Source organism: Brienomyrus brachyistius, unplaced genomic scaffold (assembly GCF_023856365.1).
Source record: "Brienomyrus brachyistius isolate T26 unplaced genomic scaffold, BBRACH_0.4 scaffold34, whole genome shotgun sequence".
NCBI lineage: Eukaryota > Metazoa > Chordata > Actinopteri > Osteoglossiformes > Mormyridae > Brienomyrus > Brienomyrus brachyistius.
Genome location: NW_026042309.1, coordinates 2,738,364 through 2,987,960, shown reverse-complemented (window position 1 = coordinate 2,987,960; position 249,597 = coordinate 2,738,364). Strand labels below are relative to the sequence as shown.

Here is a 249,597-nt window from a genome sequence, read left to right as displayed (position 1 = left end):
TAATGTTCTGGTGATTGTATGAAAAGTTTTGAGAAAGCAACTTCAGTATTGCAGTATCTGTCTTAGCAATTGAAAAAAACTGTAAAATTCCCACTGCCTTTCCAAACTGATTGGTGTGAGGAGCAGTGACAGACATTCCAGACTGATGGGCCATTGACAGTATGCAAAGGTCTGGTGACTCCAAAGTCACTTCAAAGTTGTAACACTTTAGTAATCAAACCTCATACAATTCTTTGAATGTCTCATTCACCTTTGTGTAGCCAGTCCCTATGTCTATAAGCTTCAGAGCTCAAACGTCTTGGCTAGAAATTTGACTGTATTTTTTGACTTGGCCACTAGCACACCCCATACAGCTAGTCAATCTGTCACTGCCAGTGGAGTTACAATACCTGATTTCAGGTATCACACCTGATTTCACCAGGTGAATAGGAGCTGAATTTCGACGTCAAGGTACAAATGGGTCACAAAGAGGATTCTTTCTTTCCGTGAATCTGGATTAGCAGTTGCACAACATTTTACTGTAATATGCCTCTCATTTCTTTATTTTTTGGCTTTGTTCTTTACAGTAACTTTTCTGGAGTACTGAATACGGCAAACATGACTGATAACTAATATGTAACAACTGTACAGTATACAAATATTTTTGGTAGACGACCATACTTTTTTTTATTATAGTCTTACAGTTTCTGTTTTGCATGCCAACAACTATTTTGAGTGGTAGTGTTTTCATTTATTTGTGAGTTTAGCTAGAATTTTAGGGTTTGTGCTTAGTGGATTGATTAAAGGAGAGGAGATTTTATGAAATGTTTTAGCAATTCAGAAAAACTGTAAAATGTTAAGGCATGTCAGACTACTTTGAAAGTAGGTGAGAGGCCTCAGACTCCAAAGGGTTACAGTAAATACTTATTATGCTATGTTTCTTTTATGTTCCTCTTTTTGAGTCTGGTACTATGACAAAAAAATCCCAATCTATCTATCCAGTGCTACTTTATCATTCCATCCTCTTTGTGCAATGTAGTGATGTAAAGTGCTGTCAGCAAAACAGCATGATACTACTGTTCCACCACCCTGCTTGACCATTGGTTCAGTGTTCTTAGGTTAAGAAAGCAACCTCACCTTGATCCCCTGCAAACATATCTCTTTTCATTGTGGCCAAGCAGAGAAGTTAATGACACATTCACACGTCATTGTGACTGCCCCCCAGCCCCACCCTGTGAATATGCAGCCATCAGCAGCCATTCAGACTGTTAGCCAGACAGAAAGACAGAACACACTAAGGGATGTGTCTGTTTTATTCAAGCACAGTACAGAATCAAATGTTTTTTTATTTTTCATTTTCCACTCTGTCCACCTTTATTCTCCACAATCAACCGTATTACTTTGTTTAGGCCTGTAATTAGTCTGTTACACACATCTTGGGTCACTCTCCTCTCCCAACATAACTCTTGCTTGGACACGCTGCTGCTTTGTATCTGGCTTGGCCTCCTTGCAGATGAAGTATTTCATCATGTGCCAAACAAGCTTAAAATCTGTTTAATTTTCATATACCACACTGTCCCTCATTGCTTGACAATATCAATCTTATTACTTTGTTTAGGTCTGTAATTATTATACTGCACACATCGTGGGTCCACCTCATCTCCAAAAGGTGAAATAAAATACAAATTTTATCTAAATATGAGAAAACTATACTTGCTTAGATTTTCATTTTTTTGTAGTGAAGTTAAGATGTTCAGGTGTTCTACCTGATTTCAGGTAAGTCACTTCAGCTTTCATAATCACTGCTCCCCCTGGTGGATGGATAAATCATTGCAAGTACTTTACACACAGAGAGGTAAGGGGCGGATCATGCCAGCCCACTTGTTCATTACATCATAATGTATCTCATTACAGACAAGACCCCACCCAGAACCCAGCAGGGGCCAGCCAAGGACCAGCCAAGGACCAGCCAAGGTCCCATCATGGAAACTGGGGAAAATTCAAGCGGCTACATCTGTATACATCCTCTGGAAGGTGGACGCAGTCATGTGGTCCATCTTACTGGGCAGAGAAATGTGGGATGAAGCAGAGATAGAGTGGCGGTTTGGGTGGAGGTGGTAGACCAGTGAAGGCTCCACCGCTGGGGGTTTAGCCAGCCCCAGCTCCTCCATCCCCGGGATTTCCAGCTTAGAGTAGCCCTTAGTGGCAAGCTTGCTCTTAAAAGGGCTGGACCAGTAGTGACTCATCTCCTTCATGCAAGCCGGAACTGCAGGAAGGAGTTGGCGTGCTGAGGGCTGCACAGGTGGGAGCCTTTTCCCATCGTACAGGTCCCTCTCTGCACCCCTGGCATCCTGAGCTGCAGGCCAGGGTATATCCAGCTTAACTGCTGCCTGCTTGCAGACCTCATACAGGTTACAGTCTGCCTGGGAACCTGCATCTGTAGTGCTAGGGGGTCGAGACTGATGGGCAGGGAAGGTGGAGTCATCTTCCTCCTCTTCCTCTATATCACCCATATTGAGGAGGTCAGAGTTGATGCGGTTGCCAATCTGGCAATGCTGACCGAACAGCGAGAAGAACTTTCTCAACGTGGAAATTACTCGGCACAATTCAGCACTAGAGCCAAAATCGCGTTAGTCGACGGACTCCAACGACGGGCCGTCTGTGAACAGTTAAGCAAGATCAGCTTACTACCCTGGCTGAGGGAGCTTGTAGTTCCTCACGGGAAGAAAGTGCGAATGAGCCGTCAGGGAGGTGGACCGCATTGGTAGGGCAGGGGCGGAGCCCGGTCGCAGGTCGACCTGTCCATCACAGACGGACGTGGTGTCATTGGAGCTTCCGTAGTTGGTCACGCCCAAAGCGATTCCCATAGTGAAACACTGAGCGAAGTTAGAAAAAGAAACCACCCATTTTTTCCCTTTTTCCTGATCTGATTTAGAAACAAACACAATGTTAAAAACAGTGTTGTTGCATTTCCAGTTTGGTTTTGAAGCTGATATTTCAAAAAATGAATGATACACGGATTTAATAATAATTTTATAAAATAATTATTATTATTATTTAATTTAACTTATTAAATAAGTTATTAGTATTATTATTACCTTGATTACTGCTTTGATTTCATCACCGGAGTTTAATATCCCAAAGATAAGTGAATTCTGTAATGTGGAGTTTTAAATTCCAAAAACTTCACCAAAAAAATATTTAATTACAAGCTGGAATTCAGCGTTAATTTTATTTTCAGAAACAGAAATAATTATGTTTAGTAAGTAATGGACAAAAGTTCATTCACTGACATCTACTGTAATTCCTCACATTAAGCGATGCATACAGATATCTCTAATCCTTTGATAACACAAACTTCTCTATTCACAGACAAAGGAACTGTACAGAACTAATACCCCCTACTCAGACTAGCTGTGTTTCATGTGTGGGACAGCAGGACCAACCTGAGCTGGGAAATGGTGATGGAGAACTCATAAAAGAGGAAAACTATCATTTGTCAATTATGCAGCTTTGAACTGAACTGACTTCTGAGGCCTAGATTTAGGATAAAAGCAGAATCATAGTTTAAAATTACATCTGATCTATTTCTCTTATTATGAATGATTCTGGACTGAAATTCTTTCTTCTAAACTGTGTAACTAAACTGGGCATGATATTAATACAAAATCAATGCAGCTTGACTTGTGAACTTAAGAGCTGAAATGGTTTTGTGTTTTATCTCAGGGTGGGCAAAGGGCAAGTTGGGATGAGGTTGCAGCGGAAATGTACTGGTGTGAATCATGTGATAATCAGGTTTCAAATGTCAGGTTTAAAGTTCAGGTTTATTGTTTTATATCTGGCAACAATAACTCTACAGCAACTGGACTTTGATGTTAAAAATGTTCACCATTCGTCTGAGATGAGCTGATGAGCTCATTTCATGTTCCGAAGGCTTTGCCGCAGCCTCAGTATATTCCGAGTGCTGCTTTGCTGTCATTTTGTGCTTTGGGCTGACTAACTGGTTTCCGGATATCATACCTGCATGTCTTCAGACTGAACCACAGCAGTAGATTAAAAAATCCATGGATTTGGCTGGTAATTCACACTTCCAGATTGTGAATTATATTTTAACTCAGTCTATCTTATCCTATTTTAACTTACCCTATCTTATCATATTTCATCATAGCCTCTTATCGTATCTTATCCGATCCTATCTTATCTTAACCTATCTTATATCTATAATAATACTTAAACAGTATCTCTATTATCCCTCCCTCCCCGGCCATAACCCATAAGTCCGTGAATCCACTGCATGAGTTGCTGCTCCGCCGATTGCTGATGCTGCCCCTGGCCTCTCTCTGCTCGCAGGGCGCAGGAGCCGTTGCTGTCTGTCCGATGGAGGAACTTCAGCTGGGGCCTCTTCCTCGTTGCTCCTGCTTCCTCCAGGGTGGTGGCCTGTCCCTCCCGCTCCACGGACGAACCCTCTGGCCATGATGATTTTCTTCGGTTCCAGTCTGCGACAGCCGATTGTTAAAACAAGGAAAGATTATTGATATAACACATTTTATGCTCTAATTAAAGTGCTCTAATAAGGTCTCTTAAGCCAGTGCTTTACCTTCGGCATGTCAGACACCCTCCATGTAGATCGGGGCTTGTCCGTGTCATCCATCTTAATGACGCCTTCCTTCATTGTTATTTTTACTTTAATTGTAATTTTAATTTTAATTTTAACTATGTTTATTTCTTTGTTCTCCATTTTTTAGATGGCAAGACTCTTCAAAATACAACCAGTCGTTCAAATGCTTGAAAGAAGATAAGTACATGTGATTCAAAAGTAACCAAGCTGTTGTCACGGATGCCTATTCGTACCATAACAGACAATGTGATCCTCTGCAGCTCGTCGGTGACTTTCGGCCGCGCTCGGCTCCGACTGACCGGTCGTAGGTCCGATTCGGCCGTAAGCAGGTTGCCAACTCTGACGCATCTGGCGTGAGACTCGGGCTTTCAGACTCAAACGCTCACAGCAAGAAATCTTACGTCGAATCTCTATTAATCCGTTTTAAACCTAAAATTAGCTACATGAAATGTGCGCTCCTGATCATATGTATAGTATATTGTACAATAAATGCTATAGCATTTAAGTCGTATTGTTGGGTCTTTTTTAATCATAATTTTATTTGTTCGTTCCTGCCGACAGTTGGGGCAGAGCCTGCAGTGAAGACACATAACTACATGGTCACATGATCAGAATGTGTCACATGATCAGGTCTGAGGGACTCTTACCTTCTTTTTCTCCTCATAGGGCAAATGCAGAACAAAAATGCCATCGCTTAGGGAGCTGATGGAGATGCCAATGGAGGCAAACCCATCAGCCTGGCCTGTGTGGTCCCACCCCTCACTGCTGAACTCTGCTATCTGGTTATGGCCGGATCAGTGTGGCCCCACCCCTCACTGCTGATCTCTGCTGTCTGGTTATGGCCGGATCAGTGTGGCCCCGCCCCTCACTGCTGATCTCTGCTGTCTGGTTATGGCCGGAACAGTGTGGCCCCGCCCCTCACTGCTGATCTCTGCTGTCTGGTTATGGCCGGATCAGTGTGGCCCCGCCCCTCACTGCTGATCTCTGCTGTCTGGTTATGGCCGGATCAGTGTGGCCCCGCCGCTCACTGCTGAGCTCTGCTGTCTGGTTATGGCCGGATCAGTGTGGCCCCGCCCCTCACTGCTGAGCTCTGCTGTCTGGTTATGGCCGGATCAGTGTGGCCCCGCCCCTCACTGCTGAACTCTGCTATCTGGTTATGGCCGGATCAGTGTGGCCCCGCCCCTCACTGCTGAACTCTGCTATCTGGTTATGGTCGGATCAGTGTGGCCCCGCCCCTCACTGCTGATCTCTGCTGTATGGTTATGGCCGGATCAGTGTGGCCCGACCCCTCACTGCTGAACTCTGCTGTCTGGTTATGGCCGGATCAGTGTGGCCCCACGCCTCACTGCTGAACTCTGCTGTCTGTTTATGGCCGGATCAGTGTGGCCCCACCCCTCACTGCTGATCTCTGCTGTCTGGTTATGACCGGATCAGTGTGGCCCCACCCCTCACTGCTGAACTCTCCTGTCTGGTTATGGCCGGATCAGTGTGGCCCCGCCCCTCACTGCTGAACTCTGCTGTCTGGTTATGGCCGGATCAGTGTGGCCCCGCCCCTCACTGCTGATCTCTGCTGTCTGGTTATGGCCGGATCAGTGTGGCCCCGCCCCTCACTGCTGATCTCTGCTGTCTGGTTATGGCCGGATCAGTGTGGCCCCGCCCCTCACTGCTGATCTCTGCTGTCTGGTTATGGCCGGATCAGTGTGGCCCCGCCCCTCACTGCTGACCTCTGCTGTCTGGTTATGGCCGGATCAGTGTGGCCCCGCCGCTCACTGCTGAGCTCTGCTGTCTGGTTATGGCCGGATCAGTGTGGCCCCGCCCCTCACTGCTGAGCTCTGCTGTCTGGTTATGGCCGGATCAGTGTGCCCCCGCCCCTCACTGCTGATCTCTGCTGTCTGGTTATGGCCGGATCAGTGTGGGACCGCCCCTCACTGCTGATCTCTGCTGTCTGGTTATGGCCGGATCAGTGTGGCCCCGCCGCTCACTGCTGAGCTCTGCTGTCTGGTTATGGCCGGATCAGTGTGGCCCCGCCCCTCACTGCTGAGCTCTGCTGTCTGGTTATGGCCGGATCAGTGTGGCCCCGCCCCTGACTGCTGAACTCTGCTGTCTGGTTATGGCCGGATCAGTGTGGCCCCACCCCTCACTGCTGAACTCTGCTATCTGGTTATGGCCGGATCAGTGTGGCCCCGCCCCTCACTGCTGAACTCTGCTATCTGGTTATGGCCGGATCAGTGTGGCCCCACCCCTCACTGCTGATCTCTGCTGTCTGGTTATGGCCCGATCAGTGTGGCCCCACCCCTCACTGCTGAACTCTGCTATCTGGTTATGGCCGGATCAGTGTGGCCCCACCCCTCACTGCTGAACTCTGCTATCTGGTTATGGCCGGATCAGTGTGGCCCCACCCCTCACTGCTGAACTCTGCTATCTGGTTATGGCTGGATCAGTGTGGCCCCACCCCTCACTGCTTATCTTTGCTGTATGGTTGTGGCTAGATCAGTGTGGCCCCACCCCTCACTGCTGATCTCTGCTGTCTGGTTATGGCCGGATCAGTGTGGCCCCACCCCTCACTGCTGATCTCTGCTGTCTGGTTATGGCCGGATCAGTGTGGCCCCACCCCTCACTGCTGATCTCTGCTGTCTGGTTATGACCGGATCAGTGTGGCCCCACCCCTCACTGCTGATCTCTGCTTTATGGCTGTGGCCAGATCAGTGTGGCCCCACCCCTCACTGCTGAACTCTGCTGTCTGGCTGTGGCCGGATCAGTGTGGCTCCAGGGCCAAACAAGAGCTGGTGTTGGCATGGGCGGTAGCCTCTCCGGTCATACTTGGTCACAGCCACACCATACCGCAGGCCACGGGGGACAGGAGGGGATGACACACGCTGACAGGCTCACAAAGTGCATGGACACACTCTTGTTTTGTTTAATGTTCTGTCTGTAAAATATTACCTGTACTTGTTGAGCACTGAGCGAAACTGAGTTGAGCGAAACAACACGGTACAGCTGGTTATGATTGGGGAAGCACGCGTGCATAATCAGGGGGCGTGGCACACACGAGGATCTTACGAGCTGGGCATGACTCCGCTGAGTCTGTGTGCATTTTTTGCATGAAACGGTGCTGATCATTTCTTGCCTGTAAACGAAAGTGAAATGAAGTGTCGGGATTTTAAAGGCAGAGTCGCCATTTTATAAAGATTCTGGAATAATGTAAAGATATTCTATGTTTCAAGGTAAGATTATATTAATAAAATTAATATGTTTAACACAGCTTACATTTATAGCAGGATTTAAAAATTTTCCATGTAATTAAACATTAAATATACGTCCGTACAGCACAGTAGGTTACTGTACGTGTATCAGAAGAGTTTTCGAATTAACATCAATAATATTTAATTACTTACGCTCAGCCATGAGTTCACCTAATATACTGTGCTGCGTAAACATGGACCAGGACTTAGGCTGTAATATTTTGAAGCTATATTAAGTTTTTCTTTTTTAAGTGTTGGGGAGTAATGTTAGTGTGCCGAAAAATCCGGGTTAAACTCAAGGCTTAACATTTTATTAAATCAAAGGTTTTACCACGGATCTGTTCTGTGTTCTCCAATCTGAAAGATGTTGATTAATTGTAGTCATACTTTGCAGTCGTATTTAAACTGTTTAAATCAAATAATACGTAAGTCTGATTTTAATAATCGGCAAACATTAAGTCAAACTCAACCGACATCGCAACTGAATAACAGAAGGTGGTGTTTTAATTTTATATATCTAGCCATCCATCCATTTTCCAAACCGCTTATCCTACTGGGTCGTGGGGGGTCCGGAGCCTATCCCGGAAGCAATGGGCACGAGGCAGGGAACTACTCAGGATGGGGGGCCAGCCCATTGCAGGGCATAATTTTATATATATATATATATATATATATATATATATATATATATATATATATATATATATATATATATATATATATATATATATATATATATATATATATATAACACACACACACAACACAATTAACGCCATAAAGCGCCTTGGAATGACTCTGTTGTGAAATGCGCCATATAAAAATTTTAATATACATTTAATTTTTATATGGCGCCTTTCACAACAGAGTCATTCCAAGGCGCTTTATGGCGTTAATTGTGTTGTGTGTGTGTGTGTGTGCGTGTGTGTGTCTGTATAAATGTGAGCTCTTTATTATCAGTCCCGAAAAGGGCGCAGCAGAGCCAGCGAGCAGAAATGAATCACACATCGCGGACACCGAGCGGAGTAAATACGGAGGGGGGGAGTCACACATTTTACCGGAAAATAAACACACCGTGTGATTTTAGAGACACAAACTTGGGGGGGTCGCCCGTGGATTTGAGTCGCGCATGCGCTACCGATCCGAGTCAAACTGTTAAAGTATCAAACTATTCAGGTAATTAAGGACTGTTAGGGCGTCTTCTGAAGCTAAAAGAGCCATAGAAATAGGGCTTTGTTCAATCAACTTGGGCACTACTTTTTTCTTGTTTAATAAAAGGGGGGGCGGCGTGTGGGTTTGTGGGCTAAGCCTGTTTGCTTGTAATCAGAAGGTGAGGAGTTCAAACCCAGCATCTGTCTATCTATGGGGCCTTAAGAGGAGCAAGTTGAGGGAGGCATACAAAGGCTATTTCTGATAAAATTTAAATTGATCAATTACAAGGTCATAAGTTTATAAAGTTTTTAGGAAAAAAGTTAACCGTGCAGAAACCTGTAGTTTCTGAGGAAACGGGGTCTAAATTTGATTTTTAAAAAATGCTAATTTGGGGTCTACAGCATCTGCCTGTGAATCCCAGAGTATCAGCTCTAGACATGAATTAAGATTATTTCCATAATGATACCTGAGTAAGTGATTCCTCAGATCTTTTGTCTCCATTAATATATCATGCAATGTGCACAGCGGAGGTGTCCAGGTCCGGTCCTGCAGAGATACTATCCAGTAGCTTTCTGTCCTTCTTGGCTGATTTTATGTTTAATTTTGTTTTGCAAGAACAATAAAGTACAAAAAAGAAGAGAAGAACCAAACCCACCCAGGTGTCGCCTTGAGGGAAACAAAAAGCATTTAAACAATTAGTGTCTGCAGATTCTAAACAAGCAGAGGACCGAATTCTAGCGAAACTGTCCGACTGATGATTAAGATCATAACTCCTCTAATGGATGAAGAACTGATGGCTGATTTAGCCACATATCCTTGGGAGGCACTTTCAGAGAAGAACATTAAAGCAGAATCATTATTTTACAAGAAAAAACTAAATGTAAAGCAAGGACTTTGTGTCGCATCAAGCATCTCAGGTCTCATCCAGACCATTCAGTAAATAAACTTTGGAGACAATAGAAATTGTTTTCCAGTCATAGACTAAATAACAATGTGCAGATCTTTGCAGAATTTCTGTAAATTAACTGAAGACCTGAATACATGGAAAGTACCCATGTGCCCCTTGTGTTTGGGACAGAGGTTAGTGACATTAGGAGACATTTTCTGCAGCAGAACACAGTGAGAGAGACACTGTGGAAGATTTAAAAATTCTGTCAAGAGAAATACATTTAGGAAAAATGTCAGTACAGACAGACGACGGTACATCCTGCTCCAATGTTTCTTCTAAGTCACGTTCCTAGACTAATTTCAAGGCTTCCCAAGAAGAAGGGACCTTATTGGACAGTAGGGCATATAACTCTGACATTTTCCCTTAAGAGTGCTGCAGTTTAATAGCTGCTCCTCTATTACACACAGCGAAGGCTAATTTTATTCTCCCATAATGAAGTTTCCAGGAAATGTCTGACCTGTAGAAATGTAAAGAATTCTCTGTTTGAAAGACCACATGATAAGGAAATTTCTTCAAAAGATTTCAGGTTTTTGAACAAATAAATGTGAGAAATGAATGAGACCCTTAGACATCCAGCCTGTCAGCCAGTGACCTCTGACATGAGAGGGGAGATCTGGGTTCAGCAATCGGAGACATAATGGATTGTTAGAAACTGACCTAATGTGATTGAAATTGTCAATGAAGGAAAGAGATTTACGTAACCTTGGTATTATGGCTGAGGCCTCCAGATCGAGTCATAGAGAGGTTTGTCTGTCCATGAAGCAGCTTATCATGTTTATATCTCAGCTGACAGTGATAAAACAGCAGATTTGGCAAAGAGACAATGGCACGGTTTGTCGGTCTGCTGAGAACAGAATACTTAACCCTTGGCTTCTTATTATTCCAAATGTAATGAGAAATTTGAGTGTTCAAAGTCTTAAAAAAAGGAGGGAGCAAGATAACAGGGCAAATTTTGAAATAAAGTAAGCGAGGAAGAATGTTAATTTTAACCACATTAAATCTACCAAACAAAGAAGTAGACAAGGCTGAACATTTCTTCATGTCCTCTGAGAGTCTCTTAGTCAAAGGGGAATAAATAATATGACACAAATTATCAAAATCTGAAGTAACAAAAGCACCCAAGTACAGTATTTGAAAGCGGTATAAGATATATAGAATGTAAACTGTGTTATAATGTCTGGTGGAACGTTCAGAGGCAAAGCCAGAGATTTATCATAATTAATATTATAACCTGAGAGGCTGCTGAATGCAGCGATAGACTTCAGAGCAGCAGGCACAGAATGTTCAGGGTGTCGTAAATGTAGAAGAACATCATTAGCATGTACAGAAATGCAGTGAGAGACATTAGTGAGGGTAAAGCCTTGAATGTCCTGATTACATCGATCTGATTCGCCAGGTGTCAAATAAATAAAGAAAGAGCCCAGGAGATAAGGGGCAGCCCTGCCGGCAGCCTGCTCACTGACAGTATTACAGACAGTAACCGTCTGTACTGACAACTGCCATAGAATCTGCATACAGAGATTTTATAAAATTAATAACATGTGATCCCAGGAGATAAGGGGCAGCCCTGCCGGCAGCCTGCTCACTGACAGTATTACAGACAGTAACCGTCTGTACTGACAACTGCCATAGAATCTGCATACAGAGATTTTATAATATTAATAACATGTGATCCCAGGAGATAAGGGGCAGCCCTGCCGGCAGCCTGCTCACTGACAGCATTACAGACAGTAACCGTCTGTACTGACAACTGCCATAGAATCTGCATACAGAGATTTTATAATATTAATAACATATGATCCCAGGAGATAAGGGGCAGCCCTGCCGGCAGCCTGCTCACTGACAGTATTACAGACAGTAACCGTCTGTATGGACAACTGCCATAGAATCTGCATACAGGGATTTTATAATATTAATAACATGTGATCCCAGGAGATAAGGGGCAGCCCTGCCGGCAGCCTGCTCACTGACAGTATTACAGACAGTAACCGTCTGTACTGACAACTGCCATAGAACCTGCATACAGAGATTTTATAATATTAATAACATATGATCCCAGGAGATAAGGGGCAGCCCTGCCGGCAGCCTGCTCACTGACAGTATTAGAGACAGTAACCGTCTGTACTGACAACTGCCATAGAACCTGCATACAGAGATTTTATAATATTAATAACATATGATCCCAGGAGATAAGGGGCAGCCCTGCCGGCAGCCTGCACACTGACAGTATTACAGACAGTAACCGTCTGTATAGACAACTGCCATAGAATCTGAATACAGAGATTTTATAATATTAATAACATATGATCCCAGGAGATAAGGGGCAGCCCTGCCGGCAGCCTGCTCACTGACAGTATTAGAGACAGTAACCGTCTGTACTGACAACTGCCATAGAACCTGCATACAGAGATTTTATAATATTAATAACATGTGATCCCAGGAGATAAGGGGCAGCCCTGCCGGCAGCCTGCTCACTGACAGTATTACAGACAGTAACCGTCTGTATGGACAACTGCCATAGAATCTGCATACAGAGATTTTATAATATTAATAACATATGATCCCAGGAGATAAGGGGCAGCCCTGCCGGCAGCCTGCTCACTGACAGTATTACAGACAGTAACCGTCTGTATGGACAACTGCCATAGAATCTGCATACAGAGATTTTATAATATTAATAACATATGATCCCAGGAGATAAGGGGCAGCCCTGCCGGCAGCCTGCACACTGACAGTATTACAGACAGTAACCGTCTGTATCGACAACTGCCATAGAATCTGCATACAGAGATTTTATAATATTAATAACATGTGATCCCAGGAGATAAGAGGCAGCCCTGCCGGCAGCCTGCACACTGACAGTATTACAGACAGTAACCGTCTGTACTGACAGCTGCCATAGAATCTGCATACAGAGATTTTATAATATTAATAACATGTGATCCCAGGAGATAAGGGGCAGCCCTGCCGGCAGCCTGCACACTGACAGTATTACAGACAGTAACCGTCTGTACTGACAGCTGCCATAGAATCTGCATACAGAGATTTTATAATATTAATAACATGTGATCCCAGGAGATAAGGGGCAGCCCTGCCGGCAGCCTGCACACTGACAGTATTACAGACAGTAACCGTCTGTACTGACAGCTGCCATAGAATCTGCATACAGAGATTTTATAATATTAATAACATGTGATCCCAGGAGATAAGGGGCAGCCCTGCCGGCAGCCTGCTCACTGACAGTATTACAGACAGTAACCGTCTGTACTGACAACTGCCATAGAATCTGCATACAGAGATTTTATAATATTAATAACATACGATCCCAGGAGATAAGGGGCAGCCCTGCCGGCAGCCTGCTCACTGACAGTATTAGAGACAGTAACCGTCTGTACTGACAACTGCCATAGAACCTGCATACTGAGATTTTATAATATTAATAACATGTGATCCCAGGAGATAAGGGGCAGCCCTGCCGGCAGCCTGCTCACTGAGAGTATTACAGACAGTAACCGTCTGTACTGACAACTGCCATAGAATCTGCATACAGAGATTTTATAATATTAATAACATATGATCCCAGGAGATAAGGGGCAGCCCTGCCGGCAGCCTGCACACTGACAGTATTAGAGACAGTAACCGTCTGTATAGACAACTGGACCTTGAGAGAGACAGGTCCTGGATGGAGGGCAGGGGGGCACCGATGATCTTTCTGCTGTCTGTACGGTCCGCTGCAGTCTCTTCCTGTCCTGTTTGGTGGCTGCTCCATACCAGACTGTGATGGAGGAGCAGAGGACAGACTCAGTGACTGCAGTGTAGAACTGAATCAGCAGCTCCTGTGGAAGACTGTACTTCCTCAGTTGTCTCAGGAAGTACATCCTCTGCTGGGCCTTTTTGAGGATGGAGGAGATGTTGGTCTCCCACTTCAGGTTCTGGGAGATGGTGGTACCCAGGAACTTGAAGAACTCCACAGTAGACACCGGGCTGTCTGATATGCTGAGGGGGAGCAGTGATGACGGACGTCTCTTGAAGTCCACTGTCATCTCTACAGTCTTGTGCGTGTTCAGCTCCAGGTTGTGCTGACTGCACCAGAGTACCAGCTGCTCCACTTCCTGCCGGTATGCAGACTCATCACCATCCTGAATGAGTCCAATGATGGTGTCGTCTGCAAACTTCAAGAGTTTTACAGCTGAGTTCCTGGAGGTGCAGTCATTGGTGTAGAGGGAGAAGAGCAGTGGGGAGAGGACACATCCTTCAGGGGCACCAATACTGAGGGACCGTGTTTCAGAAGTGACCCCCCCAGCCTTACTTGCTGCTTCCTGTCTGTCAGGAAGCTGGTGATCCACTGGCAGGTAGCTGGTGACACGCTGAGCTGGGAGAGTTTGGAGGAGAGGAGATTAGGCACAATGGTGTCGAAAGCCGAACTAAAGTCCACAAACAGGATCCTGGCATAAGTTCCTGGACGGTTGAGATGTTGCAGGATATAATGCAGCCCCATATTCACTGCATCATCCACCGACCTGTTTGCCCGGTAGGCAAACTGCAGGGGGTCCAGCTGGTGTCCTGTAATGTCCTTCAGATGGGCTAAAACCAGGTGTTCAAAGGATCTCATGACCACAAACATCAAGGCGACAGGTGTGTAGTCATTCAGTCCTGTGATGGTGGGTTTCTTGGGGACCAGGATAATGGTGGAGTGTTTGAAGCAGGAGGGAACTTCACACAGCTCCAGGGATCTATTGACGATGCGGGTGAAGATGGGAGCCAGCTGATGAGCACAGGTTCTGAGGCAGGAGGGGGAGACACCGTCTGGTCTGGGGGCTTCTTGGATTTCTGTTTCTGGAACAGCCGGCTCACATCCGCTTCATGTATTCTGAGTTCCGGGGGGAGGGTGGGGGGGTGATAGGTGTGATGGAGGTCGTGGTTTTTGTACTGTACTGTGTAGATGGACTTTGTTTAAGTACATCTGCCCTCCCCTGGTCTGCTGGAATATCACTGCTGTATACATGCACCCACTGCAGTCACTGATCCGCCTGTCGATCACCCGCTCCATCCTTCCCTCACTCATGAACAAGACCTTGAGATACTTAAACTCCACTTGGGGAAAGACCCCCTCCCTGACCCGGAGAGAACACTCCACCCTTTTCCGGCTGAGGACCATGGTCTTGGATTTGGAGGTGCTGATGCTCATTCCAGTTGGTTCACACTCAGCTACGAACTGCCCCAGTGAGAGCCGAAGGTCACGTTCCGATGAAGCCAACAGAACCACATCATCTGCAAAAAGCAGAGACCTAATCCTGAGGTCACCAAACCGGACACCCTCAGCGCCCTGGCTGTGCCTAGAAATTCCATCCATAAAAGTCTAGTCCGAACCTCACAGCCTCACTCACCAGCTCAGGCTCCTTCCCCACCAGAGAGATGACATTCCATGTCCCTAGAGCCAACTTCTGCAGTTGAGGATCAGACGGCCAAGGTCTCTGCCTTTGCCCACCGCCCAACTCACACTGCACCCGACCCCTTTGGCCCCTCCTTCGGTTGATAAGCCCATTGGAGGGGGGGCCCGACCAGGGGGGGCAGTGACCCTCGTCCGGGGGAGGAAAAACGTGAATCCATGTTTTACTCATCATAAGGGGTCTAATGAGCCGCAGTTCGTCTGGTTCCTCACCCAGGACCTGTTTGCCTTGGGTGACCCTACCAGGGGCATAAAGCCCCGGGCAGCTTAGCTCCTGGGATCACTGGAACACGCAAACCCCTCCACCACCATAAGGTGTCATCTCCAGGAGACAATGTTTATACATATATTTATAAAAAATGTGGCAGTGAAATTTTGCACTAAACCTCTTTACTATGTGTAATGCTACACATGGAACATAACAGAATGGAGACACAATTCATCAGTTTGATGTAAAAATGCTGAGTACTCGATATTGTGTATTTATCTATGCATCTACTTACCCTTCATGTTCACAGAGGCCCCAGCAGGAATCATCTGGTCTGGATCAGCATAGAAATGGATGGATCTGCTTCTGAAATGCGCCCCCCTGTGGGGTGTAACAGAAAGAGCCCTGAGAGGTAACAGTGTTACAGCCCACTAGCATGCATGTCTCTCTGGGTCTATAGTCAGGCCAGAACATAAAAGTAAACTGGGCTCCTAGCTAGGGCTGGTCAGTGGGCAGCACTTTAATATGTGTAGCTTAATAAAAAGACCTCGCCATCTTCTGTCTTCACCGTCTTCTTCCACAATCAGCCAGTTCTTTTATACTAGAGGCGAGCAACAGACCATCCCTCCTATACAAAATGGCCACATAACAAAACTAAACAAACAAACAAAAACATATATAAACAGGTAAAAAGTAATATCATCCAAGTCTAGTTATGGAGGTTTTTAACGGTCATACTAAAAGTTTCATATAATATCTAAATTTTAGATGAGACAATTTCCTTAACAGCCGACTGTAAATAAGTCTGTTTACATCAAGAGCTTCACAGCATATCGAAGTACATGAAGGCAGAGCAGAAGGCTAAACAGCAGTGTGATGTCGTCCCCATTGTATGAATTATATTTATACCATGAGGGTTTGTTTCCTCTCGCTGCCCACAGTGTCCTGATGAAGAGAGCAGACTCCCCTGTACCCAGCTGTGTCTCCATGAAGAGTGACAGGTCAATGGAGCAACCAATCGTCTTCAGAGAGGGACCTTTTCCTACAGATCAAAGGTAAATGTGCATTTAAACAAACACTGTTAATGACATTCAGACTCTCAGTCAAATGGCACAGAGACTCATACAAGCTATGAGGAAATAACATATTTATAATGAATGCACCAATTTTGATCTTTAACAGATTCCATCACCTTGAGAATTTAAAAGTTTTGTCTGTATTCTATATAAATAACATCTGAGGTACATGGATGAGGATTACTGTAAAACCTGACTTTTTGTGAGCTGGAATTGGAAGTCATTTAATTGCAAAGTGGATTTTAAATTTCAGTCCTCAGCACAGAGCTGGAAAAAAACTGGTTTGCCTGTTTCCCCTCCGCATGTCCATTAAGGAATGACTCAACAACAGATTGTCGTCTCGTGAGACAGATGCTTCTGTTTTATTAAATCATTTCACTCTCATGAATCCATTAGATTATGCTCAGACGAAGGCTTCAGTTTAACATGTTTAATGGAACTATGTGGCTTAATAATGAACCAGTATCATCAGACAAAAAAGAGAAAGACTATTGGTTTGTTTGCCAAAGGTGACAATTAAATTTTGCTGATTCAGTACAAATATAAGTAAACATTTTTAGAAGTAAATGAAATTTCTGTAGGATAACAAGTTTAAAAAGTACACAGTACATAAAGAAAAAATCCTGAAAATGCCATACAGTACACAGTATACGGTAGACATTAAGGCTGGCTGTGGGGGCTGCACATCGACAGCAGGCATTGTGGTGTCTAACGGCAGCATGCAGGAAAGATCCCCAGTAGCGCTTCTTAGCTGACGGTGGGGGAATGAGCCGGTGGCTGAAGGTGCTCCAAGATAGCGCCCCCTGGAGCCTCGGCTGGGTTATGGACCAGGCCAGTGGGGCCAGTGCCCTGGGGCCTCAGGACATTAGTGGCTGTGTGTTGAAAAACATTTATAGTGCAAGCCATGAAATGCGCCCCCCTGTGGGGTGTAACAGAAAGAGCCCTGAGAGGTAACAGTGTTACAGCCCACTAGCATGCATGTCTCTCTGGGTCTTTAGTCCGGCCATAGGGCACTTGGCACCCGCCAGTCGCCTGGGGCACTTGGCACGGTTTTTCGAAACTCTTGCTGGATGTGTTGTCATAGCAGCACATCCAAATCCTCAAACCTGCTCAGAGCAGGTTTGTTCTGCGTAAACTAGGATTAGCTCACAGACTTAATAGTGTCCGTGCGTGGAAATGGGTTCAGTCATGGCCTCGCCTTTCATATACATAAAATCAACAAACACATACATACACACACACACACACACACACATACACACATACATACATACACACACAAACTCATACATACAAACATATATATATATATATGAATGAAATGTTGTGTTTGTACACTTTAACTTGTTCCCATATCCTGCATGATTGTGCTTGTATTTTATCTGTAATTATGACAATAAAAGAATGATGAAGCACTGGAGACATAATACTACATTCAAGTGATAAATACAATAACTAAAAACTACTTACACAATTAATTTGTCGGACACTTTTTGCCAGCCGTCTTTTCTGGTTTGGGTCGCTTTTGATGTGTTTCCTTTAGTAGATACTAAATCTTTGAATTCATCATACTCCTCTGTAGCATTCCCCTCGGATTGACGGCCGAAAGACTTGACTGATGGTTAACGATGTATTTAAAATAAATTAATTACCAAAAAAAAACGTAGCCAACGTAAGAGCTTGTGCATTTACCAGTGGGGGGTTTAAACCATTTACAAAATATCTTAAAGCAAAAGACAAACACGTTCTTCGCTTAGCTTAGCTTAACGATGTTCTGGTAGCCGAAAAAAAAGGTCCCTCAAAAAAAGGGGTCCCACTAAATAAAACTACACAAGTATAAATGAATGTATACAAATGAATACAGAATACAAACGTATATTAAAAATATGCAATACGCAACTCAGTATGTTTTGTAACATTAATTAGTCTCATGTCAAACCTTGGGGTTATTTACACTCCCACCAAAATTACGTGTGTTCCAAGCAATACCCACAAACACAAATAATTTGCAAATCTGTATCATTTGGAAAATAAAGCATAAACATCAGTGAAATGTACGTAAGTAGCTTCTAATAACAAGACTAACCTCTGCACTGGACGTTCTAGCACTGACAGCTTACCAAGGCGTTCCCCTTTCTCGCTAAGTCTCTTATCTCCTATACATATTTTACCCTTTCTTACCAGTCCATCTTCATCAGTCACAGTCTCTAAAATCCGTCCCAGTTTCCTTTCACATCTGGGTAACAAGTCATCCACAAGCATCACTGTATCTCCCGCTTGTACATTTCTCTTCGGTGTGTGCCAACGCTGTCTTGCAATAATAATGTGGAGATACTCCCTTTCCAGTGACTCCAAAATTGTTCCGCCAGATACTGTACTCTGCGCCATCTCCTTTGTCCGTAAAGGTCCTCCCTAACAAACTTCCCTGGTGGATGTAGAGCCATGTTGGACTTCATTGTAAGTAGATGATTGGCTGTGAGTGGTTCCATACTGTCAGGGTTGCACAGGTTGTCCACAGTAAGTGGTGTTGAGTATAGCCATGACTTCATAAAACAACGTTCGCAGAGAAGTATCGTTGAGTCTGCAAGAGGCCAATGATAATGTGGAGTTCAACACACTCCTGATGGTCCTTATCTGGCTCTCCCACACACCTCCGGCGTGACAGGAGTGAGGTGCGTTGAAAACAAAATCACAATGTTTTTCGGATAGAAAGGTGGTGAGTCTGGGAGTGTCAAGTTCTTGTAAAGCTTTGTTCAATTCGTTCTTTGCCCCCACAAAGTTGGTGCCTTGATCACATTGGATTTGTCTAACAGCACCACGAATTGCAATGAAACATCTCAGACCATTTATAAAGGCACCAGTGGACATATCCTCTAACATTTCACTATGGATCACTCGTGAGCAGAAGCAAGTGAAAAGCAAACCATATCTTTTATGCTGCTTTCTTCCCTCTCTAGTGGTAAAGGGACCAAACAGTCCATGCCACACTATGAGAAAGGTGGGGAGGGCTCTACACCTTCCTTTGGAAGGTCACTCATCCTTTGACCTTCTGCAGGTCTTCTGAGTCTCTGGCAAGTGACACACTGCCGGATAAAAGATGCAACTGCTCTGCTTATTCCAGGAGTCCAATAGCCATTGGATCTGATTTCATTGATGGTAAAGCCCTCGCCTTGATGTTTTACTCTTTCATGATAATGACTAATTATCAGCTTAGTCACATGATGGTTTTTTGATAAGATCACTGGGTGTCTGAGTAAGTTGGAGAAGGATGATCGACTGAGCCTTCCTCCCCCCCTGATCATGCCATCTGCATCTAAAAAGGCATCTACTGTAGGTGCTGCACCTTGGGATGATCTGGCAGCCGACTTCCCTTCTTCAGTAACTGTATTTCTTGTTTGTATACCTGCTTTTGGAGGTGTTTGACCATGACATGCCCTGCACTTTCCAATGCACTTACATTAGCGGGGCCATTTATTTTTCCTTTAACTCCTCGCAAAAGGCATGAAATGGCCTTAGTAGCCTGCAACCATGATGAGAACTCGGACAAGCGGTCAGCAACACTACACCCCTGTATGCAGTGTTCCAGTTCTTCTCACCTCTGGATCACCTATTAGAGGTCCCAATACTACATCTGTTATTATCGGTATTTCCTGTTTCCAGAGGAACACAGAACCACCAAACCAATTTGAGGAAACAACTCATTTATGGTTTTCCCTCTAGAGGCAGTGTCTGCTGGATTCTCTTCTGTTGAGACATAAAGCCATTGTTGAGGATTTGTACTGTGGCGAATTGTCTGAACCCTATTGGCTACAAACGTGTGAAAGCGTCGTCCATCATTATTTATGTTGCCCAGAACTACTTTTAAGTAGTTTGGAGTCTGCCACATTCGAATAGCTAAGCTCTTCTCTAAGCATATTGCTGACTGTAACTGAGACTACTGCCGCTGATAATGTTAACCTTGGTATGGTGGTCGCCTTTGTGGGAGCTACATATGAATTTGGCAAAGTCTTGGAAAGATGGGAATTCGCCACCTTCCATGAGGGCTACCGTAACCTGACGATTCCAGCGCAATGCTAACTAGTCAGGTAGCTTCTGAATTAATGTTTGATTTTCCTCACAGTCACTCAGTATGTCTAGGCCCTTTGCATGAGGCATAGCTTGCAAACAGGCATTTAAAAATCAGAAAATGTCTGTAACCCTTCGGCATCTTTGGACAGTATTTGTGGCCATTTTGAGAGCCTCTCCGGAAATGCCCTTTGGATGATGAATGGCTGACCGTAACGCTGACCGTATGGCTGACCGTATGGCTGACCTTATCACTGACCGTATCGCTGACCGTATGGCTGACCGTATGGCTGAAAGTAACACTGACCGTATGGCTGACCGTATCACTGACCGTATGGCTGACTGTATCACTGACCGTATCACTGACCGCATGGCTGACCGTATGGCTGACTGTATCACTGACCGTATCACTGACCGTATGGCTGACCGTATCACTGACCGTATGGCTGACTATATCACTGACCGTATCACTGACCGTATGGCTGACCGTATCGCTGACCGTATCACTGACCGTATGGCTGACCGTATCACTGACCGTATCGCTGACCGTATCACTGACCGTATGGCTGACTGTATCACTGACCGTATCACTGACCGTATGGCTGACCGTATCACTTACCGTATGGCTGACTATATCACTGACCGTATCACTGACCGTATCACTGACCGTATGGATGACCGTATGGCTGACCGTAACGCTGACCGTATGGCTGACCGTAACGCTGACCGTATGGCTGACCGTATGGCTGACCATATCACTGACCGTAACGCTGACCGTATGGCTGACCGTATCGCTGACCGTATGGCTGACCATAACGCTGACCGTATGGCTGACCGTATGGCTGACCATATCACTTACCGTATGGCTGACCATATCACTGACCGTAACGCTGACCGTATGGCTGACCGTATCACTGACCGTATCACTGACCGTATCGCTGACCATATCACTTACCGTATTCCTGACCATATGGCTGACCGTATCGCTGACCGTATGGCTGACCGTATCACTGACCGTATGGCTGACCGTATCACTTACCGTATGGCTGACCGTATGGCTGACCATATCACTGACCGTATGGCTGACCGTATCACTGACCGTATGGCTGACCATATCGCTGACCGTATGGCTGACCGTATCGCTGACCGTATGGCTGACCGTATCACTTACCGTATGGCTGACCGTATGGCTGACCGTATCACTGACCGTATGGCTGACCGTAACGCTGACCGTATGGCTGACCGTATCGCTGACCGTATGGCTGACCTTATCGCTGACCGTATGGCTGACTGTATGGCTGACCATATCACTGACCGTATGGCTGACCGTAACGCTGACCGTATGGCTGACCATATCACTTACCGTATCACTGACCGTATCGCTGACCGTATGGCTGACCATATGGCTGACCGTATCACTGACCATATCACTTACCGTATCACTGACCGTATGGCTGACCGTATCACTGACCGTATCACTTACCGTATCACTGACCATATCACTTACCGTATCACTGACCGTATGGCTGACCGTATGGCTGACCGTATGGCTGACCGTATGGCTGACTGTATGGCTGACCGCATGGCTGACCGTATCACTGACCGTATCGCTGACCGTATCACTGACCGTATGGCTGACCGTATCACTTACCGTATGGCTGACCATATCACTGACCGTATCACTGACCGTATCACTGACCGTATCACTGACCGTATGGATGACCGTATGGCTGACCGTAACGCTGACCGTATGGCTGACCGTAACGCTGACCGTATGACTGACCGTATGGCTGACCATATCACTGACCGTAACGCTGACCGTATGGCTGACCGTATCGCTGACCGTATGGCTGACCGTAACGCTGACCGTATGGCTGACCGTAACGCTGACCGTATGGCTGACCGTATGGCTGACCATATCACTTACCGTATGGCTGACCATATCACTGACCGTAACGCTGACCGTATGGCTGACCGTATCACTGACCGTATCGCTGACCATATCACTTACCGTATTCCTGACCATATGGCTGACCGTATGGCTGACCATATCACTGACCGTATGGCTGACCGTATCACTTACCGTATGGCTGACCGTATGGCTGACCATATCACTGACCGTATGGCTGACCGTATCACTGACCGTATGGCTGACCATATCGCTGACCGTATGGCTGACTGTATCGCTGACCATATCGCTGACCGTATGGCTGACCGTATCACTTACCGTATGGCTGACCGTATGGCTGACCGTATCACTGACTGTATGGCTGACCGTAACGCTGACCGTATGGCTGACCGTATCGCTGACCGTATGGCTGACCTTATCGCTGACCGTATGGCTGACTGTATGGCTGACCGTATCACTGACCGTATGGCTGACCGTAACGCTGACCGTATGGCTGACCATATCACTTACCGTATCACTGACCGTATCGCTGACCGTATGGCTGACCATATGGCTGACCGTATCACTGACCATATCACTTACCGTATCACTGACCGTATGGCTTACCGTATGGCTGACCGTATCACTGACCGTATCACTTACCGTATCACTGACCATATCACTTACCGTATCACTGACCGTATGGCTGACCGTATGGCTGACCGTATGGCTGACTGTATGGCTGACCGCATGGCTGACCGTATCACTGACCGTATCGCTGACCGTATGGCTGACCGCATGGCTGACCGTATCACTTACCGTATCACTGACCGTATCGCTGACCGTATCGCTGACCGTATGGCTGACCGTAACGCTGACCGTATGGCTGACCGTATCACTGACTGTATGGCTGACCGTATCGCTGACCGTATGGCTGACCGTATCACTTACCGTATCGCTGACCGTATGGCTGACCGTATCGCTGACCGTATCACTGACCGTATGGCTGACCGTAGTAGCTTATTCCAAGCATCTTTTTATGCCTCATCATCACTTCGGTAGAACGTGCCCTCAAGACATTTATGAGCAGAACCACTGATATATTTCTTAAGGTAATACAGCTTATCTGCTGAAGAGATACCTGTTCTCTGAATGAGTACATAAAGGATGCCTTCCATTCAATAAAATGAATTGGATCCCCGTTAAACACAGCAGGCTCTGGCATTGGGAGTCTGTTAACGGCTTTGCTGTTCTGAATAGCTTCAGCTTACCAAGACACATCAGTGAGGGATGGTGTTGTGACATCATGCGAAGGTTAACGTCTATTATAGGTGCTTTGTGTGTTGCAGTCAAACTTAAAGGTCTGGCCATACATTTCATGTTTAATTTCTCTGTCATAGGCTTGTAATCTGGCACGAGCAACCTCTATATGCCTTTCAGCCTGCAGATTTTCTAATTCAGTTCTCTGGCCTTCTAATTCTTTTCTGTGTTGCTCCTCTAGTATTCTTATCTTTTCTTATTGCTTTCTTTCTGCTTTGGCTATTTTATATCCTGCCTCCTTTGCTGCAAGCTCTGCAGCTGCTTCTGCCCTTTTCGCAGATATACTAGAGTACTCTGAGTGGTGACTGGCGACTGACTGGGAGGCAGCGCCATATACTGAGTGAGCATAGTCAGACACTGACAGTTGATGCAGACGACGACCTTCAAGATCGGCCTCAAAATCTCCATCTACTGCAGTCAACCTTTCGTACACAATTTTAATTATGTCATTAGCTACAGCTTCACATGCGTGAATCTTGATAATTCATTAGTCGGTGTGATACATTCCCTTATTTCTCCATAAACTTTCATAAGATCATTCTTTTCCCTTTCAAGGATATCTGCTATATTGGCCAGATTAGTTTCTGATATGTTTTCTTTTAATTCTTCCCTTGATTTACGTAACAGAATTTTCCAATGTTTATATAAGCTAAGCAACTTTTTTTTCTTTTTTACACAATTCCTCCCTTTGGTAAGCATGCATTTCCGCCATTAAAACCTTTGGACGTTCAGAATGCCGAGGCAATTCCTCAGCTTCCCTTTTTTTACACGTAAATTCAGCCATTATTTTCTCTTTACTTTTAATTCTTTTTATTAATTCCAGTCTTGCAGTACCTTCTACTTCCTTTTCGAGTAATAAGCTTTTACATTCCTGGATTTCCTTCCCTATATTTTGTATTTGTTCTTGAATATTTTCCATATTAATATGATTTTATTCCTTACCGAATTCTCTGACCATCACGCCGTCCGCATCTCACTGCTCCTTAAGCAGTCACCCCGTGAAATCCGTCAGCAGCGCACTGTGGCGGGCGAAGGGAAAGCTCTTACTGCAGCATTCCCCTCCGGATTGATGGCCGAAAGACGTGACTGATGGTTCACGATTTATTTAAAATAAATTAATTAACAAAAAAAAAACCGTAACCAACGTAAGAGCTTGTGCCTTTACCGGGGGGGGGGGGGGGGGGGGGGGGGGTGCTTAAACCATTTACAAAATATCATAAAGCAAAAGACAAACACGTTCTCCGCTTAGCTTAGCTTAACAATGTTCTGGTAACCAAAAAAAACGGAAGTCCCTCAAAAAAATGGGTTCCACTACATAAGCAAATGAATGTATACAAATGAATACAGAATACAAACGTATATAAAAAAAATATGCAATACGCACCTCAATATGTTTTGTAACATTAATTAGTCTTGTGTCAAACCTTGGGGTTATTTACATCCTCTAATAAAAGGTCCTGCTCGGATTGCATGAAAAATTGCGGCCTGTTTTTTGATGTTTTGCAGAACCCAATGAGAGACTTGCCGATAAAGGTGTCTATACTCGATGTATATGGGTTTTTCAAGCAGCGCAGGCGCGCAGAATCATCTCGGATGAATGGATCCAGCGAGACTAATCTACTACACAGCGTTTGAAAAACTGACTTATCCCAGATGAGTCTCACTGGCATTAACTCATCCAGGATGAGGCATCTGATCTCGGATGATTTAAGCGACGTACGGAAAATACCCCACGGGCCTCAAGGGGGTATTTCATGAAAGTAGCTAAATAAAGCCAGACTTTCCCGAAAAAGTCAGACTCAAACTAGCTCCATCTCTAAATGTAGCCTCATGTCGTTCCACTAACGCAGTTCAGCTTTAATTAATCAAAGCTCATACAAGACAGACTTGCATAGTCTCACTTAGTGCATATACCCGAGATATTTAAGAAACTGAATGAATGGATGAACCAATTCAGTTGGAAAGTGTGTAAAACGAGAGCGGTGTTTCTTTCTGCTGCAGAACAAACGCTGCTGATGGAGCTGTATGAAAAATACAAGGATGTAATCGCTAAAAAAGGCAATACTGTGGCCATAAACACAGCCAGGGAGTCGGCTTGGCAATGAATTGCAGACAGACTAAATGTGTAAGTTATGTAAATGTTACAAGTGTCCAGTACAGTGGCATGGTGGTACAGTGGTTTATCCTGTCGCCTTACTCCGCGAAAGTTCCTGGCTCGATCCCCATAGTCAACGGGGAACCTTCTGGGTTGAGTTCATGTGTCATTCTTACTTGATAATGTTATTCTGCATTTTTTAATCTCCATAAAATACTTTCAGTCGCATAAGTGTGAAATGTTGTGTACAAATAACCGTATATTGTCTTTGCTATTTTACTAATAAACTTTCAAATCAGACAGTGACTAAACAAAATATAAAAATATCTTCCTGTTCATATTATTTTAACATTTTTTTTCAGTTTGAGTTATTGCATTTCATGTTTGACCTTTCTAACATGGGTACGCTTTTACATGAATTATTTTGGAATTAATTGGAATGTTGAGTTTTGGAATGTGATTTTTTTAATAGGCTTTATTATATTTGTTACACAACATTAGTAGTGAGATCGCGGAATTTCGCCCGACGGTACAATGTTTTGGGAATCTGGTCCTACACGTTGGACATTCTTTGAGACAACGCTTAACTAAGCAGTCAGTTAACCTGGTCTGGATCAACCTTGTTCACTCACCTACTATAAGTTGCCATGGTAGCTCAGCAGGGATTAATTTAAGACACGTTGATGGAAAGGAATTCCCACTTAAATGAGCCAGACTTGTCGAAATAAGTCAGATTTTCCCTTAATCCTGCTTCGTGTGACACCCCCCAGAAGGCTTGGCCCACAGCGTTATGGCCAGGGAGAGTGACCCAGAGTGATCCCACTGAGGCTGTGCTGACGTTCACTAGCATCCGGTCTGATTAAGCAGATGGAGGGGGCTGCATGAGTCGGAACTCCTAAAGCGCGTAGCCCCACCAGGCCCTGTCAGCTCTCAAGCTGCCTGCCCTGCATGCACAGCTGGGCCAGTTAAGGTTTGAGGCAGCATCACCAGCACTTGAGTTCATGGACAGCTGGGTGGTGTAAGCTGAGAGGCCTGCCTCCGCTCATACTGCCCGCTCCCCTTCTCACCCGCTCTCACGCTTCCCCCTGTCCCCGGTCAGCACATCCCCATCACATCCTAATGGGATAAGAACGTTCTGAAGGTTTGAGGCAGAATCACCAGCATTTCAGTTCATGGACAGCTGTGTGTATGTTTTCCCTCACTGCTGCTGGCTGACAGACAAACGATGATCCCTGAAGCGGTTAGTATTCTGTAATACAGTAGGGCATTGTAAAGGGAGTGGCGCACGCTGATGACATCATTCACATTATGTCCACTGGGATGGAGAACAGATGCAGGATGATGATGTTTAATTTTTCATCATAATTAGGCAACAATATCGCCGCGGCTAGTGGGGATTCACTGTTTGCTGGTTGCATAGGAAGAAGTGTGCTCACTCTGGGGGGGGGGGGGGGGGGGGGTTCTAGCCTAGCTGAAGGACAGATTCGGCTCATTAGCCCTGTAGGTGCTGAATTTAACCGACAAGCTATTTAACCAGTTTTTTTACTGAGGATTGTGAATCATATGCTGGTATTTAGCTCTGCTAATCAGGTGAATCACTCTAAATGTCACTGGGTACAAAGGGCTGCATAGAAAACTGTCCTTCCTGCCTGCTGTGTCTCTGTGTGCTGGAGCCTGATGTCACTGGTTCTCTTCTGCTGTCATGAGAAAATTAGGAAGCCGCCCCAGTGAATAAAGCTTAATATGGCAGATACATCTTTCTAAACTACAACCCCAATTCCAAAGATGTTGGGATGTTCTGCTAATTGTAAATAAAAACAGAATGCAGTGATATGGAAATCTGATGAACCTGTATTTTATTCATAACAGAACAGAAAACATATCAAATGTTCAAACTGAGAAAATGCATCATCGTAAGGAAAAATTTTGAATGTCGCAGCAGCAACATATCTCACAAAAGTTGGGACAAGGCCATGTTTACCACAGTGTGGCATCTCCTCTTCTTTTAACAACAGTCTGTAAATGTCTGAGGACTGAGGAGATCAGTTGTCTGAGTTTTGGGAGAGGAATGTTGTCTCATTCTTGTCTGATATAGGATTCTAGTTGCTCAACTGTCCTAGATCTTCTGTGTCATATTTTTAGTTTTATGATGCACCAAATGTTCTCAGTGGCTGGAAGATCTGGACGGCTGGCAGGCCAGTTCAGTACCCGGACCCTTCTTCTACGAATCCATCATGTTGTAATTGATGCAGTGTGTGGTTTGGCATTGTCATGTGGGAAAATGCAAGGTCTTCACTGAAAGAGACGTCGTCTGGATGGGAGCATCTGTTGCTCTAGACCCTGGATATACCTTTCAGCATTGACGGTGCCTTTCCAGATATGCAGGCTGCCCCTGCCATATGTACTAATGCACCCCCACACCATCAGAGATGCTGGCTGCCCCTGCCATATGTACTAATGCACCCCCACACCATCAGAGATGCTGGCTTTTGAACTGAGTGCTGATAACACGCTGGGTGGTCCTTCTCCTCTTTAGTCCGGATGACATGGTGTCCCTGGTTTCCAAAAAGAATTTCAAATTTAGATTCGACTGACCACAGAACAGTTTTCCACTCAGCCGCAGTCCATTTTAAATGAGCTTTGGCCCAGAGACGACGTCGGTGATTCTGGATCATCTTCATATTCGGCTTCTTCTTTGGATGATAGAGTTTTAACTGGCATCTGTGCATGGCAGCGCGAATTGTGTTCACTGACAATGTTTGTGGGAAATATTCCTGAGCCTATTTAGTGATTCCATTACAGAATCATGCCTGTTTGTGATGCAGTGCTGCCTAAGGGCCAAAATATCACAGGCATCTAGTCTGGTTTTTCACAGAGATTTCTCCAGATTCTCAGAATCATTTGATTGCATTATGTGCTGTAGATGATGAAATATTCAACCTCTTTGCAGTTTTATACTGAGGAACTTCTTTCTGAAATTGCTCCACTATTTGTCAGTGCAGCATTAGGGGTATTGTGACCCTCTGCCCATCTTTACTTCAGAGAGACACTGCAACTCTAAGATGCTCTTTTTATACCCAGTCATGTTACTCACCTGTTGCCAATTGACCTAATTATTTGCAAATTGTTCCTCCAGCTGTTGGGTTTTTGTACCACAAACTTTTCCAGCCTCCTATTGCCTCCATCCCAACTTTTTTGAGATGTGTTGCTGTCATGAAATTCAAAATGAGCCAATATTTTTCATGAAATAGCAAAATGTCTCAGTTTAAACATCTGATATGTTTTCTATGCTTTGTTGTGAATATAATAAGAGTTTATGAGATTTCCATATCATTGCATTCTGTTTTTATTTACAATTTGCACAATGTCCAACTTTTTGGAATAGGTGTTGTAATATACCACAATGTTATTCTTTATCTGCAGTAACAGCAATTTTAATGGGGAACTTTTCAGGCTTTCTGTTACATTTGTGTAGATGAATTGAAGTCTTTATGTTTCTGCCTAATTCACAGAGACCAAATGGAAGATTGCAGTTCAGATCTACATGATAAATCGGGTTTATCATCCATATTGAAGGTTTGTATTTATTGCTGATATATATTTTCTTGGCTGTTATGTTAATTAGCTTATATTTTATACAGCTGTACAATAAGAAATTCATCATCTTAAAGAAAATATGTTTTAATCTATGATTCACAAGTGAAACTCTGAAAAGGTTTGGTGTAAGTAGCAATAATTAACTCTGACTGTTTATTTTAGTCACTAGAGGAAAAAGCCATGAAGTTCCTAAAGGAGGAACTGAAGACATTTGTGAGGTACCTAGATCAGAATTACCCAGAATGCTCTGAGCCTCAGCTGGAGGAGGACAATGACCTGGACAGTGATGGTCAGATGCAGAAGACCAGTGTTAGAGAGGTAGCTCTGAAGATAACACTGTACATCCTGAGGACCATGAAGCAAGATGATCTTGCTGACCTGCTGGACAAGAGTAAGAACTTTATAACATTATGTACATGTACAATATTGTCTAAAAGTCTTAGGCAGCCAAAGAAAAGGATGTTTAAATGGTCTTCATGTTGGTGTAGAACTACTATAATATGTATGTCAAAGTGTGTTTGCCATTTCAGAACCTCTCCCAACATCAGCCTAATATTTCATGCAGTATATCCATGTATTTTTTTACTTGACCACTAACACAGCTTATGTGGCTGATCAATATCTCCTTGAGTTTTAAATTAATTTAATTAATTCATGAAGTGAGCTGGTGGTGAAATTTAACAAATACATGGACTGGCTGTGGTGCCCCTGAGGAGAGGTTTGGGAAATGAAAAGGGGTTTTGTGTTTTTTTTTGGTTCTGAGCAGATGTACACTTACTACCCAGATAAATGGCTTTAAACATTTCCTTTGGCTGCCTAAGGCTTATTCACGGTCCTGTATGCGGTGTTCCAGTAAAATACGCATGATAAAACTTTCAGTTTCACATTCACAGTCACAGGGAAATATCTGGATATGTATGTGTGAAGAAGTGTGTTTTTGGAAAATATTCTTCCTCATACTGGTCAGGATCATGGTGAGAATTAGTGCATTTTCCTCTCATTTCTTTTCAGGAAAGCTCATGCTACAGGAAATCAAAGCTAAACTTAAGAAGCAATTTGAGTGTGTATTTGAAGGGAGAGCTAAGGAAGGACAGCCAACACTTCTCAATGAGATTTACACAGAACTCTACATAACTGAAGGTGGGACTGGAGCAGTCAATGATGAACATGAAGTGAGACAGATTGAAACAGCATCCAAGAAAAGGCGAACAGAAGATACTACAGTCAAGTGCAATGATATATTTAAACCCTTATGTGGGCGTGAGACACCTATCAGAACTGTACTCACTAAAGGGGTGGCAGGTATCGGGAAAACAGTCTCTGTGCAGAAATTCGTTCTCGACTGGGCAGAAGGAAAAGCAAACCAGGATGTTCACTTCATATTTGCTCTTCCTTTCCGGGACCTGAATTTGATTAAGGGTGAATACAGTCTGATTGAACTGCTTCACCACTTTGTCCCAGAACTGAAATCATTTCAATCCACTGACCTGTTTAGCTCCAAAGTCTTGTTCATCTTTGATGGTCTGGATGAGTGTCGCCTTCCTCTGGATTTTCAGAACAATGAGAGCTGGTTTGATGTAACAAAGAAAACGTCACTGGATGTGCTATTGACTAACCTCATTAAGGGGAATCTGCTCCCATCCGCTCTCCTCTGGATAACCTCCCGGCCAGCAGCAGCCAATCAGATACCTGCTAAGTGTGTCCACCAGGTGACAGAGATACGAGGGTTCAGTGATGCCCAGAAGGAGGAGTATTTCAAGAAGAGATTTGATGATCAGAGCCTGGCCAGCAGGATTATCACACATGTGAAATCATCAAGGAGCCTCTTCATCATGTGCCACATACCTGTGTTCTGCTGGATTTCAGCCACTGTGCTTAAGAGGCTTTTTAGTGAGATTGACAGGGGAGAAATTCCAAGGACTCTGACTGAAATGTACACACACTTCCTGATCTTTCAGACAAGTGTAAAAAATGACAAGTATATGAAAAACCATGAAACTAAGCTTAAAGAATACAGCAAGGAATTCCTTTTGACACTTAGTGAACTTGCTTTTGATAACCTTGAGAAAGGAAATCTCATATTTTATGAGCAAGATCTGACAGAGAATGGCATTGATGTCAGTGAAGCTTCAGTTTACTCTGGAGTGTGCACAGAAGTCTTTAAAGAGGAGTATGGGTTGTACCAGGAGAAGGTGTACTGCTTTGTGCATCTGAGCATCCAGGAGTATCTCGCTGCTTTATATGTGTTTCTGTCAAACTCATCAGCTGACCTGCTGAAGACTGCAGTGGATCAGGCATTAGAGAGCAAGAATGGACACTTGGACCTCTACCTCCGCTTCCTCCTGGGCCTCTCAACAGACTCCAGTAAGACTCTGTTACAAAAACTACTCAGACAGACAGGAAGCAGATCACATAACATTGAGGAAACATCCCAATACATCAAGGAGAAAATACAGGAGAATTTATCTCCAGAAAGGACCATCAACCTGTTCCACTGTCTGACTGAACTGGGTGACAATTCCCTAGTAGAGGAAGTACAAAGATACCTGAATTCAGGAAACATTTCAGCAGATGACCTCTCACCTGCACAGTACTCAGCTCTGGCCTTTGTAATGCTGATGTCAGATGAGGAGCTGGATGTGTTTGACCTGAAGAAATACATCAGATCAGATGAAGAGCACTGCAGGCTGCTGCCTGTGGTCAAGAACTCCAGGACGGCTCTGTAAGTGACGTGGGGATGGGAAATCATGTCTGGTCTGGCAGTAATGCATGAATATTGTTTGAAATGTGTAATATATATAATATATTTCTCCTCATGGATTAACTGGGTTTTACTTTGATAATCACAGCTATAGCTGTTTGTATAGCAGTAGCTAATCTTGACCACAGCCTTTATAATGACTGAAGGTAGTGATGTCACTTTTTGTTTGTTACTACGTTTCCATTCCCATCCAGTTTGCCTTCTGATCACAGCACAGCATCCTAACCTGCTATAGAAACAGTGAGGGCTCCTTATCCACAGGGTGTATCAGTGGTATGTGAGTGTTATTGTCAGCAGGCGTGTTCATGTGTTGGAGCCCAGAGCTGGGAGCTTCCGTATGACTGCTGTCTCTGGCTGCTCACTGGCGCCCTCTGCTGGCCTCAGCTGCACCTGGCTGAGGATGTGACGACACATCTAATCCGGCAGAAATAGATAAACATTGTCTAAAATATAAAATGAATATGTATACATATAATTTATTTCCCCTCTTTTATCATCAAGGTTCCTTTTTAATCTAGTTTATATTAACTGAAGGTAGTGATGTAGTAAAAACAAAAAAGACAAGATTTCCACGACCATCCTTTGTGTAACAAATAACCAAAAATACAGCATCATACAGAATGGTCCAGTTTTCATTAATAGTGGGAAAACCACTCATATTCGTTTCAGTTCTGAATGCTGTAGGAAGCATTTCTGTAAATACTGGGTGTGGTGCGTGACTCATTGGGTTTGGACTCTGTCCATGAGCGGAAGGTCGCTGGTTCAGATCTCTTGGCCGGCAGAGTGATGTCATCGCTGAGTCCTTGAGGTGCAGGGGTGCTGGATGCTGGCCGATCCTGCGCTGCGACCCCCAAACTTCCTCTCACCTGTATATGTGTCTGTGTGTCTCTTGGAGAGCAAGACGGGAGGGGCGAAAAGACAATTTCCCTATGGCGGTTTATTCATAAATCATTCAAACAAAAATTTTTTCTAAAAGCCTATTTCACCGGACTGATAGCTCTCCGATTAGTGTATTGTTGATTATGGCTGGGCGATAAGTAAAAAAATGTGTATGTGTCATTTAATTTAAAAATATCGCAATAAACAAACATTTTGAGTCCCCCCCCCCAAACACTGAATGCAATTTCAGTTCAGTTCAGATTTATTTGTATAGTGTATTTTCACAACATTACATCATCTCAAAGCACTTTACAGCATCCCTGCCCAAAGCCCCCAGTGAGCAAGTCAGAGGGGACAGTGGCAAGGAAAATTACCCTAGAAAGAAGAATCCTTGGGAGGAACCAGATTGAAAGGGGGAGCCCATCCTCCAGGGGGCAGCAGAGGAAGCCCTAACCCTAACCAGACTGAAAGGGGGAGCCCATCCTCCAGGGGGCAGCAGAGGAAGCCCTAACCCTAACCAGATACAAAGGGGGAGCCCATCCTCCAGGGGGCAGCAGAGGGAGCCATAACCCTAACCAGACCCAAAGGGGATCCCATCCTCCAGGGGTCAGCAGCAGGCCGGAAGGACGTCACAGGTAGTGGAGACATCGCAGGCAGCAGGGTAGGCAGGATATCTTGAAAATGTGGGGTCTCCAGGCAGCACAGCCCAGGGGGAGTAGGGGAAATAAAATGTGCAGTTAGCCAAAGTAGGGGAGACTAGAGGCAGTGCAAACAGCTAGGTGAGTGCAGTATGTAAGCTCCGGCAGATATGGCAATGGCAGCATAAGTAGGAGGGAGAGGCAGGTGGGAACGCAGGCATGGGGAGTCCCTGAATGTCAGCACTCCAATTCCACAAGGGGGTGTGAAGCTAAAGTGACAGACTGACAGTTCAGTTTATCCAAAGCCAATGGCACCGATCCCCACCCAGCTCTACACCTCACACTATAGGTCTGACTGGGAGTGAGCAGTTAGCTAGAGCTAGAACTAGAGTCCCTATAAGCTAAACTAAACAGGTGTGTTTTTAGTCTAGACTTGAATATTGAGAGTCAGCCTGAATCCCACACATCCGCTGGAAGACTATTCCACAGCTGAAGAGCTCTATAAGAGAAAGCTCTGCAGCCTGCCGTAGCTCTTTCTGCCCTGGGTACTAACAGATATCCTGCTCCTTGAGATGGAAGAAAGCGAGGAGGGTTGTATAAGGCCAGCAGGTTACTAAGGTATTCTGGTGCAAGGCCATTCAGTGTTTTACAAGTCAACAGCAGTATTTTGTAGTTAATCTGAGACTTAACTGGAAGCCAGTGAAGGGAGCATAGAACAGGGCTAATATAATCACATTTATTAGTGTTTGTAAGAACTCTGGCTGCTGCATTTTGTACCAGGTGAAGTTTATGTGAGGATCCAGATGGGCACCCAGAAAGGAAGGCATTACAGTATCCAGCCTGGAAGTTATAAAGGTGTTAGTGTTTCCGCTTCATGAAAGGAGAGCATCTTCCGAAGCTTGGCTAGGTTCCGTACATGATAGAACACAGCTTTAGTGATGCTTTTTATATGAGCATCGAAACAGAAATCTGAATCAACCAGAACACCAAGATCTCTGACCACTGTGTTAGGTTGGGTAGGAAGACCACCAAGGTTGAGGTTGTCAGACTTATTTTGAGCTGCCTTCGGACCAGTTAACAGTACTTCTGTTTTTCTGTCTTTAACATAAAGAAATTATTTACCATCCAGCACCGGATATCTAGTCGACAGTCTTCTAACCGAGAGCTGTGATGCATCATCCGGCGTAACAGATATATATATATAACTGTGTATCATCAGCAAAACAATGAAACCCAACATCATGATTTCTGATAATGTGACCAATATATACAGTGTACAGTAGTGGGCCCAGCACTGATCCCTGTGGGACACCATTGTAGGAATATTTAGCTCAGGCAAATTTTAATATCTATACCAATATGTTTTGAAATTAATTACATTTGAATTAATCCCCGTGAGTCTGTTAATGTGAGACTTACATGGGATTCACTAGTTACCAGTATCGCTTAGTAACCTGGCTTAGAAGGCTCGTCCAGCGAGTTGCATCACCAGGTAATGTAAACGGTCGGTAGCGAAGCTCCCCTCACGTCCAATGAGAGGGAGCCTCACGATATATCAGTCGAGTTTGAGGTTTTAGAGCTCAGTAGCCAAATCGCACAGAGGCAGGGACTATTGTGAGCACTCAGTGAACAGAGGCTGAAGTGTTGTAAAACTGGAGTGATTTTCCATCGGTTTGATACCAAACATGCCATACCAGCCTAGCGGTTCATACCGAATACCATCTGTAATGATTAATTAATGATTACTTATATTATGTCATTATGTTATATTACTCACACCAGTCCCTGGACTAAGTGGTCTAGGTTGCACCTCAATCAGAGGTTAACCTTTATACAGACATTATATGACATATTCTCATGTCAGCAGCACATCTTACCCTTAGATAGGCGTGGTAGAATACAAAGATCAGATAAGGGCTGCTGAGGAATGTGGAAAAGAAAAGGGGGGAAGGTTAGTCAGTCAAAGAAAAAGAGTCTTTGAAAGTTAGGACACATTACAAACATAACCGATCTGTATATTGAGACTAGTAGTCATGGGTAAATAAATATACAGATATACTGTACAACAGCCAAACTTAAAATAAACTTTCTTTAGGGTGTTGGGTGAGTGGTATGTAAGGCAGGATGTCTGGGGAGGGGGTTGTGTGCCAAGTCGAGGGACCCCTATCCTTGAGGTCCACTCTGCTGTCTATAGGTCGTTAAAACTTTGAGCAATAAAAGTTGGAGTGCTGGCCCCCCTTGTTATCTGTGTGTGTTTAAGTGTGTCTGTGTGTGTGGGGTCACTAACCCCCCTTTGATGCCTAGGCCAGCGAGTACCTCTCGTACCAGGGTAGGCCTTGTCTCAGGCCACCTGGAATTTAAGCTTTGTGATATGTGCATGTGTGATCCTACACCAGATTTAAAATGGGTAACCTTAAAAGGGAAAAACTGTTCTGCAAAGCAAGCACAGTTTCTGGAAACACGACAATGAAGTCATAAAGCAGGTTAACAGAACAGCTTAGGTTGTTAGAATGAAAGGAAGCTGGTTTACTTGTTTGCAGAGTGGAGGGGGTCTTGGCAGTAGGTTGCATAGGTGATGAGCTGAGGGAATGGTAGCACCCAAGGAGGCGCGGCGTCTGGAGCGGTTGTTGGAGTGGAGCCCCTTGGATTCTCTCTCCTTGTGAAGCTTTAAGGTGAAAGGCTCTGTCTTGGTTGCAGTTCTCTGTTGGGTAGCAGGCCTTCACCGGCAGGCTTCAGGAGGGCTTCTCGCGGGCTGCTCTTCTCCCGGGGCTTCTCTTCTCCTCCCTCTGCGGGGCTGATGTTCTCCTCTGCTCCTCTCTCTTCTTCCCCCTGCTCTGTTCTGAGGTGCCATGTTATATGGTTTAAAGTTCATGAATAGGGGTGACCAGGAATTCGACACCTGAAGCAATGGCTGATCATCTAGTTGACAGGTTTTCAGTCCTTTTGGTATTTATGACTAGACTGGTACCACTTTACCGATGATTTTCATTAAACTGGTGTAACCTTTTGATACATACAGTTTCATGGTAACCACTGACCAGATTTGGAATCAAGAGTGATTTTCCATCAGATTAACACCAAACATGCCATACCAGCCTGGGGGGGTCACACCTCATACAATCTGTATTAATTAACAATTTATGATATTATGCATGTTAATAAATCCCATCCATATACATCAACAGAGGTTGCTACTTTGGATCATTTGTACAGACATTACATTACATATTCACATTTAAATAGCACATTTTACCTTTAGATAGACGTGGCCGTTAGTTTGTGGTCATACCAATTTAAATTGCACATCTGGGAACAACATATTTTGGTTGGTGTGGCTTATCCTAATTATATACTCTCCAGAACTGATAATATGCACATTAATTCAGTCTTTTAATGCAGAATAGTAGAGGACAAAGAAGTGCTAACGGACCACAAAGATCAGATAAGGGCCACAGAGGAATGTGGGAAAGGGGGGTTTGTTAAGCAAAGAAAGAAAGAACCTCTGATAGTTAGGAGCCACACTAAGATACCTGGTTACATTATTTTAGTTTCAAGATTCCTCTGGGATAATCATGAGAGCATGTATGCAGGGGTAGCTAAACACCAAGATTGTCTAAGGACACACAAACAAAACCTATCTGGGTATCGAGTCTAGTAGTCATGAGTAAATCAATATATAGGGAATACAAAGGCCGAACTTAAAAAAAAAAACTTTCTTTAGGGTGTTGGGTGAATCTGTGGTATGTAAGGCAGGATGTCTGGGGAGGGGGTTGCGTGCCAAGTTGAGGGGCCCCTATCCTTGAGGTCCACTCTGCTGTCTGTAGGTCCCGAAATCTTTGTGCCATAAAAGATGGAATGTTGGCCTCCCTTGTTATCTGTGTGTTTGTGTGTGTGTGTGTGTGTGTGTGTGTGTGTGTGTGTGTGTGTGTAGGGTCACTGATCCCCCTTTTGTGCCCAGGCCAGCGAGTACCTCTCATACCAGACTAGGCCTTGTCTCAGGCAGCCTGGAATCTCAGCCCTGTCGTATGTTCATCTGTGATACTACACCATATTTGACTTTAGCGATCTTGGAAGATTCATTGATCACGTGGACAAACTGATAATGATCAGTTAAATAGGAGCCAAACCAAGAGAGGGCTGTCTCCTTAATGCCAACCACAGATTCTAGCCGCTCCAAGACAATATTATGGTCCACAGTATGGAATGCTGCAGTTAAGTCTAGTAATACCAACACAGATATACAGCCACTGTCAGAAGCCATAAGCAAATCATTCACTACTTTGACTGAAGCTGTTTCTGTGCTGTGGTTTGGTCTAAAGCCAGACTGATATAATTCATTAGCATTATTTTTCTGTAGGAAAGAAGACAGCTGGCGAGCAACAGCTTTTCCAGGAACTTTGAAATGAACAGAAGATTTGAGGTTGATTTATAATTTCCTAAATCACTAGGTTCAAGATTTTCAAGGTTTCTTTAGTTCAGGTCTAATAACAGCTAGTTTAAAAGGTTTTGGATCATATCCAAGCCTAAGAGACGAGTCTAACACATTTAACAGGGTGGTGCTAATCAGTGGTCGAATCTCCTTCAGGAATTTTGTAGGAATTAGCCTAATGCTGTAGCTTAATGTTGAAGATTTCTGTGTTAACCTTGACAGAGATTCAAATAGGAATTTAGGGCCCTGTTTAAAAGCCTGTTTAAGTTACACGTATGATCAGAGCACCAGGGGCAGGTTTCTTATCTCTATGCTTTATCTTCTTAAGTGCAGCTACAAGATCTAGGTGCTGCAAAGCGATTTCTCCATGTGCACAGTTACCCGTTCAAGTTCATTTTCACACGGGGCTTCAGATGTAAGGCTGAAGGACTGTGGAATTTGGTTGAGAAATGCTGTTGTAGTTAATGAGGCAATGGAACGTCTGATACTGTACTTTGGACCTGGAGCCGAAGGGAGGCTATACTGTATATCAAACGTTAACAAGTAATGATCTGAAAGCAGAGGATTCTGAGGTATAATAGATATGTGATCCACCAGGACACCATGGCTAAGAATCAAATCCAGGGTGTGGTTACAGGCATGAGTAGGCCGACTACATTCTGACAAACACCTACAGAGTCTAGGATAGCAGAAAACATTGTTGTTAACGGATCACTGTCATTCTCCATGTGAATATTAATTTCACGGTTTTGCCAATAGTGACCAACAGGATTTTTGAAAAATCTGCAAACTCCAGATACAAGGCGGTCTATACACAATAACAATGGTGATTGGAGGTTAGGGACCAGGCAGTCTATACAAAATAACAATGATGATTAGAGGTTAGGGACCAAGTGGTCTATACACAATAACAATGGTGATTAGAGGTTAAGGACCAAGTAGTCTATACACAATAACAATGGTGATTGTAGGTTATGGACCAGCCAGTCTATACACAATAACAATGGTGATTGGAGGTTAGGGACCAGGCAGTCTATACACAATAAGAATGGTGATTGGATGTGAATAACTACAAAGAGATCATCCCGCAAGACTAAGAAGAAGAATTTCAAATGTGCTAAAGCTATAAGCACTTTGCTCAGACACTCCTAGATCAGAGTTAAATATTGCAGCAGCACCAGCACCTTTGCCATCTGGTCGAGGGTTTTGCTGTAATCAGCTGGAGTAGATTCATTTAGTGCCATGAATTCATTCGGTCTAAGTCAGGTCTCTGTAAGGCATAAGGACCAAGACTAAAATTAGTAATCATTTCATTTATTAGTAGTGCCTTAGGAGCCAGTGATCTTACATTCAAAAGTCCAAGTTTTAGCTTTGCATTACACCTATTATCTAATAATGGATTTGGTTTAATTATTATTAAGTTATTATGACATACACTACGCTGGAATAGACCTCCACGATTAAAAGTGTGGGGAATAGACAGACACAGTCCCAGTAACATGAACCCTAGGTGACGATTCTAAGCGACTAGCAGGTGGTTGGTTATGCCGGTTTGCCTGCCGCCTGGACTTGGCTCTGGCTAGTCAGCGATTTGCCTGGAGACTATGAGCTATGCTTTTGGACAGGAGATCGGCACCAGCCCACGAGGGGTGAATACCGTCCCTATTCAAAAGCCCAGACCTACCCCCAAACATTTGCCAATTGTCTGTATAACCCACAGCATTTTTCGGGCACCATTCTGACAGCCAGCGATGCAGCGACGATAATCTGCTGTACATTTCATCACCACGTCTAGCAGGGATGGGGCCAGAGCGCGTTACTGACACACACATCTTCTTCACAAGGCTGCACACCTCTATGAAATTTGTCTATGTAACTATTGACTATGAATTGCAGAATCATGCATGATCAATAATTATAGCTCTACATTAATTTTATCATTCTTTTTTTTTTTTAAAGATGTGAACAGAACGTGCAGCCGTGTTGAGGGACCAGGCAGTCTATACACAATAACAATGGTGTTAATGGTTCCCTGACTATGAAACTTGAAAGGGGGGGTGACCTATAATATATTTTGCCGAGCTCAGGGGTAGGAATGGACAACGCACAAGCTTTTAAAACTAATTAATAGTCAGGCCGAGTTCATTTAAAAACTATTAATTGTTCTTTATATTTTAAGAACTCAGGCTGGGATTCATAGCTGTGACTGTCTGCAATTTTCTTACTTCGTACAGAAATTAACATTCATAAGTGCTTGTCTCGTTCGTCCCTCCACATAAGTTATGGGGTCTGCTGTCATATGCTGGCTGGGGAAAAATAATACCTGCTTTAGTTTCTAGTAGAATAGATTACTGTAATGCCCTCTTGTCTATTTCACATCTACAACGGGCCCAGAATGCCGCTGGCGGAGTGTTAACACGCACCAGTCACAGGGATCACATCTACAACCGGCCCAGAATGCCGCTGGCGGAGTGTTAACACGCACCAGTCACAGGGATCACATCTACAACGGGCCCAGAATGCCGCTGGCGGAGTGTTAACACGCACCAGTCACAGGGATCACATCTACAACGGGCCCAGAATGCCGCTGGCGGAGTGTTAACACGCAACAGTCACAGGGATCACATCTACAACGGGCCCAGAATGCCGCTGGCGGAGTGTTAACACGCACCAGTCACAGGGATCACATCTACAACGGGCCCAGAATGCCGCTGGCGGAGTGTTAACACGCACCAGTCACAGGGATCACATCTACAACGGGCCCAGAATGCCGCTGGCGGAGTGTTAACACGCAACAGTCACAGGGATCACATCTACAACGGGCCCAGAATGCCGCTGGCGGAGTGTTAACACGCACCGGTCACAGGGATCACATCTACGACGGGCCCAGAATGCCGCTAGGGGAGTGTTAACACGCACCAGTCACGGGGATCACATCTACAACGGGCCCAGAATGCCGCTGGCGGAGTGTTAACACGCACCGGTCACAGGGATCACATCTACAACAGGCCCAGAATGCCGCTAGGGGAGTGTTAACACGCACCAGTCACGGGGATCACATCTACAACGGGCCCAGAATGCCGCTGGCAGAGTGTTAACACGCACCGGTCACAGGGATCACATCTACAACGGGCCCAGAATGCCGCTGGCGGAGTGTTAACACGCACCGGTCACAGGGATCACATCTACGACGGGCCCAGAATGCCGCTGGCGGAGTGTTAACACGCACCAGTCACGGGGATCACATCTACAACGGGCCCAGAATGCCGCTGGCGGAGTGTTAACACGCACCAGGCACAGGGATCACATCTACAACGGGCCCAGAATGCCGCTGGCGGAGTGTTAACACGCACCGGTCACAGGGATCACATCTACAACGGGCCCAGAATGCCGCTGGCGGAGTGTTAACACGCACCGGTCACGGGGATCACATCTACGACGGGCCCAGAATGCCGCTGGCGGAGTGTTAACACGCACCAGTCACAGGGATCACATCTACAACGGGCCCAGAATGCCGCTGGCGGAGTGTTAACACGCACCGTTCACAGGGATCACATCTACGACGGGCCCAGGATGCCGCTGGCGGAGTGTTAACACGCACCGGTCACGGGGATCACATCTACGACGGGCCCAGAATGCCGCTGGCGGAGTGTTAACACGCACCAGTCACAGGGATCACATCTACAACGGGCCCAGAATGCCGCTGGCGGAGTGTTAACACGCACCAGTCACAGGGATCACATCTACAACGGGCCCAGAATGCCGCTAGGGGAGTGTTAACACGCACCAGTCACGGGGATCACATCTACGACGGGCCCAGAATGCCGCTGGCGGAGTGTTAACACGCACCGGTCACAGGGATCACATCTACAACGGGCCCAGAATGCCGCTAGGGGAGTGTTAACACGCACCAGTCACGGGGATCACATCTACGACGGGCCCAGAATGCCGCTGGCGGAGTGTTAACACGCACCAGTCAGAGGGATCACATCTACAACGGGCCCAGAATGCCGCTGGCGGAGTGTTAACACGCACCAGTCACAGGGATCACATCTACAACGGGCCCAGAATGCCGCTAGGGGAGTGTTAACACGCACCAGTCACGGGGATCACATCTACAACGGGCCCAGAATGCCGCTGGCGGAGTGTTAACACGCACCAGTCACGGGGATCACATCTACAACGGGCCCAGAATGCCGCTAGGGGAGTGTTAACACGCACCAGTCACGGGGATCACATCTACAACGGGCCCAGAATGCCGCTAGGGGAGTGTTAACACGCACCAGTCACGGGGATCACATCTACAACGGTCCCAGAATCCCGCTGGCGGAGTGTTAACACGCACCAGTCACGGGGATCACATCTACGACGGGCCCAGAATGCCGCTGGCGGAGTGTTAACACGCACCAGTCACAGGGATCACATCTACCACGGGCCCAGAATGCCGCTAGGGGAGTGTTAACACGCACCAGTCACGGGGATCACATCTACAACGGGCCCAGAATGCCGCTGGCGGAGTGTTAACACGCACCAGTCACAGGGATCACATCTACAACGGGCCCAGAATGCCGCTAGGGGAGTGTAAACACGCACCAGTCACGGGGATCACATCTACGACGGGCCCAGAATGCCGCTGGCGGAGTGTTAACACGCACCGGTCACAGGGATCACATCTACAACGGGCCCAGAATGCCGCTAGGGGAGTGTTAACACGCACCGGTCACAGGGATCACATCTACAACGGGCCCAGAATGCCGCTGGCGGAGTGTTAACACGCACCAGTCACAGGGATCACATCTACAACGGGCCCAGAATGCCGCTGGCGGAGTGTTAACACGCACCAGTCACAGGGATCACATCTACAACGGGCCCAGAATGCCGCTGGCGGAGTGTTAACACGCACCAGGCACAGGGATCACATCCACAACGGGCCCAGAATGCCGCTGGCGGAGTGTTAACACGCACCGGTCACAGGGATCACATCTACAACGGGCCCAGAATGCCGCCGGCGGAGTGTTAACACGCACCGGTCAGAGGGATCACATCTACAACGGGCCCAGAATGCCGCCGGCGGAGTGTTAACACGCACCAGTCACAGGGATCACATCTACAACGGGCCCAGAATGCCGCCGGCGGAGTGTTAACACGCACCAGTCACAGGGATCACATCTACGACGGGCCCGGATTGCCGCCGGCGGAGTGTTAACACGCACCAGTCACAGGGATCACATCTACGACGGGCCCGGATTGCCGCCGGCGGAGTGTTAACACGCACCAGTCAGAGGGATCACATCTACAACGGGCCCAGAATGTCGCCGGCGGAGTGTTAACACGCACCAGTCACAGGGATCACATCTACAACGGGTCCAGAATGCCGCCGGCGGAGTGTTAACACGCACCAGTCACAGCGATCACATCTACAACGGGCCCAGAATGCCGCCGGCGGAGTGTTAACACGCACCAATCAGAGGGATCACATCTACAACGGGTCCAGAATGCCGCCGGCGGAGTGTTAACACGCACCAGTCAGAGGGATCACATCTACAACGGGCCCAGAATGCCGCCGGCGGAGTGTTAACACGCACCAGTCACGGGGATCACATCTACAACGGGCCCAGGATGCCGCCGGCGGAGTGTTAACACGCACCAGTCACGGGGATCACATCTACAACGGGCCCAGAATGCCGCCGGCGGAGTGTTAACACGCACCAGTCACGGGGATCACATCTACAACGGGCCCAGGATGCCGCCGGCGGAGTGTTAACACGCACCAGTCACAGGGATCACATCTACAACGGGCCCAGAATGCCGCCGGCGGAGTGTTAACACGCACCAGTCACGGGGATCACATCTACGACGGGCCCAGAATGCCGCTGGCGGAGTGTTAACACGCACCAGTCACGGGGATCACATCTACGACGGGCCCAGAATGCCGCTGGCGGAGTGTTAACACGCACCAGTCACGGGGATCGCATCTACAACGGGTCCAGAATGCCGCTGGCGGAGTGTTAACACGCACCGGTCACAGGGATCACATCTACAACGGGCCCAGAATGCCGCTGGCGGAGTGTTAACACGCACCAGTCACAGGGATCGCATCTACAACGGGCCCAGAATGCCGCTGGCGGAGTGTTAATACGCACCAGTCACGGGGATCGCATCTACAACGGGTCCAGAATGCCGCTGGCGGAGTGTTAACACGCACCGGTCACAGGGATCACATCTACAACGGGCCCAGAATGCCGCTGGTGGAGTGTTAACACGCACCGGTCACAGGGATCACATCTACAACGGGCCCAGAATGCCGCTAGGGGAGTGTTAACACGCACCAGTCACAGGGATCGCATCTACAACGGGCCCAGAATGCCACTGGCGGAGTGTTAACACGCACCGGTCACAGGGATCACATCTACAACGGGCCCAGAATGCCGCTAGGGGAGTGTTAACACGCACCAGTCACAGGGATCGCATCTACAACGGGCCCAGAATGCCGCTGGCGGAGTGTTAATACGCACCAGTCACGGGGATCGCATCTACAACGGGTCCAGAATGCCGCTGGCGGAGTGTTAACACGCACCGGTCACAGGGATCACATCTACAACGGGCCCAGAATGCCGCTGGTGGAGTGTTAACACGCACCGGTCACAGGTATCACATCTACAACGGGTCCAGAATGCCGCTGGCGGAGTGTTAACACGCACCGGTCACAGGGATCACATCTACAACGGGCCCAGAATGCCGCTGGTGGAGTGTTAACACGCACCGGTCACAGGGATCACATCTACAACGGGCCCAGAATGCCGCTAGGGGAGTGTTAACACGCACCAGTCACGGGGATCACATCTACAACGGGCCCAGAATGCCGCTGGCGGAGTGTTAACACGCACCGTTCACAGGGATCACATCTACGACGGGCCCAGGATGCCGCTAGGGGAGTGTTAACACGCACCAGTCACGGGGATCACATCTACGACGGGCCCAGAATGCCGCTGGCGGAGTGTTAACACGCACCGGTCACAGGGATCACATCTACAACGGGCCCAGAATGCCGCTAGGGGAGTGTTAACACGCACCAGTCACAGGGATCACATCTACAACGGGCCCAGAATGCCGCCGGCGGAGTGTTAACACGCACCAGTCACAGGGATCACATCTACAACGGGCCCAGAATGCCGCCGGCTGAGTGTTAACACGCACCAGTCACAGGGATCACATCTACAACGGGCCCAGAATGCCGCCGGCGGAGTGTTAACACGCACCAGTCACAGGGATCACATCTACGACGGGCCCGGATTGCCGCCGGCGGAGTGTTAACACGCACCAGTCACAGGGATCACATCTACGACGGGCCCGGATTGCCGCCGGCGGAGTGTTAACACGCACCAGTCAGAGGGATCACATCTACAACGGGCCCAGAATGCCGCTGGCGGAGTGTTAACACGCACCGGTCACAGGGATCACATCTACGACGGGCCCAGAATGCCGCTGGCGGAGTGTTAACACGCACCAGTCACAGGGATCACATCTACAACGGGTCCAGAATGCCGCTGGCGGAGTGTTAACACGCACCAGTCACAGGGATCACATCTACAACGGGCCCAGAATGCCGCTGGCGGAGTGTTAACACGCACCAGGCACAGGGATCACATCTACAACGGGCCCAGAATGCCGCTGGCGGAGTGTTAACACGCACCGTTCACAGGGATCACATCTACGACGGGCCCAGGATGCCGCTGGCGGAGTGTTAACACGCACCGGTCACAGGGATCACATCTACAACGGGCCCAGAATGCCGCTAGGGGAGTGTTAACACGCACCAGTCACGGGGATCACATCTAAGACGGGCCCAGAATGCCGCTGGCGGAGTGTTAACACGCACCGGTCACAGGGATCACATCTACAACGGGCCCAGAATGCCGCTAGGGGAGTGTTAACACGCACCAGTCACGGGGATCACATCTACGACGGGCCCAGAATGCCGCTGGCGGAGTGTTAACACGCACCAGTCACAGGGATCACATCTACAACGGGCCCAGAATGCCGCTAGGGGAGTGTTAACACGCACCAGTCACGGGGATCACATCTACAACGGGCCCAGAATGCCGCTGGCGGAGTGTTAACACGCACCGTTCACAGGGATCACATCTACGACGGGCCCAGGATGCCGCTAGGGGAGTGTTAACACGCACCAGTCACGGGGATCACATCTACGACGGGCCCAGAATGCCGCTGGCGGAGTGTTAACACGCACCGGTCACTGGGATCACATCTACAACGGGCCCAGAATGCCGCTAGGGGAGTGTTAACACGCACCAGTCACGGGGATCACATCTACGACGGGCCCAGAATGCCGCTGGCGGAGTGTTAACACGCACCAGTCACAGGGATCACATCTACAACGGGCCCAGAATGCCGCTAGGGGAGTGTTAACACGCACCAGTCACGGGGATCACATCTACAACGGGCCCAGAATGCCGCTGGCGGAGTGTTAACACGCACCAGGCACAGGGATCACATCTACAACGGGCCCAGAATGCCGCTGGCGGAGTGTTAACACGCACCGGTCACAGGGATCACATCTACAACGGGCCCAGAATGCCGCTGGCGGAGTGTTAACACGCACCAGTCAGAGGGATCACATCTACAACGGGCCCAGAATGCCGCCGGCGGAGTGTTAACACGCACCAGTCAGAGGGATCACATCTACAACGGGCCCAGAATGCCGCCGGCGGAGTGTTAACACGCACCAGTCACAGGGATCACATCTACGACGGGCCCGGTTTGCCGCCGGCGGAGTGTTAACACGCACCAGTCACAGGGATCACATCTACGACGGGCCCGGATTGCCGCCGGCGGAGTGTTAACACGCACCAGTCACAGGGATCACATCTACGACGGGCCCGGATTGCCGCCGGCGGAGTGTTAACACGCACCAGTCACAGGGATCACATCTACGACGGGCCCGGATTGCCGCCGGCGGAGTGTTAACACGCACCAGTCACAGGGATCACATCTACGACGGGCCCGGATTGCCGCCGGCGGAGTGTTAACACGCACCAGTCACAGGGATCACATCTACGACGGGCCCGGATTTCCGCCGGCGGAGTGTTAACACGCACCAGTCACAGGGATCACATCTACGACGGGCCCAGAATGCCACTGGAGGAGTGTTAACACGCACCAGTCAGAGGGATCACATCTACAACGGCCCCAGAATGTCGCCGGCGGAGTGTTAACACGCACCAGTCACAGGGATCACATCTACAACGGGTCCAGAATGCCGCCGGCGGAGTGTTAACACGCACCAGTCACAGCGATCACATCTACAACGGGCCCAGAATGCCGCCGGCGGAGTGTTAACACGCACCAGTCAGAGGAATCACATCTACAACGGGTCCAGAATGCCGCCGGCGGAGTGTTAACACGCACCAGTCAGAGGGATCACATCTACAACGGGCCCAGAATGTCGCCGGCGGAGTGTTAACACGCACCAGTCACAGGGATCACATCTACAACGGGTCCAGAATGCCGCCGGCGGAGTGTTAACACGCACCAGTCACAGCGATCACATCTACAACGGGCCCAGAATGCCGCCGGCGGAGTGTTAACACGCACCAGTCAGAGGGATCACATCTACAACGGGCCCAGAATGCCGCCGGCGGAGTGTTAACACGCACCAGTCAGAGGGATCACATCTACAACGGGCCCAGAATGCCGCCGGCGGAGTGTTAACACGCACCAGTCACAGGGATCACATCTACAACGGGCCCAGAATGCCGCCGGCGGAGTGTTAACACGCACCAGTCACAGGGATCACATCTACAACGGGCCCAGAATGCCGCCGGCGGAGTGTTAACACGCACCAGTCACAGGGATCACATCTACAACGGGCCCAGAATGCCGCCGGCGGAGTGTTAACACGCACCGGTCACAGGGATCACATCTACAACGGGCCCAGAATGCCGCCGGCGGAGTGTTAACATCACCAGTCAGAGGGATCACATCTACGACGGGCCCAGAATGCCGCCGGCGGAGTGTTAACACGCACCAGTCACAGGGATCACATCTACGACGGGCCCAGAATGCCGCTGGCGGAGTGTTAACACGCACCAGTCACAGGGATCACATCTACGACGGGCCCGGATTGCCGCCGGCGGAGTGTTAACACGCACCAGTCACAGGGATCACATCTACGACGGGCCCGGATTGCCGCCGGCGGAGTGTTAACACGCACCAGTCACAGGGATCACATCTACGACGGGCCCGGATTGCCGCCGGCGGAGTGTTAACACGCACCAGTCACAGGGATCACATGTACGACGGGCCCGGATTGCCGCCGGCGGAGTGTTAACACGCACCAGTCACAGCGATCACATCTACGACGGGCCCAGAATGCCGCTGGCGGAGTGTTAACACGCACCAGTCAGAGGGATCACATCACACCTGCTCTCACATCCCTGCACTGGCTTCCTCTGGCTTCTAGGATTGATTTTAAAGTTCATTTGCTAATTTGTAAATATTTACGTTGTTTAGCTCTGTCCTGCCTCAGTAACACGACTGTATGGTATGTCCCAGGCAGATCAGTCGGATCATCCGGCAGTAATTTACTGATTATTCCTAAAACCCGGCTGGGGAGGGAGGGGGCAGCTTTTAGTCACTATGTTCCCAAACTCTGGAACTCTCTCCCAGAAAACCTGAGAGCTACTGAATGTCTCAGTACTTTCAAAACTAGGCTGAAAACGCATCCTTTCCCCACCGCATATAATAATCTATGATCTATAATCTATGATAATCAGTTTTATTATTTTACACATTTATTATTATCAGTAATTGTGTGTGGGGGGGTCACTGAAGGGAAGAACCTTCAAGTGCATGTAAAAGGTTCCCATGCAGCGTCACAGACCGGAACCCCACTTGGGTAGCAAGTGAGTCAGGTGACAAAAAGTGTCCAGACTCAGCATGTAAAGTATGTTTTACCCTTGTGACCCCCAACTCCACAAGTATCTTATCGACTGAATTTGTAAGTTTCAGCCGCGAGGAAACAAAGGAATCATTAAACAATGGTTCCTCGAGGCCATAGTGGTCATTCTCCATCCGTGCCACCCGGAACAAGCGCCAAGCGTTCAGCACCGCAGCATAAAAACCACTCACTCCAATAAGCTGAAGTGCATCTCCAGAAAGTAAAAACATTTGTTTATCATATGCAAGGCCTCCGCAGCTGCAGAGCAGGGCGAGGGCCACATGCATCCACGGCAGGTGTTCGGTGCTGTAAAGCAGTGTCTGTGCCCACTGGAGCCTCATCCCCCTGACCTCGCTCAGCAGATGAACCAGGCCCTGCCCTCCTTCAGACACTGGCAAATGAAGAATCCCCAAAGGAGCCAGTGGTGCCCATTCCAGAAGATATCAGTAAACCCCTTCTGGACCTGATGCAGCAGGTCCATCGGAGGATCCGGCACCATGAGTCGGTGCCACATCATGGAGGCGGCCAAACTGTTAATCACCAGCACTCTCCCTCGATATGAGAGCTGGGGCGGAATCCACCTCCAACGCTGAAGTCGTCCAGTAATCCTGTCAACCAATCCGCTCCAATTCTTTTCCATGAAGCGCTCAGTTCTCAGGTAAAGACCCAGTATTCTGATGCCATCCTTGCCCCATACGCACTGCTGTGGCAGCTGAGGAGGGCCCCGCCTGGACCACTGGCCCAGCAGGTACGTGGCGCTTTTGCTCCAGTTGACGCGAGCGGAAGAGGCACGCTGGAAATCACCAAGAAGTGCTGTAGGCACCTCCATATCCGTGTTGGACCTGATAAAAACAGTGACGTCATCTGCATAAGCAGTAAGTGTAACAGTCACTCCTCCCCCAAGGCTGATGCCAGGTACCGGTGCTCCCTGGAGACGCCTTCGAAAAGCCTGAAGCAGCGGCTCCACCGCCAGTGAGTACAGCAGCCCAGACAACCCACAGCCCTGCCGTATCCCCCTGGTGACAGGAAAAGGCCTGGTGAGAGAGCCATTAATGGTCAGGAGGCTCCACACATTGGGGTACAAGAGTCTAATGTAAGAAACAATCTTTGGACCAAAACCAAAAGCTTGAAGGGTCTTAAACAGAAAGGTGTGGTCCACTCTGTCAAATGCCTTTTCCTGATCTAAAGAGACCAGACCTGCGTCCAAACCTCGTTCTGACACAAAGGACAAAAGATCTCTAGCTAAAAAAAGGTTATCAAAAATTGAACGCCCTGGTACACAGTAAGACTGATCCCAGTGAATGATGGTTGAAACACATGTTTTCAGCCGGTTAGTCAGAGCTTTGGACAAGATCTTATAATCCACACCGAGAAGCGAGACCGGCCGCCAGTTCTTCAGAACTCCCAGATCCCCCTTCTTGGGCAGCAGCGTTAGAACAGCCCTCCGGCAGCTGGATGGAAGAAGGCCCATATCAACACTTTCTTGAAAAACACAGAACAAGTCTTCACCAATCAGGGGCCAGAAACATTTATAAAATTCCGCGGTCAGTCCGTCCAGGCCTGGTGCTTTCCTGACTGACTGCTCAGGGACAGCAGCAGTAAGTTCTGTCAGAGTCAAAGGCTCTTCCAGCTCATGTCTGTCTGCGACTGAGAGACTTGGTAAGTCCCAAAGAAACTGATCAGCCACTGACTGATCACAGGCCTCAGCACAGAACAGGGTCTCATAAAAGGCTATTGAGTGTTAAAATCTCATGCTTGTCAAACGTACTACGCCCATCGGGGAGGATCAAGTGCCGAAAGGTCTTTCTCTCTTCCCTGTGCGTCTCCAATCCAAAGAAATACGCGGTGGGGGCGTCCATATCAGTCTCCTTCGTATAGCGGCCCGGGCCAACGCTCCAGCCCCTCTCTCCACCAGAAGGTCTTTCAACAGGAGTCGGTTCCTCTGCAGGGCCTCAGCATCTCCCACCCTGCCAGGCTCTGCTCCTGTGCACAGCCGCAAGATCTCATCCTCCAGTCTTTTAAACCGGTTCTGTAGTTCAATCTGGAAATATGCAGCATAGTTCTGGCAGAAGAGCTTAATTTGCACTTTTCCGACATCCCACCATTGACTGAGGGACTTGAATTGTGATTTTTTTTCTCCCTCCACACCTCCCAGAAGAAAGAGAAAGATCGTACAAAGTTGTGGTCCTGAACTAATTTATTACTAAAACTCCAGTAACAATGTTGTGAGGAGAAATCAGTGCAAGAGAAAGTGACAGAAACAAAATGATGATCGGAGAGAGGGAAGGGAGCGATGCCACAGCTTAAAAACCTGCCCTTATTCCGATAGTTTATATAAAAGCTGTCCAGCCGAGCAGCAGACACCATGTTAGAGTTCACCTTCACCCAGGTACACTGTCTGCACTTTGGGAAATGGTCTCTCCACACATCAGTCAGACCATGGTGTTCAATAACAGATTGCAGAACAGAAGCTGAACCAGGGTGAGGATCCTCGCGATTCCTGTCGAGCACGTGCTCCAGAGTAGAATTAAAATCACCAGCCAGAACCACAACGCTCTCCTGTGACAGTGTCTCTAAGAACGTATGTAAATCTGTAAAAAAGGCCACCCGTTCTGAGCCTACATTTGGTTCATACACAACAGGTCATGCAGGTAAAACTGAACACGCAGGAGCCTCCCAGGTACAACTTCTGTAACCACCGGTCGCAGGACTGGGACCCTCTGTGAGAACAGCAGAGCGACTCCAGCACTGACAGAAGAGCCATGACTAAAAACAACCTGGCCGCCCCAGTCAGCCCGCCACTGAGCCTGGTTCCCCTCATCACTGTGTGTCTCTTGTAAAAACACAACATCTACCTTTTTTTACAGCAATATAATCAAACAACGCAGCTCTTTTAGTAGCATTGCGACACCCGTTAATATTTAGCGAGTCAAAAATCAACGAAGCCATAAAACTGGTAAAAAGAGCTGATAAAGGACAAGAAACATAGAACATAAACCCACTGTACTGCTAGCGGTGGCGTAACACTCCTAACAGTGCTCATCAGCTTCTTTAAGCTGCACCGATTTCTGTTTATCAAGCTCGTCCAAAGTACATTTCCTCATCGCCATCGTACATGAAGCTAAAAACAGTTTCAAATCAGGGAAATAGGACTCTATCTTAGGTTTTCTCTGGCCTTTAGTGCTGCCCAGAAAGAAACAGATCTGCTCAAAAGAGTAAACCTTGGTCCTACCTACAGGGGTGCTGGAGTCCATGGAGGCCTGTGAGTCTTCCAAGTCATCAGCCAAACTCTCTACGTCCTCATGATCTTTATCAGAATCCAGTAAGTGCAGGTCCAGCTCAGGCTCAGGATGTTCCACTGCGGTGTGTCTACAGATGGGTCAGTGCCGGGCTCAGCAGGTGCGGAGTCACTCACCGCGCTGCTGCCAGCAGGCCCTGCTGCGTCCGGGCCGGGATCCTCTGCCAGCCCGCTGTCTCAGCGGGAGCGGAGTCACTTACCGCGTCGCCGCCAGCGGGCCCTGCTGCGTCCGGGCCGGGCTCCTCTGCCAGCCCGCCGTCTCACCGGGAGCGGAGTCACTCACCGCGCTGCCCCCAGCAGGCCCTGCTGCGTCCGGGCCGGGCTCCTCTGTCAGCCCGCCGTCTCAGCGGGAGCGGAGTCACTCACCGCGCTGCCGCCAGCGGGCCCTGCTGTGTCCGGACCGGGCTCCTCTGTCAGCCCGCTGTCTCAGCGGGAGCGGAGTCACTCACCGCGCCTCCGCCAGCGGGCCCTGCTGCGTCCGGGCCGGGCTCCTCTGTCAGCCCGCTGTCTCAGCGGGAGCGGAGTCACTCACCACGCCGCCGCCAGCAGGCCCTGCTGTGTCCGGGCCGGGCTCCTCTGTCAGTCCGCCATCCCGGCGTGGCTCGGGAGCGGGGGTGGGGGCAGTGACTACGGGCAGGGGGGGCTCGTCCTCCCGGTCCCCACGGTCTGAGTCCAAGTCCGTTACTACAGTATCGGCGCCCCCGCGGTGCTCGGTGTCCCGCACCAGCGCCGGGGCCTCGCGCCCCTCCTCGCGCTCCCCCCGGGGGGGTCCCCTCACGGGCAGGCCTGCCACACATGCCCAAAACCACCGCACGCAAAACACTTCACACTCTCAGAGCTGTTAAAATTATATAAACTTTCCCCTCCACTGTGATCTTAACAGACACGTCCAGGACTTCCTGCGGCGCATTAAGAATCATAAATGTTTGCCGCCTAAAAGACAGGAATCATCCTAATCGGGGTCACCAACTTCCCGTAGCGCCCCTGAATGTTGGACAGTAGTTAATTTCTAATAAATGGGGGAACATTAGATAAACCAACTTTTTTTGACGGGCTTCATAAAGGCAATATCTGTACGAATTCATCTTTAATGTTGAGACCACTTTCTATGAGGTCATCAACCATGGAAACGTCTTTTAAAAAGATCACAATAGTTTTGTTCATTCGGGAAGCTGAAACAACATTAGCGGCTCCAACTACTTCACCGACCGCGAGCAGAGAGTCCTCCACCGAGACGGCGGGTCAGGGACACACTTATAGCCGTGCCTGAGACTCAGACACGAAATGGGAAGCTCAAAATTCCCACCAGAAAGCTGCACTTGAATGGCTGACATTCTGGCTGCTGACTCAAAGATAGAAGTTGGTGATGTGACAATACTGAACTTACAAGAATGGCGAACGCATGGTTACTGTAAGGGACAATGCTTGTGAAATTCTGCGCAATGTTTCTTTTTAACTGCTTCAGAATCTTTGGCTAGAAAGCTGAACTGAAAGCAAATCATGAATCCTTCTGTTATCTTGCTTTGTATGTAGCTCACAATTAGTGATCATATGACTGCAGCAGATTGTCAGACGCACAGAACACTCTGCAGACTATAATTCATTTTGAAGTGTAAGCTCTGCTGCTAATTATACTGAAAACAAATGCTTATTGTAATGCTTTGTATTTTACTAATGTGTAGGATGTGTATATGTGTCTTAAAGTGTTTTCTGTTTCAGGCTGAACAGCTGTGATCTCATAGATAAACACTGTGAAGTGCTGTCTTCAGCTCTAAGATCAAACTCTTCCCCCCTGAGAGAGCTGGACCTGAGTGATAATAACCTGAAGGATTCAGGAGTGAAGCTGCTCTCTACTGCACTGGGGGATTTACACTGTAAACTGGAGATATTGAGGTCAGTATTACTGGGTATTCTACACTCTAAACTGGAGATACTGAGGCCAGTATTACTGGATATTCTATACTGTAAACTGGGGATACTGAGGTCAGTATTGTGTGGTGGCTGCTCTCTGCTGTACTGTAGGATCTCAGCTGTAAACTGGAGAAGCTACAGTGAGTACAGAATATGCATTTTGCACAAAAGTAACTGGACACCAAGAAAACCCACAATGCCTTTCAGCAGTTACATAATAAACAAACACAAACAGCTTCTGTTTTCTTCTCCTACTTCCTTATATCCCACAATCTTATCAGCCCTCGATCCATGCTAGAAATAATTAAGCAGTGAAGCAGGAAATATCCATTCAACCATATAATCCATGCAAAACATTTGTGTTGGTTAGCAAAGTTAACGGCACTGTTACAGATAAACATGTTGACTTTAACGTGTTATGGACAAAAAAATAATGGACACCAAACAGAAGGAATGATTGTTAAAATGATTTTTAATAATTTAATTGTTTTCTGAAAATCCATTATGTCATGGCCCTTATTCTCCTCATTTGAATACAGTGCTGCAGTGTAAAAAGTGGATTTAAAAGTGTTTAATTTTTTTAAGGGTTGGCCGGTGTGAAATCACAGAGAAATGCTGTGAGGCACTGGCTTCAGCTCTCAGATCAAACTCTTCCCCCCTGAGAGAGCTGGACCTGAGTGACAATGACCTGCAGGACTCAGGAGTGAAGCTGCTCTCTGTTGGACTGGAGGACTTACACTGTAAACTGGAGATACTGAGGTCAGTCTGACTGGGTATTCCACACTGTAAACTGGAGATACTGAGGTCAGTCTGACTGGGTATTCCACACTGTAAACTGGAGTTACTGAGGTCAGTCTTACTGAGTATTCCACACTGTAAACTGGAGATACTGAGGTCAGTCTGACTGGGTATTCCACACTGTAAACTGGAGTTACTGAGGTCAGTCTTACTGGGTATTCCACACTGTAAACTGTGGGTAGTGAGGTGAGTATTACTGGGTATTTCACACTGTACGCTGGAGATAATAAGGCGGAACATAGCTAGTGATTTCAAAATAAAGCAGGAGTATCTAAGTCTACAGGTTGACTTAAAAAATAACATTAGACTCGCTACAGTAAGTGGAATGTCGAAAGTAAGATTGCATTGGAGGTTAAGGATGACATTAAAAGTTTCTTCCAATATTTTAACTCCAAAAGAGCTCTAAAAGCTGAAATCACTCATCTGCAGGATAGTAAGGGCCTTATAATTGAAAATTAAAATTTATATAGTAAATGAGTTTAATGATTATTTTACACGGGTGTTCACAGTAAAGGGCATGCTTAACTTACCACCATTTAGTACAAATACAGTGTCGTATTTGCTTTTAATACTCTTTACAGCCTCCCTTTGCCAGTATAACAGCACTGAGTCTCCTATAACATTTTATAAGGTTGGAGAATACAGAGCAGGGCATCTGAGACCATTCCTCTTTACAGAATCTCTCCAGATCACCCAGGGTCCTCGGCCCTCTCTTGTACACTCTCCTCTTCAGCTCAGCCCACAGGTTTTCAGTGGGGTTCAGGTCAGGGGACTGAGATGGCCATGGCAGAAGCTTGATTCTGCGGTCAGCTGACATTTTAATGTTGATTTGGACATGTGCTTAGGATCACCGTCCTGCTGGAAGATCCAATGAAGCCCCAGTTTTTGTTTCCTGGCAGCAGCAGCCAAATTTTGATATAAAATGTCCTGGTATTTCATGGACCCCATACTGCCATGTACCCTAACAAGGTTTCCAGGGTTTTTGGAGGAAAAACAGTTCCACAACATCACAGAACCTCCACCATATCTTACAGTTGGGATAAGGTTCATTTCATTATAGCCATCCTTCTTTTTACGCTAAACCCACTTTGAATGTTTATTGCCAAAAAGCATTTTTGTTTCATCATATAGTTGAATTTGATTCCAGTCAAAGTTGTATAATGTTTTGCAAACTCCTGCACTAACATTTTAAGTAACTGACAGAAAAAGCTTCTTTCTGTCATACCTTTCAAAACGTCCATACCTCAATCCCCTCATAAGTATGTCTGCTAGGTGGAGTCGAAGGTGCAGTATAATCCTGTTATAATGGACTCGCTTATAACGGAATATCGTCTATAACAGACGAGGACTGCCCGTTGTGCACCTTTAATTACATGCAGAAAAAGCATCGGATATAGCGGACTCGCATATAATGCAGTGTGTGTGAGAGTGTCTGTGGCAGGGTACGCGTGTGTGAGAGTGTCTGAGGCAGGGTACGCGTGTGTGAGAGTGTCTGCGACAGGGTACGCGTGTGTGAGAGTGTCTGCGGCAGGGTACGCGTGTGTGAGAGTGTCTGCAGGCAGGGTACGCGTCTGTGAGAGTGTCTGAGGCAGGGTACGCGTGTGTGAGAGTGTCTGCGACAGGGTACGCGTGTGTGAGAGTGTCTGCGGCAGGGTACGCGTGTGTGAGAGTGTCTGCGGCAGGGTACGCGTGTGTGAGAGTGTCTGCGACAGGGTACGCGTGTGTGAGAGTGTCTGCGGCAGGGTACGCGTGTGTGAGAGTGTCTGCGGCAGGGTACGCGTGTGTGAGAGTGTCTGCGGCAGGATACGTGTGTGTGAGAGTGTCTGTGGCAGGATACGTGTGTGTGAGAGTGTCTGAGGCAGGATACGTGTGTGTGAGAGTGTCTGAGGCAGGGTACGCGTGTGTGAGAGTGTCTGTGGCAGGGTACGCGTGTGTGAGAGTGTCTGTGGCAGGGTACGCGTGTGTGAGAGTGTCTGTGGCAGGGTACGCGTGTGTGAGAGTGTCTGTGGCAGGATACGTGTGTGTGAGAGTGTCTGTGGCAGGGTACGTGTGTGTGAGAGTGTCTGCGGCAGGGTACGCGTGTGTGAGAGTGTCTGCGACAGGGTACGCATGTGTGAGAGTGTCTGCGGCAGGGTACGCGTGTGTGAGAGTGTCTGTGGTAGGGTACGTGTGTGTGAGACTGTCTGTGGTAGGGTACGTGTGTGTGAGAGTGTCTGTGGGAGCGTACGTGTGTGTGAGAGTGTCTGTGGCAGGGTACGCGTGTGTGAGAGTGTCTGCGACAGGGTACGCGTGTGTGAGAGTGTCTGTGGCAGGGTACGTGTGTGTGAGAGTGTCTGTGGCTGGGTACGCGTGTGTGAGAGTGTCTGTGGCAGGGTACGTGTGTGTGAGAGTGTCTGTGGCAGGGTACGTGTGTGTGAGAGTGTCTGTGGCAGGGTACGCGTGTGTGAGAGTGTCTGCGACAGGGTACGCGTGTGTGAGAGTGTCTGTGGCAGGGTACGCGTGTGTGAGAGTGTCTGTGGCAGGGTACGTGTGTGTGAGAGTGTCTGTGGCTGGGTACGCGTGTGTGAGACTGTCTGTGGTAGGGTACGCGTGTGTGAGAGTGTCTGCGGCAGGGTACGCGTGTGTGAGAGTGTCTGGGACAGGGTACGCGTGTGTGAGAGTTTCTGTGACACCCCACCCCCAGTGCATTAGGTGACCTGCCCCACCCAGAGGCACAGGGGAAAAGAACCACTCCCCCAAACTAGAGGCTAGTGGAAGTGGCAGGACTGGGGGGCGAGTGAAGTCCGTATTTAATGTGAGGAGTCGTAGAGAGGAGAGGAAAAGAAAAGGAGATAAATGCAAAGACAGGATTGTATTTATATATGATGGTTGTGGATGATAGGAGCCGTAACTGAAAAAGCCGTAAAAAAAAATTTGTGAATAAAAAATTATCACACATATACACTGCTCAAAAAAATTAAAGGAACACTGAAAACACATCAGATATCAATGGGGAAAATATATATATATACTGAAGTAGACTGGGTAATGTGTTAGGAATGAAAGGATGCCACATCGTTTAATGGAAATGAAATTTCCATGAAAACCTACAGAGGGCTGAATTCAAAGACACCCCCGAAAATCAAAGTGAAAAATGATGCAGCAGGCTAGTCCATTTTGCTGAAATTTCATTACAGTAACAGTATCATACTCAGTAGTTTGTATGGCCCCCACATGGTTGTATGCATGCTTGACAATGTTGGGGCATGGTCCTAATGAGACCACAGATGGTGTCCTGGGGGATCTCCTCTCAGATCTGGACCAGGGTATCACTGAGCTTCTGGACAGTCTGAGGTGCAACCTGGTGGCATCGAATGGACGAAACATAATGTCCCAGAGGTGTTCTGTTGGATTTAGGTCAGGGGAGCGTGGGGGGCAGTCAATGGTATCAATTCCTTCATCCTCCAGGAACTGCCTACATGGTCTTGCCACATGAGGCCGGGCATTGTCGTGCACCAGGAGGAACCCAGGACCCACTGCACCAGCATAGGGTCTGACAATGGGTTCAAGGATTTTATCCTGATACCTAATGGCAGTCAAGGTGCCGTTGTCTAGCCTGTAGAGGTCTGTGCGTCCCTCCATGGATATGCCTCCCCAGACCATCACTGACCCACCACCAAACTGGTCATGCTGAACAATGCTGCAGCCAGCATAACGTTCTCCATGGCTTCTCCAGACCCTTTCATGTCTGTCACATGTGCTCAGGGTGAACCTGCTCTCATCTGTGAAAAGCACAGGGTGCCAGTGGCAGACCTGCAAATTCTGGTAATCTATGGCAAATGCCAATCGAGCTCCATGGTGCTGGGCAGTGAGCACAGGGTCCACTAGAGGACGTTGGGCCCTCAAGCCACCCTCATGAAGTCTGTCTCTGACCAAACAATCAGAAACATTCATACCAGTGGCCTGATGGAGGTCATTTTGTAGGGCTCCAGCAGTGTTCATCCTGTTCCTCCTTGCACAAAGGAGCAGATACCGGTCCTGCTGATGGGTTAAGGACCTTCTACGGCCCTGTTCAGCTCTCCTTGAATAACTGCCTGTCTCCTGGAATCTCCTCCATGCCCTTGAGATTGTGCTGGGAGACACAGCAAACCTTCTGGCAATGGCACGTATTGATGCGCCATCCTGGAGGAGTTGGACTACCTGTGCAACCTCTGTAGGGTCCAGGTATCACCTCATGCTACCAATAGTGACACTGACCGTCACCAAATGCAAAACTAGTGAAAAAAAGATGAGGAGGGAAAAATGCCAGTGGCCCCCACCTGTTAACCCATTCCTGGTTTGGGGGTCGTCTCATTGTTGCCCCTCTAGTTCACCTGTTGATAATTTCATTAATACTAAAGCGGCTGAAACTGATTAACAGCCCCCTCCGCTACTTAACTGACCTGATCAATATCCCAGAAGTTTAATAGACTTGATGCTATACTCTGATTAAAAAGTGTTCCTTCAATTTTTTTGAGCAGTGTATATTAATACATAGATATGAATGTCCATACATTCACGGACACACTTTCATACATATCTGTATGAAATGTATCCGGAGGAAACCCCACGACAACATGGGGAGAACATGCAAACTCCACACACATGTGACCCAGGCCGAGACTTGAACCCGGGTCCCAGAGGTGTTAGGCAACAGTGCCAACCACTGCACCACCTTGCCGCCACCAGCAAACATACAAACAACCAGAATTCTAGAAAAGTTCTTTAAATTTGAATTAAATAACAAATAAAACACTTTCAAATCACATGAGCCTATATTTTATTCACAACAGATCATAGATAATATAACAAATGTTCAAATTGGGAAATTGTACACCTTTATCCAGTAAATGAGCTCATTTCAAATTTGATACCTGCTACATGTCCCAAAAAAGTCGGTACAGGGACAACAAATGTCTGAAAAAGCAAGAAAGTTTAAAAAGATTCAGCTGGGAGAACATCTAGCAACTAATTAAGATAATTGATATCAGGTATGTAACCTGATTAGCATTAAAAGGGATGCCAGAGAGGCAGAGTCTCTCAGAAGTAAAGATGGGCAGAGGCTCTCCAATCTGTGAAAGAGTGTATAAAAAGATCGTGAGATATTTTAAAAACAATGTTCCTCAACATGAAATTGCAAAGGATTTGCAAATCTCATCATCTACAGTGCATAACATCATCAAAAGATTGAGAGAAACTGGAGATATCTCTCCAGTAGGGACAAGGGACAAGGCGTAAGGGACAAGGCCGAAGACCTGTATTGGATGCCCGTGGTCTTCGGGCCCTCAGACGACTCTGCATCACTCATCGGCATGATTGTGTCAATGACATTACTAAATGGGCCCAGGAATACTTCCAGAAAGCACAGTCGGTAAACACAATCCGCCGTGCCATCTGCAGATGCCAGCTAAAGCTCTATCATGCAAAAATGAAGCCATGTCTGAACATGGTCCAGAAGCGCCGTCGTGTCCTGTGGGCCAAGACTTATTTGAAATGGACTTTTTCAAAGTGGGAAAGTGTTCTATGGTCAGACGAGCCCAAATCCGACATTCTTGTTGGTAATGAAGGGTGTCGTGTCCTCCGGGCTAAAGAGGAGGGAGACCTTCCAGCGTGTTATCAGCATTCAGTTCAGAAGCCAGCATCTCTGATGGTATGGGGGTGCATAAGTGCATACGGTATGGGCAGCTTGCATGTTTTGGAAGGAACTATGAATGCTGAAAGGTATATAAAGGTTTTAGAGCAACACATGCTCCCCTCCAGAGGACGTCTGTTTCAGGGAAGGCCTTGTGTATTTCAGCAGGACAATGCAAAACCACATACTGCAGCTATTACAACAGCATGGCTTCGTGGGAGAAGAGTCCGGGTGCTGAATTGGCCTGTCTACAGTCCAGATCTTTCACCTATAGAGAACATACAGTAATTATCTGTGACACCCACGGTGCACTGTGAGCAGGTATACAGACCAACAGAGCATGCAGATAATTATCTGTGACACCCATGGTGCACTGTGAGCAGGTATACAGGCCAACAGAGCATGCAGATAATTATCTGTGACACCCATGGTGCACTGTGAGAAGGTATACAGGCCAACAGAGCATGCAGATAATTGTCTGTGATACCCATGGTGCACTGTGAGCAGGTATACAGGCCAACAGAGCATGCAGATAATTATCTGTGATACCCATGGTGCACTGTGAGCAGGTATACAGGCCCACAGAGCATGCAGATAATTATCTGTGACACCCATGGTGCACTGTGAGCAGGTATACAGGCCAACAGAGCATGCAGATAATTGTCTGTGATACCCATGGTGCACTGTGAGCAGGTATACAGGCCCACAGATCCTGTAGATAATTATCTGTGACACCCATGGTGCACTGTGAGCAGGTATACAGACCAACAGAGCATGCAGATAATTGTCTGTGATACCCATGGTGCACTGTGAGCAGGTATACAGGCCCACAGAGCATGCAGATAATTATCTGTGACACCCATGGTGCACTGTGAGCAGGTATACAGGCCAACAGAGCATGCAGATAATTATCTGTGACACCCCTTGTACACTGTGAGCAGGTATCAGTACTGACTACTTTTTATATTGAGTCACATGTTTTATGTGAATTACTTTGTACTGAACTGAAGTTGCAGAATGTTGTCTCATCTGAGAAGGATTCAGTGTATTATGTGTGAGGTCCATTTTGGTTTTGATGCTGGATTCAGTTAGTAAATATTAGAAAAATTGCATATTCTCAACTCGTATTTATGGATTAAGTCTTCGAATGTCGTGAAATGACTGTTACTGAAAAGGAGGTGGAGATGTGTAATCCCTTTCTGTCCCCGTGAGTGATAGTGAATAGTGATATTGTGAAGTAGGAAGTCCAGATTATTCCAGATTGGCGTGTATTTACAGGCTCTGAGATTACAGTTAGTGATTTTAATGGCTTTCCACTGGGCTGTCAGTGCTGTGGAAATGGCAGCACTGTGTTGTTAAAGCAGTTTTGTTTCTTTAATGACATTTTGAGTAAGTCTGCATGTCTGAGATTTTTACAGTACAGCTGCTCCTGCTGTAACCATGAGCTGCTGTTACTGCTGTAGTGTGACCATTTAGTTAAGTCTTGCAGTTGATTTGCTAAGTAATAATTAAGAAAAATGAGCTTGTAATCCACCTTGAGATTTACTTTTCTGTAATGTGGAATGTTTGATTTTGTGTTTTTGTTTTTCCAGCAAAAATGTGACATTAATGAGTTAAGAGTTTGAAAGAATTTTTCTGAAATTATTCTGGACGAGTAATTTTATTTTTATTGATTTAAGTGGGAGACTCATCTATTGTTTTGAATAAGGGGGTGTAGTTGAGGGTAACCAAGTCAGACAGCCTGTGGGAGATGTAGATACCCAAGTACCGGATATTTCCAGTGTGAAATGGAGCATCCTGATCGGCTGAATCCCAGGCATCTTCAGGCAGTGAGAATGTTAAGGGTTTTTTTCCAGTTTATTGTGTAGTTTGATAGATTTGAAAAGGTATTAATAAAATTAAAATTTCATATTTTGAGGGTTTCATAAAAACAGCAAGATATCATATGCATAGAGATTAATTTTGTGTTGTTATTAGTATGAATTCCATTTATTTCACTGTTCTGTCGTATTGCTGCCACAACTGTTTCTATGAAGATGGCAAACAGTGAAGGAGAGAGTGGGCATGCAGGCCGTCTTCCCCGTCGGAGTGTGAATGCAGGTGATGTGATCCCATCTGTGACACTGTAGCTTTGGCTGAGCTGTACAGTATTTTAACTGAGTGGGTGAACGATTCTCCGAAGCCAAATCTATGCAATGTATTAAGGAGGAATGTCCACCTGACTGTCAGATGCCGTTTCTGCATCTAATGATGTAATCATGGTTTTAGTATGGGTATGCTGAGCAGCATTGATTAAATTAAATAATCTATGGATGTTGTCAGAGGCATGTCTTGTCTTGATGAAACCTGTCTGATCAGGATGGATTATAGTAGGAATGACTGTCTGTAACTGAGTGGCGAGAGCCTTTGTAATGATTTTCAAGTTATTCATTAATGAGAGTGGCGGGTAACTGGAGGGTTGTGTTGGGTCTTTATCAGGTTTCAATAACACTGTAATGGCCTATAGATTTCTGCAGGGTAACCATCCAGTCTGGCGATTGGTTGTTAGGTATTTGGTTGAGGACCTTATGGAGTTCTTCTGATGTTAATGGTGCATCAAGCAGAGGTGGAGATTACAGGTCCAGGGAGTACAAATCCAGACCAAGATTTTGTTTCAACAAACCAGTTGAGTCTCTGTGACTGTGACTCTTTATATTCATCTGGTTGATTGAAACAAAATCTTGGTCTGGATTTGTACTCTCTGGACCTGAAATCTCCACCTCTGGCATCAAGGGCATCTGCTGTTTCATTGGTTAATATGGGTAAGTCTAGATTACTTTTAAATGATTCTATATCAACTGGATCTGGTTCTGAGAAGTATAAGTTCTTAGAAAATGTTCAAAAGATGTTAATTTTGCGTGATTATTGAAATATTTATTAGAGGAGTCACTTTTGCTTAAAAGTAATGCTTGTAATGGTCAGGTGATCTTATTTATTGTGGATTTTTTTTCCATCTTTCTGCAGACTGTCAGGCTGTAGAGTCACAGAAGAAGGCTGTTCTTCCCTGGCTTCAGCTCTGAGGTCAAAACCCTCACACCTGAGGGAGCTGGACCTGAGCTACAATCACCCAGGAGACTCAGGAGTGAAGCTGCTCTCTGCTGTACTGGAGGATCCCAGCTGTAAACTGGAGAAGCTGAAGTGAGTACAGAGTGTGTGTCTGACACGCTACAGATACTTATGCATGTATGTGAAGAAGAGGCACCAATAAATAAATGGATACAGCAGCACTATGTCATTCTGCTTCTCCTGTAGTGTGGATTACGGTGGAGAGTGCAGGACCAGACCAGGCTTACAGAAATGTAAGTGTCTTTGCATGTTTTTATTAATAATACCATGAATACTATGTTATGGTTGTATTCACACAATTGTTGTGATGAGTGTGGCTTTTTGCACTGTGTGTAGATGGATTTCCATGTTTGTGTTTAGGTGAGTTTCATGTCATTTTAGACAAACATCCAAACGCGAAACAAAAAATCAAAATCATCACCAAAACACTATCAATTAATTTAATCGGTTTTTAAAATATTTTTTACAAATGCTTTATAGCTGCTTGTATTATCTTCGTGTTTGTGTGGGAGTGTAGGATGGTTAAATATATTCTGAATTAGTTATACAAATTTAATTTCACAAAAAAAGAATCCTTTGCATTTGTTCTTTTTGCGGATGCCGTGAGTGTATGTGTTTTCTGTGTGAGATTCGTTAGTATTGTCCTAAGGAGGCACCTGTAGGCAGTGAGACCGGACTCTCTCCTCAAGTGCAAAATGTGAATTTGCATTTTTACAGGGTGGTTCTGTAACACTCCTTAATATTCATGAGAGAATATTACTGATTGGTCACTGAATCCCTTAAACCAGAGGAGCCCAAATCCTGTCCTGCACATTTTTGGGTTTCCCCTCATTTAACACACCTGATTCATCTCCTTGTGCTAATAACCACACAGCTCTTGAGCTGAATTATTTATGGTGGAACAGGGAAAGAACTTTGCTACACAGGGCACCGGCCCCCCAGGACTGGATTTGGACACCCCTGCTTTAGGTAGAAGAAACAGGCAGCGCAAATTGATGTTAACTGGCCAATGAGGTAGTGCCCCTCTCATAAATATTAATCAGCCAGCCAATCGTGTAGGGCTTCACTCGTGAATATTAAAAAGTTCTCCTGATCCGCGGTGCTAAAAGAAATTAGCGCCCGGGACACACTGGATGTGCGGCGGAAAATATCAAATTTCATTTCGGCGCCCATGTTAACAGATTAGAGCGGCCGCGTGCGCGAGATGCGGGGCTCACGCCTCGCGGCAGCGGTGCAGCATCTACAGTCACGCGCGCGGTAAGCGGTTCTCTGTGGAAGCGTATTGCATTCATCTGAGAAAAATTAACTCTGTCAATTAATGAGATAATAATCCCGTTTTTCAGAGCAATATTTTTCTGAATTAATGAGAACCTTCCTGTTTTTTATGATGCACGATCTGTGCCGGAATCATCGTTTATATCAGAATCCAGGTCCAAATGTTTATTAAATATCACTTTAAACATGTAATAATATTACTTAAATATTCTGTTATTGATGGCCATTTTCAAGCCGCAGGCGCCGGAATTAGCGGTTTGAAGGAAAGACACTGACTTTAGTATTGATCTCTGGTGCCGTTTTTTGGTAAATATGCTTGTGATGAATATGTCTGAGGAATGTCGCTGCTTTGTCATTTTTTTATTAAATTAATTAAGCTGTTTAGCACTAGAACTGCCAAATCTACGCGTATTTTCGTAAATTCCCTGGGCCTAACACCTACTAGCATCCCTGCTGAGAGTTTCTTGGGCCATTGTCCTCCTGCTTTTGTTGTGCAAACACACCCATTACCTGTGAGGCCTGGCACATTTGCATTTTTTTACTCAGAGCAGCTAAAATCCAAGGCAGGCTAAACCTCTGTGTGTGACATGGAAACCTTCATAAAAGTCTGCCATATCTATACCAGATATCCCACACACTGACTGACCTGCAAATATGAAAGACACACATTCACAAAATATATGGAAGCACAAGTCTGTTTTATTTATAAAAAAAATTGAGTGTTTCAAACTTTGCAGTGTTTGCAGACCCAGTGACCATCATCCCTGCATTTGGCGCAAGTGAATTTGTAACACTTTGCACTGGTAAACCTGCTGCAGTTTCTGTTGCAGTTCTCCTGTACCTGACACTGAGTTGTCCATACAAGTCCTGGCACAGCAGCAGCCTTCCTCTGTCCCCATAGCCTTTTGTGGCATAAATTGGCAATGGAGTTCCTTGGCTAGATGACTCAAAAATAATCTTCTTTTGCCTTCCCACCCTGTACATGCCTTGTACAGAACGTAGGAATTTGCCACCACCAGGTCCAGCATGTTGTAAAATATAGCTACTGGCCACCTGCATGTTGCTGCTCTTACGGAATACATGCGCGTCATTTGGTCCAACACATTTACACCACACTATAACAGCAGAGAGAGAGAGAGAGTCATGAGTGTATTTGCTTTTTTTCTACCTTCTTTCTATATAGGCCTGTATAGTACATATCAGAAAACATTGTAGCACTGATGTAAAATTATACACACATTCACATACCTTCATGTGGTTATAGTCTGTTATCGTGTTGGGTTTCCTCTTTCTGCCTTCACAGATCGCCACATCTTGGTCCAAGGAACTCAGAACACACACAATCTTGTTTTTTTAGGTGCATAAATTGTCAAGGAGACACTGCCACTTCTAAGCACTGACGCAGAGAATTCCTCTTGCTGTGCAGTGTCCTTTGAAATTGTAGGAAGTTCATACCAAACTTTATTCCCTGAGCTCAGTAGTGTTGTTTTGCGCTGAAGCAGTCTGTGTGACAGTGCCAGTGAGGTGAAGAAATTGTCCGTTGTGACATTTCTCCTGTCATCCAGAAATGGCTCCATCAGACTCATGACCATGTTCTCTGCCAGCCTCTCCCTTTTCTGGTGACTGGGGTCCTTTCCCAAGTTAGGGGACACGTTGCAGACGTATTTGGTCTCCAAATCCGTGGCCATCCAGAACTTGATCCCAAATTTGTCCAGCTTGGATGCGATATACTGCATGGACAATGAACCTTGGTCGAGAACAGCTGTACATCTATGTTCATGTGTTCTCCTGGAGTGAAACTTTCAGCACAGTTCTTGGTGAAGGCTGGCAGAGAACGTGGTCATGAGTCTGATGGAGTCATTTCTGGATGACGGGAGAAATGTCACAACGGACAATTTCTTCACCTCACTGTCACTGTCACACAGACTGCTTCACTTTACTGGGCATGGTGAATAACGTTTGCCGTGAACTTCCTCCATTGGCAAAGGACACTGCACAGGGAGAGGAATTCTCCACGTCAGTGTTTAGAATGGCGCGCATGTATTCAGTACGAGCAGCAACAAGCAAGTGGCCAGTAGCTGTGTTTTACAACATGCTGGACTTGGTGGCGGTGAATGCCTACGTTCTGTACAAAGCATCTACAGGGTGGAAAGGAAAAAGAAGATTGTTTCGATTCTTCTAGCCAAGGAACTCCATTGCCAAATACAGGGATGATGGTCAATGGGTTTTCAAACGCTGCAAACACAGACTTTGACAGATAGACAGACTGTGTGGGACAGTAACCACTGAGACAAAAGGCAGAAAGATGACGAAGAGATGAACCTGGAACTGAGGCACGGATACATCAATTTTTACATGAACAGCCAAACATGCAAAGCTGGAGAGATCACACAAAAATTCACTTTTGGTGTTATAATTCAGTGATGGCCAATGAAAATGAAATGACATTTTATTCTGTATGTGTATGAGCATGTCAAAAACCATGGACCATGACTTCACTCAGCTTATGACATTTATATACAAACATGCATTGGAGACTGAAGTGTTGGCATGTTTTCATTTTATTCATTTCATTCTATTAGCAACTTTTCATTCTATTTTCACTCAATTTGTTTTATAAATAACACAGACTTGTGTGTCCATATATTTTGTGAATGTGCGTCTTTCATATTTGCAGGTCAGTCAGCGTGTGGGATATTTGGTATAGATATGGCAGACTTTTGTGAAGGTTTCCATGTCACACACAGAGGTTTAGCCTGCCTTGGATTTGAGCTACTCTGAGTAAAAAATGCAAATGTGCCAGGCCTCACAGGTAATGGGTGTGTTTGCACAACAAAAGCAGGAGGAGGATGGGGCTGAAGACCTGCGAAAATCACAGCAGGGGTGACAAACACCTTGGGACTCTCAGCAGAGAATAAATACTCGGCAAATCTAGTGTTAGCTCGCGCCCCATTTTGGCGGCTCTTCCCGCCGCCGTCGCGCGCCCACTTTATGTTTCATAAACTTCAGTTCCCGCTTCGTTAGGGGAACCTGTGCTGTTTTTATATCGTACAGGCGGCCTGATGGGATTAATAATTCTTCCTCCTGCCTACAGACTCCTGCCAGCTGACGCTGGACCCCAACACAGCAAACAGATGCCTGTCTCTGTCAGGGGGGAACAGGAAGGTGACACGGGGGGGAGAGAAGCAGCCATATCCTGATCATCCAGAGAGATTTGACGGCTGGTACCAAGTTCTGTGCAGAGAGAGTCTGACTGGCCGCTGTTACTGGGAGGCTGAGTGGAGTGGAGATGGAGCTGAGATAGCAGTGACTTATAAAGGGATCAGGAGGAAAGGAGGGAGTGACTGTCTGTTTGGAGACAATGACAAGTCATGGAGTCTGAGCTGTTATACTGTTAGTTACTCTGTCCAGCACAATAATAAACAGACTCTCATACCCATACGGCCCTCAGGCTCCCATAGAGTAGGAGTGTATCTGGACTGGGGGGCTGGTGCTCTGTCCTTCTACAGAGTCTCCTCTGATGGACTGACCCCCCTGCACAGATTCACCTCCTCATTCACTGAGTCCCTCTATCCAGGGTTTCGGGTTTATAGTAACTCCTCAGTGTCACTGTGACATGTTGCTGGTTCTCCTGGCAAAAAGGTAAAATCTCTGCTTTTTAACCTTTATTATCCCTTTTACTCTGAAATGTGCAAAAGTCTTAGGCAGGCAAAGAAAATGATGTTTAGATTATCCTCCTGTTGGTGTAAAACTATGATATGGTGCCTGTCAAAGTGTGTCAGCTTCGCCATTTCAGAACCTCTGCTAAAATCATCCTAGTATTTGCAGTGACCGTCCAGTGCAGCCATGCATTTTTTGACTTGGCCACTAGCAGACCTCATACAGCTAGTCAATCTCTCACTGACTTTTTAAACCAATATATTTAATTATTTAATTGAGCTGTTCGGGAAATTTAACAAAATTGTGGAACAGCTGAGGTGCCCCTGAGGAGAAGTTTGGGAACTGAAGTGGTGTTCATCTAGCCATCCAACTAGATATCAGTAACTTTTTAGGAAACAGAAGAAATTATTACTAGTTTTTATTGTGTTACTCTTAATTTGCACGCGTTCTAATGTTAAATTGTGTTTTTTGTTCTAAGCCAAAGTACACTTGCTACCCAGATAAACAGCTTTAAACATTTCTTTGGACTGCCTAAGACTTTAGAACAGTACTGTGTGTTTGACAGAAAATAAATGACTGTCTTCAGTGAGCTGAATAACATGAAAAATATAATTTAATAGTTTTTTTCTTTGACTAAAATGTAATTAAATGTAATCCTGATTGGGGAGGGGGTATCCCCTTCTGCTGTATATGTACATTTTATATATTATATATTTATGTCCATTTACAGTATTTCCTCCCTGTACAATGACAATAAAGGCTTTCTGTTCTGTCCTATTAATGTCCTGCTTCAGCGTCACCCAAAGCATAACTGAGTAACATAATGAAACCACAGTCTGCTGGATTAAGTTAAATTCACTGTATTACTGCAGCTGAACATGACTGACATAATGACTGTCAATCAATGTGTATAATAATCATTTAACTAGAGATATAACGGACTGAAAAAAACTGGAAAATATAATTGTCCTGGTTCAGTGGATTAAAGTAAATAAAATTATTATTAATATATTTAAATGAATAAAGAAATTTGATTTGTTAAATAATTAACACCCTTGCCACTCCCACCCCCCAGTAATAGGTCTGGTTGCTCCCCCGTCATACAGAACGGGCAGGAGCCCAGACACCCTTGCCACCCCCACCCCACTGTGAAACGTCTGGCTACCCCCCCGTAGGATAGACGGGGCAGGTGCCCAGACACCCTTTCCACCCATACCCCACTGTAAAAGGTCTGGTTGTGCCCCCGTCAGACAGAACGGGCAGGTGCCCAGGCACCCTTGCCACCCCCACCCCACTGTAAAAGATCTGGTTATGCCCCCCTCAGACAGAACGGGCAGGTGCCCAGGCACCCATGCCACCCCCACCCCACTGTAAAAGATCTGGTTATGCCCCCTTCGGACACAACTGGGAGGTGCCCAGGCAGCCTTGTCACCCCCAGCACACTGTAAAAGGTCGGGTTAATACTTCGTCAGACAGAACGGGCAGTTTCCCAGGCAACCTTGCCGCCCCCACCCCATTATAAAAGGTCTGGTTATGCCCCCGTCAGACAGGACAGGCAGGTGCGCAGGCAGCCTTGCCACCCCCACCCACTGTATAAGGCCTGGTTATTCCCCCGTCAGTGAACGGGCAGGTGCCCAGGATGCCTTACCCCCCCCCCCCCCCCCACCACACTGTAAAAGTTCTGCGTGCTCCCCCGTCGGACAGAAGGGGCAGGTGCCCAGACACCCTTGCCACCCCCACCCCATTATAAAAGGTCTGGTTATGCACCGGTCGGACAAACCGGGTAGGAGGCCTGGCACCCTTGCCTCCCCAACACACTGTAAAAGGTCTGGTTATGCCCCCGTCAGACAGAAAAGGCATGTGCCCAGGCAACCTTGCCACCCCCACCCCACTGAAAAAGGTCTGGTTCTCCCCCATCGTACAAAAAGGGCAGCTACCCAGGCACCCTTGCCACCCCCATCTCACTGTAATAGGTCTGCTTACTCCGCCGTAGGACAGAATTGGCTGGTGCCCAGGCAGCCTTTCCACCCCCACCCCACTGAAAAAGGTCTGGTTCTCCCCCGTCAGACAAAAAGGGCAGCTACCCAGGCACCCTTGCCACCCCCATCTCACTGTAATAGGTCTGCTTACTCCGCCGTAGGACAGAATTGGCTGGTGCCCAGGCACCCTTGCCACCCCACCCCACTGTAAAAGGTCCGGTTATGCCCCCGTCAGATAACGGGCAGGTGCCCAGGTATCCTTGCCACCCCCACCCCACTGTAAAAGGTCTAGTTACTCCCCCATAGGACAGAAGGGGCAGGTGTCCATGCCGCATTGCCACCCCCACCCCACTGAAAAAGGTCTGGTTCTCCCCCGTCGTGCAAAAGGGGCAGCTACCCAGACACCCTTGCCACCCCCACCTCACTGTAATAGGTCTAGTTACTCCCCGGAAGGATCGAAGGGGCTGGTGCCCAGGCAGCCTTTCCACCCCCACCCCACTGGAAAAGATCTGGTTATGCCCCCGTCAGACAGAACGGGCAGGTGCCCAGGCACCCTTGCCACCCCCACCCCACTGAAAAAGGTCTGGTTCTCCCCCATCGTACAAAAAGGGCAGCTACCCAGGCACCCTTGCCACCCCCATCTCACTGTAATAGGTCTGCTTACTCCGCCGTAGGACAGAATTGGCTGGTGCCCAGACACCCTTGCCACCCCCACCCCACTGTAAAAGCTCTGGTTAAAGCCCTGTCAGACAAGACGGGCAGTTTCCCAGGCAACCTTGCCACCCCCTCCCCACTGAAAGATGTCTGGTTCTCCCCCGTCGTGCAAAAGAGGCAGCTACCCAGACACCCTTGCCACCCCCACCCCACTGTAAAAGCTCTGGTTACTCCCCCATAGGACAGTAGGGGCAGGTGTCCAGGCAGCATTGCCTTCCCCACGCCACTGTAAAAGGTCTGGTTATGCCCCCGTCAGACAAAAAAGGCATGTGCCCAGACACCCTTGCCACCCCCACCTCACTGTAATAGGTCTGCTTACTCCCCCGTACGACAGAATTGGCTGGTGCCCAGGCAGCCTTTCCACCCCACTGTAAAAGCTCTGGTTACTCCCCCATAGGACAGTAGGGGCAGGTGTCCAGGCAGCATTGCCTTCCCCACCCCACTGTAAAAGGTCTGGTTATGCCCCCGTCAGACAACGGGCAGGTGCCCAGGATCCCTTACCCCCCCCCACCACAATGTAAAAGAACTGGGAACTCCCCGTCAGACAAAAAAGGCTTGTGCCCAGGTACCCTTGCCACCCCCACCTCACTGTAATAGGTCTAGTTACTCCCCGGAAGGATCGAAGGGGCTGGTGCCCAGGCAGCATTGCCACCCTCACCCCCCTGCAAAAGATCTGTTTAAAGCCCAGTCAGACAGGACGGGCAGTTTCCCAGGCAACCTTGCCACCCCCACCCCACTGTGATAGGTCTGCTTACTCCCCCGTAGGACAGAATTGGCTGGTGCCCAGGCAGCCTTTCCACCCCCACCCCACTGGAAAAGATCTGGTTATGCCCCCGTCAGACAGAACGGGCAGGTGCCCAGGCACCCTTGCCACCCCCACCCCACTGTAAAAGGTCTGGTTATGCCCCCGTCAGACAGAACGGGCAGGTGCCCAGGCACCCTTGCCACCCCCAACCCCACTGAAAAAGGTCTGGTTCTCCCCCGTCGGACAAAAAGGGCAGCTACCCAGACACCCTTGCCACCCCCACCCCACTGTAAAAGGTCTGGTTATGCCCCCGACAGACAGAACGGGCAGGTGCCCAGGCACCCTTGCCACCCCCACCCCACTGTAAAAGGTCTGGTTACAACCCCATAGGACAGAAGGGGCAGGTGTCCAGGCAGAATTGCCACCCCCACCCCCCTGTAAAAGGTCTGGTTAAAGCCCCGTCAGACAAGACGGGCAGTTTCCCAGGCAACCTTGCCACCCCCCTCCCCACTGAAAAATGTCTGGTTCTCCCCCGTCGTGCAAAAGGGGCAGCTACCCAGACACCCTTGCCACCCGCACCCCTCTGTGAAAGGTCTGGTTATGCCCCCGTCAGAGAGAACGGATAGGAGCCCAGACAGCCTTACAACCCCCCCACCACACTGTAAAAGTTCTTCGTGCTCCTCCGTCGGACAGAAGGGGCAGGTGCCCAGACACCCTTGCCACCCCCACCCCACTGTGAAAGGTCTGGTTATGCCCCCGTCAGACAGAATGGGCAGATGCCCAGGCACCCTTGCCTCCCCAACACACTGTAAAAGGTCTGGTTATGCCCCCGTCAGACAGAATGGGCAGATGCCCAGGCACCCTTGCCTCCCCAACACACTGTAAAAGGTCTGGTTATGCCCCCGTCAGACAGAATGGGCAGGTGCCCAGTCACCCTTGCCTCCCCACCCCACTGTAAAAGGTCTGGTTATGCCCCCGACAGACAGAACGGGCAGGTGCCCAGGCACCCTTGCCACCCCCACCCCACTGTAAAAGGTCTGGTTACAACCCCATAGGACAGAAGGGGCAGGTGTCCAGGCAGAATTGCCACCCCCACCCCCCTGTAAAAGGTCTGGTTAAAGCCCCGTCAGACAAGACGGGCAGTTTCCCAGGCACCCTTGCTACACCCACCCCACTGTAAAAGGTCTAGTTACTCCCCGGAAGGATCGATGGGGCTGGTGGCCAGGCAGCATTGCCACCCCCACCCCTCTGCAAAAGGTCTGGTTAAAGACCCGTCAGACAGGACGGGCAGTTTTCCAGGCAACCTTGCCACCCCCACCAAACTGAAAAAGGTCTGGTTATGCCCCTGTTAGAGTGTATCTGTGTATTTTATCATATTATTATCCTCCTATATGTGTACGTGCAACCCTTAACAACTAACCCATGGCCCAGAAAGGGTTGCAGACAAGAGGTCCTCACAGGGGCCTACCAGAGTGTGAAGCAGAAATAAGAGACCTTGAGAAAGGAAACAGATTCTGTCAACATAGCAGGGGGCCCACCTTGAGAAATGTAATGCTTTGTATTAACCCTGTTTCACGGAGGCCTCACACAGCATTGACTAGTTAAAGACAAGACCCATGTAACCCCTCCCCTACCCTATAAATAAAGAAGCCAAGGGACTGTCCGGTGTGACACTCAACAGAGGCGCAGATACTGTCTGTTGCACCTGAAGTGGGCACCCTTGCGCAAGTAAAACAGAAAGACGTGTGCTGTCTCGATTATTCCTGGGTCCTAGAAGTGGAAGTGTGTGAGTAGTAAGCTGCGGCGCTTCCTCACACAGGAGATTGTAGGAGTGAAAGCTACGGCGCTTTCTCCAACATAACTAGATTGTAGGAGTGAAAGCTACGGCGCTTTCTCCTAACATAACTTGGTCCTTCGAGCCGGATCCGGAGAGAGATACCAGAGGGCGCCGACCAGTCCGCCGACGAACGACACCGAAAGCTGTCGACAGTCTCGCTCATAGGGAGTGAGTGAAAGACCTGCGACGTGAATTCGCCACAGGCCGGTGGTTAGAACCGTTCCCTGACGGCTGGGCTGGCGCCTGACGGGTCCCCGGACAAGAACTAGAACCACTTCGTCATAAAGGAAGGACCAGGTGAGAAGCACGACGCTGCAGCAGGGAAAGCGGGTGTGAGTGAGAGGGCATTAGCGGCCCCATACACCCGGCCTAGGTGCAACAACATACTGGTGACCAAGGGAAAAAGGACGGGTTTCACCCCTGAAAACTGACACCGCTGTCTCTTTAGAGGACAGTAGAAGGCCGTGCCAGTGTCCTCCCGAGGTCTCATGCCAGGGACTTGCACTTAGGGGTTATTATTTTTTGTATATACAATAATGGGACAGAGTCAAAGCAAGGTAGAATTGGCGGGTGATGAGAAATTCATGGAAAAATATAAGGAGGGGGCAGGAATAATAAGCAACCAAAAGTGGCGAAAAAAGCATGGGTTTTCAGGAACTCTGAATACAGAGGGTATTCTGAAATTACAAACAGAACTGAAATTAGAAATGATGTCGAGCCGCTGTACGGGCAAAGATAGAGTGCAGAAAAGACGAGAATATGTCTTATCCGATGTTTGGTTAGAACAAAGCAAACTCCGTGATATAGCCAGAAAAAAGAAACAGGAAAAGAAAAAGGAGACGCTGCAAGCGGCCCTTGTTAACATAGACGAGGAAACACCGCCGTCTGCTCCCCCGCAGACACCAGCGGACGGCCCACCAGTACTACAGCATCCCCCACCATAGCATAACATGCCAGACCCCCCACTTCCTGCTGTGCGGGGAGCTGAAGGAGGGAGTGCAAGGCCACACCAAACGAGAGCGACAGACCCGCATTTACGAATGCGAATAAATCCCGAGAATAAAAAAAACACAATGGTACCGTTCGGATTCCGAGGATGAATCTGAACTGCTTGCTCCCATGGTAGAAGTTGCAAACCCCCGTATAGCCCCTGGCGAAGGAGGCCAAGCCTCACCAGCAACAATATTAGTATACCGCCCCTGGACAGCGGAAGATAGGGCTGCTGCCCTAAAAGGCATTCCACCCATAGAGGATGGAGTACCTGAATTCTGGTCCGCCATGACTGAGTTGCAGGTCAGTTTTCACCTAAATGGAAGAGAGCTGTTCCGCTGTTTTAGACAATTACTTAATCATAAATGGGGCCGGGTGGCTGGAGACTTTACTGGACAAGGAGCAAACAATTTGCCCCTCGGTCACGATGACCCATAATTACAACTAGCATTGGGCGACTTGAGACAGAGACTAGAAACAACATTTACAAGACGAGTTGATTACGGGAGAATAGCCCAATGTAAGCAAAAGGAAGGCGAAGAGCCAGAGGATTTCTTGGACAGGGTACGCCCGTTGTTCAGGACAAACTCTGGGATTCCTCATGGGGAGGACGAGAACGGGGTGTACCAACAACAATTAAAACTGGCTTTCCTAGCAGGGTTAAAACCTGAAATAAAGAAGTATATTGATAAATACTGGGTCCATCAAAACACAGGTACAGTGCAGCAAGCCGTTGAGTATGCCCAACACGCTCAGAAAGCTAAAAAAAAACTAAACCAGAAGCAACATTCGTAGCCCGAGGAGATCAAATAGTGGCGTATGCAAAACAGAAATACAGGAACAGACAAAACCTCGCGCTGATATTGCACTAACTCCAATTCCAAGCGCCGTAACCTTATTTGTCGATGGCTCTGCAGCCAAAGACAGATACGGGAAAAATAAGGTTGGATACGCAGTTGTGACTAAAGACAAAGTAATAGAGGCAGGAGCCTTACCATCCACATGCTCAGCCCAAGCAGCAGAATTATATGCTGTAATCATAGCCTGTGAAATACATGAAGGACAGGAGATTACAATATATACGGACAGTCAATACGTGTTCTCTGCAGTGCACCACCACGCAGCAGTGTGGAAAAACAGAGGGTTTAAAAGTTCTCAAGGAACAACCTTGACACGCAGCACTTCTACTTCGATTGTTAGACGTTGTACAAAAACCAAAGACACTCGCGTTATGTAAATGCAAAGCACACCAGACTGATAATTCAGAGGAAACGAAAGGCAATGCGTTTGCTGACGAAGCCGCAAAGGCAGCAGCCCAGCAAACGCCAGAAAAAACAGAGAAGGGGTTATTCCTTATGGAACAAGATGTACTATATGATGCACAACAACAAGCTCCTACGTCAGAGAAAGACAAGTGGATTTCGCGAGGAGCCACACAAGAGAAAGACCTATTCAAGTTAGACGGAAAACCTATCTTACCCCGCAGCCTGTATAAAACCGCCGCGGTTGTGAGTCATGGGGTAACCCATGTCTCAACAGGAGGGATGATACATATAATACAACAACATTTTTACACTATAAATTTTTCCAATTTTGCAAAAAACTACTGTAGAGCATGCCTTATATGTTGTAAACATAATGCGCAGGGCAATCTAAGACCCAAACGAGGCCAATTCCCTAACCCTACACAACTGTTTCAGGCAATACATATGGACTTTGTGGAATTAACATGGTCACAGGGAGTGAAATACTGCCTAGTGATAATAGACACTTTTTCAAAGTGGGTGGAGATATACCCAGTAAAACATTGCGATGCAATCACAGTTGCCAAATGCCTGGTGTCCCACTGCTCATTCTGCCCTTACCAGACGCCTCATTCGCGGAGTAACAGTGGAAGTCCGCTACAAAGGCACGAAGAAACAATAGGTTTTCGTTGTCTCAACCCGGTGAAGAAAACAGCTGAACTGTACTCCTTTAGGATGGCTCTGGTAGGGTGTCCATGGTGGGTTAAGGGAATATTGGGAAGTCTTTTCTGTCTTATGGTAATGTTGATTCTATGGCTGGTACCAGACACTGAGGTGCAGGAGAAGAAAAGGTGGACTCCGGACGGAGTGCACCTCACTAGCATAAAAGGAGACGAAACCCATCCATTCCTACGGAACTATTGGTATCGATATGTATATGATGTGGTATCCAATAAGAATTTGACTAACTGCTACAAAGGCAAATGGTGATACAGAATCGCATGGCGCTAGATCTCCTCACTGCAGCGCAAGGAGGAGTGTGCGTGCTGTTCAACCAAACCTGTTGTACATACATTCCTGACAATGTGCATTCACCCAACATGACTAAGGCAATGCAAAGGCTGAAGGACTTGCAAATTGCTATGACCACCGACACAAGGACGCAGAACGACTATTGGATGTCCTGGTTCACTACCGGGGCTTGGTGGTCCATATTACTCAAATTGAGTATACCATTTTTTGCATTCTTTGTGATGTTCTTCTGTTGTTGTATCACAGTGATACCTTGTTTTCGTATAATGATTAATTCTGCCCTGAGCTCTGCTTTCCGAGCCCAGGAGAATATGTTTTTGTCCCTCACCCAAAACATGGAAACAGATGCAGATGAAGAGGAGCAGGGGTGGATGCATGACGCACCATGACGGACGGGCCGAAATCCTGAATCCCGAAGTTTAGAGATGCTACACCCTTGTCTCTTTTTATATCACAGCAAATGTATAATTAACATGATAAACAGGAGGGACTGTTAGAGTGTATCTGTGTATTTTATCATATTATTATCCTCCTATATGTGTACGTGCAACCCTTAACAACTAACCCATGGCCCAGAAAGGGTTGCAGACAAGATGTCCTCACAGGGGCCTACCAGATTGTGAAGCAGGAATAAGAGACCTTGAGAAAGGAAACAGATTCTGTCAACATAGCAGGGGGCCCACCTTGAGATATGTAATGCTTTGTATTAACCCTGTTTCACGGAGGCCTCACACAGCATTGACTAGTTAAAGACAAGACCCATGTAACCCCTCCCCTACCCTATAAATAAAGAAGCCAAGGGACTGTCCTGTGTGACACTCAACAGAGGCGCAGATACTGTCTGTTGCACCTGAAGTGGCCACCCTTGCGCAAGTAAAACAGAAAGACGTGTGCTGTCTCGATTATTCCTGGGTCCTAGAAGTGGAAGTGTGTGAGTGGTAAGCTGCGGCGCTTCCTCACACAGGAGATTGTAGGAGTGAAAGCTACGGCGCTTTCTCCTGACATAACTAGATTGTAGGAGTGAAAGCTACGGCGCTTTCTCCTAACACCATGACAGTATGGTATTGGATCAGTGGGTAATGCCTGAGTGAGGTTATCCATGACAGTATGGTATTGGATCAGTGGGTAACATTTGAGTGAGGTTATCCATGACAGTATGGTATTGGATCAGTGGGTAACATTTGAGTGAGGTTATCCATGTCAGTATGGTATTAGATCAGTGGGTAATGCCTGAGTGAGGTTATCCATGACAGTATGGTATTGGATCAGTGGGTAACATTTGAGTGAGGTTATCCATGACAGTATGGTATTGGATCAGTGGGTAACATTTGAGTGAGGTTATCCATGTCAGTATGGTAGTAGATCAGTGGGTAATACTTGAGGGAGGTTATCCTTGATAGTGTGGTATTGGATCAGTGGGTAACATTTGAGTGAGGTTATCCATGACAGTATGGTGTTGGATCAGTGGGTAACATTTGAGTGAGGTTATCCTTGTCAGTATGGTATTAGATCAGTAGGTAACGCTTGAGGGGTTTAGGTTTATGGGGCATTGGAGGACCTTCTGGAACAGGTGGGACCTGTTCAAGCCGGATGGGTTGCACCTGAACCAGAGGGGAACCAGTGTATTGGGGAGGCGTATGTGTAGAGTAGTTGAGGAATGTTTAAACTAGGGACTGGGGGGGCAGGGAGGTTAGTTAACTATGTCAGTGGGGGGAAACGGAAAGCCCCAAATAATCATATTGTAAGTGGGCACCGTAATAGGCCTACCCTTTGTTGTCTGTATTTAAACGCCAGAAGTATTAGGAATAAAATTCATGATTTAGAGGCTTTTATCTCATCAGACTCTTATGATATTATAGGAATAACTGAAACGTGGTTGAGTGAAAAGGATGGACAAGAATATAATATGGATGGTTACACGTTGTTCCGTAAGGATCTTATAGGAAAAAAGGGAGGTGGTGTTGCAGTATATGTAAAGGAAAACTTGCAGGCAAGGGAACTTACTGATATAAATAAAACTACGGAAGCAATATGGGTAAAATTAGATGCTAAAAACTCAAATAGCCTAATTGTCGGTGTTTGTTACAGAACACCTACTATAGCTGCTGAGGAAAGCAGATTGTTATACAGTGAGATTAGGACTATGAGCAATAAAAATGATGTGGTAGTTATGGGTGATTTTAATCTACCAGGAATGCAGTGGGACATTGTCACTGGCTCTTCAGAAAATGAACTGGAGATGGTGGAATTAGTACAGGATTGTTTTTTTACTCAGTTTGTTAACACCCCTACCAGGGGAGATGCCATTCTCGATCTTGTTCTCTCTAATAACCAGGACAGGATTGGTAAATTAGACGTTTTAGAACCACTTGACAGTAGCGATCATAACATGGTCAAATTTGAGGTTAAGTTTAGTGTTCGAAGAGCTAAGTCCAAATCAAAAATATATAATGTTAGGAAGGCTGACTTTAAGTGTATGAGACTAAAACTAGAAACTGTGAACTGGATGGAGTTAAATAACAAAACTGTTGAAGAGGCCTGGGAATTTTTTAAAAGCACATTATTGCAAGTGCAAGAGGACTTCATACCTGTTTCCAGCAAGAATAAATCTAGGAAATTGCAACCTAGGTGGTTTACTAGGGAAATAAAGCATAAAGTAAGGAGGAAAAGGGCTTTGTTCCAGCAATGGAAAATAACTGATGATGACAGAATTAAGCAGGAATATCTAAGTCTACAGGCTGAGTTAAAAAATGATATTAGACGAGCTAAAAGAAATGTCGAAAGGATGGTTGCATTGGAAGCTAAGGATGACGTTAAAAGTTTCTTCCAGTATTTTAACTCTAAAAGAGCTCTAAAACCTGAAATTACTAATCTGCAGGATAGTAAGGGTCTTATAATAGTAAACGACATTGATATAGCAAATGAGTTCAATGATAGTTTTGCACGGGTATTCACTGTTGAGGACCTTAGTAATTTACCAGTTATTACCTATCCAGCATTGTCTATAGCTAATATAAATATAACTGAAGCAGATGTTTTGCAAAGCCTAGCTAAGCTCAAAATAAATAAATCACAGGGCCCTGATGGCATCTTACCTATAGTGTTAAAAGAGATGAGGGATATTATTTGCCGACCCTTAACTTTACTGTTTCAAAAATCCTTATCTGAAGGTGTGGTACCTTCTGATTGGAAGCACGCCTTCATAACGCCTATTTTCAAAAAAGGGGATAGAAGTAATTTGTCTAACTATAGGCCAATCAGTCTAACTTGTATAACTGGTAAAGTTATGGAGGCTATAATCAAAGAGAAAATGGTAGATTACCTGGACTCCAATAACATTTTGCGGGATAGCCAGCATGGATTTAGAAGAGGTAGATCCTGTTTAACAAATCTGTTGGAGTTTTTTGAGGAAGCTACTCAGGAAGTTGATGATAAAAAGGCCTATGATGTCATCTACTTAGATTTCCAAAAGGCTTTTGATGTTGTCCCCCACAAGAGGCTCCTACTTAAACTCAAAGCGACAGGTATTTTAGGTACCGTAGCGACCTGGATTGATAACTGGTTAACAGATAGGAAACAGCGAGTAGTTATAAGAGGCACAATGTCACAGTGGGCTTGCGTTCATAGTGGGGTACCGCAGGGTTCGATTTTAGGACCACTATTGTTCCTAATTTACATAAATGATATGGATACCAATATATACAGTAAACTGGTGAAATTTGCAGATGACACCAAGGTGGGTGGTGTAGCAGATACTGAATTAGTGGCTCAGCAGCTACAGCGGGATCTTGATTTAATTGGTGACTGCGCCGATACCTGGCAGATGAAATTTAACGTCGATAAATGTAAGGTACTCCATCTAGGGAGCAGAAATATAAAGTACAGGTATTTCATGGGTGTCACTGAAATAAAGGTAGCTGATCATGAGAAAGACCTTGGTGTGTATGTTGATGCTTCCATGTCCCATTCTCGCCAGTGTGGGGAAGCAATAAAAAAGGCCAATAGGATGTTGGGGTATATCTCCAGGTGTGTGGAGTTTAAGTCAAGGGAGGTAATGCTAAGATTATACAATTCCTTGGTGAGACCTCACCTAGAATATTGTGTGCAGGTTTGGTCACCATATCTTAAAAAGGACATTGTGGCCTTAGAAAAGGTGCAGCGTAGGGCCACAAAAATGATTCCTGGTCTTAGAGGAATGCCATACGAGGAACGGTTACTTGAGCTAAATCTGTTCAGTCTCAAGCAAAGGAGATTGAGGGGGGACATGATCCAGGTATATAAGATTCTAACAGGTTTGGATGCTGTTCAACCAAATAGTTACTTCAGCATTAGTTTAAATACACGAACTCGTGGCCATAGGTGGAAATTAGCGGGAGAACATTTCAAGCTGGATTTAAGGAAGCACTTCTTTACGCAGCGTGTAGTCAGAGTATGGAATAGCCTTCCTGATAATGTAGTGCAAGCTGAATCCTTGGGTTCCTTTAAATCAGAGCTAGATAAGATTTTAACGACTCTGAGCTATTAGTTTAGTTCTCCCCAAGCGAGCTTGATGGGCCGAATGGCTTCCTCTCGTTTGTATAGTTCTTATGTTCTTATGTTCTTATGTTCTTGAGGGAGGTTATCCTTGTCAGTATGGTATTAGATCAGTGGGTAACTCTTGAGGGAGGTCAGCCAGGACAGTATGTTGGTAGATCGGGGGTGACGTTTGGGCCCTTCCATATATTGACACTATTGTGCTGGAAGGGTTCGTGTCCCTCTGTGAGGTTAGCAGCTATGTTGTCGGGGGAGCTGCCCCTGTTTGGGTCTCCCAAGGCAAATTGTTCCTGGGTGAGCAGCCAGACAAAGTGTGAGTCACTAACACTAAGGATCATGTGACCCTGCCCACATTGGGGAGACCGGGACCCTTCCCTGGAGCAGGTGAGCGCCTAATTTACATGGGCCCCCCCTCCTGTGTATCCACCATCTGCAGGGCGAGCCGTGGGGGTTGGGTGCAATGTGGATCAGGTGGCAGTGTATGCAGGGGCCTAGGCGGACCCATCATCGGCTACCAGTTCTGGTTCTAGGAACATGGAATGTAACCTCTCTGGTGGGAAAGGAACCTGAGCTGATTGGGGAGGTAGAGAGATACCGACTAAATATATGCACAGGTTGGGCTTGAGAGGGGCTGGACTCCCCTCTATTCCACTCTTGACTTGCCCCTGGTGAGAGGCGCTGGACTCCCCTCTATTCCACTCTTGACTTGCCCCTGGTGAGAGGCACTGGGCAGGTGTGGGTCTACTTATGTGCTGTTTTCACACGGCCGCCATTTTGAATGGAAAGCGAGGCAGAGGAGGGAGTCACCCCAAGTGGCAGCCTGGAAGTACAGTCACATAACAACGGCTTGGACTGTAAACTTTGAGCTGGTGCCACATTTTACCATAAACGATGCTGAAAAATGGGCTGAGGAGGGATGTTGAATATCAAGAGCAGTTCTGTTAAAAGGATACAGCGACTGAATAGAGGGGAACATTACTGATATTAAAGGTAAGTTAAGGATTTTGACAGGCGTAGCCTAAGTGTCAATGTACTAGCTAATCAGCAAACATCAAAATATTCTTTGCAGCGTGAATAACTAACGTTAGTCATTAACAAGCTTGATTTATTTTCTGAATTTACAATTTTCTGGACAACAAGCACAAGCACTGTTATCCTGAGAGAGGCTGAAAATGCTGGATACATATTACTAAACATATATGGTACATTACAGAGTTAATCAATGGGGTATGAATATATTTTAGGTCCAAGCAGAGTCAGGTACTTCACCTCCAAGGATCATGGGTTTTCACATAGAAAATAAAAATCTTCAGCCCCACTGTGAGGAATTATAGCAGGAGGCAGCTTGGTTATATGAAACATCCTCACTACTGTAAATCCATGATTCTGCAAAAGTGTGTTTTCTAACTTTGAGCTGAGCTTCTAAGTGTCCCGGTTACAAGGAAATCAAGAGAAAGACAAACCTTGATCACATTCTCGTCTTTGATAAGATGTACATCCTGGTTCACAAGAATATGCCACAGTAGCATCAACGAATTTTGTGGAATTCATCCCACCTCAGCCTTGTTTTCATTTTGAAAATGGTGACCTCTGCGAAATAAGCTAATAGCCCCCCAATTCAGTGCCAGAACGTTGGAGTTCTCCCCAGTGAGCGAGAGGGTTACCTCCCTTCCCCTTCGAGTTGGGGGAGGGGGTCTGACTGTTTATGCGTATGCACCGAACACCAGCTCAGAGTACCTGGCCTGCTTCGAGACCTGGGAGGGGGGCTGGGAGGTGCCCCCCGTGGGGACTGCAGTGTCCTGCTGGGAGACATTAACGCTGATGTGCGTAGCGACAGTGAAACCTGGAAGGGTGTGATTGGGAGGAACGGCCTGGCCGATCTGAATCCCTGTGCTGCCCACAGTGTGTCCATAACGAACAGCATGGTGGAACATAAGTGCTCCTGTGACCGGAGCACCCTGGGCCGCAGGTCGATGGCCGATGGCCGTCTGATGGGACTGGCAATTTGCTACTTTTAATATCTGTCCTTAAACGTTTCATGTTCTTTAAATTTTTTATTGTCATATTTAGTCCTACGATTTTACTTTGTGCATTAAGCATTTTATTTCTTATCTTTTCTGGAAAGCACTTTGAATGACCTTCTTGTATGAAAGATGTGCTATATAAATAAACTTGACTTAAACCGACATAAAATATTCATTCTCTACTCACTTCAGCTTCTCCAGTTTACAGCTGGGATCCTCCAGTACAGCAGAGAGCAGCTTCACTCCTGAGTCTCCTGGGTGATTGTAGCTCAGATTCAGCTTTCTAAGGTTTGACTTCAGAGCTGAAGTCAGAGATGAACAGCCTCTCTGTGACTCTACAGCCTGACAGCCTATAGAAAGGAAACCACAAAATTTCAGACAAAATACAGGCAGCAGTGACCTGTCAAATCACCAGTGCTGACGTTGCCAGTGACTGGCCTGGACCCACCAGAGCAAACAGCCCTTCAGCAACCCCCCCCCACCCTTTCCCCCATCCCAGATCTCCCTGTTGCTGCCATTCGGGGGTAATATTCTGCACTTGGGTTTGCCTGAGTGCCTCAGCTGCCATACACTGTTCACTGAAGCTCACCTTTTAGCGTCACTGACTGTAATAACAGACATAAATGATCAGCTTCTAAATTAGACCATCCAGTGAGAGCAACCCACTGCATGAAACAACTGGACTCTCTCATCCCCAGTCCTGCCAGAGGAAGAGAGGATGAGACCCTGGACTGACGTCAAGATCAAATGGTGTGACGTCATAGAAACCGCAAGATGCCCATGGTCGAGCACAGAACCAACCGTGAGGAATGCAAACAGGAAGCGGTTGGTATTAGATCAGTGGGTAATGCTGGTAGAATAACCAGTGCTCCCACCCACTCCTTATTTTCTACCTCCTCCTTTGAATTTTTGCCTGCTGTCGTGTCACAGAGACACAGAGTTTGGCCAAAACACAATGATGCCCTTTTTTGGGCAATGTAACAATGCTGCTGATATAAGACCCATACAGAGTATCAGACATTTACATTACATTTACATTTACAGGATTTGGCAGACGCCCTTAGCCAGAGCGACTTACATAAGTGCTTTGAGACTCTGCAATGAATTTCCGATGCTAGCTCAATAAGGACCCAAGCTATGAATACTATCTCTGAGAACTCCATTGAGTAGTGCAGAATTTTTTTTTAATTTATTTATTTATTTATTTATTTTTTAAACACACACCAGAAAAAGAATTGAGAAAGAATATAGAAGTTCTACGTCAGGTATTTCTGAAAAAGAAAAGTTTTGAGTCGTCGCTTGAAGACAGTCAAGGATTCAGCTGTTCGGACATCTAGGGGGAGTTCATTCCACCAATTAGGTGCCAGGACAGAGAAGAGCCGAGATGCGTGTCTTCCTTGTGCCTTGAGGGGAGGTGGGACCAGTCGAGCAGTGCTGGAGGATCGGAGAGATCGTGGTGCAGAGCGGGGTGTGATGAGGTCCTTTAGGTAGGATGGTGCCAGACTATTTTTGGCTTTGTATGCGAGCATCAGTGTTTTGAATCTGATGCGTGCAGCTACAGGAAGCCAGTGGAAACCAGACATACAGTTGTGGTCAAAAGTTTACATACACTTGTAAAGAACATAATATCATGGCTCTCTTGAGTTTCCCGTTATTTCTACAACTCTGATTTTTCTCTGATAGAGTGATTGGAACAGATACTTCTTTGTCACAAAAAACATTCATGAAGTTTGGTTCTTTCATGACTTTATTATGGGTTAACGGAAAAAAGTGATCATATCTGCTGGGTCAAAAATATACATACAACAATGCTAATATTTGGTTACATGTCCCTTATCCATTTTCACTTCAATTAGGCGCTTTTGGTAGCCATCCACAAGCTTCTGGCAAGCTTCTGGTTGAATCTTTGACCACTCCTCTTGACAGAATTGGTGCAGTTCAGTTAAATTTGATGGCTTTCTGACATGGACTTGTTTCTTCAGCATTGTCCACATGTTTTCAATGGGGTTTAAGTCAGGACCCTAATTCTAGCCTGATTTAGCCATTCCTTTACCACTTTTGATGTGTGTTTGGGGTCATTGTCCTGTTGGAACACCCAACTGCGCCCAAGACCCAACCTTCGGGCTGATGATTTTAGGTTATGTTGAAGAATTTGAAGGTAATCCTCCTTCTTCATTATCCCATTTACTCTCTGTAAAGCACCAGTTCCATTGGCAGCAAAACAGCCCCACAGCATAATACTACCACCACCGTGCTTGATTGTAGGCATGGTGTTCTTGGGGTTAAAGGCCTCACCTTTTCTCCTCCAAACATATTGCTGGGCATTGTGGCCAAAAAGCTCGATTTTTGTTTCGTCTGACCACAGAACTTTCCTCCAGAAGGTCTTATCTTTGTCCATGTGATCAGCAGCAAACTTCAGTCGAGCCTTAAGGTGCCGCTTTTGGAGCAAGGGCTTCCTTCTTGCACGGCAGCCTCTCAGTCCATGGAGATGCAAAACACGCTTGACTGTGGACAATGACACCTGTGTTCCAGCAGCTTCTAATTCTTGGCAGAGATGCTTTTTGGTGGTTCTCGGTTGACTCTTTACCCTCCTGACCAATTTTCTCTCAGCAGCAGGTGATAGCTTGCGTTTTCTTCCTGAACGTGGTAGTGATGAAATAGTGCCATGCACTTTATACTTACAAACAATTGTTTGCACTGTTGCTCTTGGGACCTGCAGCTGCTTTGAAATGGCTCCAAGTGACTTTCCTGACTTCTTCAAGTCAATAATTCGCTTTTTCAGATCCATACTGAGCTCCTTTGACTTTCCCATTGTAGCGTTTGTGGGCGTTTGTATCCAATGAGCCCTATTTAAATGGCCTCAGAGAAGTCACCAGCTGTAGTCACTCATAATCACTCACAAGAAGTTAAGAGGCCATGCTATGAAGCTCATTTCACTGACACAACTTTCTAAGTCACCAAAATTGCGAATTTATGTTGCTGTATGTATATTTTTGACCCAGCAGATATGATTACTTTTTTCTGTTAACCCATAATAAAGTCATGAAAGAACCAAACTTCATGAATGTTTTTGTGACAAAGAAGTATCTGTTCCAATCACTCTATCAGAGAAAAATCAGAGTTGTGGATATAACGGGAAACTCAAGAGAGCCATGATATTATGTTCTTTACAAGTGTATGAAAACTTTTGACCACAACTGTATGAGTGTCCCAGTTTACCTCTGTCCCACTTAACATTCACCCAGCTCAAAAGGTCTCTCAGTACATTCCATACCTGTTGGCAATATGAATACAATGAATGATTTCACTCATCAAATTCGCCTTGTACTGCAAAGGCAGAACTGCAATCAACTGCATTCCCTGGCACAACAACAACCCTGTGTATCAATCGACGCGTCTTGAAGGCTAAGAGCTGCCAGCCATCGCTGTGACCGGGTCCCTCTTCCTCCGACTGTACATTAAGCCGGTCAGTCCCCACAAGCTGTTGTGAGGAATTGTCTCTATGAAAAATGAGCCTTTTCTTTCCCGAGTGCTTGCAGCTCCCTCTGTGTTGTCCTGTGTGTGTGACGCAGCTCCTGATCCCCTGCCCAGTAAGCATGATCCCCAATCCCCATTTATCCCCAGTTATCACTTTGTGAGGCTGGAGAAGTCCTGCCATTTCCTGCAGACTTCAGTCCCAGATCACTGCTGGCCACAGTAGCCTTTCATCCCGGCAGTGATTCCCTCCATTGTTCCCCCACCTCCTCCATTAGTTGTATCGCTGCCTTGCAGAGCTGATGTTTCCTCTTTCTCTGGCTGCTGTCCATGGTTTCTTTGTACAAAGAGCCCCATCACGTTTTCAGCCTATTGGTATATTTGCAACTGATAATTTAATTTGTTATTCCGTCTGTGCGTTTTCACAAGTTTAGATTTGGATTGTATGTTATATTGTTCATGTTTACATGCATCATGTAGCAATGATTTGACTCGCATTTTGCTCTTTACATACTTGGAATCGATTTTCCTCTTATTGGCAGTTTGTGCTTTTCTCACGTGGAGGCTGGGAAGAGCCAACAAAGTGCTACTTAAAGTTTGTCTGTTAATTCTGGAATAATGAAGGCTTTTGGGAAACGCACATAGACCACACTCATTCTTTACTTACATTGTTCATTATTTTATTCATTATTCACTACGTAAGACTGATCGCCTTAGGGAAAGCCCTCCCTGACTAGTAACTCTGAAAGGAGGAGATGTGAACATCCTCAGCAACTACTGCAGGCCTGTCCGGCTTTATCCATCCATCCATTTCCCAAACCGCCTTTCCTATTGGGTCGCGGGGGGTCCGGAGCCTATCCCGGAAGCAATGGGCACGAAGCTGGGAACAACCCAGGATGGGGGGCCAGCGCATCACAGGGCACACTCACACAAACCCCACGATGACATGGGGAGAACATGCAAACTCCACACACATATGACCCAGGCGGAGATTCGAACCCGGGTCCCAGAGGTGTGAGGCAACAGTGCTAACCACTGCACCACCATGCCGAAATGTCAAAAGTCTGACCCCCCAAAACATCTGGTGTTAGTTTATTGTATAAATCATTACATGCAAAATGGTCGTCATAATCGCTCAAGCATGTTCTCTATACATCTGTATAACTGCGTGTGTGTATATATACAGTACTGTGCAAAAGTCTTAGGCAGTCCAAAGAAATGTTTGAAGCTGTTTATCTGGGTAGCAAGTGTATTTTGGCTTAGAACAAAAAACACAATTTAACATTAGAACGTCTGCAAATTAAGAGTAACACAATAAAAAACTAGTAATAATTTCTTCTGTTTTCTAAAAAGTTACTGATATCTAGTTGGATGGCTAGATAAACATTGCCTCAGTTCCCAAACTTCTCCCCAGGGGCACCTCAGATGATTTTGTTAAATTTTACCAACAGCTCAATTAAATAATTAAATGTATTGGCTTAAAATGTCAGTGACAGATTGACTAGCTGTATGAGGTCTGCTAGTGGTCAAGTCAAAAAATACATGGCTGCAAATACTAGGATGATTTTAGCAGAGGTTCTGAAATGGCGAAGCTGACACACTTTGACAGGCATCATATCATAGTTTTACACCAACAGGAGGATAATCTAAACATCATTTTCTTTGCCTGCCTAAGACATTTGCACAGTACTGTATATATATATTTAGGTCCTCAATCATGGCCTTACAATGGCTGAGGCTGGTTGGCTGAATGATGGGAGAACAACCATGTCCTCAACCATTCAAACATTTCATAGAGCCAACAGGTATGTAATCCAACAATGTGCCCTGTACTGTAATATTGTCCTCTTACTGCAGTGCTTCATATTACAGTATCCATTTGCATTTTATATTACACAGTGAGTAATAATGAACAGTGAGTGGGGGGGGGGGGGGGGGACATGCCCTACATACACACCTTTCCCACTGAATACACCCACATAGAATTAGCACTTGTCTCCCAAATTCCTGTGAAAATGTTACTGCGATTGAGCATGTACATGAGCGATTGACTACACACTAATACAATCCAAATCCAAAACACACATGGTAAATGTGCTTTTCTGTTTTTATGAGAACTGAAAGCACTTTACAATTCATGCCTCACATTCACCCATCCACACACCGGTGGGGGAGGCTGCCATGCAAGGCACCAACCTGCACGCCGGTAGCAATTTGGGGTTCAGTGTCTTGCTGAAGGACACTTTTGATGAGGTCAGGAGAAACCAGGGCTCGAACCTGCAACTCTCTAGTTGCTAAGCGATAGCACTACCTCCTGCGCCACCATCATCTCCAAATGTAAGGAGAAGGAGGTTCCTCGGAGCTCCGAGATGTGTTTGGCTGTAATAAATCTGGAATATAGCTAAATGACATAGTTTTTGATAACACCAGCATTTATTTTTTAAGCAAAAATGGCAAGCAGATCAGAACTGGCCGGATTTGATGTTGCAGCTTTTATTGAAATACAAAACAAAATTGAAAAGTGCTGAAGTTTGAATGACTTCAAACTTTGATTTATTTCAGTTATTTTATATTGGGCTCAAGGATTGGTTTCATCATACAAATACAGCACAGATAATGTTTACTTGAAATTACTGAAAAGTAAGTGATACCAGAATCAGGGGGTCAATAAGCTTTTAAGTAATAATGTGGATTGTGCTTGGGGTAGAAGCTGCACGTTGTGTTGAAGAAAAGTATAGATTTTCAAAATATGCAAATTAATTCTAATAATATTAATGACATTCATGTTTAGATGACATTAATTACATAACTAATAATACATTGAGAATCAATGTTTTGTTATTGTATAGATGGAAAGATATGAAAGTGATGTGGAAAATCTGGAACACTGAAACACATTGGGATGGGTGGTGCTAATAATGGTACTGCAGCCAGCCAGTAGGGGGCGCTTGTCATGTTTCATTTTCACCTTTTAGAGACATTATGGTCTCCATGTTTTTTGCAGTCAGTGCTTTGATCACAGATTTGAAAGCAGTATGCATAATGCATCAGGGCTCACGCTGAAATTCCCTATATGTGGATATATTATGCAACATGGTTCTGTAGGAATGTTGGTACCTTGGAAACACACATATACAAATATACCTTATATGTGAGTTTGGATATGGGTGTGGCTGCAACTGGAGAGGCTTGTAGTACATATTCTGCAAAGTCTTCATAACGGTTATTCCAAATATTATGTACAAACCATGACAGAGGCTTGATTGCATACATGGGTTTTGTTGGGAAAATATCAGTTCATGAAATACATTATTGAGGAAACTCTAGTTGCTTTTACTTCTATTTAATATTTTTAGGCACACACACATCACAAGGAAAATAAACTATTATTTATAATAAATAGCACGCAATGATTAAATATAAAAGACTATAGCATAGAAAAATAAAATGATACTATCGGACAAAATGGCCATGGAAATGTAACAGAGAGCAGTGAGCTGGAAACCAGAGTCTTGACCCTGAGGAGTTAAATAAAATATTTAATTTCTCTGTTGTGTCACTGTCGTGGTTTTTTCTCCTTCCCCGCCAAATCAGAGGTCAGAGAGCCGCTTGTGCAGTATCCAGAATTCAGTCTTTATTGCAACAATGGAGTTACAACCAAGGCTGGACACGTAAAGTGTGTCCAGTACTGTTTTACACCAATTTTTATATAAGTTCTTATCATTTAACAATATCTCGTCACTTAAGCATCATCATTCCTTCAGCCATTCACAATCATTGTTTTTTCCCTTAATCCACACCACTAGGTGATAAGTTTGTCCATCATTTCTTTTACCGTTTGGTCTCTCGGCTGAACATAATGGTGGCGCGAGCAGCTCCACTTGGTTTTTTAAAAATGCTCAGCCGTGAACTTCTGGTGAACTCAGGCGAATCCCTTCCTTCAGTAGTAAACCTAGGCAGTTTCAGCATTTTTCACATTGTCTAACTAAAAGGTTGATAATATATTTGTCCTTTAACATTGTGATAAAATATACGTTAATAAAAGTGAATATTCATAGATTCAGGACTAACATAAAGTAGCTAACAGAATCTCAGACTAATAAAAGGTGCAAATACATACTCAGTTGGTTACATTGTGTTGATTACATTATAATGTTTACATTGTAATGATTACATCATGGATATTTGGCATACTTTTTAATAATATCATAATACTTGTATTCTATGTTATATAGTGCTAAATAATATCCCATATATTTCCCCCCTTCGGGACTCCAAGGAGTCCCACACACAATCCTGTCCATCCAGCCTAGGAGGGAGGGCAAAAACCCTATGACCCAGGGAAATTCCACTCCCAGCCCGCCACAGGCGCGGCCCCCCTTCGGGGTCCATGGCAGGCATGGCTCACAAACTACTAACACGGAGAATCAACCAACAGCAGCACAGGGGGTACATCAGGAAAGGGAGGGGAGCATCGCCATACAATGACCTCCCCTGGATATATTGCATATATAGCAGGACTACAAAGCCTATTACAAACTCAATACAAAAACAGATATATCTAATACAAAGATAAGTAAAAGGTTAACTAATAACATTGCAGACTATTATAACGGACAGTCTGTCCTAATCAGAGAAAATCCCAGATGTCGTGGGAGGCAGGCATGCTGCAGGTCTCCTGCTCGGAGTATTCACACACGGAACGGCCGAACTTCAGCTATGGGCAGGACTGCATCCAAGGTGTCTATGTCGCCATCCGTTTCCGTGTTGGTCCAGGAGGATGCCGCTCCAAACGGTCCTCCCACCACTCTAGACATTGCAGCTATAGTCGCCTGCCGGGACAGTGCTCTCCCCACTAGGGAGCGAACAAGAGGAACTACACAACACAAGATTAGTAGCAGAGCAAACTTTCTCATAGCCTCAGGAAAGGAACCATCCGGGGCTGTATTATTAGGAATAAACGTACTGCACTGATCCCCGAACAGCACACACACTCCCCCTTTTTCTGCCAGGAGCCAATCCAGGGCCATCCTGTTCTGCCAGGCTATCAGACTGGTGGCCTGAAGCTGCTCCCCCAGAGATGCGAGTGCCTCCTGAGTATAGTTGGTAAACCTCTGCTGATTATAATACAAATAATTTATCCATTCCACATTTTTGTTAAGAGTAGGTCAAATAAATATTGATTCGAAACCAGCAGCTATCTCACTTCTCGCCTTATATTTCTCTGGAATGCTCCTCGGCTGGCCAATCTCATCTATATATATATATCTATATATATATATATATATATCTATATATATATATATATATATATATATATATATATATATATACACATTGGGATCAGTCTCGTAATTTGCAACAGATCTGCAGGACCTAGACGGTCGTCTTCTAGAATATATATCCACCTGGCTGGCTAACATTACCCTAGCGCAGAGGCCTCCCCAATTATAGGGAAGAGTAGGCCTCAATCCGCCCTCCTTACCACACAGACACCACACATCTGCCAGGGGCACACTCTGGTTTTCTAGCGCATCCAGCGGACATGTGATAGTTCTTCGTTCTGTGATCGGGGACCTTTCACATCCCAAACAGTTCCACAGGTTCCCCAGAAGATGCCTACCTCCTCTGGCCCATCATTTGTAAAACAGTTATAAATAGGTCCCTTGAAAAAACTCTTCATCATAATATCTTGCTGTCCCCCTTCCCAGGGCTTAAACTGCCCACAATGCTTTTCCACCCTGTGAGCATATTTAGTATTTCCCTGATATATCAGACACTGATAGGGGCAGTATGGTATGCGCTCTGACTGGTTAGATATGGGTCTGCAGTCTTTCTCAGGAGCCTGCCCCTCCTGACACAGACTCTTCCAGAATCTCATAATCCTCTCCATTTCCCATTCTTCACACCGTTTATTAGTGTATGGGAACGGAACTACCCTAACTGAAGGGTCAAGACCTGCACACAACACACAACCCTCCTGCCCTAATGAAGCGACGGTTTATTTAGCCCATTTATACCACCAATTTCCAAGCGTACGTTTTGCTAACCCATCCAGGTCTACTTCATCCTGGGTATATTCTACAATTTGCTCACTCTCCTCACTCCCATATCTCCTCCTTATTTCTCTCCGCTTTCGCTCATTGTTATCTGAGAGGTTATTCAACATTAAAGGACCACGCTGAGTGAGTGAAGTCAATTGTCCTGAACTCTCCTGACCTGTGGTCCTGCTGTGCCCCCAGACCTGAAGGGCCTGATATATCATTCTCATCACTAACATCGTCGCTGTCAGCCCTACCAGAACCCACAGCTTCGTGTCCTGTCTGGGGTGGCTGGCCTGCTTGCGATGCTCCCTCTTGACCCTCAGTCTGCTCTGAACCTGAAACTGGCTCCTCTCCAAGCTGTGGAGCTCCTCTGGGAGCTCCATCAGGGCCATCTGAGTCAAGGGCAGCTACATCCTCTGTGTAGTTTTCAGTGACTATCTGCCTTTCGTGCAGTACTCTAGTGCAGTGGTTCAAATGGTACCACGTATTACTCCCTTCTACCTGTACTGCTGTTGCTGTGGCTCGTGTCACCTTGAAGGGTCCCTCTCGTCGGGGCTCGTGCCACTTTCGCCGGAACACTCACAGGTAGACTTTATCTCCTGGAAAGATGACTGGCTCCTCCCGGTCTGTGTCTTCTTTCTGTGCTTTCTCCTTTTCCTGTTTGGAAATAACTTTGTGTATTTTGGTTAACGTCCTCATTTACAACTTTAATTCATCCCCCAGCTGATCTAGGCTGGGTCCCTTATACGCCCCCTCCAAGTCGATCCAGGCATTGGTCTCCCTGTCAGCATTTCATGCGGAGACAAATGCGTCACCCTGTGCATTTCCATTCGATACGCCATCAAGGCTGTTGGCAGTGCATCCACCCAGTTCATTTTCGTGGTGGCGCAAATCTTATTCAGCTTCTGCTTAAGTGTGCCATTCACTCTCTCCACCATGCCCTGCGACTGAGGGTGATACACACATCCCAACCTTTGTTTTATTCTCAGCTATTGAAGCACTAACTTAGTAACTTTCCCCACAAAGGCAGCTCCATTATCAGAGCTTATTTCAGTTGGTATCCCAAACCTCGGAATCACCTCTCTGATTAGGAATTTCACCACTGTCATCGCTCCCATGTCCTTGGACAGTATTGCCTCCACCCATCTGCTGAACCTGTCCACGATCACAAGCATATATCGCTTTCCATATGCTGTTTTTCCCATGTCCACATAGTCCATCACTAGGTGTCTGAACGGTCCCTCCGGCTCTGGAATGTGCCCTACTGGGGCTATGATTGCTTTGTGTACATTGTTCTTAATGCACACCTCACATTCTGACAACCTTGCATCCACCATTGCTTGCATCTGTGGTGCCCAGAAACCTTGTTGTGTCATTTTCCGTAACACCTCCCCCCTTGCACAATGGTCAAGACCATGCGCATCCATTATCAAAATGCTCACCAGAGACAGAGGTGCGGCCAAAAGTCCCTCATGATTGCGATACAGACCATTAGCATCCTTAGAGGCCCCCCTTTTTAGCCAGACAGAGGCCTCATAGGGGCCCACACGCTCCTGCAGGGCCACCAGATCAGAAACAGTAAGGTCCGGCTCTACAGTCACCATAGGCAAAAGATGAGCAGTCCTGACCTGCGCAGCCGCCCTGGCTGCTGCATCAGCGGCCGCATTGCCTCGAATAACAAAATCACGACCTTTGCGGTGGGCTTGACACTTATAATAGCCAAATGCTTAGGATGCATCATTGCATGTAGCAACTCCAAAATCTGATTATAATGCTGAATGGGGAAGCCGTCACTTTTGCGAAATCCCCTTTGCTTCCAGACTGCTCCAAACAGATGGCATCCATCATGTGCGTATGCAGAGTCTGTGTAGATTGTAACCGTCTTATGTTGTCCTCGCCGGCACGCTGCAGTCAAAGCCTTTAGCTCCGCTAATTGAGCGGAACACGGTTGTGCCGCTGGCTCTGAAACGAGAGTGTGAAAATCATCACCCTGTGCCTGAACTACAGCAAACCCAGCCTTTAAGGCATCCCCATCTCTCCAACATGAGCCATCCACAAACAACACCATCTCGCTATTTTCAATGGGAGAACTCTCCAAGTCTGGTCTCAGTTTAGTGTAAACCAAAGACTCTGCCACACACTCATGTGGCTGCCCTTATCCTCCAGGGGAATGCTGTCTGCAGGGTTTACTGTAGTGCAGCGCTTTATTGTCACATCCGGGTAAGTGAGAAATGCAAAGTACGCTGACTGCCTCGCTGGGGTCAACACAAATTTGCCTTTGTCAATAAGGTCCACCACCTTATGTGAAGTATAAATTGTCACTGGATAACCCATTGTGATGGCAGTGGCCTTTTCATAGCCTAAATAGGCAGCCACCACTCCCTGGAAACAGGGTGGGTATCCCTGAGCCACATTGTCCAGCTTCATGCTGTAGTATGTCAATGGCTGCTTTCGTCTGCCAGGACACAAGTCCTGAGTGAGCAGGGCTGTCCCAAAGCCGTCCTTCCTGTTCCCGACATACAGATAAAACGGCTTGGTGTAATCTGGGAGGCCCAGAGCAGGTGCATTCTGTAGCTCCTGCTTGATAGATTCAAATGCTACTGAGGCCTCATTTGTCCAAATTAAGGAGGTCTTCAAATTAGTGTGGCCCTCCTCCTTTATCAGTGCCCGCAACGATGCCACCTTCACAGCGTAGTCCTCAATCCAGTCCATGCTGAATCCTGTCATCCCCAAAAAAGTCAGCATCTGTGACACAGTCATGGGTTTCGGAGCCTTAGTGATCCCCTTTAGCTGTTCTGCTGCTATAGCTTTCCTCCCATGGCTGATCTCACGTCCCAAGTACGTAACCTGCTCTTGGCAGTACTGCAGCTTGGCCTTGGACACCTTATGGCCCCCTTTCGCCAAGACCTTCAGCAACTGCACTGAGTCCTGGTGGCAGTCTGCCAGCGTTTCAGCACACAACAATAGATCATCCACATACTGTATTACTGTACTGTACTGTACTCATTTTCTGCACGCAATCATGTACCAGCCTCCACTTTTCACCTCCTGCCTTTGGCACAGGCAAGAGGGGGGTGTTGCAGCAGCTAATGGTAGGCACCAACACCCTTGCATCCAGTAATCCCTCTATCGTTTCCCTTATACCTTCCTCGGCCTCAGGTTTCAAGGGGTACTGGTTTTTCCAGGGTGGTGTGCACCCTGGTTTAAGATAAATTTCCACTGGGCTAGCTGAATTTACTAGGCCTACATCTGTATCGTGAGCAGTCCACACCTCCTCAGGCACTTCTCTTTCCATTTCCTGCCAACATTCCTCTGTACTTTCTTTTGCATCACACTGTACTCCTATCATGCTCCACAGCCACGAATCTCTGTTGTCTAACTTCAAATCACCTACAACCTTTGCACTCCACTGAATCCTTAACATCTTCTCTCCTGCCACTGCCTGCACGCCTTCACGCACCGTCGGCATCCAAACCACCTGCTTTGCTCGCTGCATCATTTCTCCCAGATCCAGCATGGACTGATTAAAAGCCACCGCTATGTGGGGCTCCGTGTCTGGTATGTTGTACCATTCTCCCACTATTCCCGTCTTCCGTATCGGAATGGCTACTCCCTCAGGGCCTAATATTGTCCCGTCTGTTATCATGCACATCCTTTCTTTCTCCCGGCCAGGCAGAGACTCTATGAGCTGATCCCACTCACCCTTTATTTCAGGATCACTGAATTTTCCCCATCGCAACAAACAAATATGTTTGTCCTGTGTCCAATTTAACCTATTGCTATATTGTTCCTGTATAAATGGACCCCACTGTTCTAAAATTTCCCAAATTTTTCCAGTAACATCTTCAATCCCATATGAACTATACTGCCCTTTATGGAACAACAAATTTTGTCGCATGAGGCTGTACTGTCCACTGAGCACCTCTACACCCCCCTCTGTACATTTTATGTCTATCTGCAGCTGACACAAAGCATCTCTGCCTAACAAATTCACTGGGGTGTGCTCTGATATTAGTATGGGCATATTTACATTTTTGTCCCCTATCTTAATCTCCACTGGAGCAGATTTTGGAATATGCTGCACTTGTCCCGAGAATCCTATGGTCCTGACCTTCTCAGCGGACCGGGGGATATGACTGGCATCTTTTAGTCCTACACAAGTGTAGGTGGCTCCAGTGTCTATCATCATTGGAATTACTTGCCATTTATTTGAACCTGCAGCATCGGCTCAGCCTCAGACCCCTTACTCAACATTGGCATCTGAGATCCCCCTTTAGGATTCTCTGGGCACCCCTAGAATAAACGTCTCTGGGCCACGGGTTGATCGGACCCCGTGATCTGTTATTCTGCAATTGAGGATTTCCACCCCTGCCTCTATTTGGCATTGGACCTACAGGGCCTCCTGGATTAACCGGGCCCATAGGGCGTCTCAGGCTCACCTCCTGAAAGGGTAGATTTGGGCAGACTCTAGAGGTGTGTCCGGGCTGGTTACAATTCCAGCACACCAGCTGAAGTGGTCTGTTCCCCAGTCTTCCCATAGACTGGGATTGTCTAATTTGTGGGAAATCAGGTGCTCTCTGATCACCCCCCCACCTATCATATCTATTCTCTCTATTCCAATCATGGACCGAAGGCCAATTAGTGTTCTGAGGGGCCCCAGCGACAGGAGACTGTCGGCTGTCCACAGGCTGCCCCCGGGGGCTGGGGTCCGGAGAGACCACTGGTGCCTGGACTTTTTTCTTTTTAGCGGTCAGCTCCTCCAGCTGCATCTGATTCAGTTTCTTTGTCAGCTCCCTCTCACGCTCTTTAGCAGAGTCCTCCTCCTCTCTGTACAAGTCAATAGCGTGAATCAGCTGCTCACGGTACTGCTCCTCAGGCATAATAATAAGTCCCACAACTTGCCTTAGCCTGGTTCTCACTGGCTTAGGGAGCGCGTCCTGCAGTGCCCTCCGGTACAGACCTCTGAATGCCGGATTCTGCAGGTCCTGCTCTGTCTCAGTGCGCCACCGTTTTTCTTGAGCTTGCAGATAGGCAGCTGGGCTCTCCCCCTCCTTTATGGGCTCCACCTTCATTTCAACCACACTCAGCCGTGGAGGAAACATTAATCGCAGCTGGTGCCAGAGGTTAGGGACATGCATCATTCACAGGAGTCCCTGTCGCCGCTGCCAGGCCACTGCTCCGCAGCAGTCTCTCCATTGCGTCCACCCCCAAAGCGCGAGCGATAACTGCCTTTATGTCACCTATCGCCAGGAGCCGACCCATAGTTTCCTCCTCTAATGCTTTTATCCACTTTCCGGCCCCTTCTGCCAGAACTGGGAGTCTGAGAAGCAGGCCTTCCAGATCCTGTCCTGCCCACGGCACATACTGTGTCTGTGCTCCTTTCACCATTAACGGAAGCATCAGAGTGTACCTGGTGGGGGGCCTTACACCCCACCTTTTTAGCACTTCCCTTTTCCTCAGACCCACATACCTGGCCTTCTGTTATTAGCTCACTCCCTCGCAGTCCTTCCTCCACGGCCTGCCGCAGCAATGCACTCACTTCCCTGTATCCATCTAAACAACCTGCTGTTCCTTTCTGCTCCCTGCCTGCTTCATCCTTCTGTGTCACCTCACCTTTGAATTCTACCTTCCCCTCTATTACTGGAAACTGACCCTTGTATGAAGGAGGTGGGGCTTCCACTAACAGGTACTGACTTTGATAAGACGGTGGCCATATTTCTTCCTGCCTCATCTCTTCTTTCTCACTTAATGCCTTTCTCATTGCTTTCTGGTCCCTTCTCCAGGTCTCTCCCTTTACTTTAAACAACCTCAAAACTTCCAGTTCCTTACGCCTTTTCTTTTTACGCCTTTCTGTGTTCTTATTAGCCTTATGATACTTTATCAGAGTCTCCATCTCCCCACACACTGCTACATCCCATGTGCCCCCTTTAGGCCACTTAGTTACCAGAGCCTTTGTTCTATTCTCCCACTTTTTAGACATCTTTTCTATCTTTGTTTTAAGCAGGGGGGGCTCCCTCCCCAGCTGCTGTACTGGTGTGTCTGCTGCCTTTACTGGGCCCTTCATTTGACTGCTTTCCTCCACTCTACTGTCACTTGGGCTGTTTTCCTGTCTGATATAAAAATGACCAAATTTCCTCACAGCCAACCCGTGTTCTATTGTTTTCCTTTCTTTTCCTTAATAAGAATTCTCTCCCTGACTGAACCTACTTCACCTTAAAGTGTCACTGACTCTAAATTATTTTCTACTTACTCCTAATGTTGCACCCAATCATCTATGGGCACACATATACCAAAGCCTCCCTTCTCTCCTTTTTATCAGCCTGATTTTACGTTTGTCTGTCCACCGTGCACACGAGCCTCCTCACGCTTTCTCTGTTAAACTCCCTAATTCCATGGGAAGTCACGAAACCCCTTGTCTATGACCTGTTGTTCTCTCACAAAGATGTGCTTTAATACCCTTTATCTCTAAAATTAGTCTCTATATTCCATAGAATCTTCTAATCACATTCATATTCAAAAACATTATTTTAAGATTTGTCAAAATTCTAAACTCACCTACCCGCACTTCCACTACTATAATTGATTTTCTATAGAAATGCACAAATGCTCTATCCAGTCCCCCTGATAGATTTATCCCTTTTTAATTTTAGTCTCCTAAGCGGTTTTACCTCTGAGGTACTTATTTCTGCTTTATGCACCTTATCACTCAACTTATCCGTCAAAAATATATGTGCTTTTTCTCTGATTCAACCCAAAATTGCATATATGATCACTTTCCCCACTTCTGCATAACAAAACCAGTCTGATCCAGCAGACCTTTAAAATCCCCACAACTTCTAATACTTAGGCTCTCTCTGGCCTTATTACTTTACCAATATTTTTATTTGCAACACAACATAACCTTTGCTTAAAACAATTCCTTTGCAACTTAACAATATCTTTACATCATGACATAACAGCACTTTTCCCCCACAACTTAAAACACATGGGCCCCTCCCTTAGGGCAACCCAACCTTTACTTTATCAGAACAAGGAGACCCCCCTCTCTTAGGGCGATGTCTCTGACTCACACTAATCCAAGAACCTGCAGTACACACAATGGCCCTCTCTCAGGGCAGTACCTTTACATCACTTATTAAACCTTCAAGGCCTCTCCGCCTCGCAACAGTATATCAAGCCCTCAGGGTAAACTGTCCCCTCCTTCAAGGCGCTTATCTCTGAGGGAATATCCACACGTGACCCTTCCTTTAGGGATTTCTCTCTCATCACACACACACTGGGCCCACTGGACACTGCACAAACAGCTCTCTTATCTTTAGTTCTTTTAATCGGCAAGTGCCTTTACCGGGAGGCCCTGCCTGGCGGCATAATGCCTCTGTGTTACTTGAAAATCCATTGTCAAAGCATCTGTATGAGGTAATTTGCTCACTGGCACATTTTAGCAGAGAAATCGCTTCCAAATATTGATTCGACATTCCCCCGATTAGGCTAAATAACCCATAATAGGGTTAAACTATATATATTTATATACTATAGGGAAGATTTTTTATATTTACCCCGCATTTCGGCATACTGTTTAAAACCATACCCCACAAAAACAATTATGATTAACAGTTATACACTTAATATCTTTCTACCAAGATGTCCAGCACACCCTGCTACATGTGACATCGCCACTACCAATGACGTCCCTGCATCCAGCTCGTCGTTCAGCCTGTGTCATCTTCTACATCTTATGATTTGGACAGTGTGACTTGGCACTTAACCATCTCTCTATTCGACTCTCCCTGCCGGCCCCTGGAGGTTGGGCTCCCGCTTTGAGTCTGGTCCCTCCCAAGGTTTCTTCCTTCTAGGGAGTTTTTCCTTGCCACTGTCGCCTATGGCTGACTCACTGGGGGCTTTGGGTGGGGATGCTGTAAAGCACTTTGAGACGATGTAATGTCGTGATACTGCGCTATACAAAAATAAATTTGTTTGTTGTTTGTTTGTTTGTTAATATTGTAGCACTGGTGAGATATGCATATACTCACCGCCCATGTATATAGCCCCTGTGTGTAATAACTGTTATTATTGTAAATACTCATCCTCTCTCTTGTCATCTTAATTTTAAATAGTGTTCACTACTCAGGAATGTCTTGTCTTATAGGAATACTGTATTTAATATTATGCTTTGACTGAAAATGCAATGTGAAGTTTTTTTGACTTTGACTCTGACTTTGAGTTTGTGAAATTTTTCCTGCAAACCAAATTTCAACAGAAATATTTATTTTTATTTTTACTATATCAAAATCTTATTGAATAATTATTCACATAGAACAAAATACAACACAGCACACACCCTTCTTGCACCCCCACCCTGCCCTATATACCCTGAGACAGCGCCATAAAAGAAAAAAATGAAAGCAGCGGTAGAAAGCTGAAGGAAAGGAGAGAACTAAAATAATAATAATAATAAAGTAGAAGTCAGGAAAATAAAACATAATGTCAAATAGTTTAATACAAGAAATATGGCCTCGGGATATAACCTCCAACCAGCCCTTGACCAGCTGCACATGTTGAAGCCAACTTTGAATGGTTGAGCTACATGAATTATTAATCCGGACTGCAGACAGTTCAAGCAGTATCAAATTGAGGAAGGTGGACTTCCAGAAAGAGGGAATGGCACAGTCAGGAGATTTCCAGCAAGAGGCCAACAACAACTTAGCCGCCAATGAGGCGGACGTCAGGATCCTCTGCTGGGAGCGAGAGAGAGAGAGAGAGTAGAGAAGTCCAGAAGAAGAAGAACTGCAGGGAACAAAGGAATTGAACAGGAAAGAACTGAAGAGAGCGATCAGGCCAGATGATCCCAAAGAGCAGCAACAGGAGGACAGTCCCAGAACATATGAAGAAAGGTGCCAGACACAGAGACGACAAAGAGGGTCTGACTCTAGTCCCATGAGATGGTGTTTCCTGGTGGTGGGGTACAGTCTGTCACTCAGGAAATACTTATTCAGTTGAGAAAATGCATTTGATGAACATGATGACGTTATTTTTATTAATGTGATCAAAAACATTTTTATTTAATACTTAATTGCCATGAAATCAAGGACATAGTTAGGACTCTGCAATAGATTGCTTGTCAAATTTACATTATTGGAAAGTTCCTTAGTATTTAGGAACAGTTTGCACTTCGCAGCAACGTTTTGCCTTTGCATGCGAAGAATTCAAAACAATGACTATCTCCTACAGGGTCAATGAACAGCCACTTAAAAACAAAATAACTCTATTGCTTGGACACGCTGCTGCTTTGTATCTGGCTTGGCCTCCTTGCAGATGAAGTATTTCATCATGTGCCAAACAAGCTTAAAATCTGTTTAATTTTCATATACCACACTGGCCCTCATTGCTTGACAATATCAATCTTATTACTTTGTTTAGGTCTGTAATTATTACACTGCACACATCCTGGGTCTGCCTCATCTCCAAAAGGTGAAGTAAAATAAAAAATTCTAATTTCATCAATAAACTGACTAAAAATACATTTTGGTAGTTTTAGGCCATCTTTGCCTCACAACAGAAACAATTTCTTACATTTCACAGGCCATTTATTGCAGTGTAGTCAGTTTATTAATGAAACTGGAATTTTGTCTAAATATAAGAAAATTTTACTTGCTTAGATTATCATTTTTTGCAGTGGAGTTACGTTATCTGATACATTTGCCGGCAATTATGATGAATCATGTTAATTAACGGTAACCCATAAAAACCCTGTAATTGATAGTGATAACATGTACATCATGTACATGTACATCTGTATATACACTAAAGCTATTCTAGTAGTCCATTGTGTTTAAATAATGTTCTGTGAAAGACAATAGTCATAGAAGTTAATGGAAATAAGGGGACAATCATAAACTGCAAGATTCGCATACACTGGGATAACTGTCTAATAAAGTCTAGCTTAACAGGGGATGCATTCTGTTTTCTATCTATGTTCACAGTGTGCCTAGATATGAACACACTAACACTGTATGTCTTCATCAAAGATCCTTCCAGAAAGCGTGAGTGCTTTCAATACTTGAATTTTCAGATGGATTCCAGACCAGATCACTGGGCACAATTAACAGAGAGATGAGCCTTTAAATGAAATAAATTAAGCTCTATGAAGCAAAGCTTGGCATAGGTTTAAAAGGGCATGTACCATTTTTGTCTACACTGCATTATGGGAAAATGATGGTACATGGGTAGCAGTGCAGCAGCCCAGTGGGTTGTTTTCTCAGAGTCCTGCGGTTGCTGGTTCCAATGACCTTTTGTTTGTACAGTATGCCGCTCTTCTTATTGAGCAATACAATTTACTATAACGTGTTCTGGTGCATTTGTATGAATCTGCCACTCTTACTGCTCTCGTCAACACCATGGGGTAGAAGAAGCTTCCATGTGGTGAACCCACTGTTATGTCATAGCTGCCTGATTCTTCTGTCTCTAATATGCTCTTGATGAGCTGCACCTGTTGCTTTTTACTTCTCGTTAGTCTTTTGTGTTTAAGTAACTGTCAATCTCATCAGTCTGGTCATTGTTCATGTCCTTCCCTGTACTCACTTGTTTTGACACCTTGTGGTCTTCTTCATTTCTCTACTCCCATTCAATAAGCCCCTTTTTGTTCGCCAAACACCTGCCTCCGCGTCCTTCATCATGCATATCAAAACACAACCCCCTTGTCCTATCTTTAGGCTTGTGCATCCTGGCATAGGATCTCAGTTGACGTGATGCCGACCGGTTTGGGGGGATGCTGAAAATGGATGTGTGGACATTACACTGGCCTCACTTCCCCTGACAGAGGGAAGACCCAGGGTTTATAACACTGCAGCACAGGATACGAGTTTCACAAGTTCCCGATACATAAAGGATGCAGTAATTGAGTCTGCTGTTTTAGTGTCCAGCACAGCTCATATGTTATTCAAAGGGAAATCTTTTTTTTTCCCCTGGAGATCAGTCCAATTGTAGACAGTACTGAAATAATACTGTCACTTTAGCTTTCATCATCACTGCTCTCCCTGCTGGATGGATAAATCATTGCAAGTACTTTACACACAGAGAGGCAAGGGGCAGATCATGCCGGCCCCCTTGTTCATTACATCATCGTGGGGCATCTCATTACAGTCAAGGTCCCACCCAGGACCCAGCAGGGGCCAGCCAAGGACCAGCCAAGGCCCCATCATGGAAACTGGGGAAAATTCAAATGGCTACATCTGTACATTTACAGTTCTTTAATATTGGCAACTTTTTTTTGCCAATAATGTACTGTAAATTTTACATAATTTTTATAGGGTAGCTTTATAATTTTCATTTCCATCAAACAATGTGGCATCCTTTCATTCCTAAAACATTACCCAGTCAGTATAGATATCCAGCATGATTTTTTTCCCCCATTGAGATCTGATGTGTTTTAAAAGTGCCACTTTAATTTTTTGAGCAGTGCATTTCATTTAAACTTAATCTTGCTTGTGCTTTTGGATGACAGCCGCACAGTGTACAGTATGTGGAAGTGAATAGAGAAAAGAGATAAGGAGGTGAGTGGGTGTTTATTTCAATGGAGATTCAGTTAATATTTAGGATTTTGTCACGCATAGATAAAAACATGGCTGTGAAGTGCAAACTGTTCCTAAGTACGAAGGAGCTTTCCACTGCTGTAAATGTGACGTGGTCAAAACGTTTTTGGCGTAAATCTGCATTTTTACAGTAATGCATTTATAATTTCATTCACTGTTAAACTCTCTCAAAAATGAGAATTTTCAGAAATCTTATTTCTTTATTTGAACTTAAAGTTTAAATTGTTTTCACATTATGTTTTTCCCCTTTTGGAAGATCGTTTTGTAAGTGACTGGTGACGGAACAAAACCTTAGTAGAAATCTTTTGAGCAGATGTCAATCTGCTAATTTAACGTGATGTCATATCGAATACATTCCCGTCAGTCTCCGCAGCGCTATAGTACCAGCGATGTTTCCGCTTCTCTCCTGTCCCCATGTAAACCCTCACCAACTTGCCCCTTTGTATGTATCCCTCACTTCCCCCTTCTTTCACTGCACCGAGCACCTGCTTTTCTACTCTGTCACACACAATATCTTCAGTCGTTACGCATCTGCACGGCACGACCACGTACATACGCACTCAGCGTCAGCACAATCACTCCGACCTCATAGCGCACACAGACACATAGGACACACACACACACAAGCGCGTACAAGCTCGCTCAAACCTCATTCATTTGCATGTGCAACATTAGCTGCACACACCGGTCTATGGGCACACTAAGGTTTGTCTCATGGAATGTGCATGGAGCTGGCTCCAGAGAAAAGAGGTTAAAGATTTTTGGCCAGCTTAAAAAACTACAGGCAGACGTTGTTTTATTACAAGAGACTCATAGACCTGCCCAAGCTACTGATGAACTTAAAACACCTGAATTTCCTAATGTGTTCTCAGCCTGCTATAACTCTAGGCAAAGAGGGGTAGCAATTTTAATACATAAAAATGTCAATTTTACAGTACTCAACACAATTATAGATCCAGAGGGTAGATTTATAATTATTAAATTATCTATACTTAACAAAAAGTTATGTATTGTTAGTATATATGGTCCAAATGTTGATAACCCCTCATTCTTCCACATTTTCTTTACCGCACACTCTGAACACCTAGATTGCGCACTTGTTTCGGGGGGCGACCTCAACTTTGGACTAGATAAAGAAATGGACAGGCTCAGTACAGCTGCTCAGCGCAATTGGGAATCCCTAAATATAGTTAAACAGTACATGAGCGACTACGGACTTTGCGATGCATGGGGTTCTCTTCACCCCACCCGTAGGGAATATACTTTCTTCTCACATGTCCATCACTCTTACTCTTGTCTGGATTATTTCCTAGTCAGTAGCTCACTGCTGAGTGACATTTCAGACACAGAGATACACCCTATAGCTGTCAGCGATCATGCTCCTGTTTCTTTAACCCTAATAAATAGGAAGGCCACTCCACCAAGTAGAAACTGGAGATTTAATACATCGTTGCTTAAAGATGGAGACTTTATTAACTATTTTAATAAAGAGTGGGCTTTATATTTAGACTATAATGACCTGCCTGAAACATCAGCATCTGTTCTCTGGGAAGCAGGCAAAGCTGTGATGAGAGGTAAAATAATCTCATTCTCATCATATAAAAAGAAAAGAGAAAACAAGTGTATTCAAAAATTAGAAGAAACCATCAAATCCTTTGAAGAAGCCTACGTTTCATCCCAGGAACAGGAAATGCTGAATAAAATACGTAAAGCAAAACTAGAATTAAATGAAATTATTAATAAAAAAACTCAATTCTTAGCACAAAGACTTCGCTGGAAAAATTATGAACATGGTAATAAATCAGGTCAATTTTTAGCTAATCAGTTAAAAATAAATAAGGAAAAAACAACTATATGTGCTGTTAAAGACTGAAATGGGGATACAGTATATGACCCTCACAGAATAAACAACACTTTCAGGGACTTTTACAAATATTTATATTCACCACAGATAAACGCATCTAAAGACGAAATTGATCAGTTTCTTGATAGTATAACCCTTCCGAAATTATCAGACAATCAAGCGATGGCACTGGACTCTCCGCTGACACCAGGTGAACTCCAGGAAGCCCTGAACGGTATGCCCAATAAAAAGGCGCCAGGTCCAGATGGATTTCCAGCAGAATTCTATAAAGAATTCTGGACAACTCTGGCACCAACATTCCACAGAATGTTGCAAGAAACCAGGGAAAATGGTAGGCTACCACCAAATATGAATTCTGCTAACATTAGTCTCTTGCTAAAACCAGGCAAAGACCCTACATTGCCTACCAGCTATCATCCAATATCCCTTATTAACGTTGACCTTAAAATAATCTGCAAAGCTCTCTCAAAAAGAATAGAGAAGATAACCCCTCTCATAATTCATCCTGACTAAACTGGTTTCATAAAAGGGAGGCACTCATCAACAAATACACGCAGATTACTTAACCTGATAGACTATTCATGCAATAAAAAACTTCAAATTACAATATTGTCTCTAGATGCAGAAAAAGCATTCGATAGAGTTAACTTGAATTTTTTATTTGCAGCTTTACGCAAATTTGGTTTCGGAAACTCTTTCAAAAACTGGTTAAACATATTATATAGTTCCCCAACAGCATATGTCAGGACGAATGACCAAACATCCTCCAGTTTCTGTCTCAAGAGGGGCACCAGGCAGGGATGCCCTCTCTCCCCCTCACTATTTGCAACTTTTATTGAACCACTAGCAGCAGCAATTAGACAGGCTATAGTGATCAAAGGCATTAAATGCAGGAATATAGAACATAAGGTAAGTCTTTATGTGGATGATGTGTTACTTTTTCTCCAGCATTCACAAACCACTCTTTCTGAGGTAATTACACTAATAAACTCTTCGATAAATTGGTTAAAATCTACAGTTCTCCCAATTAATTGCTCCTTCCAGAATAATTCTCCCACTCCACTGCAGTCTGGAGATATTAAGTATTTAGGTATTAACGTTTCACCTAGGCTGGCAGATTTAACTAAACTAAACCATTTCCCACTTTTAAAGAAAGTAGAGGATGATCTGGTTAGGTGGAAATCCCTACCCATATCACTTATGGGAAGGGTCGCCTCAATAAAAATGATGGTTTTGCCAAGAATTAATTATTTATTTGCAATGATCCCGAGCAAACCACCACCTGACTGGTTTAGATCTCTGGACTCCGCCATCTCTAAATTCCTCTGGAAAGATAAACCCCCACGTATTAGCTTAAAAACACTGCAAAGGACTAAGGACAAAGGAGGACTAGATCTGCCTAACTTTCACCACTATTTCTTAGCCAACAGGCTCCAAAACATCTCAGGCTGGTTAAAACATACCCTCTTAGATGAGCCTTGGCTAGACGTAGAACAAGCACTATGCAATAATATAGAGATTTCGGATCTACCATTCATTAGCTCAAACATTAAACGACACGAATGCTTCAAAAGCATCAGGGTTGTGGGTTGGTGCGTGCACGGGGGCTCAGCCCCGGTTCGGGGGCCTTCAGTGCATCGGTGGAGCTGGGGGCCTCCTTAGCTGGCAGGGAGGTTCTTACCATCTGTCCGCAGGTGGTCCCTGCTTTTGGGGTATCCAATCTGCGGGGGGGGATCCAATAGAGGAGGAGGGACTCAACCTGGGTGTCTTTTATCTTATGCAGTATGGGAGTTGACTGAATGCTGGGGCGGGGGTAGTTTTTTTCTCTGTGGTGGGGTCCGGTGGGGCGCCTTGGGCTCTGTGGGGCCCGGTGGTGCCGCTGCCTTGGGCCCCGGTCTGGATGGGCCTGGGCCCCCCTACCTGGATGGATTTCGGGGAACGGGGGGTGCCTATGGGGGTCAGCGGGGGAGCTGGCTCCAGAGGGGGGGTACTTTGCCCCTCCCAATCCTTTCCTCCCCATCCCTAAATGCTTCCCTCCTCCCGCTCCATCACACCACCACACATGTAAGGCTTTGAGGTGTAGGTGCGTTGCTGGGATGCAGGGTAGGTATTCCTCCTCTGTCCCCTCGCGACCACCTGTACCTCATTCATACACTACAACGTAGACACTCTCATTACTTACTCTCTCATGACACATACATTTAGGGCGTTGGGGATGGGCACACAGAATGGCATCCAGAGGGCGGTCTGTTCATTTAGCCTTACCTCTGGTGCCAGGGCCCACCTCTCAATTTAAAATCGCACATAGACATTGAGGGTTCTGGGGCCCTCCAGCTGGCCGTCTGGTCAGGGTCTGGGCTCGTGGGCTTCTCGGCTGCTGCGGGGTCCGGGGTGGTCTCCACACCAGAGGAAAAAATAGGGGTCCACATATATATTATGTGTCCAGTATATATGGGGAGTGAGAGTATGTGTACGACGTTCATTTCTGTGTGTCTAAATGTTGGGTGAATGTGTAAATATTTGTTTATGTCTGCATGAGGGTGGGAACGTATGCTTGTATATGTGTGTGCCTGTTTGTCTATACACACGTGTCAGGTTGGGTCCTAGACTCCACCTGAAATAACATCTTGGGCCCCCCTGTCTCCCTCTCCTTCTCTTGAAAAAATAAATAAAAGTAAATAAATGAATAGAAATAAAGCAGTCCTCCGCAGAGGGGGGGTGGTGGAGGGAAAAAAGAAAGAAATGGTTGGCTGTTTCTTTACAAGGGGAAGCAGTCAATATTTTGCATAAATTGCATGCAAATATAAAAATATTTCCGTGAAGCTCAAACTGTTCCTAAGTACAAAGGAACTTTCTACTGCATTTATTATTTGTTTCACTTTTAAAATGTTCCCAATGATGTGGATTTTCAGAATGTTGAGAATCTATTTGATATTATAGTTAGATTTTTTTCATTACAAGTACATTGCATTACAAAAAATACATCTTGTTAAAACTTTATCTTGCTTTCACTTTTGTGTTACGATCTGCAACAGCTGAAATGCCTCAGGCTTCTGCGTGAGAGACAGATGCGCCGTGTTTGTGGGAGTGACTGGCGGAAACGGAAAATGAAGGGAGTGGCTGCTTCTTTAAATGGAAATATAATCCACCGCTATAAACTTAAAACAAGTAACCTATTCAAGCACCTAATGCGACAGCATGCTACATGGTAAATAATGCTTGCTGAACAGCAGTGCATTCATTGTTTGTTCCACTAATAAAAGCCCCTAAGAATGTGGATTTTCAGAAATATTTAGAAATTTGAGTGTGAGAAGTGTTTCCGATATGTTGTGAGTTTTCCCCTTTTAGAAAGACACATTGTAAAACTTCTGAATGGCGATTAAACTACGCAGTATAGCATGAAACATTTGAGTCATGATATTAAACGCTTTGAACATTTATCAGCAAAATGAGTTTTTGTCCAAAGAATGTTTCCGAAAATGCTAAATTATAACTTATAGACAGAATACCGATCTGGAAAGGAGCCGCTGGCAGTTGACACTTATGCCAGCTTTCATAAGCAGGGGGAAATCATTCATGTGAACGAATACAATCAGCATGCAGTGAATTCTGTCTCCATTCTACTAAACACCTTTGCTCTGGGGACCTATTTACATTAAACACAAGGGCATGTCGCTTTGCATGCTGGGAAATGCAACTTAAACTGGAGGAACAAGTTAGCTCTGGCACTACGATATAAACCTAGGGCTGGAGATCAGCTGCAGACACTTCAGCTACAAGCGTATCAGGAGACCTGAGGTGGTAAGTGGTCAGTGACTGTACGTTATTTGTGGATATTAATGATTTTATCTTTTTTTTAATAATTTATATCTGTGTCCTGTTAAACACAGTAATGGAGCTGTATAAACAATATATTTGGCAAATAACTGAAATTGACATGACTTGATTTTATTTCATTCAGAAACTTGATGGTAAATTCAGTCACATAGAAAATAAATTATCAGGGAATGAACATTTTAATTTATTTATTTGGTACTTTCATTTTTGGACTAAGGAGTTACACTACATATTTTATTACACTCCTATATTATTGTATAAATATATCCAGTCTGCTCACATTACTCTGTAAATTATACATTGTTTTATTGTAAATTGTATGTTTTTTTAACATAATACCTACAGCACAATTTGCAAAGAATTGTGATATACGTGAATCTCACCACAGTTATTACTAGATATTTGCTAACGTGAGAATCTGTGTGAATCAGCCCAAATTGTCCTATTTGTTCTCTGACTTTTTGTCTTAAACAGACCATAACATTCACGTTTATTCACTTGCAGTTATAGGCGCTCAGTGCAAAGCAGCTTCGGACACCAACCTATAGGAGAGCATGGCTGGTGAGTCAGTTACCACACTGGCTTTTCTGCTCTGCTGTCTGGGCCTCCCAGCTGTGCTCCGTCTGTCTCTCTCTGAAGCACGTAGACTGATGGTCAGAGATTCTGTAACTGGGGCATCAGCTACACTGACATCCAGTGAGCGGGACTCAGACCAGCTGATGAATCTCTGAGGTGGAGGTGTGACTGAGGGTCTTACTCTGATTGTCAGAGATTCTGTAACTGGGGCATCAGCTATATAGATGTACATCGAGTATTTATATGTGGATGGACAGTAAGATTCGCATTCACAGCTATTACATTGAGTATTTATATGTGAATGGACAGTAAGATTCACATTCACAGCTATTACATTGAGTATTTATATGTGAATGGACAGTAAGATTCACATTCACAGCTATTACATTGAGTATTTATATGTGAATGGACAGTAAGATTCGCATTCACAGCTATTACATTCAGTATTTATATGTGAATGGACAGTAAGATTCGCATTCACAGCTATTACATTGAGTATTTATATGTGAATGGACAGTAAGATTCGCATTCACAGCTATTACATTGAGTATTTATATGTCAATGGACAGTTAGATTCGCATTCACAGCTATTACACTGAGTATTTATATGTGAATGGACAGTAAGATTCGCATTCACAGCTATTACATTGAGTATTTATATGTGAATGGACAGTAAGATTCGCATTCACAGCTATTACATTGAGTATTTATATGTGAATGGACAGTAAGATTCGCATTCACAGCTATTACATTCAGTATTTATATGTGAATGGACAGTAAGATTCGCATTCACAGCTATTACATTGAGTATTTATATGTGAATGGACAGTAAGATTCGCATTCACAGCTATTACATTGAGTATTTATATGTCAATGGACAGTTAGATTCGCATTCACAGCTATTACACTGAGTATTTATATGTGAATGGACAGTAAGATTCGCATTCACAGCTATTACATTGAGTATTTATATGTGAATGGACAGTAAGATTCGCATTCACAGCTATTACATTGAGTATTTATATGTGAATGGACAGTAAGATTCGCATTCACAGCTATTACATTCAGTATTTATATGTGAATGGACAGTAAGATTCGCATTCACAGCTATTACACTGAGTATTTATATGTGAATGGACAGTAAGATTTGCATTCACAGCTATTACATTCAGTATTTATATGTGAAAGGACAGTAAGATTCGCATTCACAACTATTACATTGAGTATTTATATGTGAATGGACAGTAAGATTCGCATTCACAGCTATTCTGTCAGCTTGTACTTTAAAAGTTGTGCCGCAGTTGCTGACAGTTTAGTGGCGTCTCGGGAGATTATAAACATGGAAAGTCCTACAGCGCGCTGAATACGATAAAGACTGTTTTATCAAAGCAGCGGGACACCTTAACCTGTTCATTTAAAAAAGAAAACGATATTAATTAATAAAATGAGAGACATGGCATTTGGTCGGGAGTCCATGAAACATTGAAAATTACTTGTTTCTTTACACTTTATTGTTCGTGTCTATACAAATGTTGCTAAACTATTTAGAATAAATTCTGTGGCTTCAATGCTTTTCCGAAAAGTGGCTCTTCTCAATTCGGTTGCCGACCCCTGAGCTAGACTGACATCCACTGAGCTGGACAGACGCATCTTTCGTGAAATTGCTAAGTGTGGCTGCATGTCTAAGCTTTTCTGTTAGTGTTCGGGTTAACAAACTATGTATAGAAATGAGGTTTTCCTTTTGCTAAGCAAAAAGAGGAAATATCTGTGTCTAGTAATAAAATAAGTTGAATAAGTATCTGGGGGTGGCATGGTGGTGCAGTGGTTAGCACTGTCGCCTCACACCTCTAGGACCGGGGTTCGAATCTCCACCTGGGTCACATGTGTGTGGAGTTTGCATGTTCTCCCCATGTCGTCGTGGGTTTTCCTCCGGGTACTCCGGTTTCCCCCCACAGTCCAGATTTATTAAAATCTGTATCCATGTCATGCCCTGCTCGTTTGATTCTCCCGTGTGCCACGCCCTCTCATCTATCCTGTGTGGAATCCCTGTGTTAGAGTATGGAATAGTCTGTAGTTGTTGTTAACTGGAATAGCTGTCTGTACATTTTGTGTATTTAAGTCTGCGTTAAAGTATGTTTCCTCAGTCCGGTCATTAACGCCATTGCGTCTTTTCTGCCTGTTCCGTGTTCCTGTTTGTCTTCACTCTGAATTAAACCCTGTGATTCTCCGACTCCTTTCCTCCTGGTCCTGTTTCCCCATTCTGTGCCCCAGCATATGTGACAATCTAGCTCTGATTTAAAGGAACCCAAGGTTTTAGCTTGCACTACACTAACGGGAAGACTATTCCATACTCTAACTACACACTGAGTAAAGAAGTGCTTCCTCAAATCCAGTTTAAATGTTCCCCTGCTAATTTCCACCTATGGCCACGAGTTCTCATATTTTTTACTAATATTTAAGTAACTATTTAGCTGAACAGCATCCATACCTGTTAGAATCTTATATACCTGGATCATGTCCCCCCTCAGTCTCCTTTGCTGGAGGCTGAACAGATTCAGCTCAGCTAACCTCTCCTCGTAAGACATTCCTCTAAGAGCAGGAATCATTCAGGTTGATTTATGAAGGCGTTCCCATGTTTCATTCTGCAGTGATGTGTTCTGTAAAACAGAAACAAATAGAGATAATTTATTGAGGTCACAGAATCACAGAACTGTAAGAACATAAGAAATTTCCAAATGAGAGGAGGCCTTTCGGCCCATCAAGCTCATCCTTGTAGACTGAGACTGGTGCACTGAGACTATGATAAACAGTCTGTGTTTTCATCATGCGTAATGACACATGCATAGGCAAAGGAATCTGAGGTTGGCGATGTAGCACTGACACAGGTCCTGACATTAGTTCATGATGAGGGCTTAGATGTTCTATATCCTCCACACACTCAGTGATGAGAATAGAGAGAAGCTGAGCTGGAGTCGCAGTTAATCTATGTCACAGTCAGTCAGAGAATGAGCCAAACTGACAAATATGCCCAAAATGGCAACTGATTGTTTTTCTTCCATTTGTTTGTAATACATGCAGTTTGGAGGAGCAGGTCACACAGCTTTGGATCACGTCCCAACATGAGTGATGGTATGATCTTCTATATCCACCACAAAGCTGGGAGAGAGCTGATATTCTTTCAGCTGAGTCACTCTTATTCCAAATGTCTCTATAGGCAGGGTTGACATAACTGGTATGCAAGTATACATTCACCTTTAAAAGGGCTACGTGCGGCAATCGATTGTTGTAGCAATGCAAATGCGTACATATTTTATGTGCATTTGTGCTGATATGCCTCCCAGTTGTTCTTCATCTATCTCTCTCTGAAGCACGTAGACTGATGATCAGAGATTCTGTAACTGGGGCATCAGCTACACTGACATCCACTGAGCCGGACTCAGACCAGCTGATGAATCTCTGAGGTGGAGGTGTGACTGAGGGTCTTACTCTGATGGTCAGAGATTCTGTAACTGGGGCATCAGCTACACTGACATCCACTGAGCCGAACTCAGACCAGCTGATGAACCTCTGAGGTGGAGGTGTGACTGAGGGTCTTACTCTGAAAGGCTCTGCTGGCTGTAAAGGGCACATTTACAGTCATATAGGCCTTTGCTGTGTGCAGTTGCAGCACATCCTGTTTCTTTGTATCTGTGTGTTTGGCTGCTGGTGATATAGACATGCTGCTTACTGCTTAACTAACTGCCCTGCGGCAACAGAGCTGAATCCCGCCTGTTAATTTAAGTTATTTTAGCCCAGCTTCTGCTTAGAGTAAAGTTCAGGTAAAAACAAATAGAGAAATTAGGTTTATAATTGGCTAAGCAGAACGAGGAAACCTGTGTTCAGTGATGAAAGGAGTTATTGTAAAAAAAGTACCTCTCACTCTCAGTGTCTTCCTCATATGCTCATGCTTTGTGTGGCTCTGCACTGCCATCTGCTGACAGAATAAAGTAGCTGCACCCAAGACATGCTAAAGTCATACTGGAGAATTTCCACAGCAATATCACATGTTTCTGTTCATTATAACCACATTCACGGTGCCTCCTGTTGACAGGCTTGATTTTAGCAAATTGCTATGAGTCTTCAATCAAACTGACACAAATCTATAACATTCACGGTAACTGATATCGTGTTTCTCTCCCAAAGCACCTTCTGAAGTAAGAATTGTGCTTTTGGGAAACACAGGATCTAGGAAGAGCAGCACAGGAAAAGTTATCCTGGGGGAAGAGAACGAGTCAGTGAAGATGGTACTGAAGTGGTTTGGGGAGGAAGCCCTGAAACACACAGGTGTCCTCTTCACACAGGCTGATGAGCTTAAAGAAAACCAAACCACTGAGGAATATGTGAAGGAGAACAAGGATCTGAAGGAACTTGTTGATAAGTGTGGAGGCCGAGTCCATGTCATTCACTCTAAGCACTGGAACAGAAAAGATAAAAATGCTCAGTCTGCAGATCTCGTGGAACAACTACAGCAAGTGATGATAGAGAGGAGAGAAGCTGGGGAATCACAGGCTGTTCAGACACTGGAGGAAATGAAGAATTGGCTGCTAGAACAAAGATCATCACACCTGATCAGGAACCAGGCCAAGCGTCAGGAGGACCTTCAAGCTCTGATGGAAACCTGGATGAATCAGAGTACAGGAGTAACAGCCTTCAGATTAAACAGCTGCTGACAGCTATAGAGAACATGGTGACAAACAATGGCAGCAGTCATTACACAAATAAATCGCTCCAGGTAATAGCAGAAATGGAGGTGAAAAAGACAAAAGAAGAGATGGAGGAGAGAGGAGAGGAAGCAGGGGAGTCTGAGATCAGGAGAAGAGCAAGAGAGAGAGTGAGCTGGGGCAGTTGGGGCAGCAGGAGTTGCAGAAGCTGGGGCAGTTGGGCATTAGGAGCAGGAGCAGTAGTAGGAATAGTGGGTGTAACTGCGGGGGGTTTGGCTGCAGCAGGAGCCATAGGAGGGGGGGGGGGGGGGTTGAAAGAGGCAGAGCTGCAGCCAGAGCAGACAGTGCAGGAGAGACTGCAGACAATGCAGCTGAAGCTGTGGCAGAGATGGCAGGAAAAACTGCGAAAGAATCTTGGGAATTGGGGCAGAGACTGAGAACAGCAAAGGAAACACCTTATAAAACACTGTAGTAGGTCACATGCAGGGAAGCAGCCGCCTGAGTGATAGATGCAAGTAAATAGCTGCTGCATTAATTATATGCAAGGAAAGAGCCGCTTCATTGGTTAAGCTGCAGGCAGGCAGGACTGTCTACTGTGACAGAAGTGTGGGGAGCCACACAAAAGCCAGTGAGACCTGGAGAATAAGCTCACAGACAGCTTCAGCAGGACTCTGCTAAGACAGGATGACTCTGCCCAGCATGAATGGGGTCAACTGTGATCAAATGCTGCACGTGAATCGGGGGGTTTAACCGGCATCCTACCCACATATTTTACATACATGGGCACCGACTGGGGGCATCAAGAATAATTTACTGTAAGAAGCAATGATAATAGAAAATTATGACAAAACATTTCTTCTCAAAGTATTATTAGGTATGTAATTAATGTCATTTAAAGATGAATGTCACTAATATTATTATTGCATTTAATTTGCATATTTTGTCAAATGAAAATCTATACTTTTCTTCAACACAACATGCAGCTTCTATCCCAAGCACAATCCACATTATTACTTAAAAGCTTATTGACACCCTGATTCTGGTATCACTTACTTTTCAGTAATTTCAAGTAAACATTATCTGTGCTGTATTTGTATGATGAAACCAATCCTTGAGCCCAATATAAAATAACTGAAATAAACACACAGTCATTCAAACTCCAGCACTTTTAAATTTTGTTTTGTCTTTCAATAAAAGCTGCAGCATCAAATCTGGCCAGTTTTGATCTGCTTGCCATTTTTGCCTAAAAATAAATGCTGGTGTTATCAAAAACTATGTCATATAGCTATATTCCAGATTTATTACAGCCAAACACATCTCGGAGCTCCGAGGAACCTCCTTCTCTTTACATTTCCCTCCTTCTCACTCTTCCCTCAAATACTGTTACATTTGTCTTTTTTCCACACTCACACCCTGTCTTGATCATGCTCTGACTGCATGGCATCCTTATGCAGGGCAAGCTATTTTCAGTCTTATCTTGTATAATATGACATAAACATTGAATTTGATAGTCATCTTCTATTTTCACATCCGAACACAACGCACGAACATAAGGGGATCGTTTGCATTTGCAATCAACACCTCCGCAAACCCCCCAGCGGAATACTGGCCGCGGACAGGGGTGGGAATCCCCAAGCTGCAAGACTGTACTCCGTCACGTTAACATTAGCTAGTTAGTTAACATGGATACAGAGTGCACCGGACTAAAACTATAAATGACGTAAGGTGCGTGATACAGTAAAACACTTATTAACTGGTAATGTACGTTAGCATTACGTTAAATGACAACTTTACCTGTTACTTACCAGAATAGCCTCCTATACGTTCGCTGAATGAGAGGCAGAGGGCGGCGCGTTTTTCAGAAACACACCAGAGTTAAACTTACGCCGCGTTATTTACAGGCACTTCTAACACCAACATTTGCAGCCATTAACTCATAGGTGATAGTAACACTGAAATGTTTTTTTTCTGCGTCAAAATAAGATAACACTGTAATTTTGATAATTTATTGTTTTTCTTTACTTAACCGTACCTTCCTCCGTCTCTGCTTATTGACGTTGAGGAGAGTGTCGAATATAAATTAAAGATCCAAAATTATCAAAGACAGACACAACACTGAAGAGATTACAAAGACACAGTTTAAAAAATAAGTATATGTTTTATTGTAAATCTCCTATCTTAACTTAGCCTATCATATTTTAACTTAGCCTATCTAATGATATTTTAACTTAGCTTATCTTATCATATGTTAACTTAGCCTATCTTAACATATTTCATCTAAGCCTCTTATCCTATCTTATCTTATCCTATCTTATATATATAATAATACTTAAACAATGTCTCTATTATCCCTCCGTCCCCGGCCATAACCCACAAGTCCGTCACCAATAATGTCTCTGTCAGTCCTCTGTTTCCGTCCATAACCCATGAGTCCGTGCATTCGTTGCAGGAGTTGCTGCTCCGCGGATCGCTGACGCTGCCCCTGGCCTCTCTCTGGTTGTAGATCGCAGGAGCCGTTGCTGTCCGTACGATAAAGGTATTTCAGCTGGGGCCTCCTCCTCGTAGCTCCTTCTTCCTCCAGCGTGGGTAGCCTGTCCCTCCCGCTCCACGGACGAACCCTCTGGCCACGGTCGTTTTCTTCTCTTCCAGTCTGGGATAGCCAGTTGTTAAAACAAGGAAAGGTTATTGATATGACACATTTTATGCTCTAATTAAAGTGTTCTAATAAAGTCACTTAAGCCAGGGCTTTACCTTCGGCATGTCAGACACCCTCCGTGTCGATTGGGGCTGCTTGTCCGTGTCATCCATCTTCTTAATCATGCCTTCATTCATTGTTATTTTAACCTTGATTGTTATTTTAATTTTGATCTTAACAACGCTGATTTCTTTGTTCTCCATTTTTTTAGACGTCAAGTCCCTTCAAAATGCAACCAGTCGTTCAGATGCTCAAAAAGTTTGAGAAGATAAGTACATGTGATTCAAAAGTAACCAAGCTGTTGTCACGGACGCCTATTCGTACCATAACAGACGATGCGATCCTCTGCAGCTCGTCGGTGACTTTCGGCCGCGTTCGGCTCCGACTGACCGGTCGTAGGTCCGATTCGGCTGTAAGCAGGTTGCCAACTCTGACGCATCTGGCGCGAGACTCGGGCTTTCAGACTCAAACGCACACAGCAATAAATCTTATGGAGAATCTCTATTAATCCATTTAAAACCTAAAACTGGCTACATCAAAAGTGTTTGGGCAGTATGCAAATCCTGAAGACTATTTACAAGGTAATAAAACCGTTATATAAATGTGAATACGTGTGTAGACTTGTCTCGAATTGAAAATCTCACGCCAATCAGCTGACCAAAGTTGGCAACCCTGCGTAAGTCTGCCCTTTATTTTATATGCAAAAATGATCATATGCCGGGGGCACATAACTGGTATGAAAGTACTTATTCGCTGTTTAAACCGATACGCGCGGTAATGTCTTGTAGCAGCGCAAATGCTTGTTTATTTTATGTGCATTCGCGCTGTTAGGACAAGAAATCATTGTGTATTTTAGCCTTCATGTCGCAGAAGTAGTACAAATTAGCCACATAAATGTTAAGATGCACGGTAATTTCTTGTCATAGCGTGAATGCACATAAAATAAATACGCATTTGCGCTGCTACAACAAGGAATTGCCACGCGTGTACGGGGAATGCGTACTTGCGCACCATGCAGTTATGTGCGCTCCTGATCATATGTATAGTATATTGTACAATAAATGCTATAACATTTAAGTCGTATTGTTAGGTCTTTTTTAATCATAAATTTCTAAGTTCATTCCTGCCGACAGTTGGGGCAGAGACTGTCATACGCTCTGGGTCACACTCACAGCCAGACGCGGCGCAACAGTGAAAGATTTACAAATGTGACAAAAGGTCTTCTGTGTGTCAATTAATTCCTACATAGAGCTTTAATCCCGTTTACATGGAAAGCTGTAGTTATTGTGCCCCTGACAATTCCAAATTTCTATTTGCAGCAAACTGACAAACAGAATAAGTCCAGGACACTGGAAAATACTTGAAAAACATGGTAAAGTGGATTTCAGCATTTTCTGTCGTTACATTTGTATTAGAATTGTAACAAATGTCTTCGTTAGTACTATATTGTATTTCGCAGGATGTTCCTCATCAGATTGGTTCTGTGGACTGTGGTGTGTTCATGTTGATTGTTGTCACGTCACGAATCGGGGAAACAAAGGATTTATTGGGGAAACCAGCTAGGAACACGGGACAATAGAAGTAGCGACTTAAATGACATGATTGGGAAAACATATTTTGAAGCGGAGTTAAATACATAGGACTAATGAAAACAACTGGAAACAGCGAATGACATCGGGATTCCACACGAGGTTAACGAGGGGGCGTGGCACACGGGAGGAGCGGACGAGCGGCGCATGACAATTGTAAGACAGACCACCTTGAATTGTTGGACTTGTAATACAGAGAATGTATTGAAGTATTCCCCCCTCCCCTCCCTTTTATCAGTATGCACTCTGCATGGCCTTGGTGTGTCTTGAGTATTACAAAATGCCCCATGAACTGTCTATATTATATGTCTATATTATATTTTTATTTATGTCATAATATGTGAATTTGATCTGTTGTTTTTCAGTGAGTTGCAGGGATTTGACAAAAACAGCCTTTTAGAAATGCGTGAGGAAGTAAGTTCTTTTCTTTTTGACAAGTAGTGTATCTGTCAGGTTTGTGATGCAACAGAGAAATTAAATATTTTATTTCACTCCTCAGGGTCAAGACTCTGGTCTCCAGCTCACCGCTCTCTGTTATATTTCCATAGCCATGTTGTCCGATAGTAACATTGAATTTTTCTATGCTATAGTTTTTTATGTTTAATCATTGCATGCTATATAAATTATTATAAATAATAGTTTATTTTCCTTGTGACGTGTCTGTGCTTAATAGTATTAAATAAGAGTTAAAATAACCTCAGTTTCCTCAACTAATGTATTTCATGAACTGATATTTTCCCAACAAAACCCATGTTTGCATTCAAGTCTCTGTCATATTTTCTACATAATATTTGCAACAACCTTTATGAAAATTTTTGCAGAATACGTACTACAAGCCTCTCCAGTTGCAGCCACACCCATATCCAAACTGACATATAAGGTATATTTGTTTATATGTGTTTCCAAGGTACCAGCGTTCCTACAGAGCCATGTTGCATAATATATCCACATATAGGCAATTTCAGTGTGAGTCCTGATGCATTATGCATACTGCTTTCAAATCTGTGATCAAAGCACTGACTGCAAAAAACATGGAGACCATAACGTCTCTAAAAGGTGAAAACGCAACATGTCAAGCGCCCCCTACTGGCTGGCTGCAGTACTATTATTAGCACCACCTATGTGCTAATACCCCCAATGTGTTTCAGTGGTAAGAGGCGATTTTCCACATTACTTTCATGTCTTTCTATCTACACAATAACAAAACATTTCTTCTCAATGTATTATTAGTTATGTAATTAATGTCATCTAAAAATGAACGTCACTAATATTATTATTACAATTAATTTGAATATTTTGTAAAATGAAAATCTGTACTTTTCTTCAACACAACATGCAGCTTCTATCCCAAGCACAATCCACATTATTACTTAAAAGCTTATTGACCCCCTGATCCTGGTATCACTTTTCAGTCATTTCAAGTAAACATCATGTGTGTTGTATTTGTATGAGGAAACCAATCTTATCAACATCAACAACTGAAATAAACACACAATCATTCAAACTTCAGCACTTTTAAATTTTGTTTTGTCTTTCATTAAAAGCTGCAACATCAAATCTGGCCAGTTCTGATCTGCCTGCCATTTTTGCCTAAAAAATAAATGCTGGTGTTATCAAAAACTATGTCATATAGCTATATTACAGATTTATTACAGCCAAACACATCTCGGAGCTCCGAGGAACCTCCTTCTCCTTTCATTTGGGGAAGATGGTGGCGCAGGAGGTAGTGCTATCGTTTAGCAACCAGAGAGTTGCAGGTTCGAGCCCTGGTTTCTCGTGACCCCATCAAAGTGTCCTTGAGCAAGACACTGAACCCCAAATTGCTCCCGGCGTGCAGGTTGGCGCCTTGCATGGCAGCCTCCGCCCCCGGTGTGTGGATGGGTGAATGTGAGGCATGAATTGTAAAGTGCTTTCAGTTCTCATAAAAGTAGAAAAGCACATTTACCATGTGTGTTTTGGATTTGGATTGTATTAGTGTGTAGTTAATCGCCTATGTGTCACAGTAACATTTTCACAGGAATTTGGGAGATTGAAGTGTTATCCTCCTGTTGGTGTAAAACTATGATATGATGCCTGTCAAAGTGTGTCAGCTTCGCCATTTCAGAACCTCTGCTAAAATCATCCTAGTACTTGCAGCGACCGTCCAGTGCAGCCATGTATTTTTTGACTTGGCCACTAGCAGACCTCATACAGCTAGTCAATCTCTCACTGACTTTTTAAACCAATATATTTAATTATTTAATTGATAATGGTGAAATTTAACAAAATCATGGAACGGCTTACTAGTTTTTTATTGTGTTACTCTTAATTTGCAGACGTTCTAATGTTAAATTGTGTTTTTTGTTCTAAGCCAAAATACACTTGCTACCCAGATAAACAGCTTCAAACATTTCTTTGGACTGCCTAAGACTTTTGCACAGTACTGTATATATACACACACGCAGTTATACAGATGTATAGAGAACATGCTTGAGCAATTATGACGACCATTTTGCACCAGATGTTTTGGGGGATCAGACTTTTCAACAGAGAACCAGTATAATATGTGACCCATCACCACGAAATGAGTCTTATTCCCCACCCATAAGAGTCACCCATAAGACTCATTTCATGGTGATGAGTCACATATATTTTGACCAACATGTCATGAACAATTGAAAATGTAGGAATCAGCAGATGATTTTACATAATTATTCGCACTACTGAGCCAAAGCATTTGCAATTTGACCAAAAGAATGAGACTTTGCATGTATGATGTGCAAAAGGGACTCGATGATGTGGAGGTTGTACAAGTAGTTATGAGAATTTTATTTCTGATCTGAGAAATGTACCAAAGCGACTGAGAAAACCTTGTTCTGCTGTACACTAGAGTAAACGCATGGGCTGGACTATTCACAGTCCCATAGAAGAAGCAAAATCACATTTCCTCAAGTGGAATTACATCAAATAAAATACTCTGTTATTTTAGAAATCTGCTGCATGGCCACAAGTCTGTGTCACATCAGCCGTCTGTCAGCTATGAGAGATGAATCTCTCCTATAATCAGCTCTCACTGTACTGTACAGATCTGTGTGGACCACAGGCTTAAAAATGTTCATGTGCTAAGGGCTCTCAAACAGAATTTCAGAAAATACTGTTCCATCCATAAAGTTTTTTGCAATTAACTTCTTTATCTTTATAATTTGCATAATTTAAAGCCTGACAGGCCAGCAGTAGTTGCTGGGGATGTTCACATCTCCTTCTTTCAGAGTTAATAGTCAGGGATGGTGTCAACCGAGCTCTCGCAGGGAAGCACAGACCCAGAGGTGCAGAACCAATTGATCTTTATTAGATCACTCAGGCAACGGACTTTCAAGGGGCGAGATGGCTGGGATGGTCGTGGTCGGAAAAGGAGGTCAGCAGCCGAGGTGGTCAGTCCTACGGGCAGGCATGGGACACGAAGACACAGGGAAGGGGAGATGAGAGATCCTGGGACTGGTAGGGAAGGCAGGGCAGGAGGTTCAGGGTCGAGGGCTGGTCTGGGGAAGGAAGGTAAACAGGGTAAGGTGCACACAATGGGCAGACGGAAGCAGTAGGAAACTAGGGAAAGACAACGGACAAGAAATCGCTCTGTACTGCTATAGAACATAGGCAAATACTTCGCAACCCAAATTGCGTGTGTCACGCTTATGTAGTCTCCCGTTTTGGACTCTAATTGGACCTCTCCATCGGTCTACACCCGGGAGGCGTGACAGATGGCTTTCCCAAAGGCGAATTAGCGAATAATAAACAAAATAAACAATTTAAGTAAAGAATGAGTGTGGTCTATGTGTGTTTCCCAAAAGCCTTCATTATTCCAGAATTAACAGACAAACTTTAAGTAGGACTTTGTTGGCTCTTCCCAGCCTCCACGTGAGAAAAGCACAAACTGTCAATAAGAGGAAAATCGATTCCAAGTATGTCAATAGCAAAATGCGAGTCAAATCATTGCTACATGACACATGTAAACATGAACAATATAACATATAATCCAAATCTAAACGTCTGAAAACGCACAGACGGAATAACAAATTAAATTATCAGTTACCAATAGGTTGAAAACGTGATGGGGCTCTTTGTACAAAGAAACCATGGACAGCAGCCAGAGAAAGAGGAAACATCAGCTCTGCAAGGCGGCGATACAACTAATGGAGGAGGTGGGGGAACAATGGAGGGAAATCACTGCCGGGATGAAAGGCCACCGTGGCCAGCAGTGATCTGGGATTGAAGTCTGCAGGAAATGGCAGGACTTCTCCAGCCTCGCAAAGTGATAACTGGGGATAAATGGGGATTGGGGATCATGCTGACTGGGCAGGGGGTCAGGAGCTGCGTCACACACACAGGACAACACAGAGGGAGCTGCAAGCACTCGGGAAAGAAAAGGGTCATTTTTCATAGACACAATTCCTCACTATGGCTTGTGGGGACTGAGCGTCTTCATATACAGTCAGAGGATGAGGGACCTGGTCACAGCGATGGCTGGCAGCTCTTAGCCCTCCAGACGCGTTGATTGGTACACAGGGCGGTTGTTGTGCCAGGGAATGCAGTTGATTGCAGTTCTTCCTTTGCAGTACAAGGCGAATTTGATCAGTGAAATCATTCATTGTATTCATATTGCCAACAGGTATGGAATGTACTGTGAGACCTTTTGGACTGGGTGAATGTTAAGTGGGACAAAGGTAAACTGGGACACTCATATGTCTGATACTCTGTATGGGTTTTATATCAGCAGCATTGTTACACTGCCCAAAAAAGAGCATCAGTGTGTTTTGGCCAAACTCTGTGTCTCTGTGACACGACAGCAGGCAAAAATTCAAAGGAAGAAGGATGTAGAAAATAAGGAGTGGGGGGGAGCACTGGTTACTCTACCAGCATTACCCACTGATCTAATACCAACCGCCTCCTGTTGGCATTCCTCACTTCCTCACGGGTGGTTCTCTGCTCGACCGTGGGCATCTTACGGTTTCTATGATGTCACACCATTTGATCTTGACATCAGTCCGGGGTCTCATCCTCTCTGTCCTCAGTGCTCTTCTTCTGGCAGGACTGGGGGTGAGAGAGTCCAGTTGTTTGATGCAGTGGGTCGCTCTCACTGGATGGTCTAATTTAGAAGCTGATCATTTATGTCTGTTATTACAGACAGTGACGCTAAAAGGTGAGCTTCAGTGAACAGTGTGTGGCAGCTGCAGGAACAGAGGCACTCAGGCAAACCCAAGTGCAGAATATTACCCCCGAATGGCAGCTTTTTATCAGCAACACGGAGATCTGGGATGGGGGAAAGGTGGGGTGGGGGGGGGGGGGCTGAAGGGCTGTTTGCTCTGGTGGGTCCAGGCCAGTCACTGGCAACTTCAGCACTGGTGATTTGACAGGTCGCTGCTGCCTGTATTTTGTCTGAAATTTTGTGGTTTCCTTTCAATAAGCTGTCAGGCTGTAGAGTCACAGAGAGGCTGTTCTTCCCTGACTTCAGCTCTGAAGTCAAACCTCAGAAAGCTGGATCTGAGCTACAATCACCCAGGAGACTCAGGAGCGAAGCTGCTCTCTGCTGTACCGGAGGATCCCAGCTGTAAACTGGAGAAGCTGAAGTGAGTAGAGAATGAATATTTTATGTTGGTTTAAGTCAAGTTTATTTATATAGCACATCTTCATACAAGAAGGTCATTCAAAGTGCTTTCCAGAAAATATAAGAAATAAAATGCTTAATGCACAAAGTAAAATCGTAGGACTAAATATGACAATAAAAAATTAAAAGAACATGAAACGTTTAAGGAGAGATATTAGAAGTGACAAACTGCCAGTCCCATCAGACGGCCATCGACCTGCGGCCCAGGATGCTCCGGTCACAGGAGCACTTATGTTCCACCATGCTGTTCGTTATGGACACACTGTGGGCAGCACAGGGATTCAGATCGGCCAGGCCGTTCCTCCCAATCACACCCTTCCAGGCTTCACTGTCGCTACGCACATCAGCGTTAATGTCTCCCAGCAGGACAATGCAGTCCCCACGGGGGGCACCTCCCAGCCCCCCCTCCCAGGTCTCCAAGAAGGCCAGGTACTCTGAGCTGGTGTTCGGTGCATACGCATAAACAGTCAGACCCCCTCCGCCAACTCGAAGGGGAAGGGAGGTAAGCCTCTCGCTCACTGGGGTGAACTCCAACGTTCTGGCACTGAATTGGGGGGCTATTAGCTCATTTCGCAGAGGTCACCATTTTCAAAATGAAAACGAGGCTGAGGTGGGATGAATTCCACAAAATTTGTTGATGCTAGTATGGCATATTCTTGTGAACCAGGATGTACATCTTATCAAAGACGAGAATGTGATCAAGGTTTACCTTTCTCTTGATTTCCTTGTAACCGGGACACTTAGAAGCTAAGTTCAAATTTAGAAAACACACTTTTGCAGAATCATGGATTTACAGTAGTGAGGATGTTTCATATAACCAAGCTGCCTCCTGCTATAATTCCTCACAGTGGGGCTGAAGATTTTTATTTTCTATGTGAAAACCCATGATCCATTTGAGGTGAAGTACCTGACTCTGCTTGGACCTAAAATATATTCATACCCCATTGATTAACTCTGTAATGTACCATATATGTTTAGTAATATGTATCCAGCATTTTCAGCCTCTCAGGTTAATGCTTCTGCTTGTTGCCTCCTCTGCCTCGCTTTACATTCAAAATGGCGGCCGTGTGAAATCAGCACATAAGTAGACCCACACCTGCCCAGCACCTCTCACCAAGGGCAAGTCAAGAGTGGAATAGAGGGGAGTCCAGCCCCTCTCACCAGGGGCAAGTCAAGAGTGGAATAAAGGGGAGTCCAGCCCCTCTCAAGCCCAACCTGTGCAGATATTTAGTCGGTATCTCTCTACCTCCCCAACCAGCTCAGGTTCCTTTCCCACCAGAGAGGTTACATTCCATGTTCCTAGAACCAGAACTGGTAGCCGATGATGGGTCAGCCTAGGCCCCTGCATACACTGCCACCTGATCCACATTGCACCCAACCCCCACGGCTCGCCCTGCAGATGGTGGATACACAGGAGGGGGAGCCCATGTAAATTAGGCGCTCACCTGCCCCAGGGAAGGGTCCCGGTCTCCCCAATGTGGGCAGGGTCACATGATCCTTATTGTAAGTGACTCACACTTTCTCTGGCCGCTCACCCAGGAACAATTTGCCTTGGGAGACCCAATCAGGGGCAGCTCCCCCGACAACATAGCTGCTAACCTCAGAGGGACACGAACCCTTCCAGCACAATAGTGTCAATACATGGAAGGGCCCAAACGTCACCCCCGATCTACCAACATACTGTCCTGGCTGACCTCCCTCAAGAGTTACCCACTGATCTAATACCATACTGACATAGATAACCTCCCTCAAGCGTTACCTACTGATCTAATACCATACTGACAAGGATAACCTCCCTCAAGCGTTACCCACTGATCTAATACCATACTGTCATAGATAACCTCCATCGAGCGTTACCCACTGATCTAATACCATACTGACATGGATAACCACACTCAAATGTTACCCACTGATCCAATACCATACTGTCATGGATAACCTCACTCAAATGTTACCCACTGATCCAATACCACACTATCAAGGATAACCTCCCTCAAGTATTACCCACTGATCTAATACCATACTGTCATGGATAACCTCCCTCAAGTGTTACCCACTGATCTAATACCATACTGTCATGGATAACCTCCATAGAGCGTTACCCACTGATCTAATACCATACTGTCATGGATAACCTCCCACAAGCATTACCCACTGCTCCAATACCATACTGTCATGGATATCCTCCATCACATGTGACCCACTGATCTAATACCATACTGTCCTGGCTGACCTCCCTCAAGCGTTACCCACTGATCCAATACCATACTGTTATGGATAACCTCGCACAAGCATTACCCACTGATCTAATACCATACTGTCATGGATAACCTCACTCAGGCGTTACCCACTGATCCAATACCATACTGTCATGGATAACCTCCCACAAGCATTACCCACTGATCTAATACCATACAGTCATGGATAACCTCACTCAGGCGTTACACATTGATCTAATACTATACTGACATGGATAACCTCACTCATGCGTTACCCACTGCTCCAATACCATACTGTCATGGATAACCTCCCTCAAGCATTACCCACTGATCTAATACCATGCTGTCATGGTTAGCACTGTGTTGGTTAGCAGCTAATAGACAAAGAAAAGTGATGGTTGTGTTGCAATTTTAAATATGCTGAGTTTAACAAAATATAATGTTCCAGTCAAAACTGAGGTGAGTGTTAATGTGCCACTTAAAAGCTGTACAATAAATTCATTGTTTAAAAGAATCTCTTCTGTGATGAATGTAACGGCTCACTGTGATGTAATATACAGTGCACCAATGTAAAAAGTGGTTTTAAAATTTAATTATTCTAATGTTGCACAGTCAAAGAGCAGTTCAGGATACATTTCACTGCATGTTGTTCCTGTAAAACTATGCATGTCACAAATAAAGAATCTTGAATCTTAAAAGTCTTTCATTTTCCTAAAGGTGAACCGGTGTGAACTCACAGAGGAATGCTGTGAGGCGCTGGCTTCAGTTCTCAGATCAAACCACTCACATCTGAGAGAGCTGGACATGAGTGACAATGACCTACAGGATTCAGAAGTGAAGCTGCTCTCTGCTGGACTGGGTATTCCACACTGTAAACTGGAGAAACTGAGGTCAGTATTACTGAGTATTCCACACTGTAAACAGGGGATACTGAGGTCAGTATTACTGAGTATTCCAGACTGTAAACAGGGGATACTGAGGCCAGTATTACTGAGTATTCCTTCCACGTAGTAAACTGTATTTACTGAAAGGAAACACATTGTCAATAGGAAAGTAGTTACATTTACTTATAAGTAATACTTGTATTGGTGATGTGATCTTATTTATCAGAGTGTTTTTGTCTGTCTCTCTGCAGGCTGTAGAGTCACAGAAGAAGGCTGTTCTTCCCTGGCTTCAGCTCTAAGGTCAAACCCCTCACACCTGAGAGAGCTGAACCTGAGCTACAATCACCCAGGACACTCAGGAGTGAAGCTGCTCTTATGGAATATTATTTAGCACTATATAACATAGAATACAAGTATTATGATATTATTAAAATGTATGCCAAATATCCATGATGTAATCATTACAATGTAAACATAATGTAATCAACACAATGTAATTGTAAGAGAGGATCACTTTTCCCCAATGATGCAGGTTAATAACTCGACTAAACTGGGCACCAGCTATAAGAAACAGCTCACAACAGAAGTCTAGTAATAAGCCTTTATTACCAGGATTCCACAATTCAGTGTCGCTGCCTCAATAAGTGAATAGAGCACCCAGGCAGCACCACAACCCCCCACACAATGATCTCAGCACAGCAATCTCTAAAACACTTGGGAAAACACTTCACACTCAGCTAAAACACCCGGCTAAAGTTCACACGTGGACAATAAAAAGGCCTGGGCAGCTCACATCAACACAAGGGCCATGAACACCAAAATCACGTGCGGTTCCTCCTAAACACAAATACACAAGGAAAAAAAATCAATTTATATCAAACAATATTATTTAAAGTAACTAGTCGGGGGAAGACAGCCCAATCCCCCGAAAACAAAACCCACAACACAAACAATAATCCAACTCCTAGAAGGAACCACAAACCTTTCCTGTGGCGCCTGTGTTACACACGTTATGACAAAAGCATTTGGCTGGGGTGTAACAGGTCGGCTTTTATTCTGTAATCACAGAAAATAATAATCAAACATAAAGGCTGCGCCGTGCTGACTGCTGAACGTAGCTCGCGCTCGATCTGAGCTGCTTCTACCATACAAACGATCTAAAAGTATAATCGAAACCAACAAAAATAGTCATTAAACTTACAAATATTACCAAGAACACGTTCGATTTAATGCTTGTGCACTTAACTCACCTGTAATCACAGAAAATAATAATCAAACATAAAGGCTGCGCCGTACTGACTGCTGAACGTAGCTCGCGCTCGATCTGAGCTGCTTCTACGGTTCGCAGTCAGTCTCTCTGTCTCCCAGGCGCCATTACTGCCCCCTCTGGCGCAAAAAGGGTATAGCACCAGAGGTTACTGTTCATGCAAGCCAGTGTGAGGGTGTGCCACACAGCAAAAACAATGAAAACACAAAATACAACAAAATAATTAACTGAACCGTTGTTGAAGGGCTGCCTTTCTATAAACAAATACTCCTGGGTGCCACATGTACATAATTGCACAATTAGTTTAGTTCATGTGGAGGATTAAAAGCTAAGTGCAGCAGGGGGCTGTTTGAGAAGTTGTTATAGCAGTCTAAGGAACCAGCAGTTAGCACAAATAATTACAATTACTACATAATTGTTTAAATAAAACTACAAAAAGTTTTATTTCGTGCTTGGAATGAGACACTGCTGCCCACAATATTTGTTGGTAATGATGTCACACATCATGAATCATGTACATATCATGTTTTATATGGAGCAAGCAAGCATTGCAGAAATCAAATATAATCCAGCCTAGTAATCAGGTCAAAGAACGTGACCTGTTTTTTGGAACTTACATGCAGAAAATGACCAGTAGAACGTGGTCATATTAATGATCCTGGAACTGGACCAAGGAACTTAAACTCCTTTAAACTCAAGCTTTAACCTCAACAGTTCCATGTACTGGACAGCAGAAAATCCAAATCTTTTTTTATGGTACATGGAGTCAAGGAAAAATATCTCTCTCTGTGTCGGCTTCAAAACCTACACAAAGACATTCAGTAGGAGCTTAGACTGAATACATCAATTAATACTGAAAGACCCAGCAATTACAAAAATTATTCCCAATCTAGTGAAGAATAGTTAATGTTAACATAAACAATATTAAAATCTTGTTTTGACTGGAGATATTTTACTTACACAAAGTACAAAATGCCCAGGAATCCAGATGGGAATGAAAAGTATGTCCTTGGTACCAGAATCCCTCTAAGAAAAGTTTCACAAAGGTTTAATACAGGTGGAGAAGATAAATATAGTTTAATTTTCATTTATAAATGTTAGACTGGAATCTCGTATTAATCCTGTCCTTTTCAAGTATTTTGTAAAGGATAACTAACTGTATTTGATTTGTCTATTGTTAATAGCTGTTCTACGTCTGTAATAATAGTTTGTGATCTTCAAACTATACCAGTGCAGACCAACAGGATCCTACACCACACACAGAAAAATAGACTTACAGGTAAGGAGGCCATTGGGTCACAGCTTGTGGGAGGCAGCCATGTTGGGACAACATAGGAATCAACAATAAAAATATCCATCCATCCATCCATCCATTTTCCAAACCGCTTATCCGACTGGGTCGCGGGGGGTCCGGAGCCTATCCCGGAAGCAATGGGCACGAGGCAGGGAACAACCCAGGATGGGGGGCCAGCCCATCACAGGGCACACTCACACACCATTCACTCACACATGCACTCCTACGGGCAATTTAGCAACTCCAGTTAGCCTCAGCATGTTTTTGGACTGTGGGGGGAAACCCCACGACGACATGGGGAGAACATGCAAACTCCACACACATGTAACCCAGATGGAGACTCGAACCCGGGTCCCAGAGGCATGAGGCTACAGTGCTAACCACTGCACCACCATGCCACCCCCAATAAAAATATCCTTTCCCTAAATAAAGACATATGAATTAAAACGTTAATACTCAACAACTATTTTAAAGACAGTAATTCTATGTTGCAAATTCCTGCTATTCCTTCAATCAAATCAAAGCATCCATTTGCAATCTAGAAATAAAAAGCTTGTTATGCCTTTATAATAAATTACATTGTAATTCTGAGTACAGTAAATAGTTACTTACGGTTGATTCAATTTCTCTGTCTAGGCCCAAGGTTAAAAAGTCAGCCTGGCTCAGACACGCTCTTGCAGTTCTAACAATCAACTCCTGTTGAGGTCTTTCAATGTCCAAGACATAATCAAGCTGAGGAACATGTTGGAATGGTTAAAATACAAACATAGTATAAAAATAAACTATAACTTTGTTTTACTTGATTTATATTATAGTTCAATATTACCAGCAATTGTTGGCCAAGGTGATACTGCATCTCCCATGATGCAGAGGATGCTGATACATTTTCCAGTTTTGTTTGCTCTTCACAACGTGGTCCACACATGCCAAAGTCTAAATTAGAGTTGTATGACAGCAGTTAGAATTGTCATGTCAAAGCACTTAAATGCAAAGTATCTTAAAAGCATACCCATGTCACTAAAAGCCAGAAGTCTCTGTTCTTTAATTTGTGTAGACCGTAGACTTGTAGATTTTGTGTCCTGGCAGAGTCAGTACTAGCCAAAGATTCAGAACCTGTAAGTGGTGCAAGAGCACTGGATGTAAGTAACAAAGAATGCATACGTACAGCACATGTAATTTTACCATCAAGTAAGTTACCACACATCATGTTTACTGACCTATGACAGCTTGGCCAAGGTTAGACAGTGAAATGTTGCAGATATCTTGGGGTCTCTCACCACGATGTAACAACTGTTGTAAGAGTTTTGAATTTGTTGCGGTATTCCGGTGATGGATGATATTCCTCATTGCAAACACATGTGTGGACGGAGACATATTATTCAAGAAGTAGTTGTTTTTCCGCATAGCTGAAAACAACTGCTCTGCAACCTGACTGTTCAATGTCCAACGAAGTTCTGGAACCAGGTCAATTCTTCGCAGCACATCTTTTGAGTCCTTAGTGTTTTTCTCATGAAACTTGTCATAGAGTACATAGTGTTCTGAGGAACCAGTAACTGGGTGGCCATTAGGCTCAGGGTACTCAAGACTCTCTATAAGCCATGGAAGTGACACCTGAAGTTTTTTCATCTCAGCTGACTGAATGTTCTCCACAGTAGGCTGTGCCAGTCTTCCTTCAAATGGATGAAAAGGCAAGATGGCTGGTGCCCTCAAGTTAGTATGTGTAGCTAGCCCACGGGCAAAATCATATACACACACATTTGGAAAGTGCTTCCAGGAAAGAAGCAAATCTGCAAAGTCCCTTGGACTCTCTGCTCTAAGGTTGAATTTTAAGCTGTACACAATTCCATGTGGACACACAATGACTGACCATCCACCTGAAAACACAAAATGAAACATAATGTATGCAAAAACTGTCTATTAAAAATGACTTTCATAAACTGCCAACTCTACTCACCAGATGCGCCCCAGATCTTCTGAAATACTTTGTCATATGTCTGTCTCGTTTTCATCTCCTCCCTTAGTCTGATAACAAGGTCAGTACGGGACCCTTTGGAACAAACGTTACAGGCCTTGCACAATTTTCGGACAGTGCTCACCTGGAAGAATGATACATCATTACATTATTTAAGAATAGTAATATAAAATTACCAAATTAATAATAAATCATTAACATGTAAAAGATATATATATATATATATATATATATATATATATATATATATATATATATATATATATATATATATATATATATATATATATATATATATATATATATATATATATATATATATATATATATATATATTACATATTTTATATTTTACTGGGGGCGGCATGGTGGTACAGTGGTTAGCACTGTTGCCTCACACCTCTGGGACCCAAGTTTGAATCTCCACTGGGGTCACGTGTGTGGAGTTTGCATGTTCTCCCCATGTCGTCGTGGGGTTTCCTCCAGGTACTCTGGTTTCCCCCCACAGTCCAAAAACATGCTGAGGCTAATTGGACTTGCTAAATTGCCCATAGGTGTGCCTGTATGAATGTGCCCTGCGATGGGCTGGCCCCCCATCCTGGGTTGTTCCCTGCCTCGTGCCCATTGTTTCCGGGATAGGCTCCAGACCCCCCACGACCCAGTAGGATAAGCGGTTTGGAAAATGGATGGATGGATATATTTTACTGTTTTCCAGTAATTACTTACTTTTTGTTTCATCAATTCGTCAACCAGCCGATCTTCAGATACAAGTGTAAGTGCCACTTCAGTAGATGACTTGACACCTGACATTTTTTCATGTTCTGTGTTGAGTACTTTGTCACTTTTCCTGGTCATTGGCCCTATCCAAGGTGCCCAGAATTCATAATTTGGTTTAACAGCACAAGGGTTCTGTGCCTGACCTATTACAAAACAAGATACAAAGTCATCCAGCGCAAAAAAACACAGATTACCAGATTACAGGAAAATAGTGTCATATTGACTTACTGGGAACAAAGCCAGAAGAAATCATCTCTAGATTGATAGCATCCCAGAAATCCACAATGCTTTGCTCACCAGTATAGTTGACAGGTGGATCTTTGAGATCACTGACTGATAAAAGACAGACAAAGTGATAAGATACTGAAATTACTTTAAAAAAAGTATTTACTAAACCGTTGACTTAAACATAACTCAATTACCCGCCAAATTAAAAAAAGCCTTTTTATGCAGGTCCATCACCACAACAGAAGGCCAGTAGCCACACAGAACACAAGCATATGTGTAATCTGTGCTGGTTAGTGCCTCAAAGTGGCAGTAGGCATGCAAAATCCTGTCTGTCGGTGGAAACTGTTTTTTCCGCAAATTTTGCAGAGTATCGATAGCCCTTGAAACAGAAATGTGGTTCTGAAACGAAAAGAAAACAATGATGTGATATTTCAAAGCCACAGTGCAACAAAAAATCCTCTTCACACAGAAATACCTGAAGACTGTGTCTTAAATAAAGACATAGTTCAAGGCTCAACACAAGATGATCATCAAAGTTATGACGTCCATCTTGCCACTCCTGATAACGGTAAGTCATCTGACACTCAGGACATCTCTTAAAGTAGGTTGAAATATCTAAAAAAAAATAAAATAAAAAATTTTAAACAATATAGCTGTAAGAAACACAAAGTAAAACAGTATTTAAGAAGAATAGAATTAATTTCATACACTTACTTTCAGCAATTCCAAGGGTTGTTACTATTTTGGACATATTTGTAATATTCACTGGCATGTCAAACTTTGGACTGCTTGAGCAAAGGACACATGAAGTCTCCGCTGGAATTAAATCTGATGGGTAGTCTGATGGTGGTTTTGCAGGTGTTGTGTCCTCTGGAAGACTTTTTTTTTCTTTCATAAATGTATTTCACTGCCCTCTTCAAGTCCTCTGTTGCCTGTTCCTGTTTGGACTGTGAAGCTGTGTCAGGCTTTGAATCCTGTTCTGAACAAGTTCCTGTTAATTTGAAAGATGTGCCACTTTGCAATGTTCTTATGAGGGCATGACATATGTGGCTTAGCACATGGACAATGCCACGTGTTGTTCTTCATACTGAACGTAACCATCATTCTTCCAAGGCGACTGAAATATGTTGTGGAGTCATGGATGGATAAACAAATATAAGACTTTGACCCACCAAGATCAACAAGGACAGCAAAAGGTGCTCCAGCTTTCAATGCTAACCTTTGTCTCTTCAAGCACACTGCCTTCTTTGCTGCTGCAAAGAATTTGCATGCAACCATTTCATCCAAAACTCTTGCATGTAGAATCTCTTCCTCTGCTACTTCTGTGCAGTATTCCAGTGAACGTATGTGGTGGCATTCACTGAACACAAGACGACTCCTGCGTACTAATAGCTGATATTGCCAGCATTCCTCCAGTTCACACATTACCTCATGTTTGTTGCCCTTAATTTTTTTTTGAACATGAATAGGTGTTGAAAATCCATGCCCTGACTTTTGAACTGCAGCAATACCATTTTTTGTATCAACACAAACACGGGCAAAATGTGACTGCCTATTCACATCTCTTGGTTTACATAAATGCTTCCTAGTAATGTGAGTATGTAGATTCTTTTTATGTAACAGCAGTGAACAGTGTGGGCATTTCACCTTTACTGGTTTTCTGAATGAGGGCAGATGGGAAGGTTCTACTTCTTTCTTTAGTTGAGGGAAACATTGATCCCCTTCAGGCTGTGGAGAGGAAGATTTTGCTTGTTGAAGCAATGGAATGGGAGGTAAGGCTGTCTGAAGTAAGCATGAGGACTCAGTCTTTTTGGTCACACCGCTGCACTTTTCCAGGTGCTCCACAAAAGTGTTTTTTTTAATCACTGTCTCACTGCACCTAGGACAGTGGAAATGACCATCCTTTCTACAAGGTAGAGTGCATCTGCAAATTCTTAAGTCTGCAAGAACAAAAACACTGGTTTTAATTGTTTATGTTCAATATAATTTATCACTTCAAATAAAAAGAAAGAAAGTACATGAACTTACTTTGGAAAAACACTGCATTTTTTATATGCACATCCAGGTGGATCTTTAGTCTGTTCAGCTTCGCTGGCCTAAAGTTAGGACAAAGCGGGCAATGATACAGACGGCAGCATGTGCTGCATCTGATTATTTCTGGTAGGGCACCATGACTTAGAATTAAAGGATGCATCTGTAATATTAAAAACAACATAATTACTGAGCAATTATGAAAAAAAAAATACACAATTATAACCACATCTTTAAATTTGTTCACCATGATGAATTAGGTCAAAATGAGATCTTATTATCAGCTAGTGGTCCTTTGAGATACAGTTAGTCCTTTAAAATATACTATTACCTGTTGAAATATTGCACACATCACCAACCCCACTTTAGTGATACTCTAAATTGAGTTATATATAAAAATGTTGATATTGAACTCTACTGCTGGAATTCCGAAACTAATTATAAACTCTCCACGTGATTGCCTTAATACCCGAAACACGTGTAACTAATTTGCATCTTGTATTTATATCTATTTTTCCTCGTCTTGTTATTCTTTAAGTTTCTTTAGGTTAAAATTTGCGGTTTTTATATATTATTTATATGTATATTTTAAGTGCCTTTTCTTGTACTGTGTAAAGCTGGAGTCACGTCGTCTTGTCTCTCTATATACTTGTATATACAGTAGCTGATATGACTATAAAGTTTACTTGGTCTTTAGCTGACTTTTTTATGTGACCGAGCACTACTCTTAGGACTTTTTTAAGGTAAACATGAGTTGCCTGAGGTAAGGCGATGAGTTCGACACACGCGTATTTCGATGTGATAATTAATTTTTAAATAGTTAAGCCATACATTCCACGACTTCAGAATTATCCGCAAGCACAAGATTGATTCTTAAGGTACACACGTATTTCAATGTAATAATTAATTTTTAAATAGTTTAGCCATACATACCACGACTTCGGAATTATCCGCACGACAAGATGGATTCTTATAGCTCGCGACAAGTAGGAGTCTGTCGTTCGAAAAGAAATGACGTAGGGGCTTGAGAGTGGAAGGGGCCTGACAGAGGACACGCGCTGTCAGGCCCTTCTGCAGCCAGATGCCTCTCGTTATCCATGACAGTATGATACTGGATCAGTGGGTAATGCCTGAGTGAGGTTATCTATGACAGTATGGTATTAGATCAGTGGGTCACACGTCATGGAGAATATCCATGACAGTATGGTATTGGATCAGTGGGTAATGCCTGAGTGAGGTTATCTATGACAGTATGGTATTAGATCAGTGTGTAACGCCTGAGTGAGGTTATCCATGACTGTATGGTATTAGATCAATGGGTAATGCTTGTGCGAGGTTATCCATAACAATATGGTATTAGATCAGTGGGTAACGCTTGAGGGAGGTCAGCCAGGACAGTATGGTATTAGATCAGTGGGTCACATGTGACGGAGTATATCCATGACAATACGGTATTGGAACAGTGGGTAATGCTTGTGGGAGGTTATCCAGGACAGCATGGTATTAGATCAGTGGGTAATGCTTGTGCGAGGTTATCCAGGACAGCATGGTATTGGATCAGTGCGTAACGCCTGAGTGAGGTTATCCATGAGAGTATGGTATTAGATCAGTGGGTAATGGTTATGCGAGGTTATCCATGACAGTATGGTATTAGATCAGTGGGTAATGCCTGAGTGAGGTTATCTATGACAGTATGGTATTAGATCAGTGTGTAACGCCTGAGTGAGGTTATCCATGACTGTATGGCATTAGATCAGTGGGTAATGCTTGTGGGAGGTTATCCATGACAGTATGAAATTGGATCAGTGGGTAACGGCTGAGTGAGGATATCCATGATAGAATAGTATTAGATCAGTGGGTAATGCTTGTGCGAGGTTATCCATGACAGTATGGTACTGGATCAGTGGGTAATGCTTGTGCGAGGTTATCCATAACAATATGGTATTAGATCAGTGGGTAACGCTTGAGGGAGGTCAGCCAGGACAGTATGGTATTAGATCAGTGGTCACATGTAACGGAGTATATCCATGACAGTACGGTATTGGAGCAGTGGGTAATGCTTGTGGGAGGTTATCCATGACAGCATGGTATTGGATCAGTGGGTAATGCTTGAGTGAGGTTATCCATGACAGTATGGTATTAGATCAGTGGGTCACACGTCATGGAGGATATCCATGACAGTATGGTATTGGATCAGTGGGTAATGGTTATGCGAGGTTATCCATGACAGTATGGTATTAGATCAGTGGGTAACGCTTGAGTGAGGTTATCCATGACAGTATGGTATTAGATCAGTGGGTCACACGTCATGGAGGATATCCATGACAGTATGGTATTGGATCAGTGGGTAATGCCTGAGTGAGGTTATCCATGACAGTATGGTACTGGATCAGTGGGTAATGCTTGTGCGAGGTTATCCATAACAGTATGGTATTAGATCAGTGGGTAACGCTTGAGGGAGGTCAGCCAGGACAGTATGGTATTATATCAGTGGGTCACACATCATGGAGGATATCCATGACTGTATGGTATTAGATCATTGGGTAATGCTCGTGGGAGGTTATCCATGACAGTATGGTATTGGATCAGTGGGTAACACCTGAGTGAGGTTATCCATGACAGTATGGTACTGGATCAGTGGGTAACGCTTGAGGGAGGTCAGCCAGGACAGTATGGTATTAGATCAGTGGGTCACACGTCATGGAGGATATCCATGACTATATGGTATTAGATCATTGGGTAATGCTCGTGGGAGGTTATCCATGACAGTATGGTATTGGATCAGTGGGTAACGCCTGAGTGAGGTTATCCATGACAGTATGGTACTGGATCAGTGGGTAATGGTTATGCGAGGTTATCCATGACAGTATGGTATTAGATCAGTGGGTAATGCCTGAGTGAGGTTATCTATGACAGTATGGTATTAGATCAGTGTGTAACGCCTGAGTGAGGTTATCCATGACTGTATGGCATTAGATCAGTGGGTAATGCTTGTGGGAGGTTATCCATGACAGTATGAAATTGGATCAGTGGGTAACGGCTGAGTGAGGATATCCATGATAGTATAGTATTAGATCAGTGGGTAATGCTTGTGCGAGGTTATCCATGACAGTATGGTACTGGATCAGTGGGTAATGCTTGTGCGAGGGTATCCATAACAATATGGTATTAGATCAGTGGGTAACACTTGAGGGAGGTCAGCCAGGACAGTATGGTATTAGATCAGTGGTCACATGTAACGGAGTATATCCATGACAGTACGGTATTGGAGCAGTGGGTAATGCTTGTGGGAGGTTATCCATGACAGCATGGTATTGGATCAGTGGGTAATGCTTGAGTGAGGTTATCCATGACAGTATGGTATTAGATCAGTGGGTCACACGTCATGGAGGATATCCATGACAGTATGGTATTGGATCAGTGGGTAATGGTTATGCGAGGTTATCCATGACAGTATGGTATTAGATCAGTGGGTAACGCTTGAGTGAGGTTATCCATGACAGTATGGTATTAGATCAGTGGGTCACACGTCATGGAGGATATCCATGACAGTATGGTATTGGATCAGTGAGTAATGCCTGAGTGAGGTTATCCATGACAGTATGGTACTGGATCAGTGGGTAATGCTTGTGCGAGGTTATCCATAACAGTATGGTATTAGATCAGTGGGTAACGCTTGAGGGAGGTCAGCCAGGACAGTATGGTATTATATCAGTGGGTCACACATCATGGAGGATATCCATGACTGTATGGTATTAGATCATTGGGTAATGCTCGTGGGAGGTTATCCATGACAGTATGGTATTGGATCAGTGGGTAACGCCTGAGTGAGGTTATCCATGACAGTATGGTACTGGATCAGTGGGTAACGCTTGAGGGAGGTCAGCCAGGACAGTATGGTATTAGATCAATGGGTCACACGTCATGGAGGATATCCATGACTATATGGTATTAGATCATTGGGTAATGCTCGTGGGAGGTTATCCATGACAGTATGGTATTGGATCAGTGGGTAACGCCTGAGTGAAGTTATCCATGACAGTATGGTACTGGATCAGTGGGTAATGCTTGTGTGAGGTTATCCATAACAGTATGGTATTAGATTAGTGGGTCACATGTGATGGAGGATATCCATGAATGTATGGTATTAGATCACTGGGTAATGCTTGTGGGAGGTTATCCATGACAGCATGATATTAGATCAGTGGGTAATGCTTGTGCGAGGTTATCCATGACAGTGTGGTATTGGATCAGTAGGTAACGCCTGAGTGAGGTTATCCATGACTGTATAGTATTAGATCAGTGGGTAATGCCTGTGGGAGGTTATCCATGACTGTATGGTATTAGATCAGTGGGTAATGCTTATGGGAGGTGATCCATGACAGTTTGGTATTGGATCATTGGGTAACGCCTGAGTGAGTTTATTCATGACAGTATGGTATTAGGTCAGTGGGAAATGCTTGTGCGAGGTTATCCATGACGGTATGGTATTGGATCAGTGGGTAACGCCTGAGTGAGGCTATCCATAAAAGTATGGTATTAGATCAGTGGGTAATGCTTGTGCGAGGTTATCCAGGACAGAATGGTATTGGATCAGTGCGTAACGCCTGAGTGAGGTTTTCCATGAGAGTATGGTATTAGATCAGTTGGTAATGCTTATGCGAGGTTATCCATGACAATATGGTATTAGATCAGTGGGTAACGCTTGAGTGAGGTTATCCATGACAGTATGGTATTAGATCAGTGGGTCACACGTCATGGAGAATATCCATGACAGTATGGTATTGGATCAGTGGGTAATGCCTGAGTGAGGTTATCTATGACAGTATGGTATTAGATCAGTGTGTAACGCCTGAGTGAGGTTATCCATGACTGTATGGTATTAGATCAGTGGGTAATGCTTGTGGGAGGTTGTTCATGACAGTATGGTATTGGATCAGTGGGTACCGCCTGAGTGAGGTTATCCATGACTGTATGGTATTAGATCAGTGGGTAACGCTTGAGGGAGGTCAGCCAGGACAGTATGGTATTAGATCAGTGGGTAACGCCTGAGTGAGGTTATCCATGAAAGTATGGTATTAGATCAGTGGGTAACGCTCGATGGAGGTTATCCATGACAGTATGGTATTAGATCAGTGGGTAATGCTTGAGTGAGGTTATCCATGACAGTATAGTATTAGGTCAGTGGGTAACTCTTGAGGGAGGTCAGCCAGGACAGTATGTTGGTAGATCGGGGGTGACGTTTGGGCCCTTCCATGTATTGACACTATTGTGCTGGAAGGGTTCGTGTCCCTCTGTGAGGTTAGCAGCTATGTTGTTGGGGGAGCTGCCCCTGTTTGGGTCTCCCAAGGCAAATTGTTCCTGGGTGAGCAGCCAGACAAAGTGTGAGTCACTAACACTAAAGATCATGTGACCCTGCCCACATTGGGGAGACCGGAACCCTTCCCTGGAGCAGGTGAGCGCCTAATTTACATGGGCTCCCCCTCCTGTGTATCCACCATCTGCAGGGCGAGCCGTGGGGGTTGGGTGCAATGTGGATCAGGTGGCAGTGTATGCAGGGGCCTAGGCGGACCGATCATCGGCTACCAGTTCTGGTTCTAGGAACATGGAACGTAACCTCTCTGGTGGGAAAAGAACCTGAGCTGGTTGGGGAGGTAGAGAGATACCAACTAAATATATGCACAGGTTGGGCTTACATTTACATTTACATTTACATTTACAGGATTTGGCAGATCAGTGGGTTGGGCTTGAGAGGGGCTGGACTCCCCTCTATTCCACTCTTGACTTGCCCCTGGTGAGAGGTGCTGGGCAGGTGTGGGTCTACTTATGTGCTTTTTTCAAACGGCCGCCATTTTGAATGGAAAGCGAGGCAGAGGAGGGAGTCACCCCAAGTGGAAGCCTGGAAGTACAGTCACATAACAACGGCTTGGACTGTAAACTTTGAGCTGGTGCCACATTTTACCATAAACGATGCTGAAAAATGGGCTGAGGAGGGATGTTGAATATCAAGAGCAGTTCTGTTAAAAGGATACAGCGACTGAGGGGAACATTACCGATATTAAAGGTAAGTTAAGGATTTTGACAGGCGTAGCCTAAGTGTCAATGTACTAGCTAATCAGCAAACATCAAAATATTCTTTGCAGCGTGAATAACTAACGTTAGTCAACAAGTCAACAAGCTTGATTTATTTTCTGAGTTTACAATTTTCTGAGACAACAAGCACAAGCACTGTTATCCTGAGAGAGGCTGAAAACGCTGGATACATATTACTAAACATATATGGTACATTACAGAGTTAATCAATGGGGTATGAATATATTTTAGGTCCAAGCAGAGTCAGGTACTTCACCTCAAATGGATCATGGGTTTTCACATAGAAAATAAAAATCTTCAGCCCCACTGTGAGGAATTATAGCCGGAGGCAGCTTGGTTATATGAATCATCCTCACTACTGTAAATCCATGATTCTGCAAAAGTGTGTTTTCTAAATTTGAACTTAGCTTCTAAGTGTCCCGGTTACAAGGAAATCAAGAGAAAGGTAAACCTTGATCACATTCTCGTTTTTGATAAGATGTACATCCTGGTTCAGAAGAATATGCCATACTAGCATCAACAAATTTTGTGGAATTCATCCCACCTCAGCCTCATTTTCATTTTGACAATGGTGACCTCTGCAAAATGAGCTAATAGCCCCCCCAATTCAGTGCCAGAACGTTGGAGTTCACCCCAGTGAGCGAGAGTGTTACCTCCCTTCCACTTCGAGTTGGGGGAGGGGGTCTGACTGTTTATGCGTATGCACCGAACACCAGCTCAGAGTACCTGGCCTGCTTCGAGACCTGGGAGGGGGGGCTGGGAGGTGCCCCCCGTGGGGACTGCATCGTCCTGCTGGGAGACATTAACGCTGATGTGCGTAGCGACAGTGAAACCTGGAAGGGTGTGATTGGGAGGAACGGCCTGGCCGATCTGAATCCCTGTGCTGCCCACAGTGTGTCCATAACGAACAGCATGGTGGAACATAAGTGCTCCTGTCACCGGAGCACCCTGGGCTGCAGGGCGATGGCCGATGGCTGTCTGATGGGACTGGCAGTTTGTCACTTCTAATATCTGTCAACAATAACAATTCTCCAAAGTAGTACTCAGTAGTACAAGGACACAACTACACCACCTGGGGAATTTCACCACAGGAAAAATTACTCCAAATTAAGAACACACAAGTTCATTTACCGAATGGAGCTGGACGTGTTTGTACTATTGACAGGTTGTTGAAAATATAAAACCAAGAAACAAGACAAGCGCTTTAGCATCAACGACCTTAAAAAATTTACCAGCAACCAGCCTTTGGCCACTGGCTGACAAAACCCAAGCAAGAAACAGGTGTCCGGTGAAGTTGATCAAAAAGGGGAATGGAGTCCCCTAAACACACACACACACACACACACACACACACACACCTGTGCCCCACCACACTGATCCCCACACAACTATACTGCACAAGGTGAAAGTGTGAACATCACCACCCCAGACCAATCAAATCTTAGTCAGCCAGATCAATAGAGGCAGCCACTGGTATACAAATAAACGGAAAACAAAAAGAAAATACCCCAATCTAACCAATAATCTGAGTGTTGAAATCTATGAAGAGTGCAAACAATGAGTAACAGAATACAGGCCGTCACTCTGCAGCAGTCCCATACAGAAAGAAAGGGTGGCCTAAAGTCTGTTAAGTCGCAAAATTAGGGAATGAAACAGCTCCAAATGCAGGAAAAGGTGTGGTGATCCTTGTCCAAGGTTGCAGTGTTGATGTGCTGCCACCTTCTGGGAAAACGATGAACTGATTTTGAGATTAAATACATGTATGGTTTTCTGGTGGGTGGCATGGTGGTGCAGTGATTAGCACTGTTGCCTCACACCTCTGGGACCTAGGTTCGAGTCACCGCACACACACACACAAATAGATTATATGTTATATATTAGATAAGTGGCAGAAAAATCGATGGATGGATGGAACTGTATGAAAAATAATGCTGCTTATGAAAGTAGGTAAGTAAGAATTTCAGGTTAGAATTTCATTGTACCTTGTACGCATGACACTGCTTTCTTAGAAACTTATACTGCCATTAAATTTTGAAGACACTGTACAAAGAAGGACACAATAGTGTTCGGAATATTTTTTTCTTGTCTGTGAAAATATACAGCTCTTCTGGACACTCATTCTTAAAAAAAACAGATGCTACTTTAATACTATCTGTACCGTTAGTAAAGACAATGTTCCGTGACAAAACGTGACCATACTGCCACGCCAATTTCTGGTGGCACTGCACGTCGCGCATGCGTCTTGTTATCCTCATGTAAGTGCGCAGACGAAGCCGGAATCAACACAGAAAACACGTGGCGGCCAGACTGGTACCTCTCCGCGCACGTATAAGCGGACGTGTTTGTATAGACTTTTATGATGCATTTTACACCTCCGCGGACGACCGCCTGCCGCACTCCAAATTTGTCTTTAAACGCCAACATAGATGATTTTGAACTCCCCGTGAACTGCCGCTCTGAATTTGTAAAACGTAGGGAAACATACACAGACCTCGCGGCTGTGGTACGTATGCAGGGAATATCAGAATTACTACTAATAATACTTAAATAGGGCACGTGCGCATGTGTAAAGTACACAGCTTGACCAGAGAAATATGAACGTTTCCATGTACGCATACGCGGTGTAATACGCGAGTGCTGCGCTTTGCGGAGAACCAGCCTAGATGCGTCCGCGTTGGGAGCGTCGCGTCGGCGCGCTGCTGGAGAGGTGTGTGTCCAAAGTGGATTAAAAGACGTTCATATTGTGACCTAAAGACAAACTCACTTTTAGTGGTAATCTTTGTTGTGTAATTTTATGGTTAATAAAATGCTGAATGCTGTTTGTAATTTTATTTACCTGTAATTAAGCCTATTAGTTTAACACCCGCGTCATTTCGGCGCGTCTTCCCGCCGGCGTCGCGCGGGCGACCAACATTTCCTGAGGTTATTCACATATTTGACTTTTTATATTTTATGTATCGTACAGAATAATAGAGCGCAGGCTAAAGTGCAGTTCGGCCCCAGCGAGTCTCTCAGCGCGGCGTGTCTCACAGCGCAGGGGGCAGCCGGAGCGCCGCAGACTCGGGCGGCTACATGAGTATATTGGGAATAAAATGTGTGTATTGGAGCGAGTTCTGTGTGAGTGAGTGTGTGAGGTGTGACAGTGATAATGATGGAGATGCTGGGCTTCGTCATGGGATCAATCGCTCTTCCTCCTGCCTACAGGCTCCTGCCAGCTGACGCTGGACCCCAACACTGCAAACAGAGAAGTGTCTCTGTCAGGGGGGAACAGGAAGGTGACAGGGGGGGCAGAGCAGCCATATCCTGATCATCCAGAGAGATTTGACAGCTGGAGCCAAGTTCTGTGCAGAGAGAGTCTGACTGGTCGCTGTTACTGGGAGGCTGAGTGGGATGGAGATGGAGCCTGGATAGGAGTCACTTATAAAGGGATCAGGAGGAAAGGATGGAGTGACTGTGGGCTTGGATACAATGACAAGTCATGGATGCTGTGCTGCTCTCCTCACAGACACTCTGTCTGTCACAATAATAAACAGACTCTCATACCCATAGAGCCCTCAGGCCCCCGCAGAGTAGGAGTGTATCTGGACTGGGGGGCTGGTGCTCTGTCCTTCTACAGAGTCTCCTCTGATGGACTGACCCCCCTGTACAGCTTCACCTCCTCATTCACTGAGTCCTTCAATCCAGGGTTTGGGGTTTATCCAAACCCCCCCGTGTCGCTGTGCATGCTGGGATAGCTCACTGTGTGCTGGAGGAATCATTTTTACCGTATCAGAGTCTCACATGTCGCTGCTTCTCTGTGGCAAAAAGGTAAAATCTCTGCTTTATAACCAGTATAACCCTTTTTACTCTGTCTGAAGTGTGACGTATGTTAATAATTGGGTTCTGTAAGCTGAACAAACATGTAGAATGACTGTTTTTCTCTGACTTATGTTCTGTGTTGTCTGTAAATGCACCAAAACTGCCTAAACAAATTCATAGTACATGCAGTTGTACCAATGGAGTGAATTCTGATTCTGAATAAAATAAAATGTAATGAAATCTAAGCCTGATGAGTGGGGGGAGCTTTTCCCCTCCCCTCTATATGTATATTTTATATTTCGGTCTATATATTGTATTTGCTACCTGTACACTGACAATAAAGGCTTCCTATTCTATCCCATTAATGTCCCGGTTCCGCGCTGCCCAGAACGTAACTGAGTAACAGACTTAATCCGCGCTCTCTGCTCACTGAGCGCAGCAGCCTGATATCGCAGCGGCGACGCTTTGGCCAGCAGGGGGCGGCAGACGGCAGACAGTTTATTAACTCAAAACCTACAGCGGTCCTGAGGTAACTTAGTAAAGATAATAACATAATCAAATTAATCATATATTAACTAAGTAAACATAAATAACATAAAATCTTAATAAGTCACGTTAGTACAACAACAACAGAAAGGCACCTGATCATCAATGAAGTAGTGTAGGTGATTACCAATTACCAGAAAAAAAACACATAAATCCTGTTTCATTAGGAATCCTGAGATATATACAGTACTGTGCAAAAGTCTTAGGGAGTCATAGGAAATGTTTAAAGCTATTTATCTGGGTAGTAAATTTATATTTTCTCAGTATGAAAAAGAAAATGTAATATTAGAACATGTGCAAATTATGAGTAAAACAAAAAAACTAAAAGGAATTTCTTATGTTCTCCAAAAAGTTACTGATATCTTGTTGGATGGCTAGATGAACACCAATATGGTTCCTAAACCTCTCCTCAGGTTCACCTCGGCCATTTCATGTATTTGTTAAATTTCACGACCAGCTCAATTAATTAATTAATGAAACTAGTTTTATAAAGTCACTGAGGTACTGATTAGCTATATGAGGTGAGCTAGTGGTCATGTCAAAAAATACATGAGTATATTGAAAATACTGCCAATACTGGGATGACTTTAGGAGAGATTTTGAAACGGTTAAGGGCAAACAGTTTGACAGACATAATATCATAGGTTTAAATCAACATGGAGATCATTTTAAAAGTTTATGTGACTGCCTAATATATATATATATATATTATGTGTGCAGTTATATATATATATATATATAATGTGTGCAGTTATATATATATATATATATATTATGTGTGCAGTTATATATATATATACAGTGGGGCAAAAAAGTATTTGGTCAGCCACCGATTGTGCAAGTTCTCCCACTGAAAATGATGGCAGAGGTCAGTAATTTTCATCATAGGTACACTTCAACTGTGAGAGACAGAATGTGAAAAAAAAATCCATGAATTCACATGGTAGGATTTTTAAAGAATTTATTTGTAAATTAGGGTGGAAAATAAGTATTTGGTCAATAACAAAAATTCAACTCAATACTTTGTAACATAACCTTTGTTGGCAATAACAGAGGTCAAACGATTACTATAGGTCTTTACCAGGTTTGCACACACAGTAGCTGGTATTTTGGCCCATTCCTCCATGCAGATCTTCTCGAGAGCAGTGATGTTTTGGGGCTGTCGCCGAGCAACACGGACTTTCAACTCCCTCCACAGATTTTCTATGGGGTTGAGGTCTGGAGACTGGCTAGGCCACTGCAGGACTTTCAAATGCTTCTTACGGAGCCACTCCTTTGTTGCCCGGGCAGTGTGTTTGGGATCATTGTCATGTTGGAAGACCCAGCCACGTTTCATCTTCAAAGCTCTCACTGATGGAAGGAGGTTTTGGCTCAAGATCTCACGATACATGGCCCCATTCATTCTTTCCTTAACACGGATCAGTCGTCCTGTCCCCTTAGCAGAAAAACAGCCCCAAAGCATGATGTTTCCCCCCCCATGCTTCACAGTAGGTATGGTGTTCTTGGGATGCAACTCAGTATTCTTCTTCCTCCAAACACGACGAGTTGAGTTTAGACCAAAAAGTTCTACTTTGGTTTCATCTGCCCACATGACATTCTCCCAATCCTCTGCTGTATCATCCATGTGCTCTCTGGCAAACTTCAGACGGGCCTGGACATGCACTGGCTTCAGCAGCGGAACACGTCTGGCACTGCAGGATTTGATTCCCTGCCGTTGTAGTGTGTTACTGATGGTGACCTTTGTTACTTTGGTCCCAGCTCTCTGCAGGTCATTCACCAGGTCCCCCCGTGTGGTTCTGGGATTTTTGCTCACCGTTCTCATGATCATTTTGACCCCACGGGATGAGATCTTGCGTGGAGCCCCAGATCGTGGGAGATTATCAGTGGTCTTGTATGTCTTCCATTTTCTGATAATTGCTCCCACAGTTGATTTTTTCACACCAAGCTGCTTGCCTATTGTAGATTCACTCTTCCCAGTCTGGTGCAGGTCTACAATTCTTTTCCTGGTGTCCTTCGAAAGCTCTTTGGTCTTGGCCATAGTGGAGTTTGGAGTCTGACTGTTTGAGGCTGTGGACAGGTGTCTTTTATACAGATAATGAGTTCGAACAGGTGCCATTAAGACAGGTAACGAGTGGAGGACAGAAAAGCTTCTTAAAGAAGACGTTACAGGTCTGTGAGAGCCAGAGATTTTCCTTGTTTGAATTGACCAAATACTTATTTTCCACCCTAATTTACAAATAAATTCTTTAAAAATCCTACCATGTGAATTCATGGATTTTTTTTCACATTCTGTCTCTCACAGTTGAAGTGTACCTATGATGAAAATTACTGACCTCTGCCATCATTTTCAGTGGGAGAACTTGCACAATCGGTGGCTGACCAAATACTTTTTTGCCCCACTGTATATATACAGCCCACAGCTGTTTCTGCTCCCATTGCATTAATATGGAAGCTATCTGCTTGTGTTGATGTTTCGCCTGATATTTCAGGTGATATTTCAGGATGCAGGCGGGTGGACTGGGTGGTATTACTGTTATAGTGGGGTTTGCTGGATAGATGGGCGATTCACAGTTTATATTCCATGAAAGTCCACATATATCATTCCATTCACCCTATTCATGTTCACCATCACAGTGGCCGGCGTCCAGGCAGGATGTTCACCAGCACTTTTCAGTCTCTTAATGCATGTTACAGTGAGCAGCTGCCATTCTGGGAAAGTCTGGCTTCTTTTATGGGGACATTATCAACAGAACAACGTGTGAAAGACAGTGAACTAAAGCGATGTGTTTTGGGGCAACTCTCAGGGGGGAGGCTGATTTATCACTATTTGCCCAATTGTCAAAGTTAGAAAACAAAAGCCTTTGTCCTGTTTTGGGCTCCTGCGCCCAGATGGGGTGACTGGCCCTGCAGGCTGTTTGACTTCACTGGCTTGTTGTCAGACAGTTTAGCTGTATCTGTGGCTCAGATCACGTGGGGACTTGTGGAACCCATCAGCTGGGTCCAATAAATCTGACCGCCGTAGTCACAGTTAGCATTAGCACAACTTTTCTATCCATGGCCTTCTCACTTCATAAGTCAAAGTCAACTTTACTGTCATTGTGTATGAGCACAACGAAATGGGGTAGTAGGGCCAATAAAGGCAGTAGAATAGAATAAATAACAATAAAGGCAGTGCGACAATTAGCGTCCTGAATATATATATTATATATATATACACACATATATATATATATATATATATATATATATGAAATTGCTAATGGCCACATTCGGATTCAGATATAAAGTCAAAGTAATTAAAAATCTGGGGCCGAGTGCCTGAAAGACTACAAGTCCTGCTACAGGTTATTGTGTTTGTGTCACAGTCAAGTTTCCAGCAAATCCAAGTAACTCTGGGCAATGACATACAGTGGTTTGCAAAAGTATTCAGCCCCCTTGAACTTTTCCACATTTTGTCCTCTCTTCCATAAAGGCCAACTTTGTGCAGTGTACGACTAATAGTTGTCCTATGGACAGATTCCCCCACCTGAGCTGTAGATCTCTGCAGCTCGTCCAGAGTCACCATGGGCCTCTTGGCTGCATTTCTGATCAGCGCTCTCCTTGTTCGGCCTGTGAGTTCAGGTGGACGACCTTGTCTTGGTAGGTTTACAGTTGTGCCATACTCCTTCCATTTCTGAATGATCGCTTGAACAGTGCTCCGTGGGATGTTCAAGGCTTTGGAAATCTTTTTGTAGCCTAAGCCTGCTTTAAATTTCTCAATAACTTTATCCCTGGCCTGTCTGGTGTGTTCTTTGGACTTCATGGTGTTGTTGCTCCCAATATTCTCTTAGACAACCTCTGAGGCCGTCACAGAGCAGCTGTATTTGTACTGACATTAGATTACACACAGTTACACTCTATTTAGTCATTAGCACTCATCAGGCAATGTCTATGGGCAACTGACTGCACTCAGACCAAAGGGGGCTGAATAATTACGCACACCCCACTTTGCAGTTATTTATTTGTAAAAAATGTTTGGAATCATGTATGATTTTCGTTCCACTTCTCACGTGTACACCACTTTGTATTGGTCTTTCACGTGGAATTCCAATGAAATTGATTCATGTTTGTGGCTGTAATGTGACAAAATGTGGAAAAGTTCAAGGGGGCCGAATACTTTTGCAAGCCACTGTAAACCACAGGCATCACCCTAACGGTAAGAAGTGTGATCCGCTTACGACTGACATGCAGTAGAGACAGGATCCCATCCAACACGGGACCCACTATAGGCTCACACAGAAATAAAAGAGAAAAACACCAGCTGCCTTTTCCAAGCTGTTTACATTCCTGCGCTTCCTCATGGTGACAGTAACAGCCCGTGTCACATGACCACTGTCATGTCCTACCCATCACACCTGCCTGACCCTCCTGTCTCCTCACTAGCGTGACCCTGATGATTCATGCCTGTTGGTTGTTGCCCCTCGTTAGTCTTTGCATTTAATTATCTATTTGTCTCGTCAGCCCCAGTCCGGTCATTGATGTTAAACCTTCCTGCTGCCTGTGACCTTCCCGGTTGCCAGTCCTCCCATTTGTGATCCCTCACGATCCTCTTTGTTTCCAGTCTCAGCCCATCTAGTTCAGCAAACCCCCTTTTAGTTTCGCTGCCAAGGATACAGAGATGAGAGTCTTTTACCAAGCACACAGTGTCCAGAGTGGATGAGCATGACCACAGTGAGAAGAGGATGTGATGGATGGAGGACCTAAGTACCATAATCTTAGTAACGCATGAGCAGAATTGGACCATAAGAGGAACTGGCCGGCTCCATCTCACACATGGTACGTGGGTGTAGAAGTTACTCAAAACCATATGGCTGAAATCCTCCACATGTGCATTTTGAATGTATTGGGCATGTTGTCCTGTTTTAACCATGAGAATCCAGTGAGGGGCGGCTCAGTGGGTAACAGGGCTGCCTTGCAGCTGCAGTGTTGAATGTTTCCATCCTTCTCCTATGCTGTCTGTGTGGCGTTTGTTTGCTCTCTTTATCCCACATGGGTTTCTTCCTGCAGCGACTCTGACAGGCATCTGTAAATTGCCCAGAGTCTATGACTGTGAGTGTGCCTTGTGATTGAATGGCATTCTATCCATGGTGGACCCCAGCTTTGTACCCTGTGTTTCCTGTAATTGGCTCTGGGATACCCTTGTGATAAGTGTTTGGAAGATGGATGCATCACATCTTAGTACTTGTGACGATCTGTCCCGTCTCCTCCTGTTTGGGCCAGCAGAGGTCACTGCTGACACTCCGTAACTCTCCTAACCCTCCCCAGCTGTATCCCATCGCTGACGTTCTCCACCCTGGTCTGTTAGCCTCCTACACCTCTCTCCCGTCGGTGATTACTGTGTATAAATGTTCCTGCTCTCATGGTTCCTCAGCTCCGTCATCATTCTTCCAAGTGTTGTTTGCTGTATTCCCTTAATAAAGCCTGTGTCTTTCCCAGAGCTACTGCATCTGAGTCGTCCTTAACCCAGATTATATTACTCATCACATAGAATATCCATTTACATTTAACCCCATGGACACTAAGCTTTTCTCCCAGGGGTCTAAGGTAAGAGAGACCAATTGGACCAGTTCATCCAGATAAATACATTTGTAAAAGAAGTAGTGAATACGTTTCCAATCAATTCCTATTACACATTGATGTTATAATCAGAAGCCACATTATGAAATGGAATATATCCAAACAGCATTTTAATCTGACCAGTAGGGCATGCTGTTGTACCACTTGTAGAAACACTTTTGCATTTACCAGACTTGTTTACCCAAAGTGACTTACAGCAGTGGGAAGGGTTATGTTTTATGCATATTCTTGGGGGATTTGAACCCATTTATGCATCATAAATGCAACACTCTACTTGTTCAGCTAGAGAATCTCTATGAAAAAAGTCCTAATGACTTGAAGTAATCAGCTCCTAATGCCAGGTAGCTGAAAACACAATGAGGTTCTTCCTCAATGTGATGCTGCCCAACCCAGCAGACGGGAATCTGATGAATCAGACACGCCTGCAAGTGTCCAGTTTAACCTTTGGGGTCCGTGGACTCGACGGCCAATCAGAGATGGCAGACAGCTGTCCACATGGCCCCGATTGAATGGTACGTTTGCGTAACCTGCAGGCTGTAAAAGGAGACCATGTGTTTGAATGCTGCATCGCAGGCCTGACACATGAGAAAGACCAGATGCCAGCCACCTCAGACATGTGGATTTTATCTGTGTTCCACAGGCACTTTCATATAAGTGATTTACAGGAACTTCCAGTCTAGTGCAGGGCAGCGCAAACACCCTCATGCATATACTGGTTTTAGCACAGCTTCATTGTAAAGCATATCAGATGGCCTCAGAATCCTGCTCCCTGCTTAATACAAGGTGAATAGGGAGTAGGAACTAGGGGACTAAGGACTATGGGATTAGGGGCCACAGGACTAGGAGACTATGGGACTAAGGGAATAGGGGACCAGGGGAAAAGGGGCTACAGTGTTAGGGACTATGGGACTAAGAAACAAGGAGACTAGGGACTTGTGGATCATGGAAGTGGGGCAAAGGGGAATTGGGCACTATGGACTATGAGACTAAGGTATAGAGGGACCACAAAATTTGAGCACTTAAGACTAGAGGACTGTGGGACTGCAATGCATCATCTCCGGAAACCTGTTTACTCCTGCTGGGCAGCTTTCATGTGGCACCCCCTGCTGGACAGTGGAGACACTACAGAGGCTGTGTATTGTGTTCAGTCACCTTTTACTGTAAATCACACATGGGTTCGCGCTCATTTGTGTCTGCTCTGAATCCCCATGGGCCGAGGTGAAAACTCCATCCACTTTAGGTAATTCAGGGGCCTCTTGCCAAGTTATGTGAGCTTCGTGTCTGATTCTTTTGGCTTCCATACTGGAAGCAGTCCAGGGTAATTCTGGGAAAGTGTGGAGCTTAGACAAACCAAACTACAGCGTAACATGCAGCCAAGGGGGATTTTAAGATTTTGGTATATTGTGTGTCTATCTATTCTTGATATTGATTGATGTATGTAATTATGTAGTATTTCTAATATACGGATAGCGCACTATTGTATACAAAGCGACAAGCCAAGCTTGCAGTTTTGCAGTGTTCATGTGCTGCCACCTTCTGGGAAAACGAAGAACGGATTTTCAGATTAAGATCTAAAAAACTACACATTTACATTTTAGCCCATATTACACTGGGCTTTTCTCCCAGGGCCGTAAGGTCAGAGAGACCTACCAGAGAAAAATCTACCATAGTTACTGTTGTATATACATTTATACTGACTTACATTTTACTTATTTATCAGAAGCTTTTATCAAACCGACATACAAATGAGGAAGCAGATTGACACTGTATGGTGCTGGGCGTCGCCCCGGTATGCAAAGTGCTTGGAAAGATTAAAAGCGACAAAACATTGTATAAAAGATTGAGTCCAAGTGCAACAATTATTAAAAATAATACTTAAGAATATCAGTAACAGAGCTCAGCACCAGCATGTATGGGCCCTCAGGACCTGTGATGATGAGCACAAAAACACCAACGCAAATCCCCAAACTGCACAATATTGTGTTTGGAGTGAAACCTCAATGAGTCTTTAGGTCCATGATACTGTAACAATTTCGAGGAACTTTGGCGCTACATGCAATTCCCAAAGCGCACCACTAGATGGCGGCTTCCTACCGTGAGCTGAAACAGCCGCCGTAGGAGTGATGCGCGGCAAGTTTCCCCAGCCGCCAACCGGCGTGCACCGGGGCTGCGTCTGGGTCAGGCTTTTGCCTGCTGCTTTCCTCCAGCTTATTTTCTTGTGTAACTTGGTGCTGGGCTCCTCGCCATATAAACAAACTCAGCCTAGCAAACATTAAGAAATCTGGATGCTATGAAAGGATCGTCTACCATACTCCCATATTCCACTCTGCTTTCATCCAATTGTCTTTGGTTTGTGCTGCTGGGAACCATTATCACTGTCCTTTTATTTTGCTGCAAAGGTAATCGTATGATCACATTATATCGCGACGTCCCTTGTCCTCACCAACGTTTTGTTGAAACTGCATGAAGGTCAGACCCACTTTTGTACCGTTTAAAACACATGTTGATCATTTTTTCTCCTGCAAAAAAGAGCATTTACTTTTATTTTGGAGATATTTTTTTGCAAAGCGACTTACAATTGAGAAAGCGGCGAGTTGAGCAGCAAACTTAGGGCGGTGTGACTAAGCAGGTTTGGACCCACGAAGCTCAAATTCCACAGTCAAACAATTTAAATTTTTTCTTTGAGAAGGCAGACGCAGGCAGTCACCGGTGCGTTTGGGGTTAAGGGCCTTAGTCACAGGAGCATAGTGATATAAGCCACTGAGCCAAACGCCAACCCACAGCACTGACCTCTGGCAGAATTCACCTTTACAAGCATGTTTGGCAAATGCCACTAAGTACAAAACTGATGCACTTTTACATAAATAATTGTACTTATCATCAGGGTTCAAGTGTCAGAAGTGCTTCTGCTACTCTTTAGAAAGGTTGCAAATTCCATCTGTCCATCCATCCATCTTCTGTAGCCAGGTATACACAGACACACACACAGAGGCGCACACATGCACGCTAACACGCGCACACACACACAGACGCACACACGCACGCTAACGCGCACACACACACACATACATGCGCACACAAACACACACGCACACAAACACGCAAGCACACGCGCACACACACAGAGGTTTGTAATTATATCTTTGTGGGGACTCTACATTTGTTTCGATCGTGAAAACTCTAATCCCAACAATGACAGTCTACCCAGCCCCAACCTTAACCATAAGTAAGCAAACAAAATACATGATTTTAGGTTTTTTTTCAGTTTTGTGATTCTATTCACAGATTTTTTTATGAAATTGAGGTTATGTTTCTGGGGTGTGGGGAGTGAAAAACATGGCAAAAGGTTTTTATCTCATCCTGGGGGACATTTGGTTCCCACAATGTAATGCACTGTGTTCACAATTATTAGGCGAGTTGTGTTTTTGGGATTAATTTTAATAATAAACAAATATAGTGTCATCAGTCAGTCCAAAATGTTAATGAACCTGAAGCCTGAATGTTATGCAAAGGAAATGTGAGTGTGAACATTATCAGGGGAAAACACGTGTGTGCAGAATTATTACACAACTATTAGTGTGCACAATTATTATGCAACTAAATGGAACACCTACATTTTCCCATCTCCCTTGTTTATTATCATCTTTCAAAGTGCGAATAATAAACAAACATCACATGAAATATCAATTAGTGAGCAATATAGCCACCTCCTTACGGACGCAGCAGGAAGTGTGAGTGTCCTGCAGGCTGGAGAGCTTCTGATGACGCGCTCAGCGGTCCGGACCCTTCAGAAGACTGTGCAGACCGCTGAGTGCATCATCGGCAGCTCCCTCCCCAGCCTGCAGGACACTTACACTTCCCGCTGCATCCGTAAGGCCACCAGCATTGTGACTGACCGGTACCATCCAACCCACGAACTGTCTACTACCCCTCTTCCATCCGGAAGAAGATTCTGCAGCATCAGGAGCAGGTCTGCACGACTGTGCAATAGCTTCTTCCCCCAAGCAGTCCGGCTGCTGAACAGCAATAAGTCCTCCATTCATGGAATCTGGTATTTTCTTGTTCTGTTGAAGATTAACTTTTTTTGCAGCAGCAACCACAGCCTCCCAGACACTGTTCAGAGAGCTGTACTGCTTTCCTTCACTGTAAATCTCCCATATAAGCAGGGCCCACAAGTTCTCAATAGGGATTATGTCAGGTGAGGAAAGGAGGCATGTCATTATTTTGTCATCCTTAAGGCCTTTACTGGCTAGCCATGCAGTGGAGTACTTCAATGCATGCGATGGAGCATTGTCCTGCGTAAAAATCATGGTCCTCCTGAAAGATGCTGACTTCATCCTGTACCGCTGCTTGAAGAAAGTGTCTTCTAAAAACTGATAGTAGGTTTGGGAGTTGAATTTGAATCCATCTTGGCATTTTCTGGTAAAGTAGAGTGTACCCTTGGGGAGGTGGGCTCCGGCTGGGCTTAAGATATGGTTTCATTAATGAGACTCACATGGTCAGAAGGTTTGAGGTAAACGAGTTTCACTGGTTGTTTCTGAAGGTGGGACCCCCCCCCCCCCAATAAAAATCTCACATCTTCCCATTAAAATAATTATTGTAACTCTCCACTATGATTATTCATGTTACAAGGTCCAACTGACAGCACTACTTTGAGGAGAGTTCTTCATCTTCTACCTGTGTGTTGGTAGAATAGTGATTCAGAACATGGGCTTGTGATCTGAAGCAGGCGGGTGTTCGCCGTTGTACCTTTGAGGGAGGTTCCTCACTAAATTAGCCTAGTTGTGGGCATCTCCATCACTGCAGTGAGCGAGGGCTTGGTAATCTAGCCACTTGCAGTTGTTCCCGTTTTAAGGTTCCCTTTTAATACCGCTTGTAATCATTCAGTGGATGGCGATTTGGTGGAGTGTCCCGGACCGGCGTGAGCCAGGCAGCCGGCGGGATACTGAGCCACTACAATTGCTGCTGTTTTGTCCTGCTGTGTTTTCTGCTTTTGTTTCGTTTATTTTGTTTTCGGGTTTCCTGTTTAATTAGTATTAAGTATTTATGTGTTTTGTTTAGTTTGTTGTACGTAAACCGTGGGGCGCCGTTGGGGAGGCTTGGTGTTGGGTGGTGAGGATCTGGTTTGGGGGGGGGGTAGGTCCTGGCGATATAGCGCTGCGTGGTCGCTCTGCCTTCTTAGCCCACCCCCCTGGTGTGTGTATCTACGCCATGTGATGTGCTGACCCCGTGGAGTACCTTCTGACAGTGTCCCCCCCCCCACCCCTAGGTAATAGCTGCCGGGTTTGGGTTTCTTTGTGTGATTGGAGTGTTATTCTAACATGATCTGATTTGTACCATTTGTGGGTAATTTTTAAAGTAATTGCTTTGCTGTTTGGTTTTTCCTTTGGAGTGTTAACTGAACGCAGAATAATAAAGGCAGTGTTCATGGTCTTCGCGTCCCCAGGGCGGTGATTATGAATTTGTGTGCTTTTATATCGGAGTGGGTGTAGTCGGCAGGATTTCACCAGTACATGGTGCAGATGTGACTCCCTGATCGCTCCCTGGGGAGGTTAGGTGAGATTTTTTTTTAATTTTTTATTTTTTGGTGTTTAATTTGTCATAGTGGAAAGGCAAAGTAAAACAGCAGCATTAGTTTCCCAGGAGCCTCTGTCATGCCCGGCTCGTCCGCTCCTCGTGTGTGCCACGCCCCCTGATTACCCACGTGTATTTCCCTGATCGTCTCCAGCTTGGTCTAGTTACTTTGATTAGTCCTGTGTATTTAAGTCCTGGTCTCCCCGGTTTCCCTTGTCCGTCATTGATGTCGTTTGATGTCTGTTGCCGTCCAGTGTTCCCTGCCCCGGATATCCCTATAATAAACCCCGTTCGTCCCGAATCCTGCCTGCCTGCTTCCTGATTCCCCGCTTGCCCTCACGATCGCCACTCTGCCCGCGATCTCCTGTGACAGCCGCTACTATTTTGAGTAAATTTTGTTTGCCGGGCTTCGTTTGTGCCGTCTAGTTTTATTGTCCTATTGTCATTATGGACGACGAAGTGCAGCAGCTCAGGAACTTGTTGGGGCAGCTCCAGCCTGATAATGATCGTTTGCACCAGGAACGAGCAGAAGTTCCAGGTCCCTCTACTGCCACCCAGTCCTCCCCCGCACCTCCACCTGTTTCGGTCGAGCCTCATGTCTATACTGAACGTTTTACTTTTATTTCTAGAGACCGGAAGTGTCCAGTGTTTGGGGGCAGGTCTGGTGTGAGCTTTGAGGGGTGGGAGGAAGAGGTGCGAGTTCGTCTGCTGATCAAGCATTTTTTCTTTTTGACCATTTAGAAGCAGAAGCTAAGGAGGAGATTAAATATGGCCCTGCTGTTGAACGGGGTGACCCAAAAAGGAGATACTGGCACATGGAGAGTCACGTCACCGGTTACAGGGTGGTCCCACACGCAACTACAACCGGATCTTATATACGCACGCTGGCCACAACAATTAATCTATCAATTCAACAAAATCACGATACCTGAAAAGATCGCACATGGAACTCATGTTTTTTTTCCTTGGTACATGTCAGGGTCTTATGTTCACCAGAAATGGTTGTCAGTTCAACAAGACATGTATCAGGATGCACCAAGAGAGCTACAGAAAGTCAGTGATACCAGATGGGCATGCAGGTACTATGCATGTAAAAATCTCATGGACAGACTGCCAGCTGTATTGCGTGTACTACATGAGATAGATGGAGAGAGCAGTGCGGAGAGATCAGTGGATGCACGGGGCCTGCTTTCACAAGTAGACCTTACCTTTATTGGAATTCTAGCAGTTCTTAGGAAGATTCTTGGGGAAGCCAAATATCTGTCAGACATGCTTCAAGCACCTTCCCTTGATCTAGCTAGAGCTGTGGACCTAATCCAGGCCCTACAGGACACTTTATGGGAATACAGGGGTGAATCATGTTTTGATCAACCGTGACAAGATACTGTGTACAGCAAAAATGTATAATGTTGTAGTTGAGGCTGTTTTTTTTGTGATTATAATTTTATTGTCATTCCGTCAATTTATCAGAAGACACATACAGGACAGAGATACCACAAGAATAAATGACAAAAAAGCAGCAAGAGAAAGGAGAAAAAAGAAAAGAAAAAAAAAAAAGGAAACACAGAACAACTTTTCACACTTGACATGTTGGCAGCAAACTCATATAAACTAGACCATTCAAAGAAGCTCTTTAAGAGCAGCAGCCATATTCCTCCAGGTATTTACAGTGATTGCTTTGCCTTGTTAATCTTTGCAGTGGTATACTCTAAATAGACAATGTAATGGAATGAGACAATCCAGAATTGCTTCAGGTTTGTATCAGGGTGTATCCATCGCTGTAGTGTGGTTTTCTTAGCAGCTGTAAAGCCTGCCTTTAACAGTTTTTTATCACGTAATGAGAACTGGTACATCAAATCATCGTTAAGCAATAGTAAGCAAGGCTCCATGTCAAAGTATAGTCCAGTAAGATCACATTACACACGAGTGACAAGCTTCCATAAATGTTGGGTCACTGGACAGTCCCAGAACATGTAGAAACGTACCGGTAGTGTCAGTGTTGCAAATGCTGCAGTATGGATGGGGAGCAGGTTTGATGAGATACCGTTTGTAGGGTTACAATAGAAACGATGGATAGTTTTAAAGTGAATACGTACATGACTAAGGTTTTTGTAAGTAAGGCAAAGATTCGACCGCACTGTTTCCCAAACCGGGTGGAATCCTAACCTAGAAAGTTCTAAATCCCATTTTGGCAGAATCTTCAAAGGCTTATGCACGTTAAGGAGTAAATTGTTGTAAATGATTGTGACTGTGCCTTTAGATGCCTCGACAGGATCGATCCAGCTAAACATTGGGTGATCATCTAAGACAGAATTCCATGGCACAGCATAGGTCTTCATTGTGGATCGTAGCCTGAGGTCGAAGAAAAATGAGAAGCCAGGCAGACTGTATTCTTTTTGAATGTCCTGGAATGTGCGCACAACATTCGCATCAAACGTATTAGAAAATGTGAAAACCCCCTTGGATGACCAGGGGGGACAAACAAAAGCTTTATAGTCTGACAGAAAGTGGAAATTGTTCCATAAAGGAGATTGTTGACCTATTACTTTTTCGGCGTTGTACCATGCAGCTAAGGTGGATGAAAAGATACAACCAAGTTTGTGTCGTGATTTACGAAGACCTACCCCTGGGAAAGGTAAGTCCTGGAGTCCGTGGGGATGCACTATAGCCGATTCAATACCTCTCCACGACACTACACTGCCTGCGTCTGTCCAAGTGCGCATAGCCCTAATTTGAAATGCCCAATGCTAGAGCTTAAAATCAGGGAGGGCGAGGCCACCGTCTGATTTGGTGCGCTGTAAAACTGAGAAGCGTTTCCTGGGTTGTCTGCCGTTCCAAATTAATTTGGATACAATGAAATTCAAATCTTCAAAATAATTTGGAGGTGGTACACATGGAATCATAAAAGACCAAAAGATAAGTGAGTAAAATATTCATTTTGATTGAACGGCATCTTCAGCTAGAGAAAGACGTGGAGACAAAAGGCTGGAGGAGATAAAGACAGCGCAGAAAGAAGACGACGTATGCAGACAAGTGACAAACCACTGTTTCACAGAATGGCCAGAGAGATGTAAGTTAGATCCAGACATTAAACCATACTGGCAGCGCACAATGGATTTTCACCTTGCTCACGACCTTCTCATGAAGGGAGAAGGACTTGTGATACCTCCCCCCTTGAGAGCGGATGTTCTTCAGCGTCTGCATGAAGGCTATCAGGGAATTACAAAATGCCGAGCCAGAGCTACTGTTAGGAGAAAGCGCCGTAGCTTTCACTCCTACAATCTCCTGTGTGAGGAAGCGCCGCAGCTTACTACTCACACGCTTCCACTTCTAGGACCCAGGAATAATCGAGACTGTTTTACTTGCGCAAGGGTGCCCACTTCAGGTGCAACAGACAGTATCTGCGCCTCTGTTGAGTGTCACACAGGACAGTCCCTTGGCTTCTTTATTTATAGGGTAGGGGAGGGGTTACATGGGTCTTGTCTTTAACTAGTCAATGCTGTGTGAGGCCTCCGTGAAACAGGGTTAATACAAAGCATTACATATCTCAAGGTGGGCCCCCTGCTATGTTGACAGAATCTGTTTCCTTTCTCAAGGTCTCTTATTCCTGCGTCACAATCTGGTAGGCCCCTGTGAGGACATCTTGTCTGCAACCCTTTCTGGGCCATGGGTTAGTTGTTAAGGGTTGCACGTACACATATAGGAGGATAATAATATGATAAAATACACAGATACACTCTAACAGCTACACAGTCAGTATGGTGGCCCGGTATCACAGCACAGATTAGCCAGATGGTGGACAGCTGGGTCCTAAATGGCCAGATCTGCAAGTTTTTCGCAAGCAGGATGAGGAGAGAAGGCATCAGCAGGCAAAACACTACAACCGCAGACTCCGCTCCAGACCTCTCGCAGAACTGACATCTGGTCAGACAGTTTGGATTAGCACAGAAGGGACTGCTGGGAGTCGTCAGACCTGCAGATACTCCTAGACCATATGTAGTAGAGACTGATAAAGGTCATCTTTGGCCTACAGGGACTGTTACTAGGTCAAGTTGACTGGAAAACCACCTCACAGAATGGACTTGTGAACAAAGAGGGAAGTTCAGTAGAAGAGAGAGAGAGAAGGAGGTTGTTGATAGCAGTAATAGAAATTAATGTCAAAAGGTACACAGCACATTTGACTTAAGCTAAAAGGAGGAGGTGTAATAATAGAACTACTGTTCCCATAATGCTCTATTCCCCACAGTGCTTTTGTGCCTTGTATGCAGTATTCCAGTTGTTGTATTAAACACGATCTAACCATGTACTGACAGTCCCATCTGCTCATTATACAGTTTAGTCAGGGTGATGACTGACTGATGACTGATAACTGAGGGGGACAGTTAAGTTACTTTGGTTAGTCTTTATTTATTTATTATTTTTTTATTTTGGGTTATTTCTGTATTTTTTCCCCTTTTTTTAAATTTTCTTTAATTACATTTGGTTGTTTGGAGCCTATTGACACTTGATAGAGGGATTTAATGGACAATAAAGAGTGTGCATCCTATCCTATCCTGTAAGGCATTCAAGTTTGTCCATCAGCCCACAGGCCAGCAAGCAAAGGCAGTTTAAAGTTTATAAAAGTTTAGATGAATGCAAGTATTTTCTGGCTGATCATGTACACGGGACTGATTGCTTCCTAATCGTATAGTTTTTATTGTTTATCGTTTTATATGTTTTATCCTGATTAATTCTGCAAGGTTTTTGTGGTTTTTCGACCTCCCAAGAGCAACTTCGATTTCGTTTTGTTTTTAGTTCATACTTGGTTCAGGCAGAAGTTCTTTTGGTAAGTAGTAGTAAATTTATTGGATTTAAAATTTTAAATAAAAATAATAATTAAGTTCCGTTTCAACCCAAGTAACTTATTTTAGTGTACTCGGCACTTTATTGCATTTAACGGTACGCTAATTAATCTTTAAAGTTAAATACGCTATATAAATTTACTGGGCTGGGAGTACGGGGTCATAGTGAGTTAGTTAATTATGGGGCCGGCTCAGTGTTGCGTTTGCAACATGTTTGCCCTTCTGGACGTTAGTGTCCAGTCGGACTTCATCTGCGAGCGATGTAAGCTAGTGGACTCGCTCATGGTCAAGGTTCGCGACCTTGAGGAGCAACCGGCTCTCATCCAATGCAACAGTGAGTTAGAGGAGCAAGTTAATACGCCTTTTAGGGAGAAGGTGTGTACGCCACTAGCCGGGAGGGGGGAGAATGAAGAGCAGAGAGGTCGAGAGAGCTGGGTGACCGTAGGTCGTAGACGCAGGAAAGGGCGTACACACGTTGCAGAGGCGGCATCACCTGAGGTGACTGTGTCGAACAGGTTTCAGGTTCTTCCAGCTTTAGAGCCGGAACGGACTGGGGAGGCAGGTGGGCCCTTGGGCACTGAGGAGCCCCCTCCCCCCAGGAAGAGGGAGGTTGTGGTAGTGGGGGATTCCATTATTAGGGGAGTAGACAGTTATGTGTGCACGCGTGATAGAGGGTCCCGTACGGTGTCTTGCCTGCCTGGTGCCCAGGTAGGAGACCTTCCAGATCGTGTGGATAAGCTTTTGGCCCCAGCTGGGGTGGATCCAGTTGTCGTGGTGCATGTTGGCACCAACGACATAGGCAAGGGTAGAAGGGCTGTTCTGCAGGATAAATTTATAGAAGTCGCCAATAAGCTTAGAAGCAGAACGTCCACGGTGGTATTCTCCAAAATACTCCCCATGCCACGTGCAAGTCAAGCTAAGTTAGCTGAGATAAGGAAATTAAATGCGTGGCTAAAAGGATGGTGTAGGAAAGAGGGGTTTAGGTTTATGGGGCATTGGAGGACCTTCTGGAACAGGTGGGACTTGTTCAAGCCGGATGGGTTGCACCTGAACCAGAGGGGAACCAGTGTATTGGGGAGGCGTATGTGTAGAGTAGTTGAGGAATGTTTAAACTAGGGACTGGGGGGGCAGGGAGGTTAGTTAACTATGTCAGTGGGGGGAAACGGAAAGCCCCAAATAATCATATTGTAAGTGGGCACCGTAATAGGCCTACCCTTTGTTGTCTGTATTTAAACGCCAGAAGTATTAGGAATAAAATTCATGATTTAGAGGCTTTTATCTCATCGGACTCTTATGATATTATAGGAATAACTGAAACGTGGTTGAGTGAAAAGGATGGACAAGAATATAATATGGATGGTTACACGTTGTTCCGTTAGGATCGTATAGGAAAAAAGGGAGGTGGTGTTGCAATATATGTAAAGGAAAACTTGCAGGCAAGGGAACTTACTGATATAAATAAAACTACGGAAGCAATATGGGTAAAATTAGATGCTAAAAACTCAAATAGCCTAATTGTCGGTGTTTGTTACAGAACACCTAATATAGCTGCTGAGGAAAGCAGATTGTTATACAGTGATATTAGGACTATGAGCAATAAAAATGATGTGGTAGTTATGGGTGATTTTAATCTACCAGGAATGCAGTGGGACATTGTCACTGCCTCTTCAGAAAATGAACTGGAGATGGTGGAATTAGTACAGGATTGTTTTTTTACTCAGTTTGTTAACACCCCTACCAGGGGAGATGCCATTCTTGATCTTGTTCTCTCTAATAACCAGGACAGGATTGGTAAATTAGACGTTTTAGAACCACTTGACAGTAGCGATCATAACATGGTCAAATTTGAGGTTAAGTTTAGTGTTCGAAGAGCTAAGTCCAAATCAAAAATATATAATGTTAGGAAGGCTGACTTTAAGTGTATGAGACTAAAACTAGAAACTGTGAACTGGATGGAGTTAAATAACAAAACTGTTGAAGAGGCCTGGGAATTTTTTAAAAGCACATTATTGCAAGTGCAAGAGGACTTCATACCTGTTTCCAGCAAGAATAAATCTAGGAAATTGAAACCTAGGTGGTTTACTAGGGAAATAAAGTATAAAGTAAGGAGGAAAAGGGCTTTGTTCCAGCAATGGAAAATAACTGATGATGACAGAATTAAGCAGGAATATCTAAGTCTACAGGCTGAGTTAAAAAATGATATTAGACGAGCTAAAAGAAATGTCGAAAGGATGGTTGCATTGGAAGCTAAGGATGACGTTAAAAGTTTCTTCCAGTATTTTAACTCTAAAAGAGCTCTAAAACCTGAAATTACTAATCTGCAGGATAGTAAGGGTCTTATAATAGTAAACGACATTGATATAGTAAATTAGTTCAATGATAGTTTTGCACGGGTATTCACTGTTGAGGACCTTAGTAATTTACCAGTTATTACCTATCCAGCATTGTCTATAGCTAATATATATATATAACTGAAGCAGATGTTTTGCAAAGCCTAGCTAAGCTCAAAATAAATAAATCACAGGGCCCTGATGGCATCTTACCTATAGTGTTAAAAGAGATGAGGGATATTATTTGCCGACCCTTAACTTTACTGTTTCAAAAATCCTTATCTGAAGGTGTGGTACCTTCTGATTGGAAGCACGCCTTCATAACGCATATTTTCAAAAAAGGGGATAGAAGTAATTTGTCTAACTATAGGCCAATCAGTCTAACTTGTATAACTGGTAAAGTTATGGAGGCTATAATCAAAGAGAAAATGGTAGATTACCTGGACTCCAATAACATTTTGCGGGATAGCCAGCATGGATTTAGGAGAGGTAGATCCTGTTTAACAAATCTGTTGGAGTTTTTTGAGGAAGCTACTCAGGAAGTTGATGATAAGAAGGCCTATGATGTCATCTACTTAGATTTCCAAAAGGCTTTTGATGTTGTCCCCCACAAGAGGCTCCTACTTAAACTCAAAGCGACAGGTATTTTAGGTACCGTAGCGACCTGGATTGATAACTGGTTAACAGATAGGAAACAGCGAGTAGTTATAAGAGGCACAATGTCACAGTGGGCTTGCGTTCATAGTGGGGTACCGCAGGGTTCGATTTTAGGACCACTATTGTTCCTAATTTACATAAATGATATGGATACCAATATATACAGTAAACTGGTGAAATTTGCAGATGACACCAAGGTGGGTGGTGTAGCAGATAATGAATTAGTGGCTCAGCAGCTACAGCGGGATCTTGATTTAATTAGTGACTGGGCCGATACCTGGCAGATGAAATTTAACGTCGATAAATGTAAGGTACTCCATCTAGGGAGCAGAAATATAAAGTACAGGTATTTCATGGGTGTCACTGAAATAAAGGTAGCTGATCATGAGAAAGACCTTGGTGTGTATGTTGATGCTTCCATGTCCCATTCTCGCCAGTGTGGGGAAGCAATAAAAAAGGCCAATAGGATGTTGGGGTATATCTCCAGGTGTGTGGAGTTTAAGTCAAGGGAGGTAATGCTAAGATTATACAATTCCTTGGTGAGACCTCACCTAGAATATTGTGTGCAGGTTTGGTCACCATATCTTAAAAAGGACATTGTGGCCTTAGAAAAGGTGCAGCGTAGGGCCACAAAAATGATTCCTGGTCTTAGAGGAATGTCATACGAGGAACGGTTACTTGAGCTAAATCTGTTCAGTCTCAAGCAAAGGAGACTGAGGGGGGACATGATCCAGGTATATAAGATTCTAACAGGTTTGGATGCTGTTCAACCAAATAGTTACTTCAGCATTAGTTTAAATACACGAACTCGTGGCCATAGGTGGAAATTAGCGGGAGAACATTTCAAGCTGGATTTAAGGAAGCACTTCTTTACACAGTGTGTAGTCAGAGTATGGAATAGCCTTCCTGATAATGTAGTGCAAGCTGAATCCTTGGGTTCCTTTAAATCAGAGCTAGATAAGATTTTAACGACTCTGAGCTATTAGTTTAGTTCTCCCCAAGCGAGCTTGATGGGCCGAATGGCCTCCTCTCGTTTGTATAGTTCTTATGTTCTTATGTATAATGACAGACAGACAATATGTAAATCAATTTTGAAATCAGCCTATGGCTGGGCAATATTGTACAATAGTAAAGTTTTTTTCATAGGAAATGATATTGATAATTATCACGACATAATTTTATTCTACATTTTTACTTAAAATTCACATAATTGCGTTTAAAAAGGCAACGTGAAAATTGAGAAACGTGGAAATTGAATTGACTGCAAACTTAAATCTAAATTTAATAAATCATATATATGATATTTGAATGATGTGTGAATGTGCCCTGCGATGGGCTGGCCCCCCATCCTGGGTTGTTCCCTGCCTCGTGCCCATTGCTTCCGGGATAGGCTCCGGACCCCCCGCAACCCAGTAGGATAAGTGATTTGGAAAATGGATGGATGGATGGATGGATGGATATATATGATATTTGATGTATACACAGGCCTATAGTGGACTCAGACGTCAATCCCTCGCACAGGCCTATAGAGGACTCAGATGTCGGTCCCTCACACGGGCCTATAGAGGACTCAGACGTCAGCCCCTCACACAGGCCTATAGAGGACTCAGACGTCGGCCCCCCACACAGGCCTATAGAGGACTCAGATGTCGGCCCCTCACACAGGCCTATAGAGGACTCAGACGTCAGCCCCCCACACTGGCCTATAGAGGACTCAGACGTCGGCCCCTCACACGGGCCTATAGGGGATTCAGACGTCGGTCCCCTCACACAGGCCTATAGAGGACTCAGACTTCAGCCCCTCGCACAGGCCTATAAAGGACTCAGACGTCAGCCCCTCACACAGGCCTATAGAGGACTCAGACGTCAGCCCCTCACACGGGCCTATAGAGGACTCAGACGTCAGCCCCCCACACAGGCCTATAGAGGACTCAGACGTCAGCCCCTCACACAGGCCTATAGAGGACTCAGACGTCAGCTCCTCACACGGGCCTATAGAGGACTCAGACGTCAGCCCCCCACACAGGCCTATAGAGGACTCAGACGTCAGCCCCCCACACAGGCCTATAGAGGACTCAGACGTCAGCCCCTCACACGGGCCTATAGAGGACTCAGACGTCGGCCCCCCACACAGGCCTATAGAGGACTCAGACGTCAGCCCCCCACACAGGCCTATAGAGGACTCAGATGTCATTCCGCTGGATGCATTAGAGAACCAGAGCGTACCTCTGGCAGATACGTGGTGGCTGTGTGGTCAGGAGGGAGGATTGAGGCCTCCTCTCCCCAATAATTGTGGAGGCCTCTGCACTAGGGGGATGTTAGCTAGCCAGGTGGATATTTACTCTGACAAACAGCCCTCTAGGTCCCACAGGTTTGTTACGAGCTGCGAAGATGATCCCAGTGTGTATATAGATGCCATATGCCAGCCGAGGGGCATTCCAGAGAAATATAAGGTGAGAAGTGTGATAGCTGCAGGGTTTGAATCAATATTAATTTGGCCTACTGTTAACAAAAATGTGGAATGGAAAAATTATTTGTACTATAATCAGCAGAGGTTTATCAACTATACTCAGGAGGCACTCGCATCTCTGGGGGAGCAGCTTCAGGCCACCAGTCTGATGGCATGACAGAACAGGGTGGCCCTGGATTGGCTCCTGGCAGAAAAAGGGGGAGTGTGTGTGCTGTTTGGGGATCAGTGCTGTACATTTATTCCCAACAATACAGCCCCGGATGTTTCATTTACTGAGGGTATGAGAAACATGGGGTTACAGGATGAGATGGCGAGAAATTCGGGACAACATGACGGGTTGTTTCACTGGTGCTATAATATGTGGGGTAGTTGGCAGTAAGCCCTTATGAAAGCACTCTGTGTGCGTGCTGTGTTCATTCTTGCTTTGCTACTAATCTTTTTTTGTGTAGTTCCTCTTGTTCGCTCCCTAGTGGGAAGAGCGCTGTCTCAGCAGGCGACTATAGCTGCAATGTTTAGAGTGGTGGGAGGACCGTTTGGAGCGGCAACCTCCTGGACCAACACAGAAACGGATGGCGACATAGACACCTTGGATACGCTCCTGCCCATAGCTGAAGTTCGGCCGTACTGCCTGTGAATACTCCATGTTGGAAACGCTGCAGCCTGCCTGCCGCCCACGACACCTGGGACTTTCCTGCTCATGACAGAGTGCCTGTTATAGTAATCTACAGTGTTATCAGTTAACCTTTCAGTTATCTTTGCATTAGCCGTATATGTTTATGTAATGAGCTTGTGGTAGGTGATGTACTCCTGGTAGATTATGTATTCCTGATAATATATGCAATGTATCCTGGGGAGTTCATTGCTGTTGGTTGATTCTGAGTGTTGATAGTTTGTGAGCCATGTCAGCCATGGACCCCGAAGGGGGGCCGCGCCTGTGGCGGGCTGGGAGTGGAATTTCCCTAGATCTTAGGGTTTTAGCCCTCCCTCCTAGGCTGGATGGACAGAATTGTGTGTGGGACTCTTTAGAATCCCAAAGGGGGGAAATATATGGGATATTATTTAGCACTATACAATGTAGAATATAATCATTACGGTATTATTAAAAAGCATGCCAAATACCCGTGATGTAATCATTGCAATGTAATCATAATAATGTAATCAACACAATGTAATCAATTGAGTATGTATTTGCACCTTGTATTAGCCTCAAATGTTCTGTTAGCTACTTTATGTTAGCCCTGAATGTATGAATATCCACCTTTATTAGTGTTATGCCTTATCATTATGTTGAAGGACAAATATATTATCAACCCTCTAATTAGACAATGTGCAACAGGCTCACCAAAAGTTCACGGCTGAGCATTTTTAAAAAACCAAGTGGAGATGGTCGCACCACCATTACGTTCGGCTGAGGGACCAAACAGTAAAAGAATTGATGGACAAACTTATCACCTAGGGGTGTGGATTGATGTAAAAAACAATGATTGTGAATGGTTGAAGGAATGATGATGCTTAAGTGACGAGATATTGTTAAATGATAAGAACTTGTATAAAAATAGGTATAAAACAGTACTGGACACACTTTAAGTGTCCGGCCTTGGTTGTAACTTAATTGTTGCAATAAAGACTGAATTTGGATCTACACCAGCGGCTTCTGACTTCTGATTTAGCAGGGAATGAAAAACCACAAAACTAACATTTTGCCTTTTTCCCCATCTATAACTGTTATTATGTTATTATCATTTAGAACTGAATATCCATACTCCCTTTTAATCTCATGCATCTTTTTTATCATTCCCCAGACTTTACTAATGTCAGTTTCCCGTCCTACTGAATTACAGAAGGACCTCCAAAACTCCCTCTTTGCTCATTTAACTACCCTCCTTACGTTAGCCTGCAACTTTTTGTACTCAATCAAATTCTGAAAGTTGTGAGTACTTTTTAACATTGTAAAAGCTTTGTTCCGAGACTTAACTGCAGTATCACATTCCTTTGTTTACTATGAGATCTTTGGTTAGTCTGCTTTGCTGCCTCTAGAATTACTGCATCATGGTTAGATTTCTTTTGTCCGACATAAAGCCGGCCCTGCAAAACGTCACCTAACGTCACCAAGTCACATGGTACAAAAACCTACAAGACGATCGTGACAGATCGTGCAGCACGTGCAGAGAGCAAGTAAGATCGTGCAGCACCTTTCAGCCGGCGTAACTGTAAATGTCGCTACTATGTGCCCCTGGCTTATTTTGTAAATGTCTCGTAAATGTTCTTGTTTGTTTTGTTAATCTTAATGGTCACTGGTCAGCTATTACTTCTGTTGTAATTTAAAGCTTCAATAACAAAAATGATAAAAAAAAACCTCTCAGCCGGCTGCACAAACTGGAACTGCCTCCGTGACACTACTTTGCCCTTATTGGCTGAACAATTTTAGTCACACGCATGACGTTTGTATCTCTGGAAGTTCCGATACGTTATCTGCTATTTCTCCCGAAAAGCCTGTAAAGAAGTAAAGTTTCAATAAATGCTCTAATAGTACACATAAGTTAATCGTTTATTTATTGTTAGTTACTGTAATGTTGCGCTGCTTTATGTGTTTAATCGTCTAGTCTGTGAAGAAGGCATTCAAGAAAGAATTGCATTGTATTCTGTGCATGACAATAAAAACTTTGAATCCTTGAAATAAATGTATTTGATCTTTTTCCTGGCAGCTATCTTTTCACTGCTAGCACTTTGTATCAGGAGTTGTTTATTGTAGAAGAGGTAATGTGCATGCAGGTGATATTTGTATAGATGTATCTACACCCTTTTGGAAGTGCGGCCATCTCAGTCAGGTCTCGCACTACGAGGAGTAGAAGTTGTCTAGTTTGGCTGCTGTCAGTTTATATTACAAGTTTATATTACAGTTTATATTATTATATTACACTCCTGCAGCCGCCGGCAGATGGCGCTCCCCCTCACGTCAGCTGCAGTCAGACCTAAGTGAAGTCGAACGCACCCAATGGCTCCTCCCCATTCGCAATTATCAAAAAACCCACTAATTGAATGGGTCGCGTAATTATCGCTATGAATTCTGGGAGTCTGTGCAACTTCAAGACCGCAGCTCTCGTGTTAATTATAACAAGGAAGGAATATTATTCTATATTTTTAATGGCGACCGAATGATTGATTGATATAATGTAGTGTTTCATTCTATATCCTGTTTTGATAAGATATCGACATTTCGTAAACATTCGATATACAATTAAACCATAATTGGTCCGTCTTGTTTCTTTGTCACCCAGAAACTTTACAACTGTGTTGTGAGCGGATTTTCAGCGCTTATATGTTTTTAAACTTGTCTTAAAATTTTGTGGTACTTCTACGTTTCTGCGCTTTTGTAAATGTAGATCGTATGTTTCGTCATTTGATTAAAGCGTTTGAAGACTTTGCAGCGCGCTGACACCAATCGGCCACCGTAGCTTAGCAACCGAATCATAACAATTCTTTTCCGTTTAGAGTTTTCATTTGAACGTTTAAAGCAGCTCAGACTTGCAGTTTATCAGCAAGAGAGAAGACGCGAAAGATGTCCATCGTGAAAACCACCGTGAATCTCCAGAGGATTGACTGGCTGCTGCCGAAAGGTGCAGTCAGTGTGCGGATCGCCCCGGAATACATCCCCGGTCCAGTTGGCCGAGGTAAGGATGGCAAAATGATGCCCAGACTAACTCAGCACTTAAAGAGTTAAAGTCAGAATATGCTTGACTAGTCTTCTTGAATCTTCTGTTCTATTATCTTGTTTTAGAAGTACATGTCTAAATAATAAAGTAGTTCACCTTTAGCTTTAATATACGGGAGTCTTTTTGCATGTCTACTGCATTATATAATGAAATCAGTAAAATCTGTGGCTGTGCTGTGTTTAAACATCAGAGAAAATCATCATGAAGTGGTAAAGTAACAGCTGAATATGTCCTAATATACGGTGTTTCCCCGAAAATAAGACAGGGTCTTATATTAATTTTTGCTCCAAATGACGCGTTACGGCTTATATTAAGGTAGTATTTTCCCAAGTATAACATGCTACAGTATATTTACCGGTATTCATGAAAAAAATCCACATTTATTCAAACACAGACATCATGTCATCTTCTAACAGTATCTTTCCATGTAAACAATTTGACGGTGAATTTATTCATGAACAAAATTCTGCTGTATACTGCATATGTTTATTCAAATATAGTCGTAATGTCATGTTCTTCTGGAACATCATCGTAAATCTCCAAGTTCCAAATTCCGTCCTGAATATCTCGCAACTCAATTTCCTGTAGAACCAGTGTCCCCAATCTCTCATGTTTAGCAATAACTCTGTCCTTAAATGAGCGCCTCTTGTCCATCTAGCCTTCTCGTAGTATAACCGCATCTCATTCTAGTTACCGTACAATCCATGGGACAATAACTAGGGCTTATATTACGAGCTTCTTGAAAAATCATGTTAGGGCTCATTTGCGGGGAAACGCGGTAGTAATCAGAAAAAGCATAAATCTTAGTTTGGTACCTTGAGAGTGAATAAATAATGCAACTTATGGAAAGTGTAAGATATGTAAAGGATTTGACTTAATAGTCAGTTGTTGATGCCAAGCATTTGGATTGAGTGGGCTACTATGTTTGATGCACATGAACCTTTCCATTGTTGTTTTTCGCTGTTGTTCTGCGTATCAGGGAATCTGTGCACAAACTGGCTTGTTTTTATAGGTCAGGTTCCCCTGCTGAAACGCAGACGGCCCAAGTCAAGACCAGCGCATAAGTTTCCCAAGCGTGTGTTTCCTGTATCCAATAAAGACGGCAGAATTTTTCTTAGTGTGCAATACCGACTGCCAAGTGTGATATCTGTGATGGTTGTGATGTAGTGTTGTTGTACAGTGACATAATGTTTCATTTAAATTAAATATGCTGTCCCCTGTCTTTATAATCCCAAAGGACAAACCAGTTCCAGTGATGCTGGCCGTCGGAAGAAGTGCCGCACCAGGCCGCCGGCAGCCAGCTCCCTGACCACGTCTGCCTCTCCTGGATCTGCTGCCATCCCGGTGGCAACCAGCAGGGGTCAGCAGGGCACAGGCCGCCGTAGAAATACGGCGGGAGGCCGGTCAGGGCGAAGAAGGAGGTATGACCAACAGAAGGGGTTAGAGCCTAAGCCCAGCTCACCAACCTTCTCCTCCTCTTCATTTTTATTTCCGTCTTCAGCCCCCTCCCCTTTTGTTTCATCCCCATTTCTTTTTATGGGCTCCTCTGTTTTATCGCCACACTTACTCACACCTGTTAGCCCAGCTCCACATCCATATTCAGCTCCAGGCCTGGTTCATCTGACCCCTCTGCTTCAGGCTCCAGCACAGGCTGTAGCCGCCTCATCTCACCTGGAAAAATTCTATTGATTGTATAACTATTATGTAACAAAGTACTCTAAAATGACCTATGACGCCAAGTGCTTTACTGAGTACTGGTGTCAGGAGTTTTGGAACAGACATTTAAATGAAATTAACTTAGCGAAACAGGGGAAGAATGAGGATAATGAGGGTACTCATTCATCCAAGAGGCGTAGGATTGATGAAGATGAGTTCATCTTTCCTATTGATGCACTGGAGCAGCTAAGTACCATGCCCAGGGCTCAGGAGATGGGTGTGGAGATGGGCTATCAGTCAGATGCACATAGCTACATTTCCCTGTAGATTCAGCACATAATTACACGAGAGTTGTCATACATACTTAGGATAAGATAAAATTAGGATATGTTACCATGTAGTTCTATAACATAAGGTACTATAGGATAAGATTAAGATAGGATAAGGTTAAGATTGTATAGAATAAGATTAAGATAGTCTTAACTTGTATGCCATTTTATGTTTTACAAAGACATGATAAATTACCATAAGTTTAGGATAATATTATATAAGATAGGATTGCATAAGATAAGAAAGATAGGATAAGATAACATAGAATAAAATTAAGATAGGATAGGTTATGGTAAGCTTAAGATTGTACAACATAGGATTAGATTAATTATAAATAAAGCAGTCCTCCTTAGAGGGGGGGTGGTGGAGGGAATATTTAAGAAATAAAAATAGGATCAGTTAACATAAGGTAAAGATAAGATTGTACAACATAGGATTAGATTAATTATAAATAAAGCAGTCCTCCTTAGAGGGGGGGTGGTGGAGGGAATATTTAAGAAATAAAAATAGAATTAATTAAGATAAGGTTAAGATAAGCTTGTATAACATAGGATTAGATTAATTGTAAATAAAGCAGTCCTCCTTAGAGGGGGGGTGGTGGAGGGAATATTTAAGAAATAAAAATAGGATTAGTTAACATAAGGTTAAGATAAGATTGTATAACATAGGATTAGATTAATTGTAAATAAAGCAGTCCTCCTTAGAGGGGGGGTGGTGGAGGGAATATTTAAGAAATAAAAATAGGATTAGTTAACATAAGGTTAAGATAAGATTGTATAACATAGGATTAGATTAATTATAAATAAAGCAGTCCTCCTTAGAGGGGGGGTGGTGGAGGGAATATTTAAGAAATAAAAATAGGATTAGTTAACATAAGGTTAAGATAAGATTGTATAACATAGGATTAGATTAATTATAAATAAAGCAGTCCTCCTTAGAGGGGGGGTGGTGGAGGGAATATTTAAGAAATAAAAATAGGATTAGTTAACATAAGGTTAAGATAAGATTGTATAACATAGGATTAGATTAATTATAAATAAAGCAGTCCTCCTTAGAGGGGGGGTGGTGGAGGGAATATTTAAGAAATAAAAATAGGATCAGTTAACATAAGGTTAAGATTAGATTGTATAACATAGGGCTACAGTGAAGAAATCAAAAATTTCAAGGCAGCATGAAGGTAACGCACAATCAGGGATGTGCAATTTCTGAGGCATGTATTCAAAAAAAGTATTTTAATTGTGTTTTATGATTCATATTTGACTTAGTTCATGAAATAAAATGTTTTTTTCTACAGACTTTGATCAGTGTTTTTGTAATTTGTAAAATACGAGAAATACTGTATGCATGGTAATGTCAGGTGTGCAAAATGTTTGTGCTAACAAAGGACACAGAGCCCCTAGAAGGGCACAGAGCCAGGCTGAGCACCGCAGCGCTATCCAGCCCATGGCTGCCGATGGTCACATTCCACCAGAACCCCCCAACACTAACTCCCCAGGGAACTTCCAAGCAGCAGAGCAGATTCCAACAACCGAGGATCAAAGGAAAAGAAAAGATACTGGCAGGAAGAAGATGATCTTGTGGCCAAAGGTTAAAAATGTAGAAGTTTGGAGAACAAATGTGTTACAAATGAAATATTATTTGAAATGTGCTACAGCTTAATCATTCTATCATACATCTATCCATCCATTTTCCAAACCGCTAATCCTACTGCGTCGCGGGGGGTCCGGAGCCTATCCCGGAAGCAATGGGCACAAGGCAGGGAACAACCCAGGATGGGAGGGCCAGCCCATCGCAGGGCACACTCACACACCATTCACACCTACAGGCAATTTTTTAGCAACTCCAATTAGCCTCAGCATGTTTTTGGACTGTGGGGGGAAACCGGCGTACCCGGAGGAAACCCCACGACGACATGGGGAGAACATGCAAACTCCACGCACATGTAACCCAGGCGGAGACTCGAACCTGGGTCCCAGAGGTGTGAGGCAACAGTGCTAACCACTGCACCACCATGCCGGCCCAAAAATTTAAACAAATTCATTTTAAAAAACTTTAATCTCAGAGCCAATTGCCATTTGCCCACAAATATTTCAATTATTATTGTTTATGATTATAAATGCCGAATACATTCCTGGAGCCTTCGATTTAGCATACACAGTGCCCTCTACAGGATTCTGTCGAAACAGCATCTCTCAACCTCGTTCACAAGATTTGTGTCTTTTTCACAAAACGTTTTTCTTTGTAAATCCCAAAATCTTCCTATAAATGTATGTATGAATGCTTCTCGTCTTTTTCAGTCACACGAAGCCTTTATAAATGAGCTCCCCGATTAATCTGTTTACATGAAAACATCTTAATTGCGTTAAGGCATGTAAACGTAGCCACCTAACGAAAGGTAACCACGTGACTTAGCAGACTGCATGTTCCTCATCTCCTCTGTATGGACCATAGAGCTGTGTGTCGGAGAGTCTGACAACACGCTACGTTTCAAGATACAGGAATTACAATTCAGTGCGCTGCTCTATTTTGCCAACACATGGCATATAGAGAGCACACCACCAAATGGATGAAATCTGAGTAAAAACATTTGATTTTTAACGCAATCAGAATAAAGGGGTCTGCATTTATCACTGTCCCTGTAACAATCCAGCATCGTAGCACGAGAGCTATTTCGGATTCAGCCAACGAATAACGTTGCTAGTCAGCAGCCTTGTGCAAGCTACTGAAAATTACTAATTACCAATTACTGCATATAAAAGTAATTATAATAAGGGTGGGATTCGACCGTGTGTCTGCCTGGGGGGTCGCCGGCCAGGATCGCCAGCAGTTTGGACGTGTGGTTGGTGTGGCAACGCGCTGCATCAGCGTCTGCTCCATCTGCCTGACCTGCCCTGTATAATTACATAATCAAGGAAAATAACAGTGGGCTAAAGGTTGCATAGTGATCACATTAACATCGCGTCGATGTTGAAATACATGGTGCAAACAAAAGTAGTGGAATTACACTGACGAGTTACTACCAACACTGCTAGGCAGCTAGGTTTGCTAATGCTAACGTTAGCAGCGCACCCATATGCTACTTCCTCTCGCAAGATAAGGCAGCGTTACTGTCACTGTGTAAATACAATGAGATCTCTTTGGAGCAAGCCTGTCGATACCATGTTAAGTGTAAAACCACAAGTAAAATACCTAGAAAAATAATAGAAATATAGATGGTGCTGAACCATGGTGAACAGTGGAGTCATAACAGAGGCTGTGCGTTGTGTTCAGTCACCTTTCACTGTAAATCACACATGGGTTCACAATCTTTTGTGTCTGCTCTGAATCCCTCAGGGCTGGAGTGAAAACTCCATTCACACTAACATGGTGCCAAGGGGTATTGGGTAGTCATGATTCTATCCTTTTTGGATGCAATTTGTTTTACTGATTTAAATAAGTTTTAAAAAATTTCAAAATATAAGGATAGCTCATTGTATCCAAAGGGATGTGCCAAGCTTGCAGTGTTGATGTGCTGCCACCTTCTGGGAAAATGATGAACTGATTTTCAGATTAAGAACATGTATGGTTTTCTGGTATCAGGTGAGAACCGTTCATACTGCGAACCTATGCTTATGGGTTAGGGTTAAGCTTGGGTCTAGAGCTCAGGGTACTTCCAGGCTTGGAGGCCAAGGGTAAGGTCTCTCTTTCCCCATGTAAGCATTGAATGATGATCCAGCACCAGGGCTTGGGTAAGTCACCACGAGTTGGGAGCCTCATTCCCCAGGTAAAGGATGAACGATGTGCATCCAGCCCGGGGATTCTGGTGAACCTCTCCTTACGCTGGAAGCCTCCTCCCTCAGGTAAGGGTTTAAGAATCTCGCGGTACTTCCATTGAGCCTTGGGGTTCTGGAGAAAAATCCCAGGGCCATCTAACTGTAGCAGTGTGGAATTTTGCGGGTAGGACTTGTTGATTATTTCCGGTAAGTGTGTGTGGGGACCCCTAGTGTGTGGAGGCGTCATTGGCGTGTCCCGGTCCGGTAACTCCCCTTCCGCAACGCGGTGGTCTGCCGTGGTACGCTGGCATGCTGGCTGAGGTTCACACTTATTCTGTGTCTTGGTGGGAGGTTTTGCTGTTTTAATTAGCGTTAATCCTCTGCTTGATTTAAATGGCTAATGGTAATATTTTATATTGCAGTGTTTCTCTGGTGTCTGTGTTGCAGCTCCAGTGGTTGCAAGTTATTCTGGTGACTAGGCCTATAGCTACTTGTCAGTTGCTTTACTTGATGTGTTTTAATTGTAGTTACGGTTGTTGCCAGGATTACAGTTTCAGTTGCTCGTCAGCTTCAGTTTATGCCTCTTCCAGCAGATTTGTCAGACAATAATAGTTTGAACCTGCACTGTGGCTGCTGTGTTTCCTACGTCAGTTTTTCTTTTCCATCAGTCTTGTCTTGTCCTCAGTCGGTCCGATGTCGCCCAACAACTGCTGCTTGAAGCTCCTGATCCTCGGTGGGACATCGGCGATGTGCTGGGAGCCTTGGAACGCGCTAAGGATCGTCGCACCTTTTCCTGCATTTGGAGCTGTTTCATTCCCTAGTTCTGCGACTTAACAGACTTTAGGCCGCCCTTTCTTTCTGTATGGGACTGATACAGAGGGATAGCCTGTATTCTGCTACTCATTGTTTGCACTCTTCATAGTTTTCAACACTCAGATTCTTGTTTAGATTGGGGTATTTTCTGGGAGACTGTGAGCAGTGGCTGCCTCGATTGATCTGGCTGACTAAGATTTGATTGGTCTGGGGTGGTGGTGTTCACACTTTCACCTTGTGCAGTATATTTGTGTGGGGATCAGTGTGATGGAGCACAGGTGTGTGTGTGCGTGTGTGTGTGTGTGTGTGTGTATGTGTGTGTGTGTGTGTTAGTTTAAGGGACTCTATTCCCCATTTTGATCAACTTCCCCGGACACCTGTCTCCTGCTTGAGTTTAGTCAGCCAGTGGCCAAAGGCTGGTTGCTGGTTTATTTTTTACGGTTGTTGATGCTAAAGCGCTTGTCTTGTTTCTTTGTTTTATATTTTCAACAAACTGTTAATAGTACAAACACATCTCTAGCTCCATTCGGTAAATGAACTTGTGTGCTCTTAATTTAGAGTAATTTTTCCTGTGGTGAAATTCCCCAGGTGGTGTAGTCGTGTCCTTGTACTACTGACCGCTCTCTGCCACAAACACTTTACTCTAAACCTAAGCCTAATCCTAACCCTAACCATAGCCCTAAACGTCATGTCCTGCCACCTCCCTGACGTGGCTCTAATAAGCCATGCCTGCTGCTCGTTGGTCTCGCGTCTCGTTCCATCCCTCATGTTAAACACTCCCAGCTACTTCCAGTCTGTTCCCTTGTTATTCCTGTATAAGTGCTTCCTGGCCCTGTGTTCCCCATTGATGTGGTGCCCTCCATGTTGCTCGTTCCCTAGCCTCCCATCTTGATCCCAGTAAATCCCAGTTTATTGTCTGACAACACCTGCTCCCAGAGTCGTTCATCCTGGCACCCAACAGAATGACGGAACTCGACAAGCCCCAGTAGATTCCCCAGGTCCCTACAGCCGATCACTGCTGCTTGTGTCAAGCATACCTAATGTCGCTGGTTCAGGCCGCAGTACATCTTTCCCCAGAGAGAATGACCCATCTCTGACAGATGGCATAGCCGCTCTCTCCCCGGACTCCCAAGTGGAGGGTGTGACAGCTATAGCGGAGATCCTCAGGGCCCTCTGGAATGGAGTGAGTGTGCTGAACCCCGCAGAGGTGGGGTGCTCTGGAGAAAAGGAGCCCGCCGTCTCCATGTCGTTTGCCGTAGGGCGACCTGCCTCCTCATTGTCACTTGAAGTCTGACAACATGATGCTTCTCCGGGATTTACTGTGGTCCCCCTGTTCGCCAAAACATGCTCCCCAAAGCTCTCCAGCACAGAAGAACAGGCTTCACTCCTAGTTCTAGGTTGTCAGAGTGCTGGACCACAGTAGAGGTCGGACTTTGCTTCAACATGGTTTTATTGGAAGTCTGCACACAATACAGATGTTTCCTACCGTCCTTCGTTCCAATTAAATGTGGAAACGTTTTGTCAGCTGGCTGGACAAGACCCTACTGCCTCTTTTAATAGTACACATAGTAGTGAGCAGTGGTGACGTAATGGTTAGGGAAGCGCACTCGTGATTGAAAGACACTGCATCTACAGTATCTGGCCCAGGAGAGCCGGCCGTTGCAGTCGTTACATCCGCACATAAGGCTCCCGGCCCAGAGGGCCGCTCAGGCCGCACCCACAGTGTCCAACACAGGTGAGGCTTGGTTGCCTCTAGGCTTCTCATAGAATCTGACACGGTTCCCTGGTAACCAGCCGACACCTGCCACACTGCTCCATAATGTCAGGCCAGCGTCCACCTCTCTGTCCCCTGATGCCTGGCCAGCACCCACCTCAATGTCCCCAGACGTCCAGCCGGCGCCCACCTCATCTCCTGACGGCCTGCTGGTGCCCACTTTCTATCCTGACGTCCCACCGGCACATGCCTGCAGGCTGCCACCAGCCCAGAGAAGATGGATCCAGAGGATGTCCTGCTAGAGTGCCCTGGGTCCTGATACGTGGGTCCCTCCTTCATCCCAGACTCCAGTTACTCTGTCCCAGTTTCTGGTCACCAGTATCAACAGGAGCCCAAGAAAGCGGCAGGCAGAATGTCTGTCTCCCAGAGAGGGTTTGCCAGTCTCTGCTCTTGCCCTGTATGTCCCTTGTCATCTTCCTGTTCCTCTCCTGTTGTCTCCTTGCTGCTCTACTGCTCTGCGGTTCTCTCATCGCCCGCCAACCCCTCACGTCCTCGGGCCCTGCTGGCCCTCCCAGACCCTCTGGTCCTGTGATTCGGCAGAGTTCAGCCTCACCTGGAAAGGGGCCTAGGAGGGTCCCCAGCCCCGAATCTTCACCTGGCTTCCCTGGATGCCCCATGTTATTCCTTTTTGTGCCTCAGTGTTTGTCTTGTTGCTCTGTCCCACCTGTATCTCTCCTTGTCTTCTGCATCCTGTGCCCCTGTTCTTGTTGACCCTCCACCTGTCCATCCTGTTTTGGGGTCTGACAGGACTGCTGTACCTGTGGTTCCTAGCTTTTCCTTTATCCGCTCCATGTCCTTAGTGATGTCCTGCAACTGCTCTTATGTCTGGTGTTGCTGTCTGTCTAGTGTTCTGTCTGGTCTTGTCCTGTCTACCATCTGTTCTGTCATCCCCTGTCTAGTCCAGAGTCCAGTCTGGTTCCATCCCAGTTGTCTAATCCCTTTGGACTTCATGGCCGGAGCGCATGCTTTTGGTGGGTTGGGGGGGGGGGGGTACTGTCACATTAAGCAATGCCATTCTTATCCAATATGCTTGTCCATTTATGTGTCAACGCATGTTCTGACCATCCATGCTCTCTGCATCCCCACATTTCCAGGTGCTGCCCGGGGGGGCACCATCTCAGCTGGAGTCCTGGTTCTGTCCCATGGAGGGGTGACACTGCGAATTGGACCTGCTAACTGTGTCATCCTGGGTGCAGCCTTGAGTGTCACCCTACACAGGCCAGCGTGGAGAACAGGCTTATTGACAGACTTTAATCACACCTCACACCTGGCCTTTAGCAAGCAGCTCCACTCTTTTCTGTTCTCAGTAATATTAGTCTGCCGGGGGGGGTTGGGCAGCCAGTTGTCCATGGACCCCCAGAGGTCTTTTTTTCTCCTTACTTGGGGTTTTTTGGTTCCTCTCCTCCGTTGTCATCTGGCTTTCTTTATTTAATATCTTTCTTTCCTTTTTCCCCTTGTGTATTACTGTCTTTAATGATGTTGTAATGTATGACTACACATCTATGTAAAGTGCCTTGGGACGACTCTGTGAGGCACTATATAAAAATGAAATTAAATGTCCCGCCTCCTCCCTGACGTGGCTCTAACAGGCCATGTTTGCTGCTTGTTGGTCTCACGTCTCGTTCCAGCCCTCGTGTTAAACACTCCCAGCTGTCTCCAGTCTCTTCCATCATTAGTCCTCCATATAAGTGCTTCCTGGTCCTGTGTTCCCCAGTTTGATCACTGATGTTGTGCCTTATGTGTTGCCGGTTCCATAGCCTCCCATCCTGATCCCAGTAAGTCCCTGTTTGTTGTCTGAGAAACACCTGCTGCACGAGTCTTTCATCCCGGTGACCACGACACCAACCACCAGTGATGTCTGTGGAGCCCAGAAATACCAGCCTAGCTGCACTAGTGCCCAGGCAGCACCTTGACAGCGGCATGTTTGCATTGTTATATTTGCCTCACTTGTTCACCACTTTCAGCAACAGTATCTGCTATGTACTAGAACTGTAATCATATGTGAGTGAGTCTGTCTGCTTTGAAGGAGCAGAGATCCCAGCTCCTTACTGTAGGTACAGGGCACAGAAACGGGTAAATCCTGTAAGGTAACATTCTTACAGTCAGCATAGATTCCAACACAGTTCTGGAATATGAAGTTCATAGTCAGTCATCATTTTGTAGCATTAAAATGTAACTTTTACATAAATCCTAACAGTATGTGTGATTGTGGGGGGGTGTGGGGTCTCGGGGTATAACCTCTGTCTCTGGGCTTGTTTCCTGTCCCTCCTGCTGTATGTGTGAAGTCTGCATGTTCTTCCAATGTGGGCTTTCTCCTCCTACTTTGGAGAACATGAAACTGCGATCAGCCGATTGGAATCTCTAAGCTGCCCTTAGTGTGAGTCTGTATGTTTGTGTTTGTGCTCTGCTATAAACTAGTATCCTGTCCATTGTGTCCCCCGCCCTGTGCCACCTGGGACAGGCTCCAGGCTCCCCACCCCCCTGTACAGGATAAGCAGTAATGCAGGACGGCTCCACACTGTTCCAAAGAAATGGCGCTCCAGCTCCCTTCAGGACTTCAGACCAGCTGCTCTCACTTCACACCTCCAGGCTTGTGGGTGTGGTTCCCACTCCTGGTTCTGCATGTACAGCTTGCATGTTCTCCCCGTGTTCCTGTGGGTTTCCTCAGGTTTCTTCCTGCTGTCCAAGATCATGCAGTTTGGTGAATTAGTGTCTCTTGATTGTCCTCAGCATGTGAGTGAGTGTTTGCCCTGTGATGGACTGGCATCCCATCCAGGGTGTCTCTGCCTTGTGCCCTGTGCTTCCTGTGATGTGTGTGTCCCATAACCCTGTACTGGATAAGCGGTTATTGGAATTTGTTGGTATGGGGCGCTGTTTGTAAAGGTAGCAAACATTTTTGTATTTGCACTTTTTCAACATTTAGTGCAATTTTCTGACATTTAGCTAGAAGTCAATGGTGTTGTGGATTATCAGGTTTTTTTGCTGTGTAAATTATGTTCAAAATTGTTTATCATATGTAAATATAAATGGTTTGTCTATATATAAATATTAAATGTAAATGTTAAATATAAATATTAAATGTAAATGTTAAATGTAAATGTGAATATAAATGTTACATGTAAATATAAATATAAATGTTAAATGTAAATATAAATGTTAAATATAAAACTTAAATATAAATGTTAAATATAAATGTTAAATCTAAATGTTAAATCTAAATGTAGACTCTAAATGTTGAGAACGTATGCAAATTAGCCACGCCCATTTGTGTAAAATGGGCAGTACCGACGAGAGCGCAGGTTAGGGCTGATGCGGGACAACATGGCGAATTCTGCTCACTTAGAGGCCATAGAACATGCAGTTTTGGCAGGTGTTCGCGCTGCGTTACATGGTTTTGCTACACAGCCGGGAGCAACATCATGTGCACCTTCCACTGTGACATCGGGAAGCTCTGAATGTACATTGTTGTGTTTCTCACTTTCACAACATACATCCAACAGACACCAAAGTAAAGTTAGCAATGTCTTTACTAGGAATTGTACTGCATCGCATGTCTCTTCTCAGTGTAGGACTATATAGTTCTCTAACTCTGCGTATTCCTACGCTAGCCAGTCTGTATGTTAATTATTGTGGTACATACCAGAAAAGTAGTTCCTATATAATTAATGTGAACATAACATTTCCTCCCTTACAGCATTGATGTCTATCTCATATAAAAGGAAAACGAAACAATAATATACCCCACAACTACAGTACTGGCAATTACAACTTCACAATTACAACCAAATAGTCCTGAACACTTCGACATTCGTGCCGAACACTTAACACACCTAACACTCATTAAACATGGCAAAAACAACACAATGCATTTCTATAGGTCCAGTCTTTGGGGAGGATGATGAGCTCTTTCAGGATAGCGTCTCTCGTGAGGGTCAGAGCCCTGAACAGGAACCTCAGGAATACCCACATTAACAAGTGCAGCATTTCCATGATCAGGAGGCGGCGGCTCTGAGGCTGTGCACACGAGCTCATCAGAGTCCTCAGGGTTATGAAGGTCATCCTCTGTGCTCTTATTGGCTGAACGTTGAGCGGTTGCTTCCAGCAATTGATCGACGTGTCGACGCCAGATAACACTTTCCCCAACTCTCACAGTGTATGTTAGAGGGCCTGTCTTGGACAGTATTTCACCATGCTGCCATTTCTGCTTAGACTGACGGTAGTCTCTTGCCAGAACTTGTCCAATCACAAAGTTTTTAACATGACCAGTCTTTGCTTTGATGGATTGTTTTTGCATGACATCTCTACGCAGGTCAGGCTTTAGCAAATCAAGACGTGACCTCAGTCTTCTTCCCATGAACAAAACGGCAGGAGCTTGACCTGTGGTAGTATGGTCAGCATTTCTGTATGCAAGTAAGAAATTTACCATCTTCTCTTGTAGTGACACTTGAGCATTTGACATTGTTTTCATTGACTGTTTAAATAACTGAACAAATCGTTCAGCTAGCCCGTTCGTGGCGGGGTGGTAAGGTACTGCTGTGGTGTGTTTGATGCCATTTCTCTGGAGGAAGGACTGAAATTCCTCGGATGTGAATTGACTGCCGTTGTCACTGACAAGTCGTTCAGGCAATCCTGTTCTTGCAAACAGTGTGCGGAGTAGTTCCACTGTTTTTGTGCTTGTGGCATTTTTCACTATGAAGACCTCTGGCCACTTTGAATATGCATCAATCACCACAAGAGACATACGATCTAGGAAAGGCCCAGTGTAGTCCACGTGGATCCTTTGCCAAGGGGCAGTTGGCCACTCCCAGCTGTGGACAGGGGCGGATGGAGGCTGTTTTTGCGTCTGCAGACATTCAGGACATAATTTGGCCATTTCCTCTATTTGTTGATCAATGCCTGGCCACCATATATAGCTTCTTGCAAGACTTTTCATTTTTACCACACCCAGGTGTCCATCATGAAGTGCTCCCAGGACTCGGGATCGCAGCTTGGGTGGCACAACAACTCTTGTACCCCACATGATGCACCCATGACACACGGATGACTGCTCGCGTCGACTGAAGTATTCAGTCAAGGCCACTGTGTTTTTGTCAGGCCACCCCTTCACAGTTAACTCAAAGACCTTTGCCATAGTTGGATCTCTGGATGTTTCCTGTTTGACCTGTGCACTTGTGACAGGTAGGTTCTCCAGAAGGGTTGTATGGAACATCTCAGCTGGGTCTGCAGTGGCATTGACTTCAGGTTCACATGGTAAACGAGAGAGTCCATCAGCATTACCATGCCGTGTTGTGCCTTTGTACTCAATCACGTATCTGTGTCCACCTAAAAACAATGCCCATCTTTGTAAACGTGCTACAGTCAATAGATTTCCTAGGGTTAAAAATGGCCACTAGGGGTTGGTGATCTGTAATTAATGTGAAACATTTGCCATATAGGTATTGGTTGAATTTCTTGACACCCCAAACAAGGCTAAGCCCTTCTCTGTCAATTTGTGCATAGTTCTTTTCAGCAGCACATAAAGATCTGGATGCAAAGGCAATAGGGCGTTCAGAGCCGTCCGGCATTTTGTGTGAAAGGACAGCACCTGTGCCATATGGCGAGGCATCACAAGCCAAGCGAAGAGGTAAATCTGGGTTATAGTGAGTCAAGACTTTTTCGGATGGGATAAGTTCTTTCGCAGTCTGGAATGCCAGGTCACAACTCTTTGTCCATTTCCAGGTCACTTTTGCTTGTAGGAGGCTGTTCAATGGATGAAGCACAGTTGCAAGATTTGGCAGGAATTTGTAATAGTAATTGACCAGTCCCAAAAATGAGCGAAGCTGGGAAACATTGGTGGGTTTTGGAGCCTTCAGGACGGCATCAATTTTGTCTCGTGATTTGTGGAGACCCTCTCTGTCTATTCTGTGCCCACAGAACTCAATGGAGTCTTTAAAGAACTCACATTTGTCCTTATTGGCTCTAAGTCCACACTCAGCTAGCCTCATTAGGACAGCCTCTAGATTAGCCAAGTGGGAGCTGTCGTCATGACCTGTCACAATAATGTCATCTAAGTAGCACTGTGTGCCTGGAATGCCCTGTAGCACTTGATCGATAGCACGCTGCCACACCGCAGGCGCGGATGCAATGCCAAACACTAGCCGATTGTACCGAAAGAGGCCTTTGTGGGTATTAATTGTTAGGTACTTTTTTGATTCAGCATCCATTTCCATTTATAAATATGCTTGAGCCAAATCAATCTTTGAAAAATGTTGCCCTTCAGCTAATGAAGCAAAAATGTCTTCTATACGTGGTAACCGGTATTGATCTGCATGGAGAACTGGGTTGATTGTTACCTTAAAGTCGCCGCATAGCCTTATCGCGCCATTTTTCTTCACAACTGGTACGATTGGTGTTGCCCAGTCTGACCATTCAACTTTGCACAAAATACCCTGGTCCTCTAGTCGCTTTAGTTCTGTCTCTACTCTTGGACGCAATGCACAGGGGACAGGACGAGCTTTCAAAAACTTGGCTGAGGCACGCTCATCCACTGTGAGGTGTGCTTTCATGTGTTTTAAAGTTCCTATGCCCTCTTGGAAGACTGATGCTGTCCGTTGAAGTTAAATTTTCAGCTCTTCCTGTGTGGCTTTACTGCTTTCATTCTCAATGGGCTGCATTACCTTAATAGACTGCCAATTGAGCTTAATCATATGCAGCCAGTCACGTCCAAATAATGGTACACTTCCGCATTGCAGCACATACAAATCCAAAGTTTTCATTTTGTCTTCATATTTCATTTTGACTTCAATTTTTCCCACCAGTGCCACCTTTTCTCCTGTATATGTTTTCAGTAACAGTGGTGTACGTTTCAATTTAATATTTGCAAACGTCTCTTTGTAATCTTTCAGCGATATAAGAGAAAGTGCTGATCCAGTGTCTAGTTACATTTTTACTTTCTTTCCTTCAATCTCTGGGGTCACCCATATCATCCTCTTATCACTGCCTGACACTGAATGGAGCGCTATATGCCCCAACCCTGTGTCAGTATCATCTGAGGTTAAACCACTTGTATCAGTGTCATTCATTTCATTCACCCTTTTATCCCTTTTCCGGAATCTTTGTTTTTCCTCATTTTGCTTCATTTTACACATTCTCTGTATGTGGCCCTTTTTATTACAGTGTTTACAGTTCTTATCACGAAACCAGCAGTCTGCTTGGTCATGAGAACTTTTCCCACATCGGAAGCATACAGCTGCCTTGACTGGCTTGGTTGAGAATTTGTTGTTGTTGTATGAGTCTCACTTGCAATTTCTAATGCTTTGGCTAATGTCAAGTCTTTTTCGGTTAGGAGTCGTCTTTGTATGCTTTCGTTATGCATACCGCACACAAGCCTGTCTCTGAGTGCGTCAGACAAGCCCGCGCCAAACTGATAATGTTCTGCGAGCTTCCTGAGCTCTGCCATGTAGTTGGGAATAGATTCGTTCTTTTGCTGATTTCGGTTATGAAACCTAAATCTCTCTGCAATAACAAGTGGCCTCGGATTAAAGTGCTCCTGCAACACTTTGGTTATATCTTTGAACGATTTCTGAGCAGGCTTTTGCGGCGCGGTTAAACTCCTCAGTAAGTTGTATGTCTTTGCGCCCATAACACTCAGCAAGACTGCCACTTTTCTCTCATTTTCAATGTTGTTAGCTAAGCAATATTGTTCCAGTCTTTCGATATACGTGTCGCGGGGGTATGTGTGCCTGTGCACCTGCCCGTTCTGTCTGACGGGGGCATAACCAGACCTTTTACAGTGGATTGGGGGTGGCAAGGTTGTCTGGGCACCTGCCTATTCTGTATGACGGGGGAGCAACCAGACCTTTAAGAGTGGGGTGGGGGTGGCAAGGGTCTCTGGGTACCTGCCTCTTCTGTCCGATGGGGGAGTAACCAGACCTTTTACAGTGTGGTGGGGGGTGGGTAAGAGACCCTGGGCACCTGCCCCTTCTGTCCTACGGGGGAGTAGCCAGATCTTTCACAGTGGGGTGGGGGTGGCAAGGGTGCATGGGCACCTGCCCTTTCTGTCCAATGGGGGAGTAACCAGACCTTTTTCAGTGGGGTGGGGTGGCAAGGGTGCCTGGGCACCTGTCCGTTCTGTCTGACGGGGGCATAACCAGACCTTTCACAGTGCGGTGGGGGTGGCAAGGGTGCCTGGGCACCTGCCCTTTCTGTCCTACGGGGGACAAACCAGATCTTTTACAGTGGGGTGGGGTTGGCAAGGGTGCCTGGGCACCTGCCCGTTCTGTCGGACGGGGGCATAACCAGACCTTTTTTCCAATGGGGTGGGGGTGGCAAGGGTGTCTGGTGAAATGTCTGTTCTGTCTGACGGGGGCATAACCAGATCTTTTACAGTGGGATGAGGGTGGCAAGGGTGCCTGGGCACCTGCCCGTTCTGTCTGACGGGGGCATAACCAGACCTTTTACAATGGGGTGGGGGTGGCAAGGGTGTCTGGACACCTGCCTATTCTGTATGACGGGGGAGCAACCAGACCTTTTACAGTGGGGCGGGGTTGGCAAGGCTACCTGGGCACCTGCCCCTTCTGTCCTACGGGGGAGTAACCAGACTTTTTCCATTTGGGTGGGGGTGGGGGGGTAAGGGATCCTGGGCACCTGCCCGTTGTCTGACGGGGGCATAACCAGACCTTTTACAGTGGGTTGGGGGTGGCAGGGTTGTCTGGGCACCTGCCTATTCTGTATGACGGGGGAGCAACCAGACCTTTTAGAGTGGGGTGGGGGTGGCAAGGGTGCTTGGGCACATGCCTTTTCAGTCTGACGGGGGCATAACCAGACCTTTTACAGTGGGGTGGGGGTGGCAAGGGTGCCTGGGCACCTGCCCGTTCTGTCTGACGGGGGCATAACCAGACCTTTTACAATGGGGTGGGGGTGGCAAGGGTGCCTGGGCACCTGCCCGTTCTGTCTGATGGGGGCATAACCAGATCTTTTACAGTGGGGTGGGGGTGGCAAGGGTGTCTGGGCACCTGCTATTTCTGTCCGACGGGGGAGTAACCAGACCTTTTACAGTGTGGTGGGGCGTGGGTAAGAGACCCTGGGCACCTGCCCTTTCTGTCCAATGGGGGAGTAACCAGACCTTTTTCAGTGGGGTTGGGGTGGCAAGGTTGTCTGGGCACCTGCCTATTCTGTATGACGGGGGAGCAACCAGACATTTTAGAGTGGGGTGGGGCTGGCAAGGGTCTCTGGGCACCTGCCCCTTCTGTCCTATGGGGGAGTAGCCAGACCTTTTACAATGTGGTGGGGGGGGGGGGTAAGGGACCCTGGGCACCTGCCCGTTCTGTCTGATGGGGGCATAACCAGACCTTTTACAGTGGGGTGGGGGTGGCAAGGCTGCCTGGGCACCTGCCCCTTCTATCCTACGGGGGAGTAATCAGACCTTCTTCAGTGGGGTGGGGGGGGGGTAAGAGACCATGGGCACCTACCTTTTCTGTCTGACGGGGAGTAGCCAGATCTTTTACAGTGGGGTGGGGGTGGCAAGGGTGCATGGGCACCTGCCCTTTCTGTCCAACGGGGGAGCAACCAGACCTATTACTGGGGGGTGGGGGTGGCAAGGGTGTTAATTATTTAACAAATCAAATTTCTTTATTTATTTAAATATATTAATTATAATTTTATTTACTTTAATCCACTGGACCAGGACATAAATATAATTTCCAGTTTTCTTCAGTCTTTTCTGTCTCTAGTTAAATGATTATTATACACATTGATTGACAGTCATTATGTCAGTTATGTTCAGCTGCAGTAATACAGTTAATTTAACTTAATCCAGCAGACTGTGGTTTCATTATGTTACTCAGTTATGCTTTGAGTGACGCTGAAGCAGGACATTAATAGGACAGAACAGAAAGCCTTTATTGTCACTGTACAGGGAGGAAATACAGTAAATGGACATAAATATATAATATATAAAATGTACATATACAGGAGAAGGGGATACCCCCCCCCCCAATCAGGATTACATTTAATTACATTTTAGTCAGAGAGAAAACGTATAAAAAACAATATTTTTCATGTTTATTCAGCTCACTGAACACAGTCATTTATTTTTTGTAAAACACACGGTACTGTGCAAAAGTCTTAGTCAGTCCAAAGAAATGTTTAAAGCTGTTTATCTGGGTAGCAAGTGTACTTTGGCTTAGAACAAAAAACACAATTTAACATTAGAACGTGTGCAAATTAAGAGTAACACAATAAAAACTAGTAATAATTTCTTCTGTTTTCTAAAAAGTTACTGATATCTAGTTGGATGGCTAGATGAACACCGCTTCAGTTCCCAAACTTCTCCTCAGGGGCACCTCAGCCGTTCCGTGATTTAGTTCAATTTCACCAACAGCTCAATTAAATAATTAAATATATCGGTTTAAAAAGTCAGTGAGAGATTGACTAGCTGTATGAGGTGTGTTAGTGGTGAAGGGGGGCTAGGCCGCGTGCTAACCTTTGTCACACTGAGAATGGGGAACTAACTGGAACTGGAACATAGGCAGGACAAAAAGGGGGGCTCCGGCCCTCCTCGAAGTGCAAGTAAATTTAGAAAAGCAGAAGGTACATTGACAGGGTCGCGGTGACATTAAGCTTACGCTTGACATGCGGGGACATAACAAGGGAGGGGGTCGCTGACGCTGCTTAATTGCAACATAATAAGATAAGATAAAAGGGAACGGGTGTGGGGACTAACACTAGCAGTTACAAAACAATAGTTGCATGTTACGCTAACTGGAGAGTCAACAACAAGAACGGCAAACGCCCTGTTTGGGTTATAAAAACCAGACCCTGACAAGAGATATTGAGCTACTCTTGGTATGTACTGTTTTGTGCATCTAAGTGTGCTCCCTGATTGCAATCTGTGACGTCATTAAAGAGAGCTGACATGCAACCAACCTTCGCCTCAGACTGCATCCTTCCCTCATCAACGGACTCGGTGGAGTCTAACTCCAACACTGGTTCTCCGCAAAGCGCAGCACTCGCGTATTACACCGCGTATGCGTACATGGAAACGTTCATATTTCTCTGGTCAAGCTGTGTACTTTGCACATGCGCACGTGTCCTATTTAAGTATTAGTAGTAATTCTGATATTCCCTGCACACGTACCGCAGCCGCGAGGTCTGTGTATGTTTCACTACGTTTTACAAATTCAGAGCGGCAGTTCACGGGGCTGCCAACTTTGATCAACTGGCTGGCGTGAGGTTTTCAATTTGGGACAAGTCTGCACACATATGCATACGCATTTAAATGTATGCAACAGTTCTATTACCTTGAAAATTGGCTGTAGGGTTTGCAAACTACCCCAATCCTCATCAAAATCATCTATGTTGGCGTTTAAAGACAAATTTGTAGTGCGGCAGGCGGTCGTCCGCGGAGGAGTAAAATGCATCATAAAAGTCTATACAAACACGTCCGCTTATACGTGCGCGGAGAGGTACCAGTCTGGCCGCCACGTTTTCTGTGTTGATTCCGGCTTCGTCTGCGCACTTACGTGAGGATAACAAGACGCATGCGCGACGTGCAGTGCCACCAGAAATTGGCGTGGCAGTATGGTCACGTTTTGTCACGGAATATTGTCTTTACTAACGGTACAGATCGTATTAAAGTAGCATCTGATTTTTTTAAGAATGAGTGTCCAGAAGAGCTGTATATTTTCACAGACAAGAAAAAAATATTCCGAACACTATTGTGTCCTTCTTTGTACAGTGTCTTCAAAATTTAATGGCAGTATAAGTTTCTAAGAAAGCAGTGTCATGCGTACAAGGTACAATGAAATTCTAACCTGAAATTCTTACTTACCTACTTTCATAAGCAGCATTATTTTTCATACAGTTCCATCCATCCATCGATTTTTCTGCCACTTATCTAATATCCATCCATCCATTTTCCAAACCACTTATCCTACTGGGTCACGGTGGGTCCGGAGCCTATCCCAGAAGCAATGGGCACGAGGCAGGGAACAACCCAGGATGGGGGGCCAGCCCATCGCAGGGCACACTCACACACCAGTCACTCACACACCAGTCACTCACTCATGCACACCTACTGAATGGGCAATTTAGTAACTCCAATTAGCCTCAGCATGTCTTTGGACTGGGGGGGAAACCGGAGTACCCAGAGGAAACCCCACGACGACATGGGGAGAACATGCAAACTCCACACACATGTGACCCAGGCGGAGACTCGAACCCAGGTCCCAGCGGTGTGAGGCAACAGTGCTAACCACTGCACCACCATGCCATCCTTAATTTTTAATTAAGAATTAAAAATGAGTATATTGGGTCCTAATTTGGTACTAAACACCTGTTTTGTTTTATAGAGAGTCCACCCCACAGCCTGCCAGACACATTCAGTAAACTGATTATGCTATTAATGATCGTATTGTGCTAATTTTGCTCAGTAAGCAATGTGCAAAATTAACTAATGTGCAAAGCTAATTAATGTCTATCATTATTTGAGATTGTTATGTTTATTACTTATTGCTGCTCACAATGATCTGCCTGATATTTTGACCAAGCAATGGACACAAATAAAATAGTGAGTTTAATATTGATTCTACAACAGCTATTAATAAAAGTGAGTTTGTCTTTAGATCACTATATGAACGTCTTTTAATCCACTTTGGACACACGCCTCTCTCCAGCAGCGCGCCAATGCGACGCTCCCAACGTAGATGCATCTAGGCTGGTATATAATGTAGTATATATTATATATAATCTCTCAGGTTATATATAATATATAATCTCTGGGTCTGCCCCCAGGCCTCCTCCTGGTTGGACATGCCTTGAAACACCTCCCCAGGGCGCCGTCCAAGAGGTATCCTAGAACCATCAACTGACTCCTTTCAATGCGGAGAAGCAGCGACTCTACTTTGAGCCCGGATGTCTGAGCTCCTCACCCTCTCTAAGGCTGAGCCCAGACACCCTGCTGAGGAAACTCATTTCTGCTGCTTATACAGTATTCACAATCTCATTTATTCGGTCATCACCCAGAGCTCATAACCATAAGTGAGGGTAGGAAGGGTAGGCCTTGTAGGCCTCACAAACGTTTGTGTAAACATTGTCCAGACAGATTCTCCCTCTAGCTGGGATGTTCATATATTGGAAGAATTTGGGGAAAACTGGCTTCAGATTTGCCTGATTGAAGTCTCCAGCAATGATGAAAAAAGCAATTTTTTTAATTTTAATTTTTTTTTTTTTTTTTTTAAGCAATTTATTGCTGCACACATCTCAGTTAAACCAACTGGGACGTCACAAAGTTCACGATCCACATCAGTTATTCCCGTGATGTTTGAGAAGAAATCAAAAATTTTGGATCAAGACTCCTGACATACAAATTATTAAAGAACTCAGTGCAGAATTTGGCTATTTTCTTGATGTCATCTGCAGCATTTCCATAAATCCTCACCCGCATAATGCAGTTGTTCCTGACTTGCTGACTTTCCAGCCTAAAGAAATAGGCTGAGTTCTGCTCACCTTGTTCAAGCCATTTTTGCCACAATCTAACAAAGGCTCCTTCTGCCTTATGTTTATATATAATCATACAATTTATTCTGTAAGTCACCTCCTACATTATTTTCTGTATCAGTAAGACGATTGACTGGTTTGCAGGTTAAAGCAGTAAATCTCATTTATAATTTTCTTTTCTTCATCTCTTCCGATTCGAGCCAAGTCACTACTAAACCTTCTGACAAATTTTGCTACATCATGTTATTATTGCAATACTTTTTTCTGTATTGGGTCTGTTCCAGTGTAAGTCAGTTAATTATTCTATATTTAAAATAGCTACTTTATTTCTCAAGATTGAACTGTTTAATATCCCGTTTGAAGATATTTTATATCCAGTAGACGATGACAAAGATTGCATGTTCTCCCCATGTCGTCGTGGGGTTTCCTCCGGGTACTCCAGTTTGCCCCCACAGTCCAAAGACATGCTGAGGCTAATTAGAGTTGCTAAATTGCCCATAGGTGTGCATGTGTGAGTGAATGGTGTGTGAGTGTGCCCTGCGATGGGCTGGCCCCCCATCCTGGGTTGTTCCCTGCCTCGTGCCCATTGCTTCCGGGATAGGCTCCGGACCCCCCGCGACCCAATAGGATAAGCGGTTTGGAAAATGGATGGATGGATGGATATTTTAAACTGTATTTGTCAAACACTGCGCCCACTAACAGGTGAATAATATTGATTACCTGGTAATAGTGGCACCTGCTAGTAGGTGGGACCTATTAGGCAGCAAATAAACAATGTGTAGGATATACTGGGATGCAGAAAAGTGGACAAGCCTAAAGATTTGAGTGACAAGGGCCAAGTTGTGATGGCTTGATGATTCGGTCACAGCATCTCCAAAACTGTAGGGAAATATGTGAACGGGTGACGGAGGCTCATTACATGTCAGATAGTACAGCAAACCTTCAGAGGTCTAGAGGAATCCACGCCCTGATGAGTCAAGGCTATTTTGGCGGCAAAGGGGAGCCTGGGCCCCACCATGAACCTGCTGACCACTGCAGGACCATCTCACAAGAGCTGGGGGTTATGATCCAGCTCTCTAGCCATCACCAAATGGCCCATATCAAAGTCACTCCCATCCTTACACTTGCACATTGTTTCTGCTTCCAACACATCAGCTTCAAGGACAAAGCATCCACCTGCTGCCTAATATAACCCCCCCACAGCCAGATGCCACTGTAACCAAATAATCAATGTTATTCGCTTCACATGTTATGGCTGATCAGTGTATAACCTCTGTATCTCAGTTACGTTTCAGACTGTTTTGCTACATTGTGCAGATTAATATACTGTGTTTATAATACATTTAAAAATTTCCCAAAATTCAGCACATTGTCAGTTTCACTGGCCAACACACTGATCATCGTAACATCATCAAGTTCTTTAGCCAAATTAGGTGTGCTGAGCAATGGGAAACCTGACACTGCAGTACAGTGAATCATGCAGCAGCACTGGGAAAATGTAAAAACACATTTTACCTCCAAGGGCCACTGTTCTCCCACCTTTTTTCATTAGTCTTACATGTCTGTAAAGACATAAAATATGTTTGCACATATACTGTACTGATCCTGAGAGGATTAAGATGGCAAAAATATCAATTGGGCTGGTGATTGCACAATATTTTAGAAGCTAAATTATGAAATGTATGACTATATATATTACACAATGATAAGGTATAAATACAGATAAGCTACATACCGTTGGAGTGAAGCTGAAGTCCTTCTCTCTTCTAGACAATGGAATCAGTAGAAATGAAGTTTTGCCACGACATGAGAAGCCAGGAAAGTGAAGCAGAACAAGAACAGGAACATTATTCAGCCTTGGCTGACTAGGTCTGTATTCCGGACATTACATTCATGATTTAATTTGATTGCAAGGCCCTTGAATAATTTTAACTTGCTTGCGGGTTCCCTATGTACAGTATGTATTACCTTTCCTGACCTTCGGAGGTCCTCCCTCCTGTTTCAGAGCATTTTTAAGGCTTTTTCCCGAATTTCCTGCTCTTTGCCGACGAGGCTGCAGGGCAACTCTGCTGTGACCTTGAAATTACATGAAATATTCTGTTAAAACACTTTATTTGGTGATTGAAAATTTAAGCCCTCATTGGGCTTTATGTGGTAAAAAAGTAAAATAGAGAAATTAAACTATTTGATTAGAAATATTGATTTTAAACAGTTTTATGAGGTACAGACTTTGCTTATGACAGGTTTCCAGTCAATTTCCGCTCCCTTGCAGGCAGTGGTCCACATTTTTGATGCACCCAGGGATGATCTTACAACAGCCTGGTGGAGACGTGTAGAAAAAAGAAAGATATCAGTTTTGCACCAAAAACGTTAGAATAGAGAGGAGTGCAGGTGGACATAGAATGAGCAGAATGAATGGTAGCAGTATTTCTGATGTGAGAACCACTTATTCTGCTGATTCTACTTCCACCTGCACTGTCTGTGTTCTAACAGCTCTGTCCACTTTAGTTTCTATTTCCAGGACTGTGTGATACTTACACTGAATCTCTTTTGTTCAGGTGTTGCCGCTGATTTCCCTGCTTATTTTTTAGGAAGTCTTCTGCTTCCACTCCAGACTGCTTGAAGGAAAGACCATGAAACTAAATATGATATATTCTGTAACCATGACCTGACAGCAGTATGTCTGTGAAACCACAAAAAACACAGAGCTTGCTATCAAACAGACAGTTTACTTGCCTTTAGTTTTAAAATGGAAATTAGGGATTTCCTCAGTCTGAAGTTTTTGGGGAACAAAAGGTAAACATCTTGCTCCCCAATGTCCACAAAATCATCCCCTGTCACACCTTGTTCTTCATGGTTAAACACAGAGAAAATAGATTAATCCACATGACTGTAACTATAAAACCCAAAATATTATGGCCACACAGAGGTTGAAAAAATAACAATGATTATGAATAAATTAATAATAAAACCCCATAATATAATTAAGGCACGCAGAGTGAGCACATAGCAGGCATAGCAACAGTAAGTAAGGTGGATAAAGGGGCAACTGAGAAGTCTGCATCAGCAAATTTAGCATATTTCCCATAAACACAACACTGATAGGAGTTATCAATTTAGCATTACCATATACAGTACAGTACTGTGCAAAAGTCTTAGGCAGTCCAAAGAAATGTTTAAAGCTGTTTATCTGGGTAGCAAGTGCACTTTGGCTTAGAACAAAAAATACAATTTAATATTAGAATGTGTGCAAATTAAGAGTAACACAATAAAAACTAGTAATAATTTCTTCTGTTTTCTAAAAAGTTACTGATATCTAGTTGGATAGCTAGATGAACACCGCTTCAGTTCCCAAACTTGTCTTCAGGGGCACATCAGCCGTTCCACGATTTTGTTAAATTTCACCAACAGCTCAATTAAATAATTAAATATATTGGTTCAAAAAGTCAGTGAGAGATTGACTAGCTGTATGTGTCACGGGACGAGGTGAGCGATCGCGAGCAGAGCGGCGATCGTGCGGGAAAGGAGCAGGCAGGCAACAGTATACGGGAAAACGGGGGTTTATTCTGGCTTCGGGGAGCCGGGAACACTGGACGCAGACTGACTTCAACTGACATTAATGACAGACAAAGCAAACTGGGGAGACCAGGACTTAAATACACAGAACAAGGCAGCAGGAAACAAGACACGACTGGGCAGGATCAGGAAATCACACGTGGGTAATTAGGGGGCGTGGCACACAGGAGGAGCGGACGAGCCGGGCATGACAGAACCCCCCCCCAAAGGCGCGCTACTCCGGGCGCGCCAAGGAAGGGGGCGACGGACGGGACGAGGCAGAACAGGACCTGGAAAACAAGAACAGAATTAACGCAGGACCGGGAACAAGACAGAGGCACAAAACACAGCCAGGGACAAGACAAAGGACAAAACCCGACAGAGGGCCGGGAAAGCAGACAGACAGACAAGAAAGGGCGAAGCAGAGGGCACAGGCGGGACACAAGGGCCAGGAGTGAACGGAGGGAACACAGGAGGACGAGGAGCAGAGACGGGAGGAACGAAGCGAGGGGGAGCAAAAAACGAAGGGGCAGAGACAGGCGGGACAAAGGCAGGGGCGTAGGGAGAGAAGGAGGAGGAAGGAAGGGGAGCCCGAGGGAGACCCAGCGGGCGACGGGAGGCAGCCGGAGGGGCCGCAGGCGGCCGGGAGGCCGGAGCCGGAGGGGACCGAGAAGGGGCAGAGGAGACAGGGCGAGGGACCCGCGGAGGGGCCAGGGAGGGAGCAGGAGGGAGCACCAGGGAAGGGGACGAGGGAGCAGGAAGGGGCCAGGGCGAAGGCCCGGAGGAGGGGGGAGCCGCAGCAGGCGGCGACGTCCGGGGGAGGGCCGGAGGTAAGGGCCCCGCAGGCGACCGAGGAGCCGCCGTCGGAGAACCCCCAGGCGACCGACCAGGACCCGGAGAGGGGAGCGAGGCAGGGCGACGAGGCACCGGAGAGGGACCCGCAGGCGACAGCCGACCCGGAGGGCCAGGACCCGCAGGCGCCAACCGAGCCCCAGCGCAGGCGAGGCAGGGCGAGCCAGGGGGCAGGGCGGGCGGGACCCCAGGCCTGCGTCTGTGTCCCCTCCCTTTACGGGACACAGACATGACCCCAGGTTGGGGTCGAGTTCGCCGGGGTGAGAGAGACAAAGTCACTGGAGGAGAAGGGACAGGAGCTGGAGCTGCTGCAGGCGGAGGGGGCGCCTCTGGAGCGCGGTCAGGGACTGGAGCGCGGTCAGGGACTGGAACGCGGTCAGGGACTGGAACGCGGTCAGGGACTGGAACGCGGTCAGCTGGCCCGGGAGCCGCTGGAGCGCGGTCAGGAACTGGAGGTGGCTGCAGTGGGGGCGCCGGCCCGGGAGCTGCAGCAGGCGGCTGCAGAGGGGGCGCCTGCCCTGGAGCTGCAGCAGGCGGCTGCAGAGGGGGCGCCTGCCCTGGAGCTGCAGGTGGCTGCAGTGGGGGCGCCTGCCCTGGAGCTGCAGCAGGTGGCTGCAGTGGGGGCGCCTGCCCGGGAGCTGCAGCAGGCGGCTGCAGAGGGGGTGCCTCTGCAGGAACTGGAGCGCGGTCAGGAACTGGAGGCAGTGGGGGCGCCTCTGCAGGAACTGGAGCACGGTCAGGAACTGGAGGTGGCTGCAGTGGGGGCGCCGGCCCGGGAGCTGCAGCAGGCGGCTGCAGAGGGGGCGCCTGCCCTGGAGCTGCAGGTGGCTGCAGTGGGGGCGCCTGCCCTGGAGCTGCAGCAGGTGGCTGCAGTGGGGGCGCCTGCCCGGGAGCTGCAGCAGGCGGCTGCAGAGGGGGTGCCTCTGCAGGAACTGGAGCGCGGTCAGGAACTGGAGGTGGCTGCAGTGGGGGCGCCGGCCCGTGAGCTGCAGCAGGCGGCTGCAGAGGGGGCGCCTGCCCTGGAGCTGCAGGTGGCTGCAGTGGGGGCGCCTGCCCTGGAGCTGCAGCAGGTGGCTGCAGAGGGGGCGCCTGCCCGGGAGCTGCAGCAGGCGGCTGCAGAGGGGGCGCCTGCCCGGGAGCTGCAGCAGGCGGCTGCAGAGGGGGTGCCTCTGCAGGAACTGGAGCGCGGTCAGGAACTGGAGGCAGTGGGGGCGCCTCTGCAGGAACTGGAGCGCGTTCAGGAACAGGAGCGCGGTCAGGAACAGGAGCGCGGTCAGGAACAGGAGCGCGGTCAGGAACAGGAGGTGGCTGCAGTGGGGGCGCCAGCCCGGGAGCTGCAGCAGGCGGCTGCAGAGGGGGCGCCTGCCCGGGAGCTGCAGCAGGCGGCTGCAGAGGGGGCGCCTCTGCAGGAACTGGAGCGCGGTCAGGAACGGGAGCCGGCTGCAGTGGGGGCACCTGCCCGGGAGCTGCAGCTGGTGGCTGCAGAGGGGGCGCCGGCCCGGGAGCTGCAGCAGGCGGAGGGAGCGCCGGGAAAGGAACAGGAGCGCGGTCAGGAACAGGAGCTGGCTGCAGTGGGGGCACCTGCCCGGGAGCTGCAGCAGGTGGCTGCAGTGGGGGCGCCTGCCCGGGAGCTGCAGCAGGCGGCTGCAGAGGGGGCGCCTGCCCTGGAGCTGCAGGCGGAGGGGGCGCTTCCGGAGCTCTCCGGAGCTTGATCAGCCTCCGGAGGTCTTCAGCCATCCTCTCCAGATCTAAATACGGGGATTCTGGAGTGAAAGAGGCGAAATCCTGCCCCAGTTGCACTGCGAGCTTTTCCCCCTCCGGAGGGCCCTGTGGGGCCGGTTCTCCCATCACCCTCCAATACAGTCCCTGGAGGGTGAAGTACCTGTCAGCGAGGGCCGCGGGCGAAACGGGCGTGGCCCCTTTAAGAGGGCGGGGAACCCGCGGGATGGCGTCCCTCACTGCTCTGGCCCCCCCATTGGCCAGCCCCTCGGGCCGGTTATCGCTCCGCTTGGGGGGCGATAGCTGTTCCGCAGGGAGGGGCTCTGGGTCCGGGAAGACGAAGGGCTCGTCCTCTTCATCCTCGCTCGGAGCCCAGAGCCTCGCCAGGGAGCAGGGTCCCAGACCGTACGGTCCCAGGTCGGGACCCAGGACGAGCTCCTCCTCCTGAGGGAGCCAGGGGCTGGAGAGCGAGCAGGCGCCCAGACTGATCGGCTCTTCTGGGAGCTTCTTCCTCCTTCTCCGCTTCTTCTTTGGGTCTGTCATTCTGTCACGGGACGAGGTGAGCGATCGCGAGCAGAGCGCCGATCGTGCGGGAAAGGAGCAGGCAGGCAACAGTATACGGGAAAACGGGGGTTTATTCTGGCTTCGGGGAGCCGGGAACACTGGACGCAGACTGACTTCAACTGACATTAATGACAGACAAAGCAAACTGGGGAGACCAGGACTTAAATACACAGAACAAGGCAGCAGGAAACAAGACACGACTGGGCAGGATCAGGAAATCACACGTGGGTAATTAGGGGGCGTGGCACACAGGAGGAGCGGACGAGCCGGGCATGACAGTATGAGGTGCCTGCCTTCTTTGCCTGCCTAAGACTTTTGCACAGTACTGTATATATATAATTAGGCCCTCAATCATGGCCTTACAATGGCTGAGGCTGGTTGGCCGAATGATGGGAGAACAACCATGTCCTCAACCATTCAAACATTTCATAGAGCCAACAGGTATGTAATCCAACAATGTGCCCTGTACTGTAATATTGTCCTCTTACTGCAATGCTTCATATTACAGTATTCCATTTGCATTTAATATTACACAGTGAGTTTTACTTTATACAGTTACACACTGGATGTATACTGTATCACACATGTCGCGTCACTCACGGTCACACACACAGAGTAACCTCCCCCCAAACCACAGGCAATATGCCAGGACAAGCAGGGTAGTACAATCTTTTATTAAACACGCAAGAGCAAACCCAGTACTTAACACACAGTGGGGGAAACAGAATATCTAACACCACGAAGGGGGGGGGGGGGGGACATGCCCTACATACACACCTTTCCCACTGAATACACCCCCATGGAATTAGCACTTCAACCTCCCAAATTCCTGTGAAAATGTTACTGCGATTGAGCATGTACATGAGCGATTGACTACACACCAATACAATCCAAATCCAAAACACACATGGTAAATGTGCTTTTCTACTTTTATGAGAACTGAAAGCGCTTTACAATTCATGCCTCACATTCACCCATCCACACACCGGGGGCGGAGGCTGCCATGCAAGGCGCCAACCTGCACGCCGGGAGCAATTTGGGGTTCAGTGTCTTGCTCAAGGACACTTTGATGGGGTCACGAGAAACCAGGGCTCGAACCTGCAACTCTCTGGTTGCTAAACGATAGCATTACCTCCTGCGCCACCATCTTCCCCAAATGTAAGGAGAAGGAGGTTCCTCGGAGCTCCGAGATGTGTTTGGCTGTAATAAATCTGGAATATAGTTATATGACATAGTTTTTGATAACACCAGCATTTACTTTTTAGCCTTTTCAGCTTTTATTGAAAGACAAAACAAAATTAAAAAATGCAGAAGTTTGAATCACTGTGTGTTTATTTCAGTTATTTTATATTGGACTCAAGGATTGGTTTCATCATACAAATACAGCACATATAATGTTTACTTGAAAATACTGAAAAGTAAGTGATACCAGAATCAGGGGGTCAATAAGCTTTTAAGTAAAAATATGGATTGTGCTTTGGATAGAAGCTGCACTTTGTTTTGAAGAAAAGTATAGATTTTGAAAATATGCAAATTAATTGTAATAATAATATTAGTGACGTTCATTTTCAGATTACATTAATTACATAGCTAATAATACATTGAGAAGAAATGGTTTGTCATTATGTGGATGGAAAGACATGAAAGTGATGTGGAAAATCGCCTCTTACCACTGAAACACATGGGGATGGGTGGTGCTAATAATGGTACTGCAGCTAGCCAGTAGGGGGCGCTTGACATGTAGAGTTTTCACCTTTTAGAGACGTTATGGTCTCCATGTTTTTGCAGTCAGTGCTTTGATCACAGATTTGAAAGCAGTATGCATAATGCATCAGGGCTCACGCTGAAATTCCCTATATTTGGATATATTATGTAACATGGTTCTGTAGGAATGTTGGTACCTTGGAAACACACATATACATCCATCCATCCATCCATTTTCCAAACCGCTTATCCTACTGGGTCGCGGGGGGTCCGGAGCCTATCCCGGAAGCAATGGGCATGAGGCAGGGAACAACCCAGGATGGGGGGCCAGCCCATTGCAGGGCACACTCACACACCAGTCACTCTCACACACACACCTACGGGCAATTTAGCAACTCCAATTAGCCTCACCGTGTTTTTGGACTGTGGGGGGAAACCAGAGTACCCGGAGGAAACCTCACGACAACATGGGGAGAACATGCAAACTCCACACACGTGACCCAGGCAGAGTCTCAAACCCGGGTCCCAGAGGTGTGAGGCAACAGTGCTAACCACTGCACCATCATGCCGCCCCCCATAAATTCATTTTTCCATTTTTATTTTCAATAATATTGATGTTAACTCAGCATCTTATTTTCAATGTTGAAAAAGTCACTTTATATCAAGGTTTCGCCACCATTAATTTTTCAATATTGAAAAAATGACCAAAAATCTATTCAGTTTCAATGCTGATAATTTAACACTGACCATAATTCAATGCATTTAACTATACTTCAACGCTGAAACAATAATATGATGCTATCTGGGCTATGAATAATTATTTCAATTGATATACAGATTCCAAGCCCATATAGGTGATACACAGGTACGTAATGGGCGTCTTATGTCTGAGGTAGCCAGCTACTGTGTTTGATAACCCACAATCATAATAATAGTTTCCTTGCACCAGTATAAAAGTAAACCAATTGATCCCTCTTGCAATAACCTGTGGTATGAAACTGAATAAAATGTATCGTACCAGTCTTGGGGAAAACCAGTGAGAATCCACTGTGAAACAGCACTGCGCAAATTCTCATGTGTTCCTAATGACAAGGGTAAGACTGGTAATCAAACTAGCCTCTCAGCAGGAGTGTTAGTGTAAAAGCAGGGCTTATTGACACAGATAATAAAGCTTGTTAGAATGCGTAACATAATTATTTAGCTGGGCCCAGAAGAGGTGAGAGCTCCCCTAGTGGCTACAGGAGTGCATTTTCCCCAAAGCAGGTATAATGGATGGTGGTCTTATTGCTTTTAGACCACAACTTGGGATAGAAGAACAAATCAAATTATTTTCCTCATTTAATATTCAGATTTTAATTGGGCTTAAATTTTAGAGCACAGTGTGTTCTAGGATGGTACGTTATGGATATTAGTCTCTACCACATTCTAACGCTATGAATCCGGACCTTTTCCTATGTTTGATTTGGTGGCTGCCAGGCGTTCTGAGTAGTATAGTGACTATGGTAGGCGTGTGATTCCCTAAGGAATTTTTTGTTCTGTTCTGTGTGGCAAATACATATAATGCTGACATTTTTCCTGGAAGATTTGGGATTTTTCATCCCGTGCCTTAAGGTATTTCTCTCCAGCTCTAGGGAGTCTCCCCCGAAAACACCAGTCACTCACTAGCCTTACACTTATGCTTGCTGACTTATTCAACACCATGAATGGATTAACAGAAAAACAGAAACCTATTAAAAGGCTGCACCATATCATGATATGCAAATAAACATCCAGCATCATTGTTTCACAGGGAAGTACATTATTTATTGATAATTATAACCCTAACCCTTACTTCTCAGCTTGACAAACATAAGGTGCGTTGTGTGAACATGTGTACTGGTTGAAATGCAAGTGTCTCACAGTCAATGCATAAGACTTGAGAGCCCTGACTTTACTTATATAGCCCACAACATGTTTATGATTCATAAATAAATCTGGCCAGCAAATCGGTCTTTCATTTTCCACAGAATAAAAAAAACGATAATGTTATCCCGCTGATAATTGCAGGCGCGTTTCACCCCCGGCACTGGCTGGAGACACAGGCAAAAGGCATACAATCTTATTGAGGTACAAAAATTATTCCATCTACTCTGCACTTCTGCATAACTTCCATCATAGTGCCAGTTTTTGCGGTCAGCAAGTTTATTACTGTAAGTGCCTCCATAGCAGTGCCTCTGAGGAACTGAACCGGACTTCCGATGGTGTCTCTCACATGTACATCATACATATATATATATATATACACTCACTCTCTCCGGGTCTTTCACATGATATGTGGTCAGCCACTATATGGGAGGGATATTCAGGCATAAATTAAGGGCATATTTACAAGCCGCACTAGTGTACCTATGTAACCGGTCATTCCCTGCCTATACTCTGCATTGTGTTTTGGGGTGTTATCAGGTGTGTGTGGGGTGCAGGAGGAAGGGATATTACAGACGCCGTTGTCGTTCCTGGATTTTATTGAAACTGTTGGGAACAATAAGGAAAGGGGTAAACTTCATATGCTCTGGCCCTCTCGCTCTCTCTGCACAAAGTAAAACAATGTATATACTTATGTATAGACGTGTTTTCTATCCCCTGCTTATGATGAATAATAAATCAAATATAATATATATGGGTCATAATTATACAATTGATTTACTAACTCGGGGGACCCTGCCACTAGATCCTCACCTCTTCCCACGTGTGCAATACACCAAAGGGAAGAGGAAATGAGGTCGGGACCCTTATGAAGGGGAAAAGACAGAGGGAGGGGCGATGCAGGACAAAAGCATCATGGGAAAGTTTAAAGGATATTGTACCCATCAGGTTAGACAGAAGAAGGAAAACAGAATCTTGTATAATTATAAATTAAAAGTAAAATAACAACCTGTTACACGTCACCTACACTTCAGACTTCATCCTCAAAATCAAAGCAGTATTAACACAAGCAACATATTCCATCTCTTAAATCCAATCTAACATTTAAAAATAAAGTCTGTTTCAACTGGACTTTTATCTAAGAAAAACAAACATTTTATGTTCGAGTTGTTATAAAACTACTGAAACAAATAATTGGCTATACTGCAGTTCCGCTGTCTTGTTTGGCACCCTAAATTATGTCCTGCATTCTGTGGAAACAAATGAAGGCTGAGGAATGTTACGTAACACAGCTAGAATGCAAAAACTCTATCTGGTGTAATTCAGTGCATAAAACCAATGGTCTTAAGTGTGGTGTCTTCTTCGTAACACTCCCTGACTTTTGTATCCATGACCATGAGATAGGGTGGGCTGCTTTTCTTCCTTCCTTTGACTAGTATTCCTCCCTTTCCTCCCAGCCTTGGTTGGTGGGTCAGGCAGCATCACCTTCTTTTAATAGACCCAGGTGTCATTTATCTTGAAATTAGGTTCAAGTGCAGAAAATGATCTAGTCTTAGACAATCTCTGAATTACAGAGAAATCTGATTTATTCTGAAACTGTGAGAAATTGTTCATCTGTATTTTGCTGCATTGCTAATTGTTGATGTGTGTGCCCTCCTTGTGCAGTAAAGGGGAGATCACATGCAGAGCTGGTTTTCTGTAGTTTCTTAGCCTGAATTAAAATAAAATATTCTCTTCACATAGGAACCAAGTCTCTGGCTGGAAATTTCTACAAAAGGTCCATCTTCTTTTGCCGTATCAACACTTAAATGAGAAAAGCAGACAGGGACAGTATAGGTGACAGCAGTGACTGTCCTTCCATGCCATCCATATGTACAAGGGGTATGACCAGAGTACACATGTACAAAAAATAATATATCAAAAGCAAGTACCTTTGTTGAAACGTGAAGGTAATCGTTTACAGCATAATTCCATCCTAAAAAAAAGAATTTGTCTGTGTATTGCCTAGGAACTGCTACAATGTTAAAATGGTAAATCCCAACCAAACAGAGCAAAAACTGACACGTTATTTAAGAACTGAAAGAAGGAGAAAATTGAAAACTTTCTTCGAGGGATCAATAACATATATGTTTTGTTTCCCACGGTCCTGTTACTAATTCAAATCTTAAATCCTGTACTTTGATATTTTGGGCTGAATGTAATGACAGCAAACGTAACAGCTGCCTCAATGCAGGTGAAGGCAGCCCAGAGGGTCCAAGAGGTCAGTGGTCAATTACTGCATAGGGATCAAATCTGCAATCAGAAAATTACTGCATACATGCCTTTATATTACGGTCAAGCGGAGAGTCAGAGCAGTTTCCATAGAAACAACGTAAACAAACTTTACCGTTTGAAGCACAACAAACTCTGAGTGAAAATGGCGCAGAGGTGAGTAGCTTGTTAGCTCTCCAAAATGTCTTTGAATTCTTCAACTGATGTTGTGCTACTTTGATTATTTAGCCTTTTATACTATAATGACATAGTAAATGTCTATAATACAATAAAAACATTAATTTTTTTTTTATATTACATATTTTTTAACGTCATTTAAAGTGCAGTGGTTTTTATTGCTACTGTGGTTGCTAATATTTAAATAATGACAGACTATTTGGTTAGTAAATTCATCGCAAACATGCTAGTTTAGTAGGGCTTCCCAACCTTTCGATGTCCGCGGATCGGTTTCCGTCGTAGAAAAGTGTCACGGATCGGTAAGACGGCGGTATAATTTGGGGGTTCCCACGCCGAGCGGCGGGAGATTGACGGTGTATACGGACATGCGGGGCTAATGGCGTATTTCCGTACATCAATACGGGCAGCTTTCTTTCCAAAACGGCGCGATCCCCTAATAAACGGGACGGCTGGCTCCTCTACCCCCGGTTGTCTGCCGCCCGGTGCAATACTCCGCGCGGACGGTACCGGAACACCGACCGGAAGTTGGGACCCCCTACTGTACAGGGTGGTAGGTAAATTGTTAAAAAAAAATTGGGCCAATACTTTCGGAGTAGGCTAGATGCTTCTAAGTTTATCATTACATCTATTTACATTGTTACACAGGATTAACACTTTCAAATATTCTTAGCTTGGTTAGTGTTAACTCAGTTCTTGGTAGTATTCATCTGGGTATTCATTTGATGTGGAGCACAGTTGTTTCGTATTTGATTCTAGTTATAATTTGGTGACATTACTGTTTAATATGCTATTGCACTTACAGTATCGTGCATTTTACAGTAGATTTTTTTTGCAATCTTGCTCGCTGTTTCTTTTATTCTTTCTTTTTTATATATGTGAACCCTGTAATTATTTATTATAATAATTATAACAATTGTATTTTCTGTATGGTTGAAGAATTTCCAGCTCTTTATTTATTTTATTATCTCTCTTAAGTGCTGGTTAATCTCTCATTTATTCCCCAGAGAGCGAATTGAGAGAGCTGATCGATGGACCAACACCCAACACTGGGAAGCCTGGAACCTGTGGGATGAAGTGATCAACTGGGGAGAAGGTGTGGAGGAGTTCTCACCAGTGACACTCCCCACTGTCCAGGCTGGGGGGGTTAAGGGGGGATTGGGGGGGTCTACTGATTTGGGTAAGGGAGGGGAGAGTGTGGGAAAGGATGGACTGCTAGCCAGCACTAGTATTTCATCTCAAAGTCTTCAGAGTAATTACGGCCTTTCATCTGAAGACTGGGAAATTTATAAAACTTGCTACCTTAACAAAAAAAAGAAAGTCAGGAAGGACCGGACAAGCCGGGGGGAGGGTGAGGTAAGGGGGCAGAGTAGTGAGGAATATGTGGAGGTACCAGAGTGGGGAACATTTGAGGGGAAGGCCTCCAGGGTTGTGATGGAGGGGACAGAGGCTGGTATTAGTATGATGGATATGCTAAATGGAGGTGAGGAGAATGTATGTGAGGTGGGAGTGAATGTGGAGGAGGTTAAGGGAGGAGGAGGGAAAAGTACAGGGAATGCTGTGGAATATGTGGTGTCACAAGTAGGCAGAACTTGGCTAGAACCCATCCAGGAGGAAGACCTTGAGGAAGATGAAGAAACAGATGAGGAGCTTCAGGAAGCAGAAGACACTGATGCTGCCACAGTGGACAGTTGGCAGTGCATGGCGGCATATGTAGCCAGAATATGGCTGCAGACTTTACAGGAAGATGGACCTGAGGAAAATGAAGAAGCTGATGTGGTATTCCAGCAGGCAGAAGATGCTGATGCTACCACACTGGTCAGGTTTCAGTGTATGGTGGCATCTGAAGACAGATCACAGCTACTGACTATACCAGAAGAAGGACCTGAGGAAGAGGACGAGACTGAAGTGATGAAGACAGATAAAACAAAAGAAGATGCTGATGCTGCCGAGAAGATCTACAGTGAAGAAGAAGTATCATTCCATGTGAATGCCGAAGATCTTTCTGAAGATGATACTGAGAAGAGCCACAAGAAGAAGAAGAAGAAGATGAAGTGGTGCTTCTTCTGCTGTCCCCTGCCTTTCAGAAGAATTAGCAAGAGGCAGTAATTATAAGGCTGTGAATTCAGGTTTACAAATGACTTAAAGCAGTAATATAACTGCATTATTGACACCTTCACAATGCACTGTAATGCATCCATAAATATATTATAGACATGGGTATAAATATTGAAGAAAAAAAAGCATAACACATTATAGCCATGTTTATTATGGATTAATGGCCGATATAATGTATTATGAAGATATTTATTGTGTATATATAGATCAGAGCATTCATAATGCATTATCAAGATAGCTATAATGTGTTATGCCTTTGTATAAGTATTTACAGCCGTGTTTTTTATACTTTTATAAATGATTTATAAGGCATTAATTGGGTATGTATAATGCAGTTATATGACTGCTTTAAGTAAAGTTAAGTAAAGTGTTTATTTTCTTTTTCTTAGAATACCCGTGTTAGAGCCCTGCATTGGGACTGGGATCCCGCGGGACCCAACGGAAAGAGATACTGTTTAAGTGTTAATGTAGCTATAAGATACGATAGGATAAGATATGCTGAGTTAAAATATAAGATAGGCTAAGACGAAATATATTAATATAAGCTAAGTTGAAATATAATAAGATAAGATAGGTTAAGTTATATGATAAGATAGGCTAAGTTAAAATATAATAAGATAGGTTAAGTTAAGATATGACAAGATAGGCTAAGATAAAATATGATAGGCTAAGTTAACATATGATAAGATAGGCTAAGTTAAAATATGATGATAGGCTAAGTTAAAATATAAGATGGGTTAAGTTAACATATGATAAGGTAGGCTATGTTAAGATAAGAGATTTGCAATAAAACATATTTACTTTTCAAACTGTGTCTTTGTCATCTTTTCAGTGTTGTGTCTGTCTTTGTTTGATAATTTTGAATTGTTAATTTATATCTGACACTCTCCTAAATGTCAATAAGCAGAGACGGAGGAATGGGAGGAAGGTACAGTTAAGTATAAATGATAAAGTATCAAAATCACAGTGCTACCTTATTTTGACGCAGAGAAAGTAATTTCAGTGTTACTACCACATATAAGTTAATGGCTGCAAATGTTGGTGTTACAAGTGCTGGTAAATAACGCGGCGTAAGTTTAACTCCGGTGTGTTTCTGAAAAACGCACCGCCTTCTGCCTGCTGTCATTCGGCGAATGTGTAGGAGGCTATTCTGGTAAGTAACAGGTAAAGTTGTCATTTAACGTAATGCTAACGTGCATTACCAGTTGGTAAGTGTTTTACTATATCACACACCTTACGTCCTTTATAGTTTTAGCCCGGTGCACTCTGTATCCATGCTAACTAGCTAGCTAATGTTAACATGACGCAGTACAGTCTTCCAGCTTGGGGATTCCCACCCCTGTCCGCGGCCAGTATTCCGCAGGGGGGTTTGCGGAGGTGTTGGTTGCAAATGCAAACGATCCCTTCATGTTCATGCGTTGTGTTCTAATGTGTAAATAAAAGATAACTATCAAATTCAATGTTTATGACCTATTATACTAGATAAGACTGTAAAATAGTTTGCCCTGCATATGGATGCCATGTAGTCAGAGTATGATCAAGATAGGGTGTGAGTGTGGAAAAAAGACAAATGTAACAGTATTTGAGGGAAGAGTGTGAAGGAGGGAAATGTAGGGAGAAGGAGGTTCCTCGGAGCTCCGAGATGTGTTTGGCTGTAATAAATCTGAAATATTTTGACATAGTTTTTGATAAAACAAGCATTTATTTTTTAAGTTTGTTGAGCTCCGTCAAAACAATTAGAACGAGTTCATTATGTAACTGGAACCCCTCTCACATGTAAACACAGTGACACACTACAGCATTGGTTTGTTGTCTGAGGCTATGATACTGACCACAAACACATTCTCAAATTTCACTGCACCAATCACAGCATATGCAGGCAGAAAAATGATCGCAAAAAACATTCAGCATTAGACTCTAAAACCGTCTGTAATGTCTGTGTTTATCCAGTGGACCATAAATTAAAATAAGCTTTCCTATTTCAGTTTCTTTTAGATGTTATAAAGTAATAAATAAACAATCATAATAATTAAACCATGTATTACTGACTATCAGACAACTTCAACAAGTTACCACATGGATGCAAAATCAAAGATATTCATTTGCGCCTGGCACTAACCATGTATTCCTTCACAGTACTAAGCCATAGAAAGGTCCCCAATGAAACCCCTGCATTCCTGCATCGCAGATACCCTAATCTCAGCATTTATAAGGTTATATTTGTACTACCTGCCAATTTTTATATTAGATGAGACTAAAAATTGAGAAATATCTATATGCAGAAGTAGTTTTTCCTGATAAGAAGGATAATATCAAGACTGTCAGCATTTACAAATCGAATTATGACATATCTGAGTAGCCCATACTGTCCGGAAAATGGCTGACTAATGTACATACAGTGTAATAAACTTATAATCAAATGGATAGAAAAACGCTCAATAATGGACAGGATTCAAAGGGTAAATAAGGTGCATCATGTGGAAGAGAAGTTAGGTGGCGTTGGGGTGCATTGTGAGTTTCATCTGGAAGCTAGAAGGGAACAAACAGGGCTTTTGGGGGGGGGGGGACTTCTCCGGGGGCTACATCGCTCTACCTTTTTTTTTTAAATGATTTATTTAAAAAAAAATCTTTTCTTCTTACACTATAATGGCAGGTTTAGGACTAATACAGTACAGTCATAACCAGTGTCAAGGATTCTATGCATTGCTACACAGAGACAAGTCCAGATATTGAGCCCAAGGCTAAAATTGTGGTTTACTTACAAGTGCACTTTGCTGGGCAGTGGGGGTGTTTGTCCTTCTCTGCTCACATTTTCCCCTCTTATCCTGTCTTCTCCTCCGCAGCCCTTCCTCCTTCTCTCTGTTGCACCTATATTCCCTCCCCTCCAGTCATCTATGTTCTCCTTCCTCTGCAGTCTCTCCTCTTCTCCCATTCTTCAGTTATACTGTCTTCTCCGCTCTTCCTGTATCCCTCCTGTCTTCTGCTCCTGTCATCTCTTCTCCAGTCATCCCCTGCTTCTCAGTCATCTCTGCATCTTTTCTCTCATTTGTTTGCTTATTCTTTGATTGTTTGTGTTATTCGTTAACCCACCACCCAATGCTGGATGAGTCTTGATGTTTTTTGTCCTTTTTAAAGTTAGGCTTCTTCCTTTGTTTTTGTGCCATATCTTCTGCCCTCTTCTGGTTGCGGCAGTGCATGACACGGCTGGAAAAATAGGGTTTTTTACAACACACACATCAAAACCAAAAGGATCAGGATGGATCCAAAATAAACAGCAAATGACCAGGAATGAACTAAATTATGGAATAAACACAACTAGAGAACTATATACATACATACAACATACAGCTATAATAAACCATCAAAGAACAGAAGCAGAACAGGCACTTAAATACACAGCTAACAAGACACAATGCAGGACAGTGAGAATCATAACCAATAACAAGGACTGAGGGCAACCCAGGAACAGGTGTTACAGTTAAACAGCACTGGTGAAATCAAAGTGACCTTTCAGCCACATGGTCAGCTCTGCATCGCCCTCTGCTGTTTGCATTAGAAGCTGCTTGAAATTCCCACTCTCCTTACCAACACCTCGAAAAGCCAGGCCTTGCCGTGCCAAGTACTTAACTTCAGAAGATTTTTCCTCACTTGCTGCTGCTCTTTCCAGCTCATCTGAAGGTTGAATATTAACAGGATTGATCTTCTGAATCCATGTCATCAGTGCTAATCTGTGGCACTGCCTGTCTTTATGTGCACTGAATTTCCCCAGTGCCTTTTCCAGTTTCACATGCCAGTCTTCACAAGAGCTGAATGTGTCTTTCATGCCAGTTTAGACATTTGTGTTACAAATTATTTTGCACAGTAGAAACAAAGAACCCCCCTTAAGACGAGGGGGGCTGAAAGGGAGCCCAGTGTGATCTTTAAACCATTTCTCCTGAAAGCAGGGTCTCCTGTTTGATAGACGTGACATTTACATTTGGCTGATTTGGTGAAGGTCCAAGCTCCTCCCCCCTCCTCCCTAATACACCTTCATCTTCACCTGCCTGTCTGCTCTCTCTCTCTCTCTCTGTCATTGACTCACACTCAGTCTCCCTGATTAAATGCTGTATCTGAAATACACACCACAGGCCAAACTAAGAAGCATATTAAACTAACATCAGGATCAGGCTGCTGTGACGTCATTATTCACTCTTAAACATCAATATTTGCTCCTTTTCTCACTCCCCTCCATGTCGCCTGCATTCTCTGCCGTCAGCAGCCTCTTGCTGTCTCTCCCTCTTCATCTTTACTCTCAGCACAGCAGAGTTTACATGAAAGCAGTTATCAGTAAACAAGTGGTGCTTCTTGGCATGATGCTCAGGAATGGATCTCTCAGGATTTGTTACCTGAATGGGAATGATTAATATATGAAGAACCTTTGACTCACATACTGTATACGTCTATCATCTGACTGGCACTAATTATCTCACTGTCTGTACTTACTTTCCTGCTTTTCTGTGGTTGCCCAAAAACTCACGATTGTCACACTTCCTCTTCATGATGACAAGCTACTCACTGTGAATAAATGCTGACTGTAATAAAACTATTTGTATTTAAATCACACATTAATAACGCAAAATACCTTAAGTAAGCAAGTATAGCTTTCTACAGTAATGGAATATAAAATTAATCAAACCTATTACTGTCTACAAAATAACACATTCAGCACTATATCAGACTTTACATCAGCTTTCTGACCATTATAAATATACCTGAGTGAGCACCGTTGTTAGTTTCTAGGAGAATGTGCAGTTAATAACATTTCCAGGTAATTTAACCAGCGTAACTGCACATGAGGCAATTAATATAATTATAATCGTAGTAGGGGTAGGGGGCGCTATGGAGCGAAAGGGTGACTACGCCACTCTGTAACTGTCGCTAAGACGGTTATTTTATAATCACCTTTTGCTGGTTTGATTTAATATAGAATGTATGCTGTGAAATGTATGCCAGTGCCCTCTGCTGACTATTTAATTGATCCGTGTTAACCCTTGAATACATGGTCAGGTGACGGAATAGGTTAGGTGTAAATGCATGCTGGGAGATTCATGGAGTCAACTTGTGGTTTGTCGGCTTGTCACGGCAGGATCTGTAATAACTCCTAAGCATTTGGTCAGAAGGCGCACACGGTAATTTATATTTATTGTATTTACTTGTTGTCTTGTATTGAAAAGTGGAATTGCGGTGATGTATGAGCCGCTGTTTAGCGGTAATATCATGGATCTTTTAGAATGTCTTGTAAGATTAAATGTAATGCAGGAATTTAATAATATGTTTATTTTATAGTTTTTCACGGTGTCTAGAAGAATAAAGACGGAATAAACTTCAACATCTGTCAGGCGTATGTTTTCTGTACCAGATGAAGAACTTTGGGAGCTGTTATATCTTATATAGTAAAGGTAACCTTACAGTAAATGACGTCTGCTGTCATCTGACGCTATATAGAAAATGTAATTAAATAAGATTAAATTTACCTTCTGCGAGGGGCACCCTAATATAATGATATATATAATAATTATAATATAATTATAATATAATAATACACTGCTGTCTGTCTGCCATAAAATAAATAAAAGTGGGAATTGGAATTGCATATGACTATGGAGAGAATGGTTGTCTATGGTGAAAGAGGTGTGGAAATGTTTACTAATTCACATAAGGGACAGCATAAAGGGTTGTTTAATTCAGTATCAGAGGAATTCATATATTTGTGTGATTATGATAATCACACTATTATTACTTGATAGTACATCTCTTGAATTGAACTAATTACAGTGTCATGTATAACACTGCACTTTTTAATACATTGTTTGGCAGAACAGACTGCAAAACTGTAGTCTCAATGGAAAGCTGGATGAAATTCCTAGGGTGGCGTAGTCAGCTGTCCACTGAGTCTACAGTTTTGTAGTTCGGTCTGTCACAGTCTGGCGCAGTTGGCAGGATCATCGTCCTGAGAGCAGAGACGCGTGTTCAGTGTGAATGACTCTTCAGTTGTTTTTCTATTTTTAATTACTTTTTTATTCCTATCCATGTCTTTTTTTCTTTTTGTATGCTCATTATTTAGCCAGTACAGCTGTTTTTATTGTAGTCGAAAACAACAGTGAGTGCCAGTCACTGGCAAATCCCTTGGTTCCCGGTTCCACTCCATCTGTCCTCTGGTGGTCCCCTTGAGCTGTGGACCCCTTTCCAGTGTTCTGCAGCCAGATCCTCCTGAGCCGCACGGAAGCGGAAGTTGGCAAAGTGAGATGTGGCAGTAGGCCTATGCATGCAATTCACTGGAGTATGGAGAGTAAAGCCTTTCGTTTTCTTTAATAAAAGTTGTCCTTGTATTTTCTCATATGCGAGAACATCACAACTGCCACTGCACTTGTTGATGTGTAAGTGTGCCCTATTCAAACAATAAAGAGAAACTACATGCAGCACTGAAAAACTATTCCACAGCCAAAAAAATGTAAACATTCTTTCTATATCAGAAGCTAGTCTCTGACTGAAATTTCTATAAATCTTTATATAAACTGATAGCAATTAACCTAAGAGTGCATGCTTGAATTTTAGTATCTGCATGTACTGTGGAACTAAAAAGAATCATAATCAACATATATAATTATGTAAATGAAAAACAAATATGTTGCATTTTCCTTAATAGTTTTGCACGTTGCCATAATTCATATTTAATTTAAAGTATGAAGCACCCAAGCAAAGTTTATGTTGAAATAATACTCAAGATTCTTAAGTCTTAGCTCTGGCACAGTGGTGGATCTAGAAAATTTTACATGGGGTGGCAAGAGATTTTAACAGAGTGGCATGGAGGTTCAATGAGAAACCGACTATCATTCAGAATCGTGGCGCTCAGGAGCATACTTACACTGAAAAACTGACAATTTATCTAAGCATTTGGACTCTCATGGTTAAAACAATGCTGATTGTACTTTTCATTATCACTGACCAGTTGTTTTTCTTTGTTGTGCTGTGCAGCAGAACGTTTCACAAACATATCCAAATTAAGAGCCTTTGCACGCTGATTGTCAGTGCTCAGCAGAGTTTCCAGGTCCGCGGTGTTCATGCCCAGTTGTGCTATTTTGAAAACATAGTTTCGGGTAAATATTAGGAGGTCATGGGTTGCGGATTTTTGGGCTGATTTCATAATGTTATACAGCAGCAGACTGCAAGGGGAAAAAGAAACTAATTATTATCAGTGCAAGTGGCTCCGAATCCTGAGTAATGCTGGATCTCTAGCCACCTAAAGTAAGAGACAGATGCAGACGGAAAGCAGGGCTGCCGACTACCATGCATCTGGCATGACTTTCACGCTCTCAGACACTCACCAAGGAATCTTCCACTATATTATTCCACTATAAGCCTAAATGTAGCTACATCAGAAGCGTTGGTGTAGTTTGCAAATCCTACATACCATTTAGAACAGGGGTCACCAACATGGTGCCCACTGGCACCAGGATGCCCCCAAGCACCACATGAGTCACCCACGGACCTGTTCTAAAAATACCACAACTCACCAGTGGGCAGCGACTAAAATTTCATTTTATCTTGTTGCTATTCTTCTTTAATCACATTTGTATTTATATAGATTTGAAAATGACAATATCCAAAAAAGCATTTAAAACGTGTTTATTCTACATGAAGTTTAGATAAGTTTAGGTAAAGTCTGTTCTGGTAGCCTTTGTATGGCTCAGTACCCGTGAAGTAGCTCTCAGTTTCAAAAAGGTTGCTGACCCTTGATATATAGTATACCCCAATCTTGGGTGATATATCCTAATCAGTAAAATAACAGTCGGCTAAATTCCGCATAGTGATCTCATTAACTGCGTGTTGTTGCTGAAATACATCACACAGACGTCGGGGGAATGTCGAATCATCAGAATATGTAAGATTTATACATTTGGTTAAGCTGAACGCATTTGCTGTTGAATGCAATTCCTATCACATTAACAATTACTGGTTGAAAAATGAATTGCTGTTAGTGTCTTAAATCATACTGCTGTAAAAGTAAAATAAAAAAAAAAACAGAAATCAATATGCTTAGAATATGGGTTAAGATGGAAAATAATTTTTCCATCCCAATCCTAATCATGTTAATGCAAATTTACAGCAGTGTGGATTCTCAGAAAAAAAGGTACTCTGACATAAAGATCAGCAATACAGTGCAAATAACATTTAATTTCACATTTATACAAAAAAAGGACAGGGCATTTCGATGATAAAATCTGTAGTGAACAATAAGTCGCATCAAAACAAAACCTGGAATTCGGTCATGCTACCTTAAGATTAAACATTACTTTGTGCAAAGTTCCTTGTTCTGAAATAAATACTTTCTGCAATAGCACATCCAACCATATTCACACAGTCTTTATCGTTATTTATTTATTCAGCCGTTTTTTTCTTACTGCCAGCATCTCATAAAAAGGGTCAGTGCTCACAGCAGCAGTGATGCTCTGTATCCACTTGTCCTTCTCCTCAGGGGTTGGCGCCGAGATGCGGTACACCACATGATTGCCCTCTACCAGGCGGCCGTCCGCCTCCGTTTTGCAGGCTTTCATCAGCTGTCTGCTGTTGTTAGGGATGTACAGTTCAAAGCAGTTAGGCTTCCTGAGATCCTTCACCTCACGGATGCTCAGATTCTCCAGCGGAATGATCACCCTGGGTTTCTTATCCGTAGTATGTTTAAAGTAGTAAAGTCAGTTGTCCATCAGGATGAACCACCGCCTTTTCCATGTTTTCACCCGTCCTCCTCCCAGTTTGAAGAACCAACCCTCTCTGTCAGGGTTGAAGAAGGCATTGTTCCCATTGTCTTCAGGAATCTTGAATGGCTCATTCTTTATGCTCTTATAAAGATTTCGGAGGAGTTCATCTGGCAGGTTGCCTCCATCATTGATTCCTCGATTCATGGAGATGAACCTGTCCACACTGGGCTTGTCTCTCACATTTGGATTATGAAGGCTAGTGTTTAGCATGATTATGGAAAATGAAAGTACATAGCAGGTGTCAATGTTCTGGAAGACTCCAGGATTACATTGACAGTACCTCTGTGCAAAGGCCTCCATCATCCTGTCAATCTTTTGTGCTTCTCCTGGCAGACGGAAACTCCAGAGGAACTGCCTGAGAGCCTGTACCAGGTTGAACCCTGCGAATTCATGAAGCCCAAGAAATGTTTGGAGGACTTGGATATTGAAGTTGTCTCTCTCACCCAGGTAATCCCCAATGGCTGTTTTGTTCAGCCCCTCTCCCTTGTATAGGAGCTGGGCGATGTCCTCAGACGTGTGCCGGAGAAGATTGTTTTGTACCATGAACAGGATACCCTTCTTAGGGTCCATGTTGAATTTCTTTCTTCCCATGGCGACATGCCTATTCTTTTCTAAGATTTGGCTGCGTTTGGTGCTGGATTCAAGGCCCTCCACTTCCATGAGGGCCTCTCTCAGCGCCTCCCGCAGCCTCTGGATCTCCAGCAGAAGGGCTCCTTTCCTCAAGTTCAGAGTGCTTCTCTGGACTCAGGTCCATGGAGACTGCAGCAGACAGGAAAAGGAGATCGTCAGCGGGTGTGGAGCTCAGCAGGTTGGCCATCTCTGCCAGTTTGGTTGTTGGTTCAACTCCCATGGCAGAGTAATCGTAACATTGTTAAGCCCTTGAGCAAGTCCCTTAGACCCAAGTGCTCTGACCCCAAACTCTCCTCACTTCGGACAAAAGCATATGCTGAATATATGTAATCCCAAAGGGCAGTTACAGAAGACCCCAGGACCGGAGTAACGTGGGAAGCAATTACTGATGCCTGGACGCTTTGGGGCATGCTAATAAACTGCATCCAAAGGCAAATGGCTAATAAAGAATGCTCTGAATGCCAGGCATTCGTCCAGCAGTGAGATCGTAGAGATAATGAATAAAGATAGAAAGTGTGAATAAAGATAAAACATTTTGATTGTATTTGCGAAGTGATGCTGGATGCGCTGAGCTCGCCGGGAAGGTCATGTGGTCCGCATTCCCTCCCTATGCACACGTGATCAGCTCAATCACACCGAAATTGTCGGTTTGCTGCCCTTCAGGGAAACAATCTAAAGGGTGTTACAGGAAAAGTAATCGATGCAAGAGCCAATGATGTTTTCCTGGTGCCTACCCCTGTTTATGTTATCGTTACTGAAACAAACAATGATGAACTATAATAAGCATTTATAAGCCATGATGACGAATCTTGTTTTATGAATATAGATTTTCCCAACAATATAATTTTATTGAGTAAAAGATAAAGCGTATCATCATTTAGGACAACACCAAAGATAATATCATTACAAGTAAAGGAAGTCAAGAAATGAAATTTTGTACTTGTTGAGAAGCAACAAGAGAAGAACAAGTGGTCCAAAGTTTCTATGTCATTATTTTAAAAGGTGCAAATATTATTATCAAAGTTAAACTTAGCATGAAGAAATTCATTACAGGGATATATAGCATTGAATACTTTAAAGTGTAACTCTGACTTTGAGGGGTATTGGATAATAAATATATTTAGTGCAAATGTGTTTACTGGTTAATTTGAACTTTTATTGGAAAGGTGACAAAATAGTTCATAAGTAATGTCTAATAATATTATGTCTAATAATTTTATTTAGGAATTTACCCTCCTTAAAAATAATACCATTGTATTGGAGAGGAGGGAGCCTATGAAATAGGTCAAGGGGAGAATTGTTTAAAAGGTTCCTGACCAACATTAAATGTGCAGCTGGAATAGCTTTTAGAACAATATCAAATTCTTTTTTAATAAACTATTATGTTTTAAACAAAAGTTTTCAAAAAACAGAACATTTCCTGTGATGTCCAATAGATGCAAAGCTGACCAGATGTTTTTCTCTACCCAACGTTCATGGTACGGGGACTGATTTCGGTGGGTAATATATCTATTATTCCAAATAGGTACCAAGTTTGGACTGAAAAATAATAAGAGCATAAGAAATTTACAAACGAGAGGAGGCCATTCAGCTCATCAAGCACGTTTGGGGAGAACTTGACTAATAGTTCAGAATTTTTTAAATCTTATCTATAGCTCTGATTTAAAGGAACCCAGGGGTTTAGCTTGCACTACATGAACAGGAAGACTGTTCCATACTCTAACTACACGCTGTGTAAAAGTGTTTTCTCAAGTTCAGTTTAAAATGTTCTCCCATTAATTTCCACCTATGGCCATGAGTTCTAGTATTTAAACTAATATTGAAGCAGCCATTTGGCTGAACAGCATCTCGACCTGTTAGACTCTTATATACTTGCAGGCTCATGATGGTCATTGACAAGATAGGGCATTAAACTTGGCAAAGGGGACTGTAAAGAATGGCAGATAGTTTGTTATTCTTTATATAAATTCAATAACTAAGTCTGCTTTTATTATTGTTTCTATTGATAGGAAAGAGAGAAAAATCCATCAGTTTCTTTTGTTTTCGTTTGTGACTAATTTTCTCTAAAAATGAATTTACTATTAGCAAGACAAAACTTCTGAATTCATTTTCTCAGTCTGTCACTTTGCACACACACACACACACACACACACAGTCAAATGCATTCATAAATGTATATATATATAGTCAGGAGTGATACTTTCACCACGATATGTCACCCATGTGCACTGTGTCTTCAAGTAGTGAACCAGAGTACAAGGTGCAATGAACCAGCAAGGTTACCGCTCTGTTTTACAACTCATGCCACCCCCTGTGGTCAGCACTTCTATCAAGCAGCAAGGCTGATTCAAAGCACACTGGTGAAAGATGAGGAATCCAGAGAACTGTCCTGCTTGACTGGTCTACAGAATCATCACATCTCCAGCCTATCAAGCTCATGTGAGACCAGCTTCACCGTGAGGTCAGAGAAAATACCAAGCCAGTCCCACCTCTGGGAATAGCAGGATTGAAATTTCCCCTAATATTGTCATAAACGGACAGCTCTAATGGCAAAGGACCGCAAAGCTGTAATTGCTGCAAATATAGTTTTCATACAGTTTGATTAATTGAAAATGAAGATGAAACTTATTGCAATATTTATTATATCACAAAGCAGAAGGCAGCAGGGAAAAGTAAAAAAAGAATCACCCCAGATGGGACTTAAAACCACGATATCCAGCTCAGAAAGTCAGGGCCGTGGGCGTTTGGCCAGTAGGGCAACCGGCAGACCTGAGCTTATGACCGGGACACTTGACTCACAATGGAAGCTCAGCAAATTATAAGCAAGCCTGCAAAAGTGACATGAATGGATCTGTGTAATCTATGGTAAAATGCATCTTGGGGCCGAGACATTAACACTCACAGTCCATGAGAAGATGACATCCATCACTGGATCTCACTCAAATGCGCTCATCGAGTTTCCGCTATGCCTTTGGCATTTAATGTTTGTACTTAGCTATAGAGTGGCAGGAACACAAATGAATGGGGAGTTTAAAAAAAAAAAAACATTTGCATTACAGCAATACGTCACACATGACTATGTAAGGGAATAGATGAAACCCTGCATACATCACTATACCTGAGCAATTCAGTACAAAGTGCACTGACATGATTCATATGATTTCTGGTTTGTTTGGAAAATTTAGGTCCACCGTAAGCTATGTGTTTTATTTATGATGCACATTGATGACACTATTTGGCTGACACAATATCAGACTGAACTTATTTTATAATTTTAAAGGTTTAAATACAATTCTGGGTGTTGGACATCCTGTTAGCCTTAGAAATCTATAATGCTCCCCCTCAAGAGAGAGTAAACGACTGCAGGGCATTACAAAGGTCCAGAATGGATTTTTCATTTACAGATGTCTTCTTTGCCTCTCGTGACCAGTATCTCACTCCGGACCAGTGGTGGATCTCGTACTCAGGCACAGAGAATGTGTCCTTCCACCCCGTGGATTTCCTCATCCCCTCAGCCACTGATTCCCTCCAAGCTGATGGGGTAACTATGGTTGGCAGAACTGGGGTTTGCTGTTCACTGTCATCCGCTTGACGTTGATGGACCACTTGCTGAGGCTGAGGATGGTGGTCTTTACGTATCCTCACTGTTAGGCCTCTGCACACCCATTTCTTTTGCTGACCTGTTGCACAGAAACATTTCATAGTAAACTGTAACATGATTACAACAATTATTTCAATGTTGTTCAGTCAGTGAGAATCATTTACATAGTAGGGAGCAGATAAGCAGGAAGGGAGGTGGTGCTGCAGAATATGTAAAAGAAAACTTGCAGGCAAGGGAGCTCACTGATAAAAATATAGCTAGAGAAGCTACAGCGCCCTCCACAATTATTGGCAGCCCTTGTAAATATTTGTGAAAAGGGTTAGAAAAAATGTACATTTTCTGAAGTAACTTCATCTTACACTGAAAAAGTTAGAAAAATAATGCAGTCATTGGTATAGAGTGTAAAGAGGAAGGGGCTGAGGACACACCCTTGAGGGGGTCCAGTGTTGTTGATCACAGTTGCTGATTTGGCTGTGCCTATCCTTACAATATGTGGTCTATTGCTGAGGAAATTATGGACCCAACGGATGAGAGATGGGGATATGTTCAATTGAAGAAGCTTCTTGATCATCTGGTGCCGTTGAATGATATTAAAAGCTTAACTGGAGTTAATGAAGAGGACAGTAGCGAAGGTGCCTGGAGATTCAAGGTGTTGGAGAAGGGAGTGGAGGAGACATACTACAGTATCCTCTGTTCTGCTCTTCACCCAGGAGGCAAACTGGTATGAGTCCAGCTGCGGTCTGACAGCTGGCTGGATGATATGGAGTATAATTTTCTTTAGGCATTTCATTATTATCGATGTGAGTGCTACTGGCCAGTAATGATTTAGCTCAGAGGGACGAGGTTTCTTAGCACCCGGGACGATGGTAGAAGTTTTCCAAATTGTAGGAATGGTCACCAATCTATATGAGTTTCAGAAGATGGAATGAAGGATGGGAGCTTGTTCTGTGGCGAATAGCTTCAAAACTTTAGCTGGTACACGATCAGGCCCGGCGGCCTGGCCAGCTTTGCATCTGCTTAGCTGCTGCCTCATGTCCTCTACAGTAAAGGGAGGGTTTGTAGGATCGTCAGAGGGAAAGCCATTGAGCAGCTCCTCACAGATAGCAGAGTAGTCCTGCTTATCGAACATTGTATAGAAGGAGTTTAAGGAGTCAGCAAAAGTTGTAAGATCAGTGCCTATGGGATGAAGGTCATGGTAGGGTATTTGACCAGTGAGTAACCAAAAGGCCTGTTTGGTGTTCATTGTACTGAACTCTTGCTCCAGTCTATTCTTATATTTGAGTTTGGCATTGATTATCTCATTCTTTACTTGTCTACTGAGTGACTGGACAGAAGACCAATCCTTGCATAGAAATGCTTTGTGTTTTTCCTTCAAGCTGTGCTTAACATGGGAAGTGATACTGGGTCTGTAGGTAGGATATCCCCAGACAGTTCTGGTGGGAATAGTGGAATAAATACAAAACTTGATGTAGTCTGTAATTACAGAAACTTTATGGTTTTGATCACCCTGGAAAATGTCCCAATCTGTACATGCAAGTAAACCTTATAGTCGTTCAATTGCCTCCTCCGACCAGAGGGTGGCCAGGTGCACATGCGGTTTAATGCGCTTCAGTTCTGGTTTGCAGTGAGGTAGCAGGAAGACAACATTGTGGTCAGAGTGGCCAAGTGGAGGATGTACACACGCGATGAAGGCGTCAGAGATGTTACTGTAACATAAGTCCAGAGTATTAAGCTTCCTAGTGGGAATATCCACATACTGATAAAAAGATGGCAAAACAGCGTTGACATTACAGTTGTTAAAATCACTCGCAGTAAACTCCGGGGCGTCGCGATATCTTGCCGTCATGGAGCTGGCGTCCTCACACACTAGCTCCGCCGCTGCCTTGGTGTTAGCGCTTGGTGGAATGTAGACACAGCTAATTACTACAGTAGGGAATTCCCACGGAAGGTAGAAGGGGCGTACAGATAGAATCAGCATCTCCATGTCAGGTGTCCAAAACAATGCGGTGTACTTTAATATTCGTGTAACCACCGCTCGTTGACAAATATGCCGACCCTACCACCCCACTTATTACCTGACTGAGACATCCTGTCAGTCCGCCAGATCATAAAATTAGAGAGACTAACCTCAGAGATGGTGTCATCAAGCCAGGTTTCAGTCAGGACAATAACATAGGTGATACCGCTCCACCCGACAATTGGCATGCAATAAGTCCATTTTATTCTGGAGTGAACATACATTGGCCAGTATGATGGGCAGTAGCGGTGGTCTGAAGGGTCTCCTCCTCAGCTTGGAGCGTACACCTCCTCACCTACCTCTTTTACTCAGGCGAAACTCCAGAGGAAGAGCAACTGCCGGCCTTGAGGTGATAGCCGACTGCAGTTGGAGAAGCTCCCCTCTACTGTAGGTGAGTGGATTGTGTCCATTACCTATTGGTTTTATTGCTGAACAGTCGTCGATGATCCAAAGGATTATGAATGTAATCCAGAAAACCTTGTTCAGGTTCGGCATTTCAGGGTTTCATCTATTCCCTTACATAGTCATGTGTGACGTATTGCTGTAATGCAAATGTTTTTTTTTTTTATATCCCATTCAAGTAATGTTTGCAGTTAGCTCTTCAGCTAAGTACAAACATTAAATGCCAAAGGCATAGCGGAAATTCGATGAGCGCATTTGACTGAGATCCAGTGATGGATGTCATCTTCTCATGGACTGTGAGTGTTAATGTCTCAGCCCCAAGATGCATTTTACCATAGATTACACAGATCCATTCATGTCACTTTTGCAGGCTTGCTTATAATTTGCTGAGCTTCCATTGTGAGTCAAGTGTCCTGGTCGTAAGCTCAGGTCTGCCGGTTGCCCCACTGGCCAAACGCCCACGGCCCTGACTTTCTGAGCTGGATATCGTGGTTTTAAGTCCCATCTGGGGTGATTCTTTTTTTACTTTTCCCTGCTGCCTTCTGCTTTGTGATATAATAAATATTGCAATAAGTTTCATCTTCATTTTCAATTAATCAAACTGTATGAAAACTATATTTGCAGCAATTACAGCTTTGCAGTCCTTTGCCATTAGAGCTGTCCGTTTATGACAATATTAGGGGAAATTTCAATCCTGCTATTCCCAGAGGTGGGACTGGCTTGGTATTTTCTCTGACCTCATGGTGAAGCTGGTCTCACATGAGCTTGATAGGCTGGAGATGTGATGATTCTGTAGGCCAGTCAAGCAGGACAGTTCTCTGGATTCCTCATCTTTCACCAGTGTGCTTTGAATCAGCCTTGCTGCTTGATAGAAGTGCTGACCACAGGGGGTGGCATGAGTTGTAAAACAGAGCGGTAACCTTGCTGGTTCATTGCACCTTGTACTCTGTGTAAATCACCCACCTTACCAGCACCAATGCAGTCCCATACCATTTCACTCCCTCTGCCATGCTAGGCAGAAGCATGGCAGCTATTCTTTTAAGTTGTGCTTCTAAGGCCAGCATACAAGTTGTATTTTCCCTGTTGAAAAAAACACTGGTAGAGATGGCACAACGAGGCACTGAAGGTTTGAGCCTTGTTACGTGCCGTAAGGTTTGGGGGGGGATTGTCCTGATCGTTGTCCGGCTGCCTTCGTCTCCGCCTCCCGGACCTGGCCACGCCCCGAGCTATACGCTACTTCCGCATTTATGATTTAAAAGGCCGTGGCGGGAGAGTAGCGGCAGCTCTGCTCACAGTTGGTTGTTGCGTTATTGATTTGCTTGTGTTCTTTTGATTGATCGTGTATGACAGTTTTGGTTTTCTGATTTTCGTCTCTTGCCTTATCCCTCTGTACCTTTGCCTTTGGTTTTGACTGCTTTCTGGTTTGTGATCTCTTGCCTTCCTCCTGACTCCTCTCTTGCTTCGCCCCTCGGATACTGTGTTTCGGCTTTGGTGTTCTGTATGTTGGTTTCTGTTAAGTACGTAGGGAGTGACTGCTGTTTTGTTTTGCGTACGTGTTGCTTATTCTGTGTTTTGGTTAGGGAGTTAGGATTAGTCTGTGTCATTTTCTTTTCGTTTAGAGTTAGCTTAGTTTGGGACGTGTTCGTTAGTGGGGTTTTGTTTATTGTTTTGGCGGTGTCACTCCCGAAGTCTGTTGCCCTATTGTGTGTGAAAGTCTTTGTGAATAAACATAAAAAAAATACAAAAATAGATCCCTTTGTGTCCCATGTTCCCTTTTCCCATACCCTGGTTGTCTCGTTTTCCCCTCTCCTTTCCCTTTACCTTTCTGGCGGTCCTCAACCCTAGACTGAGGATCGTAACAGCCTTTTTAACCATTGTATTGAAAACTGGTTCACTACTCGAAGACAGTGCACATGGGTGACATATCGTGGTGAAAGGACCACTCCTGACTATATATATACATTTATGAATGCATTTGACTGTGTGTGTGTGTGTGTGTGTGTGTATGTGTGTGTGTGTTTGTGCGTGTGTGTGTGTGTGTGTGTGTGTGCGTGCAAACTGACAGACTGAGAAAATGAATTCAGAAGTTTTGTCTTGCTAAAAGTAAATTCTTTTTTAGAGAAAATTAGTTACAAACGAAAACAAAAGAAACTGATGGATTTTTCTCTCTTTTCTTTTAAGAGAAGCAATAATAAAAGAAGACTTAGTTAGTTATTGAATTTATATAAAGAATAACAATCTGCCATTCTTTGCGGTCCCTTTTGCCAAGTTTAATGCCCTTTCTTGTCAATGACCATCATGAGCCTGGTATCACTTCACACACGCACACACACACAAGCAACTAGGACAACCTCCTAGACGCCGCTCTGAGAAGTGTAATGTTTGTGATCGTGGTTAATCTTATGCTACATTAAGGCCCCATAGTTAACGATGGGGATTAAATCAGGCGATGAAGACAGCCAGGTTACAGTTTCATCACCTTCCAAGCTGGTTTTAAGGTGATGTCATGGTCTGTGCCTATTCTTGAAGTTTCAACTTGTGAGCCTTGTGCATTGTATTAAGCTGATGTCTTTGTCAAAGTACGCATGAAAGAAAATAAGAGTATTTTACTGGGGAACGAGGATCATGACTACAGACTGTTGTGTGTCTGGCTGTAGTACCAACAGCAAGAAAATCCCAGATAGAACACTTTAAACCCAAATCTAAGTTTGTTCTTAGGTCCTACAGGCTTGTTGGCTCTGCATGTAATATGCATGTTCTGCTGCTTGTTTCCTTGTGCCTGTGTGTGTCTGTGTCTGTCAGTGAGTCCTATGATGCACTGACCTTCTTGGCAGAATATTCCCCTTCCTTACAGTATGTCCTATTGTGACTCCCCTATGATCCTGTACTGAATAGATTATAAAATGCATGGACATAATCAAATGCCACATCTTCCTTAACTATTCATTTAACATTTTTAAAATGATTTATTTTTCCACTTTTACGTTTAGTGGTCACTCCATAAGAGCTATCTTTTAACGTGCTGCGCAGTGTCCCTGGATGCTTTGCAGTCCACTGCAAGGCTTGGACTTGAGGAGTCGATTCATTATGAAATGACTCCCAGTCTGAGCTGTGAGCTAATGCACAATAACCAGAAGCCAGGCAGTGACTCTTGGTTGTTGTAGTTGTTCTCTTCTGACCTGGGAGGTGTTCCACTAAGCAGGATTTCTCAGTTAGCGGAGTTAACTTAAGCTAGAAGTCATGATTGTTCAATAGGAATGCTCCTTATCTCTTATTGGACAATTATGAGTGAGCCCGTGTCTTGTTTAATAAGAGAAAATCTGTATCCATCTTCTGAATTATTCTGAATTATTCTACTTCAAAACAAACAGTTATCCTCAGAGGCAGCATAACATCCTGGCAACTGCTCAATGCAGCATTGAAAAGCACTACAGAGAGTATTGAACTCACAGATGTAATGAGCACAGAGCATCACCAGCACGCTGCTCTCAGCAGTTGAGGACATTAATCTTTCCCCACAGAATACTCTGCTTGTGTAGTGTTTGTACTTGGCCTGATACTGAAGGGGCATAAGTGATAATTAAGTGACATGATAATAAAGTGCATTGCTGGGTGTCTCTTTGCCAATCTCGCATGAAACAGTACTGTGATGCAAGACAGGGAGCTCGCACTCCCTCATTCAGAGAAGGGCACAGAGTGCGGCTGTGGAAACCAGCGCATGTGCAAAAAGGGCATTAGAAATTCTCTGCACCCATCGAGACCCATCCTGGCTGACGGGAAAGCATGGCATGCTGCCCATTTGGCCTCAGTACCCAGTGGACTTCCCAAATTTCCAGCCCTGCCAAAGACTGGTCCTGAAAGAACAGTTGAGCTTGGAATGGCCTAAGGAACTGGAAGCTGTGCAGCCAGGGCACACAAACCGTCATCGGCTCAAGGACTATGGAACTTCACAGAGTTAAACAAAGAAATGAAATGCATGTTCTGAGCGTGATTTTCTGGTTAGAAAGAGATACCTTAAAGGAAAAGAGAGATTCAGTGTAAAATATATAACAGTTGTTCATAGATCCTCTTACTGTGGTCCTCAGTGAATGGAACATTTCTAATTGTAATTGATTTCTGTTGGAAGCAAAACAGGCAGTTCATAGTGAAAGGTTGTGCACTTACAGGAAGGCACAAGCACAATGTTTTTTGTTGAACTTACATTATTGTTTTGTCTGGGGTGTAGTGACCTTAAAGGAAGAAATGTTACAGGTAAGGCGTGTCTTTTATAGAATACAGTGCTGCTGCAGGAAGAAGAATACATAAGGGGGGATGTTGCGTTCTGTTAGTAATTGTTCTGTTTTCCATATTACTGTATGTCACAAGAGGGTGCTGTAAGGCTGTTTTATTCAACTTCAATTCCTATTCCAAGAGTCAAGAATGGATAGTTGATCCCAGGCAGCAGTTTTCCAGATTATCAACTTCAAAAACTTAAAAATATGATAGGAAAAAAGTCTTTGTAAAATTAAGAAGTATATAATACTATGAATGACAAGGGGTCTTAATACTTTTCATTTAATTTTATTAACTCAATCTGTTGCTGGCAAGTATACCTTTTAAATTATATACATAACAGTACAACTGCATTAGTTGTGTCTTGTATGCACACTCCATACAAAGTAAAAGGATAGGGCGGCTACTTCATTAATAGTATTTCTTATTGATACTTTACATTTCCTTTCTACTGCCCAACTCCCAGAGGACCATACAGTTTTATTACAACATAGTAGTCTACCGAAATGTCGATACTAATCATACATTTGAGTGACATAACGAAATAGATATATGTTGACACATAGACATAGATAAAAACAATTAAACTCCCGCTATGTGAAAATGACATGAGACACACGTCCTCAATGTTAAAATATCCATGATTGTAAAAAATGACCATAGTTGCCAATGTTATATCTCAGGTCTCAGATTACTTTGTTTAATGTCAATTTAACTGAAAAAAAACATCATAGAAAAAGGCAACCTTATTTGGCGACGTTTAGTAACCGACTAGCTGGTTAATGAGGACTATATCTGTACCTGACTTTCCTGTCAGCTCCTCGGGGATGGCTAATCTTCAAATTTTATTACAAATACTACAACTTTATTTTGTGCCTTGCTTAAAGTAAAATATCTCCGGACTACTAAATACCGCGTTAATGGTGACATTTTTAAACTGATTGGCTTCTTTCGCCTCACTCTTCTCTATGTGACGGGTGGGCGTGGTTGATCTAGCCGGCTCCCGATTGGCGGGTATTCGGTAGCTCCTGTGTCATGTGACGGGTAGTAGCGTAGGCAGCATCGCCATAGATTTGAAAGCCTGGATGCCTCGTTGGGCGATACGCCATATTGGCGCGGCAATTGTGAAATAGAAGAGTGATATCTCTTAGTGAACCGACTATTTTCGAAACTGCAACAACATGAGGAATGTTAAAACTAGAAAACAGGGAACCACATTTCACAGGTAAAAAAATCTGCGGTACGGTCAAATAAAATACATAAAATGTTTACTAGCCTGTGACACTGACGGGATACTAGCATGATTAGTTTTCGTTGAGAGTACTATCAGGAGTACTACATAAATTGGGAGTGGTGGGCTTTTTTATTTATTCTACATAATTGTAAGATATAAATGCGTTAATTAGTAAAGAAGTTATGGCCAAAAGATCTTTCCATCTACACCCTGACATGTTGCTTGTTTATGCCTAATTACCGCTCCAAGATGGTGGCGCTGCTGACACGTTGTGGAAAAGCGAGATGAGGCATCTAGGCTTTCAAGTTCATGAGCACCACGATGTACTTCGTTTAAATGGGAGGTTCACCCCAAAACTATAAAAAGATATTTTAGAGGGGCCTTAATGCTATCTATCCATCAAAGTTGTGCTGGGAGTTGTTCAGGTTTGGAAATATCAGCCGTAGAAATGTCGTGCTTCTATCGAAGTACACTACTCGTATCACTGCGCATTAGACACAAGCACGAGCTCCCTGGCGATATCTGCTGCGCAGTGATATTATTGATGTGTGGAGTTGGGTAGAAGGAAATAGATCGTATATTAAACTGCTCGCGACGAAGTCTGTGGATTTTCTTAACCTGTTCCTGATTTCTGGTAAGAGATATAGCTGTTGATTTTTTCAAATGCGTTGTTCTGGCGCTTTAAGTAGTGAAATCGAAATTGAATCTTATTATATTGCTTATTCATTAATGAGTCGCTATATCATGTATACTGCTCAATGTTTTGATTTAATAAATATTTAAATTTAATAAATATTTCAAAAATACTTCAACATTTAAAATGGTTCATGATTTTCAGGAGCGGTGCAGTGGTTAGCACTGTTGCCTTACACTTGCCTGTCCCCCCATCCTGGGTTGATTGATGGATGATTTTCAGGTCACACCGCCCCCTCAGAGCCCACCAGTCAGTGACTGTCTCAGAGTGTGATGTAATACACAAAGTCCGCACCACCCACTTTTCAATGAGCAGTAAAAACACACCAGCTTGTCTCAGCGGACAGCGGCTCTTATCAGATAAGGGGAAAAGGACGAGATATCAAAAGTAAAAATAAATATATCACATTTGGTTAACATCAAATGAAAATAGCCCTGCAATAATATATTGGATTCTAGGATATCACCTATTAAAAGGGTGAATCTATTCTAGCAGAAGATAAAAATCCAATTATGAACAGTGAAAATGGGCATAATAGGTCCCTATAAATGACAGGTTTTTGTCCATGGTGCTGAAAACCAGGATTGGCAGATTTCACATTACAGCGATTCCCCCACTATATCACGGATTTTTCTCCGACGCCTCACGATTCTCTGCGTATCCCGTACATTGTTTGTGGTCCGATTGTTTTCGTTTTGTTCTAAGCCCTACGATGGAAGACGTTGACCATTCAGGAGAAGGTAAAACTTCTGGATGTGCTTCGGGAAGGAAAGCGTTATGCGGACGGCGTTCGCCATTATGGCTTGAATGAATCAACAGTACGCTACATGAAGAAGGATGAAAAGAATGTGTAAGAGCCATATATGTTTTTATTTTTATATATTCCATTACATATATAGAGAGAAAGTTGTGTGTGTGTGTATATATATATATATTACATATTATTATTTATTTTTATTATTATTATTATTATGTCACTCATATCCTTAGCCCGACAAACAGATATATGTGTTGTTTTAATGAGTTTACATGTGTTTAAAGCATGTGGGAGGGGTATTTTAAGGCTTAAACTTAAAAAATAATTTATATGGTCTTTCTGTATCGTGGATTTTCACCTATCGCTGATGGGTCTGGAACGCATCTTCCGCGATGGGCGGAGGATCAAATTTACATTTTTAACCTGATTTGACTTCAACCCTCTTATTTTGTTAACAGAGTGTGCAGGGGGAATACAAAGGATTACAGTGGGTAATAGGTGATTTATATTGACCTTAATTGTCACTTACTTAATTGACTCTGGACAATCAGCTCAATAATGCTTCCCAAACGTTTCTCTCTTTTTCACTAGTTACACTTCATTACACCGAAATCAAGGAAGAATCAAATGTACAAGCCCATTATACAAAATATAAGATGCAAACACATAAAAAATATTTTGTAAAAACATTAAAAACAGATTAATATATATTGTGCAATTTGAAACTTTACATTTAGACATCACTTAGAAAATGCAGGTGATGACCAGCCCAACCAGCAGTTCCGTCTGGTTGTACAGAATACCTACTTCAATTAAATTTTGAGGTCATGACTAAACTAAATTTCAGCTCTGCCTTTAACATCAGCAGTTAGATGAAACTGATCATTGCAGTGGGAAATACAGTGAAGCCATGAAACATACTAGATGTAAATATATTAATTTTCACATACACTTGAGCTCAGTGAATTCAAGCGTGTCATACACTGTAAAAAAAAATCCACCAAAAAACGGAAAATGTACTGGCAGAAAATTACCAGCACATTTTCCGTTAAGTTAATGGACTCTTCCTTCAATTTACAAATATTGTAAATTCAGTTTTCCACAATTTCTTAAATGATAGTTTATTTTCATTTTTAATTCTTCATTCTGCCAATGCAAATTTGTTTCTTTAATAAATGGTGTTGTTCGTAAAAGTACAACAAGTAATTTGAGAATATAGTGATTCACTACATTGATTATTTTTCATAACTCAATGGCCCATAAACATACAGTTATCCATCTGAAGCTGGATTTAAACCAGCAAACTTTGGATTACAAGCCCAAATACTTGAGCTACTGAGCCACACACTTACACTGACTCAGCTTAAGTTGCAGAGACACAGTGGACTTTCTGTTGGATGTCAGACAGAACGGCAAAGGACCCCTCACTAACAGGAACCTAAAACACACAAACACTTGGGAACACTTCAAATGCGTGATCTGACTCTGCAAGGGGAGAACATGTTCATGTGGAGTCTTGGCTTTTCACAATGTTTCATTCCAACTTATAGCTAAGGTTTTTTTTAGCCGTTGTCACTCTAAGGTTGCCCATTAATGGTTTGGAATTGGGAATGTAAAGCTGTTTTGTTAGCATGTCTGCCTTACAATTCCTTTACTGTAAGTCGAGGCCTGCTGGAGCTCAATTCTGCTTCATGGCACTTGTATTTACTCTTTATTTTGCATTACATTTTGTGTGAGACTAACCCCTTTCTCTACCTCTCCATTCCTCCTGTCGAGCTCCGTACAGAACTGGTGGAGAAAAGGGGTACTTGGAGGGGGGACGATATCTCTGGATGCCCACTTAAGAAATATCTGCGTTACCTTCCAATACACCTTCCAAACTTAAGTGGATTGAACATGGGTGCTATTGAATTAATAAAAAAATGCACTGTATTAAAAATTATTTTGTTTATATAACATAAAATTGAACTATAAACATGAAATTTAAATCTGTTGAGTTTATATATTGACAAAATAATAATTCAGAATTTTGAACCCTCATTGAACAAAATTAAACTTAATATGGACAAATGGAAAGCATTGAAATTATCCTTATGGGGGGAAAGTTAATGTTACTAAAATGGTTGTGGTGCCTCAAGTTACTTATCTCTCTATGATGCTTCCATTTAATATTCCGCAAAGGATATTTAAGCAGTACGAGAGTATAGTAAAAGATTTTTGTTGGGAAAGAAAAAACCTAGGATTAAAATTACTTTGCCCAGAGACAAGGGAGGTCTAGGATTGCCAGATGTTAGATTATATAGCATGTCATTTGAAATAGCCGAACTCTACTATCACTGGAAGAATGTGAATTCTGATGTGGACTGGATAGCTATCGAGAGCGATTTGGCTTCACTATTTCAACCTCTGCACATTCTGTGACAATGGGGGGACAATATAAGAAACACAAACCCGATAATATCTTTTTTGAGGAATGTATGGATCAAAATGTCATGCCCGGCTCGTCCGCTCCTCGTGTGTGCCACGCCCCCTGATTACCCACGTGTATTTCCCTGATCGTCTCCAGCTTTGTCTAGTTACTTTGATTAGTCCTGTGTATTTAAGTCCTGGTCTCCCCGGTTTCCCTTGTCCGTCATTAATGTCGTTTGATGTAAGTCAGTGTCCGATGCTCCCTGTTCCCCGAAACCTTATTAAACCCTCGTTCTGCCCCGTATTTGCCTGTCCGCTTGTTCCTGTTCGCTCGCCTGCCCGCCGATCGCCCGCTTTGCCAGCGAGATCGTGACACAAAATACATAAGAAGCTTAAAGTATCACATTACATGCAGCCATATTCCTCAATTTGGCACAATCCTGAAATACGAATAGGAAAAAGTATGGAAACAATGGCAACCCAAAGGAGTGAAAACTCTTTATTCGTAAATGGGATGTTTATGTCATAATCAGACGTAAAGAGTAAGTATGATGTAGAAGGAGGAGGGAGTTTTTGGAAGTTTTTGCAACTGAGGCATTGAGTCACGAGTGTTAAAATAGAGAAGGTCAAGAATACTTTCTAGAGTGGGGAAATATAGGGAAGTAAAAGGTAAATTTATTCAGTATAAAATTATACACAGATAGTACTGGACACTAGTTAGACTAAATAGAACTGGACTAATTAATACTGATCAGTGTTGGAATTTTAGAAGGCAGGTGGGGGCTTATTTACACATGCTGTGGCAGTGCTCTCAGGTATATCCATTTTGGGGTAGAGTTCTTGGTCTCCTGGACAAATGGCTAGGCTTTACTTTACCCCGCAAACCCGACTCTGTCTGCTAGGAGATAGAGTGGAATTGCCAAAGGTGAATAATAAACAGTTTAAGGCTGTGATGGTGGGACTCATAACTGCCATGAGGGTAATATTAAGGCATTTGAAATCCTCAACAATCCCCAATATAAAGGAATGGACCGATGAGATGATTAAGGCAGCTTCATATGAAAAAATGTTGGACAGACTAAATGGGAAACAAGATATGATGAAAATGTGGGAACGTTTCTAGGGCCATGTTTTTGAAGGATAAATGGCTGGGAGGTTGAACTAGTGATTGGTCATATTGTTTTATAAATGTGAATGGCTGAAGTGCTGTAACTTTTTGGTTTGAAAAATAAAAAAAATTTGAATTACAAAATAAAATGTTCTTGGATAGTAATTTCATGTAACCATTTGTCTTAAAATTAATTACATCCAACTGTACATTTTTTAGTGTAGGTAGGTAGATGGATCGATAAAATTAAATAATGATTACAAATCACAAATAACTATTACAGTCATGGCCAAAAATATTGGCACCCCTGCATTTATGTCAAAAAACACACACCTTCTCCCAGAAAATTGTTGCGATTACAGATGCTTTGCTATTGTCATATTAATTTCTCTTGTTGGCACTTGAAGAAAACAAAAAGAGGAAGAAGGAAAAACAGGGATGGGAGACATTCCACGCAAAAGGGCACCTGCCCTTCTCATATTGTCTCAAAAACCCAAAGCCCCAGAGAGCAAGTCAGAGTGCTAAGAATTATAGCGCCAACAAGCCCATGGCCCCTTTTTATGTAAAACTTCGTACATGAGGATGTTTGTGCAGTTTAGTGCCTTTCTTAGCCTCGGCTCCTGTAAATCATATAAGCACACCCACCACACCCCCAGGAGCATTCCGCGTGCCCCCACCTGCCAACCTGCCTGTCCCCCCCAGCCCAAAGGCCGTCTGTTGTTCTGAAGTTTATCCACGACTGCTGACCAAGTCTAAGGTAAATCAGATTCCATCTATTAGAAATGAAATTTTCAGTAAAATACAATTTTTTCCTCTAATCTGGGAGACAGTGCAGAATTTTTGGAGTCGGTCCTAACTCTGTCTTGAATATGTACCCAGCAGGCACCTAGGACTCGTATCTCCCTCTGAGAATCTCTTCTAATGCGCTCAGCAGCAGAAATTCTCCATCCTAGATGAGCCTGCAAAGTTCTGTAGAAATTAAATATACTTTAGTCAAATGAGAGACTAACCTGCTGTCAGGCTGGGGAAGCTTGAACAAGGCCTTCATTCATGACAGCTCCACTTGGCTTTTTGACGAGTCCCCATTTAGATGCAGCACGTCAGAGACTGAAGAGCAGGATGAAGGCTGTAAGTGCAGTTTGCTGTGGATTATGACTGTGTTTAAATCTAATAATGGATGAGACAATTTACTTAAAGCAAGATATAGTTCATATTGCTCTTCAGGCTTCGTGATAAAATATTAAAATTATGGAGTACAAAGTTGTACATGCAAATAAAACAATGCAGAGCAGCAGGGCGCCTGGCCCAGAGGGTCTTCACATAGAATTCTACAAAGGCTATTTTTTCCTGTTAGATTTACAGCTTTGGTTGTCTTGCCCTTTAAAGAAATTCTCTCAAGAAAGAAGTTGCCTCTTACCATGTCACAAGCAATTAGTTTCACCCAAAAAGGAGGAGGACCCCTCTCTGCTCCCCGTGTTAGTAGGTTCTCCCCGACTCCTCCTGCTTATTCCTTCCTCCCTCCCTCCTATTTGTGCTCTCCTCCTCCTCTTGGGTTCTATTCATGTCTTTTGGTTCAGCAATAAAACCCACAAGGCTGCCCTTGGATTGTCCATCTTCCCATCGTGACATATTATGTATTACATGATTATGAAGTCCTGCGATGGGCTGGCCCCCCATCCTGGGTTGTTCCCTGCCTCGTGCCCATTGCTTCCGGGACAGGCTCCGGACCCCCCGCGACCCAGTAGGATAAGCGGTTTGGAAAATGGATGGATGATTATGAAGTGATTTGATTATTATACAATAGTCAATTAACCACTTTGTTTCTTCAACTTGTCTTTCTTCTGAATCATCAGATATATGTCGTAGCTGGTAATTTGTTACACTCTGCTGTCAGTGCCAGTGTAGCCTAGATACAACCAGTCGTATGTTTCGGTCATGCTGATGTTTGAACAATTTTTGGGAACAGATTTTCATAATGTTTTCTCATATATGTGGTGTGATAATTGGGCATGACCCCACTGTTGCTGTGCTTGGTGCTCCTGTCATGATCTGTAATCTCTTATTTTTTCATGTCTCCTCCCACTCATGCCAGCAGGGGTCGCTGCTGGCCCTTTGTAACCCTCCTAATTCTCCTGTATCCCATTATAGTTCTCCATCCTAACCCTGTACACCTGTTTTATCGCTGATTAGTGTGCTGTGTATAAATATGCCTGCCCTCACTGCGTTCCCCAGCTCAGTCATTGCTGTTCCATGTGTAGTCTGTGTTTCCTTAAAGTCCACGTCTGTCTCAAAGTGGCTGCATTTGAGTTGAGTCTCACCCGATGCTCACATCTCCCCGCAGAAAAACAATACACCGCCTCACAGGCCAGAGCCACAGCCTTCTCCTCTCTGCTGGGTGGAAGAACAACTCTCACACAGTGGAAGTCCTCCAGACCCCCTGCCTTCAGACAATAGGTTAAAGATGTGTTTTCTATGTTACCTTTTGAAAATCTGAGATACAGCAGAGGCAACTGTAGGAAGAGCTTTCATGCTGTCTGGTCTCCTTTCACTGAAAATGTGGAGGGCCTGTATCTCACTTGGAAGATATTATTTAATTCCTTATATTACAAACCAAAGAATATTACACTACACCATTACTAGGCTACACAAAGTTATTTTAACAACCACTGAATGGAAAAAGGTCAGTGCTGAATATATATAGCTGTGGAGCAGCAGCAGGCCTTGCTGGGCCGGAAATGCAAGCAGCATTGTCCACATTACCACTCTCTGTACTTGGATTGACCGAATGCTCAGACCGTAGGATAAGAATTAATACTTTTTATTGATCCCAATCAAGATATTTTCGTTTTGCCTCCCCCAACTTGCTCAGAGTGAGCTGGCCGTGACGGGCAGCCAGTCATAGTGGCACCCAGGGAACTGGGGGCCTTGCTGAAGGACCCACAGATGTGCCCAGGCTGGGCTAAAGTGGGCTATTTTCTGATCACAGGCTTAGCACACTGAGCTACACACTGCCCCCAAATTTATATTTATATGTAATCTGTGTGTGTATGTGTTATCTAGATTTGCCCTGTATGTTTCTAACTAAATCTAATCCAGGCCGTGATCCTACACCTACTATAATTATAAGTACCTCACTATACCTATATCTAACACTGCTATTCATCACCAGTGTTACATGTCAGGGCTTCGCTGCAATAGATCCCTCAGTGCTGCAGGTTATTACTGTGACTTTGCACACACACACGTTGCTGCTTCCTCAGCCAGTGTCACATATACTTTATTACACACAGACCTCAGTAATCTCTGCTACACTCACACCTGCTCACTTTACATCCATGGTTAAATTCTCCTAATAGAATCTATCTTAATGTCTTTATTCTATTTTATTTTAATTGTTACCATATTATTCATTGTATTGTTCTTTCGATTTTATTTCTATTTTATTATTGCTAATACACCGGATCTGAGTGCCTCATTTTGTTCCCTTCATGTAGAACACGTTTTGTAATGACAATAAAACATCCTTATCCTCATCTAAATCACACTAACTACTAACCTGTTTAAATAATATAATTGGATTTCAAAGGTTAATAGTCACTCAATTACCCCCTCAGCCCAACAGTACCACAAACACCCAACATGCACGGAAATTTTCTCCTAAGTTGTTTTCCCTGCCTGGAACAATACCACTGTCACGGGACGCGGTCGGGCGAAGCGGGATCGGCAGGCAGGAACGAGCAGACAAGCCGAATTCAGGGCTGACAAGGGGTTTATTAAGTGATCCGGGGCAGGGAACATTGAACGGCAACTGACATCAGGTAACATCAATGACGGACAAAGGACTCGGGTAAGACACGGACTGAAATACACAGGACTGATTGAAAATAAGCAGACACAGCTGGGTACAATCCGGGAAACACACGTGGGTAAGCAGGGGGCGTGGCACACAGGAGGAGCCGACGAGCAGGGCATGACAACCACAGCAGTCACATGGACTAATGTTTCAAAACATTTTGGAAACCTGGGCTGAGGAATGAGTTTAGAAATGCTGCTGTATGAATTATTAAACCATTTGACCGGTTGGATAAATGTTAAAATGTTTTCTCAAAATATAAAAAGAGATAATCTTCTGTTTTGCGTCTCATTACAAGCAATCTTGTTTTTTGTTTTTATGTCACTCTAGTATTTGATATCTAATTTTCAGTCTTCTGGCAATATAATCTGGTGAATGGGGAAAGACTTCCAGCAGGGGCTCCGGTTTCCTCCCACAGTCCAAAAGTGCGCAGGGTAGGTTAATTGGCAAATCTAAGTTGTGAGTGTTTGCGCCCTGCAGAGTGTTGACTCCTGCCCAGGGTTGGTTCCTGCCTACGCCTGTTGTTCCAAGGACAGGCTCCGGTCCCCCCCGCGACCTCAGTTTGGCTTGCTGTCTCCCCGCTTGGTTTTCTTTGGTTTACGTCTTCACTAGCCCCCTTGTTGCTTTGACTTGTGTGTAAGTTATGTATGTGTGATTGTATTGCTGTATAGGCAGTGACTGCTATTTTGTTTTGCAAGTGTGTGTTGGACTCTGTTTATTTGGTCAGGGAGTGAGGTGGAGTGTTTGTCTTTTGGTTTCCTTTTCTTTTGCACTTAGGTGAGATTAGCTGTGGGTCGCACTTGATAGTTGGGGATTTTGTTTGTTATTTTGGCTGTGGTCACTCCCAAAGTCTTTTGCACCGGGTTATTTGTTCAGTGTCAGTATTATACATGAAAAAAAATGAAAATACAAAAAATATCCCTTTGTCCACTGGTGTTCCCTTGTTGCCCTCACCCTGTTTGTCCCTTTGTCCCATTCCCCTTTCCCGTGAATACTGTTACACTCCAACCCTAGACAGGATATCATAACAGCATCTTACCTATTGTTTTAAAAGAGATGAGGGATATTATTCGTCGACCTTTTACTTTGCTATTTCAGAAATCCGTATCTGCCGGTGTGGTACCTTCTGACTGGAAGTATACACTGTAAAAAAAGGCAATTTTTTTTCACAGTTTTAAACCATTTTATATCAGCCATTTTGACTACGGTATAATTATTTTTTTCCTCATGTTAAATGACAGTAAAGGTTTATCAAAACTACATTGCATAAACATATTTTTACGCACAGTTTGTAAAATAAAAGAAACCCCTTCAGTGAAACTGGTCAATTTCTTTTCTGTATTTTTACAGAAATTAAACTTATGGTCATATGCAGGGGCAGCATGGTGATGCAGTGGTTAGCACTGTTGCCTCGCACCTCTGAGACCCGGGTTCGAGTCTCTGCCTGGGTCACATGTGTGTGGAGTTTGCATATTCTCCCCATGTCGTCGTGGGGTTTCCTCCGGGTACTCTGGTTTCCCCCCCACAGTCCAAAAACATGCTGAGGCTAATTGGAGTTGCTAAATTGCCCGTAGGTGTGCATGTGTGAGTGAATGGTGTGTGAGTGTGCCCTGCGATGGGCTGGCCCCCCATCCTGGGTTGTTCCCTGCCTCGTGCCCATTGCTTCCGGGATAGGCTCCGGACCCCCCGCGACCCAATAGGATAAGCGGTTTGGAAAATGGATAGATGGATGGATGGTCATATGCTTTATCTGTAAAATTTTAATGGTTTTATTGTACCAACATGTGTTTTAGTAAATCGAAGGCACAACAGCTGTTTTCAATAATTTTGCTTTCATTAACTTTAATTTTACATTCAGTGTACATAAAATGTACATTGTTTTACTGTCATAAACCAGATGACCACCATAATTGTACTGTGTTGTTGGATATATACGAAATGGTTTGCATAGATCTAAGGTTATAAACATTAAAAAAACTTAAAATTAGAAAATTTAGACCCTATATTATAGGGAATATGCGAGTCATCGAATTGATATTGTAACGAACCCAAACTACAGTAGCGTCAGAGGCTGTAAACGGAGAACAGATCACCACCAGACTGCAGCTACAATTACAAAGATAATTTTATTCAGTACAATTCATGCAGCGACCCATCGGGTCGGATCTGGATTCACAAAGAGTTCGGTCCCGCTTTCTCCCCGTAGCACACCACCCCTTTTTAAGCGTGTGTTAACCCACGCTACCACACAGTAAATCCCGCACCACACAACATCCCTATTAGGGCACGGCACACCAATAGCACTGCAATGCACAGTAATCCCCACACTTCGGGCACAGGCAAGCGTTACGGGACCCGAACCGCCTCTATAGTCCTGTCCCGACCCTAAGCAGTTACACTGCGCATTTAAAACACACAGAACACTCACACAATAAAGACATAGTTAAAAAAGAACACCCCCCTCCCCCCGAGGATCAGGACTCTCCCCCGGGGAAGGAATAATCACACCGGTCCGTCACCTAGAACGTCCCACGGAAAGGGAATCCCACCCCCCCACCGCCAATCCGTCCCTATGAGGGTGCCGCTACTCCCGTCTATCAACCACCCCGTCTAAGCAGTGGTCATAGCCTCCTACCCCCACTGTCCTGACTGCCCTTGCCCTACCACACCGGGAACTGTCCCTACAGCCCACTCTCTGGCTTCACAGCCGGCAGCCCTAAACGGCATGCGAGCGGCACCTCCCTCCCGGACCCCACCCGTACGGTGCCTACCTGACCAAATCTCCCTAACGCGCCTCCCACTCCCTCTCTTAACCCCAGATCCCTCACAACCCAGGTGTGGCCACTTAATTAACTATTACCTTCCATGCCCATCCCTCACCCCCCACACATCAAAATTACACTCCCCCCACCCTTAGGGCAGACTCGTCCTTGAGTCACAACATTTCATAGTCCTTGGACCATGTTGGTGGCCTCCTCTGACGTCGCAGACGAGTCTTCTGAACTGGAGCCCCTTCCTTGGCCCCATGCATAGCAGCAGGCCCATCGCTGTGTGGCTCTGGAGGGACCTTACGGGCTCGGCTCCGCCAGGTTCAGGTAGGCTGGTCCCCTTCCCCCTGCTGCCCTGGTCCAATTGCACTTGCCTCTTCTGGCCGATTCGCTGCCATTGCCCACACTTCTAGCCCTGGCACCCCCCCTCCATCTCGCCACCCTTTTCTACTTAGGGCCGTGGTTGTGGATAGCCACCACCAGGGGGGGAATCTTTTAGCTCAGGCAGGGTACCAACAGGCATCACTTGGTGTCTGCCCTCCTGATTGGCAGCCTCTGTTACAGTAGAGAGAAATGGTTTAAGTCGATTAAAATGCACCACCACCTCACTTCCCCCTTCCACTGGTACCACTCGATACAATACCTCCGTTGCCCTTTCCACCACCTTATATGGACCCTTAAACCTCCTCTGTAACTTTGGACATAACCCCCGTCTTCTAGCCTTCCTCCAAACCCATACCAGTTCCCCCTCTGAATAGTACTTGACTTGCGCTCTAAAGTCATACGCTTGCTTCTGCTTACCCGAAGCTCTTGCCTGATGACATTTCACTGCTCCCACCACTGTGGACAATATGTCCCCTAGTCTGGCCACATATTCCGTTACAAAGGAAAATCTTTCCCCCTCGTTGAGATTCAACATAACATCCACTGGCAACACTATCTCTTGCCCAAAAACAACCTTGTACGGTGTAACCCCAGTACTAGAGTGAATACTACTCCTGTAAGCCATCATCACACAAGGCAACAAAACATCCCAATTGGACTGATTTTCCTCCACAAAGAGAGACAACATTGCCAACAATGTCCTGTTAAACCTCTCAATCATCCCATCTGACTGGGGGTAATAAGCTGATGTCTTAGTCTTTTGAATGTTCAACAATTGACACACCTCGTTGAATAGATTTGATTCAAAATTTCGGCCCTGATCTGTATGGATAGAGCGAGGGGCCCCCAAGCGACAGACCCACTGCTCCGCCAAGACCTGGGCCACAGTGGAAGCTTCCTGATTAGGGAGAGGGAATGCCTCAGTCCATTTTGAGAAATAATCCCCAATGACCACAATGTACATATTCATCCCTGGAGTTACCGGTAATGGCCCTAAAATGTCCAATGCTACCCGTTCATATGGCCTAGCAGTTACAACAGACTGCAGCGGGGCACCTCCCTGTTTCCCCACCACTTTCCGGGAACCACAATCCACACACTCCCGACACAAGTGCTTAACATCCCCAAACCATCCCAGCCAATAATAGCGATCTTTCACCTTTGCTTGCAACTTTTGTATTCCCAAATGACCCCTAGTGGTAGCATCATGCAACTGCCTCAAAATTTCTGGCACCAAAGACTTGTCGATAACAACCTGGACTTGGTTTGCTGCATCAGAATGCAAAGGTGGATATCGTACCAACCTAGAACCCTGCAACTGATCCCACACTGATGCATATTTCCACAACTCATTTGGAGGCTGACTACCTGCCTTCCCTCCCTTCCTTTATAGCAAAAATCTCCCGCAGCTCAGCATCTCCTTGCTGATCCTGCCCCAGCTCATCACACTCCTCCTGACATGCCACTGCCTCCTGACACACCTCTCTCACAGCACATATCACCTCTCCCCCTTTTTCCTGGGTAGCTGGCGGTGAGTCTGAGGTTACTGGCAGAAAAGCGGGCACTCTAGAGAGGGCATCCGCATTAGCGTGTCCCCGACCCGGCCGATGCACTCTCTTATATTGGAAGCTGGCCAGCTGCTCCACCCACCTAGCCAACTGCCCCTCTAAACCTTGGAAATTATGCAACCATCTTAAGGAGTTATGATCTGTCTGTAAGACGAACTCCTTCCCCAACAAGTAGTATTTAAAATGTTTTATGAAGGTAACCATACTTAACTCCTTCTTGGTTGTTGCATATTTCCTTTCTTGTTTAGTCAAAGCCCTACTAGCATATGCTATCACCTGTTCCCGTCCCCCTTCTACCTGGGACAATACTGCCCCAATACCTGCATCACTCGCATCTGTATCTAATATAAAGGTTTTATTAGGGTCGGGGTAAGACAGGACTGGTACAGACATCAAACTAAGTTTGAGCTGTTCAAATGCTGCCTGACAAGCTTCTGCCCATGTAAACCGTCTGCCTTTCTCGGTCAGCTGGAGCAGAGGGCGAGCAAGTTCAGCAAAACCCCGAATAAACCTCCTACAATAAGAGGCAAGGCCCACAAAACTCCTCCCCTCTGTCTGATTTTTAGGCACCGGCCACTGGCGCACAGCTTCCACTTTAGCCGGATCAGCTTTCACACCCCTAGCCGATATTATATGACCCAAATACTGCACTTCTGTGGCAAACAAGTTACAGTTCGCCGGTTTAACCTTCAGATTAGCCTGACGCAATTTCGTTATAACCTCATCCACATGGTCCAGATGTTCTTGAAAGGTACGGCCAAATATTATTGTATCGTCTAAGTACACCAAACAAGTAGTCCACTGAAGACTCGCCAACTCTAAATCCATGAGACGCTGAAAAGTTCTCAGACTGTTACACAGGCCAAAACTCAGCACATTAAATTGGAAAAGGCCTGACGAGTGATAAACGCCGTCTTATGCTTATCTTTTGGATCCACCTCGACTTGCCAGTACCCACTGGCTAAATCCAATGTAGAAAACCAGCAAGCCTTGCTCAAACTACCCAACGCATCATCAATTCGGGGTAAGGGGTACGTGTCTTTACGGGTAACATCATTCAATTTGCGATAATCAACGCAAAACCGAAGGCCACCATCTCGCTTCCGTACCAGAACCACCGGCGCTGCCCAAGGGCTATTCGAGGGCTGAATGATGTTATTCTCCAGCATCTGCTTTAAGTGACCAGATACTTCCTCCTGCAAATGGAGGGGGACACGGCGGGGAGGCAACTTTACCGGCTTCGCCTCACCAGTATCAATGTTATACAACATCAGGCGAGTTCTCCCCAAATCTCCCTCTCCGGCACTAAATACAGACAAATTCTTCTGCAACGCGGTATAAATACCAGTCATATCGGATGAGGCAAACCCCTTCTGGTGCAATCAAAATATGTTACAAGCCTATCGACTGTCCAGGGCACAACAGAATCCTCCTCATCCTCACCCAGGTCTACATTCTCTGCTTTCCGACTCACCTCAATACCCGTATGCAAGGTACCTACCCTCATCCCCCTATCATTATATTACACTGGCTAGATGCCGAATCCAAAGGCTCCAACATACCCTCAAAAGCAGCCCCACCTGTATTCTCCACCTTACCAGCAATGATTGCCTCACTTCGAGGGGGGGGGGATTACAGTATCTTCTGGAACCATGACGACCCGAGGCTTGTCCACATCTGCTGGCACAAGGAGAGGTAATAATTGACCCATAACCCGACACTCCTTCCTACCAAAATCCAACACCACCCCATATTTACTTAGAAAGCTTTTCATCCCCTCTTGCATCTTAGACACCGTGGTACGAAGCGATTTTACCTCCTGCCTTAACTCCTCTACCACCCCCAACAACACCTCCATTTGTTCATCCCTTTCTAATTTATGCTCCACCACTCCCCTCACTTTAACGTCAGGTGGCAAAGAAGTCTGCTCCAAACTTCTCAGCAACTCCATTTCAGAAGCAAGGTCAATGACATCTTCCAGCGTATTAGGCTTGGCACTACACAGGCTAACCCGAAAATCACCGGTAGCAAAATGCGTAATAAACTGGTCTCTTGCCAACAGATCACAAATCCGACGATCAGCCGTGGGATAAGCCCTAGCGGCTAATCTCCGTAAGGCGTTACCAAATTCCCTTGCCGTCTCGCTATGCAGGCGGCGACGGGCGGTAAAACTAGCTCTATTCCAATCACTACTATCACCAGGTTCAAAACACCTTGCCATAGCCGCTTTTAACAACCCATAATTACTTTTAGCCTCACTCGGCATCCCACTATACATCTCTCTAGCACGGCCAGACAACAGCAAAGACATAAACTTAATTTTCAGAGACTCATCCCACCTGTTTACCTCAGGCGCCAGATAAAATTGTTCCGACCAGTCAGACCACTCACGCCCCACACCATTAAAAGTTTCCGGTATAAATATTGGGTGAGCAGGGGGGGCCACCGGGAGATTGAGAAAACACTCTCTACACGTATAACAGGACAATCAGCGCCCTCATAATTAGGAGATTGTACACTGTCCTCCGCCTCCGATATGTTAAAGCTAATTCTAGGTTTCTAAACGGAAAAACCACAAAGGAAAGAAATGATCCCACCAGTCAGACCTACAGTGTGAGGTGTAGAGCTGGGTGGCGTTCGATGCCATTGGCTTTAGATAAACTGAACTGTCAGCGCTGTCACTCTAGCTTCACCATCCCTTGTGGAACTGGAGTGCTGACATTTCAGGGACTCCCCATGCCTGCATTCCCACTTGCCTCTCCCTCCTACTTATGCTGCCATTGCCATATCTGCCGGAGCTTGCACTTTGCACTTCATATTGCACTCACCTAACTGTTAGCACTGCCTATAGTCTCCCCTATACTTTGACTAATTGCACATTTTATTTCCCCAACTCCTCCTGGGGTGTGCTGCCTGGAGACCTCAATCTATCAAGATTTTCAGCACACCCTGCTACATGTGACATGTACCCATGACGTCCTTGCATCCAGCTCGCGTTCTGCCTGTGCCATCTTCCATGTATGACCCGCTGCCTAATTACTTCTGGTTGCCTGGCGATTGGAAGGAGAGTCGGCACGGGCTTGTCATCACCTCCCTGCTTCCCGGTTGTGCCTCAAATCCTGTGATTTGGACAATGTGACTTGGCACTTAGCCATCTCTTCTATTCGACTCTCCCTGCCGGCCCCTGGAGGTTGGGCTCCCCCTTTGAGTCTGGTCCCTCCCAAGGTTTCTTCCTTCTAGAGAGTTTTTCCTTGCCACTGTCACCTATGTCTTACTCACTGGGGGCTTTGGGTGGGGATGCTGTAAAGCGCTTTGAGACAATGTATTGTTGGGATAACGCGTCATACAAAAATAAATTTGTTTTTCTGTTTTAAAACCAAATGGGAAAACCGTAAAATCACCTTTTTTTGTTTCTTTTCTATGAGTAAATTCAGATCTAACAGATACCAGAGATGTAAGATACAGCCTAATGTGAACTTTATCTTAATTTTACAACATTAACAGTCCCAGTCATAAGCTTGGAAACACCCACCCTTAGAATGGTGTATTTTTGTAATATTTTCTACATTTTAGGATAAAATATGAAGCCTGATTTTTTGTTTTCTGCTTTTCGCTTTTTCCCCTTCTGACAGAAAAACCAAAAAACGCTGCTGTTGTTTAGTTTTTCTGATTTCGTTTTGGACTGGAAAACCCAAGGACAAACGATACATGGACTTTTTGCATTTGTTTGGCTTTAATGTGTTTCATATAAACCTAGAGTTGAGAACCTACAGATGTGTGTGTTTGTATGAGTAATCCATCCATCCATCCATTTTCCAAACCGCTTATCCTACTGGGTTGCGGGGGGTCCGGAGCCTATCCCGGAAGCAATGGGCATGAGTCAAGGAACAACCCAGGATGTGGGACCAGCCCATCGCAGGGCACACTCACACACCATTCACTCACACATGCACACCTATGGGCAATTTACCAACTCCAATTAGCCTCAGCATGTTTTTGGGCTGTGGGGGGAAACCGGAGTACCCGGAGGAAACCCCACGACGACATGGGGAGAACATGCAAACTCCACACACATGTAACCCAGGCGGAGACTCGAACCTGGGTCCCAGAGGTGTGAGGCAACAGTGCTAACCACTGCAGGACCATGTCGCCTGTTGTATGAGTAATATAATGTAAAAATTTAATTCTATTTTATGTCCAGTACAAAAGGCAAGCATATCATACAGGTAAAACACCCACATTTAAAAAATGTTTTCATGAAAGTCTGTAACAGTAGAGTGAAGGAACTGACCAGTGCCTGGGCTACTGATATATGGTATGATGATGACCATTGAATGTTTCTCAACTTTTTAACCCTAAAAAAACACACCACTTCCAGAGATGATATATATATATTATTTATTTAAAATGTAATGTTTCCTGGGGGCTGGGGAGGACACCTGCAGGAGAGAGACAGATATTGATCATGTAAACATCCTTCAGCAGTGCAGTAGTCATACTTCACATTTTTTTTGGGGGGGATTGTTAGGGGGGGGGGGCACATGCAGCCATGGTACCTAAGCTCTGCTCCAGTGAGATCTGAGTTACAGGGAAAGGTCAATAGACCTTGTTTATACGCTGCTGTTCCACAGACTTCCAGTAGGGGCTCCATGTGAGGAAAGAGCGAGGGCTATGCTCTCTCTCAAGTACACACAGAGTCACAGAGTAGGTCAAAGAAGCGAAAACAAAGTACCATACCTGAGTTGTTGTCACTGAACACGAAGTCCCGGTTTGCTCCAAACTACAGGTGAGAAAGGCCCTCCTCTAAACTGGCCTCTCTCATGCGGGACGGGGGCCGTAAGGTGGCGTGGACCTCAGGAGCAGCGTGCAGCAGTATGAGCAGCCATGCCTGTGCCAGCAGCACCACTGCCTGTACCCGGTTGTCCCATGTTGGGGACAGGCCAAGCGCCGCGTTGCCATACAGGCAGAAGGTGATCCAGGCCACCCACAGCAGGACTGAGGCCAGGCAGGTGATGAGCAGCCACGCGGTCCTGCACCTCCACCGAGGCTGCTGCCTCCACAGACTGCAGGCCGCCCCCACCAGTGCTGCCAGGAGCAGGACCAGCACATAAGTGGTGGCCAGCGCAAAGTCCAGCGGCTGGTATTCACAGGCTGGCTGGCATGTGGACATCGTGGCTAGAAGGATCCACTCCGGATCCAACACGGCCAAGGCCACCGCCAGCCCCATCAGTTGACCTGTGCTGGGGCTATGAGCACCTTGTCCCAACCGGCGCAGTCGCAGACCATGAAACACGAGGCATGTGTTGCAGATAGCAAGCAACACCCCCATCAGGACACGCCGGGCGAAGCAGAGGCTCTCTTGGTGCTCAGCGATGTATCCCAGGCTGAGGCCACAGAGCCCAAATATGGCAGCGAGCAGCAGGAGTAGCGGCGCCACCCCGCTGCGCTCCTCAGCCTCTGTGATCTTCCGCAGGCGACACAGTACCACCAGGAGCAGGATCAGCGAGGCGAGGGCCGCCGCCGCTGCCGCCACCACCACCACCAAGCCCCACACCGCATCCAGCTCACACAAGGCCGTGTAGGGCCTTGTCAGGATGGAGCCGGATCCACAAGGCGAAGCTTCGTCCCATGAAGAGCTGCCCCCCACCAGGGACAGGACGAGGAAGGTGAAGAGATTGATAGAGGGAGCCATCACTGGCAGGGAGAGAGAAAGGAATCATTTAATGGGTTGAAGAAGTATTAGTCCATTAAACGCAATGTAGCCTGCTGCTGTGCAGGACACATCACAGGCGACACGCTGAGCATGCTGACAACTGAGCAATGGACTTCTGCAGTGTGAGACTACATGCACTTTCTTAAAAAGCAGTAATCAATGCCATGTCAACCAGCTGAACAACTTCACAAGTAAATCGGCACATTATATAGGCCACCATCGTTATAAAAAATAATTATTATTTAAATTCAGGGGTCTCAAACAAATTACTGTATATGGCCGGCCGATATCAGAGAAAAATTAAAACCATGTAA

The 249,597-nt window shown here is 44.6% G+C and overlaps 3 protein-coding genes and 6 long non-coding RNA genes across 10 annotated transcripts in view; 4 read left to right on the top strand and 5 right to left on the bottom strand.

Moving 5' to 3' along the window:
• The first annotated feature begins 7,736 nt into the window (after positions 1-7,736).
• On the top strand, positions 7,737-122,692 carry LOC125721589 (protein NLRC3-like). 2 transcript variants are annotated; one of them, XR_007385841.1, is made up of 13 exons: positions 7,737-7,821; positions 15,908-16,009; positions 16,539-16,652; positions 29,554-29,617; positions 29,801-30,029; positions 30,650-32,360; positions 54,323-54,496; positions 55,100-55,273; positions 60,549-60,701; positions 63,966-64,139; positions 64,254-64,300; positions 68,437-69,169; positions 122,604-122,692. XR_007385841.1 is itself a non-coding variant. In XM_048997555.1 (12 exons), exons 2-12 carry the CDS (start codon positions 15,948-15,950, stop codon positions 68,955-68,957), a joined length of 3,423 nt encoding a protein of 1,140 aa, XP_048853512.1. In that variant the 5' UTR covers positions 7,737-7,821; positions 15,908-15,947; the 3' UTR covers positions 68,958-69,779. The 2 variants fall into 2 exon arrangements, 1 of the variants encoding a protein (XP_048853512.1); XM_048997555.1 differs by lacking the exon at positions 122,604-122,692 and having other exon boundaries at positions 68,437-69,779.
• On the top strand, positions 39,871-48,069 carry LOC125721640 (uncharacterized). The gene is made up of 2 exons (XR_007385875.1): positions 39,871-44,993; positions 45,056-48,069. It is a non-coding gene; the product is annotated as an uncharacterized LOC125721640 (long non-coding RNA).
• Positions 110,814-116,420, top strand: LOC125721614 (GTPase IMAP family member 2-like). Its single transcript, XM_048997591.1, has 4 exons — positions 110,814-110,871; positions 111,412-111,468; positions 114,562-114,612; positions 115,666-116,420. The coding sequence occupies exons 2-4, from the start codon at positions 111,462-111,464 to the stop codon at positions 116,190-116,192; spliced, it is 585 nt and encodes a 194-aa protein (XP_048853548.1). The 5' UTR covers positions 110,814-110,871; positions 111,412-111,461; the 3' UTR covers positions 116,193-116,420.
• A 5,982-nt stretch (positions 122,693-128,674) lies between the features above and the next one.
• LOC125721620 (uncharacterized) lies at positions 128,675-132,083 on the bottom strand. The gene is made up of 4 exons (XR_007385854.1): positions 131,753-132,083; positions 131,436-131,501; positions 130,459-131,279; positions 128,675-129,200 (listed from the first exon to the last, which is right to left on the bottom strand). It is a non-coding gene; the product is annotated as an uncharacterized LOC125721620 (long non-coding RNA).
• A 757-nt stretch (positions 132,084-132,840) lies between these two features.
• On the bottom strand, positions 132,841-134,849 carry LOC125721621 (uncharacterized). Its single transcript, XR_007385855.1, has 4 exons — positions 134,747-134,849; positions 134,468-134,661; positions 132,987-133,865; positions 132,841-132,882 (listed from the first exon to the last, which is right to left on the bottom strand). It is a non-coding gene; the product is annotated as an uncharacterized LOC125721621 (long non-coding RNA).
• A 112-nt stretch (positions 134,850-134,961) lies between these two features.
• On the bottom strand, positions 134,962-135,598 carry LOC125721623 (uncharacterized). Its single transcript, XR_007385857.1, has 3 exons — positions 135,461-135,598; positions 135,222-135,361; positions 134,962-135,145 (listed from the first exon to the last, which is right to left on the bottom strand). It is a non-coding gene; the product is annotated as an uncharacterized LOC125721623 (long non-coding RNA).
• Positions 135,599-190,601: 55,003 nt separating this feature from the next.
• LOC125721644 (uncharacterized) lies at positions 190,602-197,681 on the bottom strand. Its single transcript, XR_007385882.1, has 2 exons — positions 197,590-197,681; positions 190,602-191,062 (listed from the first exon to the last, which is right to left on the bottom strand). It is a non-coding gene; the product is annotated as an uncharacterized LOC125721644 (long non-coding RNA).
• A 38,317-nt stretch (positions 197,682-235,998) lies between these two features.
• LOC125721648 (uncharacterized) lies at positions 235,999-238,324 on the top strand. The gene is made up of 3 exons (XR_007385886.1): positions 235,999-236,125; positions 236,384-236,476; positions 237,339-238,324. It is a non-coding gene; the product is annotated as an uncharacterized LOC125721648 (long non-coding RNA).
• Positions 238,325-247,949: 9,625 nt separating this feature from the next.
• LOC125721600 (G-protein coupled receptor family C group 5 member B-like) overlaps positions 247,950-249,597 on the bottom strand; it is a 2,484-nt gene continuing 836 nt past the window's right edge. The window contains exons 3-4 of the mRNA XM_048997575.1: positions 248,308-249,264; positions 247,950-248,009 (exon numbers count right to left, since the gene is read on the bottom strand). Of these exons, the coding sequence (XP_048853532.1) occupies positions 248,351-249,262 (912 nt within the window). The 5' untranslated portion in view covers positions 249,263-249,264 and the 3' untranslated portion in view covers positions 247,950-248,009; positions 248,308-248,350. The remainder of the gene's footprint in view (positions 248,010-248,307; positions 249,265-249,597) is intronic.

Coding starts and splice junctions, on each gene's coding strand:
- LOC125721589 (XM_048997555.1), top strand. CDS start 15,948: ATGGATGGATCTGCTTCTGAAATGCGCCCCCCTGTGGGGTGTAACAGA. Junction 16,653..29,553: donor CCTTTTCCTACAGATCAAAG/GTAAATGTGCAT, acceptor CCTAATTCACAG/AGACCAAATGGAAGATTGCA. Junction 30,030..30,649: donor TGCTGACCTGCTGGACAAGA/GTAAGAACTTTA, acceptor ATTTCTTTTCAG/GAAAGCTCATGCTACAGGAA.
- LOC125721614 (XM_048997591.1), top strand. Junction 114,613..115,665: donor ACGTCCCAACATGAGTGATG/GTATGATCTTCT, acceptor TCTCTCCCAAAG/CACCTTCTGAAGTAAGAATT.